Source organism: Dromiciops gliroides, chromosome 1, assembly GCF_019393635.1.
Source record: "Dromiciops gliroides isolate mDroGli1 chromosome 1, mDroGli1.pri, whole genome shotgun sequence".
In the NCBI taxonomy this organism is placed as follows: Eukaryota; Metazoa; Chordata; class Mammalia; order Microbiotheria; family Microbiotheriidae; genus Dromiciops; species Dromiciops gliroides.
This window is the reverse complement of record NC_057861.1, coordinates 753,604,740-753,859,951: the sequence shown is the minus strand read 5'-3', so window position 1 is coordinate 753,859,951 and position 255,212 is coordinate 753,604,740. Positions and strand designations below refer to the sequence as shown.

The 255,212-nt window shown below is 47.6% G+C and overlaps 3 protein-coding genes, 2 non-coding genes and 1 pseudogene across 6 annotated transcripts; 2 read left to right on the top strand and 4 right to left on the bottom strand.

The window, feature by feature from the left end:
* The first annotated feature begins 38,003 nt into the window (after nucleotides 1-38,003).
* On the top strand, nucleotides 38,004-117,669 carry BICD2 (BICD cargo adaptor 2). Of its 2 annotated transcripts, XM_044002430.1 has the most exons (8): nucleotides 38,004-38,680; nucleotides 93,051-93,263; nucleotides 101,731-101,883; nucleotides 103,213-103,671; nucleotides 105,167-106,174; nucleotides 108,495-108,646; nucleotides 112,551-112,761; nucleotides 115,405-117,669. In XM_044002430.1, exons 1-8 carry the CDS (start codon nucleotides 38,441-38,443, stop codon nucleotides 115,408-115,410), a joined length of 2,442 nt encoding a protein of 813 aa, XP_043858365.1. In that variant the 5' UTR covers nucleotides 38,004-38,440; the 3' UTR covers nucleotides 115,411-117,669. The 2 variants fall into 2 exon arrangements, with proteins under 2 accessions (XP_043858365.1, XP_043858357.1); XM_044002422.1 differs by lacking the exon at nucleotides 115,405-117,669 and having other exon boundaries at nucleotides 112,551-114,155.
* On the top strand, nucleotides 111,783-111,889 carry LOC122737430. Its single transcript, XR_006354265.1, has one exon. It is a non-coding gene; the product is annotated as a U6 spliceosomal RNA (small nuclear RNA).
* Nucleotides 117,670-130,462: 12,793 nt separating the features above from the next.
* TKT (transketolase) lies at nucleotides 130,463-165,219 on the bottom strand. Its single transcript, XM_043967124.1, has 14 exons — nucleotides 164,996-165,219; nucleotides 151,927-152,044; nucleotides 150,993-151,106; nucleotides 148,845-148,942; nucleotides 143,125-143,316; nucleotides 142,258-142,376; nucleotides 139,064-139,257; nucleotides 138,201-138,365; nucleotides 136,638-136,794; nucleotides 135,795-135,925; nucleotides 133,690-133,773; nucleotides 133,405-133,498; nucleotides 131,229-131,351; nucleotides 130,463-130,770 (listed from the first exon to the last, which is right to left on the bottom strand). Exons 1-14 carry the CDS (start codon nucleotides 165,100-165,102, stop codon nucleotides 130,595-130,597), a joined length of 1,872 nt encoding a protein of 623 aa, XP_043823059.1. The 5' UTR covers nucleotides 165,103-165,219; the 3' UTR covers nucleotides 130,463-130,594.
* A 36,829-nt stretch (nucleotides 165,220-202,048) lies between these two features.
* On the bottom strand, nucleotides 202,049-202,978 carry LOC122737032 (annotated as a pseudogene).
* Nucleotides 202,979-203,149: 171 nt separating this feature from the next.
* Nucleotides 203,150-203,277, bottom strand: LOC122737819. The gene has a single exon (XR_006354589.1). It is a non-coding gene; the product is annotated as a U6atac minor spliceosomal RNA (small nuclear RNA).
* A 7,084-nt stretch (nucleotides 203,278-210,361) lies between these two features.
* Nucleotides 210,362-254,932, bottom strand: DCP1A (decapping mRNA 1A). Its single transcript, XM_043977111.1, has 9 exons — nucleotides 254,781-254,932; nucleotides 250,522-250,562; nucleotides 249,128-249,255; nucleotides 231,917-231,983; nucleotides 228,340-228,478; nucleotides 223,303-223,425; nucleotides 218,675-219,346; nucleotides 214,429-214,644; nucleotides 210,362-213,194 (listed from the first exon to the last, which is right to left on the bottom strand). The coding sequence occupies exons 1-9, from the start codon at nucleotides 254,913-254,915 to the stop codon at nucleotides 213,114-213,116; spliced, it is 1,602 nt and encodes a 533-aa protein (XP_043833046.1). The 5' UTR covers nucleotides 254,916-254,932; the 3' UTR covers nucleotides 210,362-213,113.
* Nucleotides 254,933-255,212: the final 280 nt, after the last annotated feature.

The following is a 255,212-nucleotide window of genomic DNA, read 5'->3' as shown; positions in this document are numbered from 1 at the left end:
AAAGAACTCTGATGGAAAATGTTCTCCACATCCAGAAAAAAGAACTGTGGAATCTGGATACACATTGAAGCATACTGTTTGTACTTTTTCATTCTTTTCTTTTCTTTTTTGAGGTTTTTCCCTTTTGCTCTGATTCTTCTTTCACAACATGACTAATGCAGAAATGTATTTAATGTGATTGTACATATATAACCTCTATCAGATTTTTTTCTGTCTTGGGGAGGAGGGAGGGAAGGGAAGGAGAGAGAAAAATTGGGGATTAAAAATCCTATGAAAACCTACATTGAAAACTATCTTTGCATATAACTGGAAAATAATAAAATAAAAAGAAGTATAAAAATAAATATTTATTAGTCACTTACTATGTACCAGACACAGTGCTGAGTGAAGAGGATGCAAAAAGAGAAAACAATCCCTGTTCTCAGTGAGCTTAGCACCTAATAAGAGAGACAACATGCAAACAAATATAGACAAAGCCAGCTACATACAGGGTAAATGGGAAATAATTAAAAAGAGGAAAGGCACTAGAATTAAGAGGGAGGGGTTGGGAAAGACTTCCTGGAGAAGGTGGGATTTTAGTCGGTATGGTTCAGGCAGGGAAGCTAGGAGGCACAGATCAGGAGGAAGAGCATCCCAGGCACAAGGGGACCAGCCATGGAAAATGACTGGATCCAAGAGATAGAAGGTCTTGGCCATGGAACAAGACGGAGGCTGGTGTGACTGGCTCAAAGAAAGGAGAGCTTTGAATACCAGACAGAGGTTTTGTACATGACTCTAGAGATAATAGAGAGTAACTGGAATGTATTGGGGAAGGAGGGAGTGACATGGTAGGACATGGGCTTTAGGAAAATCCCTTTGGTGGCTGAATGGAAGATGGATTGGAGTTGGGAGAGACCTCCAGGCTATTGCAATACTCCCAGCATGAGGTGATGTGGGCCTCCACATGGGTGGTAGCTGCATCAGAGGAGAGAAGGGGATATACTCGAGAGATGTTACAAAGGTGAAATGTATAGGCCTTGGCAACAGGATTTGGGGGGGGGGGATAATTAGGAGTCCAGTATGACACCTGGTTTAAACCTGGAGAAATGGGAAGATGGCGTTGCCCTCTACAGTAATAGGAAAGGTAGAGGGGAGGGGGAAGGTTTAGGGGACATGGTGAATTTAAGACATCGACTGGACACCCAGCAAGGCTCAGCTCCAACACCAAGTACCAAGTGAAGCCACATGAGCCTTCCCTCCTGAGGCCACCTTCCTTCTGTTTTGTATTTATCCTGTACGTCTCCCCTGTTAGAATGTGAGCTCGGGAGCATCTAGGTAGTGCAGGAGATAGAGCACCAGCCCTGGAGTCAGGAGGACCTGAATTCAAATCCAGGCTCAGACACTTGACACTTACTACTATGTGACCCTGGGCAAGTCAATGAACCCTCATTGCCCCGCAGCAAAAAAAAAAAAAAAAGAATGTGAGCTTCTTGAGGGTAGGACCTGTTCTTGCTTTTCTCTTGTATCACCATCACTTAACATACACAGGATCTGGCACATGGGAAGCACCCTAATAAATGCATACAAATTGATTTATTTGCCTTGATGTTTTTACCCTTTGTTTCTTAAAGTCTGTTGTTAATACCATCCTCTGAGGAATCTCATTGCTCTTTCAACTAGCATTGATTTGATGTGGAAAAATTGAGACACCTATATATAGTTGGTGGAACTGTGAACTGATCCAACCATTTTGGAGAACAATCTGGAATTATGCCTAAGGAGTTATTAAACTGCCTATACTCTTTGACCCAAAAATACCACTATAAGGTCTGTTTCCCAAGGTGATCAGGGAAAAATGGAAAGAACCTATATATTCGAAAATATTGATAGTAGGGGCAGCTAGGTGGTGCAGTGGATAGAGCACTGGCCCTGGATTCAGGAGTACCTGAGTTCAAATCTGGCCTCAGACACTTGACACTTACTAGCTGTGTGACCCTGGGCAAGTCACTTAACCCCAATTGCCTCAACAACAACAAAAAATAAAGAGAGAGAGAGAGAGAGAAAGAAAGAAAGAAAGAAGGAAGGAAGGAAGGAAGGAAGGAAGGAAGGAAGGAAGGAAGGAAGGAAGGAAGGAAGGAAGGAAGGAAGGAAGGAAGGAAGGAAGGCAGGAAGGAAAGAGAAAGAAAGAAAGAAAGAAAGAAAGAAAGAAAGAAAGAAAGAAAGAAAGAAAGAAAGAAAGAAAGAAAGAAAGAAAAAAATTCTAATAAAATTCTATAATAATAAAATATCGATAGCAGCTCTCTTTGTGGTGGCAAAGGATTGGAAATTGAGGAAATAGTCATCACTTGGAAAATGGCTGAATAAGTTTTGATAAAGGATTGTGATGAAATATCAGTGTGCTGTTGTAAGAAACGATAAACAAGGTGGTTTTAGAAAAACATGAAAAAAATGAAGAGTGAAATAAGCAGAACCAATAAAATGTTGTATACAACAAAGCTTCTTAAACTGGGAGCCATAATCCCATATGGGGGTCCTGAAAAATTTGGTAGTAAATGTTTGATTTCTATACCTATCTTATATATCTATATAACCAAGGTCAAGTAAAAATTTCTCATGTAAAAAGGGGTCATGAGGGGGAAAAGTTTAAGAAACCCTAGTGTACAGTAACAGTAATATTGTTCAAAAATAATCATGAGCAACTAAGCTATTCTTAGTTTTATAAATACTGAAATCAACTACAAAGGACCTATGAAAGAAGATGCTGTCCACCTCCAGAGAAAGAACCGATAAACAGAAATACACATAGTATGATTTTACATATATGTGTGTATGTAGGTATTTATGTTTGTGTGTGTGTGTGTATATATATCTATCTTTTCTGTCCTTATAGATACATAGATATCTGTGTTAAATAGTGACCTGCTCTAGTGGGGGTGGGGGGAAGGGAAGGAGAGAGTTCAGAACTTAAAACGTAACCCAAAAAAATTAATTTAATTTTTAAAACTAGCATTGAATTAAACCTATGGATTCATTGGGGGCAGTAAATGCAGAAGTCATTTCCTACTGGGCAAGCTTTTATTACCCCTTGATCTCACAAGGTTACCAACAGGCTGAGAAATGTCCACTTTTGTTTTTTGTTTTGTTTTTGTTTTTTGTAGGGCAATGAAGGTTAAGTGACTTGCCCAGGGTCACACAGCTAGCAAGTGTCAAGTGTCTGAGGCCGGATTTGAACTCAGGTACTCCTGAATCCAGGGCCAGTGCTTTACCACTGTGCTATCTAGCTGCCCTCTGAAATGTCCACTTTTAAGGATCACTGTTTGGCGACCTGGGCTCAGAGCTAAAAAGGCAGCCAGGCACTTAAGGACCATTCTCCAGCTTCCTTAGGGAAGCACGTCTTCTTCCTGCTATGTGCATGCAGTTGCCATTGAAGTGGGGTTGGGGAAGAGGTCTGGGTTTGTGGAGAAGAATGCCAGAGCTATCTCTTCCCCACTTGGTGAAAATCTAAAGGAGACCTAGTGTTATCTGTGAGTCCCAACAAAGAGGCCACCTATAAAAGATCCAAGAAGCTACTTCTCCTCATTGCTTCGAGCCCACAGAGACTCTTCCCGAGTTAGTTGTCAACTCTTTGGGGCACAATCTTCAGTTAAAGGGACCATGTGATAATCATCCAGAAAAAGGCTGGTTGTATATGTCCCTTATCAAGGGGACAAAGCCTACAGCCCTCCCCATGGAGAAAAAAAGAATGCATCCCTAGTTCCACGGGAGGTTCCCCACCAAAAGATCAAGGGGTTCTACTGATCACTCTTGTCACAAAAAAAAAAAATCTGAAGGAAGTCACCAGCACCCTGGATTATCCTCTGAGGAGAATCCATGGAAGAACATGGGTGAGAATCACATGGGATGAGAAGAGTTGAGCCGGGGATGTTTCCTTCTTGCCCCCCAAGCCCCAGACTGACAGATACTAATCTACCAATAAGCACCTGACAGATCAACAAGAATAGGCTTTGGGGGACCCATTGCTCCCCTACCAGAACACCTATTGCCCAGTTCCCACTACACATGGGATGAATGCCCATTCCTGGCTGGATGATACCTACCAATACCTACCTCTACCTAAAGTAATCCAGAGCTCCACTCCACCCCAGCTCTCAGACTCACTCTTCCTTTCCCATTAGATTGGAACCTTATGCCCTGCTATTGCTCCCCAAGTTCTACCACATACTTTCTCATTGTGACTTCCAGACCCCTAATATCAGTTGGCCATTCTATCTTCAATGAAGATGAAGCCTCCTTTATGTGCTCACATTTAATTCAGACATGAGCTCCTTGAGATCAAGGACTAATTTTATGTTTCCCCAACACTTAGAACAGCCCTTGGCACATAAAAAGTGCTTAATAAATGCTTTTCCATTGCATTTACAAAAGTAGGATTTCTCTTTCATTTCCCTCCAAGCCATTTATCCATTCAGATGTGCCTTCCTTCTTCTGTCCTCTGGAGAATTTCAATATTCTATTTTCTCTTCTTCAGCCTCCACAGCTACTAAATTGCAAGTCTTTATTTATTTGATTTATTATTGATATTCTTTATTCTAAATGGATAAACTCACCAGTCATTATAATTCCTAGTTTCCTTCAGAGCTCAGCCGAAGAACTGCCTTCTTTCTTTTTTTTTTTTTTTGTAAGGCAATTAGGGTTAAGTTACTTGCCCAGGGTCACACAGCTAGTAAGTGTCAAGTGTGTGAGGCCAGATTTAAACTCAGGTCCTCCTGACTCCAGAGCTGGTGCTCTATTCACTGCACCATCTAGCTGCCCTATGACTGCCTCCTTTCATGATGGCTTTGCTAATGTACTTATCTGATGGTACTTTTTTCCAGACACCACAAAAATCAAAACAAACAAACAAAATATAACCCTCATTAATTTTGTATGTTTTGTAAGCATATATACAATCTTCCAAATAGAATGTAAGTTCCTTGGGCAGCAGAGACTTTTATTTTTGTCTCTCTATTTTCATAACCTGGCATAGTGTCTGACACATAGTTGGTTGGTGGGTTGTTGTCCTTCATTATCAAAGAGGACCAAAATGATATTATATTGGATGTAGGCACACCTAGTATGGGGTGCTGTGCTCTATGTGGGGAGCAGAATTGCAGTAACTCAAAAGAAATGTGAGAGGTACAAATTCAGAGACTTCTCCACTCTGAATGTTCATATGGACTGTTTGTGCCTGACCTGTGGTAGAGCATTCTAAGATTATATCGGTCCTGGCATTTCTCCTGTAGTTATCAGGCAGCAAACACCATATCAACTGTTCCTCAGACCTTTCTGAAGCCACACTGGCTCTCAGGTAGATGAGCATCTTCCAGATGAAGGATTAGACTATTAAAGGAGGACTTTGGCAAGAGTCTTGTCCCACAGGATTGAAAGAGACTCCCCAGTGATTGCCACAGGACGATCTATTTCCTTTACATTTATAGAGATGGACAACGGAAGCATCCTTGAACTCCTGAGGGATGCCCTTCTCTTGCCATATAACCCAGAAAATTTAGGTTTTGTATGAGCTGTGGACTCCCTGCCTTGTAAATCTCAGCTGGACTAGAATCAGCACCAGGTGCTTTGCCATACACAGCCTAATGGCATTCAAAACTTCTTTAGTTGGAAGTCTGACTAAAGAGGGATTGACTTCAACCTTAGGTAAATGGTCAATGGCTTCAGCATTGATTGAGGACAGTCTGTTCAGAACACGATGGAAATGTTCAGCCCATCTCTCCAGGATCATGTCCTTGACATTAATCAATGTGGTTCCATCAGCACTGAGTAGTTGAGATACACCATAGGTCTTTGGCCCATAAATAGCCTTCAGGGCATCATAAAAGTGCTTTGGACATGCAAAACTGAATTTCATCTGCCTTCTTACTGAGCCAAGAATCCTGCTTCTCCTGCGCTGTACTTTTGAAGTTAAATACTGGCTTCTTAGAGAGGAATGAACTATCCTGCTGGCAAACTTTGTGGAGTTCTCATTTTTTCATTTAGCCACTTCTGAATTTCCCCATCATTTTTTTGTTAAACCAATCCTGATGTTTGCAAGTGTAGTTCTAGCCCAGATGAGCAAATGTGGTGCTGTTTAACAGAATTCTGAAAGCTACCCACTCCTTTTCTGCTCCACTGTTGCCAACCACGAAATATCAAGAAAACATTATAAGAAATAAGCTACTTTAAAAAAAAACACATCAAAAAGTATTAAATATTTGGGAAGCAACTTACCTATAAATGCATGTGATATAGATTCTTAAAGACTTCAAAATAGTATTGACTCAAATAAAGTCCTAAATAATTAGAAGAAATCTAATTGGTATGGATGGTTTGGGGCAATATGATAAGAAATAAAATTGTATTTATATTAATTGATATATTTAATGAAACTCAAAAATAATAAAGCGTTTCTATATAGAACCAGGTAAAATCACTATGAAATTTATATCCCACTACTTTACTAAAGTTATTCCTCAGCTCAATTATTTTTTTTTATTGACTACCATGGGATTTCTAAGAGTATAGTCTTGTTATATATAAAAACATTTTTATTCCTCCATCACTAATGTTTAGTCTTTTCATTTATTTTTCATGCCTTATTACCATTGATATGATTTTAAAATATTGTGTCAAATAGGACTTATGAGAATGGACATCTGCTTTTACATCTCTTTTTTGTGAGAATGCTTCCACTATTTCCCCCATGTAGAATATTGATTCATGATTTTAAGATATACTTTCCATCCCATTAAGGGAAAATACTTTTATGGCAATATATTTAATGTTTCAAGAAAAATGAATGTTGATCACTCTTTCCTTCTTGATACTCTCTTCTCTCTAGGTTTTTGGGACACCACTCTCTCCTGATTCTCCTCCTTCCTCTCTAAATAATCCTTCTCTGTCTCTTTTGCTGGATACTCTTAGTCTGTTAATTTGGGCATTTTGTACCTCTCTAGGTGTCTACCTGATATCTTTAGTTTCTCAAATGGAATAGTGCAGGACCATCCCTCTGATGATATTCTTGCTTCCTTTGCTCTCCTGTGAGTTCCCTTTTCTTATTTCAAGTTTTAGTGATTTGAATTTGTTCTCTTGCATTAGAGTTGATGTCTGTTGTCAGTTTTGCTAGAATTTTTTTAAAAAATAGTTCTTGAGTTTATTTGTGACTTCAACTATTTTATTGCATTTGTATCAATCTTTGCTCTGATCTGATCTAGCCAGTTATCCAAGCAGTTGTGTGGGTGGGCAGTAAAGTGGATAACACTGGGCATTGAGTCAGAAAGATTTTATTAAGTTCCAGCTTCAGACATTTACTAGCTGTGTGATCTTGGGCAAATCACTTTAATCTCTGTCTGACTCAGTTCCCTCATCTGTAAAATGGAGATAATAATAGCCCCTATCCCAGGGTTGTTGCAAGGATCAAATGAAATAATAAAGTGCTTTTTCAAAGCTTACAATGCTATATAAATGCTCATTAGTAGTATTACTAGTGTTATCTTATTTTGACTTTTAGCCAGTCTACTGTATTATTGCTACCCTAATTGGGGCGGGGGGGGGGGGGGGGTCCGGGGCAATGAGGGTTATGTGACTTGCCCAGGGTCACACAGCTAATAAGTGTCAAGTGTCCAAAGCCGGATTTGAACTCAGGTCCTCCTGAATCCAGGGCCGGTGCTCTATCCACTGCGTCACCTAGCTGCCCCTCTTGTGGTTTTCTTTCTTTCTTTTTTTTTTTTAGTGAGGCAATTGGGGTTAAGTGACTTGCCCAAGGATCACACAGCTAGTAAGTGTCAAGTGTCCAAAGCCGGATTTGAACTCAGGTACTCCTGAATCCAGGGCCGGTGCTCTATCCACTGCGCCACCTAGCTGCCCCCCTTGTGGTTTTCTTGATCATTTTATAGGTTGGGCTAGGCAAGCTGGGGAGTCTGTGTCTGGATCAGGCATCAGTCCTGCTTCATCTCAATGAGATTTAATCTTATTTGATTTGACCCCATGTATCTGTCGAGATTTTTTTGGATCCTGACTCTGCCCTTCATTGTGTGAGCTCTCCCTCCCTCCTACCTTTGAGTCATCAGCAAATTTGATATGAAGGGAATTAATTGCTTTATCTGAGTCACTGATGAAAATGTGAGACAGCACAGGGCCAGTGGAGGGCTCCTGCCAGGTTAACACCAAACCCTTAATGATTAATCTTTGGGTTCTGCCATTCAACCAATCCTCAAACCATCTGACTGTATGACTGCCAGGCCCGAAGCACTCCACCAGAAGGCCACAAACAGCCTGCAAAGTGCTCCCTACCAGATTAAAATGTAATTAGGAAATGTTTAACAAAATAAATAAAATACAAAGCAGCATGTTAAGCGGTGGTGTTCTAAATCCATATGAGGCCTGCAAGGATCCATTTCTATTTGAGTTTGAAACCACCACATAGTCCACACCTCTCCATATTTTCTGCAAATAATGTCATGAGAAATAGCAAAGTCTAGTGGAAATAGCTTTGAATTTGGGGGTCAGAGGATCTGGGTTCAAATCACAGCTCTATTACTTGCTACCAGAACAAGTCATTTGATCTCTGTGGGCCTCAGTATCCTTATCTGAAAAATGAGGTAAGGGACTCAATTATCTTTAAGGTCTTTTTAGCCTGAAATCTATAATCCTATGATCAGCTAGGTGGCACAGTGGATAGAGCATGGAACCTGATGTCAGGAAGATCTGAGTTCAAATACAGCCTCAAATACTTCTTAGTTGTATGACCCTGAACAAGTCACTTAATTTCTATCAAGCTCAGTTTCCTCATCTGAAAATGGGATAATAATAGCACCTATCTCTCAGGATTGTTATGAGGATCAAATGAGATACTATTTGTGAAGTGCTTTAGAAACTTTATGGAACTACACTAAAATATAATATAATTTATATGAAATAATATGGATTAATGACATTGTTACTAGTAGGACAAAAGATTGTCCTAATATGTAGGGGACCTACATCTACAATGTTCCTCTGAGAAGTTAGTAACCTTGTAAAAAACAATGACCCCACGGTTAATGTCACATGATTTGTTCCTGACAGAGCCATGTTGACTCTTTTGGTCCCCACCATATTTCCACTCCTGATATCTTTACTAACACATTCTAGACTGTGTAACTTTAATGACTAAACTTGGTGCTGGAGAAGAAATGGGGAAATGGGCCTCCACCCTCTCATCAATGAGGTAGGAAACAAGAGTCGTGGCAAATTGCTTGCGTTGTCTGACAGTCAGGTGTTGATTGGTTTTTTCTTTTCTTCCTGCCCCGCCCTTTAGTAATGGGCATACAGCATATGCCCAGAGTGTTTTAGATGCTGTCTCCATGTGAATGAAGAATGCCAGGGGGGCAGCTAGGTGGCGCAGTGGATAGAGCACCAGCCCTGGAGTCAGGAGTTCAAATCCGGCCTCAGACACTTAACATTTACTAGCTGTGTGACCCTGGGCAAGTCACTTAACCCCAATTGCCTCACTTAAAGAAAAAAAAAAAAGAATGCCAAGGAGCAGCTTCTTGGGGAATTGTGCTGATGTAAGGAAATATGATGATGCCTTGGAGAGACAGACATGGAGTATGAATAGACATTCTGAAAGTGTTTCAGGTGGCCATTCACCTGCCTAAGAAGAGGCTTTTTTGATTAGCTGTAGAGACATTCAAAAAAACCTGTAACCTTCAGCTACTGGCTTTGCCTCATTTCTTCCTTGGGGATCTCAGTATTGCCTTTGCTCCTGGTATCTGGTGAAGGGATTAGAGTCTCTGATCTTGGGAGTTTTGAAGAGAGCAAGCCACAGGAATCTGGGAGTCTGGATGGAGCTCAGGTTTCTCCACTAGAGCATCATCAATGCCCTGGGGAGCAGGGAACAATCTTCGGGATACTGATCTTCAGCACCTTGGAGTACAATCTTCCTGTAACGTCTTGGTCCTTGGGGAGAGTATGCCCAAACTTAAAGTAGTTTCTACACAGCATTTGCCCCCAAACGCTTCATAGTTAATGGATCCCTATTGCTCCTTCTAGGCTGCTCTTGATTGATGTTGGGTCAAAAATGCTTTGGATTTTGGTCTTTACCATCTGGGCTTTCCATAAAACCCACATGGACTTCATTTCCCAGACCTTTGACCTTTTAAAATTTATAAGGTTGTAACTATCCCCAATACTCTTTCAGTTAAATGCAAGAAAGAATAGACACAATAGCAATAAAAACAAGAGTAGCTTCATGTGCTCACAGGTCCCATTATAGTGTCCCAGATATGGAGATGAAAACCTGAGGCCTTTTCCTTTATTAGAGGCTTACAGCACTTTTTGCCTCCAAATTTGGGGTTAAGTGACTTTCCTAGGGTCACACAGCTAGTAAGTGTTAAGTGTCTGAGACCGGATTTGAACCCAGGTACTCCTGAATCCAGGGCCAGTGCTCTATCCACTGCGCCACCTAGCTGCCCCAGATTATTGCCATTTTACTTATTCTTTAGCTCATTTTTTTATAGGTGAATTCAGTTCATTTATATTAAGTCACCATGGTTATATTTGATCTTTCCTCTGTCATGCTAAGCTATGATGTTTTTTTGCTTTATCAGTAGAATGTAAGATCTATGTTATTACTTTTAGTTAGTCCAACCCGAGCCTTGCATACACACAAACACTCCTGCTGACACCCATAAACAACCATAGGTACAATTTACAAATATACCTCATTCATTACAAATCAGGCATTTGCCCAAGTTTCTGAATCCAGTTTTCTAGGGTAGTTCAATTACCACTTTTTTTTTTTTTTGCAGGGCAATGAGGGTCAAGTGACTTGCCCAAAGTGTCTGAGGCTGGATTTGAACTCAGGTCCTCCTGAATCCAGGGCCAGTGCTTTATCCACTGCACCACACAGCTGCCCCTCTCCTACCCTTTTTCTTTATAAATTGAGACACTTCAACACACCCATAGCACCAACCCAGTTCCTAGTGTAGGGGTGTGGGGCAAAGCTCATTTGAAATTTTGTTTCAGACACTGAATCATCATCTTGAATGTCCTCTTTACATATTACAGAGGGCACAATTGGTTATTAAATGTTTGTAAAGTACATTGAGCCTTGAGTGGCTCACCCATTCAGTGACGTAGTCACAGATTGTAAAACGTGTGCCCCTTTCAGACTTTGATTGGCTAGTGTCAAGTACATGTGAATTGTTTCCATTTCCTTATTTCTCTAGGAAGTATGAAGAAGTTCTTCTACCACCTTGATGGTTATAAGCTCAGCCACACCCTTGGTGGCCTTAAAAAATAAGGATAGGCCTGGAGATGAGTAATCTCTGGGGTTTGAGAAGAGAGCTCTGAAGGAAGACTCTCACACTTGAGAAAGAATCCCTCTTTGTCTTTTCCTTTATATGTATTTCAGAGGATGGGAGATGGGGGGAGCTGTATGAGAGATTTTTCTCCCTCTCCCTGGCAGTGGTGTTTTATAGAAGACCAACAGAAGGCCATAACCCATCAGAGAGCAGTCCTAGCATATTTCAGCTCAAATCTTGTGTCCTTTGATCTTATCAATTCTGGGGGATTTCCTTGAGTAACTTGCTGAAAAGGGGTGTTTAGAGTCATTCTTTCTTCACCATCTTTCCCCCCAGTTAATATTCTACTTCTACAACATTTATAGGAGAAAGTCATATCAAGAGAAATGGGGAAAAAAAAATATTGTTCTGAAAAGACCTATGGGGGCTATACAGGAAACTTACCAACTAGCTTAAATATTTAAACAAACAAACAAATGAATGAATGAATGAATGAATAAGCAAACAAACAAACAAATAAATAAGTGTATATACACGTGAATGTATACCCAGAAGATGGAAGTAAGGGCAGGTAACAGAAGATGAATATAAGAATGTAACATAGTCCTGTACGGATGTCAGGAGTGTTAAGGCTCAGAATGGAGGGTAGTTGGCAAGGGAATCAAATGACAACAAAGATTTTTCTTTCTCTTTTTTTCAAGCTGTACTGGGGGTGAGGAAGACAAGAGGATCCAAGAAGGTATAGGACCACTGTCTCCATTGAATGGGACAGTGATAACTGACAACAAAGGGAAAGAAAGAGACATTTCCAATTGCTATTTTGCTTCTTTTTTTTATTCTTTTGCCAATGAGAATGACTCTTGGCCTGGTAGGGGCAGAACAAAGATGGCTAATTGAGAGTTGATATCAGGGCAGCTAGGTGGTGCAGTGAATAAAAGCACCAGCCCTGGATTCAGAAGGACCTGAGTTCAAATATGACATCAGACACTTGACACTAGCTGTGTGACCCTGGGCAAGTCACTCAAACTTCATTGCCCCACAAAAAAACAAAAACAAAGCACAACAAAAACAAAAACTAAGGAGAGTTGATATCCAAGATAAGAAAGAGCTTCTAGGCTTGGTTCATATAATTTCGTTGGCTCATATAAGTTCAATCCTTGAGTCTTGAAAGAATTGGCAGATATGACTGTTGAGCCACTGTCAGGATAGTTCAAATATCATGGAGAACATGGCTTGTATTGCAGTACTGGAGAAAGATGTATTCCTTTATATCCAAGGAGTAAAAAAGTCTGCAAACTGTAAGCTGGGGAAGAACTTCACTTTGATTCCTGGGAAAATTCTAAAATAGCTCCTTAAAGAGAAGATTGATGAATATCTAATAAAAGAAATAGTGATCTAAAAGATCCAGAATGACTTCATCAAGAGTTGGTCATGGAAGAATAACCTTATCGCCTTTTTTGGGTAAATTCAAAGAATTCTGTCAGTGTAGTTGATCTAGACCTTATTTTCTTCTTTTTTAATTCAACTAGATTTTAGCAAAGCATTTGATCAAGTACCTCATACTATTTTTGTGGATAGAGGGATAGGTGTGGACTAAAACATTGCACAAACAGATGGATTCAGGAAAGCTTGGGTGACTAGATTCAAAATAGGATGAAATGAAATAATATTTATAAAGAGCTTACTTAGCACAGTGCCTGACACACAGTAGGTGATTAATAAATACTTGTTCCTTTCCCCTTAGGGCAGCGAGGTGGCATAGTAGATAGTGCTGGCTTGAACAAATCCCATCTCAGATCCTTACTGACTGTGTAACCCTGGGCAAGTCACTTCACCTCTGTCTGCCTCGGTTTCCTCAATTGTAAAATGAGAAAAATAATAGCACCTACCTCACACTATTGCTATGAAAATCCAACGACTGCTTTGTGAAGCTCTTAGCATAGTGCCTGCTGCAGACTAAACACTTAACAAATGCTTATTCCCATCTCCTTCCCCTACTTGCTAATGGTCAAACAGCACCATGGTAAGACATCTCCAGTCTGAGTGTCCCAGAGATCTGTGCTTGGTCCTATGCCATTTGCTATTCTTATCAATAACTTATCTGAAGGCATAGATGGTGTGCTCATCAAAGATGCAGATGACAGCTCTCGGAAGGAGAGCTAATACAATGGCTAGAAGAATCAGCATCCGACAAAGTGAAATAAACAGAAGCAGAAGAATTTAAACCAGTATAAGGACAACATAAAGAGAAAACAGTTTGGGAACTAATGAATACAAAGGACCAAGTCTCCAGGAGACCTGGAAATACTTTCAACATGTTACCCTTTTTCAGACAGAAGGGGTGGACACCAGATGAAAAAGGAGCATTTTTAGACGTGGCCATAGTGTGGATTCACCTCCCCTCCCCGATTTGTGGAGGGAGAATTTGGGAGGAAGAAAAGAAGGTTAATGGGAGGTGTAGTTACTAATAATGTAACACTAATGTCTTAAGGGCTCATTGTAATAATGCAAATTCACTCAAGGGAAGATCAAATAGCATGACCAGCAGAACTTTAAAAATGAAAGTATAGAATTATATACTTAGAGCAACGGGTATGAGATAGAATTCATCATTTTTTGCATGTTTTGATTTATGTATGGAAATTCTCTGTGCTTTTAAAATGCAGCATTAAATTAAAAAAAAACAAACAAGTTATAATTTAGCACTTTTGGAAGACCTTTAGTGATTGGGAACCTACTGCTTTCCGAAGCTTCGCATTTTGTCATGTTATTATAATGTATGTTATTTTCTTTACAACAGTTGATCTGCTCTCCAAAATTTGGACCCATTGTTTGTAGTTCTGTACTGCTGCTTCCCACCTAATTTTTTTAAACTTTAAATAAAAAATATTTATTAACATTTAAAAAAGAATCAGCATCCAAAAAGATCTTGACAATGAAGAACACTAGGCTGGAACAAATACAAGAATAGGATCTATCCATCAACCAACAGGCATTTATTAGGAAAGGCACTGGAGATACAAAAAAAGATTAAACAACCCTTGCTCTCAAGAAGCTTATATTCTATCGGGGAAGCACCATGTAAAAAAATAGCATGAAATAAACATAAGGGAAGTCAATGTGAAAGAAAACATGAAGTAAATACAAGGGAGCTTTGGAAGGGAGGGCATGAGTCCCTGGAGGGGGTCAGGAGAGGATTCATGTAGGAGGTTTGCTTGAGCTGAGTCTTGGAGGAAGAAGGGCTTCCAAGAGATGGAACTGAGGCAGGAGTGTATTCCAGGCAAGGGGGTGAGCTAGTCGAAAGGCACAGAGATAAGGCATGAGATTAATGTTATGTACAATTTTTTTCAAAAAATTATTCATTCGTGTATTTGTTTATTTTACATTTTATTTCAATAAAGACAGAAGACAAACAGCATAAAGATGTTCAGATACCCTAAAGATAAAAACACTTCAAAGATTCTCATTAAAATGAATCTGAGGTATCTTTTCCTGCAAGCAAAATACCTTTCTTTAAATACAAAAAAATCAGTATTCTGAATCGCAAGTGCTTTTGCTTTTTTTGGCAGAAAATCTGCCATGATTTTTTAATGAATAAAGATTTTCTTTTTCTACATGCTAATTTTTAAAAACAGTTTCAGTGACACAATGTGCTAACTACATACACAACAGATAATATAGTAAGAAAACACTCAACCTGATGAAAAGTTAAAATCTTCATTAATACACTGAAAATGGACATAACTCAAAGACATGAGATTAAATGAGGATAAATACAAAGTCTTACCCTTGGGTTCAAAAAAGATGTCATAAGAACAAGATGGGGAGGCATGGCTAGGTAGCAATTTGTCTGAAAACATTTTGAGGTGTTTAGTACAGTGTAAGCTCAATATATGTGAATAGTAAGAAAAGGCAGATGAGAAAGCTAATGTGACCTTGGACTTCATAAATAGAGGAGTAACTTCCAGGACTGGGGGGGGGGGTAGCCTTACTGTATTCTGCCCTGGACAGATCTCATCTAGATTATTTTATTCCATAGAGTTTAGGAACGACATGGAGATAGCATGTCCAGAAATAGGGTGGCAGGATGGTGAAGGACTTTGAACCCTAGCCATATGAAGATAGACTGAGGGGACCACAAATGTTCAACCCTCAAAAGGGAAGACTCTGGTGAAACATAATTGCTGTCCTCAAGTATCTAAAAAAAATCACCTGGACGAAGTATTAGTCTTTTTTCTGTTTGGTTCCAGGAACTGGGGAGCAAGTTTTAAGCCGGTTAATTTAGGCTTAATGTCAGAAACAACTGCTTTGGAGGTGGAATGGGCTACTCCTGGGGGAGTGGGGGTGGGCTTGGTGGCTTTTTCTCCTTGCTGGTTTCCAAGGAGAGGCTGGGGGAGCTCTTCTTGGGCATGTTGTGGTGCTTCCCATTCCCAGGTACGGTCACTGGGAGCCCTTCCAATTCTGATGCTGACATCGGGGTCTATTTCACTGACACCAGTTTCTCCTTCATTTTCCTTCAAGTGGTTGTTGTCCAATTAGGTCTTTATTGCGCCACCTCTGACATCAGTTTATTATTTTCCCTTTCTTATGACTTCTCTTCAAGATATTTTATTTTATATTTTGTTTATGTTGTTGTTGGGTTTTTTCCTTGCTGTTTGTTTTTTCTGAGATGCTATTCTCTTTGGAGACTTTGTGATTGTTTTCCTTTCCTCCTTCTTTTTCTAAATTATTCTGGGGGGTATATGGAGCAGAGAAATGAGGATTTAGGGCCTTCTCACTGCACCCTAATCCTGGAATTCTCAAACATATTATGCCTCATAATCCCATAACAAAATAAACAAAGGAAAACTTCATATTATTGTGAGGAGAAATAATGATAATGGGAGTTTTTCATACCACATAAGCACAATATGATAAATCCTAAACAAGATAAATCAGAATAAATAAGAAAGAGACTGCAGGTCTGGAAAGGCAATGAAATGGGATATTATATATATATGTGTGTGTGTGTGTGTGTGTGTGTGTGTAAATGTATATATATATGTATATGAATAACTTGATGGAAAAGGGAAATATTGTTTTTTCTCTTTTCTCACTTTCTAACGAACACGAAACCTACAAAAACATTTTTCATGTGCTGGGCATGAAAAATATAGTTATGGAAAACATTTCAACATCTACATTTATTAGTTCTAATGTTGTAAAGGATAGAGTAAATAGGGGAAGAATGTGTATAATATGGAGTTATGTCCATGTGAAAACAAAAAAAAATGTAACACTAAATAATGATTAGGTGAAATAGGAATATAGATGTGCAGTGGATAGAGCACCGACCCTGGATTCAGGAGGACCTGAGTTCAAATTCGGCTTTGGACACTTGACACTTATTAGCTGTGTGACCCTGGGCAAGTCACTTAACCCTCATTGCCCTGAAAAAAAAAAAAACAAAGAAAACCACAAGAAAGTACAGGAAATCTGCCATCCCAAAATAGCATGAAATGGTCAACAAGAACTCCTTAGATGATAGAAGAAGGAGCCTTATCACCAATACAAGTGTCAGAGATGGGACACATGCAGCCTGATGGACTCTGGATCATGGGCAATAAGAGCGCAGGGCTCCCCTGAGAAAGGTCATAGGAAAGCACCACGTAGAGACCTGGAAAGACACAAGGAATGTGAGCAGCAAGGACATTGATTAGCAAAGTACTAACCACTGCAGTGTCAACTGGTACTCAGATCAGAACAGCTCAGGTCCAGAGGTTCTGAGGCCCCAAACACTCCATCCTGAGATAGCAGGGAGGGCCCTAAAGACCCAGCACCTTGAAGTTCACAGATCCAGGAATGATCTAACCCAAGAGATAGCCAATGGTATGAGAACCCAGAGGACCCAAGGCAAGACTAAGCAAGGGTGACTACTCCATCCAAAAGGGCAGAGTGGGTTAGAACTGTCACAAAGCTTAAATGTGGGAACAAAAGCTAGAGATGGATGAATCAAAGAGAATGCCAGCTAATATCAAAAACTATTTTAAATCAAACTTTAACAATTGCATACAGAGATTCAGAGGAGTAATAGGCTTTCCACTAGGTAATATATGAATACCTGTAAGAAATGAAGTGATGAAAAATTAAACATTTTTACAGAAGCTTTTGAGGAAAGAAATGCAAGGAGATTAAGTAACTTAGAAGACAAAGTAGTACACGTTACCCATGTAATGGAATTCCTGAAGACTAAAATAAACCAAACAGAAATTAACAGAATGAGACAGCAAGAAATATTAGAACAAAATCAAAAGATTGAAAAAAAATTAAGAAAATGTAAGATATCTAAAAGCAACCAACATGGAAAACAGGTAAATTTTTTTTAATTCATTGGACACTGTGAACATAACATTTTGGGGGAGGTGGGGTTAAGCCTGGATACCATGTTTCATGAAATCATAAATCAAAAATACTCCAATTTATTAAGACCAAAGGGCAAAGTGGAGATAGAATCCACCAAACTCCTCTTGAAAGAACCAAAAAGAAAGGAAGGAAGGAAGGAAGGAAGGAAGGAAGGAAGGAAGGAAGGAAGGAAGGAAGGAAGGAAGGAAGGAAGGAAGGAAGGAAGGAAGGAAGGAAGAGAAAAGAAAATATGGAAAGTATTCAGAAAGAAAGCATTCAAATACTAAGGCTGTAGGCACTATCATACAAGACCTGACAGCTTCTACTAAACACAAAAGAAAATCTTGGGAAAGAATATTTGAGAAGACAAAAAATATAGGCTTGCAACCAACAATAATTTATCCCCAAATAAAATCCTAGAGAAGGGAATTGAGCCTTCAGTGGAATAAGAGACTTCCGAGTATTTCTGATGAAAATGCCAGAGCTGAGTAGGAACTTTGAAATACGAATAAGACTTTGGAGAAATGGAGAAAGGTGAATTTATTTGAGCAATTAAAAAGAACTGAATGAGAATCTAATGTTAATATTCTAATGGGGGAGAATAAAAAAATGCCCCTTCAGAATTTTAATTTCTTCAGTTGAGGGAATTAAATAAGAAAAAAGAGAAGGGCAGCTAGATGGCACAGTGGATAAAACACTGGCTCTGGATTCAGGAGGACCTAAGTTCAAATCCAGCCTCAGACACTCACTAGCTGTGTGACCCTGGGCAAGTCACTTAACCTTCATTGCCTTGCAAAAAATAAAAAAGAAAGAAAGAAAAGAAAAGAAAACAAAAAGAAAAAGAAAAAAAGAGAGGTCCTGGGGACAGATAGGTTCTCTTCTGAACACAAGGGGGAGGAGATTGTTTGGGACAAATTGCCTCAGTTTACCCAAATAATTTGAGGAGACCACCAAGTCAAGCAGAGGCAGATTTATTTCATTCTCATGAGAACGGGTGACCCCATGCAAGAGATGAGGAGCATGCTGGTGAGCTCATGAGTTGGGTTTTTATGGAAGTTTTGAGGGGGCAGTCCCCTTGTGTATAGGGTGAGCTCACAATCTAACATCCAATCCTGTCTCATCCAGTATGGGTGTTCAGCATGTGATCATGGTATGGACACATGTTCCAAGAGCGAGGGGGAAGGGGAGGGGGAAAAGGTGAAACCATGGGAGGGGGAAAGAAAATAGAGGTTAACACAATGAATGCATTCATGTCAGAAGGTAAAAGAAGTATGTGAAAATATGCAAACATGGGGGGCAGCTAGGTGGCGCAGTGGATAAAGTGCTGGCCCTGGAGCAGGTGTGATACTTGTGATTTTCCTTAAAGCTAATTTAATAATTTAAAACATGGATCCTTAAATTTTTTTCTGTCATGGACACTCTTGACAGTGTGGTGAAGCCTATGATCACTTCTTTGAATCATGCTTTTAAGTTGTAAGGGTCAAATTTTAATTGGGGAGTGTTAGTTATGTGGCTTGCTATAATATTGGGGTAAGGAAGGAGATTAACTGCCTCTTTCAAACAAATATTACAAAAACATTACAAAACAAGTTCATGAACCTCAGGAGAGGAACCTGTTCTTTAAAAGACAGAGGAGGGGGGCAGCTAGGTGGTGCAGTGGATAAAGCACTGGCCCTGGATTCAGGAGGACCTGAGTTAAAATCCAGCCTCAGATACTTGACACTTAGTAGCTGTGTGACCCTGGGCAAGTCACTTAACCTTCATTGCCCCACGAAAGAAAGAAAGAAAGAAAGAAAGAAAGAAAGAAAGAAAGAAAGAAAGAAAGAAAGAAAGAAAGAAAGAAAAGAAAAGAAAAGAAAAGAAAAGAAAAGAAAAGAAAAGAAAAGAAAAGAAAAGAAAAGAAAAGAAAAGAAAAGAAAAGAAAAGAAAAGAAAAGAAAAGAAAAGAAAAGAAAAGAAAAGAAAAGAAAAAGAAAATATACAAACATGGAAGACGGGGTTGGGGTGGGCATTGGAAGAGCCTCACTCCTCTGGACAAAGAAGGGTTAAACACAACAAGTTCAGTGAAGAAATACATCAAGCTCAAAAGGGAAGTAAATGGGAGTAAGGACTAGAATTAAGCGAGAAGATATTATGGAGAGGGAATAGTCACATGCAGAGCTACCTTCTTGACCCTCAAGTGGAGATTAAAAGGAGAGTAGGAAGAAAAGAACTAGAATCTAAGGGGGTGCTTTCCATTGCTTTGGACAACTGTGGAATGGCTGAACAAATTGTGGTAATGGAACATTATTGTCCCATAAGAAATGAAAGAACAAAGAATTCTGAGTCATACGAATTGGTAGAGAATGAAGGGAGCAGAAAGAGGATAATTTATCCCAGAACAACACCATGGTAAAGAAAAACAACTTTGAAAGACTGAAGGAATCTGATCAAAGCAATGACCAACAATGTCTCTTAAGAACCTGTGATGAAATATGTTCTCATCTTCTGAAAAAAAGGCATTGGATATATGAAAGGTGAAGAGTTTACATTGTGAAGATTACTTTTCTTTGATTTATTTGTCTCTAGGGTTTTGTTCCCCTTTCAATTAATTGAGATGGGGAGATGATTAACAATAGTGATAACCCCCCAAAAAAACCCACCACCATTGAAACATTTTTTTTTAATTCAGAGAAGAGAATAAAAAGAAATTCAGAAGGAAGCACAGACAAGCAAGAGTTTTGAAAGTAGCATGTGGTATTTATTATGCACTTTTTTTAAAGCAAGTCTTATGAAATAGAGATTCATTGTTTTGGGTAGAATCTTCTTTTGTCTTCTGCTGTATGCCTTTTTGGTGTTTAATTTTAGAATTTAAAAATAAAATTGAAAAAATATAATTGGGATAAATGTAAATTCTTAAACTGAGTTTTCAAAGATTGACTTCACAAGAATAAGATGGTTAGACAACCCCTTGAAAAAGATATGGAAACTGGAATGAATTGCAAACAAGTTCATTATGAGTCAGTCACATGAGGAGGGAGCCAAGGGAGTAAATGTGATTTTTTTAAAATTTCCATATTAGTCATGTTATGAAAGAAGACACAAACCAAAAGGGGGAAAAGACACAAAAAAATTAAGAAGATGAAAAATAGTGTGCTTCGATCTGTATTCAGACTTCATCAGTACTTTCTCTGTAGGTGGATAATATTTTTCATCATGAGTCCTTTGAAATTGTCCCATATCATTGTATTGCTGAGAATAGCTGCTATTCACAGTCAATCATTGTCCAATATATCTGTTACTGTGTACAATATTCTCCAGGTTATGTTCACTTCACTTTGCATCAGTTCATATAAGTCTTTCCAGGTTTTTCTGAAATCAGCCTGCTTGTCACTTCTTATACCACAATAGTATTCCATCACAATCATATTCCACAACTTGTTCAGTCATTCAATAATTGATGAGCATCCCCTCAATTTCCAATTCTTTGCCACTACAAAAGGGCTGCTATAAATATATATATATATATATATAATATACACACTAGATCCCCCACCCTTTTAAATCTCTTTGGGATATAGAATGTGATTTCTTTTTGAAAAAAAGAAAGCTTCAGTGTCCTGAGGCTGGACTAATAAAGGCCTAGCTTTCAGGAACAAGCAGAGTAGTGGTCTGGCCTAGGCAGTCCCCATTTAGCTCATCACACTTGGTTCTGGGCACCGGATTATGAAGCACACTGTAATCTGGAGGGGGACCAGAAGGGGGCGCCCACGATGAAAAGATTCTTGAACTATTGCCATTTGAAGATGAATGGCAGAAACAAAGGAAGTTTCTTCTGGAGAAGAGATGCCTTAGGGACAATGTCATAATTATATTTAAGTAGGGGGGAGCGGTCATGCTAAAGAGGGATTGCACTTTGCACTTGTTCTGTCTGGCTCCAGACAGCAGGCTCAGGAGCAGTGGTGGAAACTGCAGAAAGGCAAACTTGGGCTCAGTGTTGGGGAAAACAAAGTGTTCAGGATCAGAGTGATCCCCAAGGGGCTTGGCCCATTCCCAAAGGGACCTCACTGCAGGGCTTCCAGCAAAGACTGGGTTGATACTTGTTGGACATATTTGGGATGGGGTGGGGGGAGGGAGGGAGGTTCCTTCTCCAGGTATGGGCTGTTTTTGCGGACTTCTGAGATGAGGCTCCTTCCAATTTTATTCAATGATACTGTGTGAGGGCAGCCACCATGAGGCAGGGACTATTGGTTACAGGCATGGGATCGACACTTGTTGAGGTTGTCATTTTTTTCCATAGAAGGACTAGATGGTCTTTGAGATCCTTCCAACTCTGTGATTTTGCTTATTCCCCATAGTTCAAACACTGTCTCCTTGACTAGAAACATCATGCCTCAAGATGTTGACAAGAGGTCTTACTTTGCCCTTGCTCCAGACCAGCTCATCACTTTATGAGAAGATTAAGGGAGGTAGCTAGGGGGCACTGGACTTTAAGTCATGAAGATCTGGGTTCAAATCCCATTTTAGAAACCTTGGATCACCTGGGGCAAGCCCCTTCACCTCTCCGGGCCTCAGTTCCCTCATTTGTAAAATGGAGATAATTGCACCTACCTCCCGGGATTGCTCTGAGAATGAAATAAGATGATATATGTGAAGTTCTTTGCAAGTCTTACAACGCTGTATAAATATTAGCTATTATTATTGGGAGTATCGACTGGGGGGGAATGTATCAAATATCTCTAATAAGGATTTGGTATCTAAGATATATAGACAACTAATGGAAATAGCTAAGACCAGAACCCATTCCCTAATAGATATATGGCCAAATGATAAGAAAACAAACAGTTCACTAAAGAAGATTTGCTAACTATTATGAAAGAATGCTCCAAACTGCTAATAATATGAGAAAGGCAAATTACAATTCTGAGGTTTCACCTCGAACCCAGCAAAATGTCAAATTTGACAAAAGATGGAAATAGTCATTGTTGAAGGAAGTATGGAAAGATAAGCATACTCATGCATTGTTGGTGGAGCTGTGAATTAGTATAACTATTCTGTAAAGCAATGTGGAATAATGCCAATAAAGGCTAAAATGCTAATACACTATAATGTAGAGATTCCATTGTTAGGCAAATAGACATGGAACACTTGTTAAGCACTTGATCGTGCCCAACGCAATGCTAAGCATATATATGTGCGTGTGCGTATGTATGTATATATACACATGAATGTATACATATATGCATATATAATATATACCAAAGTTATTTACAAAAGCCAGATTCCACACATACCAGAATAGTTATCATAGCACTTTTTGTGGTAGTAAAGAACTGGAAACAATATAAATGCCCATTGATTATGGAAGTCAAAACAAATTATGGCTTGTGGATGTAATGATTTATTTCTCTGTGCTAAGAAATGGCAACCATAACTAATTCAGCTCTAATGGGGGACTGTGCCCAAGCAGCTTTGGACAGCATCTTCATGTGAAGGATGCTAGGGAACTGCTCTGTTCTGGGAGAAGGGCAGAAGAAGAGTGCCTTGGAGAGTCCAGAGCTTCTGTGGAACTTCAATGACTGACCCCAGGATGGCTAACCACATGGTAAAGGGAAGGTTTTCTGATTATCCTTGGAGATCTACAAAAAGACATGTCAACCTTGGCTGCTTCTTATTTGCAAATGAGATATTTGCCCTATTGTTTTCAATTCTACTCTGGTAGTATGACAGTGTCTGGAGAGAGATTCTGCTGTAAGGGAAAGAGTCAAGAGAACTCCCCCCAGAGGTCATCTGACCCTCAAGAAGCAAGTCTGCATAAATGGTTAAAGGATAAGAACAAGCAGTTTTTGGAGGAAGAAATCAAAGCTATCTATAGTCGCATTAAAAAAATTATCTAAATCATTATTCATTAGATAAATGCAAATTAAAACAACTTTGAGATACCATATCACACCTATCAGATTGCCTAAAATGATAGAAAGAGAAAATGACAAATGTTGGAGGAGGTGTGGAAAAAATTGGGACATTAATATTTTATTCAGGGGGCAGCTAGGTGGAGCAGTGGATAAAGCACTGACCCTAGATTCAGTAGGACCTGAGTTCAAATCTGGCCTCAGGCACTTGACACTTACTAGCTGTGTGACCCTGGGCAAGTCATTTAACCCTCATTGCCCTGCCCCCCCCCAAAAAAAAACTTTTATTCATTGTTGGTAGGATTGTGAACTGATCCAACCATTTTGGAGAACAATCTGGAATTATGTCCAAAGGGTTATTAAACTACCCATACCCTTTGACCCAGAAATATCACTATTAGAAATATCACTGTTTCCCAAAGTGATCAGGAAAAAAGAAAAGAACCTATGTGTTTTAAAATCTTGATAGCAGCTCTCTTTGTGGTATTAAAGAACTAGAAATTGAAGGGATGCCCATCAACTGAGGAATAGCTGAACAAATTGTGATATATGATTGTGATGGAATACTAGTGTGGTGTAAGAAGTGATGAACATGGTGATTTTAGGAAAACGTAGAGACTTCTAAGAAATAATGAAAGGGGGCAGCTAGGTGGCACAGTGGATAAAGCACTGGCCCTGGATTCAGGAATACCTGAGCTCAAATCCAGCCTCAGACACTTGACACTTACTAGCTGTGTGACCCTGGGCAAGTCACTTAACCCCCATAGCCCCGCAAAAAAAAAAAAAGAGAGAGAAAAAAAGAAAGAATGAAGAGTGAAATGAGCAGAACCAAGAGAACATTGTGACCAGTAGTGAAGGAAGGATACATGTCTCATCCTCCAAATAGCTACAAGTTGGCTCTGGCTGAAGTCTGACCTAATACTCAAGAATTCCCAGGAGAAGAAAAAGAAAACCGTGTTGTCCTGCCTGGTTTACCCCCCTCTGACTCTAGGCCAGTTGTTTACCATTTTGAATTGAATTTCCAGCTGTGCCTGCTATGGAAATCTGCAAAGTGCACTGGGAAATGATTGGCTCTAGCCTCAAGTTCTCCTAGTCCCACCCATGTTCCTACAATGATCATTAAAGCCAAGTAATTAAGCTATGAGGCAGAAAGGCAGAAGCCATGACCAGCAACTGTGATGAGACTATGGGCCACTCTCAGTTGCTCCGATTGCCTTGTAGCCCAGCTATAAGGGCAGAGTTAGCCCAAGTTTCCAGGCTGGTGCTCCTGGCACCAGGACAGAAGGATGAGTAAGCGAGCCAGATGACCTGACAGGCTTTCTGGGAGTCCACATTGGTGTTCCCTTGTGTTGTGTGGGTCCGTAGTGTGAATGTCATGCTGTGTGCAATACCACAAGCCCATTGCAATCTTAAGGCCCTGCACACATCACTGGCTATGACACTGGCTTACAAGGCCAGTGACTTACATCCCTGTCAACATCTTTTGGGCCTTGCCCCCTTCCCCTAGGTGTGCTTGGGACCCCAGAAGTCAGAGGTCATGGGCCCTGACACATCTGTGCTAGAATCTCCTGCTCCCTCCCAACCCTATTAGGGGAATAGTGGGTCAGCTCTGGGCTCCCTCCTATTTTGAAAGCCTCAAGATTGTTCTTAATGAGGTGTCAGTCAGTGCCAACTGCCAGGGCAGCTGCTCCTGTCTCTAAGGAGCTGCCAGTCCCAGAGATGCTGGCACCTCAGGGATAAGAGCCATCACTTTGAATAATAGAACGAGGTTAATGGTGGGCTAAGGGGACAACAGGCCCCAGCTGAGGCCACATGCTAAAGATGAACACCAAAATCTGTGTGCTTTTGGACCAGAAAAACACACACACACACACACACACACACACACACACACACTTAACAGTAATAGCTAACATTTTTCTAGTGCCTTCTGGTGCCAAGCACTGTGCTAAGCACTTTATAAAAGATCTCATTTGATCCTCATAGATGTAAGTGTTATCATTATCCCATTTTATATACGAGGAAACTGAAGCAAACAGAGGCAAGTGACTTGCCCAAAGCCACACAGAAAGTATCAGAGATAAGATTAGAACTCAGGTCTTTTCAACTCCAGGCCCAGCACTCTATCCACTGTGATACCTAGTTGCCTGGATATTTGGATGTTAGTGTTGTAATTGGCACTACAGTATGAACCTTTGAGAGATTAATGAGATAGCGTGAGAGGGAATTTATTGTTGTTCAGTCATGATGTCATTCATGACCTCATTTGGTGTTTTCTTGGCAGAAATACTGGAATGGTTTGCCATTTCCTTCTCCAGCTCATTTTACAGATGAGGAAACTGAGGCAAAGAGGGTTAAGTGACTTGTCCAGAGTCACATAGCTAATAAATGAGAATAAATTGTTTACAGTGGCCATGTTCCTTTGAATTCTATTTGTATTGCATTTGTATTGTAGTCTGCATTCTAAGTCTCTTAGAGAAGCAGCTAGGAGTTTGTGTGATAGACCTAGGTTTCTCCATCATGGAGGGTCTGTGTGGGGTCCACAGCCACACCATGGACTGTTTGGGAGCCATAGCACATAGTTCACCAAAGAGAGGATCCAAGCAATGATGCTTTATTTTATGGGAACATGCCTCTGATTGTATGCAATTCAGGCCCAGAGCTGGGGAGCAGGGAGGTACCCAGTGGCAGGCTGGCTATGAAGGATAACAAAGGAAACTAGGAAAATACTAGCCCCACCTTGTTTTAAATGAAGACCCTGAAGGATCAGAGATGGGGCTTGCATAATGCACTACAGGTACACCTCATTTTCTTGTGCTTCAGTCTGTTAGTTTTTACAAATTGAAGGTTTGTAGTAACCTTAAGTCAAACAAGCCTATTGGTACCATTTTTTTTTTCTACAATGCATGCTCACATCGTGTCTGTGTGTCACGTTTCTGTAATTCTCAATATTTCAAACTTTTTCATTATTATTATTATTACATCTATTATGGTGAGCTGTGATCCTTTTTATTTGTTTGTTTGTTTGTTTATTTATTTATTTTTAGCAAGGCAATTGGGGTTAAGTGACTTGCCCAGGGTCACACAGCTAGTAAGTGTTAAGTGTCTGAGGCTGGATTTGAACTCAGGTCCTCCTGACTCTGACTGGTGCTCTATCTACTGCGCCACCTAGCTGCCCCTTATTTATTTATTTGTTTGTTTCTTTGTTTATTTTCTGTGATCTTTTTTAAAATAGTATTTTATTTCTTCCAGTTAAATGTAAAGACAATTTTAAACATTCATTTTAAAAATTTTGTGTTCCAAATTTTCTCCCTCCCTCCTTCACCTCCCCCTTCCCTAAGACAGTAAGCCATTTGATATAGGTTATACATGTGCCATCATGTAAAACATATTCCCATAATAGTCGATGTTGTGAAAGAAGAAACAGATCAAAAGAAAAAAAAAAACTGTGAAAATGGTGTGCTCTGATCTGCGTTCAAACTCACCTGTTTTTTCTCTGGAGGCTGACAGCATTCTTCATCAGGAGTCCTTCGGAATTGTCTTGGATCATTGTATTGTTGAGAAGAGCTAAGTCTATCCTAGTTGGTTAGAATACAGCAACAATGTTGCTATTACTGTCTACAAGTTCTCCTGGTTCTGCTCATTTGTGATCAGTGATCTTTGATGTTACTATTGTAATTGTTTTAGGATGTGTGCCTGTGAGAAAATTTAGCCCCCACCCCCACCCCACTGGAAAGCTGATTGAAGTAGTCTGGGGAATGTCTGGGAGGTGAATTTCATCGGGGAGAAGGGTGCTTACTAATGGCTCCTTTCCTCCTCCTCCCCAGCAGTCAGGATCACGAGGGGAGAGACCCAGGGCTGGTGGCCGTGGGGGAGGAGTTTAGAGTGCTGCCCCTTTGACTATATTGTATTCCTATTGGCTAGCATTTGGTGCTCGTGTCTTGGCTTGAAGATTGTAACTGAGGATGATAAAAGGGTTCCAAGTCCCATGATTGCTGCCATTTCCTTTAGGGAGCTGGCGCATTCACACTTGAATGTGTTAGAAACACAGCTAGCCACTCTTCGTGTTGCCCAGCTCTGGTGTTAGGAGTTCTAGTGTTGGCAGCTTGAGTGTCAGCAGCTCAAGTGTTGGCAGCCCTAGTGTTACTAGCAGGTCACTGTTCAAAAATCCCAAGTAGGCAGCAGTTGGTGAGTGAAGGCTTTATTCTTCTTTGCAAAGATGGGCACTCTTCTGAATGTGCCAGAGAGTGCACTGAAGTGAGGTCCCTCACCTCTATTTATACCCCTCAGGAGTCCCCTCTGACCAATCACATTAAGGCATTTTGATATCCCTCATTTACATTTCAGTTATTACAATTGCTATTTATACAGAATAACAGTAACGGCCTAAGAACACATCAGGTGATACCAGTTAATCAATCAGATTTTACAAACTATGATACCAGGCCTTAATCTATTCTGGGCAAGAGTATCTGCTCCCCCTCAGAACAATACTGTGTTAACATGCATAATTCTTCAAGAAAGAAAACCTGTCTTGGGGTTTGACCAATCAGATCGCTCCATTTACCAACCAATCAGATTATGGCCTCAAGCTCCAACCCTCTGCTGGAGTAAGAATGTCCCCATTCCCCACTAAACAGTGCTTATGTAAACATAACTTTTCAAAACAAAGCACAAATCAGGGCTTGAGCTCACTTGGGGATCACCTCAGGCACCTCAAGGTGAACTCCCAGCCCAGCCCAACTCCCACAAAACCCAGGCCCTTCTTCAGGTCCTACTTGGGCTTAAGGCCCAGGAGCCTCAGCTTGAAGCCCCCTGTGCCGAGCGACCCCCTGCTGGGAGGGCGGGGCAGGCACAAAGCTATTGGGCCTGAAACCAGACTCACTCCCTGCCTTTAGGGCTCTGAGAAGAGTCCAAATATAGTCTTTTCTCTCAAATGTATAAATAAAGGCTTTTGGTACTTCTCCAGCACTGAGTCCCAGAAATTTTTAAATGGGGTCTCTCACAATTCGTTCCTTGCAGTGCCCATATAAGATAGAAATGGTGAACTTAATCGATATTGTGTGTGTTCCATCTACTCCACTGGCCAGCTATTCCCCCATGTCTCTCCCTCTCCTTGCCCCATCCCCCAGTTCCCTGAGACACAACACTATTGAAATTAGGCCAGTTAATAAAGCTACAATGGTCTCTAAGTGTTCAGGTGAAAGGAAGAGTCAATCTATGTGGCAAACTTCCTTTTCATCTTATTTTCAGAAATTGCTACAGCTGGCCCAACCTTCAGCAACTCCAACCTCGATCAGTTAGCAGTCATCAACATGGAGGCCAAAAGATTACCATTAGCTCAAGGCTGAAGATGGTTAGCACTATTTAGCAATAAAGTATTTTTAATTAAGGTATGAACATTGCTTATTTAGACATAATACTATTGTGTAAATATAATTTTTATGTGCACTGGGAAGCCAAAAAATTCCCGTGACTCACTTTATTGCAATAATCCCTCCTTCCCTTTCCCCCTCCCCCCCCCCCACGTGGAAAGGGACAGGAAATATCTTCAAGGTGTGTCTATACTCCTTAGAGATTAAAGGCAAGAAAAGGAGCAGAGGACAAAGGACCAGATCCAGAGTCCAAGACATGCTATTGGGAGGCCAGCTCAGCCATTGACATCCTGGGTGATTTGGGTTGTCACTGAACCCCTCTGAGGTTTGCTCCCCTAGTCTACAAATTGAGGATGCTGGCCTCTGTCTTTCCTCTGCCCTCTGGGCCCTGGATAGGAAATGGTCTCTCTTCCTGATCACTATCCATGCTCTGTCCCCATTGGTTCCTGAGATTAGAGATATAATGTTGGAATAACAAAAACAAACAGACCACTTAGGGCCCTCAAAGGTTTGCAAAGTCCTTTACTTATGTTTGTGACCTCATTTGATCTTCATGACAATCCTATGAGCTAGGTGCTATTAGCTCTATTTTATAGGAAAAGAAACTGGCTGGAAAAGAGTCAATGACTACTTGCCCAAGGTCCTACAAATGGCTGAGATGGGGTTTGAACTTGGGACTTCTGACTCTGGTCAAGGCCAACAGCTCAACAGCCAGGCTGAGCTAAAGGGACCCCAGAAGCCAACTGCCCAGCCTCTTATTGCGGAAGCTCAACCAAAAGCAGCCTAAGTGACTTGCCCAGAGTTCCCCTGGATGTTCCTCCTCCAGATGTTTCTGGTTCTTTTCATTTGCCTAAAACCCAGGGTGTGGCCCTAATCAAATCAACTCCTAGATTTAATTGTCATCCTCATTGAGTTGAAAATGAGTCAAGGATACAACCTCAGCACTTCCCACTCCCTTTTAGGCTAATGGGATTAAAATTCCCAAATGATCAGATTGAAATCTGGGAGAGACTCACTTCCTGATTGCAAATCTGGCCTCTGAGACTTCCTACTTGTGTGACCCTGAGCAAGCCACTTAACTCCATTTTGCCTCAGTTTCTTCATCTGTGCCAAGAAAACCCCAAATGGGGATCATGAAGTCTTAGACTGAATAACAGTGAATGTGCCAAGTACTGGGGATACCTGTTAGTATCTTTTAAGACAAAAGATACCCTGCCCTCAAGGAGTTTACAATCATGGAGTTTATAATGTACAGATATGTACAAAGCAAATTAGATACAGAATAAATAGAAGATAATATAATTAACAGAGAGAGGCCCCTGGAATTGAGGGGTTGCAATTTTCTTGTCAAAGATACCAGAGTGGTTTGAGGGCAGCTAGTTTGCACAGTGGATAGATCACTAGCCCTGCAGTTAGGTGGACCTGAATTCAATCTCATCACTTAACCCCCAAATGCCTTAAAACATCTGGGGTCATCTCCAGTTGTCCTGATTTATATCTTGCCACTGCACTCAAATGACTCTGGAGGAGGGTGAGGGATTGGTTACCTTGCATAGCCCTCCCTCACTTAAATCCAAGTCACTGAAAGTCATGACATCATCTCTGTATATCATGGTCCTCTTCAGAGAATGAACAGACTTGGAAGAGTTAAGTAAGAAGAAAGGCGATAGAGACATGTAGTGTAGAGAGACTTCTCATGAAGTTCAGTCACAAAATGTAAGAGAGACTGTGGATGGATGGATGGATGGATGGATGGATGGATGGATGGATGGATGGATGGATGGATGGATGGATGGATGGATGGATGGATGGATGGATGGATGGATGGATGGATGGATGGATGGATGGATGGATGATGTGAAGGATTTTTGAGGATGGGGGAGACATGGATGTGTTTGTAGAGAGCCAGTAGACAAGAAAATCTTGAAGATAAGTGAGTATGGATAAAAGGGGAAGGCAATCTGTTAGAAGAGATGGGAGAGGGGGCAGCTAGGTGGTGCAGTGGATAAAGCACTCCTCCTGGATTCAGGAGGACCTAAATTCAAATCCTACCTCAGACACTTGACACTTACTAGCTGTGTGACCCTGGGCAAGTCATTTAACCCTCATTGCCCTGCAAAAACAAACAAACAAACAACAAAAAAAAAAGAAGAAGAGATGGGAGAAATAGAATTATGTACAGGTTACAGGTGGAGAGGTTTACTTTGGCAGGAAGGGCCTCCTCATTATATAGATAGAAGTGAAGACAGATATTGACAGAAGTCATCTAAGAGATGTGAATTGAGGAGGAGGGGAAAAGAAGGAGCTATCAGTGAATAGTCTCAATTATTTCAGTGAAATATGAGGAAAGGTTCTCAACTGAGAGGGTGGGGGAAGGGAGCTATGAGAGGTTTAAGGAATGTTGAAAAAGGTTTGGAAAAGCAGCTGTAACCAATTAGGGAGATATAGAAAAGGATTGCTTTGCAGTAGTGAGGGCTCAGTAGAGATTACTTAGCATAAACTTGTAATGGACCTGTCACTACAGCTGTAGGATAATTACAAGAGAAAATAGTCTGAGTATATTGTTCCAAGAGCAGGCAGAACTCCACCTGGCACATTCCAATCAATGCTAGGTTTGGGTGTTTGCTTCTTTGTGGCAATCAGCACCTAAAGGAGAATTTAAAAGGATTTTCTAAGGACCAGAAAAGCTACAGCCACTGCTTTTCAAAGACTGGGATGCCAGTGTCAGATGGGGTAGGGGTGATTGTACTAGAATAGTATTTTCCAAACTGGGTACCCCACAATACAAATGGGAGTCCTGTATGAAAATGGCAATAATAACAATATTTCCCTTCCCAAATATTAAATATGAAATTCTTTGTACAAAGGAAATACTTTTTATAAGAGCCACTTGTTGAATGGGAAAATAGATTTAATTTCTTCTATTTGCTTTAAAATACCCTAGACCACTTTTGGGAGCCATCAACATCTTTTATGGTCAGAAGTACTGAGATGCCAAATTAGTTTGGGTGAAACTGGAGTGGATGAACTCCAAGGTCTATTTTGAGTCTGTGATTCCTTGGAACAAAATATTTAGTTTAGAGATCTGAATGGTGTATGCCTTTAAATACAGGCTATTCCGTACTAACCCAACCCTCCAAATCAAATTGATGGGAACAGAATATATGTAATACAACCTACATCAGATTGCTTTCTGTCCTGGGGAGGGAGGAGGGAAAGGAGGGAGGGAGAAAAAATGTGCAACTAAAAATCTTATGAAAACAAATGTTGAAAATGATCTTTACTTGTAACTGGAAAATAATAAAATACTTTTATGATAAAAAAGAATATATGTAATGTGTATACACACACACATATATATATAATGTACATGTTTGGAGCTGAATAATAAAATAATTATTTTTAAAAGACCATGATAAAAGATGATTTACTGTAAAAGTTAAAATGTCACCCCCTGGAGGGTTTTCATGGTCTGTACCTTTTGCCCCCATTACCCAGCTATTATTGTAGTGCCTTCCCCTCTAAGGCTGTGTTTTATCCACTCTGTGTATATCATATATGTGTGTACACACACACACACACACACACACACACACACACACACACACCTGTTTTACATGTTGTTTCCTCTCCAACTGAGTGGAAGCTCCCTGCAGACTAGGACTGGTTTTGAATTGTTCTTGAGCCCTCCAGTGTTTAGCACAGTTCCTGGTGCATAGTAGGCATCTAAAAAGCATTTCTTGCTTGCTTGCTTTATCCCTATATCAGGATTTCAGTGCTGGAAAGGACTTGACATTTTTTTAGATGGACCACCACCTGACCAGGGATCTGTTTTACAACAACTTAACAGAAAGTCTAACCTGGTCTTTGCTTGAAGGTCTCTAATGAGGATGAAGCCCCAGCTTCCCTGGGGCCAGCCCATTCATTCCCCTTTGGGACAGCTCCCACGGACAGGAAGTTTGTAGCTTATGCCAAACCCAAATGTGCCTCTTTGCAGATCACACCCATTGCCCCTAGTTCTCCAGTCCGGGCCCAAGCAGAATAAAGGCCAATCTCTTTTCCACACAAGAGCCATTCACATACTTGAAGATAGTTTCCTGTCCCAGCCCCCAGGACATCTCTGCTCCAGGCTAATCATCTGCAGTCCCTTCCATGTAGTGTCACCAAACATGAACTCAAGAAGCTTCGATGACGGGCAGCTAGGTGGCACAGTGGATAGAGCACCAGCCCTGGATTCAGGAAGACCTGAGTTCAAATCCAACCTCAGACACTTGAAACTTACTAGCTGTGTGACCCTGGGGAAGTCACTTAACCCTCATTGCGAAGAAGAAGAAGAAGAAGAAGAAGAAGAAGAAGAAGAAGAAGAAGAAGAAGAAGAAGAAGAAGAAGAAGAAGAAGAAGAAGAAGAAGAAGAAGAAGAAGAAGAAGAAGAAGAAGAAGAAGAAGAAGAAGAAGAAGAAGAAGAAGAAGAAGAAGAAGAAGAAGAAGAAGAAGAAGAAGAAGAAGAAGAAGAAGAAGAAGAAGAAGAAAAGAAGCTTTGCTGACCTGATTACCTTCCAACAACAGATACTCTCTAAGTCATTGAGTCCTTCCCACACTGGGACGGCCAGGACTGAGCGCACTGCTCCACTTCTCCATCTGGGATCCTATCTTGCCCATTGGAGGCAGCACCTTGCTGCCTCAGCACATGATGGCTTTTCCTCGACATTTTCCTGGATCTTTAGGGACCAAAGAGAGACAGAAGTGGAGGGCTGCTGTCAGACGTCAGATCATGCTGTTCTTGCACTGGCTGGACCTGTCAAAGTGGGGAGGGGATATAGTGCTGTTCGCAGCATTTGGTCTTTCTGGATGGCAGAATATTCTGGCTTCTCTTGGAAAAGCCTGGGAGATAGCTGGGGCCTCAGGGGGTTCCCTGGGGAAAGTTTATGAGTTAGAGTACAAGCAGACATCTGGAAATTGGACACCCACCTCTGGGAGCATAGAGAACAGAAGAGATCATTGGGGTGAATCCTTTTCCCCGTTCCCTTTTGGTTTTGCCCCTAAAAAAGCCTGATAACACTTCTCTACAAATGACCTGCGGAGCCATGTGTCCCATTGTCAGATGAAAGGGGTAGAATTCAGAACAGTGCATGGGGGAAAGTGAAAATTCCACTTGGGCTACAGCAGGAGCAACTCACACAAAGCCCCTTGGAGGCTGATGCGATTACATTTAATTTTCAGTTTCCTGTTAGTAAGTTCCCTTTAGTTTATATGCCAAGGGAGTGAATTCTTTGGAGGATACTAGACCGAGAAAGGAAAAGAATGGGGATCCAAGTGAGTGGGGCAAGAGATTTGGGGCAATCGTTACATACCTGTGCACTTAAAACCCCCAAGTCCCTCAGTGCTAGGGGAAAGCCGGGAGGTCCCCTAGACCAGGCATTTCTCTCTTCATGCTGCATGGCTGGGTGAGCTGGGAGCCCAAGCCTAGGCCTGCCAGTGACCTTCATCTATGCACAGTGAGCAAAATGGCATGGCTCAAGCTTCAGGTATCATCTGGTGACTGAACAGACCTGAACAGCAGCTCTTATGAAGCAACACCCCCCTTACTCTTTGCCCTAAAGTCCTCATGCAACTTGAACTGTGTCTCTTTAAGAGTATTTCACATCAATGGGGTTATGGTGAGCATAGTCACATCTCTCATTGGGGACACTGCCTAAGGTCACAGGGGAGCCAGGGATCACATTGGCCTGGCAGCCATATTCCCTGATGACTTCTGAGCTCTTGGTCCATTAGAAGCCCCAGATCCTTTTCCCTCAGTGCCTCAGCTTACTTCCAAAGGAAAGTGTGTAAAGCAAACTCATCAGTTCCCTCCTGATTCCTCTTCTCCAGACCAATGACCCAGCTGGAGATTATGATTTTCTTTTTTCTCTGGTTCTTCTCTTAACCACCCCACCCACCCCCCGCAACAGTTCTGAGACTAGGTTTCTTGTCTTGGTCGTTTAACACGGGGGAATGGGTAATGAGCCTACAGGCAGGTAGATAAGGCAGGAAGCTTTGGGACAAAGGCTGGGGCGGGGAGGAGAAATCTATGTCTCCCCCCTACTCCTGCCTCCCATTTTCTCTATGTCTGGCAGCTGTAGCAGCAAGAAGTGAGGGCAAGACCAGGGTGGGTAGGGAACAGTCATTTTTTGTCATGAGGAGCTTTGCTTCATCAGCACAGCTGCTAATGATAAAGAGTAGCCCAGGGGAAGGCTTGAGCTTCCAAGACAGTGGGGTCCTGGGGCCAATCTATTTTAGAAGGTAAAGACAAGAAAGCCGGGCTGGGTAGACCATGAGGCCAAGGGGGGGGGAGTGCAGAGACAGACTGTTTTTTGCAAGATGGTTTTGCTACATTGACACAATAGCATATGACAGGAGCCTAGGGGAGGGTTGAGTTTCAAGATATCAAGGGCTCCTGATGCTAATATAGTCCGGGGAAGCTGCATCTCGGCACTGGTTTGGCAGAGGGCTCTATTTATAGGGGCTCTAGCCCGATCCTCAGAGACTTGTCTCTTTCCGAGTCTCACATTAATGGTTCCAGTCCTATGCCAGTGCAGACACAAGTATTGTCCAAGTAACTGGGCTATGCAGCCATTCGACTATAGCACAGGCACCCCCGTTGCCTGAAGTTTCCAAGTCTGAGGGTTCCCAGGACACAGGAGCCGTGGGGAATGCTGAGCTCTTAACACAATGAACTGATGAAATGTCTCTTCAAATCATGCCTTCTGAGAAGAGGCTGCCAGGCCAGGTCTACTGGAGGTTTTCAGGCACTACCCTGTACCAGGTGGTAGAAGGGAGTGTTGGGAGCTTTCCAAATGTCATCATCCAGTATGAATAGGGAGGAAGAAAGGTTCTGTAGAGTGATGGGTCTGGCCCAAGGCAGTCCAGAGGGCCTCTGCCTGAGTCCCTACTCTGTCATCCATTTGACCTTTCTTCTTAGTTCTTTCCACATGGAAAGAACACTGGTTCTGGAGCCAGGGGACCTGGGTTCAAATCCTGATGCTGAGGTTTACGACCTTTGTGACCACAGGCAAACCCTCCTGGATCTCAGTTCTTTGGTTTTTTGTTTGTTTGTTTGTTTGTTTTTTTGCGGGGCAATGGGGGTTAAGTGACTTGCCCAGGGTCACACAGCTAGTAAGTGTTAAGTGTCTGAGGCCGGATTTGAACTCAGGTCCTCCTGACTCCAGGGCAAGCGCTTTAACCACTGCGCCATCTAGCTGCCCCCATCTCAGTTCTTGATCTCTAAAGTTAGGGGTGGTCTCTGAGGTCTCTTCCAGTCCAAGACCTATTTGTCAAGCCCCCCTATGACACATGACTAGAATCACACCACTAGAACTGGATGTGACGTATCAGATCACAAGTCACCAAAGACACACAGGTAGTAAATACCAGAGGCACAATTTGAACCCATCCCTTCATACTCCCTAGCAGGGATTCTGTTGGCTTTATTGGCTGATTTATGTTCTCTTTCTAAAAAGGATAGAGTTCTCATTGGTGAAAAATCTCCTTTGGAATTCAGAATTCTTAGGCTCTAGAACAGGCAGGGACTTTAGTGGTCATTTGTAACTCCACCTCCTTATTTTATAGAAAACTTGGGCCCAGAGAGGTGAAGTGAACACCTCCATCAGGCCTCCCCCTTGTCTTCCATCCAATTTACCACATATATCTTGTGTGTGCAGGTTATCTGTTTGCTTCCCCGTTAGACAGGGAGCTCCTAGAAGAACTCTGTGTGGTGTTGTTGGTTTTTTTTTTTTTTTGCAGGGCAATAGGGGTTAAGTGACTTGCCCAGGGTCACACAGCTAGTGTCAAGTGTCTGAGGCCGAATTTGAACTCAGGTACTCCTGAATCCAGGGCCGGTGCTTTATCCACTGCGCCACCTAGCTGCCCCCATGTTGGGTTTTTTTTTGGGGGGGGGGGGGAGGTCGGGGAGGGCTTTTAGATTTTTTTGCCTTTTCTGGTACCCATAGCACTTAGCCCAGTACCTGGCACATAGACAGCAAGGCTTAATCCATGCTTTTGGGCTTCACTTGTGTGTATGGGTAGGTGCTTAACAAATGATCGTGACTGATTAACTCGAGGTTCCGAAGGCAGCCAGGGGCAGAGCTGGAAGTGGAAACTGAGTAAGACCTGACATGTACAGCACGCGGCAAGTGTTTTATATATTTCAATATACACACGTGTGTGTATGTCTGTGTATCTGGATTCAAATCCTGGCCCTGCTGCTTACCCTGGGCTTGAAATGAACCTCAGTTTCCTCATCTGTAAAACGAGGGGGAATCTAGGATCCCATAGGTACCGCAGAGTTGCACGGCAGAGGACGGATGAGGAAATTTAGGCTCATAGAGGTGAGATGACGGTCACACGCAAGCCAGGCCCAGGATTCCCTGCGAGATGCTCCTGGTGTCCGGGGGCCAGGACGCCGGGGAGAGGCCGGAGAGCCGCAGGCTGGGTGTGCCGAGTCCCCGCCGAGCACGCGCCCCCACCCTCCCGGGGGACCCCGAGCGGCCGGCTGGGGAGACCGGGCCCAAGGAGCCGGTCCGTCTACCCCCGCACCAGCAGCCCGCCCCAGGGGTGTTTCCGGACCGTTACTCCCTGAGCTCGGACCCTACTGGATGCCGGAGGCAGACACAGGAGCTACGTCACTGTCAATCACCAGAAGGCAGGGGCGTGTCTCCCCGCCCCGCCCTCTTTTCCTTTCAAAAAAGGCCAACAGCTGCGGGAACCGGGCTCCAGCCGGCCAGGCTCTCCAGACCGGAAGGGGGAAGCGGGGAGGGATACAATGTATCGTGCTGGAGCCTCCAGCCTTCTGTGACGTCAGGCGTGCCGGCGTTCCGAAGGAGATCGGCGTTCTTCCTCGAGGCTCTCGGGGACCAATCGGGCGCGGCAGGCAGGGGGGCGGTCCAAGGAAAGGGGCGTGCCTAGAGATGGGGGGAGGGGCGCACCTGGGCGGGGCCGCCTGAGCCTCCTGGGCCTTGTAGTTCCCGAGGCCGGCTGGGGACGGGAGGGGACCGGAGGCGAGCCGAGCTCAGCCGAGCTCAGCGCTTCGCACTGCCTCGCCTCGCTGCGCTTGGGGCGGGACCGGCGGCCCGACGCTCCCTCGGGGCAAACGCGGCAGCGGGGGCGGTGGTGGCGGCGGTCCCGGTGAAGGAGGTCCCAGAGGAGCGGCGCTCGGAGCCGGAGCGGAGCCAGGGCAGGGCCGGGGCCCGAGGAGGCCGGCGACAGCATGGTGTGAGAGCTCCTCCAGTCCCCACCCGAGGTGAGGCCAGCTGGGAGCCCCGTCTGCCGTGAGCCGCGGGAAGCCAGCATGGGCGGCCGCCGCCGCTGCTGCCGCTGAGGGCCGCCCGGCGGGCAGGCAGCCCCTCGCTCTCCCCCGGCGCCGCCAGGCGCAACACAGCCAGCCCCCCTCCCCCCCCGTCCGCCCCCGGCGCCCCCTCCCCGCCCCCGCAGCCCCCAACACTCAACCGCCGCGGCCCGGGACCATGGCGGGGACCATGGAGGAGGAGGAGTACACCAAGCTGGTGATGGAGTCGCAGCCCGAGTGGCTGCGGGCCGAGGTCAAGCGGCTCTTCCACGAGCTGGGCGAGACCACCCGCGAGAAGATCCAGGCGGCCGAGTACGGGCTCGTGGTGCTGGAGGAGAAGCAGCAGCTGAAGCTGCAGTACGAGGAGCTGGAGCTGGAGTATGAGACCATCCGCAGCGAGATGGAGCAGCTCAAGGAGGTAAGTGAGCCCTCCCGGCCTGTCAGGCTGCGCGCCGGGGGGTCGGCAGAATGCGGCGCCGCCCGCCCCTCCCCCGAGGGAGCCTGGGGATGGGGGGGTGCTGCGAAGGGTCGCCGGCTATCCCCTCCCCACCCTCCAGCCGCCACTTGCCGGCTGCTCCTTGGCCAGTGGGGATCCTGGGAGATCATTGCTGGGGTCCGTGGCACACTCCGTGCCAACCTGGCTCGTCTGGGCCCTTAACGGGAAGGCTCAGCAAGCTTTTGGGGGGAGAGATTAATGAGCAGCAGGAAAAGAGAAGGGCCTTCAGCTGGCACGGGGGAAGGGGCAGACTCTGTTTGGCAGGACCCTTCCGGGGCTTTCCCCAGCAGCTCTTATGGCCTTTGTGTGTGCCCTGCATGCTGATGGTCCCCCGGAGCTGGTTGGCTTCATTCAGTGCCCCTGCCTGCAAGGGGTATCTGACAGGCATAGATCTGCCACTGGACGGCTTTCTTGGCTCCCAGGAGGGCAGTGGCTGAATCGCCTCCTGGGACATCAGCAGTTTGCTTGGGAGGGTGTGTGTGTGTGTGTGTGTGTGTGTGTGTGTGTGTGTGTGTGTGTTCGTTAAGAAATGGGTCCTGGCTGGCATCGTTGCCCATAGATGCCCTGGCCCAGGTGTCTAGGGAAGTAGCCAAAGGATGGTCTTGAGGAGCATTCCTGTGTGGGAATGATGGCTTGTCATCACTGGAGTATCCTGCAATCTCTCTAGAGCCAGGCATGGTCAGGCACTTGGTTCATTATGTAATGATGTCTCCATTTCTTTGCCTGGGTTGGCCCAACAGCTTTAAGCCCTCTGGAGGAACCTGGGAGAGTGAAGCTGTGTGTGACTAGGAGATCTGGTGCCAAGAGCAGATTCATTTGGGGAGAGAAGGGGAGGGGAGAGGCAGGAAACCCCCCCCCCCAATTGTCCGTCTTCCTGGGAAGCCTCTCCCTGTCGTTTCAAGCAGGAGTCTCTGGTTGGGTGACATTCCCCTATTCAACATGCTAGTGAGGGAAAAATCAGAGGAACCTGACAGCAAAGGGACCCTGGGAGGGGGAATCCATGCCCAGAGCAGATGGCCCTTGGGAAACCCTCCTAGAGGACTGGTGCAGTGGAAGCCCAGAGAGGGCATTAGGATCCCATTGAGAGAGTTAACTTTATGGGATTGAGAAGCCTCCTGGAGACCCGGGTTCCCATACGGTGTTTTACTCTATCAGTGTTCTACTATGTCTGAGTCTGTCTTTTAGCCTGCCTGAGCCTCAGTTTCTTCTATAAAATGGGAATGATAGCACTCAATTCACTTGAAGATCAAAGGGCTATTGAAGCAATCATATGTCCTGTATAATAAATCAGTTTGGCAGCAAGACCTGGATTGAAATCCCACCTCTTGCTATCTTAAGGCTAGGGCAGAGTGGACACTGACCCCCTTCCTTGGTTGGAAGGGGTCCTCCTCTCTAGGAGCTCCCCATACCAAGGAAATGACAGGTCAGATAAGAAGTATTGGTAAGGAATTCCCAGATGGAAAAATCCTCTCTTTATTAATGCAGGTCATCACCATCTGTGTAGCCTTTAGGCTACATCAGAGATGGGCCTAGGTCTTCCTGTCTATCTGCAACTTATACTTAGTGCCCTTATCCTGTAAATATACTTGTGGGGAGAATCTGGTGACCCACAACTATAAACCTCTTGGCCTGGTTTTTTTTTAACTTGTAAACATTAACTTTATTTTAACACTTTCCTTTTTTTTTTTTTTGGCATGGAGTAATGAGGGTTAAGTGACTTTCCCAAGGTCACAGCTAGTAAGTTGTCAAGCGTCTGAGGCTGGATTTGAACTCAGGTCCTCCTGAATCCGGGGTCAGTGCTTTATTCACTGCGTCACCTAGATGCCCCCAACACTTTGCTTTTTAAAAATAGTTTTCAGTTAATGAGCATTTATTTCCTTTCCTTCCCACCTCTTCCCCCCTCAGAATATTTTTCAATTATACAGCATTTATTAAATCCTTACTGCCAAGCCCGGTGCTAAGCTCTGAGGATACAAAGAAAGAAAAAAACCTGGTCTCTGTTCTCAAAGCGTTTTCACTGTGATAGAAGAAGAAATTGCAAGACAATTACTCACAATTACTTTCTATTGTCTGGTTCAGCCTCCCATCTCTCTCTCCTTTTTGTAGCTGATCCAGAAGGTCTCTTTGGGAGGGCAGAGTTTGAGCCCTAATTTAGGCTGGGTTTCTCAGTCCCTCTAAAAGCATTCGTTAAGGAATTTTGATTCTCTGGAATGCCTGGTAGTTCACTCACTGCCACTGAATCCATCCCACCTGGATTTCCAAGATAAGGAGAAGGGGGTGTTCATGAGATAAATACAACTCTTGGAGCCTTTCTGGAATCCGGCTCCAGCATTCTACTGATAATTCTGGGCTTGATTTGGAATGAAAGATACTTGTAGTTAGGTGACAGTGGTCGGAGTTCTGGTTTTTGAGTCACAAAGCTCTGAGTCCAAACCTGGCCCTGGAGGCTTACTAGCTCCGTGAACCCAGGCAGACACAGCCTCTGCCTTAGTTTCTTCATATGTAAATTGGAGATAATGGCACCTCCCTCCCAAGGTTGTTGTGAAGCTAAAAAGAGATTTTTTTTTTGCAGGGCTATGGGGGGTTAAGTGACTTGCCCAGGGTCACACAGCTAGTAAGAGTCAATTGTCTGAGACTGGATTTGAACTCAGGTCCTCCTGAATCCAGGGCCAGTGCTTTATCCACTGCGCCACCTAGCTGCCCCCAAAAGGGATATTTATAAAGTGTTTTCCAAACTTTAACACAGACACATGCTTATCATTAGTATTATTAGGCATTATTTTATTGCTCAAAAACCCTGCCCAGGCTTGTCCCTGTGACAGTCTAAGACCCTGTTTGGCCTCAAGGGATTTCTGCTCTTTAGTTCTCCTGTGCCTCTGGGTGTTGTTGGTCATCCCTTGGCTGATTCCCCAAGTTAGACAGACACTTGCTCTCTCTCATGCCTTTCCTTATCCTACTCTTCAGGGCCCAGATGGGGCCACTCAGCCTTCACCTCCATTTCCAAACTCTCCCAGAATTTATGACCTGGGCTGCCCAACTTAGCCCTTGCTTTTGCAGTGCCTCAGCTTTGCTGTGGCTTGGGTGTGCACTCCTGCCATCCTAGACATGGGAGGAACTCCCTGAGTATAACAGCCACGTCTTTCTTAGACTTCTCCTTTGCCCTCTTATTTCCTCACCTCCCAATGCCTAGATAGTGCTAAGCCCTTGGCAAGCCCCCAGCACAGGAGCTGGCTGCTTCCTGGCTGCAGGTTCTGCCCGGGGTGTTTATAGCCTCGCTATCTTTAGTCTTTGTATACTAGAGTGAATGACAGTACGAGGGGGTCTTTCAGGGCATCTCTTAACCCCGGCAGAGGAGCCTCCATCAGGTGCCATGGCATGGGAAAGATCATGAGCTGGCTGTAGAGGTTAAGGACAAGGGTTTACCCCCACACACCTGGGTCACTCCCTATGGGAACTGGAGCCAACCCGCTGACTCTCCCTGGTCTCCAGCTTCTTCTGGAAAGTGAGGGCCTTGGACCTAGAGGCCTCTTCTGAATCTCAATTTATGACCCTTCCACCCTCTAGCCTCTGCTTGAATACCACCAGTGACAGGGAACTCACTGCCTTGCAAAGGCATGCCAATATAATTTAGAGTCTGTTCTGATTATTTGTGTGCTTCCTCATATTAAGGAGAGGCTCCCTGAGCCTCAGGTTACCCATCTGTAAAATGGGACTAATAGTACCCTCCCTCACTTAGTCTGTGAGGATCATTCCCTTCCCCCCCCCCCATTGGAATGTCAGCTCCTTGAAGGCAGAGACTGGCTCCTTTAAGACTCTGTAGTCAATAGGCCTGGCATACAGCTGACACTTAATAAATGCTTGTCCATTTAATTGCATTGGCCTGAAATCTGCCCTCCTTCCACCTTTTGCTCCAGAGGGAGATCACCCTCTCCAGCCACTTGGGGGCAGCTTGCCTTGTTGATACTCTTTAAAAAGAAAATGACACTGTTTCCTATTGTATTTCCTTCCATCTCTCCCAATAAAAACTTGTTACACTAGGTAACAAGTTTGATCAAACAAAACAAGTCAACACAAGCTCATGTCTGAACATGTTTGCTACGTTCTGCCCCTCTCGCCCATCACCTGGCCGTAGAGATGTAGGTGTGTTCCACCAGCACTCTTCTGAAGTCAGAATTGGTCACTAACCAAGGATTTCTGAAGCCTGCGTTGGTCATAGTTGGGAAATCTCTCCAGTGTTTTCCTTTCTGGCATTGCAGTCACTGTTATGTGTTGCTCCATATCTGCCTATTTCACCCGGCATCAGTTCTTATACGTCTTCCCAGCTTTTTATAATTCTTCATATCCATTTCTTACCACCCAAGAATATTCCTATTACATTCATATGCCCTCATTTCTTCAGTCATTCCCCCAATTCCTGAGGACCCACTTTATCTCCAGTTTTTGCTACTATAAAAAGGGGTGGCTACTATTAACATTTTGGTATTAAGAGACTTTTGTCTCTAGCCTACATGTGTGTGGCCAGTGGGTCCCTGGGTCAGAGATCCAGTTGAGTCACTTTGGGGTTATGAGACCTAAATGTTTTCCAGACTGGGCCAGTTCATCCCTCAGCCAGCAGAGCATTGGCAGCGTAGGCCACTTCTTCCTCAGGTATTCTGTTTCGAGTCAGTGAAGACCTAAAATACCTTAACAGGCTTCACGTTATCCTCAATAATAATAATAATAATAATAATAACGATAGCAGCTTGTTTTTATAGGGTGCCTTAAAGTTTGCAAAGGGCTTTACAAATATCACCTCATTTGACCCCCACAACTCTGGGAGGAAAGTGCTGTTATATTCCCCATTTTACAGACAAAGAAACTGGGGTAGACAGGTTAAATGACTTGTGTAGGGTCATCCAGTTACTAAGTGTCCGGGGAAGGTGAGATTTGAACTCGGGTTTTGACTCTGGCTCAGCATTCTATCCTCTGCCCTCCATAGCTCTGCTAGATTGACTGTAGGAGAGAGATCTCAGCGAGAGCTGGAGCTCATGCTTGCAAAGCACTTTACAAGCCCCTGGTGATGTAGGCAGGGCATAGATCGGCCTCATTTCATGGATGAGAATTACCCAGGTGACCTTGTCCAGGGTCCTGGCAGCCACTGAGCTGCAGGTCTTGTCTCCAACTCCCTTCTCTTCCCAATTTACTACACTCCCTTTCATGCAGTCAAATGAAAACACCAAAAAATAAATAAAGGTGGGGAGAACGATGGAGTGAGGTTTTTTCCATTGTTTTTTACCTGTAATTGGGGGGAAAATAAAATATATATTTTTTAAAAGATGCTGCTCAGGCAGCACCCCTCCCCCCATAGGTGAGCCACTTCCCTTTTAGAGAGACATTTTATTTTTGCAGCTAAAAGGTATGTCTTCACTGAATAGTGGCCAGAAAGGTTTTGCCTCTCCGTCTGCATGATTAGTTTGGCCTCAAGACATCTTGTTGCTGGGGGAAGAGTGAAGGCAGCATTACTGGGGGGGGGTGGGGGGGTTGTGCTGCCTTTGGGGTCTGTATGCAGCCTTCTGTTCAGGCTGTAACAGAGTCATGATGGGGCCATGTTGGTAACAAGGGGTCTGAGGTTGGTCTCATGATCTTGACCAAGTCACAATATCTTTGCCCCTTTTATTCCCTCATCTGTAAAATGAGCATATCGATGCTTGTGCTCTATACCTTTCTGCACTTGTGAAGAAAGCGCCAATGGCAAGAGGAGAGGGTGGTGTTGGAGGTGGTGGGGATGTTATCAGAGCCCAGATCTTCTTTTCATTGTGATTTATTTCTTTATCACATGATCCATTTGCTCCTGACAACAGAGGGAGAGAATCCTGCCCCCCTCTCTGCCCCCAACTCCCTCCATGGTGCCCTGTCTAAAAAGTGAGAGCCAGCTCCTTAATAACTGGGGGTGCTCCGTTGTCAAACCTGGAGGTGGTGCTCCCCCAACCCGTGTCTCTGTGTCCCCTAACACTCATGGTGCGGCTAGGGTGCCCGACTTGGGGTCAAGCACTACCCCACTTCTGAAGCTTATGGCTGTGTCCCTGACTTCTCTGCGCATCAGTTTATCAGTTTCCTAATCTGTAAAATGGGTTTACAGATAGTGGTGGTCCCTCCTCTTTCCCCTTCCCTCCTCAGTTATCAGGTCGGATCTAGGGCTCCCCATGCACACCAGTCTGATTTGATTTGGCCATGGTGATTGCAGGATCTCTTTGTAGCTCTGGTCTGTCCCCTTTGTGCTCAGGGAATCGGTTTGTTGGCGTTGCTAAAGAGACTCTGCCTGGGAAAGATGTGCTCTGTGTGGCAAGCCTGGCCTGGGGTTCAGTGGAAACTTGGATAGGAAGCTGCCCTGTAGAGCTAGAGTGCAGGGGCCAGGAGCTTGGCATCAGCTTGGCCTCGCTCTCAGCCTGCCAGCCTCCTTCCCAGCTGTGATCACTCGGCTTCTAGAGCCTCAACTGACCAGCTTGGGGTGGAGTGGGGAGTGAGTCACAGGATGCGAAGGCTGGAGAGGAAGCAAGGAGGCCGAGCCAAGTCCAAGCTGACACATGCCTTTAATGAGGGCCATCCAGCCTCTGCTCAGACCTTCAGAAGCAGGGAGCCCACCCCAGCCCTGGCCGCCCAGCTTCCCCCGGAGTGGCCGGAATGCTGGGAGGGCATTCTTCCACAGCAGAACACATGGATGACCTTTAGTCATCTGAGGAACATCCCACTCTCAGTTCACACCAGAAGCTTAGTTGTTACCGGGAGGGGTGGGGGTTTTGTTTGGTTTTGTTGTTCAGCCGCAGGATCATAGATCTGGAGCTGGAAATGCCCCCCCCAAGCCAACTAATCTCTCCCTCCCACCCCACTGCCCCATTGTACAGATGAACAAAACTGAAGCCCAGAATGGGGAAATGACTACTAACCTACAGTCACATAGATAGTAAGTAGGTGAACTAGGATTTGAACTCGGGTCCCAAGTCAGTGCTGTTTCCATTATACCACAGTGCCTTGCCATAGAAGATGCCATGTGTGGTAAAAATTAATCCCTCATAGATTAAAGCTCTCTCTCTCTCTCTATATATATATATATATATCTATATATGGGAAAAGTTCAAAGGGGGAGTTTACTGCTCCCTATATCCAATTTTGAATCTCACACCTGGGCACAATCAGAACAGAAGAGGTGGCCTCTGGACTCAAGGGGGGCACTGGTCAACTTTCGAAGTCCTACAACTCAGCCGCCAGGCCACCCTCTCTTAGATGAGGGTGGGGTTAAAGGACCAGGAATTTGGACCCCAGCTAACTGTCTGTGGTAACCCGAGTTCTCAGTGCTGGGAATGACAGCCATCTCCTCCCAAGGCATGCCCAGCATGCCAGGCACGGCACCGAACCTGTCACTCGGTGCTCCCTCCTCACGCTGAGGAATGAGGGGAGCCTGCCAAGGCCCCTTGGAGAGCTGGGGTGGGCTTCAAACTTGGTTTGTTGTTCATGCGGCCTTGGAATTCTGGCCTCTAGTGACAGGTTTCCTGATTTAGACCTCCCCACTGGCCTTGGGAAAATCTGCTCAGCGGCACACATGCTCTTTGTCCCCCTGGTTGTGACAGCCCACTGAAGTGTGGTCTGAGAGAAGGAGGTCACCAATCCGCCCTGAGCCTCCCCCACCCCCAATTGTATAGACTGGGAAAACAAGGCCCCGAAAAGTGAAGTCGTTGGCCCAAGGATATGTAGTAGTGACAGTGAGGAGGGGCCAAATTTGGACTCCTGGCCTCTGACACCAAATGACTCCCAGCTTTCCAGGGCATCCCAGAGTAGTGAGGACAAAAAAATTCTCCCCAATGGAGGGGGAAATGGTTTTAAACTTTCACAATAAATGCTTTTAGTGTGGTCATTTTGTTTCATTTTCAATGGACACACACGTGTCTGTATTCTTTTCACTGATATGTCCTTGTTGGAGAGAGACAACATGGTTGGTGAATGGAGGGCTGGCCTGGGAGTCGCCTTCCCAGCGAGATTCCAAGAACAGCCCTTGTTACAGTGGTGTCAGACTCACTTATAAATGGGGGCCTCCAAACGGGAGCTGCAGATTGACTGAGAAAACCACATGTTAACATTATCTCTGTTCTATTGTAAGTTTATTTATGTTGTCAAATGTTTTCCCAGTGACACTGAATCTGGTTCAGGCTGCACTGGGTAGTTTGCAGCAGTTCCCCAGGCCAGGGGGTGGGCACCATGTAGCGAGAGCCAGCCAGGGGCATGGCCCATTGCCTCACTGGCATCCATGCAGTGTTTATGGATGTAAGGTTCCCCAACCCCTGGGTGACCTCCCTGTGGAAGACTCATGGGAAGAGATGGAGAGGAGGCACTTGGGAGCAGCCGGGGCTTTGGAATGTAGCTGTTTTCAGCTCTGGCAGCCACCCTCTAGGAATGCGGCACCTCAGGGCACCAGCCAACTACCCAATTCTGCCTCATCAAAGTGTCCTGACTGTGGGTAGTTAAATAACTTTTGTGTTAACCTGAGGAATGGGGTTGGAAAAGGCCTACCCCTTCACTTGGAGGAATGAGGTCAGGTGACTTGTCCAAGGTCACACAGCTTTCCAATCCAGACCCTTTGACTGCACCCCCTGTGTTCTTTGGATCACATCAAGGGGTAGGGAGAGGGAGGCAGTCTGGTACTATGGAAGGAACCTGGGGTCTGAAATTGGGGGACCTGGCTTTGAATCCCGGAGCTTCCCAGGATGGCCTCAGTATCCTCTTCTGTAAAATGAGACACTTGGACTTGGCGGCCTCTGGGTTCACTCATGGCTCTCCGGCTATGCCCCTATAGGGGCTGAAATCAGAGGGTGATCTCCTAAGCCCCCCGGCTCCCGGCTCCCGGCTCCCGGCTCCCGGCTCCCGGCTCCCGGCTCCCGGCCCCCGGCCCCCGGCCCCCGGCCCCCGGCCCCCGGCCCCCGGCCCCCGGCCCCCGGCTCCCGGCCCCCGGCCCCCGGCCCCCGGCCCCCGGCCCCCGGCCCCCGGCCCCCGGCCCCCGGCCCCCGGCCCCCGGCCCCCGGCTCCCGGCCCCCGGCCCCCGGCCCCCGGCCCCCGGCCCCCGGCCCCCGGCTCCCGGCCCCCGGCCCCCGGCCCCCGGCCCCCGGCTCCCGGCCCCCGGCTCCCGGCCCCCGGCTCCCGGCTCCCGGCTCCCGGCTCCCGGCTCCATCTCGTAGGAAAGAAGGCCCCGGCCAGAGGCTGTGTGTCCGACAGAAGCCCTGCCTCTTCCCGGCCTCAGTTTAAGTGAAGTTGGATGTGACCTTGGGAAAGCTGTGAGGAGATTGGAATAGGGCAGCAGGCTTCTTAAGCCTTTTCCACTCGCCACCCCTCTGCACCTGGGAAATTTTGACCCAACTGTGGGTATGTGTATCAGTACGTGAAATGAGTACAGAACTGTATACTGTTTCGTGGCCCCCACATTCAGTCCATGACCCCCTATGGGATCACAAGCCACAGTTTAAGAAGCTGGGCCCCAAGAACCTGAGTTCCCTTTGGGCTCAGAGATTCCCTGGTGGTCAGGGAAGCTGGGCAGGCCGGCTAGAGCCATGGCTGTTGTTCAGTTGCTGGGTCATGTCCGGCTCTTCGTGACCCCGTGAACCAACTGTCTGGGGTTTTCTTGGCAGACACTGCAGTGGTCTGCCATTTCCTTCATTCTCCACTTTTATGCAGGGGTTTTGGGCAAGGGTGAAATGACTTGCCCAGGGTCACACAAGTCTGAGATCAGATTTGAACTCTGGTCTTTCTGACTGTAGGTCCAGTGCTCTACCCACTGTACCACCCAGCTTCACTGGCAGCATTGTAGTGGAAATAAATGGCCCGGTGAACTCAGGCGATATGAGTGAGTCACAGCCCCTCTGGGCTGCCTGATGAAGGGGTTACATCCTTTCCAGCCCTAAAGTTCGGGCAGGCCCTTCTTCCTACCTGGTACAGGGTGATTGCAGGAAGCAGGCCTGGGATGGGAGCAGCCTTGGAGCCTGGAGCTTTGTAAGCCCAAAGCAGTGGAAGCACTTTTGCTACAGCTGGGTGTGACCCAGCCTGAAGGCAGGGATGGGTCTGGAGGGTATGCTGTTCTGGAGGGCACACTGGCATAGATTGGGAGCTGAAGCCAAGTCAAGTCTCTTTGAGGAGCAGGGCCTTTGTAAGCAGAGCCCTCTGCCAGGCCAGTGCCAAGATGCAGCTTCCCCTGTCTACACTTCCTGAAGAAGATTGGCATCAGGAGCCCTTGTTGTCTTTGAAACTCAACCCTCCCCTTCTTAGCCCTCCCATAGGCTCCTCTCTGTCATTAGTGGTTGTGTTGATGTAGCAAAAACTTCTGCCAAAAAAAGCAGCCGCCGCCTCCCCTCCCCGACCTTGGGCTCATGCCCTGCTACTTACTGCCACCCAAAAGGAGGGTTTACGTGGAGGGCAGGGCAGATTCCTCCTCCAGAGACATTTTCTCCCACAAAGCCCTTCCTTCCCTACTCTTCCTTGTATCATGAGACACATGCGACCTTCCTGAAGAATTGGGGGGGTGGGGCTAGCAGAATGCCTTTAGGGAAAAGCACTTAGGGACTGGAGGTGATGGGGAGGGGGCAGAGGGAGGAAGAGCCGGAAGGCCGGGAGGAGGGGGCCCGTCTGTCCTCGCCAGGGATCAAGACTGTGGGCACATGGATGAAGTTGCCGAGGGAATGAGAAGGGCATGGGATTGGGCAGAGCCTTCCTTGGAAGCTGGATGGGGAGACCAGGGCTGTAGAGAAGCCCTGACTGCCAGGCAGGGGGCTGTTGGTCTGGAGTGGTAGGCAGCCGCTCCATTTGTGAGCAGCAGAAACCTGATCTGCCCTGTGTTTTCGGGTTGTTCTGGCAGATCGGGGAGGTTGGGAGCTGGATGGGCACAGGGAGGCCTGTGCTAGCAGACTATTCCAGGAGCCCAGGCAGGCTGGGTAATGAGTGGAGAGAAGAGGGCCCTCTGACTCTACCGTGTCCTGCCCAAACCCCCAGAATTGAGCAGGCTGCTCTAGACATGACCTCCCCGGTCTGTGTCCCGAAGCCCCGCCTGCCTCTGCCACATTCCTGGCACCGCTGGCTCAGCCCCGGTCCAGGGCCACCCTCACTTTCTTATCTTGTTACTGCCCCTAAAGGTCTGGTGAATTCTGTGATCGGAGCCATTCGCTTCTTCTGCACACACAAGCCCGTCTTTCTCTAAACCTCTGTCTCCTCCTGGAAATGCTCTCTCCGCGCCCCCAGATTGCGGCCCTCAACAGGAGGCTGCCCAGCTTGGTAGCAAGAGCCCTTCTTGAACCTCCCAGAGCAAGGGCACTGTGCCTGGCTCTTCCTCCAGACTCCTTGGGCCCCCTTCACTCAGCCTTGGGGCTGCTGGCTTGGGAGTAATTGCCCTAAAACTCGGACTGAGTTCATTTCCTTTCCACCTTGAATATGCTGACTTGGGCCTGGGTAAGCCCTTGCTTTATAGGTGAGGTAACCATTAGCGAAGGATGGAGGCAAATGGGTGGGGCTCTGGGGAGAGTGTGGGAGATGGAGTCAGGAAGACCTGAGTTCAAACCCTTCCTCACACACCTGCCATGTAACTGGGCCTCAGCCTCAGTTTCCTCCTTTGCAAAGTGGGCGGAGTAACAGCAGGTACCTCATGGGATTGTTGTGAGGAGCAAATAAGAGAACAGATGTAGGGTGTTTTGAGATGTTAAATGCCCTGGGAATGTGTTTTCAGTCTCCTGGCCTTGGCGAGGCTCCTTGCCCTCGTGCAGCTGTGGGAATGACCTGGGCAGCCTCTCTTCACCCCCTAGCCTCCCAGCCTCCACCTGTGGGGAAGTCAGTGGGCTGGGCCAGGCCTCTAGGGGCCCGGCTGGGGGTCCAAGTAAGAAGGCCCCTCCTCAGGGATTGGTCTGGAGATGGGCTGCAGGCCAGGCGGGTGCTGAGCAAGCCCAGGTGGCCCTCCCACAGCTAATTATGGAGATGACAGAGCAGGCATGTGGCGGGCCTCTGGATGTGCTAGGGCATGCATGTTGGTGTATCTGGGAGCTCTGGGCCCCGCCCTGTGCACCGGAAGTATTAGCCCCATTTTACAGATGAGCACCTGCTCTGGGTCACAGAGCTGGTGACTCTTGGGAAGCTGGCAGATCTGGATTCTGAATCCCGAGTTCTCTTTTAAAGTGACAAGCCCTGGCCCTGCAGGAGCTTTCCCTTTGGGGAGCCTGAGGCAGAATTCCAGGGGCCCATGGGAGGCAGCTCTCATTCTCTGCATGGTTGAGTGCTGGGAAGGGCTTGCCCTCCCTAGCCCATGGCTCACTGAAGTGGACTCTTCCTTCCCACCCCCATCTGTTCCCTTTCATTTTCCCAGGGATCCCTGGGGACAGGCAGGGGCTCCAGGGAGAGGGAAGGCCAGGGCTGGCTGGGTATAGGCACAGGGAGCTGCACTGGCTCTTTGGCATTGCCCCTGGCCTTTACCCCTCCTTCCTGGGCTCCTGCCTCTTCTTTCTTGTCCCCTTCCCTTGATCAGCACCCCTCTGGAGGAAAGCAGCCACCAGATCACAGATTTAGTCCAACCCTCTCCTTTTACACATGAGCAAACTGAGGCCCAAAGAGGAATGACTTGTTCAGGTCAGCCGGTTAGTAAGTGACAGGGCTGAAATTCCATCTTGTGACCTCACATGCACAGGACCATGCCATATAGGACTTCTTTTTGCACCCAAGTCCCCAGGATGCCTTGTTGTTTTCCTTTTTTTTCCAGTCATGTCTGACCTTTTGGATTTTCTTGGCAAAGGTCCTGGAGTGGTTTGTCATTCATTTCCTTCTCCAGTTCATTTTACAGATAAGGAAACTGAGTCAAACAGTTAAGTGATTTGTCCAGGGTCATACAGCTAGGACATGTCTGAGGCTGGATTTGAACTCAGGAAGAGGAATCTCTCTGACTCTAGGCCCAGAACCGTATCCACTGCGGCAACTAACTGCCCAGGATGCCTAGCACCCCTTGTAATGGGGCCTGGATGAAAATGTAGACTGTTCAGGGAAGCCCTTGAAACCGAATAGATACCAGCCATGAGGATTCTGGAATAGATCTCGTTAGCGACCTACACCTTGGCTCCCCCACCTCAGCTTCCCTTCTCAGCACCCCCCACCCCACCCCACCCTGGCCCCGGCTTTGCGTGGGGCCACCTTCCTTCTCCATCCAATCTTTTGCCAGTCATGAAACTATGAGCTCCGCGAGTGAGGGGCTGTTTTTGCCTTTCTTTGTATCCCCAGCAATGGTCGGCATACAGTAGGAGTTTAATGCTTGCTGAAGGCTTGGTCGAAAGGCTCCTTCAAGTCTGTCTGGACCCGGCCTGTCATTTTCATCACAATGGTTGGTGTTTTTGGTGGCCTTGGAGACCTGCCGTTACCTCTGACTGAGGTGACACAGGAGCTGGCCCGGTGACCCACAGCTGGCAGAGTCAGGGCTCCTGATGGCTGCCCAGTGCCCTCTCCCACGGGCAGGGGAGGATGCTGGCTTGGACCCTAGTGCACTTTCCCAGCAGAGTTTATTTTTCAGAGCTTTTCCCAATGTGCTCTGAAGCTCTGCAGAAAAACGTGCGAACAAAGATTTGGGTCTGTCTATGCGGGCGACTCCAGCATTGAAGCAAAGGAGGACATTCCTTGGCTGTCACTAGGAAGAGCAGACCCCAGCGCCATGGCCCTTCCATTGGTCAGAAGCAGCACCTTTGGGCTGCCCCAGGCTCAGGCCGTCGTGCTGGTGCCCATTCCCTTAGCTCTGCTCCTCCTGTGAACCCCCTGCCTTTGCTCCTGCCCCGATTCTGCCCACAGTCCCTGGGCCTCTGACCTTTTGGCCACCTATGCAGAAGCTCCCTCTTCTTCTGCCCTCCTCCTCCCTAGCCATGGCCACTCTGTCCCTCTCTTCCCTACCCTTCTGTGGTGCCCTCTTGTTTGCTTCTCCTGTTATTTAGAAAGGACACCTCGCCATTCTTTCCTGTCTGCTCCCCCCAGTGGACCCTAAGCTTCCTGAGGGTAGGAGCTGGCTCATTCTGTCTTACATGCCCAGGGCCTGGCACATAGAGCAGGCGCACAACAATGCTTTTGAATTGGATTGGCTTAAGGATAAAGGACAGATCCTTGAGGTTGGGCCCATGGTGGAGCGGTCCTTATGCCCCCCCCACCACCCCGGGGCAGCTGCCGTCTAGCCCAGCCTGGTAATGGGGGCGGCCCTATGGGTAAAACTCACTGGAGGTGGTTGAGAACGTGTTGTTACAAGTTAATATTTCAGGGTTCCAGGTTTCATTGGTATGGGTGGCATTTTGCCCATGGGAATTGCAATCCCTCAAAATCGTTGTAAGCAAAAGATCCATTGCTTTCTGCCATCCTGGTGATGAGGCTGTCTTATCTTTTTTTTTTTTTAATTTTTAAAATTATTTTTCTTGGAGGCTGTTTTATCTTAAGTACCCTGGTCCTTAGGTGACCAACAGATGTTCATCCAGGCCAATCCACACTGGAACTTAGCCTGCCCTGAGTTAGATCCCTTCCAAATCAGGATGCAGTGCTGCATGGGGCTCGGGACCTCCAGTGACCCCAAGATGGAGAGCTGCTGAGTGTTTGGGAGATGAGGAATGAATGGCTGGGGGAGCAGCCGAGGCCTGGCCGTGGCCCTCGCCAAGGGCCAGATGCTTTCTGGGTCGCTGCTTCATTCGGCTGTTGCCTCTTTCTTTTTTAGCAAAAACAATCGTAGCCAATCCCCCACAGGCCAGCTCATGGGACTGCATCCCCTGTGGGGACGGCCAAGCTGAAGCACATCCCCCCCAGACCCCCCTGCCTGGCTGAGAGCTGTCAGGGCTGGTTTTTACTGGTTTGACCCTGGCGAATTCTTGGCCTGAGGGAGCAAGTCTAAGAGGGTTCTTGTTCCCTCTTCCCTTTTCTTCTGCTTTGGCCCCTTAGCACAGTCAAAGAGACTTTAGAGCCACCTAATCCAGCCCTCCTAGCTTCTCTCTTCTCGCCCTGTAGAGCCGTGCATTATTAGGTGCCTACTGTGTGCTGGGCACTAGAGGTAATAAGGACATGTTCCAGGGCGGGGGTGAGGGGCTTGCAGTAATTCGGCTTCCTTTTGTATTTGCTTATTTCAAGAGAGGATAAATGACAGGGTGGGGGCAGGGGGAGATTATGAGCTGCTGCTCCGAGGGGGGCCCCCTCCCCCAATCTGGGCTTGGAAGGAAGCTGGACATTCTGTGAGGAGGAAAGAATGCATTTATTTACCTGTGTGGGTGTGGGAGATGGAATGTTTGGGGAGAGCTCTCTGGCCTCTTGGCCTGGAAGAGAGGATGCAGGGAAGGGAGGAATAAAGAACAGGAGGAAAGGTTGGTTCGTTGGTGCAAGGCAGACTGGAGAGCTCCGTGAAGAAGACAGACCTGGCCCTACCCTGTCTGGGTCAGTGTGAGAAACAAGACACTCTGATCCCCCCCCCCCCCAACCCCATGCTCTTCTCTTCACCTTCTCCTCCCCTTGGGGTCCCTGGACATTCCACACTGCCTTTTCTGGGATGGCCTTGCCTCGGAGGTCGCCTTGTATGAACTCTGCCCCTGCCTGTCTGTGCACCTCCCTATTTCTGTGCATGCTCAGCCTCCGTTAGACCGCAAGCTCCTGGGATGGGTAGGGAGCATCTGCATTTTCTCCACCTTCCCAGAGCATAGCACAGCACGGTCCCTGGCATCTAGAAAGTGCTGGGTGCCGATCAGATTTGTCCGAGCGAATATGGAGGCATGAGGAGAGGCTCTTGGGAGAAGTCTGCCATGAGTGTGGTGGCCTGTTGGGCGTAGCATCATGACCTGCCTGCACCATTCTTTGCTGCCAATGGCTCCCATGCATATGTGTGTGGGTTTATACCCAAAGAGTTATTGTGTCTGCCTTCTGGCCCCCAACGCCTTAGCAACCAACCAGTAGTTACAACTTTGCTCCTAACCTCAATCTCCAGCCCAGCTCCATTCATTTCCATTGGCTGGGCGGGCACTGTGGGCGTGAGAGGACAAAGAGCTTCACTCACTGCCCGCAGGAAGCTGACCATTTAACAAATATGAATGTGATTATTGGTTTTCTGTGCCTTCATTTCCCCCTGTATCCCTCCCTTTCCTAGACATCCTTCCCCTAATACATTAAAAAAACAGGCAATACATACCCCCAATATGCATGTCCATGGGGCCCACCGCCTCTGCCAAGGATTGGGATGGGAGCCTGCTGACATTCTGCCGGCATTCCCTCTGTGAATGGCTCCCCAGATTGACTGCCCAGCCCCACCTCAGCCAGATTCGAGGCCAGTCCTGTATATTCAGTTGTCCACAGGACCAAAGTGCCTTTGATTTCTCTACTGGCTCTGTCTAAACTGGTCTTTCCCATGTAAAGTGCTCCCCTTCCCACCCTGAGCATCCCAGCCATTCTCCCAGCACTTTAGAGTGGCCTTGGACTCCTCTCCCCTTCGTTCCCCACAGTCTTTTGGTCACTGATTCTTTTTTTTTTTCAAATCATAAAAGTATTTTATTATTTTCCAGTTACATGTAAAGATAGCTTATAAGATTTTGAGTTCCATATTTTTTTCCTTCCCTCCTCCCTCCCTTGGTCACCGATGCTTATTGATGCTCCTTGGGAACTCTGATTCATCTCTTTAGCTTGTTCTCATTGTTCCCGGCCTCCTCAGCCTGGGCCCTGAATTCAGAGTTACCTTCTTTTTTTTTTTTTTTTCAGAGTTATCTTCTTAAACACAGCTTTCATTCATAGCTCTTCCCTGCTTTTGAATTCATAATGGTGCCCTCTCTTGCTTATCAGATCAAATCTGAATGTCTTAGCCTTATGTTCTGGGTCCTCCCCCTCATCCCATCCCAATTAACCAGCTCCACCTTGTTGTCCTACTTGGTTTCCCACTATTCTCCATCTGCTCTAGTCAGTTTAGCCTGTACTTTCAGACACCCCATTTTCATTCCTGCCTTAGAGATCTGGGGATTCATTAAATGAGCTGGAGCGATCAGAGTTTTTTGGCAGAAAAAGCACTGGACTTTCTGTCAGATGACCTGGGTTTGGTTCCCCCAGTCCCCTGCTTAGAGCCGTGACTCGGAGCAAGGCTCTTCCCCCCTCTGGAGGGTTTTCTCATCTGTAACATGAAGAGGTTAGACAAGATGGATCTCAGAGTTTCTTATTATTCTGTTAGTCAACTAGTATTTATTAAGGACTGCCAAGCACTGAGGATACAAAGAAAAACCAAAAATGAGTCCCTGCCCTCCAGGAGCTTACAATCTGAGAGGGGAGATGACATGCAAAGGTTGTCTTACCTCTGCTTGTGTTGCTCCCTATTTGGAACATTCTCTTCTCTTCTAACTGGTTTTCTCTGAGGGCCCATAACTTCCATCATGTAACCTACTGTGGCTGTCCGGGTCTCCAGTGATCTGGCCCTTCTCAAAGATTTCTTCTATATATGTCTTCTGTGCTAGGGATACAAAAAGGGATAAGGAGGGTCCCTGTCCTTGACACTGACAGTCTGTCTAATGTGGAGAGGTAAGAGAGTTGATTTCTGGGGAGGAAGCTCCCTTTTTTGCTGGCTGCAGATCTGCATCCAGCTCCACTTTGCAGAGTGGCCAGGCAAGCCAGAGAGTGCAGGTTTACTTACCTGGGGTCACAGAACCATTCTGTGTCCAAGGCAGAACTTGAGGCCAGCTCTCTGTGCACTGTCCCTCATGTGGACATACACATTTACACATATGGTAAAATTTTAAAAACTAACAATGTCAAGTAGCATTTCCAGATCAGGGTCTTAGGTCTGCCAAAGGCCTTAGAGGCCACTTAGGCCAGTGGTTCCCAGTGGTTTTTGTTCCTCAAACTCCTTTCTGAAAAAAAAGCATTGTGAACCCTGATTGTAACTCACAGTATTGTTTTAGATTTATTCATTAAGTTTATATTATAATAGCTATAGTGATAACTTTTGCCCACAAAAGCTGTAAATTATCATTATAAAATATAAAAACAGCATCTATAATTAGAAAAGAAACATTCATAGCATCCTGATTGTGTGATTACCCAGCTGAAGAGGTGAGATTACAGGATGATGGGAATGAGGGGACTCCTGGAGCAGTGTACAGAATGCAAATAAGGGGATGCACATGTGTCTGACCAGCTATTGGGAATCAGTTTGTGCTCAAACAGCAGACCCTTCTGGTGGTTTGAAAACAATTTGATGATAGATTAAAAAACAAGAACACATTGTGTTTCATCAGGAATGGTCAGAGTGCTGAACAAACACCAAAATTTGTTGTTTGCACATTGAATCTCTGCAAGAACAAAACTATGTTTCAAACGTGCTCATTATCACAGAAGAAAACTGTATTTGTACCAATTGGGCAATTATTTACCACTTAAGGCACCCCAAAAGTGTTTAGAGTGAGCCTTTTGGACCATCATCGGCAACCCCCTTGAGAATTCCCAAACCACCAAAATGGGAACCACCAATCTGGTCCAACCCTGTCTTCAAATAAGAAAAGTAAGCTCTCCAGAAGGGATGTGATCTAACCCAGGCCGGATGTGCTTAGATAAATAATTGTCCCTGTGAAAAAGAGCTGGCATTTTTTGTGGGTTACAAACTCGATGGGAGTTCACAGTGGAGACTGGCAGTAAAACAAACACAATTTTAAGAAACAAAGCTACTTTGATCTTAGGCTACATTAAGAGGGAGCTGGAGTGTCCAGGCCTGCGGTGCAGCTATGAGCTCTGCCCATTTAAGAACACACTTGGAGTATAGATCTCCTTTGTGGGGAGGGAGCGGCTGTGTTTGGTTTCTTATCCTGAGTGCGTGGAATGAATATGTGAGGTGTTAAATAAACGCCTGTTAGATCAGAGTTTTAGGGGGTTCTAGGAGCCACATTTTAGGAAGAAAATTGAGTCCGTCCCTGCCTTCTCCCCTGTTTTCTCCAGCTCATATTCCTGCTCTTCTCTGACATTGAGGAAGGCTTCATGGGGGAAGTGGAGGGCAATTTATGTCTTGGAGGAATGGGGCGACTTCAGTAAATGGAGATGTGGTCAGAGAGAAGGCACAGGAAGGGAACACGGAACACGGAACAGAGGGAAGGAGGGGAAGGGAGTGAGATGCAGATGGGGACCGCGGTCAAGAAGCTAGCTTCACACTGACCTGTCGAAAGTACAAGAGGAGGCTGGAGTCACACTGTGTGAGGAGCCTGGAGTTTACTGGGTTCAACATTGATATGTTACATCACATAGCAGGAAAACGACTCTCACTCCCCCTCTTCCATCATGCCTTGTATATATCGGGCATCTACATATAGATTTCTTCCTCTTTTGTGTTTTTGTTTTGTATTCCCAGTAACCTGGTGCCTCTTCCTTAGTGTGATGTAGGCACTTAATCAATGTTTCCTGAATGAGTGAGTGAGTGAATGAATGAATGATTTCTGTAGCACTTTGTGGTTTCCAAAGCACTTTCCTCCCAACAACCCTGAAGTATAGGAAATGAAAGTATTGTTTCCATTCTTCACATGAAGGGCTCTGGAATGAAATGAGTTGTACAAGGTCACTCAGCTAAGCATCAGAGCTGGGGCTGACTCTTCCCAGGTCTCCTGACTGTGAAGGTAGCACCCAGGTATTTTCTGCTCCATGGTACCCTGCCCCACACTGACCTGATGATGTGAAAGGAGATCAGAAATGCCTTTGATTTTATTCACTGAAGATTGGCATTCCTGCACTGCCCATTGGAATGAACTGGGCCATACTGGAGTTAGTTGGGTCTTCAAAACCCAAACATGTGCCCAGACTCTGAAGAGCCACACTGGCCATGGAGTCCTAAGCACAGAGATCCCCAAACTAGACGGAACCTTGGAGGCTCCCCAGGCCCTCCTTTGGCAGCAGGGAAATGAAAATTCAATGATCTGCCCAAGGTCACAGGTCAGAGGTGGGATTTGAATACAGGTCTTCTGTTTCCAGAGCTTTGCCATTTATACAAGTGTGTGATTGTGGGCAAGTCTTTTCCTCACTCCAAGCCTCAGTTTCCTCCTTTCTAAAATGGGGATGATCATACTTGAACTAGGTATCTCCCGGGGTTGTCGTGAAGAGATCATTTATAAATCGTAAAGCTTTATATAAATGGGTGCTATTAACAAGAAATTTAAAGGGGTTTGGGCAAAGGGATGTTGGGGCCAGCATCTCTTGGGATTCTCAGTGCTGGGCTGAGTGTTCTGCATCTGAGTTGCTTGTTGTTGGACCTCACAGGCCCGTGAGGCCAGCTGTGAGACTTTCTAAATGCCTGATTGTGTGGCCTGGTGGGGGCAGAGACAGTCACCACGCTGGGTCACAGCAAACCCTGGCTCCTCCCCTGCTCTCCCTCCAGCACCTGCTGGCTGGGTAGAACTGCCCTCGGCCCCCCGCCCCGGCAATGTCAAGGGCACCTCCAGCTGGAGAGCACCCCTAGTTTTCAAACCCTGACTCTGGGGATGACAAAGTCAAGAGACTCTGCTAGGTTTGTAAGTGTCTGAACTGGGATTTGAACAGAGATCTTGGTGGCTCCAAGTTCCATGGAGGCCGCGGCTTGTGAGCCTTCTGGGAGATGATATCTGAAGTGTTTGGGCTTGGCTGGGTTTTGCAAACTTTCAAGTCTCTGTTGATATCAGCTGTGCCCTTCTCTGGCCTGAAGGCTCCCAGTGACCAGGCAACTGAAGGACGCTTTTGTTCCAAAGAAATCTGGTTTTCCCCTTAGACCATTGTGTTCTTGATGCAGAACAAGGGAGGGAGAAGTCCCCCAGGGTCTCCCCTGTGATCGGACCAAGCCCAGTGCTGAATTCACTTTGGGCTGCCAGGTTTGGGGGAGGAGAGGTTGTTGTCCTTGGTTCTCAAAGAGGACCAGTGACCTCACTGTCTTTTGGGGAGCGTGCTTGGAAGGCTCTGCCTTCAGTCCAGAAGAGGCTGCTTGTGTCTGGAGCCCTGGCAGTGGAGATGGCCTTAAATTTGTGCATCTCGTTTCTTTTGAGCTGCTGCAATTCTGCTTTGCTCTGCTTTTGCACCTCCTCTGATGCGTGCCCACCAGGCTGGGCGGTCCTGTGCCAGTGTCTCCCGTGTCTTACAGTCGATTCCAGAATTCTTCAGAGAGGCCTTGAGAGTGTCCTTGTACCACTACTGACCTCCGTGAGAGCGTGAGAGCTCTGGCCTGGTGTGAGCTCTCTGGGAAATAATCTTTTAGGAAAACATGTTTGGTGGCTGAACCACGGCCATCCCATGGAGTGGTGCTTCTCTGCGGCACGGGTTGGTTACGGGGCTGTTGGGCTCCAGTACTTTATCTTGCTAGGTGATCTTCAGAACGGATGGCTTCCATTTGGGGAGGATGCTGCCAGAGTGGGGGCGGGCAGCTGTCTGGGATATTGAGGGACCACAGAATGGTGTCCTGTGAGGAACAGTTGAAAGAGTTGGGGGCTTTTGGACCACAGAAGGTATCACTTGGGAGGCCGTGGGCAAGTCTTGTGGGAGGAGTTGCCATGTGGGTCACACAGAGAGGAACTTGAACTTGAGTCTGGCTGCTTCTAGTGAGCTCTCTTTCCACCACTTCCAGTTGTCCTGACAGACTTCTCCCATTACGTTGACTTGCAGTCGTGGGCTTTCTGAATCCTAGTTTCTCCCTGGTAGGGGTGAATTTTACGATGTGGCTTCTCTGTTGTCTGCTTTTCCCGCTTGAGTTGAGTTTCCCTGGTCCCTGATTTAAGGTTCTCTCAAGTACTTAAACAGAAGTGGGGGGGGCACTGGAAATTTTCAATCTCTCTCCCTCCCCCCCTTCCCTTCTCTCTCTTCCTCCAACCTCTCCCTTCTCTTTCTCCCCTCCCCCTCTCCCTTCTCTTCATCCTCTTCTCTCCTTCCCCACCCCCCATCTTAGGAACAGGCCTTTTGTGGCCATAGGATGGTGAGGAATCTACTTGAGAAGGGTTAGCAATCCTGGTGGAGAGTGGCAAGCCTGCACCCTAGCTCAGGAAGACCTGGCCTTAGCCCTGAGCAGCTGAGTGACCCTGGGGAAGTCATGTCACCTCTTTGTGCCTCAGTTTCCATATATATATATATATATTATTTTTTTATTTTTTTATTTTTTTTTAGTGAGGCAGTGGGGGTTAAGTGACTTGCCCAGGGTCACACAGCTAGTAAGTGTTAAGTGTCTGAGGCCGGATTTGAACCCAGGTACTCCTGACTCCAGGGCTGGTGCTTTATCCACTGTGCCACCAGCTGCCCCTTCCTTATATATTTGAAAATTTTTCTTTTTCTTTTTTTTTTTTTGCTGAGGGGGAATGAGGGTTAAGTGACTTGCCCAGGGTCACACAGCTAGTAAGTGTCAAGTGTCTGTGGTCAGATTTGAACTCAGGTCCTCCTGACTCCAGGGCTGGTGCTTTATCCACTGGGCCACTTAGCTGCCCCAGTTTCCTTATATTTAAATAAAGGGTTGGACTAATGATCTCTCTGACTCCTTTTTGCTCTAGTTTTCAGTCTATGATCCTTGTCAATTTGGGTCCTGGAAGGCCTGGGTTCTGCCTCTGTTCCCATCTGTGTTCATGGGGAAGTCACTCTATCTGTGTCTGCCTCAGTTTCTTGGTTGTAAAATCAGGCTAATATTGCCTGGAGCACTTGCCTCTCATGGCTATTGTGAGCATTGAATGCCGCTCCAGGGAGCACAGTTTGGGTGATCTCCGGCTGCCATTCTTCTCCCAGTGAGGTTCGGCTGGGGTATGCAGGGTGCTTGGAGGGGCTTCCCTGGCAGGAGCCCGCCCCAGACAGGCCTTGGATTTGGAATACCTGAGTGTCAGCTGGTTCCCTTCCCCAGCCCTGGGCCTGAGCACATTCCCTGGGGCTGGTGGGGGCTGGGGATGCCCAGCTGTCAGGAAGGGCCCTTCCCTCTGTGGCTGGGAGGGCGGGGTCCCCTCCCTCTGGCCCAGTCTATGGACTGCTGAATGGGGGGTTTGTGTCCTTGTGAATATGGATGCAGAAGTCTTCACAGCTGTGCTCTGGAAGAAGAGTTGGCTTCTTCCCACTCTCACTGCCAGGCTCCCTGCCTTTGCCCTTCTCTGCCCCGGAAGCCAGGCACACCCTCCTGGGACAGCTCCCTTGCCTGCTGGTTTGGGTGGCCAGTGCCAGGAGGGGCTTTGGCGCAGGGAAGCTGGCTGGGCCCAGGGCAATTAGGGCATAAGCTTTTCTAAGTGGAGCCAAATTCATTGTAAATCCCTCCCTCGGGCCAGGATCCAGGGATGAATTGCAGTTTATAGAGCTGGTACACTGCCCAGGGCAGTGATGGCTCTCTGCAAGAGTGGGCCCCACTGCTCTACCCTGGGGAGGGGGGGGCAAGCCCGGCCTTACCCACCTGCTGCCCCAGGGGAAGCTGAGGCAGCACCTAGGTCTGGGAAGAAGGGGGCTCATCGCAGGGCCTTAGCTGTGGAGATGCTGGGACCTGAGACCCTCTGGGCCCACCCCCAGCCATTGAGTCTGGATTCAAACCCAGATTCTGCCTCCCAACCTCAGCCCTCTGGGGACTGAAGAAAGCTCATTGTGAAAATATCTTCCTTTTATTGCAAAGTCCTTGAGTCCTCTACTGTCCATTAGTCAGCTGACTTCCACCTAGAGACCTGAACTCCACTTCAGGGGATGAATTCAGTCCAGAAGAGGCTGCTTGTGTCTGGAGCCATGGACCCTGCCTCCTCCTGCCCCAAAGCTGGCCCCTGAAGCAGGACTTGGGGGAGCACAGCTGGCGGGGTCCATCCCCCTCTCTCTGGGGGCCTGTTTTCTAAAGGGGTGAGTGAGCCTCCCGTCTGGTCTCTGAATTGGGGGTAGGAGGGGGATGGGGCTGATCTGGCCTTGATCTAGGGGTCTGTTCTCTCCCTGGAGACTCCACCCTGGCCGGCTGTCTGTCCCCTGAAGGAGAGACATCATCTCACCTTCTGTTCCCCTTCTTCCTTCCTTCAAATCCTCCCTCTCTTAGGCTGGAAAAAACCTCTCAGATTTAGCTCCTTCCCTAACAGGTATTAATCATTTATCTGGATTTATGAGAGGAGCTTCATTAACCCAAGGCAATCTCTGGTTAGTGGAATTTCAGGCTGACAGTGGGGCTGGTGTTGGGAGCAGAGAGGCCTGAGGGTTGAGATGAGGGCCAGATTGTCCATAATGTGTGTCCAAATTGGAAGGGTGCTAGACCCTCAAAGGTGATGGAAGCCCAGGCTGCCTGAGCTGGGGGGTCTGGGACCCAAGAGATCCTCCAGTTAGACACCCACCTCTACTCCATATTTACTGATGACTCTGGAAAGGGACATAGCCAAGGTCTCTCAGTTAATCAGTGACAGAGCAAAGAAGTAGACCCAATTCCAAAGCCCTTAGCAGCTTTTAGTCAGGATCCTCATTCAGGGGGTTAGACTAGATGACCCTGAGTGCCCCGCCCCGTGCCCCCCCCCAGCCCTAAGCTTCTGAGATCGCATAGTCAGATGGAGGAGGGGGCTGTTGTAACTCATAGCATCAAGCCCAACTGTCTCATTTTACAGGTGAGGAAACTGAGGCATGGAGAGGTTCGATGACTTGTTCAGGGTCATGCTACAGGGATGTACTGCTAAATATTTAACTACCAGCTCTCTGGAAAATGTTCTCAAACACACTTTTAAGTGTAATCTGCGTTATTAGCTTTTTCTGTCACTTTAAAAAGCACTCCACCCATCCCTGCTTTGTGGTGTTTGCCTGTTTCTGAGGTACAAACTTGCAGAAAATTGAACAATGGCTCCCTGGGAGCTGGCTCTAGTACACCCCACAGAGAGCATAGGGTTCAGCACCCCAAGCCTAGCCCTGTCCACTGTGCCCCCACCCCATGACAACATTGGGTAGGCTCCGAGGGGCCTTAGAGCAGACTGCCGACTCCCCCAGGAGCCCACCTTCTTTTTGGTTCTTTCGTGTTCCTTGGCTTGGCACTTCCATATAGTTGGGGCTCAATCGCTGGTGGGTGGCCCTGCACAGACCCCACCAGGGGCTTGGCCGCTTCAGGAGCCCAGGGTAAAGACCCTGGGCCTTCAGTAGAGTTGGCTGCTCTGTCTCTCCAGCAGCCAGAGGCTCCCTCACCCCCAGCCTGTGGCGAAGCAGCTTGAGTGCAAGCTGGGCCTTAAGGAGTGTGGTGTGCAACTGAGCCTCCCAGGAGCTCAGACAAGTTAGTTTGTAAGTTATGAGAGAGAAGGTGATTCTGGGAGAACTAAGATGGGAGCGCCTTCCTGCTGACCCTGTAGCTTCCAGCCACTTTCTAGCTCCTTTAAGCCTAGCATCATTGTTGAGCCTCACGGCAACTCCATGAGAGGGGCAGGTACCCTCGCTATTATTGCCTCCTTGTTGGAGATGAGGAGAAAGCCTCAGAGAGGATAAGTGACTGGGCCACGGAGCCTTGCTTGGTCAGCCAGCCGCATTTATGGGGCGCCGACTGTTTGGTCAGAGAGGATCTGAACCTCCGTCTTGCCCGCTCCCAGGTTGGGGCTAGACATTCTGCTATGGAGTGGGAAGCAGGTGATTGTGGTCCTGTGTGGGGCTGGGCCCTCTCCAGCTTCTCTCTAGTCAGGGTCTGGTTTTGTTCTGTTTGGGGCTGTTGAAAATTCCCAGCTAGGAGACCCACCCATACTAATCCCCAGGTCGAGAAAGACTCTTTAGGTAACTTTCCTTTGGCCCAGAAATGGCGTTCAAGGGCTGTGACTGCCCCTTCTGCTGCCCTGCAGCCTGAGCCTTGGACAGTAGCAGGAGCTGCCGGCAGCCTCACAGCCACACAGCCATCATCCCGTGGTGCCGTTTTCCCCTCTTTTCTCTCAGGCAGAGCTTTCTGGCTTTTAGGTCATAGGACGGAGACTAAGGGGAACCTCGAAGATCACCTGTCCTCACTTTACAAATGAGAAAACGAGCCTGTAAAGATTTTAGGCACTTGCTTAAGGGTACCCAGGGAGTAAGGGATAGGAATGGACCCAGGTCTTCTGCTGAATCACCATTCCACCGGAGCACACTGCCTGAGATAGTGCCCAACACGTGGCCTGGCTCCTTAAAATCTGCACAAGGTCCAAGGCATGCTTTGGGTCAGCCTCTAATCTAAACCCACAGCTCATGGGCCCCCACCAGTGGTTGTTTAGCCAGACAAACCACCCAGAGATCAGCCTAATTTCTGACAGAGTTGAGGGCATACATGGGCCAGAGGGGGCCGGGCCCCACACAGGAAATTCTCATGGCCAAGGTAAGGCTTGTTCTGAGAGCCAAGTCCTCGTTAGGACTCCTTTTTGCCTTCAGTGCCAGGTCTTGCTGCTCCCCTCCCCTCGTCCTGAGCTGCTAATGGCAGCTGCTGGTACGATTCCAAATCTGGGGTTCTTTGCCTTCTTCCGTGTTGCATCTTGTCAGCGACAGGCCTTAAGCTTCTCACGTTCCTAGAGAGGCCCTCCCTTTCATGGTGCCAGCCCCTCATTCTCTTTGTCACTAGAAATAATCCACAAAAACCTTGGACTCTTTGATCCCTGAAGCCAGACCCCTCAGTCTCCATCCTGTGGTGTGAAAGCCAGAAAGCTCTGCCTAAGAGAGAAGAGATGACTCTGGCTGTGACCTCCACCCCTGAAACACATTGCCTGCTCATGCCTGTCTCTTCAAATCCTTGGTGTCCTCCCTGGCTCCGCTCACCACCCCCCCCTAAGCCTTTGCTGATCCCCAGAGCTGCTCCTGCCCCCCATCCCCACCACTCGGTATCTTTCACACATACCTGTGTCCGCCCCTGCTTGTCATCCCCTGTGCCCTGGCTGTAAGCCCCTCAGGGTCAGAGCTGCTTTTATTTTTAGTCTTTGCGCCCCCACTGTGTGGAAGAGAGCCCCCCAGACAGCTTGGTGGCTGCTTATGGAACTGCTGAACCCCATGAGTGTTACCATTTTAATCTTAGAGGGAACCAGATTTAGGGAAGCTTGTGTGGGCAGATTCGAATCCTGCATGTGCCCACACACACATGCATCTGTTGGGAATCCAATTAGACACAATAGAACCCCCTTGTGATATGGTGCCTTTGTGTGATTACCTCTTCTGGCCTCAGTTTCCTTATCTGTAAAATGAGAGGTTGGACTGGGTGACCTCCCCGGGGGGTGGCTTCCAGCTCTGTGAATGATCCAGTGGCCTGGAAAGGCCATCGGTGGGGGGCCTAAAGGACAATGAATTATCGAGCCATAGCCATGAGCAGTGACCGGGAGGAGGGAGGTGGTTATGGGAGCTCCCAAGGACATGAAACGACATCTCCTTGAAATACCAAAATATTGAACTTCCCTCAAAAGCCCAACAAGCCCCACCCTTGCCAGCTCAGCTAAGACAGAGGGAGAACAAACTCTTGGGAAGAGATGAGGGAAAACCATCAGATCACAAGCCATATCCCTGGGCAGGGTGGTCCGGCAGGTGGTCAGGGCCGGACAAAGAAGCCAGACACCTGAGGACTTTGACGTGGGGACTTGTCAGGTACCCTCTCTCTGGGGTCACCTCTCGCCTTCCTTTATTCCGGCCCAGTCTTAGGAAGCCACGTTCCCTGTGCTGTGTGTGAGGGACACGGGCCAGGTGAGCCAGCCAGGGCCAGGGCCCAGGCAGGGGCATTCTTTGCCCTCCCTCCTCAGTGAGCAGCCTTGGGAAGGGCAGCCAGGGGGTATTGAAGGAGGGGGCTGAGGCTGGTTCCTGAGCCTGCTCTGGGCCCCCTCAGTCTCCAGGGCTGCTACTTCCTGCTTCTGGAGCACCGAGGAGAGAACATTGTCTGCTAGCTCATGACCTCATCTGAATGAGCTGCTGGCCTGGATGCCAGCCGCAGCCACATGACTCAGGCTATGAGCAGGGGGAGCTTTCTGTGGGTGAACCAGGAAGCCACTTCTGTTTCCTTGGTGGCGGCCCCAGCCAGCCCGGGCTTCATCGGCAGCACGGCCGTAAACGTCCCCCCTGCAGAGGGACGCTCTGAGAGGGGCCTCCGTGAGCCCCCTACGAGGGGGAGACAGCCTGTTATTAGAGTTCAGGGGAACATGGCTGTGACTGCCTCTGCATGGGATCCACGCAGCCCAAAGCCACAGCCAGAGAGGACATGCAGCAGTCAGGAGACGGGGTGGAGCCCCAGCTGTGACATGCATTAGCTGGGCCTGTGGCCTCCTTTGTAAAATGGGTGGCTTTAGCACAAGCGGGCCCAGGTGCATTCTACAAAGAGCTGGACGCTCTCCCAGCTCTGGGAATCAGCAAGTATTTATTAAGCACCTACTACTGTATGCCAGGCCCGGCTTTACTAACCACAGCAGGGCTCAGCAGCCATGAGCTGACACCCTGGAGGAGGAGTGGGCAGTGGGAGCACTGGGCATGTCAGTTATCAGGGGCAGCCCCTCTGCTGGGCTGCAGGGGGTCAGCAAGGGCCTCCCTCAGGCGTTGAAGGGTCCCAGGCATCCCACAGGAGGGACTGAGGATGGGAGAAGCGTGTGTGCAAAAGCAAGATGGGCCGTTAGCTGTCCTTGGGGGAAGCACTCACTAGTTCTGCATTTGTCTAGACCTAAAACATAATGTGCAGAGCAGGCCTAGAATTCCCACTTCTGTTGGCTCGGACCCATCTCCAGCCTCTCAGACGACACACTAGGACTCCCTGCTGATGACCTACCTGCCTTGGTAGAGGGTGTCCCCAATGTTAGTACAGTCACAGAACCAGGCCCCCCACCCTCTCCTAGCACTAATAGGGAGGCACCAAAGGTTCTTGAGCTACAGAGTGGCGCAGTCAGACCAGACATGAGGGATGAACCACAGAGTGGGAAGGGGGCTGGTGTGGGTCCCATCTAGGGCTTGGGGAACAGAGGATGTTTGGGGGCAATGTCGGGGTGAACCTGCTTCAGGCTGGGGTTGGTCTGTGTCCCCTCTTGGCTTTGGGGCTTGCAGCTTTCATCCCTGTGGTCAGTGGGCTTGGCCTTTAGGTGTCTGGTCAGGGATGGAGGCCCCCCCATGGTGGGAGGAAGGGATGACAAAGCTGTGGTAATGCCAGCCTCTCTGAATGGGGCTTCCTCCAGAGACACCATCCAGGCTGTGTGTCTGACACAGCAGGATGCCACTTGGGGAATATGGGGGGACTGAGCCCCTCGCGCCTCCTCAGGCCCGGTTCCCATTGACATCAGTGGCAATGGAGCCCAGGGCTTTGTGGACAGTGTGAAATAAGTCTCAGATCCTTGTCCTGGGGCTTGGGAAAGGATGGCTTTGTTTTCTCGGCCCCATCAGTGTCTCCTGATTCCTGGTGCCCGCACTCAGGTCCAAGCATCCTCTCTGACTGGCAAAGCCTGGGCTCAGATGAGATTGTAAACACGTGTAGCCACCTGGGGGGGGGGGAGAAGCCCACCCGAGAGCTGTGGGGCCCTTGTGGCTCAGGCACAGGTAGCACCCGGGAGCTCCAGCCTAGGGGCTGGCCCTGGCTCATCTGGGAGCCCGGCACGTGATTTCTGGCCTCCGTGTGGCCTCGTTCATCTCCTTTCCCCCTGCTTCCGTTCTTTCATTCGGCAAACCCTGAATCCATAACTACAGGGCCAGAAGCAGAGCTCTGAGGCAGACTCTCTGTAACCACAGAAGTGTAGCTTTTGCCTCTGGAGGTGCCTTCTGGAGACACCCTCCCACGGAGCCTTCTGGCCAGGATGATGGCGGGAAAGCTCTAGGGGGTTTGAGGACAAGGATCAGTTGGCTGGAGGCGGGGCTGCCTCCCTGCCTGAGCCTCGCCAGCCATGTCCTGACGTGTCATTTAAGAATGCTCTGGGGGGGAGCCGGGAGCCAGCCCGGAGGGGAAGGAAGGCCGGCTCTCTTCCTGTTGTGGTTGAGGCAAACAAAGAAGGCTCCCCAGACAACCATGCAGGCTGCTCTCAGGCAATGGAAGCCCCCACCTCTGTCCCTGGGGACTGGCTGACAGTTCTGGACCTGTCCTCAAGAACCTCCCAGGGCTCCCTGATACCCTTGCTGTGCTTGGCCTTTGAGGCTGCCTATGCTCTCCATCAGCCTCCCTTTTACTGCTCTGCCTCTCTTCGGTGGTAGAGTGGGGAGGATCCTCCATTCAAACGCTCACCGCATGACCCAGGGCGAGTCACCTTCACGGGCCTCAGTTTGCTCATCTCTGGGCCCTTCCAGCTCTGGATCTGGGGGAGAACCCCTCTCTGGGGGTTTGGCAGCCTTCAAGGCCCCCCAGAGCCTGCCCCCTCCTTTCCAGCTCCATCCCACGCTCCTGGGCCCAGCATCACAGGCCTCCCGGCTCTCTTTCAAACCAGACCCTTCTGCTCTGGGCTTCAGGCCTTCTCTCTGGTCGCCCTCCAGGCCTGGAACAGGCTCTCTTCTCTTCTGCCTCCTCACTTCTGTGGCTGTATACGTCCTAACTAAAATCCCCCCTCCCACAGAAAATCTTCCCCCCTTCTTTTCTGGGGCCTTCTCTCTGTTCTTATCTTCTTTGTGTTCACCCTTCCCCTGAGACTGAGCTCCTCGAAGGTAAAGGTCAGCCTAGTGCCTCTTGGTGTCACCAGCACCCAACACAGAGCCTGGCGCATAGTAGGTGCTTAGTGAATGTGTGTGATTGGTTAGAAATGTGGACATGCTGTTAGATGGGCAAGGTTTCCCTAAGGAGAGGGAGGACTACCCGGAGCAGCCTGGAGCCTGGTGTCTCCCAGCCCTGGTTTGCTAGGGAAAGTTGAGGAGCTGCCCTTGTAAGCCTTGACTTTCCCCTTGGGCAGCTATCCCTGGGTATTGGCCAGCCCAAATTTGCCTGCAAATGAGTATAGGGAATGCTGGCCCTTGGACCTTTGTTCTTGAGGTACCTTGATCTCCCTTGCAGGCTCGTTCCTTGTCAGAGCAGCTGCCCAACTCCCTTCTGACTGACCCAGATAAGGGGTCCCTGGAGGAGCTGATAGTGGAACTTGGTGTATTCTCGGCGAGGGTCAGCACTCACAGGCACCCTGCCATTGGAGGGAGTTCCTTGGGCCTTGGCACCCCTGGAGGGTAGATTCCCAGCATGCTCAGGGCCAGAGCAGGCCTGTGGGTTTTGGCAAGGGCAAAATACAAACCCAGACTCCTAGGCGGCAGTGGGGTTTGAACAAAGGAAGCTAACTAGCTTCAGACATATTAATGAAATTACTTCCTGGAACTCTTTCTCAATTAATTACGGTGCTAGAGCTCATCCCAATGGCTTATGTTGTGTGGGTGCCCTGAAATGACCAAACTGGTCTGAGGGAAACAGCAGAAGGAAAACCCTTTGAGGAGGAGTCCCCTCCTCCCCAGCAAGCCGGCGGGTCCCTGACGCCCTTAAGGTTGAAGGCCATTCTTGAGAAAGAAAAGTGGGCATGGCTGTTGTCTGGGGACTAGGGAGAGCTTGCCACTCTGAGCGTTCTTTCCGGCTCTAAATCCTGTGATGCTCAAAAGAGGGGGCGACTCCTGGCTCATGCACCGGGACCCCTGGGCCTGGAGAGTTTCCTAGGCACCAAAGAGAGTCTGTTGACTGTGGGAAGGGAGAGCCACTGTTACCTCTGAAGGATCTGAGTCTTGGAAGGCACCTCGGAGGCCAGAGCGGAGATCAGGGCCGACCAAGGCCCAAGGGCAGAAAAGCTGTGACCCCAGAGGTGGTGGCCGACAGAGTCGACTCAGGGTTTTAGATCTGGAGTGGGAAGGCCATTGAGTGCAGCCTCCTCTTTTAGGAAGAAGGAAGCCAAGGCCTGGAGGGAAGTTAGGAGATTTTCCCCCGGGGTCCCACGATAAGGGGCAGGGGTGAGACTTGAGTTATAACTTTGTTCTAAACAAAAGCAAGACGCGGGAAACCTGAGCTCCAAACCTTTTCTCATTAACTGTCTGCTCTTGGTCTCTTGCTTCTGGTTCTGCATTCGGCATTGCTTTGTTTTCTGTGTTGTTGTATTCCGTATCCGTGCACACACCTCGAATTTGGCCATTCCCTGGAAGTCACTGGTTCTAATTACTGTTACTGAGAGGAAACACACTCTTGGCTAAAGCCAGACCAGGGAACCATTTTGTATGGCTTTATTTGTGTCTTCTAAACATGCGCACACACGCACACCCCGGCCATGGTGGGAGCTCCCTGCTCCCCTGACCGTAGCATCCATAACTGTTCCTCATCCAGGGGCAGGCGCTCTCCTCCAGTCCCAGGGTAGGTCAGTGGCCAGGCAGGCAGGCTGGCAGACGGTACTCTGGGGGGATGGCAGCTGGACAAGGTTGGCAGCAGCCCTAGGGATGGGGACATTGCACTTCCTCAGAGATCACAAAGAACCTTGCTTCTTCAGAACAAGCCCTGAGAAGTGATCCTCCTCCCCGTGCTGGCATCATCAGGAAGAACAAGATTGAAAATGAGCTGAGGCTTTGCCTACCTGTGGGGTACAGTAGACTAGTGGGTGGCCGGGAGTAGGAGGACCTGGGTTCAAATTCAGACTCTTACGCAGTGACGGGAATGTAGTGAGCATCGGTAAAACATTTCTCAACTAAATGACCAACTTGTGCCTGACTGACTCGGGCTGCCTTGTATGTGATATGGCAGAGTCATTTCCCTTCTCTGGTGCTCTGTTCCCTCATCTGTAAAATGAGGGTGTCTGTGGCCCCTTTGGTTCTTTCCTTCTTAAAGCGCGATCCTGGGAACAACGAGGGACCCGATTTAGGCCCCTGGGGCGGGGATGTTTATTGACAGATGACCATAAAACCAGATATCTGATTATTTTCAGAATGATCACAGAAAATGGCCTGGCAAAGATGCAGGCAGCTGGTTGGGAGAGAACAGTGGGTGAGGTGATGAGAGGAGAGGAGAGCCGAGCCGAGCCACCGGGGTCTAGTGGACTCCACTTCTGCCCCCTTTTGCCAGTGTACAGGTGGAGAAAGAAAGGAGCAGCCAGAGGGATCCTAGGAACTTGTAGATCCTGGGCAAGAAACCAAGAGCTGGGGCAAAGATGGGGCCGTGGATCCTCCTCTTAGTTGGGAGCCAAGGACTCGGAGCTTGAAGGGAGCTTGGAGATGCTTTGGTCCAACCTTTCCCCCACTCCCTGCTGCCATTTTAGAAACGAGGTGAGTACAGGTGGGAAAGCCAGGATTTTAAGCTGCACCTCCCAACTCTGAGTCTATCATGGCGCTTCGTGGTCCCTCATTTCCTTTGGGAAGGAGGGCAGGATTGGGGGAGTGCACAGCCAGCTGCCTGTTCAGTTTCAGGACCGTGGTTGTACCGTGAGAACATTTGGATCCTGCCAAGGGATGGAGCACATCTTGTGAGGATGGGAAAGAATGTGCTTAGCAGGAGATTTGCCAGCGTGATGGAGAAATATGAGGAGAGGGAGGAGGGTGCCGGGATAGAAAGGCAACACGAGACTGTGTAGGGCAGCAGGTGTGACACAGCAAGATCAGGGAGAGGGTGCCCTGGAACAGACTCTGGAAATGGGGGATGGGGACACTACCGAGCCCCGATGCAGAGGATGGAGATACAGATACAGTGGAGAATGTGACCACGGGGATGGGGTCACTGGAGTATTGGGGTCCCATCTTTGAGTGGCATTGACGCGTGGTGGCAAAGGAATAATCGGCTGAATACGCCATGGAAGGGCGGGCCTGTTGTAAAAGGCAATTGAGAAACAGGAGCTGGGATCATAGGCCAAGGTGGGTGATAGACCTAAGTAGGAGCAGAGCAGGCCCCTTCTGGAGGGGGGTGGGGAGAGGGAGAGAGGGAGGGAGAGAGGCGGGGAGAGAGAGAGAGAAGAGAAGGAGAGAAGGAGGGGGGGGGGGTGCTGTGGGAGTGCAGTGTAAGCTGCCTGGTCAGGGGAGCCTGTGGATGGTACTTTCCTAAGGAAAGCCAGTGCTGCATGGTTTAGAAGAGGTTCATCCCAACCTTGTGGGATAAGCAGTACAGATGTTAGCACCATGTGACCGGAGGAAACCCCACAGGGCCCAGGGGCCTTTCTTCTGTTCTCTCTCCATGTTGGTCATGGGCAGCTTGCACACGCTAGGCAGAGACTCCCTTTGGGAGTCTGAGGAAGCCCTTGACTCCTGCTCACAGTCATCTTTTTAAATGCTAGAACACTGTGGGATGACAGAGGTGTCATTGTCCCCTCCAAGTTGAAGGACTGCTGTGGGCCCAGGCTTTAAGAGCCCCGGCTCTAGGTCTGTTGCAAGTCTTGCCCTGCTAAAAGGGAGAAACCTTACAAGTTCTTTGGAGTCAAAACAGATATTGGGACTTTGGTGCTCTTCCGACCCATTTTATAGGCAAGAAAACTGAGGCCCAAATCCATTTGCCTAATGGGTCGCCAATGAGCACGTCGTCCACCTCATACTGAAATCGGAATCCCCTGGGTGACAGCCCCCAGGTGCTTGTCCCAGCTCCACAGAAGTCTCCTGGTCCCAGAGATCACACTGCCTCATGGGGCAGCTCTGTCCCTTTTGGGGCAGCCACGATCCCTTTGCCTTATTTGAGCCGCTTCTTCCCCTTCTCATTCCACCTCCTGAGGCCAAACAGGGTTAGTGCCATATGGCAGCCCCCTAGACCTCACTTGTCCTCTAGATTCGGCAGGAAGACACCAGCTCTTCGCACTGTAAACCTTTCTCCGATTGGAAGGCAGCTTTCCAGCCTCCACTTGGGTCCTTTCTTCTCCCAGATGAACCATCCCGGGCTCGTCAGCCGATTTGTGGGAGGCACGGTGATGACCGCCCTCCCAGACGGTCCCATGCCTCCCCCAGAGGGGGTGCCCAGATGTGCAGGATCACAGGCATCACTTGCCCAGGGATGAGTACAGTGAGGTGTGGGGGCTGTCACCTTTCTTCCGGGTATTTTGGGGTGCCTTCCCCTCCTCCCTCATCCCGCTATTGACCCTGCTTGAGTTTGCAGGCCACTCAGGCCCTCTGTGTCTGTCTAGCCATGCCTCCCACATCCAGAGTTCTGGCCCTTCCTGACCTTCATAACTCAACTGTGTGAGTTTACATTTAGTCTTATGTCCTCTTATTGGTCCATCCTTTTTTTGATAATAATCCATTATTATTGGCCCATCATGTTTGCCTGTTCACATCTCTTGGGATCCCATTTGTCGCCTGGAGTATTAGCTGTCCCTTCAAGTTTTTGGTCATCTACTGACAAATGTGCTACTGATCCCTCCATTTAAGTCACTGATGCATGATTTCAGGAAATGACATGGTGCGGTGCTAGACCTAGGTTCGAATCCCAGCTCTGCCACTTCTTCTCTGTGTGACCTTGGGCAAGTTATTTCTACGTGGGGCCTCAGTTCCCTCATCTGCAATAGGAAGCAAACTGGATTGAGTCTGGTGACCCTTCCTGCCCTAAATCTTGCCATCTGCTCGTTGGTCTCCACTCTTCGGGTTTCGTCGTCCAGCCAGTTCCCAGTCCTCTGCTTTCTGCTAACTGTTCAGACCTCCATTTCGGCAGCCCGTCGAAAGACTGTTAAAGGCCTCGCTGAGTTTATTCCATCTTTGGACTACATCTGCTTGAACAAGTCACCTGTTAATGGTCTCTTAGAGAGTTTGAGGAAGCATTAGGGAGAAGTGGGCCATGGAAAAGGAACTGGTTAAGTGACTAGAAATGACGAGGTGCTTATGTCATCCTCAAGTTCATCACAGCCAGAAAAGGGCATTTTGGGCATAGTCAGACATGTACCTTTGGTTTTTGGAAAGCAGATTTCCAAAAGAAAAGAAAGGTGTGATCCCATCCCCAAAGACTTTGAAAGAACACACCTGGAGGGCTGGGAGGCTCTCAGAAAATAAAGTTCAGACGCCATGATCAGGAATGATGGGAAGAAAGGGGGAGGGACCCAGAGAAACAGGGCCACTGCTTAGGGAGGGACTCAGCCATGAAGAAATACAAGGAGTGGCAAGAGCCTGCCGGGATGTTGTTGGGACAGACGGTACCATGGGTGCAGTGAAGCGTGAGGAAATTGTAAGGATGGGGCCAAGGCCCAGCGCTTGGGGGCAGGTGGTGTCATGCTCACAGGTGACACCAAGACAAACTGAGCAAGGCAGCTCCGACTTTGCTTAGCTTGTCCACCGAGAAGACCCAGCCTGGACAGTGGGGCTGAGGGGAAGGTGTAGAAGGTGCAGATAGGCAAGGACCTCCCACGTATATCAGACCCGGGTCCTAATGAGGGCACTGGAAGAGCTTACAGACAGGTCTGAAGAGTCACTCTTAGTATTCTCTGAGGAAATCGGAGGAGGAGAATGAGTTCGGAAGCGGGTGTTAGTAAGTGTCTCCCAGCAAAATGTCTAGAAGAGGGTCATTATTTGCACCTACTTAGAAGAGAAGATGAGGATCACCAGGGGGTTCAGCAAAACAAGCTGAATTAGCCTCGGCTTTGGTTTTGTTTAGATTGAGCATCCGTATTGATCATTAGACACCACAGGTCTTGATCTCAACAAGGCCCTTTACGAAGTCTCAAGGTTATTGTGGACAGGATAAGGAAGCCAGATTGACTGCTAGAACCCTTAGCTTTCCTCGCTGGTGACTGTTCAGACCCCCTTCCCCTCCCACCTGCCCCCAACAGTGACCTCTGCAGTCCCTTACACCGCTAAACCCGTGTCACTCAGAACCTGGAGGGCAGTCTCAACTGGTTTGCCTCAAAATGTGGTTCTGGGTCCCTCTGGGACCATAGACTCCAAGATGGAATGGAGTTTAGAGCTTGAGTTTCTCCCCTCCGCCCCCCCCTCCTTTATTTTACAGATGAGGAAATTTAAGGCCCAGAGTTGTCTCTTGGCTGAGACCGAACTGGCAGGAAAGAGCAGGTCTGGGATCTGAACCCTCTGATTCCAGAGCCAGTGGGCTCCCTGCTGTGTAGCCTGCTCCTCTCTTCCCACCCCAATCAGGTTGCATTTGCAGACACCAGCGGGGGGAGGCTGGGTGCCTCCCTTTTCACAGGCCACATTGAAGTGGGGGTTTCTTTCAGGCGTTGGCTGCGCCGGATGGCTGGGGCTTTGGGGATTGTTGGAAGCTGTGGAGGGAGGGTGTTTTTTAGGAAGTTTGGGGCTGACTCAAGATAGGAGGGATAGGCAACAATTCTGCCGTGACAGAAGCAGGCTCTATCCCCAGGACCTCAGTAGGCTAGAATGATGGGGGGATCCAAACAAACAAGGGGATGTGTAGGGTGGGCCGGCCGGATGGTTTTAGACACACACAATGCCAAAGCGCTGGCTTACCAGGCGCTGAGGGGAGCAGTCTGCCTTGTGGGCCGTGACTGTGGGCAGGGTAGAGGGCATCCAGCCCCAGCAAGGTGGGTGTCCCATGGGCCTGTGCAGTGTTCAGACCACATGTGGGTGTGGCTGGCCAAGCAGCATGGGCATCCTTGGTCCCGGAATCTTTTACTTGCAGCCAGTGATTAAGGACTGACTGTATGACTAGCACTGAGCTAGGGTAGGGACTGGAGGCTGGGTCGATTGGCCCTCGATTTCTAGGATCCCTTGGACCCTCCCCAGGCTCACGTGTGAAGTGCCAGGCTGGAGGAATCAAAAGCAGGAATTAAGGTTGTCAGGAGGAACATCTGCAGTCTCAGCTAGGCAGATCACAGCACACCTATGGCAGAAAGTGAATGGAGAAGAATTAAGAAGCATCTTGAGGCAGAAAGAGGCGTGTAAAAGGCAGCCTGAAGCTTAACGTGAAAAGCATTAAGTTCGGGGGCATCTAGGTGGTGCAGTGGATAAAGCATTGGCCCTGGATCCAGGAGGTCCTGAGTTCAAATTTGGACTCAGACATTTGACACTTAACTAGCTGTATGACCCTGGGCAAGTCACTTAACCCTCATTGCCCCAGAAAAAAAGAAAAGAAAAGCACTAAGTTTGTGGCAACCGGTCCCATGGCTTCCTGGCAAACGGGGGAGAAGAAATGGAAGCAGCGTCAGAGTTTGTATTCTTGGGCTCAAAGATCACTGCACATAGCGCCTGCAGCCATGAAGTTAAAGACACCCTTCGGAAGGAAAGCTCTGGCAAATCTGAACAGCAGATGAAAAAGCAGAGACGTCACCTTGTCAAAAAGGGCCCGTGCGGTCAAGGCCTTTGTAGTAATCGATGCCTGTGATAGCTGGACCGGACAAAAGCCGAGCACAACAGAATCGATACTTCTGAGGGTCCCCTGGACAGCAAGGAGCTCTGAGCAGTCGGTACTTGAGAAGTTAATTCAGGCCGTTCACTGGAAGGTCAGATGCTGAAGCCACATAATGAGAAAACAGGACTCACTGGAAAATACACTGGCATCAGGAATGATTGAAGGCAAAGGGATGAGATGGACAATGTTACGGAAACTACTGATGTTCCGAGATAGAGCAGATGATGGAAGGGCCCACTGTGCAGTGGTCCAAGGGGTCACGAAGCATCCGGACACTCAGCACGACTGGACAACAAAAGGCTCGTGTATTCAGATATGGGAAGGGCCATGTGGCTCAACCACTCACCTTTTAGCTGAGTAAACTGAGGGTCCGAGAGGTTCAAGTCCCATAAGGAAGATGGGAGAATTGGGTTTACTTGTTCTTTCCAACCCGTTGGTCCCCTCTTTCTGTCAGTGGCTTGCCAGCATTCCCCCACAAGCTGTGGTGTCACCTGGATGCACAAACACCTCCCTACCCCCTCTCCCTGTTTATTGTCTAGTTTCTCCTGAGTGCTCCCTCTTCCATTCTGGCCCCCACAGCCCCAGGCCACACCCTCAGGCTGGTGGTCGGCCTCAGGACTTCACCCTCCCTGGGCTCATCCCTGGACACACCCCTCTTGGATTTTCCTCAGCTCTGAAATCTGATGCCAGCTCCAGCCCTCTGCTCCCAGAGGCTCCAGCCCTCTGCTCCCAGAGGCCCCGGCTGGCTGGGGGAGGGCAGAGTTCTGAGACCTGGGGGCGAGGGAGGGGAAAGATGAGCTGCCCCTCGAGCATTATCACTGCTGTTTAACAGCTCACAGGTTCAGTGACCCTGTCCAAGGTCACATAGCCGGCACACTTGAACCTGGGCCCCTCCTGCCTTGGAGCCCCAGCTTCTGGCCTTTCCCTGTGGCCAGCCCGAAAGCAGCATGCTGTTTGCTCTTAACCTCGCCGTCTGCATAGGGAAGCCGCCTCTGAGGCTGCGGGTTCAGGGGAGTTCCTCCTTGGCCAGCCCTTACATCACCAGCTTCCGGTCAGATCTGTGCAGCCTCCCCGGCGCTTTACTACAGTGATCAGTAGCATGTGCACGCCTCCTACCCTACCCCTGCCCAGTGCCTGTGGTGGAGCTGGGTAAGGTGATGGGCATGAGCCAGCTAGAAGGAGTGCCCAAGCAGATCAGGCCTGCCCTACAGGAAGGTCAGGAGGTCACCTCTGGCCATAAACCCCAGTGTTGGACAGAATAATCAGAGCGTCTATTCCCCCTGCTGCCCAGAGCCTTGTTATTGGGGAGGCCACGTGGGACCCAGAAAGCAGCACCAAAGGGCCCAAACTGGGATCCCAGCTGCCACTTCCCCTGTGTGGCCTCAGACAGGGCCCCCCCTTACAGATTTCCCATATCTCTAAAATGAGGAGGCTGAATTAGACTGCCTCTGGGCTCCCTGGCTCCAAATTCTCCAACCCCATTAGCTTTAAATCATTTTTAATTGATAGCTTTTGTTTTTGCCCGTGTTCCTCCCCTTACTTGGATCCCAGAGAACAGGATTTTATTAAAAACAGAGACAAAACCTGTCAACCCAAGGAAAAAAACCCACATCCAAGAGCCGAGGAGGTGGGTGAGAGCCTCCTGCTGACCCTTCCCTGGGGCTGAGCCCGTGGTCCTCTCAGAAAAGAAGCTGACTGAATGTTTGTTGGGCCAGTGGATGTGTGACCTCCGACCCTCACCTAGCGGCCTCCTCCAGCCTCGAACCCTGACCTGCCCAGAGCTCCCCTTTCTGTAGAGCTCTGAGCTCTTCAGAGTGACTTCCTCCCAGCAGCCAGTGAGGAAGGCAGTGAAAGGAGCAGCATCCTCATTTCACAGACAAGGAAGCTGAGATTCAGCAGGGCCCAGTGATTTATCCTCCCTCTGCCTGGGAGGCAGGATTGGAGCGCCAGGGGCTTTCAGACTCCAGAATCTTGCAGTGGTGAGCATTTATTGAGTGCCAACTGCATGCCCATCAGGGCATGGATGCAGTGTCCCCAGGAAGCTTGCCTTCCACTGGGGGTCGAGGGCAGGCAGGACAGTAGCAGTGTATGCAGAGAAGCCAACGATCTGGATCTTAGGGACCGTGCAGCACCCAGTCTACACCTGTCCAAGCCTAGTCAGACTGAGGGCCTGAGGCCCCCCCCCCCCCAGTTCCTTTGTCATAATTATCCCAGGTTCTTCATGTTTGACCGTGATTTTTTCGCGGGCGTCGTAGTCACTGGTGAGGTTGGTTTCCCTGGATCTGTCTGTCTTTACAGATCATCCTTTGCTTCATGCTCACCACCAGCATTGCAGAAGTCCCCAGTTTGGCACCACAGGAGAAAGACAGGAGCTGCTTTGGGCCTTCTTGTTTCCTTTGCCCCCTTCCTGAGCCCTGACCCCATAGGCGGGGCTGCGAACTCCATCTCCCCCATGCCTGAGGAGATGGAGCCCGCTGCCCGGGTCTCCTAACACCTCCCTCTGTGTCCTCACTGCCGCTGCCTCCCATCCTTCCTCCTCCACTCTGCCCCCTTCCTTCTTCCTTCCTTCCTTCCTTCCTACCCTTGCACACATCTCCAGTCTCTCCCTTGGTGCTGGCTTCCTCCCAGGCTCCTGCACGCACGGCCAGTCTCCCTCATCCTCGATAATTCTCCCCTGGACTCTGCACCATCACTGCTGCGTATTTCTCCCCTCCTTAGCTGCGGGGCTTCTGGCCAAAGTCTCTAGTTGGCCCCTCTGCAGACTGACGTGGGCTCCCCCCAGAGGTCACCCACCTATCGGACAAACCCCAGGGCCTTTTCTTCCTGTTCTTTGTCCTCGATGCCCCTGGAGGGCCCCTCCTCTGGGATGCGCTCTCCATGCCAGGCAGTGGGTAGTTTGGCCATGTCTCTGCCTTCTCAGACCTTGACTTCTCCTTCTGTAAAATGGGAGCCGGGAGGGGGCAATGCACCAGATGGGTCACTTAGCATTCCCAGCATTCATCAAGGTGGTTCCAGAGACCTTTTGCAGCAGTTATTTGTCTCCGTCTATGGGTGAGCTGCCCCCCACCTTTGCCGGGGGTGGAGGAGGAGCTGCCGGCTGGCTGGCCCCTCTCCCTGTGGCAGAGGAAACATTATTTGATGAGCCTGGCTCCTCGGCTGTGACCCGCTGGAGCAGCTGCCCATGGTATGTGATGTGGTGCCACCCCAGGAGCGGGGATGCTGGGTGAGGGGCAGAGCAGGCTCTGCTCCTTCAGGGATGCGGCACCAGGAGATGTGACAGGGAGAGCCAAAAGCCCGCCTGGGCCCCGGAGCCGGGCAACTGGCCGGCTGCCCCTTTAAAACGCTGCCTCTGTCCCACAGCAGGACCAGAGACCCCTGTAGGAAGCCCCTCCCTGGAATGCATTCTGACTGATGGATTCCACTTTGGGGCCAAGGGGACGGGATTGGTGGGGCCTGCATCAGCCCAAGGAGGCGAGGACGGGCCGGATGACCCTCGGGCTTCCTTCAGGCTCCAGGTCTGTGACCCTCTGGCTGTGGATTTAGCAGGCCTTAAAGTGGAGAGCATCGGAGTCCCAGTCCTTTCTCCAGGACTTAGCAGCTGTGTGACCTTGGGCAAGTCCTTTCCCTGACTGAGTCTTAGTTTCCTATGTGTAAAATGGGGGTAATAATCGTACCCACTTTGAGCTAGGGGAATGTCTGGAATGAGAAAACTGGAAGGCGTTCTGGATGCTCTGGGTGCAAGGCTCCAGATATGCCATGGTCACTTTGAAGAGTGAGCAGGCCAGGGCCTTGAGGTGATGCAGGCGGGCGGGGGTGGGGGGCTGGGGCTGCTTCCCAGGCCTGACCTTTTTGTTGCTGCTTCTTCCTCTGTCAATAGTGATCATTGTGCCAGCAGGCTCAGTGGAACAGCTGGCCTGGGTGAGGGGGTGGGGCAGGAGGGAGGCTGAGGTTTACAGAGACGCAGAAAGCATCCAGGTGAGGGCACAGGAGAGCGAGCGGGCCCAGACCCTTTCCTGGTATGGGGGGAGCCAGCCAGAATGCCACTAACACAGGGGGTCCACAGCCACCCAGAATCCCGGTAGCACCAAGCAGTGACTCGGCCCTCCCGAGAACAGCATTGTAGATGCTTTCCCTGATGTGTGGAACATCAGCGTTTTCCCATTGGTGGTGTGCTTTTCTTTTTCACACAGTGGAGGGATTTCTTGTCTTTCTTTAAGCCCTGCCAGGGCTGGGGGGGTCACCCAGCTGGCTCGGTGTCCGAGGCAGGATGGGAAGCCAAGGCCCTCCCATCTCCAGGTCACTATTCTGTCTTCCTGACTGCGCTGGCCAGAAGTTCCAAAAGCAAAACTGCCCTTCCTGCTGGACCTTGACCCAAGGGATGGCAACCTCCATACAGGAAGGCCTTGTGGTCCTAACCGCATGGGAGATGAGGGTCAGGCCCTGCAGAGGTGCTGTGGATGGGGAGCTTTCTGGCACCTCCTGTTGTGAAAAATAAACAGAGACTGTGTGTGTGTGTGTGTGTGTACACGTACACACGCACTTCTGTGCTGCATCACCTCTGATGACTACAATCCTTTTTCCTTTTCAAACAGGGAAGCCAAATGCTCACTTAAGGACCTCTGTTTGGCCTGATTAGAGGGGAGCCACTTGTCTCTCCCTCCCTTCAGCCTTGGAGGGCTCACCCCATTAATGGTAGCTGAATTTGAGCTTCAAGATGGTAATGGAAGGAAAGTTCTCTCAGCATTGTGTCTGTCTTTGAATAGCAGATAAATGATATTTCCAGGCACTGCACTAGAAAATGCTTCTCAGGCCTTTCAAATAAGACCCAAGGCTCCTTTTGCATACCAAGTCTAAGAGCCGGCCTTACTAGGTCCTCTTGGGCCATTTGGCTTCTGTTTGGCGTGTGGTCAGGGTTGGCCTCCTGCACCGCTCATCCTGGCCCACGGGTTGCTCTTGGGTCACAGAAGTTATTCCAGTCTTGGTGTGTGTTTGGGCTGCTGTTTGTGAGTGCTGTGGCCGGTTGTAGGCATGAGTGAGAATCAGGAGCCAATAGGAAGCCCCAGCTATCGGGTGAACTCCCCCAGAGCCCAAATGTACCCGGGATCTAGTTGGCCATCATTGTTGCCAGTGGTGGCCCATCTGCTTTCTGGTCTGTGGTCTGGTGTGTAACCTGTTCGTGGGCATGCTAGTGGTTCAGGGCCCCTACTTCCTACCTGGGTGGCCTTGGACTGGTCCTTCATCTATAAGATGAGGGGGTTGGGCTTTGTTTTCCAGATCAGGAAGCTGAGGGCCAGCCAGGGAATGGCTTGGTTCAGGTCACCCAGGTACGAAGTGGATCTGAGTCCATGGCCTCCAGCTCCCACATCCTCTGCTGACTTTAGTCTTCATGTAATTTGCTCTGGTGCCTGGAGAAGAGGGAAGGGCTCGCATCCTTCCCCCTCTTCCTCTGACTTTGCCGTGTGCCCAGCTGGGCTCTCGGCCCACCCACCCCACCCCTTTGGTGTGCCCCACAGAACAGTCTGCGGGGCTTCCCCTGCTTCATGCTTGGTGGTGCAGAGAGAAGCGTGAAGGCAGCCCTATAACACGGGGCTGGGGGTGGTGCCTTCTGGCCACCTCTGGCACTTTGTACCTGGTGCCCACTCCTGGGGTGAGCCACCCCAGCTTCCTTTCTGGAAGCAGCCCCCCCACACACACACACACAGCCCTGCCAGACTCCCTGTTGGCTGTGCTGCTAGTGCCCCCTTGCCCCGCTCTCCTGCACCTGCATGGGCTCTGGTGGACTAGGGTTCAGGTCCCAGCTAGGCCAATTCCTACCTGGGGGAACCTCAGGTGGGTCCCTGAGTCTCTCTTAGTCTATTTACTTGTTTGTAAAATGGGAAAAGCCCCAAGCACTGGACGGGATTGTCCAGGTCTGTTGTGTTCCGAGGCGCCCCTCCCTGCGCCCCAGCGCCCAAACTTCAGGATCTCCCCTTTCCCTCGACATCCCTTGGCCTCTATTGCTGCGGTTTTGGGGCTTACAGTTTGGTCACTTAGTGCTCAGCTGTTTATAATGGAAGGTGTTTGTGAACAGGAGGTGGGGCGTCTGCCAGTCGTGTTTGCTCATGCTCTCGTGGCTTTGCTTTGGTCCAGGTACAACAGACATCAGTTATCCCAGGGCTATGTTGTCAAGGTCTAGCAAACCTTGGTGCTCAGTTAAGCAGGAAATGGATCCAACTCTTCAGTGAAACAGCTGAGAGTAAATCGTCGCCAATCAATTTTAAAAGGAATGTAAATGTCCGGGCATAATGATGAGCCTTTCTCAGTCACTGCCATGCATTCTCAGTGGCTGCTTGGTCTGATGGTGGCCTCACCCCAAACAGGAGCAGAATCAGTTGCTGAACCCTCCTGACAACAATCAGGAACAGGGGGAGATGTCAGGGTTGGCATGGCAACATGTGAGTTGATCAGGAAAATGTTGTTGTCATGTCTCTTCCCCCATACGCTTGTGTTGTTGAAGTCTCCTTTGGGGTGACCGTGCTGAAACTTGGGGATAGGCAGTAGAGGGGTGCTCTGTGGCAGGGGCTGCAGGTGGCTCCTCTGTTTCTCCTCTACCTGAGGAGCACCCTATCCCCGCAGTCCTGCCCTGCTTCTCCTGCCCGCTCTTTCTGAGTTCCATTCACCTTTGGATTTCGGGGGGGGGGGGGTTGCCTTTCTCCACTGAGAAATCCACCAGTGCTGACAGTAACAGGCCACGCCAAGCCCTTTATCTGAGTGATCTCCTTTGATCCTGGTACCTCTGAGGTAGATGCCGTAGTTCCCATTTTCCTGATGGGAAGACCAAGGGGTTAAGTCAGTCTTAGACACAAACCGACAGCCGTGCGATCCCTATCCAAGTATAGGAACTGCTCTGGTGCTTCCTGGTGATGTGGGTAAATTAGGGGTAGGGGGTTTGGGGACCTTAGGAATTCCTCTTTAAAGAATTACACCCTCTTGGGGGCAGCTAGGTGGCACAGTTGATAAAGCACCGGCCCTGGATTCAGGAGGACCTGAGATCAAATCCAGTCTCAGACACTTGACACTAGCTTTGTGACCCTGGGCAAGTTACATTGCACCCTCTTGCACACATCCAATAGAATTAGATAGTAGTTTATTTAGGGGCAGGGGAAGGGAAACCAAGAGAGAAATCCTTGGACTTCTCATGGGGAGAAGGCATGGCACAGAGGCGTGGCTCTGAGATACCTATCTCCCAGAGCAGGAGACAGGCAGATACTTTTATAGAGGACTGATGGGGGTGACCATCTATCTGACTTTGGAAAATTCCCTTATTGAGGGAGGACCACCCCCCTCTGGTGGGTGAGGGGTGGGTGTGGATCTCTCAAGCCATCTCTCTCCTCCTGACACAGAGGCAGCAGCCACACCTAATCTTATCTCCTGGGGTGAGGGAAACTAGAATGAAGGGTGGGGGTCCTCTGCTGCCATCCACTTATCCCTTTAGGTGTGTCTGTCCTTTGGAGAAGGTTCTTTGATGGGCCCCAGAGAACTTCTGGGGTGCTCTGGGCCCATAACGCTGGTTTCCCCAAGGAGTGGAATCGGAAAAGGCCTTAGTGGGAAGGAAGATGGGGCTCCCCTTCTTCACTCGAGGGTGTGGGGCGTGTCCCTGACATACTGCTCTCTGCAGGGAGCTGGGGTGTAATTAGAGGATTACAGAGAGGCAGGTGGGGTTTGGGAATCCAGACTCATCAGGGAGGGAGGGGCAGCTGAATCCACCCACTGTGTCTGCCTCCGCCTTCCTTGCTGGGGTCACCCTGAGTGGAGCTTTCCATGTTGCTCCTCAAAAGTCTCCCATGGCTCCCCAGTGCCTCAGGCTCCTGACATCCAGGGCTGCAGTAGTCTGATGCCTTCTCTTTGGGCCGGCCTCTGGGTATGGAACTTTGCTGTGTGTGTTGGGTCTGAAGTCATCCAGTCCGACCCGTCCATTTCACAGATGAGGAAGCGGAGGTTTGGAAGCAAAGTGCCCTGCCAGGGTCCCCCAGAGCACAGGGAGTGGCAGGTTAGGGTTCCAAAGCCAGCTTCCTTCCCACGTCAGCAGGGTCACCCACCTTTGTCTCCCATTCCCCTGCCAGCAGGCCCCTCTCCCAGCCCAGTGCTCTGTATGCAGCAGATGGCTCAGTAAGTGCTGAGTCTTTGAATTTGCTTCTCCTCCCAGTCCTTCCGGCCCATAAGCCAACCACCTACCAGAAGGGGCCAGAGATTTAGGGTTAGAAAAGTCCTCAGGGGAAACTGAGGCCCAGGGAGCTCAAGGGATTTGGATTGAGGCCCTAACAGCAAACCTTCCTTCACCTAGTCCTTCCTAGATGCCTACTGTGCGTGTGGTCCTTAGGCACTGATTATTACGGGCTCTGCCCTCAAAGACCTTGCACAATGAGGGACAGTTTGCCCCCCTAAGGCTCCAGTGATCGATCTCCTGCCTCTTGTAGGGGCTTCACCTCCACTCTTTCTGCCCTCATCCAGGCCCCCCCCCCCCATTCTCCCATTGCCCCCCCCCACTTCCGCCAGAATCTTCCTGATTGCTCATCAGTCCTCCCTCTCCTCCCAACTTTCAATGGCTCCCCATGGCCCAGGGTCAAGCTGGCAAGGCCTCCTTTGGGTTCCTGAGGCCGGAGCCAGTGAGGGCGTCCTTTTCAGCTTCCTTTCTGTTCTTGGGAAGGACAGATTCCGAGCCAGCTGGAGCTGCCCCCAGATGCCCCTAGTGCATCTCCAAGGCCTTCTCCTAGAGGCTCCTGGTCTCCTCCAGGGTGTGGCAGCAGGGGTTTTTGGTTAGAGAAGGCAGCCTCTCCCCTCCCTTAGTGCTGCTTCCATGGTACTCTAGGCTCAAAGAACCTGGATTCAAATCCTGCCCTTAGACACTGCGCGTGCCCCCTTGGGGCGAGTCCCTTCCCCTTCCCAGGAGCTCAGCTTCCTCCTCTATAAACCCGGGGCCTCTGAAGTCCTCGGCCTTGCTTCATCTCCCTCTGGGCCATACTCCTTTGGACTTGCCCATCATCCCCCTCCCATTTTCCACCTCTCTTGTGTTTTGGATTGGAAGCTCCCCAAGGGCAGGGCCTGGCTTTCTTTTTGGCATTTGTATCCCCAGTGTTTAGCACAGGCCTGGCATATAGTGGGTACTTAATGACTGGGTTTTGACTGAGTGGCCTGCACCACTGTCTCCTCACTGCCCTTCAGGTAACTGCTGTAAAGTAAAAGGGACGGCCAGCATGTGTGGCAAGGCCTCCCCAGCACAGTCCCCACCCCGCCCCACCTTGCCCCACCTCCTGCTGGTTCATAGGCTGTCTACCACACCTGCAGCCATCCCACTGAATCCTTCTCTTCCACACCCAGCCTGGCCTTCAAGCCCTCTTGGGCCTGGCTGCCTTCCTCCCATCCCCCACCTAGAAATCATCCCTTTATGGCCCCCCCTTGGTGTTTTCTCAGCAGAGATGCTGGAGTGGTTTGGCCATTTCCTTCTCCGGTTCATTGTACAGATGAGGGAACTGAGGCAAATAGGGTGAAGTGACTTGCCCAGGGTCACACGGCTTGTGAGGTCAGATTTGAACTCAGGTCTTCCAGACTCTTATCCACTGGGCCAATTGGAAATCATCTGAGGTTAGGCTCTGGCATTGTTGTTCATCTTCCTTCGTGTCTTGGCTTGCAAGTGAATTGGATTAAAGTGAGTCAGGGCTGTGCAGGGTCATCAGCCTCACTCTCTCCCCCAGAGTCATCCGAAGTCTGTGGCTATACATCGGTCAGGACGACTGGCAATGGCCCCGGATGCTGTGAGAGACCTTGGGTCTTTCCCAGGTCTCGGTTTGTCTGAGGCAACACCCATTCAGTGATGAAAGGCTGGGTTAGAATAGAGGCAAACAACGACCTAGTTTGCCTTCCTAAAAGAATCAGATTGGGGGGGGGGGCGGGGGGATCTTCAGAGTTTGTGGCCAGAACAGAAACAATCGCTATTTACACTCACTCTGAGCCATCAGAACCCAAGCAGTGAGCTGGGTTTGGCTTGGGCTGGCACCTCTTATTGGCCAGTCAGTGCAGGCCGGAGCGATAGCCAGGTAGCTCCCTTTGAATCCTAAAGGGCTTTATTCATCTAAGCCTCATATGCCGGAGCTGTCTTTCAAATCATAAATGAAAACTGCATGAGGCAGAAGAGTTAATAGTCCCGGTTTTTCAAGGGGGAAAACATTAGGATAAGTAAGTAGGGAAGAAGCTCCCAGGATATGGGACAAAGGGTTGGGAAAGGCACTTTGTAGGTGGGGTTTTAGCGAAGATGAGGGGAGGGAGGGAGGCCTGAAGACAAGACGAGATGAGAGGGAATCCTGTCTTGGCGGTAATTAATGGGTAGACTTAGCCCTCCTTTCAGCACTGAGGTGCAGCTCATTCAGACCTCCCGAGTGTCCAAAGGGCAGTAAAGCTTAGAACGGGCTTCAGAGAGGGCAGAAAGACAGGGTCGGCTCCTTTGGGGGCCCAGGGAAGCAGCAGGGCCCATGGCACTTGATGCACTTGAACTAAACGTGCCTCCTTGAGCAGAGCAGGGGAAAGCAGCCTCAGATCCCGTCTCCTGCCAGCCTCAGGTGGCCCAGCACAGTGCCACGCTCCCCCTTTTGGGTCAGTCTGTGAGAGGGAGGAGAGGTCTTCTTTCTCTCCTCCAGGGCCACAGAGTGACCTTACCATGATCAAGCATCTTTTCTGAACCCCAAACTGGGCGTGTGGTGCCAATAGAAAGGTGGTTGTTCAGTCATGTCTGACTCTTCTTGGACCATCATACGCCAGTACTCAATACTGTCCATGGGGTTTTCTTCCAAAGATACTGGGGTGGTTTGTTGGCCATTTCCTTAGACCAGGGCAAACAGAAGTTAAGTGACTTGCCCAGGGTCACACAGTTCATGAGCATCTGAGGCCAGATTTGGACCCTGGTCTTCCTAACTCGGGGTTTAGAGGATGGATGGTAGAAAGAGAACTAATGGGGGCAGCTAGGTGGTGCAGTGGATAGAGCACTGGCCCTGGATTCAGGAGGACCTGAGTTCAAATGCAGCCTCAGACACTTGACACTTACTAGCTGTGTGACCCTGGGCAAGTCACTTAACCCCAATTGCCTCACACACCAAAAAAAAAAAAAGAACTAATGGACTTTGCAGTGGGTGGGCGATGTTTAAGATCCTGGCTCAGGGGCTCTCTAACGATGTACCCCATAACCTTTCTGAGCCTCAATTTATTTACCTGTAAAACAGATGGACCTCCGAGGTCCCTTCTAACTCTGATTCGGGATCGGGTGACTTGGTCCCCATGAACTCTCCTCCCCACTGGTTCAGCTCCTTCCAAGCTCTTGGGGGGACACGTCCTCATCCTGTTAGGTTTCCAACTGTGTCCGTTTCTAAGGGCAGGGGTCTGGCATCTTCACATCTCTCCTGTCCACACAGTAAACCCTCAGTAAACAGGGTTAAGAGGGGACCACAGTGAATGGTCCCCATGCTTTCTCCACACCCAGGACCCAGTGTTTTGATGTCATAACATTACCATAAGAGGTGGGGACAATTCTGGTCTTGCAGCCTGAGTGGCGTGTTCGGGACAGGTTGCTCTCCTGATGCTGTCCCAGGGCTGTTCCCCAAGGAGGGGCTGGTGCCAGCTACGTGTTCCCAAAAGCGCTGACTGGCCTGCAGCTGCTTATTAATTAGGAAGGCAGCCAGCCAGCATCCTCCATTCTCTTGGGGTAGCCTGCCCGTAGCCCCAGCCCAAGCGAAGCTTCTGCACCGTTGGGAGTATTTGTAAACCCAGGGGCCTGCCTTTGGCCGGCAGAGCCCAGACCCACTGCCCAGGAAGGACACTGGACGGCTCGTGTCTGGAAGCCAGAGCACCCAAAAGCCCCTGCTTGATGATGTCGTTCTGCCTTCTCCTTTAGGGAGGGGCTGTGGCAGGGCCGGGTTTGGCTGCTGCATGACCTGTGACAGGCCTTTCTCCATCTATAAAGTGGGGCTTGGCCTCTTCCAGCTCTGAATGCTGGGGTCCTCTGGCCACGTGCCCTGCCACCTCCTTAGCTGTCTTTGGGTACACGCGCCCCCACCGACTTCCTTCGGCAGGAGTCCTGGATGCAGAGCAAGGGGCCTGATGATGACCTCGGAAATGCTCCAAGCCAGAGCCCTTCTAGCGCACGTCAGGGTCGTGCGGAATTCCTCTGGAAGTCCGTGAGCCTCCTCTGGTCTTTGCAGCCATTGTTTTTGGGGGCCGCTAGCTCAGCTAACTTTTCCCTGCCCTCCCTCACATTGGGAACGTGTCTCCTGGAGCCAAGGCTATGTGTGCGCCTTTTTCTTCATACCCTAAACTCCCCCCAGCCCTTGTCAACTCCTCTAGCATCAGGATGGCCCCATGTGGGGACCAGGAAGGGATCGCCCAGCACATCTAGGCCATTCCCCCTCCCCGCCTGTAACAGACGGGGAATTTGAGGCTCAGGCAGGGGACATGCCTGGTCATGCAGTGTCTGAGGCAGAATTGACCTCAGACTCCAGGACCAGGGACATCGTGCCATCACCCTTGTCCTCGGCCCCTGGGAGGCACTCAGACGTTTGAATCTCCAGGGTTGGCCCGGGCTCCGAACAGCAGCTCTGAGCCCAGCTAACCCGGAGACGCCACGCAGTCTGTGGTGTGGAGGAACGTCCTGTGACCCTCGTGGGCAGAAGGCCCCTCTTTTCAGGGCCTCATCCCATTGACTTAGTGGGAAGTACCTGTGAAAATGTCACCTCACTGGCTCCCAAGTCCTCCCTGGGCCCAGGTCTGGTGGACCCAGCACCCCAAGGTGTAATCATGTGACAGCCAAACCATGTCACCTCCTGAGGAGATTTTAAACTGGCGGGTAGGAACTCTATTCACTTGTCTTTATATCCCCAGGTGCCTGGGTTGTAATGAGGCAGGCAGTCAATTAACAAGCAGACACAGACAAAAGCAATCCCTACCCTTGAGGACCTGACATTCATGAGAAATGCTGATTGGGTTGATTGGAAACCAATTGGATTAGAAACCAGGGGCAGGGCCAGGAATGGAATCAGGCACATGGGCCTGGACCGCTTGGCTGAGCATGACCCTTGGGTGTCCTATGTCCCAAGACTCCACTGACCATTACCTGAGCTTATTTTCAGCCGGCGCCTGAGGCAGGCACAGAGGCTCAGCCCTTGGATGGCCCAGGCCCGAAGGGTTCTGGCTCTCCATTTCCTGATTGTTTTTTGCATTGGCCCTCCCTCCAGCCTGTTTATAAGCCTTGGTTTTCCTCCAAGACTTGGCTGTGGCGCCATCTTCCTCAGGAAGCACTTCCTGCTTCCCTCTCTGTTACTTGGGCCTGGTACACATTCTGCTTATCTGTGTTTGTTGTCTCCCCAATAGAATGGAAGCTCATCGGGATGGGGACTCTTATTTTTGTCTGTGCTCTGGCTTAAAGTAGGTCCTTATAACATGCTTGTGTTGGGGTGATGGTGGGGGCTGGGACTTTGTGACCCCAACCAAGCTGGTCCCCTCCTCCCTGGGGGTGTTAGGCAGCCCCAGTGGGGTCAGCTGCTCCTTGAGTGAAAATGGGAGGGGGGTGGGAGCAGCTGCTGAAACCTCTGCCCTTCCTCTCACCCAGATCATCATCTTATCCCTGCCCCGAGACTCTCTGGCTCTGGTTTTACATCCTGCTTGGCAGGAACACCAGAGGCTGGGCTTTATCAGAGGCGTTGGCATCATTTCCTATGACATCCTTGGAGCTAGGATGGAGAAATGGGGTTGGTGCCACAGTCTCTTTGAAGCCATTCAGGTCTCCCGGCGCCCACCTGAAGGGAGGCCGTTCCACTCTTCAGGTTTTCAGATATGAAGTGGCCAGGGGCACATGCCTCTGACAGAGAGACTTCTAAAATTGTCATTAGGGTTATTGGTTTCTTCATGTTTTTAGTGACCTTTTGGGGAAGGGCTGCAAAAAATGCTGAGAAAGGACTGAGTGAGGAGCCAACAATATTGTGATGGGCTGAAATAAACACGACAACGTTTTGTTTTGGTTTTTGGTTTTTTTGGGTTTTTTTGCTGGGCAGTGGGGGTTAAGTGACTTGCCCAGGGTCACACAGCTAGTAAGTGTCAAGTGTCTGAGTCTGGATTTAAACTCAGGTACTCCTGAATCCAGGGCTGGTGCTTATCCATTGCGCCACCTAGCCACCCAGTTTTTTGTTTTTTGTTTTTTTTTAACACAACAACGTTTGATAGGAACAGATGTCGAGTTCTGTGAGGCAGAGATATGCCACCTGGGCAGGAATGGGGGGGGGGGGCCAAGACCTGCGTCTAAACCTCTGTTTGCCTCAGTTTCCCTCCCTATAAAATGGGAATGATAATGATAATGTGGTGAAGATCAAATGAAATAATACTTATAAAGCTCTTGTCACAGTGCCTGGAACATAGAGGTGGTACATGAATGTTGTTAATAGTGGTGGCGAGGGTGATGTATTATATCATATCATACTAGTCATCAGGGCAGCACTGCTGCTCTGGGCATGATGCAGTGGCCTCTGGATGAACAGCAGTTTTTCATCTGCTTGGCCACCTCACCCCTGCTGTAGGAAGAAGTGAGTGTGTGGTCATTTCTCAAGTTCTAGATGCAGGTTCTGGGTATCACAATTCAACTGTATGTATCAAGACCAGGCCCTGGGAAGGAACAGACTGTGCCCGTTAGGTTAGGTTAGGTTAGGTACTTGCATTCTCTTGAGGGCTGACAATATGGTCGTAGAAAACAACATACAGATTAGTTTTAAACGACCAGACCGCAGGGACTGAGCCCACTATGGTAGGCGTTCAGGGCTGCCCAGCTGGCATGAGTCTTGTCCGACCAGGTTTCCCTACAGTTGGCCTTCTGCCCCCTGCAGGTTCCCGAAGGAACCGTTCCCGAAGGCCCCTCTGACCAGCTCAGGTCTAACTCCAGCCCGCGGCTCCATTCCTCAGGACCTTGGTGCCGCCTTTGCCATCCATCACTGGGTCACTCATCCCTCATCTGCCTGCTCTCTCGCCTGCTTCCTGTTTCCAAAGTTCTTCTTTAGAATGATGCAGAAATGAGGTCCCCTAAAAAAATTAGCTTTGTATTCATTAGATCAGCTTTTCCTAGTCTTGCTTTTAAAAAGCAAATACAATGCATAGGATTCCTGTTTCTCCCTTTAGAAACAAGTGGCCTCAGCTTGACCCCTTGTAGGTCAAGACCCTTGTTCAGAATGATTTCCTCATCGGGCCTTAATCCTTTCCAAAGGAAGTCAAGTTGCTGAACTGAAAGGCATTGGAGGGAGTGTATGGGATGTGCCGAAACACTGCCCCCCCCCCCCCATGGGGAGAAGGAAGGTGCTCGCTGAGAGAGCTGGGCTGGGGCCCATTCCTGGGTCTCCCTGACTGGGTACAGATGGATCATGGGGTGGGGAGGGAAGGGAGCTTGGCCTGGAGGGGGAGGAAGGAGCCCACTTCTTTCCCCTGGGGGTGTGGGGGGCACAGGACAGACTGTGCCGGCCGGTCCCTGGGGCCCCTGCTTTTCTGTGTTACCGGGGAGGGCTCTTTGGGGGGCCGTGGTACCCCTGGTCTTTTCTCTGCCTTGAGTCCATTCCCCAACCACCACCACCCAAAGTGCCATCCCTAAAGCTCATCCCTAAGACTGTGCCACTGTCCTGCTCCATAAGCTTCAGGGGCTCCCTCTGACCAAGTGTAGACCCTCTGCTGGGCATTGAAAGCCCCCTCGCAGCCTTCCTCTCCACCCCCCCCCCCACCTGCTGCTCCTTGGCCCTGGAATATCACTTCTCAGAACCCTTGCTTTCCCCAACACTGCTTCCTCCATGAAACTTCTACTTGAAGTCTTTTTTTAGGGTTAAGTGACTTGTCCAGGGTCATACACCTAGTAAGTATCAAGTGTCTGAGGCTGGGTCCTCCTGAATCCAGAGCTGGTGCTCTATCTACTGCACCCCCTAGCCGCCCTCATGAAGCCTCTTCTGATCTCTGCCTGCCCCCACCCCTAAGCTCTAGTCTTGTGTTTATTGTATGTATTCTTATATATTCTCCAGCACTGGGTGGGGGGCAGCTGGAGAGCAGCCATGGGACCAGGGCCAGGGCCTGGGAGGAGGGGTGCGGAGGGAGCTGCTGCCCATGGGGTCGGGGCTCCCCGGGGCCATTGCTTTTGACCTTCCGCTCAGGATCCTTCGCCTGTCTCCCCAGGCCTTCGGACAAGCTCACACCAACCACAAGAAGGTGGCTGCGGACGGCGAGAGCCGCGAGGAGACCCTCATCCAGGAGTCAGCCACCAAGGAGGAGTATTACGTCCGCAAGGTCCTGGAGCTGCAGACGGAGCTGAAGCAACTGCGGAACGTGCTGACCAACACACAGTCAGAGAACGAGAGGCTGAACTCTGTGGCCCAGGAGCTGAAGGAGGTAAAGCCCCCTGGGCATTGGGGGGCTCTTGTGGAAGAGGCAGGGCCTTAGCATCTGAGCAGAAGAGAAGGGAGTCGGCGCCCAGGTCGGAGGACACCCCAATGCCTTAGGTGACTGAGCAAGGTCTGTGTAGGGCGGATGGTGAGGGGAGGAGAGGAGAGACCAAAGCCGGCCTGGCCCAGTCATCTGGGCCTCATCCTGTTGGCAGCTGGGAGCTTTTGAATATTATGGAGGAGAGGAGTGACCTCACAAAGGGATGTTTCAGGACCACTCTGAGGCAGTGAACTTGGGGCTCCTCTTTCCTTTGGTCCTGACCAATCCTAGGCCTGCCCCCTGCGTCTGAAACCCAAGGGGAGCCCTCCTGAGGAGAGCCCGGCTGCCTTGGGCAGGCAAGGGGGGCAGTGGCACCATCTGTCTAGCTAAGGGATCGGAATCCTAAGTCTGGGGTGCAGTGGTCTGTGCCAGTCTAGTGCTGGGCATTCTGCCTTTGTGGGGAAGATGCACGTGCCCAGCTCTGGGAGCCCCGGCAGGGCCCGGGGGGATGTCCCTGGGGGTCATGTAAGAGAAAACCGAGGCCTTGAGAGATGTGGTGGCCAGATCATTCATGGAGCACTCATAGGGCTCGACGGTCCACAGCCCCAGGTTTGGAAAGGCATCAAGGGGGCAGTGAGGAGAGCACTGGCCTTCAAAGCAGGAAGACCTGGGTTTGAATCCTACCTGGTGCTTCCAAGCTGTGTGACCCTAGACAAGTCCCAGCCCCTGTCCTCCTGTCTGTAAATCAATGGGTGTTGGCCCAGGGGATTCCAAGGTTTCTAATCCTTCATTTTCCTCTGGGATTGGTCACCAAGTTATGACATTGGGCCATGATGGAGGGCCATCTCCCATGAGAAAAAGGAATTCTGTGAAATGGGGGCTTTGCTTGGATTGCAGGAAGGGTGCGTTCACCCTCAGGGTGGGGAGGGGAGGGGAGGCAGAGCCCCGAGGCTTGAGCCAAGGGCTTTCCAGCCTCTGGGCAGGGCAGGCAGGCTGACCCTGGCCTCAAGGGGCACCCTCTCAGAGAGGCAGCGAGACGAAGCTGGTCTGGTGTGTGGGCAGCCTCCTCCACCCTTGGCTAGACAGGGACCCTTGGGGAATGTGTCACTTCCCCTCTGAGCCTCAGTTTCCCCACCTGCAGATTGCTGGTGTGAGATGGGTGACTTCAAAGGTCTTTTCGGGGTCCAAGAGAATTCTATGAACTAGCACCAGTGAGCCTAGGGCCGAGACCTAGGAGTGAATGACTAAGGAAATTGCCCTGCCCTGTCAGAGCCCCTTGGGCTGGTGAGCTTCAGCCCAGGGGCCTGTGGGCCAGCCTAGGGCACTGGATGGAATGCCAGGCTCAGGCCCCAATCCTTCCTCCAACACCCACTAGCTAGTGTGACCCTGGACCAGTCATGTAACCTCTGATCCTCAGCCTACTCCTCTCAGGTGGAGTTAATGATCCCTGCTCCTTGCGTACCTGCCCCACAGGTGAGGCCAATCTGAGCTTCATGGCAAAAGCCTTGGATGAATACGACCAAGGTATTCATCATGCACTTGAATCTGGGCAGAACCAGAAGCTTTGGAAGAAGGGGATCCTCCCTGAAATGACCCCAGCTTCTCTCCCTCTCCCCCCCTCCCTCCCTGCCTTTCCCTCTTCCTCCCTTTCTCTCCCCTTCTCCCCCTCCCCTCAGGCTGCTCTGTGGCCGTCAATCACAGCAGAGATGCCCCCCCCTCCCCTCCCCTCAGCTCTCTTCTTCCTTTCTTTTGCTATGAAGAAAAGGCTGCTTCCCAAGCCAGCTGACCCAGGACCCCCCGGAGGGCAGAGGGTGGGGAGGCCCAGAGGAGATGACCAATAACACCAGGAGTAGCCCGGCAGGACATCCTGGCTCGGGCATCTCCAGGCACCGGGCAGGGCCCAGATCTCTCCGTGGGACATGCAGGTGAATCAGGGCAGCCCTTGCTAAGATCAGCATGTGCTTCAGTGACCACAAGCCCTGCAGAAGCCACAGGTGTGATGGGGCAGCCCCGATCAGAAAGCGGGATGTGTGTTCCTGGGCCAGTCATCCTCCTTCCTTCCCTCCCTCCTCTACAAACTAGTCATTGTGGGAATGCATGGCACAGGGGACAGAAAGCCGGCCTCGGTGAGGAAGTTCTGGGTTCCAATCCTATGGGAGATGTCTACTGCATGTGTGACCCCAGGCAAGTCACTGAATTCCTCAGTGTGCTTGGCCACTCTCTAAGAGGAAGAGAGCGGTGCTCTGTGAAGGAATTGTCCACACCCGGAGGTCTGCCCCACATGTGTGGGATGGAGGAGGCCTCTTTCCTCTGGGCTCAGATGTTAACCTGGCCCCCTGGGGAGTCTGGTCTGCCGCTCTGGCATTCTCTCGCAGACTCCCCCTTCCCTCCTCGTGTTGAAGGCCCATGAGGCAGGGGGCTTGAGCTCAGAGCCCCCGGCCTGCTCCCTTGTTGCCCCCTTGTCACCCTGTCTCTCTCATGTCTCGTGCCTCAGGTTTGAGGTCACCACTCCCTTCCGTGTTGTGTCTCTGCTGCTCACCCATCTTGAGCAGCTTCTCTACCCCGCCTTGCTGTCTCTCATTCCACCAGATGCTCCCCCTGCCCCACCCCCCTTCTTCCTGGACCTCCCATAAGGCCACTTCCCCGGAAGGAGGAAGGGCCGGACTGGAATGGCTTGTTTACCAAGAGTCTTGGTGTTCCAGGAGGAAGTGGAAGGTCAGACCCAGCCCAGGGGTCTGGTTTGGGGGGCAGCCGGCTGATCCAGCCTCCTCTCAGCTGGGCCCAGGGAACATGGGGCAGGCCTAGCAGCAGTGCCCTAGGAGGATCCATGACTTTGTGTAGCTTACAATGAGCGTGGGTGCCCTGGGCGGCTGCCAGCCCTGGCCTTCGATTCCCCCCCTGCCCTGGGCGATCCAGAATCTGGGGGGAGGGGCAGCGACACTTTTCTGGGCCCCATCTCCATGCCTGACCTCTGGCTGTCCCGCCTCGTCCTGCTCTCTCCCTCCTTCTCTGTACCTGCTCTCTCCCCCCTCCCCTTCCTCTTTATCCCCCGCCTCTCTCCTCCCCCCTCCCATGTAAGCTACCTTGTGCCTGTTCTCACATTTCTACCAGAGAAGAGCCCTCCCAGAATCCATCCCTCCCCACCCAGTGAGCTGCTGGAGGACTCTCAGCACCCCCCTGTACCCACCCACATGCCCCTGGCTTCACAAGACCCTCCCTCCTTTAGAGCAGGCTCACCCCTCCCTGCTCCCTGGGGCCTTGGCTGCAGCCAGACAGGCAGGAGGCCTGCATGCCAAGGCATCTGATGGGGCGGACCTGGTGAAACCTGCAGTCCCCCTGTGGAAGGGCCTCAGGCAGGTGCGCAGCTGAGTCAGCTTCCCAGAAGCAGCAGCAGGTTTGAAAAGTGCCTCGTGGACAGTCTCACGGGTGCCCCGCTTACCAGACGTTCTCTCCATTTTACTGAGGTAGACGCGGGCTTCAGGAGGCAGAATAGGAGGAAGGAAGACTGATGAAGGGCCCGCTCCGTGCCAGGCTCTGGGCCAAGGAAGTGCTTTAGTTACTGCCTGATTTCATCCTCACACAACCCGGGAAGGCGGGTGCTATTATAACCCCCATTTTATAGAAGAGGACACTGAGGCTGGGAGAGGCTAAAGTGACTAGCCCAGGGTCCCACAGCTAGAAAGTGTTTAAGGCTGGATTTGAATTCAGGTCTTCCTGCATCAGTGGGAGGGGGTTTCCTCACCTGGGCCCTCTCCACACCTGGGACATCCCAAGTCCAGCCCCTGTAGCTAATAGCCAGCACTTATATAGGACGTCTAAGGCTTGCAAAGTGCTTTGCATCTGATTCTCGCCTCCCTGGGAGGTGGGTGCTGGCCACGTGCTCCCTCTATCCAGCAGGAGCTCTGGGCAGAGGGCTCTGCCCTTCTGGGAGATCAGCCTGCCAGCCCAAGGTAATAGCCAGACCCCATCGGATTCCTGAGAAGTCGGGGCCGGGGGCCTTGAAATGAAGCGGCAACACCGGGATGGGGAAGTCCGGAGGAGAGCCCCAACAGGGCAGCTCAGGTGGTGTAGTGGGTGGCGATGGGCCTCCTGAAAGTGCCCACCCAGTACATAGCAGACTCCCCTTCCCCTTCCCCTTCCCCTCGGGCTGCAGTCTGTAAGGAGCCTGGGCTTCCTCTTGGCCACTTGTACCCTCCAGGGCGGGGCAGCCCTGCCTGCCCCCTCCAGGAGGCCTGGCTGGGTTTTTACTTTTGTGTATTGAGCAAAAGGGCTTCCCCCCAAGACTTGAAAGGGGACCTGGAAGGGGAAAAGCAGATTTGAAAACAAAAATGGGAACCCTGACTCTTAGTCATCATTGGCCCACGTCCAGGGGCCGTCCTGTGTGCTGGCAGATGACAGACTCGCTGGGAGCTGGGGTGAGAGGCTCCAGGTGGCACACACAGGCCCGGCAGAAGGAAGCGCCCCAGGCCTGGGCCGGCCGTGTGGGACTGCCAGAGCTTTGTCTCTGAGGGGACCCCGCTTGGATCATCCCTCGTCACAGACCAATGCCACACAAAGGGTGTCCTTAGTCATTCAGCCAGCCAGCCAACAAGCAACAATTAAACACCTACTGTGTGACAGGCCCCGTGCTCAGCCCTGGGGACACACGGGCCCGAATTGTGGGAGCAGGGAAGGAACTTTGAGGTTTCTTCATCTTGCAGATGGGCTGAGACCTAGAGGGACTCCTGTACCTGAGGGCACCCGAAGGAGATGTGTGCCAGGCTCTGGGGAGACACAAGGACAGTAATGGACACAGACACTGATAACGTGGGGCCGAGGGAGGCCTTGGGGGTGGGGGGATCCCGCTGGACTGAGAGGTGGAGGCCCAGGCAGGGATCGCGTGCAGCGAACAGGAATCCTGGAGAGGTGCCTGGGGGTCTCTGTTTGATCCTCGAGGCCAAGGGGAACCCTTTGACCTGGCCAGGCCAGCTCTGGAGGATGATGGGAAACAGGATATAGCTGTACTTTGTCTGCCCTGGGGGCTCTGGGTCAGATGCTGGGGGCCTCATGTGGCTGCCTGTGAGGGAGGGGCAGGAGGCCATTCACCAGGAAGGAGAAGTGGCTTGTGCCCAGCGTCAGGGCGGGGCCTGGCAGCACCTCCCCCTATGCTGCCTATTCCCCAGGTGGGCCCGTCAAAGCCATGCCTCAGCCTGCCCATCTAGCAAGGTCAGGAAAAGGCGGTCACCCACCCCGTCACCCATCCCTGTCACTGCAGCGGTTCTCAGAGGCCTTCCCTGGGGTCAGGCTTCCTCTGGTCTCCCTCTGCTCCCGGGTGCTACCCTCACCCTGGAGCTGCTGCCCGACCTCTGGGCCAGGCTTCTGCCTGCCGAGCAGACACTGGCTGCCTCTGCTCTCTACCGCTCCCTATGTCTGATGGGATTCTCGTGGCTAGTGAGGAAGGTTGCATTGGACGGATTTCTATAGGGACCTTCTGATGCCAGTCAGGTGCCAAATCCTGGCAGGGCCTGGCTCCCATCCCTGGGACCTGGCTCAGGGCCTTGCCTTTCCCGCTGTGCATTATGGGAGTCCCTTCCCAGCTAACTCTACATTGCTGCCCTCTGCCCCCCACCCCCACCCTTCCCACCCTAACACACACACACGTGTTCACATCACCATGCGTCTCTCCCCAGCACAAGAACCTCCCATGCCTCCCTGTTGCTTGGAGAATCGAGTTCTGACAGTGACATTCAGGGCCGGCTGCAATGTGACCCCTATCACCCTTCCTGCTTTAGCCTCTGTTGCTATTCTTGGGGTCACAGACTGCCCAGGAAGGGACTCAAAAGGTTTGCCTGGATTGGCACCCTCTAACCTTTTCAGAAAAGGGAAAGAACCAGAAGGAGTGAGCGCCCTAGGCAAGATTAGTACCCACATCCAAATGGAGTGCATTCTCTGTGTGTCTCTGTCTCTGTCTCTGTCTCTGTCTCTCTCTCTCTGTCTTGTCCCCACAAGGAAGGCTGCCATTGTAGACAGACCCCCCCCCTCCCAGTGTCATCACTCCCTGACCCTCGGGTGCCTTCTTCCCAGCCCCGCTTGTGACCCTGAGCCCAGGACAGGAGGAAGGCTGGGGCAGGGGCAGACCCTGGTGCCCTCAGGACACACTCAGGGAAAGCCTAAGTCAGGGCTTCTCCAACACCTTTATTAGAGTTCAAAACAACAACTGTGAAATCTTAGTCAAATTGTAAAGTGTTAATGAGCCGCTAATTTGGGAACTGCTAACAAAGCTCCCCGCCAACACCCACCAGTGTCTGAAATGGCCTGGGATAAGCCAGTGTTGATTGTGTGTGGGTGTGGAGAGTGGGGGTGAGGCCTTGTGGGCTCCTTGCTCTCCTCATGCCGGTTCTTCGCCTGGCATTTGGGCTGGGCATGAGCCATGGAGGCAAAGGGAGATCCCTTCACCTCTCTGAGCCTCAGTTTCCTTGTCTGTATGAGCTGTGCTGCAGAGAGTGGATTGTTCCTAGCTGCGAGGGAAGGAGCCAGTCTGAGGAGATGTGGAAGGAGGAGGGGGGCAAGCAAAGGCTCTCCACCCTGCATCCAGCCTTTCTGGGGCATTCATTCAATAGAAGTCCTCTAGCCGTCCACCCAGACGTCAGGCCGGGAGCAGCGGCCTGGCCTAGGGAAGAAAAGCTGTCAAACAACGCTGTGCCCACGGTGTCCCAGAGCCTCACTTAGCCCTGGAGATAAAAATAGAAAAAACCAGAGTCCCTGCCCTCAAGGGCACACTCCTGACACTCTACCAGAGGGAGACAGCCCACAAAAGGATGCTGATGGGGTGGGGGAGTAAGCAAGAAGGTCCCTCCCTGGGGGTACAGTGAGAGTTCCAGGGCAATGGGGCTGGTTTGAAATGAGGAAGACTATGCTGAGCCTCCTCCTTAGAGGGGGACCAGGAGTCCATGCCCTGCCTTAGCATTTGCTGAAGATAAGACTTAAGAACAACAATAACATTAATAATGTTGTTACTTCCTTCTTGTCTTTATCTGTTGTTTCCTGATACCCCCTTGCCCTAAGAATTGGACTTTCCTTGTAACCAAAAAGAAACCATAAACAAAAGCAGCCAAGTCGCTGATGTGTGTGGCTGTGTATGCAGCATTCTTCCCCTGTGGGCCCCCACCTCTTCGCTGCGAAGTGATCCTTGCTCCTTCCAGGAGCCTTTTTGGTTCCTGGGGGTGCATTTCTCAGGTTCCTCTGTATCGTTGGAGAAGACCAGATCCCACCTTTGGCCCTTATTACCTGTGAGATCCTGGGCCAGTCACCATACCTGTTACTTCCTCACCTGTAAAATGAAGGGCTTGAGGGAGATGCCTTCGAGGTGCGTTTGTCCTCCAGACCCATGATCTCTGTTATATATACATATTCTCTGGAATATAGACGGGAGGGTCCAACGCTCAGATCCAGAGGCAGGCCGTGACGTCTGGGCTTTGCCAGGCCCATCCTGCCTGCCCAGCCAGAGGAGCCGCTCTCACCGCCAACTGCCAGCCCCAATTGACCTCCCATCTGCTCAGATCCGTGTTCCTTCTTCTCAGGACAGTGGCCACTGCAAAGGCACGGGCTGTGACCTCCTGAGGGAAAGCGTGTTGCGCCCTCCCCTGGGGAAAGAAGAGCCTGTCTGGGGCTTGGCATGGGCTGTGCAGGGTTTCTGCTCTGTCCTTTGTCTCAGCTCTCCCCTCCCTCGGCAGCCCACACACACAGCCCTTGGAGTGACCATGGATCTCTGCTGCAGGAGGCAGGCGCCCAGGCACTTCCCAGACCTCTTCTGCTTTGACTGCATCCGGCCTCCCTCCCACAGGGCAGGCCCGCAGAGCCCTTTCTCTGGTGGTTTTTTCTCTTCGATGACCCAGGGAGCCCCAGAAGTCCTGTGGGCCTTCCAGGGCATGCCTCCGTGCAGTCCCCATGGAAGAGTACCAGTCTTGGAAGCCAAATCCTGCTTTGGATGCTTGCTGCTTGTGTGACCCTAGCCTAGTCATTTCACCACTCTGAACCTCAGTTTCCTCATCTATAAACCAGAATGAATGATAATAGCACCCACCTCCCAGTGTTGTTGTGAGGCTCAGACAAGGTGCAGCGTGAGGCCTGACACACAGTCAGCATCACATAGATAGAAGGGCTCGGGTTTGAGTCCTGTGTTCTCCCTTGGGCTCCCTGTGTGAGCTGGGGCAAGTCACCGGCTCTCTCTGAGCCTCGGATTTCCTCCCCATAAGATGAGGGAGTTAGACTCCGCGGCTTCTCGCCCCTTCCAGCTGCAGATTGACTTCACAGAAGATGGCTGGGGGTGGGAAGGGAGGGCTTGTGTTTTGTGCTTGGCGGGCCTGGGGGAGGTGAGAGAAGCAGCCGAGGGGCCTTTGAGCTGAGTGCTTTGGGGGCCCTCGGTAACCTGTGTGTGCTGCTGTTTCCCCAACAGATTAACCAGAATGTGGAGATCCAGAGGGCGCGTCTGCGCGACGACATCAAGGAGTACAAGTTCAGAGAGGCCCGCCTCCTGCAGGACTACACGGAGCTCGAGGAGGAGAACATCAGCCTCCAGAAACAAGTGTCTGTCCTGAAGCAAAACCAAGTAAGTAGTTGAAGGCCCGCAGTCAGACTGGCCCTCGTGGCCCCCTCCTCCCCCTCCCTCTGTGGCCAGGCCAGGGAACTGCCCGGGTGATAGTCAGGAGGCAGTTTAGAATACAGGGCTTAACCTTAACTAGAAGAAATCTGAGAGACAAAAGTAAAATCAACAACAGATATATGGAAAGGATCTGGGTGTCTTAGTGGACCACAAGCTTCAGAGAGCCACCGTATTTTCAGGTTGGGAAAGGTGATTGTCCTGGTCAGACCACATCCAGTGGGTTGTGTTCAGTTGGACCGTTTCCCACCTCCTCCATTTTAAGGAGCACTTGGACAAGCTGGAGTTCATCGGGCTATACCAAGAGACCTTGCCCAATGGAATTGTTAGAAGGAATTAGGGCTGTTGAGCCTTTACAAGCTAATAGCTATGGGGAGACATGATGATATGTCAAAGAATTTCAGAATTGGAAGAAAGAAACCTTAGCCCTGTTTGAAGGCCTCCAAATGAGGGGCCACGCCCATCCCACCTTAGGGTGGCTTTCCCATCTGGAGGGCTTTTATATGGCAGAGGGGGCACCGTTTTCTGCTTGGGCCAGAACTAGGAGCCATGGGGCAGAAACTGCAGAGAAGGAAATTTGAGCTGGTGTCAGGAGGAAAAATAAATAACTGCCCAATGATGATAAAAATAGCCCTGATTGGAGAGCCAAGGTGGCCCCGTGTCACAGATGTCCCAGAAGTGAGGGTGCCGGGGAGGTGGGTGGGAGGGGTTGGGAAGGCCCCTGCTGCCCACCCCTCTCTGTGGCTCTGCCATTCAGGGCCTGGCCCCGATGGGCATCGGTGTTGAGGCTGGTGCAGATGCGATTACAGAGTCCCACAGCCTGGGGAGAAATGGTCCAGGGCTCCCTCCTTCCTCCTTCCTTCCAAGCTGACCTAAGTCTGCCAAGGCATCCTCTCCCATTCACACGCATACACCGAGCTCTGAACCTTTGGCTGCCTTTTGTTGGAGCTCAGTCGGGTACAAAGACAAAAGCAGAAAAGCACTTGCCCTCAGAAGCTTACCCGCTAAATAAAACTGAGCACAGGCTCTATCCACAGTGATCCCCAGAAGAGCCAGTAGCGAGACGGGTTACGCCCACGGGGGGGGGGTGGCGGTGGGGGGGTGCCGTGCCACTATCTCCTTTACTGGCAGAATAGCCCTTAGCCTGCTTGTTCCATCAACCCTGAGGGGGCCATGCCCAGGTGGACCCCTGCTCCCTTGCCATGCAGAGGTGCTTCTGGGCGGGGAGCTGGGCTGCGTGGGTCTGACTGGGGCTCCTCTCTGTTCTCTCCTCCCCAGGTAGAGTTTGAAGGCCTCAAACATGAGATCAAGAGGCTGGAAGAGGAGACGGAGTATCTCAACAGCCAGCTCGAGGACGCGATCCGCCTGAAGGAGATCTCGGAGCGGCAGCTGGAGGAGGCCCTGGAGACACTGAAGACGGAGCGCGAGCAGAAGAACAACCTGCGCAAGGAGCTGTCCCACTACATGAACATCAATGACTCCATGTACACCAGCCACCTGAACTTCTCCCTGGACGGCCTCAAGTTCAGCGACGAGGCAGCCGAGCCCAACAACGATGACGTCGTGGTGAACGGCTTCGATCAGAACGGGCTGCACAAGATGGTGGCCTGCGACAGCAACAAGACATCCACGCCCAAGAAGGAGGAAGGCTTCCCGCCGGCCCCCAGCCTGGTGTCAGATCTGCTGAGTGAGCTCAACATCTCGGAGATCCAGAAACTGAAGCAACAGCTGATGCAGGTGAGCTGGGCTGCCCCGTAGCTCCAGTGCCCCGGTCGAGTGGCGAGGCCGCCCGGGAGTTGGTCGAGCCGAGCCTCGGCTCTCCTCTGCAGTCTTTTCTGTTTAATGGTTTATTAGTGGGGGCTTTTCCCTTAAAATCACCTCACTTTCTCTTCTTTAAAGTCTATTTATCTTGGCACTCTTTTTAGATTTTGAGTTCCAAATTCTCCCTCCCCACCCACTGAGAGGTAAGCAATATGCTATTGCTTATATGTAAGATCTTTCAAGTGACTCCTTGTCTTCCCTCATCCCCTGCTGCCACCAATGAAGCCCTCCTTGTCACAGAGAAGTACAGGTTAGGAAAGCAAATCCGTATGTTGGTTGTGTTTGATGACGTATACCCGTTCTGCACCCGTTGCCCTCCCCCTCTCACGGGCAGCGCGCGTCCCTCTCAGTATCCTAAGGTCACTGTTGTGCAGCATAGTGCCCGGAGCACCCCCTTTGTGGGGGCCTCTGCCCCCAGAATGCTGAAAGACTTTGAGCTCCCTCTTTCATTCCCGAGGCCTCTTTCCCTGTCTGTAAAACAGAAGTTTCGATCCACCCTGTGACTCCCTGACCAGGGAGGGCATCCTAGCATGTAACCGAGCTCTTAGAGTCCATCTGGGTGACCAGTCCTAAATAATAGGAAGAGGAATCAGCAAGCATTAAGCACCTAGCGTGTGCACAGACTGGCTTAGGCCCTGAGGATACAGTGTGAAAAGACAAGAAAGAAAATAACTCCTGTCTTCTGGGGGCTTCCATTCTTCTTAGAAGAGACCGCATTTACACCCCCCAATAAGGAAGTCAGGGACCCGTGAACTACATATCACTTCTAGAGTGCTGGGGGAGCCCCCACAGCTCTGAGCACCCAGAAGGGTCTTGTGAAGGAGGAGGTAGAGGTGCATGAACTGCCTTTAACGGTCCAAGAATTCCCTTTGGGAGGGGGGGCGGGGGCAGTAGGCACAGAATGAATGGCCTTTTGGCCCAGACCTCCCAGGTAGACATTCTGGAAAGTCAGTTCACCCTACAGGTAGCTACTCCGGCCCCCTTGATTAGGAAGGGGGACCGGGCAGATCCCCCATGACTAGTGGCCTAAGAGAGAGAGTTGCCCGCTAGGGAGAAGGCCTGCTATGACCTGCCGAGGGTCCCAAGCAGGACCGAACCACGGGCCTCCGGGCTGGCAGGGATCCCATCTACACCTCATGGGGCTGCCTCTCCTGCCCTCATGGCTCTGTGGGCGTTTCCGTTCCTGTTTCAGACAGTATTTTGAAGTTTGTGATGCGCTGTTTCTGGTGGCATGGGGGAAGGCTCCAGGGAAGGCTTGTAGGTGTTGTCTTTGCTTTGGGCCTGACTGTTTGCGGGTCCACGGTGTTGCTTTGGAGGGAGACGACCCTCGGGCATCCAGGGCCCATTGACTGACCGTGAGACGAGACCGGTGGTCGACGGGGAATCACGGTGCCCTTATCTTCTTTTTCAGATGGAGCGAGAAAAGGTGACCCTGCTTTCGACGCTGCAGGAGTCCCAGAAGCAGCTGGAGTCCACCCGGGGAGCCCTGTCCGAGCAGCGTGAGAAGGTCACTCGTCTCACTGAGAACCTCACGGCCGTGAAGAAGCTCCAGGTGAGTAAGGAACGCCAGTCGGCGCTGGACCATGAGAAGGAGCGGGACAGCCGCGAGGAGGGCGACTACTACGAGGTGGACATCGATGGGCCCGAGATCCTGGAGTGCAAGTACAAGGTGGCCGTGGCTGAGGTGGGCGACCTGCGGGAGGAGCTGAAGGCGCTGAAGAGCAGGTGTGAGGAGTGCGAGTCCCGGTACGAGGAGGAGAAGGGCCGCTACGAGACCGAGGGCCAGGCTCTGAGCGAGAAGATCGCGCTGCTGGAGAAGGCCAGCCGGCTGGACCGCGAGCGCGCGGCCAGGCTGGAGCAGGAGCTGCAGAAGGCCAGCGACGCGGCCGGGGAGACGCAGGGCACCCTGAGTGCAGCCCAGGATGAGCTGGGGGCCTGCAGCGAGGAGCTGGCCAATCTCTACCACCACGTCTGCATGTGCAACAACGAGACCCCCAACCGGGTGATGCTGGACTACTACAAGGAGGGCAAGGGGGGCGGGCGCACCAGCCCCGAAGGCAGGGGGCGGCGCTCGCCCATCCTCCTGTCCAAGGGGCTCCTGGCCGCCGACCCGGGCAAGGCCGAGAGCGGGGGCGGTGACGGCTCGCCCCTCCCCTCCCCCGTGGCCGATCCCCGCAAGGAGCCCATGAACATGTACAACCTGATTGCCATCATCCGGGACCAGATCAAGCACCTGCAGGCCGCCGTGGACCGCACCACGGAGCTCTCGCGCCAGCGCGTGGCCACACAGGAGCTGGGGCCCGGGGCCGACAAGGACAAGGAGGCCTTGATGGAGGAGATCCTGAAGCTGAAGTCCCTGTTGAGCACCAAGCGGGAGCAGATTGCCACCCTCAGGACTGTGCTCAAAGCCAACAAGCAGGTAAGGCCCGGGGGGTGGCGAGGTTCATGGAGGCTGCCCCGGACCTTCCCCTCCGGGCCAGGCCCTCCGCATGCCTCAGGGGCCTGGCCTCTGGCACCAGCCACCTTTTGGAGGGTGGCCGTGGGCATGCCCGGCTCCCAAGCCTCCTCACCCTCTTTCCAGAGGGCGCCCGGGCTCTCTCCCCTCAAAGTCCACGCACGGCAGGTCTGCGCTGAAGGGAGGGCTGGGTCGTGGCATGGGAAGGAGTCGTGTGTTTGTCTGTAGTTTGGGGAGGGCAGGTGTTGCCCCTTCTTCCTTTGGCCTCCTCCTCACCATGCCCGGGCCCCAGGTGCCGTTGTCACTGGGACACTCGGGCTGTGCCCTCTGTCTTCACCATCCCCCGATCCCTTGAAGCCTCCCCACATGCCTCTACTGAGATGTGCGTGGGGGCGGATGCCGTCTTGGGGCTCCCTTTCAAAGCACCCCCTCAATATAACAGGATGAAAACAGAGCGCAGCCTGGGTGCCCTCTCCTGAATGAGCAGCTGGTATGGAGGCACCGGCCCATGGGCATCTTCCCAGGCCTCTGGGAATTCTTCTTACTCACCCTTCCTTACAGGAGAGCAGGCACAGCCTCTTGTTCAGTCATTTCCAGCCCATATGATGAGTGTCTGCCTCATTTCTAGTCCTTTGTTACCCTTAATTAACCCATTAAAGGGCCTACTATGTGCTGGGCACCATTCTGCTTTTCAATACACACAGTGAAGAAACTGCTGCCAGGTCTCTTTGTGCCTTTGGCATTGGTGTCCACAATCACTGTGAAGGGTGTTTTGTCTTCCCTGTAAGTGCCAAGCATCGTCCTCGGTGCAGGGGAGGGGGGTGGGGGGGAGGAGGAGGATGGTGTCCTGTTCCTGCCCCTCCAGGACGGTGCATTCTCTTAGTGAGGGGACGAGGAAACAACATAGTGACCATGAGGGGTCTGGTTCCCAAGGCCTGGATGGTGGAGACTGGAGGCAGGTATAGACGGGGGGAACCATTTGCTTTATAGTTGTTAACAGAGTGGTTTGGCCTGGCCAGAAACCCCTTGGAACCCCAAACTCATCAGTCAGGAAGAGTGCAGGGATCCTCACCTCCTTGATGGTGTTTCTGGTCTGAGATGGTTGAACCAAAGTAGGGCCCGGTCGTGCCCATGTGGTAGAGAGCGAGCCGTGGCTGGACGGATGGATGCCCCAATGTGGCATTCTGAGGGCCAGAAGGATCATGGCCATGGGCAGGGGGCATTAGTAAGGAGGTGTGGGCGCCACCTGCTGGTGATCACCTTTGTCACTGCTCTTGTCGCCCCCTCCCCGTAATAAATGAAGCACAGTAAAAACCATGCAGCTCGGCTCTGGAGTCTGTGGCTAAGAGCACTCGAGGGAGCCCCACGGTCAGAGGGCCTGCATTCTGGCCTGGGGGGGGGTGGCGCTTCGAGCAAGTCCCTTATCTTCCTGGGCCTCAGTTTCCTCATCTGTAGAAGGAGGTTGGACCGGATGGCCTAAGGGCGCTTCTAGCTCTGTAATGTCAGGAGCTCTTGGAGAGGTGCCAAGATGGCGCCTCCGGGCCCCCCCCATCTCTGATCCTGCGATCCCAAGGTCGGGGCAGGGGCAGATAGCAGGAGACCCTGAGGACAGCAGATCAGACGGGGCAGCTCTATACCCAGGAAAGTCTCAGGCCTGCTCAGTCTCTGAAGCCAGGGTCAAAGAAAGCCTTACTGTTCGTGAGCAAGAGATGGATCCCAGGCTGGCCCATCCTGGACCACATTGGCAGGGGGTCAGCCTTGGAAGCTGAGGTCTTCAGGTGGGCCTCAGCAAGACAACTCACCACACAGACACATGGACACGGACACGGATACACAGACACGGACACGGACACACAGACACACAGGGACACGGACACACAGACACACAGACACACACATACTCTACCTCTCACCCCTCCCACCAGCAGAATTCCTGGAATTAAAGTCCTTTCTCCGACCCTGTCTTAGCATTTCCTGAGAAGCAGGCGTCCTGCCCTCCCTGGAGGCCGTCGACCAGAGTCTTGGGTGATCCCACATCAGGCAGGTTGTAGGGAGGGCTCCTGTGGGGGCATGGGGTGACCCAGGCTGGATCCCTCCAGCTCTGAGATGCTGTGAGTCTGGGACCTCCCTTTGGGCCTCCAGGAACAAAAGCTGTGGAGGATGTCAGGTGCCTGCTGGCTGGAGGGGGTTCCTCGGCCTGAGGCTCACAGCTCTCCTAGAGCCCCGAGCCCTGGCGCTGACGCTGACGCTGACGCTTCTCCCTCCCCTCCTCACTCATCCACAGACAGCTGAAGTAGCCCTGGCCAACCTGAAGAGCAAGTACGAGAACGAGAAGGCGATGGTGACAGAGACCATGATGAAACTCCGCAATGAGCTGAAAGCCCTCAAGGAAGATGCGGCCACCTTCTCTTCACTGCGGGCCATGTTTGCCACCAGGTAACGCCCCTTCCTCTCCCCCGCCCCTCCCCTGGCCAGCCCCTCCGGGCACTGAACTGCATGGTTTGGTAAGACTCCGGCTGTGGCAGAGAGGCCCTCATAGCCAGGCCCGATCCCGGCTCTGGGGGGACTCCTTAAAGGGGTACAGTAGCACTTGCACTGTTCTCTTCCCAGGTAGTTCTCAAGAAATTGTTCTGTGAACGTGGAGGCTTAGACAGTTCTTTCTTTTGCTTATCAGTGAAGAAGAGCAGCAAGCATGTACACCTAGCACTGTGGGGTTTATAGGGCATTGCACAACAACCCTGTCAAGTGTCTTTTATCCCATTTTACAGAAGAGAAAACTGAGGCTGAGAAAGTGGCGTGGCTTGTGCAGAAGGCTTCAAAGCAATAAGCCTTCTCCTTCCCTGGCTTTTGTTAAAGGGGAGCCCTCCACTCCCCTGTCCCTGCGAGTAGCTGGACAGGAAGCCATCTGACCATCAGTCTTTCTGAAGGGAGGTTTTAAATCCTGGCCTGATTTTTGGGGGTGAAGTGAGGTCACCTTGGTGGGGAGACCTGGGGCTGAGCCTGGCAGTGGGGGGAGGTCACCTCCGGCAATGGGTCGCTGTGCCTGCCCCAGAGAGCTTGTCTTTTCTCCTTTGACAAGGAGCTGATTCAGGCCGTGATGCCCCAGAACTTGGGGACCTCTCCCCTTGTCATGGACAAAAGCAACCTGAAGCACTGGGCCTCCTGAGCTGCGGGAAGGCTGGGGCTTCCTGGGATCTGCCCAGCGAGCGTCTCCCTGAGCTGCAGGGGCTTCAGCCGGGGCCTGAGCTCCTGCTGCCATTGGCCTCATTTTCCTCTTTTCCTTGATCTCTTGGGGGCCCTGGGCCTTCCCGAAGCAAATGGGGGCCCCAGGAGACTAGACTTCAGATGGGAGGGTCTCCTCCAGGTCTGGCGGAGAGCTAGGCAGGAGGTGGGGGGGAGAGAGGTCTGGGAAAAACATTCTCACCATTCGGAGCCAAGGTGAGAGGATTTAGGGATTTCTTTTTTAATACCGTTCTCATGTTCCGCTCATTGAGGCAGGTCCGAGGGGAAAGCTTTCCTTCTTGGTCAGGTGATCCCATCATCTGTAACCCAAGCAGTAGGAGGCAGGGGATGAAGAGTGCAGACCCAGCGGAGGCCGCTTTCTCCTTGTGCTCTGCCACAAGGGATTTCCCAAGGCGGCAGGAGCCCTTTAATTAGGCTCAGATGCAGTGGGAATCCGCGGTGGGCACAGCTGCGCTGGTGTGCCATGGGAAAAATCCACCTCAAATTAGATGTGGGGCATGAGATGTAGGTCAGGCTGTGCTGGGATCGATGCCGGTCACGGGCCGGGATGGGAAGTCTCCTGTGCACGCCTCCTAGGGCGCCAAAGGCTTTTCTGAAGAAACTGCAGAAAAGACAAAAACAGCCTTGTATGCAGACTCCCGGGAGCCGCTGCCCTCCTCAGTGCTCAGGCCCCAGTCCTTGACCCTGCATCCTAAGCAGAAGCTGCATGTGAACGAATGCCTGGGAATTTCTTTTAGAAGATGAACGCTCCTGGTATTTAGCTGAGAGGGACCTCAGGGATCAAGGAGTCCCACTCCCTCTTTTTACCAAAGAGAAAAACGAGTCGCAGAGGTCCAGTCAACCGAGTAGTCAGAGAAGAGGCCGGATTTGAAGCCAGGTTGTCTGACTCCAGATAACTTGCTGACTGACTCTCCAGTATTCACACAACTAAGGCAGTATTAGAACTAGGATTCATAGACTTGTGGTCGCATGGAGCACTGGACCAGGAAGAACCTGACAAACCCTCCATTTTCGAAGTGAAACATCATGGTCAATGGCAGCAGCTGCTCTGATCTGATTTCATTGTTTGCTCAATAGGTTCCTAGGACTGGGCCTGATTAATGCAAAGATGTACAAGCCAGACATAGTCCCAGTACTTGGGAAGCTAGCTATCAGTCTAGTTTGGGACAAAAGACATGTACATGAGAGGTGGTATTGCAAATCACAGTTGAACACAGTAGCTTAAGAGGTGTCACAGTGGACAGTGGATAGAGCACCGGCCCTGGAGTCAGGAGGACCTGAGTTCAAATCCAGCCTCAGACACTTGACACTAGCTGTGTGACCCTGGACAAGTCACTTAACCCCAATTGCCTCAACAAAAAAAAGGAAAAAAGAAAAACAAAAAGAGGTGTCACAAAGTGTTCTCTGGGTTGTCCACACAGAGCAATGCACACATATGTATGCACTGAGTATTGGAAGGCATTTTAATGACCATTTTCCCATCCAAGCAGACACATGGATTAGTTAGTTCCCGGATTGGGACCAAAAAAAAAAAAAAAGAAATGAAATGAAATGAAAACAGAAGTGGCATTGTGGACTGTGTTTTCCCAAAGATTGACTTACTAGTATGAATTTGAGCAAGTGATGGAGTGAATAAAGCACTGGGTTCAAATCCTTCCTCATATACCAAGTACCCAGGAGGTCTTGGACAAGTTGCTTGACGCCTCTGAGCCTCAGACCCCTCCCTTCCTTTGGTCCCCAGATCTGTGATCCTCTGATCCTGGGTGACCATCTTCTCAGTCTATAGCACTCTAAACCTTTGAGAACAGGAGATGGGAATTTGGAAAACCTGCTCTATCCGGGCACACTGCTGGGTTCTGTCTCCCCCTGGTGGTCATCCTGGGGATCTTGCCACTTTAAACACCCTGAGTGGGGACTGGGGACCAAGGCTATGTTGTGAGTAGGAACCAGCCTAGTGTTTCTTTTTTTGTTGTTTTTGTTTTTTGCGGGGCAGTGGGGGTTAAGTGACTTGCCCAAGGTCACACAGCTAGTAAGTGTCAAGTGTCTGAGGCCGGATTTGAACTCAGGAACTCCTGAATCCAGGGCCGGTGCTTTATCCACTGCGCCACCTAGCCGCCCCCTTAGCCTAGTGTTTCTAAGGCGCCTTCGCTTGGGGGCCATCCTGCAGTGGCATGGCCGTTCCTAGGGCCTGGCAGGCTCCTCTGGGAGGTGTCCAGTGACGTACTTTATGATAATACTCTCCTCTCAATGACCCTGATAAGTAGCTGCTCTTGTTCCCATTTGCCAGATGAGGAAACTGAGGCAAATTTAAGTTAAAAGTGAAGTGACAGTGCTTGCTTCGGCAGCACATATACTAAAATTGGAATGATACAGAGAAGATTAGCATGGCCCCTGCGCAAGGATGACACGCAAATTTGTGAAGCGTTCCATATTTTTTTATTTTACTTTTATGTACGTTATTCTGAGTGGAATATAACCATTTTACAAAATCTGAAAAAAAAAAAAAAGTGAAGTGACAGAGCAGCTAGGGGGCGCAGTGGATAGAGCACCGGCCCTGGAGTCAGGAGGACCTGAGTTCAAATCTGGCCTCAGACACTTAACACTTAGTAGCTGTGTGACCCTGGGCAAGTCACTTAACCCCAATTGCCTCACTAAAAAAAAAAGTGAAGTGACCAGGGCTGGATTTGAACACAGGTTTTCCTGGCTCCAAGTCCAGTGCTCTATCTGCTGTACCACCCAACTGGCTCCAAGCAGAAATTGGACAACTTGTCTGGAGTTCCTTTCCTACATGAGCAGTATTAGAGGCTACTGCGATCCCTTCCAACTCTCATATTCTGTGATTTCAAGAACTCCAGAATCTTGGAGCCGGGAGGGTGTCTCTGCCCAGTACTAGCGGCCTTTCCCCTGGTAAAGGACTGTGGGAAGGAGGGCTAGATTGGGCATCAGGACAGCCCTCCCATGCTCGCCTCCTTGTTTGCTGTATAGGAGGGGTGTGGGAAGCCTGGGTGACCCCTGGGACTTGCTGAACTGCCAGCAAGTTCTCCCAGTGGGCAACGGTGGCCCATTTTAAGGCTCCTCTTGTCCTTTGTCACTGCAGATGTGATGAGTATGTCACCCAGCTGGACGAGATGCAGCGTCAGCTTGCGGCCGCGGAGGACGAGAAGAAAACCCTGAACTCCCTGCTGCGCATGGCCATCCAGCAGAAGCTGGCCCTGACCCAGCGGCTGGAGCACCTGGAGCTGGACCATGAGCAGGCAAAGAGGGGGCGCACCAAATCAGCCTCCAAGGGCAAGAGCAGCACCCCGAGTGTAAGTCACCTGCGGTCCTGTGCAGACAGGCCCGAGGCAGCCGTGCTTGGTGGCCAGGTGTTCTGCACTGAGAAGTATAAGATTTACTGTGACTAGGGAGGGTGCACAGCTAACCGTCCGCTGTCTTTGTTGTCCGCTTAACGCCCCACTAACGGTTCAGTTTGTCCTCACCAACCACGTCATACACGTTGCATTCTGCTGGTCTTGACGATGAGAATTCATCTGTAAGGGGGATGACGCTCGTTGCACGCTTATTGTAGTGGGGAATGGACCCCTTCCCCCATGAACATGGCTGGGGGTGGGTCCTTTTTTCTTTTCTATTAAAGGGAGCGTGTCCTCATCTGTACTATGTGGGCAGGGGGGCACTAGCTATAGTCCGTAGAGCACAAACGTGACCGACCTTCACCCCTTCCTGGGCTGTGGTAAGCACATATCAAACTCCCTAGCCACCTTTTCAGACAAACAGGCAGACCGGAGGCAATGAGGTGGGCCCAGAGATCGTGGCAGGATGGCTTGGAAAATCAGACGTTTGTCACAGGAGACTGCATCCTGCAGTTCAAAATAAATGAACAACTTGCCCATTAGTGCAAGTTGGGCCACTGGCAGTAAAGGTCATCAGGGGGAAAGATGGTTGACTCAGCTTCCAGGAGGTGGGTGGGAGGTAGATCTACTCTCCCAAACTTGCACATTTCATGTTATATAAAAATAAATATATATATATATTATAAAAGTTATGCAATTGCCCCCCCCCTTGGGAATATGACATAAGTTAGTAGGGTATGTATTGACATGTAGTCTGTCACCTGACAGAGTGGCTCTCGGGCCAGCCTTAGGTAGTCTCTTACAGCATGTGGTATTTAGGGAAAGAAATGCGGTGTCTCCAGGCCACAGGCCATCCACGCATGAACTTACTTAGGTCGCTGTGGGTAGGTAGGAATGTGTACGCTATCTGGCCTGTTCCCTGTCTGTCCTGGCTGGGCTTTACCCAAGCACAGGGAACAGGTTTTCTGAGCTGAGGAGGAGAGGATCCTTTAAAACACGCGTGCACAAGCACACGCATTGATTATGCAAGCAGAGCAAACTGCCGGCCCTGGAAATCCAAGCAGTTCATCTTGCTAATGCTGACTCCTCAACAAGGCTGTTGGCCCATTGGAGGACTGACTCTGGGACTTTCCAGGAGACTTGGGCACTTGAGTCTGATTTCCCAAGAAACAAACCAAAACAAAGGGGGATTTCTAGGGCTAGCGTCTGGAGGGAGATGGAAGAGGGTCGAGTATGGAAGACTGGAAGCCACTGCTTTGGGGGGTTGGTGAGGCAGAAGGAGGCACGTGGTTTGGTTTTTCTTTTTTTAAAAAGTACCTGATGCCCCAACCTCCCTCTGCCATGTTCTTTTTTTTTTTTTTTAACTCCCATCTGGAACACCCTAAAGAATAGAAATCCACCTATGTGGTTTCCAGGACTGATGTTAGCATCAGCAGATTGGAGAAGCATTTATTTTTTTTTTTCCTTTTCCAGTAACTACATTCTTCTTGGAAAATAGATGAGATCTGGGGCTGGGGGGGTGGCGGGGGGGGGTGAGGACACTCTGTCTCCTATAATAAGCGCTCATTTTCATGAATTAGTACTTGAATTTTGCTAATGAGCAGTTTGTGTTATTTTAGAAGCAAATGTGCTCACTCTGCTAATGTCGCAGTCCCTGGTCCCTCACTGCAGCCCCAATCAGCCTTCTCCTGCTCCTCCTCCTTGCATAGTAGATACACACACACACACACACACACACACACACACACAGTCCCAGAGGCCCTCTGTCTCTAAGAGGCATCCTAGTGATACAAGGACAGATTTCAGGAGGTGAGATTGGCTGTCTGGGACGGCTCTCTCGCAGTCCTTGAGATTTTTATAGAAAGGGATCAGTGTTATCAGGGGACCTGAGACGATGTGACTGTTTCCGTGTCCTGTCGTTGGTTTAAAAAAACCTTTCAGGTTGTCTTCAGCCTCCATATTTCTCAAAGTAGTAGCCAAATGTTTGTGATTGGGTCCAAAACCATTGTGAAAAAATAAATCCATGCTGCCAGTGTGGCTGCACGTGTAGACGATGCTCTGTGAGAGACTGTGGGGCTTGTACATGCTTTGCTCTTTCCTCCTGGGTTTGGTCTGTGTCCAGGCTTGGCCTATACTCACTTGGCTCTTTGGGGATTTTTAACATGGGAGATTTCTTCAGCCATCACCTACCTCCACGAGCAGGCTCCTGTCGGTTGGATTTCGGCGTTGGCCCGCATGACCCACACTTCCTGCATGTTTTTCCAGAGATCGTTTAGCTTCACTGATAAACTTTTCTGATGCTTCTCCCCAGCCAGCCCCTTGCTCCTCCAGCTTCTTCATTCAGTACTTGTAAGAAATCTTTTTTCAGCAAATGGCAAGCCCAGCAAAGCTCTCCCTGGCCATCTTGGTTTTCCAGGGCTTGGGCAGCTCCAGCTCAGGGGCTGCCCCTCTAACAGACGAACACTTGGGCCCTCTCTCGCCACCACACTAACCCGCTCTCTAGCTCTTGCAGTGCTATCAGTATTAAGATGTCAAGCCTCTTAGCGGGATAAGTAACCTGTTTTTTCTAATGTGATTTCATTTCTCCCCCCCCATTTTCAGCTGTAGAGTAGTACCCGGAGACGGAATTGGCCTACAGTGCCCTCGGTCAAATTGCAGCTTTCTTAAACTGCTCATGCTGGTGGCTAAACCAGCCCAGGGAGCTCTGGTTGCCCAAAGGAATGGACAAAATCCCAAATTTCCACCCTCCTTTTTTTTCTTTTTCTCATGAATATGCTACCTGCACTCATTTTCAAAATTGTATATCCTGGGTTGTAAAGAGAAAAACCTGCACACCTCATGTGCCGATATTGCTGCAGGAAGAAATTTTTACAAGTGCTGAAGAAACCACCTTCAAACAATGAGTCTACTAGAAATTTTCAGCTGGGGTTGGGGGGAGGGGAGGGGACCACTGGGGGAAGCCATTTTTGTTGTTACTTATATTCCTTTCTTATCTGATTGTTAAACCTGTGCACTTTGGATATTTTGATATTCTATTAGCTTCCTTGATTCCTCGTGTAGAAAAGGTCTATGAGATGCGGTGGTTTGTGCTCATAGTAGGTCTCCACCATGCGTTTATACTTGTTGATTTCTCCAGAGGCATGTTGCAGACATTTATAAGCTTTTTTGGGTTGTTTCTGCTCTAGACTGTGTTTAGCTGAGAGCCCCAGCTCCCGTGGCATGGCTCTGCTAAACTGCTCTGTGCTGTGCTTCAGCAGCCTTTTTTAATTCTGAAATGTTATGGTTTATGTTTTAAATGACTGATTTTTAACTGCCATGTTCATTAAGAAATCCAGGGTATTCAAATTCTGGGGTTTTTTCATATTGTATTATTATTCTTAGGAATAGTTCAATGTAACAAGAAGAAAACTTGACTTTGCTCTGGTTAAAACAGTAATAGGCACTTGAAAAATAAAATCAAAGCAATGAAAGCAGTAGTATTACCTGCAAATTCCAGAGATTCTGGATTGGAGGAGGTTGTGAAGCATGACTGATTAACAGAATTTTCTACAACTGTACCAGTGAAATTCCAAATTGGAATTGTTTCGTTACCTCTTTGTTTGTTGTGCCAAATTATGGTACATTTAGGAAGAAAAATTCTAAAGTTGTCAATTATAGGGTGTTCAATTTCAACGCCTTTTTGTTATTCATTGTTGCCAGTAGTGCCTTTGCTAATTTGAGGGAGAATCCTAGGATATAGTTTAGTCTAGAAAAAAAGGAATCGGGACGAGCTGGTTGGGAATTGGGAACATGTGGAGCAATAAACACAAAGTAAGCAAGCGCCTCAGCTCATTTGGTTTTGGAAATGGGTCTCTTCGTATCCTGTGAGAGATGAGAAATTGTGCAAAATTCTGTTAGTCAGTGATACTTTACCAGGCAGATCCTGGCAAATTCAGGGCTCAAGAAAGAAAAGCAAACACGAAACATTGAATCCACTTTGGGAACCAAATGGACTTTTACTGAACAAAGAAGCAAGCTGTGCGAAGGAAGGAGGACATTTCTGGTCGCAGCACCGATGGGGTGTTAGCTAGGGAGATTCTGTCCACTTTCTACGGCAGCAGCGGTGGGCATGGTTTAACCGTTAGTATTCTTTGCGAATGTGAAGGCGAGACATTAATATCTTCTCTTGCATGTGGTATCTAATCATTGTAATTTCAGGAAACAGAAACGAAATAAAGAACATCAACAAAAGTCGGGGGCCGAGTGGCTCGGCATTTGTTGAAGCTAATGTAAATGATTAAATTGGTACTTCTGGAGGAAGAAGAACACTTTTTTTTCCTCAAAAAAGTACAAATTATAATAATAAATAATAATAATATAAATGGCAAGAACAAATGAGTTCTGTTTGCTGGAATAAACATTCTTATTCCTAGATGTGGGGACTTCTCTATCTATCTTCACCTTCTGTTACAGTATTGATTTATGAGAAATATTGTTGCATTTAAAATAACTTCATCTGTCTCTATGTGGGTATTTATTTGAAATGATGTCTATGTACTGTATTCTGTTCTCTGTGCATTACCCTTAGCGGCGGATTTATTGGTCCTTATTTTAAAGTCATATGCATGTATTCCTGCCAAGGAACCTTTACACAGACCTGAAGAGGCAAAGACGTCCTCATTCTTTGGGGGAGAGGAGGGAAAGAATGAGGACGAGAACTCTCAAGAGTATAAATTCCACGATTGGGTAACTCTCCGTTGTCTAGGGGGTGCAAAAGGATGACTTTTAAATTAATACAAAACCAATATTTATAGGAAACAGCCGGCCTGTGTAAAGAGAGTCACATTGGCAGTTATGGATAATAAAAAGATTTTTTAAAGATTAAAATCTGTCTTGGCCTCTTTTGTTGTGACCGTATTTTCCATGTGGAGTTCTAATCTGTAAGAACCTTTGCAAAGTGTGGTTTGGAGGTTACGAGCCTCTGGATATGAAGATGACCCAAGGGTTTATGTAGTCCTGACCGTGCGTTCCCCCCAGCCCCTTTCTCCTAATGATTCTTTGTGGAAGACCTAGAAGATTTACCTCCAAGAGGTGCACAGGTTGGAAAGAAATGGCCAGAAGGTGATATTTAACAGTAAGTGGAGAACCTCCTAGTTAACTCACAGATCCAAGTGATGGAATAAGGAAGCCTCCAAAAGAAAAACAAAAATCTGATCTGTGAGAGACACATTAGATGCAGAAGTCAACCAGACCACTCTGACCCTCCGACCCGTGCTTTAGTCATGAATTTCATTAGATTTGAATACAGACAGCCCTGTGCCATCCCACCCCACACACCCACACCCAGAATTTAACTCTCCTTGGTAGCAAAGACCCCATCTGACACTATATGCAACTCCCTTGGATCGGAGGGAGGCCGTCCAGTCCAAACCACACACACACACACACGCACACACACCTTTTTTTTTTTTTTTCCCACAGATGACGAAACGGGGCCCAGAGAGAGAGGTACTTGCCCAAAGTTATGTAGGTAGTGAGTAGTAAGAGTCAGGATTTGAACCCACGTCTTCTGATGTTGGTACTTTTTCTACAACATGCTTCTTGCCCCTGTGTTCCTCTCCTCTCAACTGAAATTCCCCGTTTCAGTTATAATTACTCAGAATTTGGCTTCCTTAATTGACAGTACTGTACTTATGAAAACTTGATCCTTCTATTTCAGCTTAGTTCAACTGCATCAGTTCATAGGCCATCTTCCCATGTTTCTCTGAATTCCTCATTCCTCAGAGCACAGTAACACTCATACCACAGCTCATTTTAGCCATTCTTCGATTGCTAGGCACCTGCTGTGTGTTTTGGTCCTTGGCTACCCCCAAAAAGAGAGGCTGCTATAAATACCTATATTGGTCTTACTTTTGACCTCATCTGGAGAATTGCCCCAGAATTTAAAGGGCTCATTGCTATCCTTCTTGGAGTGTTGAAAACATCAAGCATGAACAATTGCAATCAACTACGAATAATTCCAGCTCCCCGGTAAAGCCAGCTGAAATGGGGGGAGGGGAGGGAAAGGGGATGTGGTGGCAGCTGGCGCATGGAATAAGCCTTCCCCTACTCTGTTATGGTCCTGTCACTTGTATAAGTAAGTGAAGTCAGTATGCAAATGGATTGCTGGTTCCCTGGCATGCTGATAGGACAGACCTGACATCTTTGCACAGCGGTGGGGGTGTGGGGGGAGAAGCTCTGTTCAGAAGATAGATTGCTGGGAGCCAGTCTTCCTGGTGCGGATGATAGGCAGGTAGTGTACCATTAACCATCTTCTCCACCCTGTCTTTTCTGACCTGCTGCCCCTAGATGGGAAAGAAGTAAGGGTGTGAGTGGCTGACCTTGTCCTCTCTATGCTCACCCATCTCCATGGGGCTCCACGTAAGACGGAGAACAGGAATCTGTTTAAAAAGACAAGTTCAGATTTACAGCTGCCTGTCTGACACTCCTGGGCAGGAGACAGGAGGAATCAAGAGAGCCCATGGCATCAGGGGATTGACTCAGCCCTGCATTTAAACAAAGAGGTGGTCTCCATGATCCCACGGACCTTCTATCAGATAATCCCTCTGTGATTTAACCTTTAATATTGGGACACTGTAAGCTCTCTTTTTTGATGCCCAGGAACACATACATCACTGTGCCAGCTACATTATCTCTATTTTGGGAATCCGTTTCCAATTGAATTTCAATTCAAATTATTGGGGGTGTTTACACTGTACAAAGTGCTAATGCCCCCAAGAGAAAGAAGAAAGTCTTTGCCTTACATTCCTATAAATAGCAGGTAATTTGAGGGGAGAAGACAGCCCTGCATAGGGGAGGGAAGAGATCCAGGAAAGCATTAGTCTGTATGTGGCACCTGAGCCAGCCTTGGAAGTAACTAGGGATGTTGAAGAGGGAGAAGGACTGGGGTGTAAATATTTGGAAGGGGGGGATGGGCTGGTAATTTAAGCTAATTGTCTGGTCTCGGGGCACAAGGGGAGAAGAATAACTGGAGAGTTGGGGTCATGGGAATTAAGGCCAAGTTGTGTAGGAGCTTAAATGTCCAAAGTGGGTATTTTATCCCCAAAGCAACAAGAAGTAGCTGGAGAGTTTGGAGCAAAGAAGTGCCAGTGTACTCGGGACTATGATTATGGTAGTACTGTAATACATGGCCTGGGGAGAAGACAAGCTGAACATAGGAAGACCAGTGAGGAAGCAATGAAAGCCAGCCAGGCAGGAGGTCACAAGGAAGGCCCCAGGAATGTGGAGAAGGGCGTGAGTGGGAGAGATGCTGTGGAGGGGAAACTTGGAAACTGATTCATATTGAGAAGAGAGAGAACAGCCAGCCATGACACCCAGGTCGCAAACCAGGGGACTGGGGGATGGGTGTCTAGGAGAAAAGGCTGAGTTCTGTTTGAGATGCCTTTGGGACATCCTGGTGGAGGTGTGTGGTGTTCGATAGATATGGAAATATCTGTATAGAATCATTGAATCCACTGCGTGCGATCAAAGAAGGGAGGAGAGGACCCAAGATAGACTCAGAAGACATCTTCACCTGTATTAAGCTTCACCTCACTTGGAGGTGCCAATATAACCACAAAAAGAAGCCCTTGCAACCCGACTTCAAATGTCATCAGCTCCAACGGCTCCTCCCCCTCGAATGGTGATCTATCGTTGCCAAATCTGGTGGCATCTTCTCAGTGTTCAACATTCTTGCCCCCTCTGCTCCATCTGATGCCACTGAGTGGCCTCCGTGGGATTCTTCCTCCATGCCCACATTTTGGGACACTGCTCTCAGTTCTCCAAGCAACCGCTTGGCTGTCTCCTATACCCCTCATCACTACCCTGCCCACCGGAGGTTGTCCCCAGCCTCTGTCCTGGCTTGCTCACGTGGGTACAGTTACCATCTCTATGGAGATGTTTCCCGGATCGAGCTCTCCAGCTGGCTTTTCTCTGAGGACAACTGTCACCAACTGCCTATTGGACGTTTCAGAGTGGTCATCCTGTAGGCATCCCCATCTCAACACTTCCAAGCAGAACTCAGTATGTCTCTCAACAAATAGATCCTTCTTCCACACTTCCTGTTACTGCCAAGGGCACCACCATCCTCAGGGATCCAGGTCTCACAAGCTCCTTCAGGATTTGTCCCTCCTCTCCACATTTCCACTCACTTGTCATCTCTCACATCTCTTAGTTAACTCCTCCCTACTCACAGCCACCCCTTGTTTCAGTCTCATCACTCCTGCAATGCACCTAATTAGTCTCCTTGCTTAAGGCTTTCCCCACTCCAACCCATCCTCTACAGAGAAAGCAGCCCGAACCAGATGGAAATATAATTAGGAAGTATTTAATAAATAAAAATACAATCCAATTGTGTCTGACTCTTCACGATCCCATTTGGGGTTTTCTTGGCAAAGACACTGGAGTGGTTTGCCGTTTCCTTCTCTAGCTCACTTTACAAATGAGCAAACTCAAGCAAACAAGGTTAAGTGACTTGCCCAGGGTCACACAGCTAGTAAGTGTCCAAGGCCAGATTTGAACTCAGGAAGACTCATCTTCCTGACTTCTTTGCACTATGGCACCACCTGGCTGCCCTAGAGTCTAACACAGACAATGTTCACTTGTAGTTTTCTAAGTCAATATTCAGAGGTCAGGGATCTGTGAGTTTGACACCACTGCTCTACCCAGCTGTCAAAATGATTTTCCTAAAGTTCAGATAGGAGCAGGTCTTTCCCCTGCTCAGTAAACTCCAGTGGGTCCTTATCACCTGTAAGGTCCCGTAGAAACAAGTCCACTACGATTTGAAGTCCGGATGTCCCTTCCTCATGCCCACAGTGCATTTCCTCCACACTCGTTATGGCCCTGAATACATACACACAGACGTACATTATCATGTGTATAATGTGTGTATGCATACACGTGTGTGTATGTGAGCTCTCTGCTAGCTCATTTTCTTTTTTGTGTGTGTGTGTGCGTGTGTGTGTAATATTGTATCTATTTTTAAGTTTCTCTATTTTTTCTGTTTTCAAGATTTTTTCCTTTTGTATTTGTTTTAGGGTCACTAGTCTTTTTCCTTCCGTGCTTTGTTCATTGCTTCTCTCTTTTCCTATTTTGTTAATGACAATCCTCCTTGTGTCTTCAGAGTGGGGAACTTCAGGATAAGCTCACAACAAAGTCTAGAGCCATTGGTCCATGGGTTCCCTTTCTGTCCTTTCCCATTGTGACCCACACAATAGAACACCGAAGATCAGAATGCAGTGAAAATCAGCTTATCCTTTTCTTTTTCTTTTTCTTTTTCTTTTTCTTTTTTTAAGCAACAAACATTTATTTTATTTTTTCCAGTTACATGTAAGGGTAGTTTTCAACATTCATTTTCATAAGATTTAGAGTTCCAAATTTTTCTCCCTCCTTTTCCTCCCCCCTCCACACGATTGCAACCAGGTTATATATGTACAATCCACAAGTGTTCTTTTTATCAGTTCATTCAATGGCAAGCTTCCTCATTAGTTCCTTGGGATTGTCTTGGATCATTGCATTGCTGAGAGTAGTTGTCAGTCACATTTGCTCATTGAACAATACTGCTGTCACTATGCACAATGTCCTCCCAGCTCTGCTCACTTCACTATACATCAATGTTCATTAGTCTTTCCAGGTTTTTCTGGGATCATCCTGTTTGTCATTTCCTATAGCACAAGACCATTCCACCACAATCATATAGCACAACTTTTTCCATCATTCCTCAATTGATGGACATTCCCTTGATTCTCACTTCTTAGCCTCCACAAAGAGTTCCTATAAATATTTTTTGGACAATTTTCCCCCTTTTGTCTTCTTCATGATTACTATTATTAACTGTTTCCCTTCCATCCTATTTCCTTCCCCATGACATTTATTCTATTATCCATCTTCTTTCATCCTATCACTCTTCAAAAGGATTTGCTTCTGTCTGTCCCCTCCCCCACTCTGCCCTTCCTTCTTTTGCCCCTCTCTCTTTAGCCCCTTCCCCTCCTATTTTCCTGCAGGGTTAGGAAGATTACTCTACCCAATTGAGTGTGTACATTATTCCCTCCTTGAGCCAGTTCTAATGAGATTGAGGTCTTTGAGCCAATTCTGATGAGTGTTAGGCTCATTTACTGCCCAGATTAAATAGATTACTCCACCCAGTTGCGTGCGAGTGTGTGCGTGCGTGTGTGTGTGTGTGTGTGTGTGTGTGTTAGTCCCTCCTTGAGGCAACTCCGATGAGTTTAAGGTCTTTAAGCCTTTTCTGATGAGTGTAAAAGTCATTTACTGCCCTGCTCCTCCCCCAACTCTTCCCCCATTCCATAAGCCTTTTCCTGTTTCTTTCATGTAGGATTTCACCTCTGCCCTTCCCCTTCCCCCAGTGCATTCCCCTCACCCCTCAATTTAACCCTAAGGATGTCATCATGGGGCAGCTAGGTGACACAGTAGACAAAGCACCTGACCCCTGGACCCAGGGGGATCCCAGCCAAGATCCGGCCTCAGACACAAGACAGTCACCCATTGTACAACCCCAGGTATGTCCCCCAACTCCAATTATTTTATACTTCTCTAGGGTCTTGTATTTGAAAGTCAAATTTGCCATTCAGTTCAGGTCTTTTCATCACAAATATCTGAAAGTCTTCTTTTTCATTAAAGTCCCATTTTTTCCTCTGAAAGATTATGCTGAATCTTGCTGGGTAGGTGATTCTTGGTTGTAATCCCATTTCCTTTGCACTTTGGAATATCATATTCCATGCCCTCTGGTCCTTTAATGTAAAAGCTGCTAGATCCTGTGCTATCCTGACTGGGGCTCCACAATACTTGAATTCTTTCTTTTTGGCAGCTTGCAATATTTTCTCCTTGACCTGAGAGCTCTGGAATTTGGCTATAATATTCCTAGGAGTTTTCTTTTTGGGATCTCTTTCTGGAGGTGATTGGTGAATTCTTTCAATTTCTATTTTAGCTGCTTCTTCTAGAATTTCAGGGCAATTTTTCCTGAGAATATCTTGGAAGATGGTGTCTAAGCTCTTTCCTTGATCATAGTTTTCAGGTAGACCAATAATTTTCAAATTATCTCTCCTGGACCTATTTTCCAGGTCAGCAGTTTTTCCCAGAAGATATTTCACATTGCCCTCTATTTTTTTATTCATTTAGATTTGCTTTATTGTGTCTTGGTTTCTCATAAAGTCACTGGCTTCCATTTGTTCAATCCTAATTCTTAGGCAATTATTTTCATCAGAGAGCTTTTCCATTTGGCTTTTCAAGCTGTTGACTTTTTTCTTATGTCTTTCCTGCATCACCCTCATTTCTCTTTCCATTTTTAACTCTACCTCTCTAGCTTTATCTTCAGAGTCCATTTTGAGCACCTCTATGGCCTGAGACAAATTCATATTTTTCTTGGAAGCTTTAGATATAGGGGCCCTGATGTGGACATCTTCCTCTGAGGGTGCACCTCGGTCTTCCTTGTTACTGAAGAAACTTTCTATGGTCCTAACTTTTCTCTGTCTGTTCATCTTGCCTTTCTTTTACTTGACTTTTAGCTCCTTAAAGTGGGGCACTGTTTCCAGGCTGCAGTATCCCAAGCTTAAGAAGTCCCAGGTGGTATGAATTAAGGAGGATCAAGTTCTTCCCTTGCCTGGCCTGTTCCCTGGTCCTAGATGACCCCAGACCAACTTGCTAATCAACCAGCAGCTTTGTGTGTTGTGGTTGTTAGATCTGATGAGCCTGTGCCCCTCCCCCACCTGGGCCACTGCACTCAAGCCTACATCCTGGTTCCCAGCGGGGGTGAAAAACCCAAATTCTGCCTCAGCACCAGCATAGTCTCCCCCCTGCCCAGGGCTCAGCACTCTCACCAGACTGTGAGCTTAGTTCCAGACAACACTGGTGCTTCAGCTAATTCAGAGGCTCTGGGGGTCTCCTTCTCTGGTGAGGCCTTCCTGGGACTGGATCTGTGTGGGTGACTGTGGGGTTGGGCTCAACGTCTGTATTGACATAGCAGCTCCCTCCTTCTGACCTTCCAAGCCTTTTTTGGTTAGAAGATGATTTCAGCACATTCTTCTGTGAGTTTTGCTGCTCCAGGCATTTTCCTATGGCATTATTTGGATGTTTTTTGGAGCGATTGTCATGAGTTCAAGAGCTCACTGTCTCCTCTGCCATCTTGGCTCCACCCTGGAACAACCTGCTAGCTCATTTTCTACTGTCTACAACATGCCCATGTCTATCGGATCTGGAAAAATTCCCTCCCTTGACCCTGTTTAACCATAATCCTATTTCTCTTCTGCCCTTTTAAACTAAACTTCTACAATCGGTGCCTATACTTTCTCTCTTCTTAACCCCTTACAGTCTGGCTTCAGACCTAATCAATCCACTACGACTGCTCCCTCCAAGTCCCTGATGATCTCAGTTGCCAAATCCAGCAACCTTTTCTCAATCCGAATTCTCCTTGACCTCTCTGCAGCCACTAACACTTGCTGTCTCCTCCTTGATACTCTTTTCTCTCTAGGTTTTCAGGTCACCTCTTCTAGATTTCTACTTACCTCCCTGTCTGTGTCTTTTTTGTGTGTGGGCCAGTGGGGGTTAAGTGACTTGTCCAGGGTCACACAGCTCATAAGTGTCAAGTTTCTGAATCTGGATTTGAACTCAGGTCCTCCTGAATCCAGGGCCAGTGCTCTATCCACTGTGCCACCCAGCTGCTCCCCTTGTCTGTCTCCTTTGCTGAACAGTCATGACAATCATACCTTCTAGTTAGTTGTAGGTACCCCTCAGGGTTCTGTTCTGGGTCTTCTTAGCCGTCTTGACTACTTTACCTGGTGATCTCATCAGCTCCAGTGGATTTAATTACCATCTCTATTCCCTATGATTCTCAGATCTTCCTCTCTTGTCCCAAACTCTGCTGACCTCCAACCTTGATGTCCAGTAGACATTTGGATATGTCCTTTCCCCAAACCCTCCCTGCCTCCTAGCTTCCCTATAACTGTTGAGGGCACCACCATCTTCCCAGGCCCTCAGGATCCCAACCTAGGAGTTCCCCTGGACTCTAACCTATCTCTCACCCCCCCCCCCCCATATCCAATCTGTTGTCAAGGTCTGAAATTTCACCTCCAGCATCTCTTGAATATACTCCCTTCTCTCTTCTGACAACAGGGACTGTCTGCTCTTTTTGTAACCCTCACATTTGGCACTGTGCCTGCCACATAGTAGGCACCTAATATAGTAAATGTTCATTGATTTCGCTCCATAGGACCAAACAGCAGAGAGAGAGAGAACATGGTGATGAGGCTAAGTTGGCAAAGCCCTTTAACAATATTATTTCATTTGGGTCTTTACAACAAACTTATGAGATAGTTCACAAGCCCTTTTTACAGACAAGGAAACAGACCAAGAGAAGTTAAATGAATTGTCTAGAGTCCCACAGCTTGCAACGTCTTGGTTGGGATTTAAACTCGGGTCCTCCTGACTCCAAGTCCAGTACTCTATCCAGTATGAGCTGGGCACACTGACCTTTGACCCCCTTTCCCACTTTGAGATTTTCTGATGCCAAATGAGGTGATGTGACCCACTCCTCAGCTGTATAAATGGCAGACCATCCACTACCCTTCTACCAGACAACCTGCCCATTCTTCCCTTCTCAATTCGTGGCCAGCCTCCTCCTCCTTTCCATGCCTGAATCTCTGTGTCATCCTCGATGGGGTCAAATTCAAGTAGAAATGAGGCCACTAAACCATGTAAGAATCTCTGCAAGCAGCATATTTATTGTCTTGGGAAACCATGTATTAACATTATGTAAATTCTATTGTGTTTTTTATTTATTTCATTAAATATTTCCCAGTTACGTTTTGATCTGATTCACAACACTGGGGAGTATTCCATGGGTGTGACACCTCCACTTGATAGGGTTCCTGCTTCTACTATGTAATGCTTTGTGCAAGCTGCCTTCATCCACTTGGTTTTCCCTGTGTGAATAGCGAAGTCAAAGTCTACCATAATTGCAGCCAAGCAGTGGTTCCCAGGAAGAAATGACCGGAGGAAATGGATTCATAATAGCATTGGTTGAGTCCCTCCTGTGTGCAATGTAGCACATGAGCCCTCATGGGGAGTGACTCTTAGTCCTGTATTCTTTCCAGCTAACCCAGGCTGTTCTTGTTTTCTTCTACCCTTCCTTGCCTCCATATCCTTGTGCGTGTCATTCCCCGTGTGGGGAAATGGTTCATCTGGGCCTGTTAGAATCCTGCCCTTAGAGGCTCCAGCTGAGCTTGGCATCACAGGACCTGAGTTTGAGGCCTGGCTCTACTGTGTTTTACCAGTGTGACCATGCACAAATCTCTTCACCTCCCTGGAGCCCAGCTTTCTCATCTACTAATTGAAAGGATTGGACAAGAGGCCTCTGTGGCCCCAGGGGCTTGAAGTGAATGAAATTATCCTGCTCAGACCTCTTTTTATCTGTATACACTGTCACCAAATTCCCACAAGATGGCGCTGTTCTCCCATCCCAACCAGCTGACCTATCCCATCCACTCCCTGCCCCGCAAACACACACACCTTACGAGATCCTTCTGAAAGGGGAAAAGGGTCTAAGTATACACAGAAAAATCGTTAATAAATTTTATCCCCCAGTGGGAGGGTGGTCCAGTACTGTGATCCCCAGGAGGGCTTGGGGAGCATCTGCTGCTGAATTCCCTCCACTGAGCACGCAGAGTGGGAGAGCAGGGACCCTGGCCTTTCTGATCACAAAGGTAGCCCTGCATCCACTCTGGGACCCAGAATCATATGAGCATATATGTACGTGAGGTTTAAAAGATATGTGTGTGTGTGTGTATGTATATGTGTGTATAGGTGAAACCTGCCCATGGGGTGTGGCATACACACATATACATGTATGCACACATGCATACACACGTTTTTATCTAGAAATATAAATAACACCTATATGTAATATAGTCATGTATATCTATCTATGTATATATGTGTGGATATAACTTATATGTGTGTGTATAAAAACCATGTTATCTATAGAGACATAGGCAGCACAGCCACAGCAGTATGTGTGTCTGTCCCTAACAGCATGGCCATAGGGGTGTGAGTGTGTGAGTGTGTGTGTGTGTGTGTGTGTGTATGCACACCCATATAGCATGACCTGGTAGACAAAAACATGTCCTTGGAGCTACCAAGACTTGGATCCCATCCCAGTCACTGATCCTGCCTTTGTGACCCTGGGCCAGTCCCTTGACTTCTTAGTAGTCTTTTTGTGTGTGTGTGGTTTTTTTTTGCGGGGCAATGAGGGTTTAAGTAACTGGCCCAGGGTCATATAGCTAGTGAGTATCAAGTGTCTGAGCCTGGATTTGAACTCAGGTCCTCCTGAATCCAAGGCCAGTGCTTTATCCACTGCCCCTTAGTAGTCTTTAATGGCAAGAGGAGGCAGTGCCTATATGGAAGGAAGGAGTTTCCCATTATGGGAATGTGGCTCATATCACATTACCTGAAGCAGCCTCTCACCATCCTGGGTTCCCTCCTGCTACCCCATGGGGGGGGCCTCCCTGGAGATGACTTGTTAGATTAGCACTAATTAAGTGCTTGCCATGTGCCAGGGACTGTGCTAAATGCTTAATTAAAAAATCCTTGGGGGGCAGCTAGGTGGCAGTGGATAAAGCACTGGCCCTGGATTCAGGAGTACCTACCTGAGTTCAAATCCGGCCTCAGACACTTGACACCTACTAGCTGTGTGACCCTGGGCAAGTCGTTTAACCCTCATTGCCTCACAAAAAACCCCCCAAAAACAAAAAAGCCCTTGGAGGGGGAGCAGGCAGCAGCAGAAGCAGAGGGGGTGGCTGGGACTGGCCTCCCAGCACTTAGCACTGGAAGCTAAGCTTTGAAAGGAGACAGTATTTGTAAAAGGAGGTGAAGAGGAAGAACATTGCAGCCCTCCTCTAACTTCACAAGCTCCAGTTTGGCCCCAGTGTTGGGGTATCCCCTGCCTCCCCCTCTACTCCCTCAGATGTCTCCAGTTCAGCCCTTGGCCTTTGCTGGTGTCAGCACGGGTGGACGTGTAAATTCTCCCTGAAAGTGAGCCAGGCTTCCCTGGAAAAAACAAAGCTACACACACACTCCCCCCCCCCTCCCCCCGCTCATCTCCTCCTCAAGCAAATGGACTCACTCATGTCAACTTTTTTCTTCTGTCCCTTCCAGGATGGTGTGAATTACTCCAGGGAGGTACAAACCCTCAACACCTTGGATAGCCCCCTCTTCTAACGGCCCCCCACAAAAACCTTCATCTCCTTGTTGCCAAAACAGTGGTGGTGGTGGTGGTGGTGGCAGCTTGGGCTAGCCTAGGGCTGGGGATCTTAGAAACCAGCTAGCCAGGGAGTTTGCATCTTGGGCATCTGTGAATAATCTTTTTTAATCAGTTTAATATTTCTGTTTCCTTTATAATCCCATGTATTTTTATACCATTAAAAACATTCCGGAGAGGGCAGCTAGATGGTGCAGTGGATAGAGCACCGGCCCTGAAGTCAGGAGAACCTGAGTTCAAATCCAGCCTCAGACACTGAACACTTACTAGCTGTGTGACCCTGGGCAAGTCTTAACCCCCATTGCCTCACCAAAAGAAAAAAAACAAAACCCAAAACATTCTAAGAAAGAAGGCCCAAGCTTCACCAGACTGCCACCAGTGGAGCCAGCACACTGAACAGGTCCAGAATGCCTTAGTCCTACATGCCCACTTTGCAGATTATTTTCCTAGAGTGAGGTCGTACAACTAAATGTCTAACCTAGTTTTAAAACAGGTCTTCCTGCCTTCCAATGCAGTCAAGTATACAATATGGTTTGTCACCGAGTCTTGTCACTAAGCCCTTCCAGGGCGGTGTGAAACCTGCCCCAGCCTGCCCCACGGGCACAGCTGGGGGGGGGTCACCATGCTGTGACGGAGGTCTGGGGAGAGGCCTTAGGAATTTACCACTTCACAGAACTTGGCAACATGCTCCAAATAGGGATCAGAGAACTAGTGCTGGGAAAGACCTGCCTCATCCTGAGCAAAGCCTCATTTTACACTTTCAGAAACCGAGGCCCTGGTCAGGGGGCTAATTCGGTTGTAGAACCGGCTTCCCCTTGACGTGAGTTTCTCCCCACTGAGCAAAGACAGGAAGGAGACCAGGTTCATTTCATTCTTTCCTGATTCCAAATGGGATAAAAGGAGAATCCCTGACCAGGAAATCATTGTTGCTTCCCCCCTCCCCCTCCTCCCCCTCCCACCCCTTTCCTGAGGTGCTGGCCAAGCACTCAGCTCCCTAATACACAGTCCCCTCTGACCCAGTGGGAAAGGTAGCCTTGGTGGACGGGGTTTGATTGGCCAAGAGGTGAACAGACTGGTTTCTGGGAACCCTCCGAACAAGGTGCCAACCCTAGGCCAGATGTGCTTAAGCTGGCAGCTGGGAGAAGAGCGAACAAAGCAAAGGAGGTGGCAAAGGCCACGTCTTTACTCAGAATTCTTCTATTCAGGGTCCCCATTCTAGCCATTTTGCTTTTATTCTGTGGACATTCATGTTTTCACCCCCAGAGACTGAGCAAGGAATGGATTTCATTCTTTCCTTATATCCTTCCCTAGTGCCCAGCAACAGGACCAAAATTAATAGTGCTTGTGACTGATACAAAATATCATTGTCTGGCAACATTTTGAATATATTTTTTATTTTCAACTGATCCTCAGTAGAAACAAAAAGGTACTTAATGTATTCAAAGTTACAGGAATGTTTCTCTCTCTTCCCTACCCCCTCGTTTTGGTCTAGAAGCGTCAGCAGGCATCTTAGGCTTTAGACAAGGCCGCCTTGACAGCCTGAACAATGGCGTCCTTGTCGATGCCAAACATCTTCAGCAGCTCTGCTGGCTTCCCGCTTCTGGGGACATTGGCAACTGCCAAGCGGCTGACAGTGATGCCAGGTTCACCCACTACGGCAGAAGCCACAGCCTCTCCTATGCCACCTGGGGAGAAGGGAAGATGAGATGTGAGGGTCTGAGTCGAGGGCAGCAGTGGGGCAAGGGTGGGAGGGAGTGGCGCAGAGCCCGAGCCCCAGAGCAATTCTGTGGACAATCTTGGGCTTCCCTTTTTTTTTTTTTTTTTGTAACACAAAGGGGTGAGGTTATTCCTGCCAACTCTGTGAGCCTATGATTACAAGTAATTCTGGGCACCATCTGCTTTCCACCTGGCCATTCCTAGACCCCAAATGGAACCTATCTTAATGGTATCTCCAAGTCAATCACTTAATCACCGTCTGGGAGTAACTTTTGGGGATCCCTTCAAGCAATGGCTAATTAGGAGTGGGCTGAAAGCAGGAGGTGCAAGCCCCTCCCCAAAAGTACAAGAGGCCAGCAGCCCTGCCCCCAGCCCTGACTTCAGACTTCCCCCTCCACCCCCCCACCCCAAGGATCCCAGATCTTACCTTCATAGTAATGGTCTTCCACAGTCAGGATGCGGCCATGGGTTGCACGGGCACTGTCAAGGATGAGCTTCTTATCCAAGGGCTTGATGGTAAAGGGATCAAGCACTCGGATATTGATCTTTTCTGGAAGCAGAGAACACAAGCGGGTGAATCGGGGTAGAGGGGCAGCAGTAGTTCCCCTTGCACTCAGCATCCCCCTCCCCATCCAATCAGCATTTTCTGAAGCCCAGCAAGTTAATTCAACCAGCATTTCTAGAAAGTGTGTGTACCCTTAGGGATAAAATACTGGACCTGGTAGCAATGAATTCAAATCCTGCCTCAGACACTTAGTAGCTATACCACCTGAGCAAGTTAATTCACTTCTCTTGGCCTCAGTTTCTTCATTTGGAAAAAAAAAAAAGAAGCTTGTGAGGATCTACTGCTTTCTTCTTATCCCAGACATAGGTGATTAGCACTTACTGGCTGACTTTCATCTCCTCCTCATTAGAATTCATGGGGTCACATGAATGGAGGGGGTGCCAGCCCTTGATATATTCTTGTACCCAGAATTAATGTCACATGGCTGTGTTTGCCCATCGCTGCTGTTGGTTGGGAGATGAGCCACTCCACAGCCATGGACCAGGGCTCTGGCTCTGCCCCACACCCCCCCTCATTCATCCTGCTCTCTTCCCCAGACAAAAGCTGAGGCTCCCTGGCTTTGTGCAGACCCAGTCTTAAAGGCCCCATCTCCTGACCCTGGAATGGGGGAGGGAACAGGGCAGATGTGTAGCCAGGAATTCAACTCTTACCCACTGATTTGCTATGTAGTCTTGGATGGGTCAGTTTCCCCACCTATAAAACCTCTAACTTGTGTTCAAGTCAGCTTCTGACACTCACGGATCCCTTTTCAACATTAAGGACACGGACACTCAGGTTAAGGGCCAGTAGAGAGCTGCTAGTGAGTGATAGAGGCAGCCCCATGTCTTCCAAGTTGTGCAGTGCTGCTTCTGCTAAGTTTTGTATAACTCCAAAAGGGATAATGTGTCACTGAGCTCATGTATGCTTACACACTTTCTCCCAGATGCCTTCGAAATTTAGGATCCTCCCTCTGTGACCACTATTCAGGACCTTTCTTAGCTGGCGCTGCATTGCCTTGGGAGGTCACCACTTCTCTCCTACCAAGCTCTAGGAGGCTAGTTTCTTTGGCTTCTTTCTCTCCTCCCCTATGCCCCCACACCATAGGCTGAAGCAAGAGAATGGCTTCAGAGGGACCCAATGTGACAGTCATGCTGTGGAAATTTATTTTGATTTGGGGACCCTACCTTTAGGCTGAGATCAGAAAGTCTTAGGCCCTCAGGGTCAGCTGAGCCAGAAAGCCCTGTGGGCTGTGCAAGACACTGGGTCAGACAGCTGGGGGGAATAAGCCCCCAGCTCCCTCCGACCTGAGCAGAGGTATCTGAGAGATGCTGGGCTCTGGCGTAGCCTGTGCTGAGGTACGTGAAGCTGGAGCACCCCCCCCACCACCACCAGCCGCAGCCCTGGCTGGTGGATTAGCTTGGTCTGTGGGAGCGCAGGAAGTCTCAAGATTTGAGTGGAGAGAAGAAAAGGTATATATAGACCTGGGAGTTAGATTAGAAGGAATCTGTCTGGGGGGATGAGAGGAACAGTAATGCAAGACTAGGAGCAAGGAGGAAAGGCCGGAGGACAAGATTAGAGGGGCAACAAAGGTGGCAGAGAACGGAGCAGACAGAACAGGAGGCAGCAGAGAGCACAGAAGCGGTCAGCACAGGGTACAGGTTGGAGAAAGTGAAGATTAAGAGGAGTTAGAAGAAAGTAGCTGAGCAAGTGAGTGCCCTGAGGCAAGAGAAGGCTAAGGCCCTTATTGTATTCAAAAAGTTAGAAGCCCAGCACGTGGGAAAGAGACACAGTGGAAAGAGACCCGCAGGAAAGCAGTCAGGTTGTACATTTTATTTCCCTGTATTCTTAATTTGAAATAGTATCTCATAAATAAACTTTGCTTTGATTATTTAGTTAAGAGGCTTCTTAATATTTTTCTTATCAATTTGGGAATGGAGCAGTGTGGTGGAATTTCATAATCGGCCCACATTAAATAAGTCAGAAGTCCCCAGATTAGTCTTCCATAGATCAGTCCCCCCCAAATTAGCCCTAGTTAACAAAATATTTTCACAATGCTTACCTTTCTTCAGCTGCTCAGCAGCTGCCAAAGCTTCATGGAGGGTCACCCCAGCTCCAATCACAGTCACCTGGTCATCCTTGCTCTTCAGGACCACCTGGGAAGGACAACACCAGGACCAGAATGAGCACTAGGTCCCAGGAATGTGCTACTAGGTGACTCAATGTCTGGCTGCCTGTCTGAGACCTGATGCCAGATTATTCAGGCTGAATTGTCACAGGGGGGTGAGGCTGCAGTTGGTTACAGCACATCTCCTCCTCCCCAGCAGGGAACTAGCCCAGTACTGACCTTAGCCTGGCCAACCTGGAAGTTTTCATTGTTGTTGTAAATGATGGTGTTTTCTGGGCGGCTGGTCCTTATGAAACAGATGCCCTGTATTGGGGACAGAAAACCTTCGTCACAAGATGGGTCAGACACTTGGCCTCTGGTCTTTACTACCTATGGGACTGAGCAAATCCTGTGGCTTCCTCTTCTGAACTAAATGATACGATCTCTTCCAGCTATGACTGGTCACAGACTATCATTCCCTTTGATCTGCTTAATTCCTACACATCCTTTAATGGTGAACCTGCTGGGTTGGTTTTGCTCTTCCCCATTAGACCTTCACAGAGTGCTGGTATTCAAGGCCCTCTGCAAGACTTGGAAAGGTGAGGAAATATTCAGATCCACTCCTAGGAGCCCAGATTTCTATCTGAAAGGGAAGTTTGGAGGTCTCAAAATTTTACAGATGAGGAAACAGACACAGAAGCCCAATCAACTGGCCCATGGTCACATGGCCAGGAAGTGGTTGAGGTAGGATTCAGAGCCAGGTCTTCCAGACTCCAAGAGCAGTCATCCACTCTAGCACAACTGGAAACATCTGTCCTGCAAACACCCTGCATTTTCATCATCTCTTGCCTTTGCCACCTTGTGTCCCAGTATTTCTTTTCTCCCTGAATATCCCTATCCATCCTGATTTAAATCAGGGGTTCAAAAGCTGGGACTGTGAACTTATTATTATTTTCTTTTTTGGTGAGGCAATTGGGGTTAAGTGACTTGCCCAGGGTCACACAGCTAATAAATGTCAAAGGTCTGAGGCCGGATTTGAACTCAGGTCCTCCTGAATCCAGGGCCAGTGCTCTATCCACTGAGCCACCTAGCTGCCCCTGTGAACTTTTTTTTTAAAACTTTTTTTTTTTAAGTGAGGCAATTGGGATTAAGTGACTTGCCCAGGGTCACACAGCCAGTAAGTGTTAAGTGTCCGAGGCCGGATTTGAATTCAGGTACTCCTAACTCCAGGGCCAGTGCTCTATCCACTGCGCCACCTAGCTGCCCCCCTGTGAACTTATTTTTAAAGGCATTTTGATCATGGTATTTCACCTCCAACTTTGTCATACCATTTAATTCATTTGGGGCATTCCAGGGCATGATTCTAAAAAGAAGCCCCGTAGGGATTACCACAATGCCAAAGGGACCCAAGACACCAGAGTCCGGGCCCTCCTTTCAAGTGCAATTCAGAGCCCACCTCCTCCATGGAGCCTCCCATGACACCTCCATTTCCTCAAGTCTTTCCCCCTCTCTAACTCTGTGTTGAACATTCTTGGGATTTGGATTCTATGCCCCTCTCACTCCCCTACAAGCTCAATGCAGCTAGGGACTCCTGTCTTTTATTTCTTCCAGCACCTAGCATGTGCTTTGTAGACAGTAAGCACTTAATAAACGTTTGCTGAATCAAATCTCCAAAGTAAAACAAACAAAAATGCACTCACTTAAAATAAAACAAGAGAGTTGTTAGCCCCCAAGGAGGGAACATTTTCATTGGAACTGGCTCCCAATGCTTGAAGGCAAGGTGCTAGGCTAGAGATCAGTCAAGCAAATAGCATTTATTAAGTACCTACTATATTATATGTCAGGCATTGTGCTAGGTATTTGGGATACAATGGAATGGACCCTGCTACCCTCAAGGAGCTTATATTCTGCTGGGGAAGATGTACGTATCTTGATCATCACTGGAGACCATTTCTAGTCCTACCCGTGGATGACCCACTCTACAAAACCAGAGCCTGCCCCACCCCCCACCCCACCCCCCTCAGAGATGACTAGGGCAGAGAATGATCAAAGCTTGGGCCCAGGGATCTCCAGCAATAGAAAGGCCACAATTTCTTTGGGCATTAAGATCACTCCAGGGTGTGTGATTCCACACATCTCCTGCAATTCAATTCTCTCCAGGGCCACACTCTCTGCTCTGCTCTCTGAAGGCCAAGTCTTGCTGCTTTCACATTTCAGAAGAATAACTGTACTCCTCGCTTCTGAAACTACTTTATTATCCACAAGTCCCTGAACTTCCACATCCAATTGATGACCTTTCCTTCTGCTCTGGCAAACCAACAGAATACAGCCCACATATAACCAACCTTCGTGTTGGCAGCTAACTCTACTGCTTTCTCAGTAGCCACAGCATCACTTGGGTAAAAGACTGTTCCATTGGGAATGCTCCGGAACATGGCAAGATCTTCCAGGGCCATCTGAGAAGGCCCATCTTCACCTGTGGAGGAAAAGAAGTGTCTAAAAACACCAGGAAAGCCTTGGCTCCCAAAGACTAGACATTCTAGACAATCTAGCTTTCCTCGTGAGTAGGGACTGCTGCGTTTTTTGTACTTGTCCCTCCCTACTAAGCCTAGAAAAGGCCACACTGACTGCCCTATCTGACTCCCTTTTTCCTTACCCCACCAATGTGAATTAGTGCCTAGGGCACTAATGCTACCCACAATCCCTCTCACCACTTTCACCTCTCTATTCACACAGCTGCCCTCACTCTCTAATCCATCATCCATAGTTGCTAAAATGATTTTCCTGTGGCAGACGTCTGTCTGACCGTATTACTTGCCCTGTTGCAGATGCTGGTAGATGAAATCACTGAGTTTTTTTTTAACTCTTTGGGTTGACCTTTTTTTAAAAACCAGCTGTGCCTTCATTAGTAGAGACATTTTGGGTGAGAAAACTCCATCTGCTGAAGCCTCTCAGCAGCACCTGTTCTTCAGCTCTAGCCTAAGAGTTGCCTGGGCCTTGGGGGGGGAGGTGACTTGTCCAGAATCACGCAGCCAGCATGGCCCAGAGGTAGGACTTCAACCCAAGTCTTCCTCACTGTCATGCTTCCTTTTGTTAAGGAGGAGGGGAGGATATGTTATACAGGGGAATGGCTGCAGCACAGACCAAAGGCATCAGGGCAGCACCACCAAGGTGGGCGAGCAGCTTACCAATGGACACTCCACAATGCGAGCCGCACAGGTTGATGTTGCTCTCAGAGATGGCCGCCATCCGGATCTGGTCGAAGGCCCTGGTGAAGAAGGCAGCAAAGGTGCTGCAGAAAGGCACGGTCCGGTCCCGTGTGGCACAGCCCACGGCAATGCTTACCTGCAAGAGACAGACAAGGGACCTGATCACTGGCCCATTCTGGACCCCCTGGAGGGCAGCACAGAACCAATCCCCTCATTGTTCAGTCGTCCTACCCAGGTGAAGCAACAACACGAAGTAAAGGCAAAACCAAGAACTGATCCCCACATGCTCTCTCCATTGTACCCAGCACTCCCCAGCATGGGAGGGGGAGGGTCAATGCCATCAAACACCCTTCCTGATGCAAATGGTTCCTCCAGATTCAGTTCACCCCAGAACAGGAGAAAGTGGCTTCCTGGGTACCATGTACTGTGGCAAATTCAAGTCATCGGATAGTCCCCAGACCTAGGCAGCAAGATGCCTTAATGACCCCAGGCATACTTCAGCCTCCAATTTCACTGCACATGTATAGGCAGAGCTGGTATTTCTGAGGTAGTTTCTCTCTACAAATCCCAACCCACAAAACCTTAGCAATGAACAAAGCCTCCATGGTCCACTTGCTACAGAGCGTCCACTTTTGATCCCTATATTCAAAACTCAGAATCCTAGAAGTCATGCAGTCCAACTCCTTACAGACAAGGAAATGATGCCCAGAGAGAATAAGTGATTTGCCTGAGGTCACACAGCTAGTGTCAGAGACAGGATTCAAACCCAGAGCTTTAGTCTCCAAATTTAATATGAATCATTGGAGTTGTGCAAAGAGCTAACATAGGAAGTTGTATTCTCCTTTCATTGAAAGACAAGCTAAGCTCATGGGGGAGGTTGTAAAGGTATGTGGTCAAGTCAACTAGCACTAGACAAACAATGCATCCTCCTACTATGTGCCAGGCACCAGCAACATAGCCTACTGTGTGCCAGGAAATGTGGTAGATTGGGCTAAATTTAAGTTTTATACTTAAAACCTTGTTAATGTCTCCCCTAAAAGCTGTTAAAAAGTTACTTAATTGAACTATTAAGAAACAGAATCAGTCACATGTGCACCTGTCTGTAGTTATACATACACACATGAATGTACATACACATGTATGTATGTGTTGCCTACTACTTGTGTTCTTGGGGCATCCTCATCTACAAAAAAGTGGGTTAGACTAGAATTATAAGCTTCATCCAAAGGATCAAGAGAGCCTTCCATGATGCTTCTAGCACCCCTTGTTCTTTGGATCCATGTCTACCAGCCCATTGCTGCCCCATCACCAGTGACCCCATTTCCCACCAAGGAGCTCTACCTACTGTCAGCACAAAATGAGTGAATGAAGCCTCTTAAGCTTCTCTCCCTCCAACCTATTCACTTACCCTGTGCTTCCTACACCTCCAGCCATTCCTCAGTTTCCCAGACCTTCAGACTGTGGCCCAAGGCCATTACTGACCCATTCCCTCCCTGAATAATTTTGGGTTGCTTGGTTATCCCTTGCTCTTCCCTGACTTACCATGTTCTGTTCTGCAATGAAACACTCAATGAAGCGATTGGGATGTTCCTTCTTGAAGAGTTCTGAAAAGGTCGAATTCTTGGTGTCCCCATCCAGGGCAATCACACGGTCACTGGCATGCCCCAGTTTGGCCAGGGCCATGCCATAGGCTTTGCGGGTGGCCATCTGGTAGGAGGAAAAAGCATCAAGTGGTTATTGTCATCTACCCTGGGGAGCGTTCCTGTCACTATTGGATCTGTGTACATAGATACCTTCCTTTGGTAACAGGATGAAAAAGAATGCCAGTCCACATTTCTCCATCTTGCCTATGAGGAGAGTGGCTGCTTCTTTTGGGGAGTGGTGAGATACACACTTGGAAAGCACTCTTGAAATAGCAATACCTGGTGTTTGCATAGTCCTATATACATGGTCTCATTTAACCCTTATGGCTCACACGAGAGGTAGATGATGACAGGGACAATTGTCCCCATTGTACATGATGAAAAGGAGGCCCAGAGACATAATGTGATGGCTCAACTTGTCTTGAGTTTTATCCTTTCTCAGGCTTTGGGACTTCCATCTAACACTTGTATCTCCCAAGTGCCTAGCTTGGTGCCAATGGCCCTGTCACTGTTCTCCATTAACCAAGGGGAGAAGAAATGCAGCTACATTATTCTTCCAAGACTGTAGCTTTACAGTGTTTCAAGTGTCTCCAGCCGGTATCGAATCAGAGCTTTATCATTATCTAAGGGGTCGCTGAATTGCCAGTGTCTTTGGACCCTCCCATGCTTGGCAGATGCACCCATCCCACCATCTCTAGAAGGTGAATGTGCACAGAGCTGGACTATGCATTCCTCTCCCACGAATGAGGCTCCCCCTTCTACCTTGTCTCCAAGTTTGTAATTTGGGGGAGAGGGCATCCGGATGTTGGTGATGTTCACCGCTGGGGCATCCTCTTTGGGGAGGGTGGCTAGAATCTTCTTCTTGCTTTGGATTTGGCCATAGATTTCCTCAATGACCTGTTCCGCCATGTTTTTGGGGAGGGGCTTCCCATGCCAAGATTCCTTATCTTCCACACCTGTGCATGAGGAACAATAAAAAGAAAACAGTGACACAGAGGTTCCCCAAAGCACACTGGAGGATGGGTAAGGCCATCTGGCTCTACAAAGCTCACAGTAACCTAAGCTAAGTAGGTGGCTTGGTATACTAGAAGAGCACTAGGTTTGGATGTGCAAGACTTCAGCACACTGGGGCAGCTAGGTGGTGCAATGGATAGAGCACCGGCCCGAGTCAGGAGTACCTGAGTTCAAATCCAGCCTCAGACACTTAACACTTACTAGCTGTGTGACCCTGGGCAAGTCACTTAACCCCAATTGCCTCACTAAAAAAAAAAAAAAAAAGACTTCAGCACACTTCATGGCAGGGAGTGGGACGTGAGGAACCCAGCTCTTAGCTATGTGACCCTGGGTAAGACACTGAGTTTTGGTGTCCTTTTCTGTAAAATGGGAGTATTTATTTGTACCCCTTTTTCCCGGGGTTTCCAGAAATGTGCTTTTTACTATAAAACTTCACAGAAATGAGGACCATTGTCATTGTCATGAACCAAAACCCTTTGAGTGTTTGTTTCACTATATGACCCCAGAGCCTGGACTATAACAAGTGCTTAACAAATTGTTAAATAGATCATATTGATCACACCAGGGGGGAAGGGGGAGGAAGCAGAGATGTATGACTATAATATATATAATATATTATATTACTATAATATAATATAATGTGACTAATGCTATCCCTAACCCTAACTTCAAAGAGCTTCCAGAAGAGCTCACACAAGTAATACATGACAAGAGCTAGAATTTGAACCCAGGCCCTGACTCCAAACTGAGACCTCTTTCTGCTAGATAGCTTCTTAGCTCAGTGGGAAAAATAAAACAATGTAGAACAAGGGCCCAAAGCACAGCTTAGACTAGCATTTGCTAAGTCCTAGACGAAGGGATCCATTACTCAGTACAAACTATTGAGAAAAGTAAATCCAGTCTATATCTGACACCACACACCACAATGGAACAAATAGAGTTTAAAATCATTTTTAGGGGGCTGCTAGGTGGCGCAGTGGACAGAGCACTGGCCCTGGATTCAGGAGAACCTGAGTTCAAATTTGGCCTCAGACATTTGACACTTGCTAGCTGTGTGACCCTGGGCAAGTCACTTAACCCTCATAGCCCCACAAAAAAAAAATCACTTTAAAAACTAGAAAGGACAATAATAAGACAAGCAGGGGGAGAATGTAGCCTCAGGCTTCCTGGCAGCTCCCTACTATTATTAGAGGATTAAGCTAGGAGACCATCATCCACCTGGAGGCAAGGCAGGTGATTTGCCTACGGTCACACAAAAAGTAGGTGCTCCAACTCCCAAGCTAGTGCTCTCTCCCAGATCCCAGACTGGGGAGCTGCTCTATCCACCCCCTGCCCCACCACACACAACTAGGACAGTTTCCCAAAAGGCCATTAGCAAAGCAGGTCAATGAGGACATGGTTTCTTCTCACTTGAAGGGCAATTTCCTTGCTAATAAAAGATGAAAAACAAAATCACTTCTCCCAATGTTCTCATGCCTGGCGAATGATGCCAGCCTCAAACCAGCCTGGAGCTCAGCAGGCAACACAGAGCCCCAGGAACTCTAGTGGCCTGGGAAGCCCAGAAGGTATTGGTTCCCTGGGGAAGGCCCGGGAAGCTTCAGGAATTTATCAAAGAATGGAGCCGAGGAAGGATTTAAGGCTGGCCTCCATTCGGCCCAAGTCCCTGGGAACTAGGCCATCTCTCCAAAAATGTTATAGATGAGAGGAAGAGGCAAGCCTCCAAACTAGCCATTTACATTCTGAGACAGACATGAAACTTGTGCGTTTGCTCTTGCAGACAAAAATCAATCTACTTGTAAAAATAAGAGAGCGGCACTTTCTTGGTTGGTGTCAAGGGCTTTGCTGAGGGATGCTGCCTCCAGAAATGGTATCTGGCTTTCTGCTCAACGGTGTGGAGGCAAGGAGGCTGCATGTGCCCAGAGACAGACTGAGCAGATCAACAGCACTCTAACCTGGACAGAGAGAGGAAAGAAAGCAAGTGCCCAGAGGTGGCTGCTAACCCAGACAGCCCAGAGAACAATGGGCATGGAGCTGGCTGTAGATTCGAAGGAGAAGATCAGAAGTGAGACTCGTGATCTGCACTGTTGGAGGGGAGTTGGGAGAGCTCGACAAGGAAATAACTCACCTCCTCTCAATAATAACTAGCACTAAAGTATTTTCTTCTATTATCCAATTTGATCCACCAAGCGACCCCATGAGGTAGGTGCTGTTATTGTCCCCATTTTGCAGATAAAGAAATTGAAGCTCAGAAAAGGAAGTGCCTGGGACAGGATTTGAACTCATGTCTTCCCAATCCACATCCAGCAGTCTATCTACTACATCGCCTAGCTGTCTTAGTATCACTGAGATTTGTTGGGATGCAAGTCACGGTGAAAATCCAGCAATAGATGAGTACTCCTTGTTCAGGTGGAATGTCTTAGTGACAGGGGAGGTGCCCTGTAAACCTAAAAGATGCCACAGTGAGGAAATCCATGAACCTGAGGGACCCTGGAACTCATCTGACAAAGTGGGGCCAGACAAGATCCCAGTGGGAGGATGCTGCACACTACGGGCCGGGGAAGACATTCAAATTCAGTCAGTTCTCAAGGCCTACTGCAGTTCTCTGACCACTGGGGAAAGAATTCCAACTAAAAGGCCAGGTCTCTTGGTGCCCAGCCTGGTGCTGTGATGACTCCCATGGGGGAGGGGCAGTGGAGTATGCTCATGTGTGTGCACTCATGCACACACGCACACGTGCACGCACACACATGTGCACACACACACATGCACATGTTTATAATATGGGCAATGATGAATGAAGAACAGCTGTGTGTGTCATGTGTGCCCTAAGTTCCCTGAGGTCTTCTCTGCCCACCAAGATGAGAAGCCAGAGGAACCATGGCTTCCAAGAGACCACAAGGGGAAGGAAGCCATTGGCTGAAGGGAAGAAGAGGTTCCCTCACCTGAGATTCCTCTGCCCTTATATGTCTTTGCAATGACAGCCAGTGGCTTGTGCTTGCCCTGGTCGAAGGCCTTGCAGAGTTCCTCCACACTGTGTCCATCCACCACGATTGCATTCCACCTGTAAGAACAGAGAGAGCAAGCCCATGATGCCAAGAGCAAGCAGCAAGTCTGGCCAAGTCATGGACAATGACAAACCAGAAGACATCTCTTCCCCTACCTATCAGTTACAGGCACTGTCTATACAAGGGCCCATGTCAGGTTTGTATCAGGTCTAGACACACCAGAATAGGTGTCAGTGACCAAAGGAACCTCCATTTTGTTCCACTGAGGATCAACAAGCAGCTGACCAAATAGTCACTTAACAACCCCAGGAGGGACTCAAACCTCCCCAACACAAAGTGTAACATCAGACAACGGGCTCTCTCTCAGGGCCTGTCCCGTCCTTCTGGTGTCCTGAGTCTGAGTCTGAGGGGCCAAGCTAAATAACAACAGAGTTTGGAGATGTACGACACTCTCCACAGTTCTGGGAAGAAGCTCTTCAGGTATAAGAATATGAGGATCATCATCGTTTTACAGATGGGAAAGAGTGATGTGATGATCTGCCTCACTTGATTCTCTGGTTCTCACCCTCAGTGGCCAAGCATGAAAAGGGTCTCCCCATCTCCTAGCCCTAGAGCATGGGAAATTTCTCCTCCCAGGAAGAAGCTGGCAAATAGTGAGTTTCTAAAGGGGAGGATCTACTGGCTTCTAGGGCCGTCCCTCTTCAGAGTCATTGTGAATGGCACTTTTGCCCTTTGTAGCATCTGGTGGGAAGGCGAGAGACTTGGCGTTTTAGCCACACGTCCCCAGCACACAGCCTCACATACCCAAAGGCTTCGCATCGCTTCTGGTACACTTCCACTTGGTGCTGCAGCGGGGCAGGGTCGCTCTGGCCCAGCCGGTTAATGTCGAGAATGGCGACCAGGTTGTCCAACTTGTAGAATCCTGCGAAGGCCATGGCCTCCCACACGGAGCCTTCCGATATCTCCCCATCGCCCAGCAAACAATAAACACGGTAGCTGAAAGACAAAAGGAGAGGTCGGTCATGGGCCAGTGTCCACAGAGGAGAAATAAAAGAGAAGCTAGTGAGGATTTCCTTGCCAGGTATGGGTATTGCCCCCTCTTTGTGACCCAGAGCAAGGCTTTCCCTGGTGGGATCGAGCTTTGGCACAATGAGTGTCACTGAGTTGGAAGGAAGCTCAGGGTTCATGCAGCACAACCCCTTCATGATGCTAGAGCGCTGCTGCCCGCCCATCTGGTGAGGCGGTATTGCTGTCACCTTTTTACATAGGAAGGAAAAGGGCTCAGGGAGGGCAATGACTAGCTCGGTGACCGTTGGCCAGACAACCCTGGTCTTCCCCACTCTCTGCATTATACCCCAATTCTTCCCACTTTGTCTTATCTTTCTGGGCACAACCCCCCCCCAGTGAGGACCCCTCTTTTTTTCTCCCATTTCCTTTATTATAAATAACAAACACTGACACTTTCCCAGAGTCTTCAAAACTCTCTTCCTTCTCACTATTAGAACCTCTTTTCAGGAAACAGTCTAAAGTAGTTTTCCCAGTGAGATCCAAATTCCTGAGAATGTGTTACCTTCCCCAGGGAAGGGCCTTTTAATATGGAGCAGAAGTCACTGAGTCATGGAATGTCAGCACTAGAAGGAACCATCCAGATTATCTACTCTAGCCAAAGAAATGAGTCTTGAATTGTCTAATCTGAGGCACCAACCCAGCCTGAGGAGACTCTCTTGCTGGTGGCCACATGTATCATGTCAATAACCAATTACCTATGGAAGATAGAGCTAGACAGTAGCAAGTCACATGTCAGACTCTGAGCTAAAGGAGAGACTGCATTAATTAAAACCTGGTGTTCAAAAGGTAGGAGACAGCAGTCCTCGGGTCTTCTGTGCTGGTCCGGCCACATCTAGAGGCCTGCACTCAGTTCTTTTTGCCAAATTATCATCCGGGCAAGAACAAACCAAGTGTGACCATGATGCTATGGGGCTACGCGCCACTCAGGACACAGCACAATCCCTGCAGCCTGCCCTCAAGGAGCCTGCTTTTTCGAAACTAAGGGAGCCCCCTTGGCCATGTGAAAGAAGCTTGGAAGAAAAGGCAGCGCCTGGATAACTGGAAGGGCAAAGGAAGATATTCTGGCTGTGGGGTAGGTGGCAAGGTTAACAAGTTTGCCTGGAGAACTGTGGTGTACACAGGGGTACCCTAGGATCAAGATATGGAAGAAGCCTTAGTGTCCAACTCCATTTCGGCAAACCAGATGAGGAAACTGAGGCTGCTCAGGGGCAGCAGAATGATTTGCCCGCCCATGGTCACAGGAGTAGTAAGTAGCGGAATGAAGACTAGAACTCAGATCCAGTGCCCTTTTCCCAGTACCACATGGCCTCGTGGGAAAGCAGACCAGAGATCACCGCCTCATAGGAGGCAAGGAGCCCCTGACATGAGGAGTTAGGCTGGAGGAGTCTGGGGAGCTGCCCTTCCAAGCCAGAGGTGGAGGCAATGGGAGCCCAAACCCAGAGTAGCCAGGATGGAGGCAGGAATAACAGACCTTGACCTCCTTCCCCTGCTGCCCTGGGGACAAACTGAGGAATTGATGGTATGTGTGGCCAGGCTAGGGAGGAGTAGGAGGCTCTAACAGAAAGCAGCTCAACTATTTCCTTCATTACATAAAGGCCCAAGGACTCAAATAGGCAAAAGAGGCTGGGCCAGGGATGTCTGAAGTAAAGAACTGGCTCCTTCCTCCCCTTAGCCTGAGCCAGCCTTTCCCAGCTCCAACGCTCCTCTCTCTAATGGCTAAGGCCCTAAGGCCACAGTTTCTAGTGGCCTCCAAAGCAGTAGCCATGGAGTGCTCTATGCTGGGTAAATTAGGAGAGGAAGGAATAGTCTACCTTTCAGATCTTTGGAAAGGAGAACAGTTTATGACCAAACAAGAGATAGAGAATATTATGAAATGCAAAATGGATGATTTTGATTACATTAAATTAAAAAGTTTTGCACAAACAGAAGCAATGCATCCAAAATTAGAAGGGAGGCAGAAAGCTGGGAAACAATTTTTATGGCCAGTACTTCTGATAAAGGCCTCATTTCTAAAATATAGAAGGGACTACCCAAAGAGATCATAAAAAAGGGAAAAGGACCCACATGTATAAAAATATTTATAGCTGCTCTTTTTGTGGTGCAAGGAATTGGAAATTGAGAGGATGTCCATCAATTGGGGAATGGCTGAACAAGTTGTGGTATATGAATGTAATGGAATTCTATTGTACTGTAAGAAATGATGAGCAGGAGGAGTTCAGAGAAACCTGGAAGGACTTGCATGAACTGATGATGAGTGAGATGAGCAGAACCAGAAGAACATTATACACAGTATCATCAACATTATGTGATCAACTGTGATAGATTAGATTCTTCTCACCAATACAATGGTACAAGAAAGTTCCAGGGGACTCATGATGGAAGGGGATCTGCAAATCCAGGAAAAAAAAAAGAACTATGGAATATGGATGCTGATTGAACCATACTATATCTTTTGGTTTTGGTGCTGCTGTTTTTCTTTTTTGAGGTTTTCCCTTTTTTGCTCTGATTCTTCTCTTATAACATGATTAATGCAGAAATATGTTTAATATTATGTTGAAAACTATCTCGGGGCAGCTAGGTGGCACAGTGGATAGAGCACTGGCCCTGGATTCAGGAGGACCTGAGTTCAAATCTGGCCTCAGACACTTTACACACTTACTAGCTGTGTGACCCTGGGCAAGTCACTTAACCCCAATTGCCTTACCAAAAAAAAAAAAAAAAAGAAAGAAAACTATCTCTACATATAACTGGAAAATAGTATCAGAGGGGGAAAAAGTGCTCTATGCTGTTTCTCTTGTAGCTGATAACATCCAGAATCAGAAGGGCTAGGGGGCCCAAGCATCCATGGGTCACATATTTGAGCTGGGAGGAGCCCCTGAGATGATCAAGTCCCATCCTTTCATTTTACAGATGAGGAAACTGAGGGAGAAGCTTGTCTGGAGTCCCACAGTTAGGAGGCCCCCTGATTCCAATCCAGGGCAAAGGAACACTGTTAGGAAGACTGTCAATGCCCCCTTTGGCCCTGGAGTGGGCATGGGCAAAGGGAGAAGGCACAGCCCATGCTGAGACACATGCCTTTTAACAGTCACAGTGATTCAGCAATATTGCTGCCTGTGACCCGGCAAACCGGGTGGTTCACTCATGGGTGTGTCCTTCACTCTAGGAAACTTCAGAAAACCCATTGGGACATTCTCTTCTCAAGAAAGAGCAGGGTTAGGGTCAGGGAAAAAGCCTGGCTGGACAGGCAGAAAGGCCTCAATCCCAGCCCCTGGCACACTTGGCAATGGCTTAGGCTCACTTCTCTGGAAGAGCCTCAATTACCCCCAGTCTATTACCTAAGAATCCTCTTATCTGGAGTCAGTTCAATGCCAACAGCTATCTCTTGCTTAACAGTGGCCCTGATAAGCCATGAGTGCTTTTCCAGGGTGGACAGGGGCTGAAGGAGGCAGCCAGGCATGGCTCTGGCTTCAGTCAGTGGTCACTTTGGCTCTGCTAGGGTCTGCAATGACTCAAGAAACGCTGGCAGACAGCCGGCTGTGCCCCCACTCCCAGGACCTGGGCTCACCCAGAGTTGAGAGAAGAAAAAGTGGCCTTATGTGAACTCAGTCATACTGAGATGCTGTGTGGAACACCTTGCCAGCAGGCCCCAAGGCCCCCCTCCATCAGCATGGGCGGCAGTCCTGCTACATACAACTCCTGGCATGACTGCCCTTCCCACAGGAGCTGCCAGGCCCCAATGCCTTTCCTCAAGTCACCCACTGAGCACAGAGAGGTAACTCCCAGAGACAGAGCCTGCCCAGGGCAGTTGCTAAGGTCAAGATGTCTTGTGAGGAATTCCTGTCTGAACCTGAGTCAGCCTCTGGGCCCAGGTGCAATCCCAGGCCTGGCCGGTTGCCACCATTTTGTGCAATGTCACCCTTCTAAAAGATCAGTAGACACACCTTTCCCAGCAGTCCTTTGTCCCATTAAATTTCAATCATAAAGTCATCTATCCTTCGTGGAAAATTACTTCCTAAGGCTAAAGAGAATGATGAACCGAGTCCTCAGGGTCAACATCAAAATAAACCACTCTTCCAGCAACGAATCATTTGGAGGTGTCACCCAATAGAAAGATGAAGGCTCACTAAAGACTGGCCTATATTCCATAGAATGGAAAAGAATTCAGTCACAAATAAAGGGCCCCTCACACTCAAATCAATCTGCCAGCATCTTTGAACTCACCCACCTCCTTGTCCCCTGGACTGACCAATGTAACTGACATTTCTGTGCTGTCCATTGCGCACCTACTAAGTGATGGTCACAGTATTTCCCATGCCCATCCACAGCCCATTGATTTCCAGGTTCAGACAGTTTGAGGGTTTGTTAGTTCAGGGGTTGGAATGCTTCAGCTTGGGTGTGTGAGAAAAGTGCTGAACTGCTCGCTCCTGCAGCCCCTATGTCACATCTGGGAGGTTTGTACCCTTGAACTTTCAGTGGGGAAATTCATTCATTCATCCCTCCACTGTGGTCTCAGTTGCCTGGGACAGTGAGACATGTAGTCACATAGCTAATGGGCACCAGAGGCAGGTCCCTATTTCCTATTAACACCCTGCTTCTTCTATAGTCTATTGGGCATCATAACTCTGCAAGTATTCCAAGGTACTCCATTTATTAATTCAGTGACTGCCTACTCTATATGCAAGGCCCCATGCTAGCCACTAGAGGAAGACACCAAGGCTCTCTGGGCCTCAGTTCACTTGACACTTACTAGCTGCGTGACCCTGGGCAAGTCACTTAACCCTCATTGCCCTGCAAAAAAAAAAAAGTTGACCTTGATGGCTCTAAAGTTCAGAGGGGAATGGCTTTCCCAAGGTCACATGATTAGTAAGTATAAGAGCCAGCATTTGAACTCGGTTCTGATTCCAGATGCTTTCTAAAAAGAGGCCAAAGAACCACAAAGAGTCTCAGATGGATCCAGTGCACTGGTTTGCAGTTTTCCCACAGCAAAGCTGGAGCTGACTGTTTCCCGGTCCCCATGTTCTCCATGCTCTTGAGGGCAAGAGTATGGGACAATGTGTCGGTGACAAGAGACGGCTAAAGGATGCTGGCACCATCCCAAAGATGGTGACCTTGCCTATTCTGGCAATGTAGCTGTGATCTCCAGTCACTTCTTTGACTGTGACATCACCCAATGGAAGGGCTTCTTGGTTACTGTTGCCAGATTGCCAGGGTTTTTACCTCTGGTCTACAAGCAAAGGAGGAAATAGTGAGGCTCATAGTGAAGAAGAGATCACCAAGTGTGCCTGACATCAGCTCTGCCACTCTGGACAGAAGGTTAATCATGCCGACAATCTAGGGTATGACACCAGGTGAAGAATATTTGGCCTCAGAGAAGACTCAGAAGTTCCGGAGCCTCAGGAGAAGAGGAAAGGGAATAATGTTGACCCATTGACCCAAGAAAGAGACCAGCACCTTACCTGGCTTTGTCGAAGTATTTGCCTGTGTAGGCCATTCCACAAGCTGCTCCGAGCCCCTGGCCCAGGGAGCCAGTAGCCACATCTGTGAAGGCTTGTTTCTACAATTAGAAAAAGCAACAGGCTGTAAGAAGGGGTAGAGGCAGTGTGGTGCATCGACGGGGAAGGGCACTGGACCTACAGTGGGTTTTGGTTGGACTAGGTGCTGGCTGGGTTCCCTTCTTAGATGAATGAGGAGATAAGCCCTGGCTCTGCTCCGACCTGCCACCACAGCCTTGGGTGATGCTGAGCACTTCCTTTCAAGAAGCAGCTGAAGACCCAAGCATGGGGCACCAACCCCTCTCACACTCTAATCAGCCAAGTCATCTATATGCTGGGGTTCACCCAAGCAGTGATACAGGGTCCCAGATGTGGTCTAGGTAGAATAACTCTGACTTCATCATAGAGAGTGAAGTGACTTGCCCAAAGGCACACAGCCAGAGTGTCAGATGTGGGACTGGAGCCTGATTCTTCCAAGGCCAGCTCCCTAGCCTCTATGCCGCTCTAGCGGGAAATTCTTAAACGAGACAGGGACAGTCACTTGGAAAAGGCTACAGACTGCACCTGCTGGCCCTGGATGGAAATCAAGAAGAGAACTTGGCTCCCCCTTCAGGGCGAGACACCAGTTCTGCCTGTGGCACTGCTGTCCCCACACCCTGCCTACTACACCCATGCCCCACAGAATGTGAGCTTCCTGAGAGCACAGCCTGTTTTTCATAGTCTTTGGGTCCTGCATATTTGTTCAGTCATTTCAGTCAGATGTGACTTTTCTTGGCAAAGATACTGGAATGGTTTGCTGTTTCCTTTCCCAGCTCATTTTACAGATGAGGAAACTGAGGCAAACAGGGTTAAGTGACTTGCCCAGGGTCACACAGCTACTTAGTATCTGGGGACAGATTTGAACTCAGATGATATGTCTTCCTTCCTGGTTCTCAGAACAGCGCTCCATCCATTGTGCTGCCCAGCTGCTACCAGCTGCACATGGTGGTTTTTTTATTGGATTGGATGCAATGAAGCATTCATCTCCTAAGCAGAGACCCAGGGAATGGCTTGGCCAAGCAGGAGTCCAAGGTCCCATCTTTTCTCACATGTTCTTTCAGTGCACAGAGTTGCCCTATGGGCACTTGGCATGCATAATAAATGGCAGGCTTTGCTCTCTAATATTCAGACATGACTCTCCAAGTGGGTTTATGAGGATCTCCAGAAGCCAATAAGCCAGGAATCCAGGCATCTGGAGTTCTGTGCAGGAGCCACGGGCAAGCAAGCAAAGGTCCCCTATTCTAAGCCCCACTGAAAATCTACACCCAGGACAGTTGGCCACTCCCCAGTGGCCTCACCTTTGGAACTACACAGTGAAACTTCTCCATTTCCCCAAAAACAAAGGCTCAGGCTGGAAGGAACCTGAGACATCTTCAAGCTCTGCTAGCCTCTTTTCGCAGATGTGTGAAAACTTGGTTATTTGTCCAAGATCCCATAGGTCAGTGAGAGGCGGAGGCAAGATTTGAACTTGGGTCTTATGACTTCAAATCCAGCCTTCTCTATGGTGAAATATGCCATCTCTGTAATGACCAGATGACAATGGAGAATCAAGGATCACAGAATGAGACTGAGACTATGAGGGATGTTAGGAGCCCTAAGCATGGCTCATCTTATTTGATGGGAAACAGAGGCCCAGAGATCTGTTTAAAACAACATGGATAGCTTAGTAGCAAGGGTAAGATTTGAACCCTTGGTCAGACCAGGGATGCAGGGAAAGGAGAAGCAATCAAAATGACCGAGACTGAATTTTTCTCCTTTTCCTAAGAGCTAAGACCCAGACTGAGTAGCCATGAGTAGTCATGGGTGCTGGCCTCCAAGCCAATGTCATGCCTTCTGGGGCCAGTCAGGGTTCCCCTGCCTGGACCAGGGTCTGACCTCCATCCAGACTCATGCCACTTCCAAAATAAAATGCCTGCATCTGTCATGTTCCAAGCCCAAGTTGGCTGGCTTCATGTGTTTCTGTAAGAAGTGCAGAGAAGGCATCCTCAGAGTGCACCTTGGGAAATGGGACATTAACACAAGTCACTGGGCTCCTCATTCCCCCCCTCCACCACCCGCCTGCCCTACACTTACAGGGACCGGGTGGCCGTCTAGAATGGAGCTGATCTTCCGCAAGTTCAACAGCTCAGCCTCTGGCAGGAAGCCAGCCTCAGCCCAGACTGCATAGAGGATGGGAGCTGCATGACCCTGGGAGGAACAAGAAGGGATTAGCATGCAGTGGGAGGAGGGAGGAGATGTGGAGAGAGAGGGAGAGGGAGGGAGGAGGGGAGAAGGGGAAGGGGAGGGGGAAAGGAAGAGGGAGCGAAGGATCATACTGATGGACTACCAGGGAAGTGCCTCTCTCATCCCTCTGGCCAAACAGTTCTAACCCTATTGTTTGGGCAGTTGGGACCAGACTCCCAAGCCTCTGACTCCTCCTGTGGGAAATCAGAGGAATGCAAGGCTACCTTCAACTTAAGAGTATGGGATGAGGGACACTGAAGGCTTTCCCAAGGGATCAGCACTGTCCCAACTGAGTCACTCCTGGAAAGGGGCAAAAGGGAGAATGATCAATCACCCACACACACACGGGGGGAGGGGGGAACGCAACAGTCCTATAGTTTCATTGACATAGAACTCCCAGTGTGGAAATTCCATCTACCAGTGTGAGCCAGTCACTTTTCTAGTCTTAAGAGAAGTACGGGGGTCACACAGCCAGTCTATACAGAGGCACGGCTTTAACCCAGCTCTTCCTGTGGCTATTTTCTATCCACACACCATAGAGCAGCCTCCTGAGGAGTTACACAGAATAGGTGAGTGATGATAGGACAAAGGAGATGGAAGAGCTTCAGAACTACCATGATGCTCTTGAGGGCAGGGAATCCAGGAGAGAAGAGACTGAAGTGTGGGTCCTGGTGGGCCAGCAGCTAACTAGGGTGATTAGCAGTGGGGCTATGGCTAAGCTGGCAAGGATACTGGAACATGGGAGAGCAATGCTGACACACTGCTGTGGGCAGCAACTTCTTACCTTGGAGAGCACAAAGCGGTCATTGCTGGGGTCCCTGGGGTCCTGGGGCTTGTACTTCATGGTGTGGAAGAAGAGGACCGCCATGATCTCCGCCGCACTGCAGCATGATGTGGGGTGGCTGGGGGCCAAGGAAGAGACACCCGAGTCAGTGACCTGCCAATGCTCCCAGCAGCCCAACCTATGAAGCCTCCTATTGATAAAACTTGTGTGTGCCCAAACCTAGCCATCCAGTCCTCCTTTGGAAGCCCCAACCTTGTTACCTTGGCCCCAAAGAGATGTTTGAACCATGACCTGAGGTCAACGGAGGCCACCTGACCGGGCTTATCAGGGAGCCCGAATAACCCTCAAAGGCCACAGGGGGATTTCAACTCTGCAAAGATGGCTGGCTAGAAATATCCTGCTTTTGGGCCATCTGCTGCCCAGAGCTGGGCCTCTACCCTCCACAGAGCCTAGAAGAGACACCTTGAGAGACAAGGGATATCTGTGAAGTTCATAAGAAAAAGCATGTGAAGAGATGAGATTGTACCTTACTCCCTTCTTTGCAGAGGTGGGGGACTATGGGTGAAGAACACAGCATGCCCTATGAGACTCAAGTTGGTTTTGTTGAACTGTTCTCCCTCCTTCCTTCTTTACAGGGGGGGTACCATGGGTGTGGCCCACTGCACTTGTCAGTCTCCATTAATGTGTTGGTTAAAAAAATGTTGGGGTTTTTTGTTACAAGGGATGGTTCTGGGGGATAGAGGGGTGGGGAGGCTGGAGAGGGCAGGTAGGATTTGGGAGGGAATCTAATAAACGAGAGTGATACAAAACCCAAAGGAAATCCATAACAATTTTTAAAGGAAGGTTGTGGTGGGATTCTCCCACTTGGGGACCAATGCCCAGGCTGGTGTGATTCCTAAGGGAATTAGAATCCCCGCAACACTTGCCACGCAGGAGCAGCAAACTGGCTCTGCTGCCCCCCACCGAGCCTGAAGGACACCCTGCTGAATCTGGAAGGACTGCAGGCTCTGCAGGACCTCCAATGAATGGCAGCCTTGGAATTGGGCCCATAAACAAATTGTTGTCAAGAGACAGCTTTTCTCAATGTTCCTAGAGTTTGCTTTGGGGGTGAGGGGGTATGGGGGGGGGTAACAGGGGAGTAGCAGCAAGAGGGAAAAGGCCCAGTGACCATAGAAAGCCTGAGCCTTTGTGACTGTTGAGATTCTCCACTTCAGGACCCAACGGAGAACCAAGTCACAGATACAATGGACAGCAACCTGACCTGGAAAAGGCCTTTGGCTTCCAAGTTTTTCTCATTATTTGTCTTCAGCAAAGATTGCTGCCCAAACTGAGAATAATATCCTATCAAATATTTCCATTTCCCATTAGGGAATCTGGAAATCCTGGGGCCACCGCTCTGCTGCTCCTGTGGGAGCTGCTCTGGACCAAGATCCAAAGGCTTGTTGGCCACGTGTGAAAGCTTGTTCCTGAACACACCCCACAGCACACGCAGGCCCTCACCCTCCATGCATGTTATGTTGGCACTCAGCTGGCTGGCCCACTGGGGGAAATGCTGCTACTCACTTCCTTCTAACATATAGAGGGCATTCACCTTCCTTCACCTCTCGGGGGAGTCCTCACCACACAGGAAAGCCACAGGACAGGTGGGTTACTAGCAACAGTTCTAACAGGCATTAGTGGGGTAGCACTGTCACGAGTTAATCTATAAAACCCAAGCACATGCTGTTTACTGTTGCCATGCCTAGGGTCTCAGTCACTTTATACTTAACCATTATCTATGAATTCCTGGTCTTGGGGGAGAACAGACTTAATCTGAAAGAGCAAACAGGTGTTCCAGTGAAATTATTCTGTGACTTGATAGGTGCTTTCCCCAAATTATAAACCCCACTGCACACGCACACGCGCGCGCGCGCGCACACACACACACACACACACCCTGCAAACACTTCCCCAACACATATATACACACAGAGGAGCTACCACACGCTGAAGGGAGAAAGTCCTCAACTCCAGGCAATTCCCTGATTTTGAAGCAGGATCAGACTTTAAGGAAATTCAGCTCGGCAAAGCGGCCAGACTATGACGCTAGTGTGTGGGCCCCACAGAGGGATAATTTCAGCCTTTTGATGGCAGTACTGGCATGAGACAAGAAACAAGATCCTAGACCTAGAGTTATAAGGGACCTCAGAAGGTCATCTGGTCTGCACTATAATTTTATAGTTGAGGAAACTGGGGCTGAGAAGTAAAATGACTTGTCTGGAGTCATGCAGCAGTAATAAGTTTCTGAGGCTTGATTTGAACCCAGGTCCTCTGACTTTGAGAACTGTACTCTTGCCACTGGTCTCTGCTGTTTCCACCTAGGTCCTAGTAACCCCAGGAGTTTAACCCTAACACGATGCTCTGTCTCTAGTACCTGCCTCCTTGGATTCTAGTTCCTTAGTGTAAGGCAGCCCTAACTTTCTGTGTGAGGATAGGTAAGTCATTCACCTGGATGGGCCACCACTTCTTTACATTGCACACAAGAGGTAGCAACATGCAATGGAAAAGAGATCCAGGCACCAGAGACCTGGGTTCAAATCCCACTTTGGCTCTCACAAGCTGTGAGACTCTAGCTAAGTCTCTTAACCTCTCGGTCTGTTTGCTCATCTTTAAATGAGGAAGGTAATGCCCAGGGTGGTTGGGAGGCACAAATGAGATCACATGTGTAAAGCTCTTTGCACACCTTTAAATGCTAAAAATGGTGAGCTTGTTTTAGGGTACAATCAGCCCATTTCCCTCTGGTCCGAAGACTGCCAAGCCTTACATTTACGATACTTAGTATTGCTGGGCTCAGAGCACTGAAGAGAAAAAGACTCAGAGAGGGGTGGCAGCTGCCTTCAAGCATCTGAAGCCCTCCCAGACTTCTTGTTCCTCTTGGGCCCAGAGGGCAGATCGGAAGCAAAGGATGATGGGAGGACAATTAATGCTAGATGTCAAGGGTAACTAACGATAGAGCTGAAATGGACTGCCTTGGGAAGTAGTGGGCTCCAGCCTCATTGGTGACCTTTAAGCAGAGGCAGAGGGATTTGTAGGGGGCTATATATTAGGTGGGGGGGAGGCGGCGGACTAGAGGGACCCCTGAGGACCTTTCTAGCTTTGAGAGTCTTTGAACTTGGCAGCATTCCATTGAAGAGTTTTAAATATCCTGAGATTTCTCCAAGGGGAAATGAGAGGAGAATTAAGCCCTTCCCATCCACAGCAAGAGAACTTTGCCCAAGGGCACTCATTATGAGTCAGCTTCAAAGTTCCCAGTGGGAAATGCCATGGATTTTGAAGCTGAAAGGGACCTTAGAGGCCATGCAGAACCACCTCCATTTTATAGGTGAGGAAATGGACACTCAAAGGATACTTATGCAAATCCATTAAGTATCTGAGGGAGGATTGGAATCCAGGTCCATCCTGGCTAGAGCTCTTATCCACTGCCCTGCTTGGCCTTCCCCTTCAAGCCCAGTGAAGAGAAAACCTTTACAAATAAATAACCCTCGATGACACTAAGCCCAGGTTTAAGGAGAACAGGACAGATGCTTTCTCTCACATCCCAGACATATGCAACAAGACAATAATCTAGCAGAGGGGGGGCAGCTAGGTGGCACAGTGGATAAAGCACCGGCCCTGGATTCAGGAGTTCCTGAGTTCAAACCCGGTCTCAGACACTTGACACTTACTAGCTGTGTGACCCTGGGCAAGTCACTTAACCCCCATTGCCCTGCAAAAAAACAAAAAAAAAATAATCTAGCAGAGGGCACACAGCAATAGGTTACAGATTTTTAAATTTAGTGATGGAAATAAAGGAACCAAATTCCTTGTCTCTGGTATAGGGACAGGCTCTCATCTCCAAATCCACTTCCTCCCTTTCCAAGACAGTGCATACAGGTTTGACCAACAACAGCCTTTCCTCAGAAATTGTCCAGATGTCAGTAATCCATCCTAAGCAAGTTTCCCCCAAAGAGCATGCAGACCAGGGGAAGTCAGGCCCACTAGGAAGGACCATCTGTGGTCAGCAGACCCAGGAAATTCCAGATGAGAGGGGCTCAGAACACCAAAAAGGGGTGGGAGGTGGACCAGGAACCCACAGCTACCAAGCACAGAAGGGAATCTGTCTTTGTGAGCTGAAAGGCCTTAAAAAATCATGGGGTCGATAGAGCACCGGCCCTGGATTCAGGAGGACCTGAGTTCAAATCTGGCCTCAGACACTTAACACTTACTAGCTGTGTGACCCTGGGCAAGTCACTTAACCCCAATTGCTTCACCAAAAAAAAAAAAAAATCATAGGGTCAAACTCCTTGTTTCAGATTTGGAAAGAAAAGCCAGAGAACAAAGACTCACCCAAGGCCATGCAGCCAGTTGGTGGCAGAAGGAACTATTACTTCAAAAGCCTGGCAGAAATTACCCCAGAGCTTAAAGGAGGAACCTCAGAGCAGTTAGCCCACATAGCACTTGGAGAGGGTGTTGCATTGGTGTTTGTTCTGCAAATCCAGGCCCAGTCTTTTGAGCAAGAAGGAAATAGAGGAAATTCTGGGTACCTGGCCTGATGAGGATCAGGCCGGGAGGAGACCACCACCCAAGAGAGCGTTATCAGGTTGCTCACATACACATGCCTCACCAGTTTTCAAAGGATTAGAATATGAAACTCTCAGAATTAAAGCTCTCCAACACAGAGGGAGTCGGGTCACAGGCCCACACACTATCTCACAGTTAGAGCTAGAAGAGCCCTTAGGAGACAAGTCCATCAACCTAATCTGGCAAAGGAGGAAACTGAGGCACACGGAAGGCCATGTACCCAAAGGCCCAGTATAAGTGGCTTCCCAAGGCTTCTAGTGGCAAAATGGTCCATTATCATGGTCTCTTTCTTTTGGGAATGATTCTCTACTCTTCTTCCCTCTCCTCTGAAGGGGCAGGGTCCCATCTCCACCACCCACCATACTCTGGCCCACAGTGTTTCCTGAGCTCCTGGGAGATAGAAAGAAAGATAGCCATGGTAGTTTCAGCTCCCAGGGGAACAAGGCTAGGGTGGGGGATGGGCCTCCTGATGGTGCACCAGGAGAGACGGTGGCCTTTTGTTTCCTCTTTCCTCCCACAGGCCACCTCTACTTCATCACGGAGCATAGCCAAACGGCAGTGAGTGCAATGCCTTCATTTTACAGAGGAGGAAACTGAGGCCCGGGAAATTTAAGTGACTCAGCCAAGGTTACACAGGTGAACAGAAGTAGGATTTTGACCAAGATCCCGACTCCAGGGACTCTGATGACTGCTTTTTCCCTTCCTGCTCCCTTTGGATCTCTCTGTACCCCAAATCAGGGGGACTCCTTGATAGCACAAAAGTACTTCCTGTAATACAAGACTCCGTACCAGGGGAGGTGGTGAGCAGAAGCAGTATAACCCTCATCTGTACTCTGACCTCATGCACGGCAGTCACGGAGTTCATTTAAAAAGGCCTCCATGCGTTTTAGCTCTGATTTCAATGGGTTCATGCCAGCTGCTCATCCCAGTGGAGGGTGCAAGCAGAATGATCCACAATCCCTTACACAGCTCAGTCAGTTCACCAAGGTCTGGCCAAATGGATGTTTGAATAGATAACCAAGTCACTCGAAGGCTGCATGCTCCATCCACACCAAAAGAGATAGATGACCCCTCACCTCTTCAGAGGAAAATCTTGGCAAGTTCCCCCTTCCCTCACTTCGGCTTGAGCCAGGCAGCTGGGTCTTGTGTAAGCCTCAGAAATAACACAAGTTCAGCAAGACAGAGTCAAGGAGAGAATGTGGAAAGAAAGAGCTTTAGAAATCCCCTAGTTCAGCCCCTTTCTTTTATTTCACAGATCAGTAAACTGAGGCTCACAGCTGATTAAGTGGTAAGAACCAGTCCTTCATCTAATGTTATTCCCACAACTCCATCCTCCTTCCCAGCTTCAAGGAAGGGTTCATTTATATCCATAGAGCAGACTGGGATCTGACCCCAAATTAACTTGTTCTGGCTTCTTAAGAGGCTATCTCTCACGTCCTTTCAATGATCAGACCCCTCCTTGAGTTTCCAAGGTTATTCCTCGAAATCAAAGGAATTTGAGCAAGGACCCAGCCCTAAGAACCAGGGATGAGGAAAAGCTGCCCAGAGGCAGCCCCTGGACTGAGTCTTGAAGGAAGCTGGAGATTGGAAGATCTGGAGGTGAAGAGGTTGAGTGGACAACCCAGAGCAAATGGACTGGACAGTTTTTGTTCCCCTCCATGGGCTCATTAACAGGATTTAGACACAGCCATAACCTGCTTTGATGATGTGGGGGCCTGAGCCATGTGGAAAGTTAGCTGGAAATTTCCTCAATAGTAGTTTCTAGAGTTTGTGCAAGCCTGTGTGAAACATCTGAACAATGACCTTCATTCTCTACTTCATAGAAGTCCAAAATACTGTCTCTGTGTCTCTCTTCCTCTTCTCCCCCCTCTCTTGTCCCTCCCCTCCCCCATCATGGGCACAATGGGAGAAACAAGGATGAGCAAGGCACAATCTGATTTCAAGGAATAACTTTGAAACTCAAGGAGGAAGACTGGCTAGGAGAAGGGACACGTCCAGGCCTATCTTTTGTGATGCTATCTCCTATGTCCAACTCACTATTTTGGGAAACCATCAGATGGAGCTTCCAGATAAACTCAGTTTAAATACTAACCACATTACATGCTGACTTTCAGTAGTCAGGATATAAAGCTACAATAAACTAAGGCATGGCAGAGTCAGCCATTTTCCCTGAAGCTCATGATGCAGTATATACATTAGGATGTTGAGAAAAGACCTTGAAGAGTTAGATTTCTGGGTCCTTACTCTCAAATAGCCCACCTTTGTGGACACGAATATAATTGACGTAGGCATTCATAGACCTACATGGCACAGAGAATCTCTTCTAACTGCCCCACAAAGCCCAGCACTTGACCAAAATCAGCAATAACAATTTATAAGGATATGATTAGAGTACTTTATAAGCATTGGTTTTTCCATTCCTCTTGAAAAAAAAAATAAAAGATCAGTGGTTGCTTGCAGCATTTCCTGATTTGTCTTACAACATTAGTTAGCAACTAGTTAGCAATGCCCCTTCCTTCTGCAAAGTTCCAAGTTCAGTTTTTACTTGTCATTTCATTTCTTTCTTTGTCTCAGTCACCTGTCTGTTCTTTCTGTTTCTTGTCTCTCACTCATACCCCCTCACATACAATTTCCCCGTAGAATAGATTGTTTACTGTTTCCTTCACTGATTTGGAATCCCCAGCCTTTATCACATAGTAGGCACTTAATGGTTGTTGATGGATAGATTAGATTCTTGGAAATCTCTCAAACCTGCCTTAGCTCAGTTCTGAGAGTCCAGCCCCTATGAATTTCTGCCCTACAAAGCCAGGGCAGGCTAGCTGAGAGAATGCTAGTGTCCAGTGCCCACTTCTTCCTGAAATTATCTATCTGGAGTCCCTAATCTGTGCATGTTGTATCCCTTCTACTAGGAAGGCAAGCTGAGGGCTGTTTATTGTCTTTAGATGCCCCAGAATGTTACAGAACAAAGAATGATGGTTCTGCACTCATCGGATCTACCTGTGTGAGCCTGGAGAGCTAAGTCCCTTAGCCTCTCTAGGCCTATTCATGGTCTTTGAGGTCTCTTCCAACTCTCATCTATGCAGAGGTGCCCATCTGCATTGGTAAAGGGGCCACACTGGGAGTTCCCTATAATGGAACACGAATCCAGACTCCGCCCCCCTCCCTGCCTTGCAAAATGCTTTATACACAATCTGAAGTTAGGTGATACAATGGATAGAGCACTGGGTCTGGAGGCAGAAGACCCAAGTGCAACTCAGCCTTTGATACTAGCTGTGTGACATTGGGTGAATCACTTAATCTGGTTGCCTCAGTTTCCTTATCTGTAAAATGGGGCTATTAATAGCACCTACCTCCCAGGGTTGTGAGGATTAAACAAGATTATATCCCTGCTTAAAAAAGAGTTCACAACTCTAACTAGGTTATAGTTGTATATATATTGTGTAACAATAACTAAGTTATTGGAACTCAATCTAATCAGTTTATAATCTAATAACAAGCAAACAAATAGGCAGAAAACAAGCTGAACAGGAAATAAGAGCGGGAAGGAGGTAAAATTAAAAGGGGCTGGGATACTCTTCCTATCAAAGATGGGATTTTAGTTGGGACTTCCCACAGCTAGACATTGAGTTGTCTCCCCCCCTGTCCTTCACCCCAGCATGGCCCAAGTTCTCTCCTCCATTCAGACTTCCTCTTGAAGATGTCATGGGCCCCTGGGTACCTCAGATATTTTCTGGGGCACATCAAAGAATCTTCTCCTTGAGAAACTAAACCAAAGGGCAGACATACCTAAAGAGATAAGTGGCACCAGATTGGGACTGAGTTAGTCCCAGGACCACCACCCCTCATGGAGATAAGATTAGGTGTGGCTACTGCCTTTGTGACATGGGGAGGACAGAGATGCCTTGAGAGATCCAGAGCGGCCTCTTAACCAACTTCCCCAGCCACCACCAGTGGGGGATGGTCCTCTCCCAGTAAGGGAACTTTCCCCAGTCAGATGATCACCTCATGGGACCACCATCGGTCCTCTAAAAGTATCTACCTGTCTCCTGCTCAAGGAGAAAGGTATCTCAGAGAGCCACACCTCTGTGCCATGCCTTCTCCCCATGAGAAGAAGTCCAAGGACTTCTCTCTCGGTTTCCCTTCCCCAGCCCCTAAATAAACTATGATCTTATTCCATTGGATTTGTATGCAAGAGGGTGTCATTCTTTAAAGAGGAATTCCTAAGGACCCTGACCCCAAACCCCCGTGAATTTCCCCCAGAACAAAGAGGTCAGGGCCCCACTACGGCTCTGTTCTCTAGCTCCCTTGGCACTTGTCCACCCTACACAGCACTGGTGTTGCAAGACAAATTAGGAAATGCATCTGGCCTGAGTGTTGGGGTTTAAAAACAAAAGGAGGGGGCAGCTGGGTGGCGCAGTGGATAGAGCACTGGCCCTGGATTCAGGAGTACCTGAGTTCAAATCCGGCCTCAGACACTTGATACTTACTAGCTGTGTGACCCTGGGCAAGTCACTTAACCCCCCTTGCCCCACCAAAAAAAAAAACAAAAAAAAAAAACAAAAGGAAAGCCAATGCTTGCAAATGAAGATGGCTGCTACCAAGCCCTATGTCCATCCCATCAGCACTCTATGTGCTGCCATTCAGGCCACCCACAGAATGGCACAGAGAAGCAGCACTGATTCTCAAGTCGAAAGCCCTGGATTCCAATCGCACACACCTCTGGTTTGGGTGACTTAGGCAAGTCACTCCCCCTTCCCGGAGGCATTCCGTTTTCTCAGTGGTCAAATGAAGAAGAACTCTTCCTTTAGACTGTGCCCTCTGTGAGAGGGGGGCAGTTTGCCTTTCTTGGAAATCCCATCACTTAGCACAATCCTAGGGACATAGTAGGCACTCACAAATGGTTGCTGATTGGTGCAAAAGATCAGAGTAAAGGGCTTCTGATGGGCCCTTAGCTCTCAGAACCTTGGGTGAAAGATGAGATGCCATCTGATCCAAGTTAGTGAAAGGATTTTCCCACATTGGGGAAATTCCAGACCCTCAAGAATACTTCCACAACTGTGAGTTCTAATCATTACAGTATCCAGGGCAGAGGGTCTTTTCAGCCTTTGAGAGGAGCAAGGCCACAAACTCTTTTCAAGAGAGCCACAGCCCAGGGTGGCAAAAGGCCTGTTCATCTTTGATGTTAATCAATTCTCACAAAATGAATGCGAGAGGCCAACTCAAATCCCAGCCTGGGGCCTGAACAAACAATAGCAGGTCCATTCTTCCCAAGCCAGAGCAGATAGCAAAGGTACAAATGCTCACTGGACTTTGAGCCGAATGACAGAGGTCAGAATTAGAAGCCGAAGTTCTTGCCCCGGGCTCAGCCATTGACAAAGAGCCAGCCCAGTTCTTAGTAAAATAGAGCTAAGAATATCTAGCGGAGGCTGCTATTGTCCTGGGCAGCTCCCTCCTAATAAGCTAAAACCCATTCTTGGCAATTTAATAAGTAACCAGGAGATTGATCAAATTTGTGTCAAGATGCAAAATTTGAAGCCAGGTCTTCTGGACGCCTCTCTTCATGAGCCCAAGCTACCTAAATCAATTTCATGAGTATGAGTATAGGAACGCTGCACCACCCAAGCAATAATTTACAGGGGTTTTTTTTAATTGGTAAAAGACAATTTTTAACATTTTTTAAAACTGAGTTCTAAATTTTTTCTCCCTCCTTTTCCTCTCCCCTCCCTAAAATGGTAATGAATTTCATATAGGTTATATACGTGCAATCCCATAAAACACATTTTGATTAGTCATAACTTGCAGTTTTAAGTTACCCAAGGTTCAGTGACTTGTCCAAGAACATACAGCTAAAAAATGTCCAAGACAAGGCTTGAACCCAGATCACCCTAACTCCAAGTCAGGCAAACCTCACCACTGTCACACAAATTAGAGCTGGGTTGAGGAGAGGAGGGGGGGTGCTTCCTTTAAAATGCTTGTCTGGGGGGGGGCAGCTAGGTGGCGCAGTGGATAAAGCACCAGCCCTGGATTCAGGAGTACCTGAGTTCAAATCTGGCCTCAGACACTTAACACTAGCTGTGTGACCCTGGGCAAGTCACTTAACCCCAATTGCCTTACCAAAAAAAAAAAAAAATGCTTGTCTGATCCAGGCAATTAAATCTTAGATCTGACCTTCAGTTCTCTGGGGAGCAAGTGAAGGCACAGCTCATAAATGAATAACTCGCCACAGACTTGAGGGACTGACCCACATTCTGCTGAACATCTCCCCTTGGACTGCTTAGAAATTCTGTTGATAATTCGTTCTGACTGTTGGGCACAAAAAGAAAATAAGAATGTTTTCCCCCAGGGAATACATTCTTTGGCCTGTATTCTTGCTCTTCAGTTTGGTTTTTTTCCGTTTTATCCCAAACTGGTAGAGGTGGAGATGCCCTTAGAAAACATCAGGTAACCATTTCACTTTAGAGATAAGAAAAAAAAAAGGGTGCAAGCCAGACCGAATTTGGAAGGAACGGGCTGGGAGGGGAGAGGCTATTAGACTGGCCTCCTTGCACAATCCTGGGCACTTTTGTAACCTCTCTGGGGACCACAGCTTTTCCTGCAAAGTCCCCACCAACTCAAATCCTGCAGTCATTCATTGGCAAAGGAGGTCCAGACTTGAGAATGAGAAAAGATGTTTGACTGAGAAAGGCTTTTGGGGGCATGGCCAACACAGGGTCCCAGCACCCGTGGCTTTTGGTTTTCTTCCGTTTTTCAGTGGGGGGTGTGGTGGGGGAAGGGAGACAAAGAGAAAACAAAGTTCAGAGAGAAGAAAAGATGGTTTTCTTCCCACAACAGCAAGTTCTTCCCTATTCACTACAGTGAGTGGCACTGGAGTCAGAGGGGCTCAGTTCAAAATCCCACCTCCAACAATGATTGTCTAGGAGCTCTGGAAGAAGTCATTTAACCTCCGGCCTGTTTCCCAAGTCCTGGGTTCAGGTCCCACCTGGGCCTGTGTATGTAACCTTCAGCAAAATCAACATTTGTCCGTCTTGACCCCAACTTGGGCAACTTCCCCACCTGTAAAATCCCAATGTTCTCAGGTCCTTTCCAAGGCTAACTATAACCCATTAATTGAACATGGATGGACAAAAGCCTCTTCAAGGGTCACACCACATGGCCTAAACCTCTACAAGTCTCCAGGCCACTTGCCCCACCCACAGGCCAGTATCTGTGTGACCTTCGGGAAAGCCGATCTGGTCAATCTTAATACCTGGGGGAAATAGCCGTTCCCCTACCTAGGGATTGGTCAGGAATAATCAGAAGAGCTCCAGTGGCCCTAAGATCCTAGAAGGAACCAAAGGGATCCAACCCCCAGGGAGAAAGGGCGCCCCCTCCCCCGGCAGTTCACCTTCACCTTTGTCTCCCTATCGACAGGGCCAGCACATAGTAGGACCTCAATACATGTTTGTTGACTGACTGAGATGGCATTTGAACTCAGAACCTCAGTCTCCAGATCTAATGGTAGCCACTACCCTACCACACCCACCACATCCCCTCCTCCACAAAGTTGATCCAGAGTAAACGCTTACAGATTGACTCTCATAAGTAGGTATTGAAGTCTGGGCCTCAGAGTACACATCCCATTTCCCCCATTCCCGCCGGGCCCTCCCCACATACAGCCTAGCCCGCATCGCCCCACCTCCACCCGCCCGGCAACTTTCCTGCCTGGCTATGGGCTCAGCCCCCAACTTCCCGCCCGCATGGACGGCGCTGAACCCGCGGGAGGCAGCCGGCTGAGTCCAGGGCTGAGATGTGGCCCCCAGCTGGAGCTTACCATCCTCTGCCTCCCTTGCCCCAGGTCTGCGGGATCTGACTAGGGATGGGATCGAGGGGGGTGGGGGAGGTACGGTCCCAGTTCCCATCCTCGTCCCAGTCCTTGGCCCCGAAGCACCCACCCGCAAGCCCGGGTCACCCGGGCCTGGCCACCCCAGGAACTTCGCCCAGGGATGGGCGGAGCCAGCCTCGGATTCCGGGCTCGGGAAGGCCCCAGCACCCGGAAAGGCCTCTACGGCTGCACTAGCATGGCCACAAGGGTGCATTGAGATCAGCCTCTCTTGGCTCGGCGGGGAGATTCATCGCATCCTCTCGGCTCTCCAAGCCAGCCCAGCCCCGAGTTTGGCTGCTGCAGGCTCCGGAGCCCGCGCCCTCTGCCTTTCCCTCCCCGGGTCGGGGGGCCCGACGCCCAACGCTCACCCAGGATCGCGGCCCCTGCTGCTGTAGCCCCACCGCCCCATTGGGTGCCCTCGCTCCCAGTCTTTCCCTCTCCACTCATTTTAAGTGGGAGCCCGGTAGCTGCAGCGTCCCGAGCCCCGTGCCCCCTGCCTTCGATGCTCTCATGCAGGAGAGCTTGGGCTGCCGCTCTCCCGCCCAACCCCCAGAGCCCATGCCCTAGCCTTCCCCTCCCGGGTCATGGGGGCTGGATGCCTCTATTTACCCCGAGCCGGCCGTAGTGGTGGCTTGGATGGAGTTGATGCGCAGCCGGTTGGCGGTGTCCTTCAGCGCCTGCAGTTTCTGTTGGTCCGGCTTATGGTAATCCTCCATGGTAAAGGGGGTTGGCGTGGATCCCGAGCTTGTGGCAGAGGCGGCCGCAACGTGAGCAAAGGGGAGCCCGGAGAGGAAGAAGGAGGAAGAGGAGGACCACCGGCTCCAGCGCGCCCTCTTATGACCAAGCCTACCTGCGGGAGGAGCCGAGGACGTAGGCAGGGGAAGGGGGAGGAAGAGGAGGAGGAGCAAGCATCGGGTCCAGCCCCGGCCCGGCCCACGGAGGGGGGCGGGGGGAGAGGGAGCGGTGCTGGCTCTCACGCACGCACGCTTGGCGCTGGGCTGCAGCCCCCACCCTCACCCCTACCTGCCCCAGGGTGCTACCTACCAGCCGGGTGCTGGAGAGTTCCCAGACCCCGGACACCGGCTGGAGAAGATTTGAGCCGAGACTTGTGGGGGCCCCCCCGCCGAACTGGGGGAAGGGCTACCTATCCCACCCAGGGCCACTCCTGCCCCAGCACTCGCTTTTGCCGGGGCCTGCGTGCCTCCTTTTAAGTGTCGGGAGGTGACTGAGGTTCAGACTTCTGGATGGGATGTTCTGGGTTCAGAGGATCACACCCCTAGACCTGGGGGTGGGGCTGGGGGGGGCGCCTCGGAATCCTTCTAAGCCAAATCTCCCATTTTACAGACGGGAAAAGCGAAGTGATTGCCTCTGATCACCGAGCGAGGAGGCCAATTGGCCCAGAGCCGGCTCCGTGTATGCGGTTCTGCCATTTGTTCGCTGTGCGCGCTCAGGCTCAGCTCTCTGGGCCTCTGATTCCCCAGCGGGACGTTTGCTAACCTGAAAGGTGCCTTTGGATTCCCCAGTCTATGCCCCAGGGTCTGTCCCATACACCTGCCCATTCCTGGCTGTAGGCCTGGGCTCTCTCCCTCTTCTGCTGGAGGCCTTTGAATGAATATGCATTCCCTGGCCTGCTTCCAGGCCCTGCAGCTGACTTGACCCTGGTTTGCTTGGAGCATTTACTGGCAGGGCCCGGACTCTGCCTTCCTCTCATCAGCTCTAGACATCACGTATTCTCTTTTACAGAGGTAGAAACTGAGTTCTTTTTTTTTTTTTTTTTTTGGTGAGGCAATTGGGGTTAAGCGACTTGCCCAGGGTCACACAGCTAGTAAGTGTTAAGTGTCAGATTTGAACTCAGGTACTCCTGACTCCAGGGCCCGTGCTCTATCCACTTCGCCACCTAGCTGCCCCGAAACTGAGTTCTAAAGAAGGGAAGTGACTTGCCCAAGGTCACTCAAGTAGTGAACAGCAGAGCTGGGATTCTAGTTAGTCCCTCTGACCCCCACCCCAGCAGAGCTCCTTTCACTGCGTCACTGTATGATATGGACAAGGGATTCAGGATTGGCATATGCACAACCCCTTAAACAGCAGGTTGGTGAAGCCACAGAGGAACCCTTGCTTAGAATCACGGTTTTTAAATACATAAAACAAAATACATGGGATTGTGAAGTAAACCAATTATATTGAAATACAATGATCAGAATACAATTTCTCAGACCCCAGAGGGAGGTAGTAAGCTCCCTTGTCACTGGGGTTGGGAGTGAGGGCTTCAAGCCAAGGCTAGATTGTAGAGGAAATCCCCATTCAGGTAAGGGTGGCACTAGGACGGCCCTTGGAATTCATGTTGTTGTTCAGTCATTTCAGGTAGGTCTGACTCTCCAAGACTCCATCTGCGGTTTTCTTGGCAAAGATAATGGAGCGGTTTGCCATTTCCTTCTCCAGGTCATTTTACAGATAAGGAAACTGAGGTAAAGAGGGTTAAGTGACTTGCCTAAATTCACATAGCTATTAAGTGTCTCTGGTCACATTTGAACTTAGGTCTTCCTGACTCCAGGCCCAGTGCTTTATCCACTAGGCTACCCAGCTGCCCATTGAACTCTAAAATTCTATGCTTTTCTGATAGATCGATTCCCAGGATCCCTCTGGTCATAACCAATCCAGCAGAAGCCAAGTGCTCCCAAAAAGAAGGCTCCCCTTAAATTTGGGGACAAGGTTAGAGAATGTCTCCCATCTGAAAAGGAAACAGCAAAGAATAAGCATTCAATGGAGGAGATTGATGAAGTGCAAAAGAATCCTAGAGATGTAACTCTGGAAGGGGCTTTAAAGGTTGTCCAAGCAAACCCCTTATTTTACAGATAAGAGAGTTACTCTGAAAGGTCTAGTAACTTGCCCAAGGTCATTGAAGACCCTGGAGAGAAAATCAAGGTTTCCTAAGTCTCAGTGCAGGGCTCCAGATGGTTTGAAGAAATTCAAATGCTCAGAAGTGGGCTCCTGGCTCTGGCACTGACCTATAGCATCTTTCCAAAGCGATGACTTCTTTTGCCTCAGTTTCCACATGAATAAAATGGGTCCAGCTAGGTTTGATGTAAGGGATAGCTAGTTAAAACAGAAAGCATTTTGCAATCCCATTTTTGGGAGCATGCCCAAATGCTCAGGGATGATTCAGTAGGCAAAGATGATTGCCAATGCATGTGGAAAGCAGGATGGATTGACCTGATCCTCTTCCCACATGCACACACACACACACAAGTGTCAGGTTAATTCACTCTCATTGCTGCTTAGTGATTTGATCCACTGTGGCTTGTGGATTTTGGTGTAACCTTAGCATCCTCTTGACATTATTAGGACATTTTCCTTTCTGCCTTAGAAATGTTAAACCCATTGGAAAGATATCAATTGCTCATGGATAGGCAGAGCTAATATAGTAAAAATGACAATACTGCCTAAATTAATTTACTTATTCAGTGCCATACCAATCAGGCTACCTAAAAATTATTTTATACAGCTAGAAAAAATAATAACAAAATTCATCTGGAAAAACAAAAAATCAAGAATATCCAGGGAAATAATGAAAAAAAATTCACAGGAAGGTGGGTTAGCAGTACCAAACCTGGAGCTTTACTATAAAGCGGCAGTCATCAAAACTATCTGGTACTGGCTAAAAAATAGAGTGGTAGATCAATGGAATAGGCTAGGCTCAGGAAATGCAGTAGTAAATGACACTAGTAATGTAGTGTTTGATAAACCCAAAGACTCCAGCTTCTGGGATAGGAACTCAGTATTTGACAAAAACTGCTGGGAAAACTGGAAGATAGTATGGCAGAAATTAGGCTTAGACCAACATCTTACACCTTATACTAAAATAAGGTCAAAATGGATACATGATTTAGACATAAGAGGTGATACCATAGGTAAATTAGGAGAGAAAGGAATAGTGTACCTATCAGATCTTTGGAAAGGAGAACAGTTTTTGACCAAACATGAGATAGAGTATATTATAAAATGCAAAGTGGATGATTTTGATTATATTAAATTAAAAAATTTTTGTACAAACAGAAGCAATGCATCCAAAATTGGAAGGGAGGCAGAAAGCTGGGAAACAATTTTTGAGGCCAGTGCTTCTGATAAAGGCCTCATCTCTAAAATATATAGGGAATTAAATCAAATTTATAAGAATCCAAGTCATTCCCCAATTGAGAAATGGTCAAAGGATATGAACAGGCAGTTTTCTGATGAAGAAACCAAAGCTATCTATTCCCATATGAAAAAATGCTCTAAATCTCTAATGATTAGAGAGATGCAAATTAAAACAACTCTGAGGTACCACCTGACACCTATCAGATTGGCTAAAATGACAAAAAAGGAAGATAATAAATGTTGGAGAGGCTGTGGGAAAATTGGAACACTAATGCATTGTTGGTGGAGCTGTGAGCTGATCCAACCATTCTGGAGAGCAATTTGGAATTATGCCCAAAGGGCGATAAAGCTGTGCATACCCTTTGACCCAGCAATCCCACTTTTAGGTCTTTTGCCCAAAGAAATCATGGAAGGGGGAAAGGGACCCACATGTACAAAAATATTTATAGCTGCTCTTTATGTGGTAGCAAGGAATTGGAAGTTGAGGGGGTGCCCATCAATTGGGGAATGGCTGGACAAGTTGTGGTATATGAATACAATGGAATACTATTGTGCTGTAAGAAATGATGAGCAGGAAGAGTTCAGAGAAACCTGGAGGGTCTTACGTGAGCTGATGATGAGTGAGATGAGCAGAACCAGAAGAACATTGTACACAGTATCATCAACATTGAGTGTTGACCTACTGTGATGGACTATATTCTTCTCACCAATGCAATGGTACAGAAGAGTTCCAGGGAACTCATGATAGAAGAGGATCTCCAAATCCAAGAAAAAAAAAAAGAAAGAAAGAACTGTGGAGTATAGATGCTGATTGAACCATATTATTTCTTTTGTTTTGGGTGCTGTTGTTTTTTTTTTTCTATTTTGAGGTTTTGCATCACTGCTCTGATTCTTTCTCTTGTAACAGGATTAATGCAGAAATAGGATTAATGTTATTATGTGTATATATATGTGTGTGTATATATATATATATGTATATGTATAGAGATATATAGATATAACCTATATCAGATTACCTGCTGTCTAGGGGAGGGGGGGAGGGAGGGGAGGGAGGGAGAAAAATCTGAAATTGTAAAGCATGTATAAACAAAAGTTGAGAACTATCTTTACATGTAACGGAAAAAATAAAATATCTCATAAAAAAAAAAGAAATGTTAAACCCAAGAAAGTCTAGAAGGCAAGACCTGGTTGCTTTTGGTCAGGGTCTCATTGCTGGTTTGGTGTCCCAGAGCCCTTGGGCAGCAGTCTGGTGAATCCTATGGACCCCTTTTCTGAGTTTGAAATGCATAAAATAAGCTACATGGAATTTCAAATGAAACCTAAGGTTGATGAAAATAAAGATGTCATTACTTCCAGACTCAAGTTCATTCCACCCCAGCCCACAGCTAACCTCAGACCCCTTGGGTCAGGAAATGTCAGCTGAGTGTCTACTAGAATATAGAGGAGGGACTTCTTGGAGCCTCCCAGGTTAAGTAGCCCTGCTCAGCAGGCTTCCACAGCTTACCTGGACTCCCTGACTGCTTCTTTTCTTTTTATTATAACAACAATAACTTTTATTTAAAGTTTTGAGTTCCAAATTCTATCCCTCTCTTCCTCCTTTTCCTCCTCCCCCCATCCCTGAAATGTTAAGCAATCAGATATAGGTTATAAATGTGCAATTATGTAAAACATTACCATATTAGTCATTTTGTATAAGAAAAATTGAATAAAAGGGGAAAAAAAAGAAAGTAAAAAATAGCATGCTGGGGGGCAGTCCTGGATTCAGAAGGATGTGAGTTCAAATCTGGCCTCAGACAATTGACACTTGCTAGTCATGTGACCCTGAACAAGTCACTTAACCTTCTTTGCCCCACCAAAAAAAAAAATAGCCTGCTTCAGTCTGTGTTGTCAATATCAGTTCTTTCTTTGGAGGTGGATGGTATGCTTCACCCTTAGTTCTTTGGGATTGTCTTAGATCGTTGTATTGCTAAGAATACTTAAGTCATTCACAATTCATCAAACAACACTACTGTCTCTGTGCACAATGTTCTCCTGGTTCTGCTCACTTCACTATACATCAGTTCATATGTCTTTTTAGGCCTTTCTAAAATCATCCTGTTTGTCATTTCTTACAGCACAATTCCCCAATTGATGGGCATTTGATTTCCAATTCTTAGCCACCACACACACACACAAAAGCTGCTATAAATATTTTTGTACAAATAAGTATTTTTCGCTTTTTGGGGATGTCTTTGGGATATAAACCTAGCAGTGGTATTGCTGGATCAAAGGGTATACACAGTTTGATATTCCTTTGGACATAGTTCCAAATTGTTCTCCAGAATGGTTGCATCAGTTCTCAACTCCATCAACAGTGCATTAGCATCCCAGTTTTCCCATATCCCCTTCAACTTCCAATATTTTCCTTTTTATTATATTTGCCACTCTGATAGATGTGGAGTGATAGATACTTCAGGATTGTTTTAATTTGCATTTCTCTGATCAATAGTGAGAATATTTTTTCAGATGACTATAGATAGCTATAAATATATAGATATACATTTGATTTCTTTGTCTGAAAACTGCCTGTTCATATCCCTTGACCATTTATCAATTGGGGAATGACCTGTATTTTTTATAAATTTGACTCAGTTTTCAAATATTTGAGAAATGAGGCCTTTATCAGAGATACTTGTTTCAAAAATTCCCAGTTTTCTGCTTTCCTTATAATCTTGGTTACATTAGTTTTTCTTGTGCAAATCTTTTTAACTTTATATAATCAAAATTGTCCATTTTATATTTCATATTGCTCTATCTTACTTCATCCTAAATTCCTCCCCTGTGTATAAACCTAAAAGATAAACTATTCCATGCTCTCTCTTTGTTTTGTTTTGTTTTTTGCGGGGCAATGGGGGTTAAGTGACTTGCCCAGGGTCACACAGCTAACAAGTGTCAAGTGTCTAAGGCTGGATTTGAACTCAGGTCCTTCTGAATCCAAGGCCAGTGCTCTATCCACTGTACCACCTAGCTGCCCCCTATTCCATGCTCTCTTAATTTGCTTACAGTATCACCCTTTGTGTGTAAATCATGTACCCATTTTGACTTTATTTTAGTATATGATGTGAGATGTTGGTCTATACCTGGTTTCTGTCACACTGTTTTCCAGTTTCCCCAGTAGTCTTTATCAAGTAATGAGTTTTTGTTCCAGAAGCTTAGATCTTTGGGTTTATCATATACTAGATTACTATAGTCATTTAGTATAGTATAATTTGTACCTATTCTATTCCACCGATCTATTTTTCTATTTCTTAGCCAGTACCAGATTGTTTTGATAATTAGCACTTTATAATACAGTTTGAGATCTGGTACTGCTAGAGCACCTTTCACATTTCTTTTCCTTGACTCTGTTGATATCCTTGAGCTTTTGTTCTTCCACACCTTGTCTGTTTTTTGGGGGGCTTTTTTGGTGGGCCAATGGGGGTTAAGTGACTTGTCCAGGGTTACACAGCTAGTAAGTGTCAAGTGTCTGAGGCTGTATTTGAACTCAGGTCCTCCTGAATCCAGGGGCCTATGTTTTATCCACTGCGCCACCTAGCTGCCTCTGCTTTTGTTCTTCCAGATGAATGTTGTTATTATTTTTTCTAGATCTGTAAAATATTTTTTAGTAGTTTGACTGGTATGGAATTAAATAAATAAATAAACTTATGTAGGCTTTTCATTTTTATTATATTAGCTCAGCCTACCCATGAGAAATTAATAGCTTTCTAATTCTTTAGATCTGACTTTACTTGTGTGAGAAGTGTTTTATAGTTGTGTTCATATAGTTCCTGGGTTTGTCTTGGCAGTTAGACTCCTAAGGATTTTATATTGTCTCCAGTTATTTTAAATGGAATTTCTCTTTCTATCTGTTAAGTCTGCTTCTTTATCTTCTGTCCCTGTAACATACCTTAAAAAGTAGAGACTGTTTTGGGGGTGCTCAGGGAGAAATCAGTCCTTGATGTCCAGATTAATTGTCACCCGTACCATACATCATGTTTGTAAAGCATGTTAGGAAATAACAGCTCTTATTGAGGGTATGCAGCTGGGTGGTGCAGTGGATACAGCACCAGGCCTGGAGTCAGGAAGACCTGATTTCAAATCCAGCCTCAGACACTTACTAGCTGTGTGACCCTGGACAAGTCACTTCACCCTGTTTGCTTCAGTTTCCTCATCTGAAAAATGATAGGGAGAAGGAAATGGCAAACCACTCCTGTATCTCTTCCAAGAAAGTCTCTAAAAAGTCAGACATGACTGAAAATGACTAAACACAAAAGCAATAAAAATGGTTCTCACACTTCTCTACCTGGTCACACAGCTAGGCAGGCCACATCACTTGCCTCTCACTTGATGATTGTCAATACTGGTCTTCATACTAACAAAATAATAATCCCACATCTACAGAATCAAGCTTCAAATCCAGGTCTCCTCATCTTTCCACTTTCCCTGAGGCATAATAACGCACACACCTTCAAAGTTTCCACTCTGCTCACAATAACACCACATAGCAGGCGGTACATGAATTATTTCCCCAATCAACAGGGAAAGAAACAGAGATGTCTAGAGGCAAAGTGTCTCTTATGGAGATGGTGTCAGGAGTGAGATGGAACCTCTTGCTGTGGTAGGATGGAAAGAGTCCCAGACCTGGATTTAAAGGACATGGGATTGGGCAGCTAGGTTGCGCAGTGGATAAAGCACTGGCCTTGGATTCAGGAGGACCTGAGTTCAAATCTAGCTTCAGACACTTGACATTTAACTAGCAGTGTGACCTTGGGCAAGTCACTTAACCCTCATTGCCCCCCCAAAAAAATAATAATAATGATAATAAAGGACATGGGATCAAGTCCAATTCCGAAGTTAAATTCATTGTAGATACTTGGGTCAGTTGTGTCTCTCTGGGCCTCAGTTTCCTTTTCTGTTTAATGAAGGAGCTGGAGCAGATGATCAATCTCTAGGGTCTTTTTAGCTCTAGCTTCTAGTGTTGCAAGTCCAGCGATCATTCTACCCCTCCCCACTTTCCAGGCCCACTGGGTACTAGGTACCAGACACCTTTGGAGAGGGGGATGCTGGCATAAAATACTAAAGTGAGGCAAACCAGCAAACTTCTCCAGCCTCATTTTTCTGGGGCCATGCCCTGGCTAAGACACACAGGGACTAAGACATCTCTAGGCAGGTATCTGATGAGCTGACTTGTTTTTGAAAGCAGCCGCTGCTTTTCTAGGTAGCCCCTGCTCCAATGCCTAATTGTGCCCCACCAGAAGTAGCCAATTGCCTAGGCATGCATCTCCATTGAGATCTGCAGGAAGTCTACCCCCGCAAAGAAACTCTACCCCGCTACAAGTTTTCACAGAGGATATCTCCTTTCATTCTTGTCTCCCTTTCCCTTAGGCCACCTATAATGCTTACTCATTATGGCTTGCAACTTGAGAACCTGGGTTCTGGGGCCCAGAGCTAGGACTCCACCTAAAGCTGGTGAACCCTCTGGCCATACTTAGGCTTTAGTGGAGTTAGGCAAGGAGAGGCCTAAGCAGGCAAAGACAAGCAGCTATCTCACTAGACAACGGATGGGAACTAGAGTCAAATCTCTTCCTGTTGTTCATTCATTTCTGTCTTGTCCAACTCTTTATGACCCCATTCAGGATTCTCTTGCAAAGATACTGGAGTAGTTCCATTTCCTTCCCTAGCTAATTTTACAGATGAGGAACTGAGATAAATAAGGTTAATTGACTCACCCAGGGTCACACAGCTAGGAAGTGTCTGAGGCCAGATTTGAACTAAAAAAAAAAATCGGGGCAGCTAGGTGGTGTAGTGGTTAGAGCACCAACCCTGGAGTCAGGAGCATCTGAGTTCAAATCCAGCCTCAGACACTTAACACTTACCAGCTGTGTGACCCTGGGCAAGTCACTTAACCCCAATTGCCTCACTTAAAAAAAAAAAAAAGAACTCAAAAAAATGAGTCTTCCTGACTCCAGGCCTGGCACTCAATCCATTGCACCACCTAGTTGCCCCAAATACCATCCCATAAAGCTCCAAAATGTCCCCAGGTGATAGAGGAGCCTTGTAATCATGACCTGGGTTCAAATCCAGGCTCTGATATTTATTTTTTCTGACCCTTCTCAGTCTCTCTTTCATCATCTATGAATGAGGGGGGTTGACAAGATTAAAAGTTCTTGACTTGGGACCCATAAGCATTAAAACAATTTTAAAAATAACTTTTAATATGATTAGTTATTTTTATAATTCTATGCATTTTATTTTATGTATTTAAAAATATGCCGAGGGGCATCTAGGTGGTACAGTGGATAAAGCACCAGCCCTGGATTCAGGAGGACCTGAGTTCAAATCTGGCCTCAGACACTTGACACTTAACTAGCTGTGTGACCCTGGGCAAGTCACTTAACCTCCATTGCCCTGAAAAAAACCCCAAAAAACAAAAAACAAAAACAGCAACAACAAAAATATGCTGAGAAGGGGTCCCTGGGCTCTCCTAGGCTATCACTAAAGGGGCCCCTGGCACAAAAAGGGTTAAGAATATCTTGACTATGTAGTAGCAATAACAGAAATTCACAAAAAGCGTTAAAGTTTGCAACATGATTTACATCCTGATTAATTTATGAAATTACTAAATAGGAGCAGACTACTCAGTTCTTTGGATATTCTCCAGGAAAGACCACAACAGCTATGGGAAGTGATGCTCAAGAAGTCACAGAGACAAATGGTGCAAAGGAGAGGGGATATAGGCACAGATGGTTTAGGGACAGGATGGGGTGGTGGAGGAGAGAATAGGGAAGGAGAGAGTCACTTGTTTAACCATGGATTAGAATTGGGAGCTCTCAGCAGCATGGGCCCAGAGGGTGGTAGAAGAAGGCTGGGGGTGGGAGGAGTTGGGCTTTGATTTTTATAGAATTTGGTGAGGAACAGACTAACTCAACCGTGCCATCTTAGGGTTAGTCCATTGACATATCCCCAGCATCTCAAAGCTGTCACCAGCATTTGGTGTTCTGCCGGTCTGTCTTAGTGTGATATTTGGGCAGGTAGCAGGATCAAAAGGATCTGACAGCCAGGTTTTAGATGGTTGCCTCTGATTGAGCACATAATCTCAGGATGGAATTTTTAGTTGATGAGACAGTTGGCAAGTTCTGTTCCTTTGATCTATGGGACAGTCTGTCAGTGACTTCTACCTTTCCCCTTTGCAGTCTTACTTCCTGCTATTGTACCTCTATGCTGGCTACTTACATATTTGCTTACTGTATTTACTGGAAGGGGGAGGAGGTGAACAGAAGGATCAGAACAAAATAGAGATTTAGCACATACAATCTCATTTGATCTAAGCCAAACTCAGGAGGGGGGTGTAAATATCTTGACAGGTGAGGAAATCGAGGCATAGATGAGTGAAGGGACTTGCCTGGCTGTCCCACAGCTAGCAAATATCAGAGGAGAACTTCGTGACTTCAAGTCCAATAATGTGTCTACTAATCTGGGCCCAGGCCATGATGCCTCTCCGTATATATATTGATAAGGGGGAAATGGGTACGGGTTGGTGGGAGTTGGGGTTCTTGGGAATTCCTCTTTAAAGAATTACACCCTCTTGCACACAAAACTTAGTTAGAATAAGGTGATAGTTTATTTGGGAGCAAGGGAAGGGAAGGGTGGGGGGAGGGAAACCATGAAAGAAATCCTTGGACTTTTCATGGGGAGATTTGGCATAAAGCACATGGCTCAGAGGTACCAAATCTCCTCCAACAGGAGACTGGAAGGTACTTTTATAGAGGATTGATGGGGGTGGACCATCTTCCTGTGGAAAGTTCCTTTAGTGAGGGAGGACCATCCCCCACTGGTGGTAGCTGGGGGAATTGGGTGAGCAGTGGAGGACCATCCCCCACTGGTAGTGACTAAAGGAATTGGGTGAGGGGTGACTACAGATCTTCTTCAGGACACAGAGGCCGCAGCCACACCCAAATTTATCTCCCCAGGGTAAGGGAGACCAGAATGAAGGGTAGGATTCCGAAGCTAGCTCAGTCCGATTTGGTTCAGCTTATCTCTCTAGGCGTTATCTGTCCTCTGGTTTAGTTTCTCAAGGAGAAGATTCCTTGGTGTGCCCCAGAGAACTTCTGGGGTGCTCTGCACCCCATGACAATATGATCCAAAATGTTCCATAATGCGGAGAACACTGGACCTGGGTTCTACCCAAGTCATCCTCCAACATTGCCTCGGAGCTTTCCCTATAACTGACCCTGGCAAAGAAATCAACACCTCGGGGTATCTGGAGGTACAGTAGATAGAGCAGTAGGCCTGGAGTCGGGGAGATCTGAATCCAAATATAGACTCAGACATTTACTGTTTGTCCCTGGATAAGTCCCTTCAGCTTTGTTTGCCTCAGTTTCCTCCTCTGTAAAATGAGGATGACAGTGGCACCCATCTCCTAGGGTTGTCATGAGGGAGAGTCAAGTGCTAGTCATGTTGTTTGCTGTTATTTGTCTTTCATTCTTGAAGAAGACCAATTGCATCAGGAGGCGATGTCATGACTTGCAGTAAACTGGATTGAAATAAGTCAGGCCTGTGCAGAGTCACCGGCCCCACTCTCTCCTGCAGAGTTATCTGGGTCCAGTGGCAAGACATAGATCAGGACAACTGGAGATGCCCCCCTCTCCCCCATCCAGTGGGAGACCTTTTGCCTTAGGCAAGACCCATTCACTGATCAAGGCTAGGTAAGAAATGAGGCAAAGAATAGTCTCTTACCTAGTAAAACTCAGTCAGTCAGAGAGGGGAAGACCCTCAAGGTTTCTGACCCAAACAGGAACAATCGCTATTTACATTCACTCTCAGCCATTACAGCCCAAACAAAGACCAAATGAGGCTTGGTCGGGACCTATTGTTGACCAGTCAATGAGAGTAAGAGTGATTTGTGGTAAACCCAAAGATATCTTGAGAGGTTTTGATATAAAAATTTCTATTTCTTTGGGCAGAGCACCAGCAGGTAAGAGTGTGTTTCCCATTGGAACACTAATTCATTGTTGGTGGAGCTGTGAACTGATCCAACCATTCTGGAGAGCAATTTGGAATTATGCCCAAAGGGCGATAAAGCTGTGCATAACCTTTGACCCAGCAATACCACTTTTAGGTCTTTTTCCCAAAGAAATCATGGAAAGGGGAAAGGGACCCACATGTACAAAAATATTTATAGCTGCTCTTTATGTGGTGGCAAGGAATTGGAAGTTGAGGGGATGCCCATCAATTGGGGAATGGCTGGACAAGTTGTGGTATATGAATACAATGGAATACTATTGTGCTGTAAGAAATGATGAGCAGGAGGAGTTCAGAGAAACCTGGAGGGTCTTGAGTGAGATGAGCAGAACCAGAAGAACATTGTACACAGTATCATCAACATTGAGTGTTGATCTACTATGATGGACTATATTCTTCTCACCAATGCAATGGTACAGAAGAGTTCCAGGGAACTCATGATAGAAGAGGATCTCCAAATCCAAGAAAAAAAAAAGAACTGTGGAGTATAGATGCTGAATGAATCATACTATTTCTTTTGTTTTTGGTGCTAATGTTTTTTTTTCTATTTTGAGGTTTTTCATCATTGCTCTGATTTTTTCTCTTATAACAGGACTAATGCAGAAATAGGATTAATGTTATTATGTGTATATATATGTGTGTATAGATATATATATATAGATAGATAGATAGATATAACCTATATCAGATTACCTGCTATCTAGGGGAGGGGGGAGGGAGGGGAGGGAGGGAGAAAAATCTGAAATTGTAAAGCTTGTATAAACAAAAGTTGAGAACTATCTTTACATGTAACGGAAAAAATAAAATACCTTATATGTCAAAAAAAAAAAGAGTGTGTTTCCCTGTGTGGACTGAGGGAGAGGAGGGAGGGGAAAAGAAATAGTGAGGTGAGGAAAGGGGAGGAGGGAACAATAGATACTTAATACATACTTGTGTCCCCCCCCAGTGGAATTCTCTGAAACTGTGGATCACTATCTCCAAATTAATGCTCTCTTCCCTCTGGGTTATTGTGACCCTATTGTCTCTTGGTTCTCTTCCTTCCTAAGTTACTCCTCCTCCCAGTCAAGGTGTCCCTCAAGGCTCTCTCTTCACTTTTTTTTTTTTTTTGGTGGGGCAATGAGGGTTAAGTGACTTGCCCAGGGTCACACAGCTAGTAAGTGTCAAGTGTCTGAGGCCAGATTTGAACTCAGGAAGATGAGTTTTCCAGATTCCAAGCCCAGTGCTCTAACCACCATGTCTCCTAGCTGCCCCATAGTGGATACCAGCTTATTCCTATGTCCTAGGAAGACAATGAAAAAACTGCTTTCATTATCCAAAGGGCCAATGGAAAGCTAACCCACTCAAAGTGATTGAGAGACTGGGCAACTTGGCCTGTTCACAAAATAGCCCTAGAGAATGGAGGGAACCCTATCGGGATATTTGCCACAACAAACTTGCCCATGGAAGAGTTAGTTGGACTGTCTAATGAACAAGTGAAGAGAGTTGATGGACACTGACCTAAGAAAAGGCTGAGAAGATGAGACACTCCGTCAGCTGTACAAAGACTTTCTTTGTACAGTGTCCAGAGACGGGCATGGAAAGCAATAAATCCAGAGAAGAAAACCGTGTATATTATTACAGGGCAGGAGAACTGAGCCCAGACAATTCCTTTCATGCCCAAAACTGCTACAGAGGGTCAGAGGATACAGACTCACCCCACAAAGCTGGGAAGTACTGACTGCCAACCTGGAATGGCTGCTAGCCCAGGTGTAGACACACAGGTCTACTATGACCCTGGTGGTCAACCCCTGGCAGTGACTAGCTCTGGTAGAGCATCTGGGAGATCAGTCAGTGACAGGAGGACTAAGTCAATTATTAGACCACTCACTAGACTAAGGCATGAGGTTACAGGTAAACCTGAATATGTAGTTACACATGTATCTAGCTAATAATGCTAGAGATAGCTTGTGCAAAAAATACCTTCTATGTAATTGCCTGTTTCCTGCTACACGTGTGAATTACTGTATGTTTAAATAGTCTTGTTTTTATTTTGCTGTTACATTTCTTTGTATTTTGTATAATGTTCATGCTACAGTAATATCTGTTGATTGTGTATATGCTGTTCTCTATCGTTAAGTTCTATTTTAAATGTAGACCTATTGATAGTGATATTGGTGCTGCTGGCTAGCGTTACGTTGTTAGTTAGCCACTGTTATTGCTTTTAATTGAGTATTCATGTACTTCTAAAATGTGTTATATGTCCAATATGGAATTAGGCATGTTGTCACTGTGATATCCTCATAGGCAATGCTCTGTATACCTCCATATTTAATGTGTGTGTGTGTGTGTTAATGTTAAGGTGTTTCTTTTAGTTTCAACAGTATTGAAGATTGGTTACCCATAACACCAGGAAAATCATGCTTGTTGTTTTGAAGCACTGATTTTTGTGCTTATACTATATACTTACTGGTTTTGGACCTGTCCCAGCTAGTCTCTGTAAGGGACTGCAAAGAGTTTCAGCTTAGGGGAGGAATGTAAGCCCTGTCCCAAAGCCCATTGGCATGGGACTCTCCTTATTGGTGGAAATAAAGTGTTGCCCTATATGAGGTGGGGCAGGAGTGGGGACAGGCAAGGGCTTCAGTTCTTAGCCAGTCCTGCCTTTGGGGAGAAGTGAGAATCTTCTTTGAGTGTAGTCTTCAGATGAATTTTCTTATCATTTTTGGCTCTATAAAATAATTTTTGGTAGTTTGATTGGTATGACACTGAATAAGTAAATTAATTTGGGGAGAATTGTCATTTTTATTATATTAGCTCGGTCTACCCATGAGCAATTGATATTTTTCCATTTGTCTAGATCTGATTTTATTTGTGTGACTAGTGTTTTGTAATTGTGTTCATAAAGTTCCTGGGTTTGCCTTGGCAGGTAGACTCTCAAATATTTTTTATTGTCTACAGTTATTTTAAATGTAATTTCTCTTCCTATGTCTTGCTGCTTTGCTTTGTTGGTCATATATAGAAATGCTGATGATTTATGTGGGTTTATTTTATATCCTACAACTTTGCTAAAGTTAATTGTTTTAAGTCATTTTTTAGTTGATTCTTTAGGATTTGTTAAGTATACCATTATCTGCAAAGAGTGATAGTTTTGTTTCCTTCTTGCCTGTTCTAATTCCTTCAATTCCTTTTCCCCCCTTTCTATTGCTAAGGCTAACATTTCTAGAACAATATTGAATAATAGTGGTGATAATGGACATCCTTGTTTCATCTCCTGATCTTATTGGGAATGCTTCTAACTTATTCCCATTACATATAATGCTTGCTGATGGTTTTAGATAAATATTGTTTATCATCTTAAGCTCCATTTATTCCTATGCTCTCTAGTGGTTTTTGTTTTGTTTTGTTTTTTAGTGAGGCAATTTGGGTTAAGTGACTTGCCCAGGGTCACACAGCTAGTAAGTGTTAAGTGTCTGAGGTCGGATTTGAACTCAGGTCCTCCTGATTCCAGGACCGGTGCTCTATCCACTGTGCCACCCAGCTGCCCCGCTCTCTAGTGTTTTTTTTAATAGGAATGAGTACTGTATTTTGTCAAAAGCTTTCTCTGCATCTATGGAGATAATCATATGGTTAGTTTTGTCATTGATGTGGTCAATTATGTTGATAGTTTTCCTAATATTGAACCAGCCTTGTATTCCTGATATAAAGCCCACCTGGTCATAGTATATTATCCTGGTGATAAATTGTTGAAATCTCTTTGTTAATATTCTATTTAGAATTTTTGCATCAATATTCAAAAGGGAATTTGGTGTATAATTTTCTTTCTCTCTTTTTGCTCTTCCTGGTTTAGGTATTGGCACCATATTTTTCTCATAAAAGGAATTTGCTATGATTTCCTTCACCTATTTTCCCAAAAAGTTTGTATAGTATTGGAATTAATTGTTCTTTAAATATTTGGTAGATGTTATGGGCCTAACTGGGGTACATCAAAGAACCTTCTCCTTGAGAAATTAAACCAAAGGACAGACACACCTAAAGAGATAAGTGGAACCAGATGGGACTGTGCTAGCTCCAGGACCACCACCCTTCATTCCAGTCTCCCTCACCCCTGGGGAGATAAGATTAGGTGAACTGCTGCCTTTGTGGTGGGAGGAGGAGAGAGATAGTTTGAGAGATCCACACCCACCCCTCACCCAATTCCCCTAGCCACCACCAGTGGGGGATGGTCCTCCCTCAATAAGGGAACTTCCCACAGTCAGATGATCACTTCCATCAGTGCTTTGTAAGTACCTGCCTGTCTCCTGCTAGAGGAGATTGGAATCTCAGAGCCTTGATCTGTGCCATGCCTTCTCCCCATGAGAAGTCCAAGGATTTCTCTCTTGGTTTCCCTTCCCCAGTCCCTAAATAAACTATTATCTTATTCCATTGAATTTGTGTGCAAGAGGGTGTAATTCTTTAAAAAGGAATTCCTAAGGACCCCAAACCCCATACCTCTATCCTAAACCCCCTAACCTATTTTCCCCATAATAGTACAATTCACTTGTAAACCCATCTGGCTCTGGAGATTTTTTTCTTAGGGAGTTCACTGATGACTTGTTCAATTTCTTTTTCTCAAATAGGTTTATTTAAGAATTTTATTTCCCATCCTGTTAAACCAGGCAATTTGTATTTTTGTAAATATTCATCCATTTCATTTAGATTGTCATATTTACTGGCATATTATTGGGCAAAATTCCTAATTATTACTTTAATTTTCTCTTCATTGGTGGTGAGTTCACCCTTTTCATTTTTGATACTGGTAATTTGGTTTTCTTCTTTCTTTTTAAAATCAAATTTACTAATTAACCAAAGGTTTATCTATTTTATTGGTTTTTTTATAGAACCAGCTCTTAATTTTGTTTATTAAGTCTATAGTTTTCTTACTTTAGATTTTATTAATCTCTCCTTTGATGTTAAAAATTTCTAATTTAGTATTTAATTGGGGATTATTAGTTTGATATTTTACTAGCTTTTTTTAGCTGCATGCCCAATTAATTGATTTCCTCTTTCTCTATTTTATTCATGGAGGCATTTAGAGATATAAAGTTTCCCCTAAGAATTGCTTTGGCTGCATTCCATAAGTTTTGGTATGTTGTCTCATTATTGTCATTCTCTTGGATGAAATTATTGATGGTTTCTATGATTTGTTGTTTGACCCACCCATTCTTTAGGATAAGATAATTTAGACCAAATGTGTCCTTGGGTTCATCTTATGACATGTAAACCCCCAAAATACACCTACAAGGAAAAAGATATCTGCCTCAGAGATTATCTTAGGTCCCCAGGAAGTCCAAATTAGGACAGGATCTCCCATGTACCTCCTTAAGGAGGAGATTAAGATAATGAGATAACTAATTTTTCTTACTATAAATATAACCATCTTTCTTCCCCCTGTTTGAGACATTTTGGGGTGCTCTCCCTATGGTCATCACAGTATTTTTTTTTTCATCACAGTATTTTTTTGAGGCAATCAGGGTTAAGTGACTTGCCCAGGGTCACACAGCTAGTAAGTGTTAAGTGTCTGAGGCCAGATTTGAACTCAGGTCCTCCTGACTCCAGGGCTGGTGCTTTATGCACTGTGGCACCTAGCTGCCCTCATCACAGTATTTTAATAACATTTGGGAAACTGAGTCACTGAGTCTTGTAATTCTTTGGGATGCCTCATGATAAATTTGATCAATTAAATCCACCCCCCACATCATTTCAACTTCTCTAAGAATTTCGATGCCATAACACTTGGTACATATATGAGTCAGTTTAGTATTGATATTACTTCATTGTCTATGGCACCTTTTAGTAAGATAAAATTTCCTTCCTTATCTCTTTTAATTAGGTCTATTTTTGCTTTTGCTTTGTCTGAAATAAAGGTTGCTACACCTGCTTTTTTTTTTTTTTACTTCAGCTGGAGCATAATATATTCTCCTCCAGCCTTTTACCTTTACTCTGTGTGTATCCCTCTGCTTCAAATGTGTTTCTTGTAAATAATATACAGTATGATTCTCGTTTTTAATCCACTCTGCTATCTGCTTCTGATGTGAGATGGAATTAGGGTCAAATTGATTGTGAGTTGTCCCAAAAGAATTACAAGACTCAGTGACTCAGTACTATGGGTGATCACAGGGAGAGAACCAAAAGAAATATAGAAAGGTATTTCTCAAATAGGGAGAGAAAAGACAGTTATATTTATAGTATTGTGATGGAATAATGAGATTTAGCAGATACTCAAAGACCCACCTGGAGATTAATCTAGACTGATTGAATCAAGTGAGAGTGATTGACTGCTGATTAGCCTACTTCAAGTTATCTGGATTGTAATCACACCTTGAGAACACCTTCAGAACCAATGGATTTGGATGATGCCAACCAATCAGCTTGAAGCAGTGTGTAAGGACTGCCTCTGTTCCAGACCTATAAAATGCTTCCACAGTTTGCTGGAGAGAGTTCGTAATTGAAGCAGGCTTGTGGAAGAGGACTTGAGGAAGAACCAGACCAGGCTGGAACTCTAGGTTAAATATGCTTTTTTTCTTAACTTTCTGAACTCCATGGGAATATCTGCATGTTTTAATAAATGTTTAATGCCCAAGGACTGGTGCTAAAGCTTCTAATTTAAGGCGACCACAATTTAGATTTTAAACATCACAGTATGGATAACTTGATTATCGCTCTCATTATAATAATCTCCACCTTTGTGAGGTATAGGGGAGGGCTTATCCTAATTTGGAGTTCCTGGGGTCCTAAACCAACTCCTGAGGAGGGTGTTTTGTTTTCTGTGGAGGTGTATTTTGGGGGTTTATGCGTCATAAGGTGAGTCTGGGGACAAATCTGGCCTTTTTTGCGCATGTCTCTTTCTGATTCCCATGCTTAGTTTCTAAACATGTTCATTTTTCATTTTTTTCTGGTTTGCTTTTCTATAGCTTGTCAGTGTATCATTGTTATATGACCTGCCTCCCTATGTTCTCATTATGGGTACTGATTTATGTGGGTAAGAGAACCTAGCATCAGACTCCATTAACTGGAGTCTGAACCCCTCCTTTAGAGCTCATATCTAAATTAGAGCTTGGGTCCTAGGTTTTTCCGTTAACCCCTTTTTTGCCTCCTACATTACTTCCATTTTATGGGAGAGTTCATGCCATTCACATTCACAGTTATGATTACTAACTGTGTATTTTCCTGCATCCTATTTTTCCCCTTGTTTATGCTTTCCTCCCTCCTTTCCCTTGTCCTTTCTCACCAGTGTTTTGCTTCTGACCACCACCTCCCTCAATCTACCCTCCCTTCTATCAGCCCCACCTCCCTTTGCCTTTTCCCTTTTTGCCTCCTAGTTTTGCCCTCCCTTCTATTAGCACCCCACCCTTTCCCCCCCTTTCCCTCTTACATCCCTATAGGGTATATCCAACTGAATATGTATGGTAATCCTCCTTTTCTGTTTCTTATTCTTATTTTAGTGTATTTTGTGCCTTTTAAAGTTGAGCTCTGCTCCTGGTGTACAGCATGCACTGGCCCAAGATTATTTTGCTGGGGGACAGGGGCCTGGTCACTGGCTTTCTGCTCTGAGGTTTCAGTAACTTGCAGTTTGCTCACTGCACTAGAGTGACTCAGTCTAGTTGCTCCTGTTGGGTAGAGGATGCCTCAGCTGGCAGATTGCCTTCTGAGTTAAAGTTGGGGTCCTCACAACTGGCCTACTGTGTCACTAGCTTGCTGAGCTCAGACTGAGGGTCCTCAGCAGCTGATCTGTGCAGACACCCTCTGCACTGAATTTCACTCTCCTTTTACCCAGGTGAGACAGACCTTTACTGAAGATTTTCTAGGTTATCTTAAGCCAGAAGATTGTTTCACTCCATCTTTTTGCAGGTTCTACAGCTCCAGAATCCAGTGAGAGGTTTAATTAAACTTTGTTTCTGAGGGAAATTTGGGAGATCCCAGGCCACTTCCTGGTTTCTCTCTGCCATCTTGGCTCCCAGAACCAGATCATGAATGTAGTCTTGAGTCAGCTTCAGGCTTTGAGAGAAAAGATAGAAGAGGCCAAGCCCACCTTGGGTTGCCAAAGGAAACGACTGGGAAGATGTGAGAGGAGCAGGCAGTCTTTATCATGTCCTGTTCCCAGCTTGCTACCCTGGAGACTTTGGGGAGTCTTCCCTTAGGCAAGATCTAGAACATTCTTGGTTGAACGGAGTTACCTCTGTCTTAATGGATCAATTCCTCCATTCTGTATCATCGGGCATATATTTTCCTATGTATACCTTCTCTTATTTCTGTTTTGCTATGATTTAGATAAATGGGCTTCTTTGCTCATGTGTGTTTATTGGATTTGGTGGAAAAGAGGTCAAGCCTTGGATATAAATATTGGGGTTCACCTGCTCCCCCAAATGACAAAAGTGATGAAAAGTTAGATGAAGTCTAATCATGTACCCCTAAATAAGCAATATATATATATATATAGTGGGACAATGAGGGTTAAGTGACTTGCCCAGGGTCACACAGTTACTAAATGTCAAGTGTCTGAGGCTGGATTTGAACTCAGGTCCTTCTGAATCCAGGATCCAGGGCCGGTGCTCTATCCACTGCGCCACCTAGCTGCCCCCAACAAGCAATATTTAAGGGAACAGATTAGCTTGTATGTTCTATGTCTGAAGAGAGTGAAATGGTGTTGCCTCACTTTAAGACACACACAATGACCAGCCCCTCACCACGCTTGTTCCTTCCTTATATGTGGGCTTTATCTACTGCTGCATGTAGAGCATCACTACATTTGTGGTAGACATGCATTCTTGCATGCTTATTGCTACAAACCAATATGTCCAAAATGGAACTCAATAACTTTCCTCCTGAATCCTCCTTCTTCTATCTTCCCTGTTCCTAGAGGGCAACACCAACCTCCCCATCCCTCAGGTTCACAACCTCAGAATCATCCTGGCTTCCTCAGTATCTCCCACCCTAAATGTCCTATGTTACCAAGACCTGTATATTTTACTTTTGCAGCATCTCTCACTCATCTTTCTCCTGACACTGTCCACACCTCGGTGCGGGCCTTCTTCACCTCCTGCATGGACTATTGCTGTACATGCTGGTTGTTCTGGTTGTTGTCCCCACCTTAAATCTTTCCCCTCTCCAGTCTTTCTTCCATTCAACCACTAAAATAATGTTCCTAAAATGAAAATCCAATCATGTCCCCCCCCCCACACTTCTCAATAAACTCCCGTGCTTCTCTGTTTCCTCTAGGATCAAATATCACAGGGGGCTTAGGATAAATCAGAAGTTGTTCCTGTGAGAAGCAAAACCAGAATGATGAGATAACAGGACAGATATATGAGGAATCAAGGGACAATTAACATTTGGATTGACCAACTAGATATCAGGACAGACATGTCTAAGAAGTAAGGGGAGAGAAAATTCTATAGCAGGAAAGTCACTTAAGTGTGGCTACTCCCTGACCTGAGCTAGGAGACAGAGATAACCCCAAAGGTCAAGACCATCATCTCTCTTTTCTCTTTCTTTCTTTCTTTCTTTCTTTCTTTCTTTCTTTCTTTCTTTCTTTCTTTCTTTCTTTCTTTCTTTCTTTCTTTCTTTCTTTCTTTCTTTCTTTCTTTCTTTCTTTCTTTCTTTCTTTCTTTCTTTCTTTCTTTCTTTCTTTCTTTCTTTCTTTCTTTCTTTCCTGGACCATCATTTTAAAAAAATCCCCTTGGGGGGGGCAGCTAGATGGCGCAGTGGTTAAAGCGCTGGTCCTGGATTCAGGAGTACCTGAGTTCAAATCCAGCCTCAGACACTTAACACTTACTAGCTGTGTGACCCTGGGCAAGTCACTTAACCCCCATTGCCCCGCAAAATAAATAAATAAACAAACAAACAAATAAATAAATGAATGAATGAATGAATGAATGAATGAATGAATCCCCTTCGACTCTCAGGAAGATGAGAAGCATCCAAACTTTCCCCACCCCAAAAGGGAACTTTCCAGTTTTCAAGTGGATACCCCATCTATCCTCTATGAAAGCTTTTGCCTTCTCTCTGGAGGAGGAAGAGGAGGATGTTTCTAAGGCCTCCTCCCTGAGGGGTAAACTCTTTGACTTCTCACGTGGTCACTTTCTCTAGTGCCAAATAAAAGACCACTTTCATTCTAAGTAGACTGTGTGAGTGTAATCCTTTATTGAGGAATACCTAAGAACCACCACTTCCCCCTCCGACAAAATACAAAACCCTTTGCATTCAAAGCCTCTCCTAACCTATTCCCCTCCTGTCTCTCCAGCATTCTTATACCTTACTACTCAACAAGCACTCTTTGATCCAATGACATTGACCTTCTGACCCTTCCATAAACAAGACCCTCCATCTCTGAGCTCTGGACCTTTTCTCTGGCTGTCCCTCATGTCCAGAGCACTCTCCCTCCTCAACTTCCCCTATGGACCTCCCTAACTTCCTTCAAATCCCAAGTAAAATCTCTTCTTCAACAAGAAGCCTTTCCCAGTGCCTCCCAATTAACAATGTCTTTTCTCTGTTAATTACCTCTTATTTAACTTCTATACAACTTGATATTTGTTTCCATGTTATTAGATTGTAAGATCCTTGAGGGCAGGGGTAGTCTTTTGTCTGTTCTTATATTCCTAGCACTTAGCACATAGTATGTGCTTGATAAAGTCAAGAGGGGGACCAGAAACACATCACTGTTGTCATGGACTGTATGCCAAGGGATCACAGACCTAGGGTTGCAAAAGATCTTAGAGTTCCGTAATTCAGCTCTCTCACTTTTTAGAGGAGGAAACTGAGACCCAGAGAAAAAGCCATGACTTGTCCCACATACTTTGATTCAGAGACACCGGGCCCGGGTGTTCCATGAACCAGACCCTCTAACTCTTGGTTCTGGGCATTTTCTCTGGCTCTCTCCCATGCCTAGAATGCTTTCCCTCCTTGCCTCCATATCTTGGCTTTTTAAAGTCCCAATTAAAATCCCATCTTTTACTGGAAGCCTTTCCCCAAATCCTTTCTAAGCTCCTGCTCTGGTCCCAACTTGTCTGTCCTTTGTTCTTGAAGAGGACCAATGACTTCAGGAAGGTGATGAAGTCTTGACTTACAAGTAAATTGGATTTAAGTGAGTCAGGGCTGTGCAAAGTCATAGCCTCACTCTTTCCTCCAGAGCCATCTGAATCCAGTGGTAAGACATAGATCAAGGCAAATGGAGATGGCCCCCTTTGGCCCCAACTGCCTGAAGTTCAAGTGTGTTACATGTAATTCCTTAGGGTTTTCAGGTATTCCTAAAGAGATTTGGGGGAATTGAGTCTCTCTGTCATTGGCTCAGGCCCCAACTAATTATGTTTCCCCCAATTTTAGAACCTCAGTTCCATTTAACCACTTAAAACTCAAATTAGTTTTTACAAAGAGATATTTATTTCAAAGACATAGCATGCACAAACATACAAACACTCCACCCTACCCCAACTTTGTCTCTGGGAAGGAAAGGAAATTAGGTTCACATTTAGCTCAGCTTCTTCTCTTCTCTTCTCTTCTCTTCTCTTCTCTTCTCTTCTCTTCTCTTCTCTTCTCTTCTCTTCTCTTCTCTTCTCTTCTCTTCTCTTCTCTTCTCTTCTCTTCTCTTCTCTTCTCTTCTCTTCTCTTCTCTTCTCTTCTCTCTCTCTCTCTCTCTCTCTCACAGGGCAATGAGGTTTAAGTGACTTTCCCAGGGTTACACAGCTAGTAAGTGTCAAGTGTCTGAGGCTGGATTTGAACTCAGGTCCTCCTGAATCCAGGATCGGTGCTTTATCCACTTCACCACCTAGCTGCCCCCCTCAGTTTCTATATAGCATCAGTCTCACCAAATTCTAAGTTCCAAACCTCCATGGACTTGTGTCTTGGCACCTTGGCTTCTCATGGCTTCCCCACTGGACTGGAAGCAACATCTGTCCTAGAATCCTGGCTCCAAGGATTCTTGAGTTCCCAGATCTAAGGACTACACTGCCTGTGGTTAGAACTGACAAAACAAAGACATGAATTTCAGGGCCATAGGACATAAAAGGGAGAGGATAGTTCTTCTCTCATACCCAGTTAAGTGTGAGGCACCCATGCTTTGGGTAACCAAGACTTTCACCCCTGGACATTGCTAGAAAGGAAGAGAGAGTAATGGAAGTCTCAGTGAAGTCTTTTCTTATGTCCTGTCTCCTGTCCTTCCCTGCCCAAATTTAGTGGCTAAGAAAGAATGTCTCATTGGTTCCCAGGGATATGCAAGTGAGGCAGAGATGTGATTAGGATCAGGGAGCTTGAGCAAATCACCCTTCTTGGCTCTTCACAGACTTATCATTTCAGGGCCCCAAAGTCTCTGATGAACATTAATTAATAACCTTCAAGTTCCCCACAGAAGAGTAAATATACTGTAAGAATATCCAGTTGATCCAGAGAGAGGATGAGTCATGCTTGGAAGAAGCAGCTTTTGAGCTGAGATTCTAGGTTGCAACAACCAGGAGGACTCCTGACCTCTTAATGATATTGTCATGACGAGTTACCAGCTCCCTTCTTGACTCAAGAAGATTCAATGGTTTTGTTTCCCATTGGTATAAAAAGAGTTAAGGGGGTAGAACAACACTAGCATCAAACTACACTGAAAAACAGCAGTTGTCAATTGATCAATTGACAAGTACTTATTAATAGCACTGGCTAGGCCCTTAGAAAATAAATATAGGGGCAGCTAAGTGGCGCAGTGGATAAAGCACTGGCCTTGGATTCAAGAGGACCTGAGTTCAAATCCAGCCTCAGACACTTGACAGTTACTAGCTGTGTGACCCTGGGCAAGTCACTTAACCCTCATTGCCCCACAAAAAAAAAGAAAAGAAATACAATGAATGAAACAATTCCCAAGCATTCTAAGGGGAAAGAGCCCCTGGTTCAAAGTGCATTTGTATAAGATACAGATGAAGGATGGAGTTGGTGAGAGTTTTAGAGAAGAAAGATCCTGGTCCTCTGGCTTCCAGCTTAGAGGGAGAGGAGAGAGAGTTTCAGAGTCTCTTCATGTCCCTAAAGGGAGAGAAAGGTTCTGGGAAGAAACCAACATGTAAAGGACTTGGAGGAGATGGAGTGTCAAGTGTGAGGAACAGATAGGAGGCCAATCTGGCTGAATTTCCGAGTGTTGGAGGCTACAAGGAGAAGCTGGGAGTAGGTTGCAAAGGACTTTAAAAGCTAAACAGAGAAGTTTATTTACTTTTAAATTTTTTTTTGTTTGTTTTAGAAGCTATAGAGAGCCACTGGAGTTGGTTGAGTAGGGGAGTAACACAGTCAGATCTCTGCTTTACGACAATAACTTGTGTAGTATAAAGTATGGACTGAAATAGGCTTACTTGAGGAAGAGAGATTAATTGTAAAGGAGACTTGTAATAATCTAGGTAAGAGTTGTAAATGATAAGTGCCTCATCCAAAGTAGTGGCCAAGTGAATGGATAGGGGTCAAAGGTGAGAGAAAAATCATGGAGAGAGAAACAGAAAGATTTGGCAAGTGGCTGGATATGTGGGCTGAGAAAGAGTGAGGAGTAGAAGATACTGTTAAGGTTATGGTCCTGGGAGACTCAAAGGATGTGATGTGTTGGATAAAAACAGGGAATTTTGAAAAAGAGCAAGTTTGGAGGAAATTGTAATGAATTCTGTTTTAGACGTGCTGAGTTTGAGTGCCTATGGGACATTCAATTTGAAATGTCCAGTAGGCAAATAGTGATGTGATATTGAAACTCGTGGGAATATTAACATATAGATCTCAAGTCATTGGCATGGAGATGATAAACCCATACGAGTTTATGAAATCCTTAAGAAAGACATTGTAGGGAGGAAAGAGTAAGGGTCCTAGAGCAAAGCCTTGGGGAATGACCATAGGTAGGGAGCAGCATCTGGATGGAGACCTAGTAAGGGACTGAAAAGAAGTAGTAGACAGCACTACTAATGCAGTGAGACAAGTAGAAACAGGACCCAATCTATAGTAGCATCATGAAAGACCAGTATCCAGCAGAAGGTGGACAATCATGCAAACACAGCAGACAGGTCAAGAAGAATGAGGACTGAGAGAAGCCCATCAGATTTGACAACTGAGGTCATTGTAAAGTAATTATGTTGGAAGTCAAACCCCCAAGGGTTGAAGAATAAGTGAGAAGAGAGGAAATGGAAGCAGAAAATTTGGTCAGCTTTCTCCCTGCCCCCTCAAGCCCTACCCCCCCCCCCCTACAAAACCAAGGAGAAGCTAAGGAAACTTTCCAAATCATTGTATCTCAAGTCTCATAATGAAGTTTTTTATTCTAAGAAATAGGTTCTCTGTATCAACTGTGAGTCAGGCAGGGCCTGAGCACAAACTAGATGATGAATCTTTTCTCCTTGACAAGCCCAGTTAGGGAAAGGAAGGACAAAGAATGTTGAGTCTTTGCTACAATTTCTCTTAAATACTCTTTTTTTTTTTTAAGTGAAGCAATTGGGGTTAAGTGACTTGCCCAGGGTCACACAGCTAGTAAGTGTTAAGTGTCTGAGGCTGGATTTGAACTCAGATACTCCTGACTCCAGGGCCGGTGCTCTATCCACTGCGCCACCTAGCTGCCCCTTGTATTCTTTTTTTTTTTCTCTTAAATACTCAAAGATTTGGGTCCTTAATCTGATAACACTAATTTATATGTCCTTGACTTTATCAGTACCAGTGTGTTGCTACCAGATAGGAAGATGCTAACTCCCCAAAATAATTTCTAATTATCATCTTAGATGAAAGTCTAAACATAGCAAGAATTGAGTTTAAATTTAAATTTTAAAAATGATTTTTTGGTGGAAAAAATGTAGCTGTATGCACCGAGAAAGCTGGAGAGTTGAGACATGGCAGTACCTGTTAGCAGCTTCTCCTGGAAGTTCTTAAAATTACTCTGATAATCAGATACTAGCCTCAGCCTTGTGAATCTCTGTGGGCTTTATTTTGTTTTGTGTTTAAGTTATGGATATCTTCAAAATAAGACCTTTTGTCTTTTAGTTGTTCTACTGATATCTTGTTTTTGGCTCTCTTGATTCCAACATGTCTTTTAATTAATACTCATGTAGGCTTGTTTCTCCTTTCCTACACTAGCAGAGTTCATTGTATATCTGATAGTCCCATCACTCCTTTAAATGCTAGTGAAAGATATCATAGTATCCCAGGGAAAATTTGGGGAGGAGGAGGGAAATATCCCAAATTTTCAGGAACTTATACAGTGTATTTAATTCTGTCCATTAAATGCATACAATATACAGTCAAATTCTAAAACAGGTGACTTAGAATTCTGGCCTTAAAGCTTCAGTGCAAACATACTACAATTGGTAAGAGTAATCACCATTTCTAATTGACAACAAAATTGGAATCTCATAAGCAGAAGAGTATGCTGTATAAATCACAAGGCCAGGATGATTTAAAATGATGTACAAATAGGAAAAGGAAAATCTAGATCAAAAGGAGGACTGTGGGGGCAGCTAGGTGGCGCAGTGGATAGAGCACCGGCCCTGGAGTCAGGAGTACCTGAGTTCAAATCCGGCCTCAGACACTTGACACTTACTAGCTGTGTGACCCTGGGCAAGTCACTTAACCCCAATTAAAAAAAAACATTAAAAAAAAAGGAGGACTATGCCTTTATGATAAGCCAAGGGAAAATCCAATTGAGAGTCAATGTACATCATTGTTTTCTTTTGTGTTCAAAGACGATTAAAATCTTCAGTAAAAATTGATCACAAAAAATTGATCATAAAAATGAAAAGCAATTGGATGACAGGAATTTATACTGTACTAGTCAGCACAGAAATGTGCCTTAGTCCAGTTCTGTACTGCTGCATGTTAGTAGGAACAAGGGACTGGAAAAAAGAACATATTAGAGTTGAATTGGCTAAGTATAGGATCAAGATTATAGAACATTATAGGAGAAGGGAAATGAAGTCAGAGCAGAGGTAATGACCTAACAAGGCATTGAGGAGTGAAGGAATCAGGAGTTTTGATGAGGGTGAAGAATTGATTTTAGGAGGAGTGAGGAACAAGAAGAGATAGAAAGATAGGAGGTTAAGGTCAGATAAAGGGATATCCATTTTTAGTTAGGAAAATGGAATACTTCTGGATAATGGTGAGATCCAGAGAGTGACCATCCCTATGTAGGGTTGAGGTAGAGGAAAAAAAGTAGGACATGGGATTAAAAGAGATTGAAGAATTGAAAGTTTAGGGAGTTTGAAGGAGTATCAACATAGATGGCAAAGACTCCTGATATAAGGGCAAGATTAGGTAAGGAGAGGAAAAAGGTGAGCCAGGTGCTAAGCCTTTCAAGAAAGGAGGGAGAATGACCTGGAGTGATATAAACCGTAATCTGGATTGGGTAGAACATTTCGATACTGTGAATTTGTTGTGGGATGGTGATAAAGGGAGAGTCTGGATGTAGAAGAGGAGAATGAGGGGTGTTTTGATTTCTCCTATAGTACCAGTGTGTCAAGGGTTAGGTTTGAAGGTACAGCCAGTGATATAAAGAAGGACCAAGGATGCTGTGTCATCAGAAGGGAATCATGTCCAACCATTCTGGAGAACAATTTGGAAGTATGCCCAAAGGGCTATCAAACTGTGCATATCCTTTGATCCAGCAATACTGTTGCTATGTTTATGTCCCAAAGATATCACAAAAAAGAGAAAAAGATCTATTTGTACAAAAATATTTACAGCAGTTCTTTTTGTGGTGGCTAAGAATTGGAAATCAAAGGAATGCCCATCAATTGGGGAATGGCTAAATAAACTGTAGCATATGATTGTGATGGAATATTATTGTGCTATAAGAAATGACAAACAGAACAATTTCAGAAAGGCCTGGAGAGATTTATATGAACTGATGTGTGGTGAAGTGAGTAGAACCCGAAGAATGCTGTGCACAGTGACAGCAATATTGTTCAGTGAAGAACTGTGAATGACTTAGCTATTCTCAGCAATACAATGATCCAAGATAATCCCAAAGGACTAATAAGGAAGCATACTATCCACCTCCAAAGAAAGAACTGATCTTTTTAAAAAAAATAACTGATCTTGATTGAACCCAGACTGAAGCATGCTATTTTTTCTTTTATTCAAGTTTTCTTACATAAAATGACTAGTATGGTAATGTTTTACATAATTGCACATGCATACTCTATATCTGATTGCTTACCACCTCAAGGAGGGCAAGAAGGGAGGGAGGGAAGGAGGGATAGAATTTGGAACTCAAAATTTTAAACAAAAATGTTTATTATTATTTTAAGACCAGAAGAGAATCATGTCTCAGGGCTAGTAAATGGATGGAATGTGAAAGATGAAAGGAAGATTATTTATCATAAAGTAAGAATGCTGGAATTCACAGTGAAAGAGAAGGGAAGGGTTGGAGTGGGATATATAGAGTATGGGTGAGAGGGACATGAATGAGAAGCCAGTAGTAGGAGTTTAGGGATAGGTTTCTCCCATGGGGTCCATGATGGATTAATATCAGAATAGGGAGGGAAATAGGGAGGGAGGATTGTTAACCATAGGGGTAACAAATAGCAGGTTTTGGATTAAAGTTATTTGGTACTTGTTAAATTACCTCTGGCTCCAAGAAGCTGCAGTATGCCAAGGGACCACACCCTGGCAAAACCGTTTCGGCAGACGGACTAAATAATGTTGAGAGTAACTGACAGGCGTCAAACCTGTTGGTGAGTCAGAGGAGTGAAGATTTCCCCAGGTGGAATGGGCAGATGAGAACAATTTGTTCCAATGTTCATGAAAGTGGCTGAAGCAGGTGCTGTGGAGCTCTTAGAGCTTGGTCAGCCACTGAAGACACCATGGTCATTCACTGCACCCAGGGCCATCACCAGTTAGTTGTCTTGACTTTTGTCTTGTCATTGGACTTAAATGACTTTGGAAGAGAGAACAAGGCTGACAATTTTTGGCAATTTTTTTCTCTTAAATCCAATTCATGCACAAGTCAAGACATCACCTATGACATCACTGGTCCTCTTTAAAAATGAAGGATGGACAATAACAACAATTACAACTAATTAAATAATAGATTATGGATCAATTGAACAGATATGGAATAAAAGATCCAGAAAGAGCATAATATCAAAGACCAGTGTTAGAGAAAACCCAAAGACTTGGTAGTTGGATTCCCAGATATTTTATTCATTCTATAATTATTTTAAATTTCCTTTTCCATCTATGCTGGATTTTATCTTTATCATTCTTGTTTTATTTTTAAAATAATTTTTTAGCTCTTCTAGAAATTCTTGCAGGGCTTGCATTCAATTCACTTTCCTCCCCCCACACCCCGCTTTGAGGCTTTAAGACTTGTAGCTGTTTAACATTGTTGTCTTCTGAGTTTATGTCTTGATCTTCCCTGCCACCATAGTAGCTTTTTATGGTCAAATTCTTTGTTGTGGTTGTTTGCTCATTTTTCCAGCCTGTTTCTTGATTTGAACTTTATATTAAAGTTGGGCTCTGTTCCAGGGTGGAGATTGGGGGACTGTCCCAAGCTTCAAACTTTTTTCACATTGTTATTTTCAGAGCTAGTTCTGAGGGTTTAGAAGTCTTGAGTGCTTCCAAAGTGTTGTGATCCATGGACAGGTGTGGTCACTGCTCCCTTGCAACCACAACTGATACTGTTCTCAGGGCCACTGTTTCTTTCTGACCAGAGGCAATCCTGCTCCTAAGAGACCATCCTCCCTCGACTCTGAAAGCATTTCTCTCCTCCCTGGAAATGTGACCAGGAAGTGGGCATAGGCAATGGAGTTTCCAAACAATGCCCAGTCCTATGCCCAGTGCTAGCACAATAATCTTCAGCAGTCTCTTTTTGACCAGTTGCCAATCCCTTTACTGCCTCTGGCTTGAGAAGTCCCAAAGCTACTGTTGCTGCTGCTATCCAAGCTACCTCCAAGGTCCATAAGCTGGTATTGCCACCATATGTGCTCCAGGTCAGCCCTAGTCTTCTCCTTCTGATCTTCCAAGTTGTCTTTGACTGGAGAAAATGTTTCGCCCTGACCTTTTGTTGGCTCTGCCACTCCAGAATTCAATTTGAGGCATTATTTTAAAGTTGTTTGGAGGGGAATGTTAAGAGAGCTCATATATAATGCTTCTTCTATTCCACCATTTTGGTCTCTCATTTTATTTTAAAAAATATTTTAAAACTTTAACAATTCTTGTTTTATCTCTCCAGGAATTCTAGTCGTACTTGTGGCCGGTCTATATTCTTATTTGAGGTTTTGCTTGTATATATTTTAAAGTAATTTTCTTCTTCTGGGTTTGTTTTCTGAGCATCCTAGTTACCATGTTCTGCTCTACTTCCCTTTCTCCTTTACCCCCTCTCCCACCACCTTCCCCTTAAGCTTTGTTTGTAGTTGTTGTGAGGTTGCTTTATTTCTCTGGGTTTATTCCTTGGTCTTCTCTTAACTTACAGTATTTATTGTGCTTGATATTTTCTTTTTAGCCTCAGTCTCCAGATTGGGAGAATGTAAGTGGTCAAGTACCCTCTGTCACTCTTAGATGTGTTGGGTAAGTTTTGTTTGGTTCTGTCCCCTCTTTAGTCTGGATGCCACTGCCCCTCTTGGATAGGGTGGATGATATTAGGTCCTACCCTCTGCCTCAGTCTTTGGATTCTTCATCAGCCTCCTAGAGCTCAGTCTACAGCAAGTTTGGCCTTGGTAAGTCTTTGGGTCACCTTGCACAACCTCCAGTTCAGAGTTGATTCTATTCCCTGTTTCAACCCTGATAGGCCTCAGTGATATGTTAGAGAAGAAGCTGGTCTCAGGCCTCTGGCACAGTCCCTGTGGTGATGGAATCCAGGACCTGAGGATCTGTCTCTGGCTGGGACTGCCAGTGTTCTGAGGACTGCACATACAGATGGGATGGACAGTGACCTCTGGGGGCTGCTCCTGTTTCCCATTTCTGTTCTGACAGGATACAGCTGAGATCCAGCTTCAAGTAACTAGTCCTGGACCTGGCTTCATGTCCTTTTGAGATGGTTCACACTCACATCCCTACTGGGCTCCTCTTCCCATCTCGACTGGCTACTTGTTGATTTGAGCTTACCCTGGCTTCATTAGGGCAGCTCCTCACCCTTCCCTCAGCCAGCTCCTGAATTTACTTGGGTTCAAGTGGGATATGGCGGACTTGAGTCAGTTCGGACTCTGAGAATTATTATCAAATTATTCTGTCTATGTTAAAATGCTAAATCATGTATCTTGCTTCGCTGGCCCATTAGACATTGCCCCCTTCTTGCCCGCATTCCCAAACCCCCTGGGTTGTTATTGTTAGCCACTCTGTCTTGTCCCCCTTGTTTTATGACCCAGCAAAAGAGTGGTCTCTCATTAGTGCAGACACCCTGACGCTGCCTCTCTTCTCTTAAGTCCAAGCATAAATAAATATGTCTCCCCTTCTCCCCCTTCACTTCCTCCTTACATGGATGGAGAAGTTTCACCCTTTCCCCCTCCTCTTCCCCCAGCTCTCGGACAGAGCTGAGCATGCATCCATACCATGATTATGAGCTGAACACGCATTCTGGGTGAGACAGGATTGGATGTTAGATTGTGAGCTCACCCTGTGCATGAGGGGACCCCGCCAAAAAACTTCTATAAAAACCCAACTCATGAGCTCATTAGCACACTCCTCATCCCTTGCATGGGGTTGCCCATTCTCATGAGAATGAAATAAATCTGTCTCTGCTTGACTTGGTGGTCTCCTTGAATTATTTGGGTAAACTGAGGCAAATTGTCACAAACAGGTTGGAATTGGCTTCCCTAATGTGGCTCTTCCCCTCTCCTGGACTGGATGGAAGAGCTCATTCCTGGTGGGGTTTCCCCCCATTTTTTTTATCATTGGTCTTTATTGGGTCATTTCCCTATATTGGTGTTTATATGTGAGCTCAGGGTTTCTCTACAACTTTTCACACCAGAAGTAATTGTTTTTTCTAACCAGAAGTCAGCTCTTCTATCAAAATTGTTTGCTCTGCTTTAATTATTAGTTTCACACTGATCCATGGATGCTAATAACAATAATGATAGCTAGCACTTATAGACTCCATTAAGGTTTGCAAAGTATCTCAAAGTTTGCAATAACCTCCCAATAACCCTGGGAGGTAAATGCTATTATTACCTTCATTTTGCAGAAGAAGAAACTAAGGCAGACAGAAGCTTCCTGACTCCAGGTCTCATGCTCTAGCCACTACATTGTATACATGCTCTAGATATAATAACATCACCCACACAGATATTTTAACCCCTATTTCTTCTTTTAAATCTATGAGTTTTTTTCTTGATAAATTTCACTACTATGTTATTTGGTGTAAGAGATAGCCTGGAGTCAGCCTTGTAATTAGGAAGACTTGGGTTGAAGTCCTTCCTCTGGCACATGCCAACTTTGTGACCATGGGCAAATAAAATCCCCAAACTTTTCAGTGTCCTAAGTAACTTTTGAAGACTATTACATTACAGTTGAGTTGCCAGTCTATGTCAGTAAAAGGACATTCCAATATTTAAGAAATTATAGGTAGATGAGGAAAAAAAAGCAATTACAAAAAATTATTGGTTGTAAGATATTCAAAATCAATATAGTACTGATTCTAATATTGCCTTGACAAATGCATCGTTTGCTTGATTATCCCAATAATTTTTATAAAATTGAATTGTAGAGATAGTATCAATGCTAATTGTGACTTCCTTGAGCCAGTTGTTACATATTTTAATCAATCCAATTTAATCCTAAGGGTGTATGTATTGCATTAGATGCATTTCTCACTAGATGTATAGATCTTACAAAATCCATCCCATAACCCTTTTTCTTTTCTTAGGGACGAATATCATCATATGACACAGCGATAAGACCCCTAGCAAGGGACATGACTATGGTTCATCTGTACTTTTCCATTTTCCCACACTATAGGATCACAGACCTGCTGGGTGGACAGTCCTATGTAGAAAGTCAATTCACTACATGAGAGGTCATCTTTTACTATTTCATGGCCACCCCTGCAACCCTGGGGTGGTGTTACCCTTTTCTCATTACACGACTCATGTGACACCTTCCCTGTGATGCACCAAGTAAAATGTTCTCTCCTTTCTTTGATTTGTCTAGAGCACTTTGGGTCTCCCCTTTGTGCCCATTTTATCTTATCTACTTTCTGCCCATGCAGTAGCTTTTCTAACATAAGGCAAACTCTTTGAGGAGGATTGTAATTTTTTATCTATATTATCTATCCCCCAGCACCTCGTGTCATGTTCCAACTTCTTGTCATTGCTAGTTCTTGTAGAGAACTCTTCTGAAATCTGAATTATCTTTTTTATCATAAAAGTATTTTATTATTTTCCAGGTACATGTAAAGAGAGTTTTCAACATCAGTTTTCTTTTTTTATGGTTTTTATTTTTATTTTTTTTCTTTTTAATTTTTTTAGTGAGGCAATTGGGGTTAAGTGACTTGCCCAGAGTCACACAGCTAGTAAGTGTTAAGTATCTGAGGCCGGATTTGAACCCAGATACTCCTGACTCCAGGGCCAGTGCTCTATCCACTGTGCCACCTAGCTGCCCCCAGTTTTCTTTTTAAAAATTTTTCTTTTATTATTTTCCAGTTGCATATTACATATAATGATAGGTTTTAACATTTGTTTACACTGGATTTTTAGTTCCAAATTTTTCTTTTCTCCCCCACTTCCTTCCCTCCCTCCTCCCCAAGATGGAAAGCAGTCTGATATAGGTTGTATATGTACAGTCATATCAAAGATATTTCTACATTAGTCATCTTGTGAAAGAACAATCAGAGCACAAAGGAAAAACCTCAAACAAAAAATCCACTCCAAAAGTAGAAACAGTACAATTCAATCTGCATTCATAATTCACAGTTCTTTTTTTTCTGAATGTTGAGAATATTTTCTATCACGAGTTCTTTGAAACTGTTTTGGATTGTTGCACTGCTGAGAAGAGCCAAGTCTATCCCCATTGTTCATCACACAATGTTGCTGTGGCTGTGTACAATGTTCTCCTGGTTCTGCTTCTCTCAGTCAGCATCAGTTCATATAAGTCCTTCCAGGTTTCTCTGAACTCCTCCTGCTCATCGTTTCTTATAGCACAATAGTATTCCATTACATTCATACACCACAATTTTTTAGCCATTCCCCTATTGATGGGAATTCCCTTGATTTCCAATTCTTTGTCACCACAAAGAGAGCTGCTATAAATATTTTTGTACATGTGGGTCCTTTTCCCTTTTCTATGGTCTCTTTGGGATACAGACCTAGCAGTGGTACCACTGGGTCAAAGGGTATGAACAGTCCCACAGCCTTTTGGGCATAGTTCCAAATTGCTCTCCAGAATCAACATCTGTTTTCATAAGATTGTTAGTTCCAAATTTTCCTCCCTCCCTTCCTTCCCCCTCCCCAAGACAGAAAGCAATCTGATATAGGTTTTATATATACATATATACATACAATCACATTAAACATATTTCTGCGTTAGTCAATGCTATGAAAGAAGAATTAGAGCAAAAGGGAAAAACCTCAAAAAAGAAAAACAAAAAAATAGAAATAGTATGGTTCAATCTGCATCTAGATGCTGTAGTTCTTTTTTTTTTTTTCTGGATTTGGAGAAGATTTTCCATCATGAGTCCTTTGGAACTATCTTGGACCATTATATTGCTGAGAAGAGTCAAATCTATCACAGTTGATCAACATACAATGTTGTTGATACTGTGCATAATGTTCTCCTGGTTCTGCTCATCTCATTCATCATCAGTTCATGTAAGTTCTTCCAGGTTTCTCTGAAATCTGCCTGCTCATTGTTTCTTACAGCACAATGGTATTCCATTACGTTCATATACCACAATTTGTTCAGCCATTCCCCAATTGATGGGCATCCCCCTTGATTTCTAATTCCTCGCCACTACAAAAAGAGCAGCTATAAATATTTTTGTACATGTGGGTCCTTTTCCCTTTTTTATGATCTCTTTGGGATACATACCTGGTAGTGGTATCACTGGGCCAAAGGGTATGCACAGTCCCATAGCCCTTTGGGCATAGTTCTAAATTGCTCTCCAGAATGGTTGGATCACTTCACAACTCCACCAACAATGCATTAGTATTCCAATTTTTCCACAGCTTCTCCAACATTTATTATTTTCCTTTTTTGTCATATTGGCCAATCTGATAGGTGTGAGGTGGTATCTCAGAGTTGTTTTAATTTGCATTTCTCTAATTTAGATTTAGAGCATTTTTCATATGGCAATAGCTTTGATTTCTTCATCTGAAAATCCCTACAGTTAACTTTATTTTTTTTTTTATTTTGATTTTTTAGGTTCTGGTCTGGTTTTATTAGAAGTAAGGAGAGCTTAAGAACTGGGTGAGGCTGCCATGGGAAAGGATAAAATTGGGCTAACTCTAGGGCAGGGGGGTTCTTCAGGGGAGGAGAGGAAGAAGGGAGAAAAATGGGATGGGAGGCAGGCTGGGGTTCTGGACTCCAAGGGGAGGGGTGTACGGCAGAGAGCTAGCAGGAGAGGGCTCAGAAAGTAGTTTCCCTGGAAGTGCGAGTGGCCATTAGGGCCTGTTTCAGTTGCTCGTAGGTGACAAACATCACTACATTCTAGGAGCCAAGCAGGGGAAGGAAGGCATGCACCCTTTGTAGAAGGCTTGGGGTCCGTCCTTCCGGAGCACGGTTAGGGCGCACTGGCCAGCACTGGCATACTGGCCCATGGCGGAGTTCATGTATCTCGTCTTGGCCACGTCCACAGGAGGCAATGATGGTGGTGCAGAAGCCAGCCCCAAAGGCTGATGTGAAGTGGCATGGAAGGTCATCAGTCATGAGGTGGGCCTTCAGGAGGGCATCTCTGATGAGATCATATGTCACCAGCTCAGCACAGTTGACCATAGCATTGCGGGCAACAGTGGGTGAAGTTCTTTTCCATAGGCCCCAAAGCACCTCCTCTCTGGTGATAGTCTTATAGGTATCCAGTGTGCCCTGATATCTCTGGCTGCCACCTGCATGAGCCTGGGCCTGGAAACGTACCTTCACCACATCTGTGGGTTGGGCTATGGCCACTGCCAGTGCCCCTGTAGTACAGCCTGCCAGGAGGCGGCTCTCAGTGCCTGCATACTCAGATCCCTTGGTGTAGAACTACTTGACAGAGTCATAGAGGCCAATGTGGACAGAGGCAAAACTCATCTGGTGCTGCAAGCCAGCCACCAGCCCATTGTACAGGCTGCCAGGGCCGTCAGTCTTCACCATGGTCAGAATGGTGCCCATGACACCCCAATACTGGGCAGTGGCAGAGGAAGCTTGGATGGCCCCCCAGCTCTCTCCTTGAATCTGCAGCTGAACTTTGGCTGTGTCCAGGGGGAAGGTGATGAGGTTAGCGATGCAGGTGGCAGTGCCAGCTCCAAGGAACTTGATGGTGGCTGTTGGGGGCACATCTGTAGGTTTAAATCCAACCATGATTCGATGCTTGTTTTCTGAGGAGAAATGGTAAAATGGCCTCTGATGATTGAGATGAGATAGAGGAACTCTGCCAGAGTCCTGACTTGGAGGGTCTCATGATGATGGCACCTTGGTCAAGCTTCTCGAAAGGTGTCCCGCTCTTCAAAGTTGCTCACAGCAACCATGGCCACAAAAACCTGGTGAGATGCCACAGAGTAGGTGGCAATGCCTTAACTGTCTATGTGTTGTAAAGGCCACTAGGACCTCTTCCATTCTTACCAAGGGCAGCGCTAACCTTTTCTCCTTTCATACAACACCCTATAGTTTCTTTAAATGGAATTTCTCTTTCTCTCTCTTGCTGCTGAGCTTTGTTGGTCATGAATAGAAATGCTGATGATTTATGTGGATTTATTTTATACCTTGCAACTTTGCTAAAGTTGTTGTTTCAAGTAGTTTTTGAGTTGATTCTCTAGGATTCTCTAAGAATATCATCATATCATCTGCAAAGAGTGATAGTTTTGTTTCCTCCTTGCCTATTCTAATTCCTTTAATTCCTTTTCTTCTCTTATTGCTAAAGCTAATATTTCTAGTACAATATTAAATAATAGAGGTGATAATGGACATCCGTGTTTCATCCTTGATCTTATTGGGAATGCTTCTAATTTATCCCCATTACATACAATGTTTGCTGATGGTTTTAGATAGATACTGGTTATTATTATTATTTTTTTTTTTTGCAGGGCAATGAGGGTTAAACGACTTGCCCAGGGTCACACAGCTAGTTAAGTGTCAAGTGTCTGAGGCTCGATTTGAATGCAGGTCCTCCTGAATCCGAGGCCAGTGCTTTATCCACTGTGCCACCTCGCTGCCCCAACTGGTTATTATTTTAAGGAAAGCTCACTTATTCCTATGCACTGTAGTGTTTTGAATAGGAATAAGTGCTGTACTTTGTCAAATGCTTTCTCTGCATCTATTGAGATAATCATAAGATTTTGGTTAGTTTTGTTATTGATGTGGTTGTGTTGATAGTTTTCCTAATGTTGAACCAGCCCTGCATTCCTGGTATAAATCCCACCTGGTTATGGTGTATTATCCTGGTGATCACTTGTGGTAATCTCCTTGCTAATATTTTATTTAAGATTTTTTTTGCATTGATATTCATTAGGAAAACTGGTCCATAATTTTCTTTCTCTGTTATGGCTCTGCCTGGTTTAGGTATCAATACCATATTTGTGTCATAAAAGGAATTTGGTAGAACTCCTTCTTCACCTATTTTTCCAGATAAGTTGTGTCATACTGGAATTAATTGTTCTTTAAATGTTTGGTAGAATTCACTTGTAAACCCATCTGGCCCTGGAGATTTTTTCTTAGGGAGTTAATTGATGGCTTCTTCAATTTCTTTTTCTAAGATGGGCTTATTTAAGGATTTTATTTCCTATTCTGTTAATCTGGGAAGTTTCTATTTGTGTACATATTCATCCATTTCACTTAGATTGTCAAATTTATTGGCATACATTCAAGTAAAATAGTTCCTAATTATTGTTTTAATTTCCACTTCATTGATGGTGAACTCACCCCTTTCATTTTTGGTAATGGTAATTTGGTTTTCTTCTTTCTTTTTTGAATCAAATTAACCAAAGGTTTATCTACTTTGTTGATTTTTTCCATAAAACCAGCTTAGTTTTATTGATTAATTCTATAGTTTTCTTACTTTCAATTTTTATTAATCTCTCCTTTGGTTTTCAGGATTTCCAGTTTAGTATTTTTTTTTTCAGTGAGGCAATTGGGGTTAAGTGACTTGCCCAGGGTTACACAACTAGTAAGTGTTAAGTGTCTGAGGCCGGATTTGAACTCAGGTACTCCTGACTCCAGGGCTGGTGCTCTATCCACTGTGCCACCTAGCTGCTCCCTTCAGTTTAGTATTTAATTGGGGATTTTTAATTGGTTCTTGTTCTAGCTTTTTTAGTTGCATGTCCAATTCGTTGATCTCTTCTTTCTCTATTTCATTCATGTACGCATTTAGAGATATAAAATTTTCCCTAAGAACTGCTTTGGCTGCATTCTATAAGTTTTGGTATGTTGTCTCATTACTGTCATTCTCCTTGATGAAGTTATTGTTTCTATGATTTGTTGTTTGACCTGCTCATTCTTCAGGATGAGGTCATTTAGTTTCCAATTAATTTTTAGCCTATCTTTCCATGGTTCTTTATTACATGTAATTTTTATTGCATCATGATCTGAGGATGCATTTACTATTTTTTCCTTTCTACATTTGACTGTTAGGTTTTTATGCCCTGATACATGGTGAATTTTTGTCTATGTGCCATGTACAAAAAGGTATATTCCTTTCTATTCCCATTCAATTTTCTCCTGACATCATATCTAACTTTTCTAAATTCTATTCATGGTTTGAACTTCTTTGTTATTTATTTTGTGGTTTGATTTATATAGTTCTGACGGGGGAAGGTTCAGGTCCCCCCACTAGTATAGTTTTCCTGTCTATTTCCTCTTGTAACTCATTTAACTTCTCTAAGAATTTGGATGCAATACCACTCGGTGCACATACGTTTAGTATTGGTATCACTTCATTATGTATGGTACCTTTTAGTAAGATGTAGTTTCCTTCCTTATCTCTTTAATTAGATCTGATCAGAACTTCCCTAGGAGGTCAAATCTCAGGACAAGGGGGCTAAAGGTGGCTCCCTTTTGGAAGCAAATGATCTTTGCAAGGTAGAAGACTGCATGAGGTCACTGGGATGAGGAGCACTTCACTTCCAAGGGAGGGAGAAGAGGATGGAGCCGTTCTACTCCAGAGTGAGGCCAGGCCCAGCCCTGCCCTGTGCATCTTCCAAGCTGGGGGAGGCCACGCGTTCCCCCCCCCCCCCCGTGTTCCATATGTGCTTGATGCTGATGAAAAGGCCCATGCAATTTTCCATAAATGGTCTGTTTTTCCCAATGAAATAAATCCTCCAGCATTCACTGGAGCATCCTCCAGTTTTTAGTTCCCACCTAAGGGGAAGATGAATGCCCAATTCTAATTTTTCTTCAGTAAGCTTTTGCACCTCCTTTTCCATTTGGTCAATCCCCCCCCCCCCCAATTTGGCCAATTGTGTTTTTTAAGGAATTGTTTTCTTCAATTTTTGTGCTTGCCCAGACTCCCTCGGTGGGCTGCGCTATCTGAGTTGTGCTGCCCTCCCCTTTTGCCCAACTGAGACAGACCTTTTCTGAAGTCTTCTAAATCATCTCAAGTTGGAATTGTGTCTCTGTCTTTTTCTAAGTTCTGTAGTTCCAGAATATGTTTAGAGGCTTGATTTAACGCTGTTTTTTAGAGCATTTTTTCATATGGGAATAGATAGCTTATTTAATGTTGTTTTTAAGGGAAACTAAGGAGAGCTCAGGCAACCTCCTGGCTTCTTTCCACCATCTTGGCTCCCAATCTGAATTTTCCAAATAACATTCTTCCTTCTAGCAGCTCAAAGGATACTTCCCTTGTCACTGCAGTTTTGAAAATTGATGATCTATTTGGGTGGGCTGTTTTATTTGGGGCTTCTGCAAATAGCTCCTTAGTTTTCCATTCTGTTCAGTTTCATCATCATAATCCCCTCCCATTTTTAGCTCTATCTAGTTCTTTTATTCCTCTCTCCCAGGCTGATTTAGCTATCCCAGCTTATCCTTTTAATTCTGCCTGTGTGGGTTCCCCCTCCCCGCTTTTTCTGGTGTCAGTTGCTTTAATTCCTTCAGTTTACATAATCTTGTGTATGTGTGTGTCACTCCCACACACACAGAGCCAGAACCAGAAATAGAAACAGAGACAGAAAGAGGGGGGGGGGGGAGAGAGAAAGGAAGAGAGACAAAGAGCCAGAGAGAGAGAGACGATTTTGAGGGCCTTCTATAAAGTTTTGTTAATAAGCATTTATCAAGCGCCTACCATATGCTAGGCATTGTTTAAGCACTGGGGAAGAAAAAGTTGGCAATGAAGGGGATTCATTTTTTAGCCATTGCCATTTTTGAAGACTAGCTACTCAATTGTGGTGGGATTTCCACGTACAATAATGGAAAGGGTGTCAACAGTGACACCAGCCAGACTCCTGTTCCATGTTTCTCCTGCCTTCTTTTGGCTACAGGCCCAGCAGTTTTGTTACCTAGTTTGTTGGCCCATGATAGACTCAGAACAGTAAATGAGGTGTGGGGGAAGGGGAGGTGGTTGGCTGCTCAAGGTAGACCCACTGACAGCAGTAAAACATGCAGGGATTGGGGCAGCTAGGTGGTGCAGTGGATAGAGCATCGGCCCTGGATTCAGGAGGACCTGAGTTCAAGTCCGGCCTCAGACACTTGACACTTACTAGCTGTGTGACCCTGGGCAAGTCACTCAACCCCAATTGCCTCACCAAAAAAACCCACACACAAAACACAAAAACATGCAGGGATTACAACAGCACCACTTGGTCTGGGGCTACTTAATGTCAGTTAGTGGGTGTCGCTGTTGTGAGAGCAGAGGAAGTGCTAAGTTCTTGGCTCGTGGTGCTCAGACCTGGGTTGTAATTCAATTTCCTAGTCCCTGTTTCCTAAGCTACAAAATGGATAAGGATATTTTCCCTCCTAAATGTGTAATTATTCTGTATCAAATGAAATAATTCTGGGAAAGTTCTCCAGAAAATTGTCAAGCGGGGTTGTAATAAATTACAGTATGCTAATATCATTGTATCAGGATTACAGTCGTTGCCAGTGCTGTGCATGAGCCCGTTGTCAGTCAGTATGGCACACTATGTGCCAGGCACTGAGCTAAGTGCTGATACAAAGTGAGGTAAAAGATAGTTCACAAAGGTGGGAAATGCATGTGTGTCCAAGTGCATGTGAGGCATGTATACACATGTATAGCCACACATTCCTTTCAGGATTTCTGTAAAGGATGGTTTTTGGGTTTTTTGGTGGTTGTTTTTTTCCAGGGCAATGAGGGTTAAGTGACTTGCCCAGGGTCACACAGCTAGTAAGTGTCAAGTATCTGAGGCCAAATTTGAACTCAGGTCCTCCTGAATCCAGGGCTGGTGCTTTACCCACTGTGCCACCTAGCTGCCCCTAAAGGATGGGTTTTAAAGTTTTCTGGACAGAAAACAGGGAAGTTTCAGGAACCTGGAACTCTGTGCTCAGAACCCCCAGCCCTGGTATCTGTGTGTTCAGAGTCACTTTGGTGTGCGACGGTGCCAGTCTTGTACAAAAGGGGCGGATCTCCTGTTTGGAAAGGGTGTGACCACAAGGCAAGAAAACTGGCCTCTGCCAGACCCAGTTCTCTTCCAGCACCGAATGTTTCAGCCACTTGATTCACAGAGCAGTTATGAGAAATCTCTGTGAGCCATTTCAACTAGCACCCAACTTGTAACTGCTTGGTAGGGTCTTATGTGGTTTTCTCGGGTCACCATTTAACTTTGAGTATGCATGCCTATGTGTGTGTGGATGCGCCTGCACACCGCGCACCCCCTCACAAGACCTGGGCACAGGGCTGTCTTCAAAAAAGGAAGGCAATGAAAACTGACTGAGTCTGTTCGGTAAACACGACTGACAACATGCTGTCTGCCAAGCACATTGCCCTGAATGAGATTAGCAGGAGTAGCCCTGCTTGTTGGGAGGTGTTAGGACAGACTGCAGGAGCCTGGCGGCCGACAAGTGTTCTGAACCAACTCCACAAGATGGGTCTGCAGATGTATTTCCTTACTTGTGCGTGCATGGTAGAGTGACCTCTCACCTTCTGCCATCAGGCGGAGAAGAGCATGCATTTCTTAATTAGCAACCTAGATGCTCTGAGGTAAACATCAGTAATCAATCAAGGCAGGGTGGGAGCCCACAAGCTGGGTGAGCTGAGGCAGAGAGATGTGGGGGATCCAAGATTTGCCAGAGAACTGGCCGGGGATCTCAGCAACATCAAAGGGATGCAGCTGGATCATTCTTCTAGAATTGAAAGGAAAACACAGTTTAAAATTCTGTAGGTGAGAAAACTTTGTTTTGAAATTTTATTAAAAAAATATACTTGCAAACATACAAAATTTAGGATGAAAAACGCTCAGTTTAAAACATGTAATAACTTAATATTTGCAAACACACATGGATGGTAGAAAATTCATATAATAAAAAAAGTTAGTGATGCAGTATCGATGTTGAACAGAAAAGACCCATTTCCAGAGATTCTTCCATCCACTTCCTAAGAAGGGAAGCACACAGTACATGTTCATAAATGCTCGATGTTTAGACCAGCACATCATAAGAATGGGTGAAGCAGAGATTAAACCGTAACACAAAAAATCAGAAACCATTTCTGATGTTACTTTTGGTAAATCAATCAAATAGAATGACTAAAAGAAAATGATGTTGTCTCACTTAAAAATGAATAATGCATCTTAACAGTTTTGATGATGGCAAATACAAATTGGAGGTGAAATATATTGCACACATCATTCCTAAATTAAGCAGAAAACAAATCGGGCCAGGATCTGGGCCCCAGGGCTGATTATCCTAAATCCAGTTCTTTTAAGTCTGAGGCCGATCACTGTGTCTGCTGGACCTTTCCTTAATATTGAAATAGGTTCATCCAAACAGCATTATTGGTTTCACAAAGGAGCCCTGAATAATAAAATATCCACAAAAAGCAAATGTTTGTTCAGCAGCAAATGTGCAAGAAGACAATTATTCATTCTTTGTTCAATGAAACAATTTGAATCAAGCATAAGCGCTTTACCTCTGCCCTGTTCTACAACCCTTCCCAATGGCCCTGTCTCATGGGCAGCTTTTACTTCCTCAGGCTCCTGTATCTCTCCCACTTCCCTGTGAATTACAGAACAGCAGCCACTGTCAGGACTAGGTAAAATTAAAAAAAAAAAATCAAGACTAGGTTCTTTGGGGAAAAGAAAAGTAAAGCAGCAGGTTTAAAGAGTTTTTTTGGTAGAAGGATCAATGTGGCTTTCTTCTTTTTAAAAAAATTATCACTGGAGAGAAGTGCTTGGGTAGACAGAATTTGTTTGGAAAGAATTCATTCTAACTTAGGCTTCTGCATTCTTAGAATAAGTAAAATCCAAATTAACTTTCTTTTAGTGAAAACAATACATCCCTGTTCAAAATGGTAACAAGTCTCTGGGAACCCCTCTTGTGGCAGAAGTCAGTATTGAAAGCCTCTGAGGCTGTTTGACCTTGTATCTCTCTCTCTCTTTTTTCTTGTTGCAGGGCAATGAGGGTGAAGTGACCTGCCCAGGGTCACAGAGCTAGTGAGTGTCAGTGTCTGAGGTTGGATTTGAACTCAGATCCTCCTGAATCTAGGGCCAGTGCTTAATCTACTGCATCACTTAGCTGCCCCTAAAGGAATTTCTACTATTCATTTCTTTCTTTCTTTTTTTTTGGCAGGGCAATGAGGGTTAAGTGACTTGTCCAGGGTCATACAGCTAGTAAATGTCAAGTGTCTGGGGCCACATTTGAACTCAGGTCCTCCTGAATCCAGGGCCAGTACTTTATCCACTGTGCCACCTAGCTGCTCCCTCTGAGGCTATTTGGAAAGGGAAGCAATCAATTTGGGGAGGTGATTCCATTCAAGAAGGCCAGACTAGCAGGACACACCTTGGATCCTAGCTCAGCAGCTGCTCCACCAGGACCACACTGCTGAGTGAGGCTCCCTTCTTCTGGGCATTCAGTTCAATTGGCCGTTTTAAACCTGTGAGGATCTATCCCAGACACTGCCAAAAATGTAAACAAGCGATCCAAGCTGGCACGAGGTTCTGGATAGTTCGGGTTGGAGGAAGTAATAAGGCGATTGAGCTACAGCTGTCAAGCAGGGCTGACCAACAGTAACTACCCAGAGAGGTTGGCCTGCCCTATCCAGATACTCCTGCCTGAATTACCTCAAGAAGTATGGCAGTGTAGACCTGGCTTATGCATTATAAAGAATTCTCATATGTAATTATAGAGGTTAAAACTATAATCTTTTAAAAATCTCCATGAATTGGGCACTTAAAATTTTTAAGTTCCACACAAAGGAAACCTGGTTTCCTTAGATTAGCTATTTAAAGGATATAAGCCTATGGAACAAATGACAGAAAGTGTCAAAGAAGTTCTCTCCAGAGAAGATTTCTCTCTACCTTTCCAGTGGGCTCCAAATATCATCTCAATTTAGGCTTCTGTTACAACAAGTTGCTAGCAGGGGCTGACTGGTCTGATAGCATAGCATAGGCTGCACTATGATCAGCCCCTCAGCCCCCAAGTTACCAAAGCCCCCCCATTTTGCTGCACCAGACACAGGGATCCTGAGACTTGCTCCTGGCTACTTAGGATTCTCTTGTTCTCTCTTTCCTGGCTGACCCAAATAATTTATTTTTGGTTGTCAAACGTGTACGAGGTCTTAGAAGCCAAAGTACTTTCAGAGTGCCTACTCTCCCTTGCCTCCCTCCCTGGATTCAAACCAGGATCATCAGCAAGACTCAGGAGCCAGGACAGGCAAAGCTGGAAGCTCATTAAATAAAGCAAAGCCAATGAAACCACATCCTTTCATGCAGAGAAATGAAGGCCGAGCTAAAGTTATTTAATAGACTTAATATGTGACACCTACTGAAAACTCTGCTAGAAAAACCTACGTCTTAGCTGCCTTGAAAGCTCAACAGATTGAGCCGAGAAACAGTCCCGAGTCTGTGGGCCTCAGTTCTTGGCAGCGTGTCCTCAGGAGCGGCTAGAGCTGCGGGCGCCTTCTCAGCCTGGACAAATCGGGACAGTGCCCGGAAGAGCGAGTGGCGCAGCCTCCTGGGCGACCTAGGACAGATGGACCTGTCCTCCTGTAAACCAGGACACTGGTTCCAAAGGCTACTGTCAAATGACTATTGCTGAAATGAGTGGGATTCTACAGGAAAATATCAGGTGCCCCATGGGGACAGACACAAACCACAGGAAGGAGGAACAGCAGTGTCCAAGGTGCCTTCACACGTGGGCTGGAGGGGCAGCCACGGGGGCGCCCAGTCCAAGCTGGAACTTCATGCATTCCTTTCACTTGGAGATGAAGTGACGGGCATGTCCCTGTTCTCTTTCCTGAATAGCTTTATTCCTATTGGTCAAACGGGTGGGGGACAGTTAGACCCCAGGGGTCATGCTGCATTGGTCCAATGCTTGGGTTTTCCCTACAGTTAAGAAGAGGGATCTAAATTGTTTTGAACTCATGCTTAGATAGAAAAGGACAATGAGGTTACATTTAGTAGTAGTTTTCATGTATAAAAAGAAACTTGATATCTCCTTTAAAACCACCTGGCAGTTAAAAAAAATCTTCTTTAAGCCTAACAGAATTTTGGCTTTGCCAATTGGCCAATTAAGTAAAAGTGGAACTAAGTGAAATATGCAAAAGAAAAGGTGATTCTCACACCAGCGGCCAGACTCACCATGGCCTGGTCAGTATGAAGAAAACAATGAAAAAATAAGTCCTTACCACGAAATTTCAGGACCTTAAGGCCCAAGGACACCACTCACATCAAATAGCCTTGCAGCTGAACAAGAGGCATTCATCTTCACCTTAGGTGGGACCTAAAAACTGGAAACTATTCTGCATTACAGCATTTCCATCTGATCAGAACTTCCCTAGGAGGTCAAATCTCAGGACAAGGGGGCTAAAGGTGGCTCCCTTTTGGAAGCAAATGATCTTTGCAAGGTAGAAGACTGCATGAGGTCACTGGGATGAGGAGCACTTCACTTCCAAGGGAGGGAGAAGAGGATGGAGCTGTTCTACTCCAGAGCGAGGCCAGGCCCAGCCCTGCCCTGTGCATCTTCCAAGCTGGGGGAGGCCACGCGTCCCCCATCGCCCCCCCCCCCCCCCCCCCCCGTGTTCCATATGTGTTTGATGCTGATGAAAAGGCCCATGCAATTTCCCATAAATGGTCTGTTTTTCCCAATGAAATAAAGGGTTGCTGGTGATGCTTCACAGTGAAATCTCCATCATTTCTGAGACTATTACCTTACATACATTCTTTAAGAACAAGGATCGCTCTTTTCTCTCCTAGGCTCAATTTCAGGACTTTCCAGACTCAGCACTGTTTCTTTAAAAAGGAACCCTCTCACGGCAGCTCATTAATGACTATTTGTTTCTAGGCAGACAGCCACCCATTCACTCCCACAAGGTGCCCGCTGGCTTCATCTCGAGTCACTAGAGCTGCAGGTTGTTTATGTTCTTGGTCAAGACTTGCAAATAGACTTCATGGAGGGTGCTGAGAAAGCTGGCATCATTCTGTGGGGGAGAGAGAAAGACATGGCTCTGGTAACTGGCAACACGGCAGGTGCCAAGTATGACCTCAGAAAAGACAACACACAAACCAAGAAAGAGTAACAAAAGGCACCCAACAGGTGCCTGAACAAAGGTATTAAAAGGGGAGAGGCAGCTCAGCGCGGTGGGAGTGAAGGTCTGAGCTCAAGCCTGGCCTGGGGCACCTGCTGCCTGGATTAGCCCTAAAGGTGCCAAGCCCCAAGACCCCAGGGGGCAGAGAATATGCTGATCCTGCTCCCATTGTAAACAAAACTAATTATGAAAACAAAGAAGGAAGCTTGGCAGAGGTGTACAGAATTGGCTCTCACCCCTTCCTCAGCAAGGGGGCATGCCAGCCACATTTGTGCCTGTGCTGCAGTCTGGGCCTCCATGACAGCCAAGGCCTACTTCCATGGGAAGAACTGAGGTTCTCTGGCACCAAGAGCATAAGCATCTTTTTTTTTTTTTTTTGGTGGGGCAACGAGGGTTAAGTGACTTGCCCAGGGTCACACAGCTAGTAAGTGTCAAGTGTCTGAGGCTGGATTTGAACTCAGGTCCTCCTGAATCCAGGGCCTGGGCTTTATCCACTGTGCCACCTAGCTGCCCCCAAGCATAATCATCTTAACCCATAGCTGTGCTAGAAAACCTCAGGTGGGATGTACTGATCCGGCCTGTTAGGGAGCCTTCACTCCCTTCTGGGGCTGAAGATGGAAGCCAGACAGCATGCCTGAAGCCTGATGCTGTGAATGGTGTGGCCACAGCAACTTTCCCTGACTACCAGCTGTGCTGCAGAGAAGCAGAACCTGTCCATGAGCACTGTTTTAGAAAAGGGAACTGAAGCCCAAGAAGAAGTCGGACACATGAACAATTTCCAATAAACTGGGATCTATTGATTTCCGATTCCCAATTGGATGTTAAAGCAAACAGAGCTGACCTGATAACTTTGTGGGGAAGGAAGCATTGGTCAGCTGACTCTGGCCTCTTTAAGAAGACATGCAAAACTGAATTCCTTCTATCAAAAAGTGAAAAATCTGGGGCAGCTGGGTGGCACAGTGGATAGAGCACTGGCCCTGGAGTCGGGAGGACCTGAGTTCAAATCTGACCTCAGATACTTGACACTTACTAGCTGTGTGACCCTGGGCAAGTCACTTAATCCCAATTGCCTCACCAAACAAACAAACAACAACAAAAAAGTGGAAAATCTGAGACAAGCAATTACCTTTATTAGATGGATTAATGTGTCCTGGAGCTGGGACCTGCTGAGAACCAAAGGAGGTTTTGTGGGATTTTCTGAGGCACCACTTGAGCGAGAAGGGGAGCTGGCCTTCTTCTCCAGCTCTGTGGGTTTTGTCGCTGACTGCTGGAAAACACTGGGTGACAAAAGGATGGATGAAGATGCTGATGTTGTTGACGTGATGAATTTGGGAGAGGAAACCTGCCAGCAGAAGGAGGAGGGTGAGAATGAAGTTAATAAAAGAGAAATTAGGCAGAAAGGAAATCAATTCTAATGAAAGGACGCTATAAGACCGAAGGAATTAGGAAAAACATCAAATTTTAAAACCTCACACTCCAAGAATATACATTTGGTAGAGGTGTCTGGAAAAAAACCTTTCCAGTTGGTTAAATATTTTGTTATCAATAAAGGGTGAAAAAATATTTCCATCACTGGAGTGATCTTGGAGTAGTTACAGGTGAGAATCAATCATTCTGAACTGAAATAAGCTACAAAGTGTAATTAAAAGAACTATGAGACCATCCTGTGAGAAAGTAATAATAACGATAATAACAGCTAGTCTTTCATATAATGATTTATGGTTTGCATTTATTCTCATTTATTCCTTATAACAACTCTGTGAGGTAGGTGCTATTATTATCCCCATTTTTCAGGTGAGGAAACTGGGGCAAACAGAGACTTGCCCTGAGGTAGTGTCTGAGGGCAGACGTGAACTCAGGTCTACCTGACTCTAGGCCCAGTGTTCTATCCACTGTGGCACCTGTTTCAGAAATTCAGATAATGTCAAGTAATAGCATAGACTCAGTCCCACAATCAAAGGCCCTTCAAAATTCAGCCATTGAACTGAATAAACCCTTCTTAATGGCCTACTCTGATGCTGTGCCAGGCCTTGTGGACACAGGACCCTCCCTCAAGAATCCTACAATCCAGCCAAAGGGATGGACAAGAGCTGCACAAATATGCCTGATGCAAAGTCCAACAGGACAAGAGCAGGAGAGGGAGGCCAAGTGCTCTCAGGAGATATGAGGAGGGAGGGATCACTTTCAGGTGAGGGGATCTGGGCCAGGTGTCAAGAAAGCCCGGGTGGTGCCTAAGCCAAGCCTGGAAGAAAAAGAAGGGTTCAAATAAGCAAGCAACAAGCATTCATTAAGTGCCTACTGTATACTAGGCATTGGGGACACAAGGACCAAGAACGAGCTGTTCTTCTCTATTCAGAATGAATACAAAGGAGTTGAGGCTGAAGCTGAGCAACTAGGGGATTGATGTGTGCTTGGAGAAAGGTCTTCAGCGGCTGGGGAGAGCATGGATGATATAGTGCGAGAGGCCCGAGGCATGTGATGGGAGGAAAAGCAGCATTGGGCAGCTGGCCCAATCTGGGGTGAAGAAGAGGGAGGAGGGAATGGAGGGTGAGATCTTCTGGGGTCCATTCAGTTTGACAGGCGTGACTGGCAGCTCAGGTAAGATGGGGGCAGCTGGGAGCCCTGGGCATGAGGAGTAGTGGAGGTCCCCAAGAAAGGAGCTATACGGTTTTAAACAGGAATTAAAGCTGGAGTTCATAGTAACTACTGTCTCCAGACTCCCAGGTGGAAAATCTGTTACAAATCAGAGCTCACTGGGATATCAGGAACTTGTAGAATTCCAAAGAAACACAAAGGAAATTTGTGACAATCTACCCAGAAGGTCACACACAAAGTGAAGCTGCTACATAAAAGGCCCTTTGGAAAAGCTTACTGCACGTCTCTTGCAATGCTCCTGGAACTGTAACAATCATGAGGGCCAAGGAACCCAATGAAAACTTTACCACTGAGTTTGTTTTTTTTTTGCGGGGCAATGGGGGTTAAGTGACTTGCCCAGGGTCACACAGCTAGTAAGTGTCAAGTGTCTGAGGCCGGATTTGAACTCAGGTACTCCTGAATCAAGGGCCAGTGCTTTATCCACTGTGCCACCTAGCCGCCCCCTTTACCACCGAGTTGTACTGACACGGCAAATTGGAAAGGATGCCATTTGCTTCGTAAACTGGGCTAGTGTTTTTTACATGTAGGGAGTGCTAACTGGTCTTCACCACAGACCATCGACACCACACACAATCGCTGTTTTCCAGGGAGCCAGAGACAGGGGCTGGTGGGAGAGTAAAGAGCTATTTACAACCCCAGATTAAGAAACTTTAAGGGCTACAATTAGGCAGAAGTATATATGTACCCAACTCTTCTGTAAGGAAGGAAGCTCCATAGGAGAGAGCAAATAACTTGGATCCACCAGAGATCCAAGGACAAGGCCAATCCACTGACACTAGGCCATCCAGGGCAGGGCAGACAAGTGTCTTTAAGCTGGCCCTTGTCAGACAGACAGCTTCCTTTCCAGGAGCCCATGATGCTGCACAATACTACCCCTGCCTAGGGGCACAGCACATGGCAGGTGCTCTCTCTGCCCTCACAATCTCCTCTATCACCAGTCAGAGTTGGCAAAAATGAAGCAGAAAAGGGTCAGCTGCAAACACCAGAGCATCAGGCGCTTGGATCGGGCAGTCTTCTAGGCTGGGCTCCAGCAGAGTGATTCACTTGTCTCCCTTTCTCTCAATTCCTACTGTCAGGAGGTGTGGGCTCTTGTACCGTTTTTTGTCTTAACCATGTCGCCTGAAAGAACATGAAACTGAAGTCACTTGTGAAAACAAGATCGGGGGGCAGCCAGGTGGCACAGTGCACAGAGTGCTGGCCCTGGATTCAGGAGGATCCAGGTTCGGATCCGGCCTCAGGCTCTTGACACTTGCTGGCTGTGTGGCCCTGGGCAGGTCACGTGGCCCTCATTGCCCCACAAAAAAAAAAAAAGAAAAAAAAGAAAACAAGATCAGGGCTGACCCCAAACTACAAGGTGGGGCTCTCTGCACCCCTACAAATGAAAAGCCCAGGATATCATCAAGTACTTATCAAAGCATTGCTCTGCCATAAGCCTCATCTCAGTCCCCAGCCTGACCTGCCCTTACCATTGACCCCACTCACCTCCAGCATCCTTGGCGCCACTCCTCTCAATTCTTCAGTGACTCTTCTCTAGTCTTGGAGCCTGACCCGGGCCTCATCCCATCTCTCTCCCCCTTCCACACTCTGACTCACGCATCTTGAGGGCCTGCCTCTCTCTCTCTCTCTCTCCAGGCTTCTTCTCATGTCCTACACCTATGCCCACATTTCCCACCCACCCTGGAGCCCCTCAAGCTACCATCCTCTGAGCTTCCCCTACAACCCCTGCTTCTTCTCCGCAGTCACTGTGGTCTCTCTCTAGTGAAACTCTTCCCTCCACAACGACCAGAGCATCAGGCACTGGCTCTGGGGCAATTGCCGCCTTGCCGGCACTGGCCTCCTTTCCCGATCCCCTCTCTCTCCTCTGACTCTTGTGACAATGTCTTCTCCCTTATTCCTCTTCCTCCCAACTCATGAATTCTGTGATCACCTCCCATGGCCAGCTTCCAAATCACTTTTCCCAGACCCAACCTTCCAGGACACACTGTCAGTACTAATGGATTCCCTTATCTTGATGACCTGCCAACACCTCAAAACCCAAAGTCCAAAGCTGACCTCATCCTCTCTGCCCACACTGCATCCCTTCCGAGCAGTCACCAACTGTCCTGTCCTGCTCTCCACACCCAATTGGCTGTCAGCATCTGTGTAACCACCATTTACTCAGACTAGCAATGGTCTCTCCCTTCTCCAATCCCTGCGTCACACCAACTACTGTACATACATACACGACCTCATTTAGGATTCTCAAGCCTAACTGGGAGGCAGGAAAGACCAGGGAATGAAAGTGACAAAGGTCAGGTGAGTTCCTTAAGGTCACACAGCTGGTTAGGAGCAGAGGTGGGATTTGAACTCAAGCCTTTCAACTCCAAACCAGCAATGTTTGCATACCCCTGACCCCTGCTATCGGACTGCAGCCACTGCTTCCAGCTCCATGCTCCCCAGCAGCCCTACCTCCTGCTTGGCATAATTATCAACGGCATTTGCACTGAAGTTATTGGTGCTATAAAGTCACCAATGTGAGAGCCAGGACCTCCCTGGTGAAACACTCTGTAGCTCCTGCCTCTGGCACTGAAGCCCATCCACCTCCCTGGGCCTCTATGAACTGAACTTCAGGACCCAGAAGGGAATGGATGTCCACACTGGAAGCAGGAATAAGCTCCCAATCCCCAGGATTATTTGGGAAGAGGATTCTCTAAGGCCCAAATGGAGCTGACTCCTACCTTCAGGGAAGGCCTCCCAGGAATGCCAAGCGTGGCTGTGGTTCCTCTTCTCCTGGCATGAGGTTCTTTGAAGCTCTCGGGGGTCGCCAGCTGGCTTGCCGATGAGGCAAAGTGAGGTGCGATGGGGTTCTTGGTGAGCGACGATGGTTGTGGTGTCAGCTGGAGCTTGTGGAGAAGACTGGCACTTGAAGTGCTTCCGGGGCTCGTCCCACTCAGTGGGGCCACAAACTGGCTCTGCGTGGTGATCAGATTCCGGGCCTTGTGCCTCAGCTCAGGAGCTGGCTGGGCGAGAAGAGGAGACCGCTGCTGGGCGGCCTTTTTCAGGGCCGGGGACCCAGCGACCTCAGCAGCCGGAGCTGCCTTCACCGAGGGGCTCATGGGCACTGTGCAGCTTACAGAGCTCTTCCTGTCAGGTGGGGCAATGGGGGCAGGGGCCTCCTGCTGCCCCATGTTGGGGCTACTGGACTGGACGATGGGATTCTCTGGCTGATGTGTTCCTCTTGATGACTCAAAAGAAAATGGCGAGAACAAGTCATGCTCTTTGGGGGAGGTGTCAGCTGGCAACTTCTCAACTCCTTCTGAACTGGGATAAATGATTGTTGGCTGTTCCTTTGGCAGTGAGGTTCCAAATAATTCTTCCACTGTGAGGTGCTTGTGTCCCGATGGGGCAGGCTGCAAAACAACAACACCACTGAGAATCAGGACAATGGAGCAGCCCCCTTACTGCTCATCGGTGAAAAGCACTGTGAGGGGCTCAGGAACAGTCTTTGTCAGGTGGAGAATGAGAAAACTCAAAAACATGCGATGCTCTTGGGACACCAGGCAAGGTGCCTTTAACGTGGGTTTTAATAACTGGGTTCAAATTTGGGGGGACTTTCATCCCCTGAAATATAGTTTGGCCCAGTGGGAAGAGTGCAGCCTGGGATTCAAACATGACCTCTGACATCGACTAGCCGTGTGATCTATGGCAAGCCACAAACCTTTTCTGAGCCTCAGTTTTCCCCATCAGTCGACAGGGTTAACACAGGCAATACCTAATGAGATAAGAAATGCCAATAACTTTGCGAAAGTTGGGGGCTTTCCAAATGTCAGTTGTTGTTATATCCCCCACAGAACTTGAAAACCTTTCCGCTAGCCCAGAAGAGACTTATTTTAGTAAACAAAGGTAAGGGAAACATTCTGATCTGGATCCCAAAGGGATGTCTTAAAGTACGTGTACAGAATATGGCTGCCCCATGTGCTCAAAGAGAATCCAAGCACTCAGATCCCAGCTATATCTTTTAGGACAGGCCACCGTATCCAGGACATTCAATTGATTTGGTCAAAAGGCCACAGAGCTTCCTTAAAAAGCCTGAGTTTTAAATTTTTTCCTCTTTGACAATTCCTCAATGTGGGAATGTTTTCCATGAGTACTCATGTATAACTTATTTTGAAATGCTTGAGTTCTAGTGGGTGGGGGGTGGGAATGGAGGAGGAAGAGAAGTTGGAACACAAATTTTTTGAAAATTTGATGTTAAAATTTGTTTATACATATATTTGGGAAAATAAAATTCTATCCAATTAAAAAAAAGCCTGAGTTTGGATAAAATTTTAAGGCTAAGATGAAAAGTCCATATATTATCATTTTGGGAACTTCGCTTCTTTATGACTGGAAGCCAGTCCAAAGAAAAGGCACTCACGGTTCCCTCTGTAACGGACTTTTCTGTAGCTTAAGAATGGCAGTGCCTGATTTTCATAGGGGTCATGTTCAAATGTCTCTAGAGAACAACGTTCACTATATACTTCCTAGGCTTATCACAGCTCTGGAGCCGAAAGGGAGTTCTTTCACAGAAAAGCAAAGAGAATCTTTGAATGAGGTAGGGACTGGCCCAAGGTCACTCTGAGCCAGGGTTCACATGCTGGGCTCTTCCCATTGTACCGGACAATTTCTCACTGCAAACCCCGGGTTGAGAGAGCTAGAACAGGAGGGGGTCTTAGAGACCACCCGAGCCGGCCCCTGGCAGTGGAGGCTCAGTTCCCACAGCTGGCTAGCGGCAGGGGCCGGGCTTCAATGGAACACCCGCTCTGCTATAGCCCGCTGCTGCCCAGAAAGGCCCTTCATGGAGTCACCCTGCCACACAAGCCGCGTCAGATCTGCCTTCTGCTAAGCTCTCCCCACTCTCCTGGGAGAGCCCCCAAGGCCTAACAATGTCACAGCACTGTTTTGGGGCTCAATAACTGAGATGGGATAAACCACTGCACCTGATCTGTAAAATAAGGGGCAGGACCTAAGCGACCCACGGCGCCGTGACCCCTGTTCAACAGTCTGCCCTGGCTCCCTGCCACCCGAGGGTAAAGGACACAACCTCCAGCTTAGTCAAGAAGGCTCCAACTTCCTCCATCACACGAGTGTCCTCTCCCTTCACACCGCCGCCCAGGCAGCCCATGAGATGGATGCTGCTGGCACTCAACATGCCTCTGCATTCCCACAGCCTCGCCTCATCTCCAGCTCAAGGGTCAGAACTCTGGAGGGGAGCTTCCTCGCTGCTGCCTCTTCCCATGACTGTCTCTGCTCAGCAGGCACAGGCTCCCCATTGCCCTAGTACGAAGTGAGCTCCCACAAGGCAAGAGCTAGTTCCCATTGGTGGCCCCTTGACACAGGCCCTTGCCTCAACAAAGCCACTGAACTGGTAACTTTTTTTGGACCTGTAGGGGCCTGAAGAACTGTCAAGTCCGACCCCTCATTTTACAAACAAGAAAAGGGGCCCCAAATCATCCAGACAATGACTGACGCGCAGGGTCTGGATTTGAACCCATATCCTGTCATTCCCAATCCAGCACTCTTCTCCCAGGCATCAAAGAGATGCCAAGGGCTATGGGGACAGAGCAGAATCTCTGGCAGCTCCTGCCAAGACAAAAAACCTCTAGCTTGGAGGCTGTGGGCCACCTGTGGTCTTAGCCCAGTCTACAGAAGGCAGCACAGGCTTGGCCACCAGTCAGTGACTTTCAATTCATGAACCAGACAAAGACACTCTACCTTTCCCCCTAATTACTAAAAGTGATCAGGGTCTTTGGCAGTCCTGAAGTGGTACCTGAAGTCCATTTCAAGGAAGGAGCCACAGGTGCAGAGTCAAAACTGGATGTTTAAACATGTAACAATGTCAATCATTTGGACCAATAGGTAAAGAACATCAAGCTTAACCACCCTGTTCCTTTCTCATCTGAAGTTCACGGCTCTCTGAGGAATTCCATAGCTGCACTGGGGATTTCTTCTAGCAACACTAGACACCGTATCCATGTTCTCTCCACCAAAGGGACCATCTTGACACTAGACAAAGCAAGCCTTAGTCTCCCCACAACCACCCTCTGTCTTCTCTCTCATGAATGTTTCCCTACCTGCCCCCGAGGCCAGGATGACAGTCCCATAGGGAGGGAAGGCTAAAGAGTAAACGATGAAGCTGACTGGTAGCTTTCTTGGTCCATCACTTGTTTTCTCCTACTATATGGCACGGTGACTAAGCAAATGCTTGGGACCTGGTTGTCTGCTTATTATAGCGCAGAGATCATTTCAAGTTCCATCTTCACTAAGGAAATAAGTTTGATAATCACATGAAGGGGCTCTTAGAGATCAGAAAATTGAGTGACATACATAGCTCCAGACAGCAGGCAAACATCAGCACGCCAGAATATTGTTCGTTTTTACTCCTCTTTAGGAGGGGCCATGTTTCGGAAATCCTCCAAGAGAAGCCCTTTGAGCATGTTCATCTATGAAAGGCCCAGTGTCTCAAGCTAAACTCGAATGGTGAGGTCATGCTATGTTGCAGGATCCACTCAAGGAACAGGGCCAGGCCTGCGCACCTGGAATTTCACTGACGTAGGAACTCCCAGGGGAGGAAACTCCTCTACCAAGGCACGCTGACCACTCAGGATCTCAGAGCAGTAAGGGACTCTCCTAGGGTAACTGAGCTAAAATGGGTGGGGATGGGGAAAGGGTCACTAGAACTCAAAGCTTCTAGGCTTTGAGGCCGGCCTCTCTGTCCACAACAGTACGCTGCCTCTCACCAATTAAAAGAATATAAAAATTATGAGGAACATTTGTTTCTGTGAGAGGCAGTGTAGCCACGCAAAGAACTAGCCTATGAGCTAGAAGCCTCGAGTTCAAGTCTTCGCTCTGACACATACAAGAAGAAGCCATTAAGTCTCTTGAGGCCAAGACTGAACATAACCAGGCAGGTGCAAACCTGCACTGGGAGAAGGAGTTTCCTTGACACCAATGAGATCTCAGGTGTGGTCCTCATCTCCAGCCTCTTTGTTTTTGCAGCAGAGAATATTTATTTCTGAGACCTACTGATAGCTGTTGGGGAGGGTCAGGGACTAAGAACTGTGTGCCCACGCATACACCTGAGACCTACAGACGGTAGCCTATCCCTCCTGTCAGAATCTAATCTGGAGGGTGGCAAGGCAGGGTGAGGCAATCGGGGTCAAGTGACTTGCCCAGGGTCACATAGCTAGTAAGTGTCTGAGGCTGGATTTGAGCTCAGGTCCCCGAGTCCAAGACCAATGCTCAGTGCACTGCACCACCCCGCTGCTCCTCGAATCTGATTCTTTTGTCTCCTCAGGGAACAAATTCTAACTTTAGGCCAACACACCTTCTCTTGTGTTTGTAATCCCGGGGACATTTCTTCCGAAGTTTCCTCAGCACTGCCAGGGTTTGTGAGGCGAGTGCTTGGTTGTAACCCAGGGCTTGAGATAGTTGAGTCCGTGATTTGATTCTTTAAAGAAAAGAAAAAGAAAAAGAACATTCCATAAATATGTTGATCTGTTCCTCCAGGGGCATTTCCAAATAGCATTTGGGAATAAGAAAGCTGGTGTGTTTCATTACGAAGAAAACTGAGAAGTCCTCATTTCCTTTGTGTGCTAAAACCAGAATTTCTTGGAACTTTCAGGAGGTTTACTTTAGGAAATAAAGTGCTAGCAATAATTTACTTTTATTCCTAGTAATGGAAAAACCAATTATTACATTTCAGTTAATGTAGCTCAATAAAAAGCTTTTCAGAAATCACCACTTGCTTCAGCCAATTTAAGTGGGACCTTAAAACTATCTGTTAAAGGCAAGATAAAGATAATCTTAAAAAAAATTTCATTTTTTCCCAGTTATGTGGAAAGATATTAGTGGGGCAATGAGGGTTAAGTGACTTGCCTAGGGTCACACAGCTAATGTGTCAAGTGTCTGAGGCCAGATTTGAACTCAGGCCCTCCTGAATCTAGGGCCGGTGCTTTATCTACTGTGCCACCTAACCATGCCCCCCCCATTTTTTTGGTGAAGCAATTGGGGTTAAGTGACTTGCCCAGGGTCACACAGCTAATTAAGTGTTAAGTGTTCGAGGCCGAATTTGAATTCAGGTCCTCCTGAATCCAGGGCCAGTGCTTTCTCCAACTGCGTCACCTAGCTGCCCCTTTTAACATTAATTTAAAAAAATTTTGAGTTACAAATTTTCTCTCTCTCCCTCACCTCCCCAACCCCTGAGACAGTAATCTGCCCATCTCATAGAACTTTATTTTTAAAGTGCAACAAGTGGAAATGGGATGAAAAACTATTTAGAAGGAACTCTTATTTTTAGCTTTCTGGGCCTGTTTTTGAGCCACATGCCCCAAATAGAAACAACTCTGAAAACAAAGGTTAGGCTTCTACTTGGAAAGTGTCCGAAAAAGGGACAATGCTAATTCTTTGGGGATGTCAGCGTTGTCAGTGAGGGCGCCCCCATGACCAATAGAGAGTGCAAGCTCTCTAGGCCTACTCTTGCTTAGGGCCCCAAAGCGCCGTTCCCTGGCTGCTCCAAACTCAGGGAGACTGGGAGTGGGATGAGACCCCACAGATCAATGGACTCATACCCAGTTTTTTCCATCTGGAGGGACCTTCCTGAGCTTATGCTCTGCTGGTACAACTATTTAAAACTTGAGGTAGCCTGTAGAGCACAATGATAATTCTGGGGAGAAAATCCAGTGCCTGAAGTAGAGCCCAGAAAAGAAGCCACCCATCCCTCCTCTTGCTCCTGTACAGATAGAACATCAATCACTCTGAGGTTTGATAGTGGCAGGGGTTCAAACAAAAGTTGGTAAAGGCAAAAATATGCGATTTTTCTGTCCACATAATCTAAACTGTGCATGACTGCTGCTGATGTTTACACTTACCTGAATACGGCCACACAATTTTAGGCTTTAGAGTACCGATCATTTCACCACAGCCACGGTTTTCCATAAGGGCCGTCATCAGCCATCAGCATAGCATTTGGTTTAATGCCTAGAATCAGGTGCCACAGGGGAAGACGCTGCTCAGAGACTCACCACAATCCAGGTGGTGACTTGGGTCACCTATTCCCACATCCAGGAATGAATGACAAGGGGTCATGATGCCAGCTACTTTCCTCTGTTTGCTAAGGCTGTACAGCCAGAGGACTGGAAAAGCTAGCCAACAAAATCAAAGGGATTAAGACAGACCCGCCAGAGCATAAAGGACTCTGGAGACGGCAGATCCAATTCACTTCAAGTCTGGGTGTTTGCTGATTTCCTCATACAGACTTGACTTACTAGAATCCTTGTGAATCCTGGATTCGATCACATCTCCCTGGCTTTTACAAGCCTCCCTCCTTGTAGACTCATGGTCTACAAGCTCCTGTGGGCAAGAGAGAAGCGCCCAGAATGGCATGGATGGAGAAGGCCTTTTCTCTCCAATAAGAAAACTAAAGGAACTTCAGGTGTCACTGCACCCTTCTCCTTCATGTGCTGTAGGTAACAGGCAAGCTCTGACAGGGACAACTCTCCTTCAAGGAGGTGATGCTTATTCTACTATGAAGAAGTGGTTTCGAAAATGAGGAGCCCAACACTGTTAAGTCAATGTTAGATCCAACCCATTTTCCAAGAGTTTTTGTTATATCATAACCCTAGGAAACCTTTCACACAGGCCACATTTTGGGCGTAATTTTCCTTAGAAAAGACATTTCTCAAAGCTACATTCGCCACCCCCCCCCCCCGAATTGTAATTCCCAGAAGGTAAAAACACATGGTTTTGCTCTTGATCCTAGATTTTCTTTACAGATATGTATAACTCAGTTGTTCCTCCTTCACCCTTAAAGAGGACCAATGGCATGGTGTTGGGGTCAAGGCACAGAGGCTGTGGCTGATCAGTCCAATATGAGTTTGGAAGGCTCTACCAGAGGTCGGGCACAAACAGTCCTTTCGGGATGGAGATGCTTCTAGATCTGGACACCCCACATTTCTTTTGTGCTCCTGCAATTCTGCTTTGCTCACAGGATACAACGCCTTCTCTGATGCAGACACGCCGGGCTAGGTGGTCTCCCATGTCTCAAAATGGATTCCAAAGTTTGTCTGAGACACCTTGAGAGTGTTCTCACGCCACTTCTTCTGAGCTCCATGTGAGTGCCTGCCTTGGGCAAGATCTCCATGCATAAAAGCAGGCGTTTGGGTAACTGTGTGTGTGGTGTCTGGGCCATGTGGCCCACCCCTCAGAGCCGTGCTCTCTGCAAATGCTTGGCAATTCAGCTCAAGAGAAGACCTCAGTGTCTGGTCCTATTCTCTGAGGCTTGTGCTAATTCTGGCCTAACAATCAACAAGAAGAAAATACAGGTTCTCCGCCAGCCAGCACCACAGCATCCCTGCACAGAACCATCCATCACAGCAAGTGGAGAAACTGAACGCTGTGGATAAGTCCCCTTACCTCAGTGGTCTTTGTTCCTGGGATGCACACACAGGTGATGAGGGTGATGCACACATCGTCAAAGCTAGCCAAGTGTGGAGGTTGACAGAGCCGCTGTGCTGACCTCACTGGCGGATGCCTGGGAAACTTGCACAGTCTGCTCACTAGCACCATGCCGGGGAATGGAACTGCTTCCATCTGAACTGTCTCAGAAAGATTCGGAGGACAATTCGGCAGGCTAAAGCCAAAGGCCTTTCTTTTGTTGCTGTTTGCTTCCCAAACTACGAAATATGCAAGGCCAGCTCCACGGCCTTCACATTACTTCTTGCCAGAGTGGATCCATGGGGTCCCCCTGGCCGTGCTGAGCCTGAGTTAGAGGGAGTGACAATAGCGAAGCACAAGTGTGGCAGGCCTTACCAAGTCAATAAAGCCTGAAGAACGGGCCTCATGATGGCCCAGACACCCGGTACCTGGGGTGTAGCCTACTGAGGTTTATCATGGACTCATCCATAGATGATGGAGTTTCTCCTGGAGTAACTCATGAAGCAGGAAGAGCTGCAGTCCACACTGCTGAAGGGAGGAGAGCCCCTGAGGAAATCACGCGGCTTTCAAAGTCTTTCTAACTGTTGCCACAGAGGAAGATGGAAAATGAATGGCAGCAGATACCCCATCTCAGAGTTTGAGTGGGAAATGGAAACTTTCAACCCAGGGTTAAAATCCCCCCAGAGTATGAGAGGAGAGAATCTCACGGTACCTGCAGACGAACAAAAGTCTGAGCCATGTCTCTGGGAGAAAGCCAGCCCAGGGCTGGGGTCTCAGGCTTGTTCTGCGGCACACTTGAGGCTTCTGGGAACAAACTGAGACATTGTTTCTGCTCCACCAAAACACAAGGGCTCTGGTGTTCTGGCACATAAGATGGTCTCTCAAATTTGGAAAACCATCACCCTAAAAATTTTCTTTACCCTTTTCAACGTGCAGGAAAGCTCAGTTAACTCACAGCACAATGAATAAAGGGGCCAAAGAAAGGACGCTGCCCCCCACTCCAGAAATGAGCCTCTGTGAGCAGCCCTAATATGGGACCAGGGACTAGGGGCAAAGGGGGAGAGCATGAAGAGGCTCATGGGCCTTTGCAGGGCCTTCTTCAGGAAGCCCAATGCTTAGCGCTACATGCAGCCAGGAAGAGAAGAATTCAAACCCAGCCTCAGACCTTTCCAACTGCCAAGTTCTCTCAGAACTTCACATGGGTCAAATTGGGATGAAAAGAGCACTGACCTCATAGGACTGTTGTGAGATCAAATGATCAAATATGTGAAGTGTTTGTCAAATGTCCAAGGGCTGCAGAGACACTTGCTGTTACATTAACAAGCACAAAGCTCTTCAGAGCCCAGTGAGATAATCTCCTCCCGTGCATTAGCATGGCGAGAATCAGAAAATACAATCCTCATTCAGAACAATTCAAAGAGAAAAGTCAAGTTTTCCTATTGTCACCAGTCACCCACTGACCTGTCACCGCACAGCATCATGGGATTGACAAAGGAGTTACATTTATATCTTTTAAAATAATTGACAGAAGTTAAAAAATCTTCTTTGAATAAACAACTTTAAATCATAAGGATCTTTAAGCTGCCACCACTGGTGGCAAATAATGGTAGAATCTAGTGTTTCTAGGCAAATTTCTGTTTGTGTCTCAAAATCCAAAAGATAAAAATTACAGACATCTGATGTGCACACCACAAAAAGCACAGTTTAAAAATAAAAAAATTTTGTATTTAAAATCAATAAAACACTAGTTAGGTGTGTGTGGGGGGTGTTAAAAGTCATTTGAGGAAAAGACTATTATTTTTAGTGAAGAGAACATTTGTATATGTAGAAAGGCCTATGTTGCTAATAAACCCCAAAGCCGCCCAGTGCCCGCTTTCTCCTCTTTCCAAGCTGACACTGCCCAAGGCTTACCACCTAACCCAAGACTTACTCGCTCATACTCGTCCTTGGCTTTGCTCAGCATCTCCAGGATGTCGATGGGTCTCTTGTCACAGTGCCCGTTGGCTCGGCTGGGGCTCGGCCTGTCACTGGCCGCTCGCTGGCTTCTCTGGGTTTCCTGTTCCACCACTCTACAAGGAAGAATCGAAAGTGTTTGTAAGCTGTATCACCTGTCTGAGAGCACGTCGGAGGCACAAACTTCGGGAGGCGTTTCCGGCCAATACATTTAGACTGGTACAAACCCATTTCACAACTGGCGAGGTATAAACACAGAACTGACATGTGGCTATTGTTATAAGGAGTAAGCAGTAAGTGCACCTGTAAAGCTGTCCAATTCTGGGTATTCTTTCCCCAGAAGGGTCTGATAGCAAGCCACACAATGCCTAATGGCAGCAAGAAAACCGAACTTAGATAGGATCAATGGAGATAAGGGCAAATTTGGAGCACTCTACCAGTAAACTGAAAAACAAACACCCCCCAACATTGTTCAGTAGAATGACCCCTTAGGTGAAAGGCTTGCACAGAAGATGATGGAGAAAAAGGGCGTTAGCATCTGGGCCATACTCCAATCCCTGTGACAAGAGCCACAGACAACATCTCAAGCAAAGGGCTCCCGCTGTCCTTCTAACAATAAGTGGACTCTTGCTCATACGAGGCTGCCTGGCTGGGCTACAGGGCTGTTCTCTAGGCCCACATGCACCTCCTTCGTCTCCCAGGGAAAACCCTCCTTGTACCCCTCTGCTGACTCCCTGTTCCTCGAGCTGAAGAGCCAGATGGAAGAATGGAGAAGGATTTTAAACCCTGGGATAAGTCTGAGCTATGTTCAGTTGGAGATTCACAAGGGTTTTCACCACACCAGCATGCGATCCTGGCCCACTGAACAGCCTGCAGAGTTGGATGAGCAGAGATGAATGACTGAGGTGTACTGGGCTGGTTTAAGGGCCTGCCCATTGACATCCTGGAGATGCTGAGCAAAGCCAAGGATGAATATGAGCGATTAAGTCTTGGGTTAGTCATGTGAGGGCCTTTACTATTAGTAGGTCTGGGCAGACTCCATGACCACTGTGGGCGGTGCTTATTTAATGTTACTTGTAAACAAGGAGTCTGGAGCAGGACATTTTGCTTAGGGTGGGCAGAGAACCCAGGACAGAGCCATCTCACGAAGCTCAGGCTCAGTGGAAGTCAGTTTGTTGAGAATCAAAATCACTCAAGATGTTGCCTCATTATGAGTCTGAGTCTAGCTCAGACCCTGGTTGACTCACTCCTTAGTCTTTCTCAGGCTCAGTCTCCTCCTCTGTAAAATGAAGATAAGAGCAGTATCTACATAGGGTTGTTGTCAGGATCAAATGAGAAAAGAGATGTAAAGTGCTTTATAAACCTTAAAAGCATCATGTAGATGCTAGCGTTTCCTGTTGTTATAAAGCACTATATTAAAGCCTATAAAGAACCCACGTCAGAAAACAAATGAAGGAAAAAGGAAGCACCCCTTTGTGTAGGGAACATCTGACCCTGTGGATGGAGGAACCCAAGGTATTCCCTGCTCTTGACACATTTTACCCAAGGGACTGAAGGTCCCTTGCTCATTGTGTTGGCTACGGAGGATTCATGGGGCAGGGGAAGGGAAGGGCCTCAGATGACATACTGCAGATGGGATACAACCTGCTCCGGTGGAGGGGACGAAGAAGCCCTTAAGAGCAGAGTTGCTGTTCTGTGCCTGGTACAAATCAGCACCGGACTGAAGGAGATCACAGATTCACATACTGAAGGGAAAAGCTACAAAAACCTGGGCCCCTCAGTTCAGGGGCCTCATTATAGAATTTGTAGCTCCCCGTAGAGAAGGGCATCTCCTCTTTCTGGAGACCCTCTGGCAAAGGCCAGAAGACCACTCCCTGGCCAGCTTGTTTCCAAATCAGCTGGGCTTTACGGCCTCTGAGACTCCTATATGACGTCTTGTGCACACGCATAAACACAACCCCCCACCCCCACTTCAGCGCATCCCTCGCTGCCCAACAATCTCTGCTTGCTAGGACTCAACTGTGGTGACCCTGGCCAGCAAGGCCAGTGCAGCCCCGTATTAAACGCAGTCTCTAAGCAATGGGCTCAGTCTCCACGAGGATCGCCATGCTCTTGGGGGACAAGGAGGAGCTACCTCCCATCTTTCTAGTAAAGTGTCCAACCAACCAGACGGGCACCAAGAGCCCGCTAAGCTTAGCCCAGCTAAGCAGCCCCTGGGGAAAGGCAGGGCTGTGAGGCCGGCAGCTAAGCATCCCTTTAGAGCCTAGAGCTTTGTGTTCAACTTTTCATCTGGGTCTGTTGTACAGGAACAGCCCCCCCCCACCCTGCCCCCGCCCCCAGTCACTTTAAAAAATGCAAATAACTTTTTTTTTTTTCAGTGAGGCAATTGGGATTAAGGGACTTGCCCAGGGTCACACAGCTAGTAAGTGTTAAGTGTCTGAGGCTGGATTTGAACTCAGGTACTCCTGACTCCAGGGCTGGTGCTCTATCCACTGCACCTCTATCCATAGCTGCCCCAATGCAAATAACTTCTGAAAGTGATGGTGCTAGTAGTCACTCACTTTTCATTAGTGTTAAGTCATCTGGAAGGGGGTGGGTTTGGGTAGGGGCAGGTCTCTGCAAGAAGCTGCAGCTGGGCAGGAAGCAGGAGACCAGAGAAGGGCATGGGGAGGCCTACTCTCAGGAAATGAGCAAACACCTCCACTCCTTCTGTTGGGGCAGGGGGACTCAGATTCATTCTAGCCACAAGGTTTAAGAGAAAAATGGACATCATGTAAGGTAGGAATTCAGCCTCCCACACTTACTAGGTGATTCCTGAACAAGTCACTTACCCAGATTTTAAAAAGGGTCCTATGCGTGTAGTGTTGACCTCACAGGCTAGTTGTGAGAACAAAAGGAAATCATCTAAGTAAAGTGCTTTGTTAACCTTCAAGCGTTCTGTAAACACCAGCCAGGGACCCGATTACTGTGGGTTAAAACAAGCTCTATGAGTTGGCCTAGGAAGCTGGCCACCATTTTATAAGAGTTTTTAGGATGGGGGTCTTCACCTGAAGTCCGTGGACTTGGTTTTTTTGGGGCAGTGAGGGTTAAGTGACTTGCCCAGGGTCATACAGCTAGTAAGTGTCAAGTGTCTGAGGCTGCATTTGAACTCAGGTCCTCCTGAGCCAGTGCTTTATCCACTACACCAGGGCCAGTGCTTTATCCACTACACCAATTAGCTGTCCCCCACAAAACATTTTGATAACTATATTTCAATACAATGGGTTTCCTCTGTAATCTTATATTTTGTCCACTGAAAAACACTGCTCTAAGAACTCCCACAGTACTCCACCTCCCTCCAGGGCCCACAGCACCAAAATGGTGAAGAGCGACTCCTGCTCCAGAGAAAAGCCATCTCAAGCTCGAGTCACTAAGTTCCAAAGGCTCCTCAGCGATTCTGAAGTTGGGGTTGGTGGGTAAACAGCCCCACGGCCCCAAGCACCTCCCAGGGAGAAAGGGACAGGGGGAGAACCTTCATTTCAGAACAACTATGGAATGAAAAGGTAGATACTTACTTAGCCATGAGTTTGGCTATGCGGTGACAGTCATCCTTGTCATAAAACCAGATGCTGTAAATTGACACTTGAAAAATAAAGAAAAACAAATTAAAACGAGAAGAAGAACTTCATGAATGTTCAGTAATCGAGGGACAGATCAAAGTAATGCACAACCACCATAGAGTAACCCGGAAGAGACTGTCAGCCCCACACATGGGTCAGCACAGAACAAAGCCCCCCAAGCAAAAGTGCCCGTCAGAATCACGATGGTCATTGCTCACAGGAAAAATCATGAAGCGGTGAGCACAACAAATTGACAGGCTTTCAACAAGCAAGTGGGTAGAAAACCACTGGGACTCCGGAAAACCGCCTCCGACTTGGAGCAGAATCATTTCCGACAAGCCAAAGCTCAGCAGAGATGCTTTGTTCCGTGAATCATGGCACCTCTGACAAAGGAGTTCTCATCAACTTTATGGCTAAAGATGAAAACAAGTCATTACAATTTATTGCCATGCAGTAAAAAAAATCATTCATGTTACTTGAAAGATTACAGAAGTGATTCTAGAGATGGAATGATCGGCACAGGGCCCAAAGGACAAGGCCAGGGGAAATGACTCCTGGGTAAAAACTTCACCTAAAGCATTCCACTGTTTCTTGCAGGCTCAAGGCCTGCAAACTCTCAGAGCTGAGAAGTAGTGACAGAGGAACCAAACAGAACATCATTTCCATCCAGGGAAATGTGCATTCCCCTCCCCTGACCTCATCGGTGCTGGCACCTTGGAAAGGTTGACCCTTCTCAGCTGCCCAGATCCCATGGAGCCAGCCCGGGGGACTTGCAAAGAATGGTTTAATCTTTTACAGATAGAGCAGAGACATTTTTGTCTTTCACATTGCAACTTTGTCTACTGAGGCTTGGTTTTGTGAGTTTTAACTGATGTCTTACATTTTGTACTCAAAATTTCAGGCAAAATAATTAAGAAAGAAAATTTGTGAATAAAACTTAGGAACTCTCTAACAAAAATCTGCGAGGTATTGCAAAGACTAAGAATTGGAAAGTGGACTGGGAAGCTAGGTGGTGCAGTAGATAAAGCACTGGCCCTGGAATCAAGAGGACCTGAGTTCAAATCCGACCTCAGACACTTGACACTTACTAGCTGTGTAACCCTGGGCAAGTCACTTAACCCCAAGTGCCTCAAAAAAACAACAAAACAAAAACAAGTAGACCTGTGATTTCTTGGTATAAGAAACTCTGAGGGGAGAGAATTTCCTCAAGGAATGCAGGTTGGTACCTTCTGAGAAGTTAGGTGACTTGCCTAGGGCACCCCAGCAGGTTTGTGCTGGAGGCAGGATTGGAACCCAGGTCATCTTGGCTAAGGAGCCAGACCTCCATCTACTATACTGCACAGAACATGGGGTAAAAACCAGTGAGAGCACAGCAAGTGAAAAAGAGGATTCCTGAAATGCCCTAAATAGAAAGTCCAATCCCAGCCCTGGAGGTCCAGCTCCCTGGGGATGCCCACAGCTAGGAGGAGCTAGGAGGAGCTAGGAGGAGCTAGGAGGTACTGCCTGTGCCTGTCCCTGTCCCTGAAAAGTCTCATCTGAAAATCACAATTGTTTAAAAAAAAAAAAGAGCCTTTTTAACAGAAAACTGTTTTCAAAGAACAAGTTTTGTTTCATAACAAAGTATATCTGACCCTTGGCACAAAGCAATGAACACAAATATTCAGCGCTTACTTAGTGCAGTGCCTGGCACACAGTAGGTGCTTAACAAACATTTACTGATCAATTCCAGGTCTTCTTGCCAGCTCTACAGAGGCAGCAAATGCCCCAGCCAATCATGCCTTCCAACTGTCACACTACCCACACGCCTGAGTGGGTAGGAAGAAATGTGCATGGAGCCGGGGCGTAACTAATGATTTTAGAGCGAGGTGCTACAAGAAACAGGTTTGTCTCCTGTCTATGTATATTTTGTGTATACACAGACACACACACACACAATTTTGAAAGACAACAGCTCTAATCAATGCAATAACCAGCCACAACTCCAGAGGACCAATGATGAAGAAAGTGGTCCCACCTACTGACAGAAGTGATGGACTCCACGTGCAGAAGGAGACGGCCAGTGCAGAATTTGTTTTGCTTGACTATGAATATTTTTTTTTAAGAGTTTTGTTTCTCTTTTTCTTCCCTCCACTTCCCCCAGGTGGAAGGGGGCAGGGGTAGGGAGGAGAATGAAGAAAATTCACACACATATTTATATCTCTGTGTGTGTGTGTGTGTGTGTGTGTGTGTGTGTGTGTACACACCCACTCACATACAAATAAAAATGAAGCAGCTAGCTGTCTCAAGGGATAGAGCGCCAGGCCTGGAGTCAGGAAGACCTGAGTTCAAATCTGACCTCAGATACTCACTAGCCATGTGACTCTGGGCAAGTCACTTAATTTTTGTTTGCCATAATGCACGGGAGAAGGAAATGGTAAACTACTCTAGTATCTTTCCAAGAAAACCCCACATTGCTTAAAAGTTTAGTTATTTGAATATATTTTACACCGTTTTGTGAATTTTGAAGAACAACACTTTCACTTCCGTTTGTGTGCTCAGACAGAGCACCCTGCTGTGAGGCGCTGCACTGATGTTTCTGGATGAGGGTTCCTCTAATGTGGAAGCAGCTCTTTGCTCAGGGCCTCTAAGTATGACCCCAGGTATACGGGTACATGGAATAGGTATGCAGAGCCTTGCACTGTTGCCAAACGTTTCACGAGCACCACATTCAATGAGGCGACCCATAATTTAGGAAGCTTTGCTCTTGCTCAGCCACTTTGGTCACCCAATCTACCTCCCTTGCAGTGTCTGTGGTGCAGTCACACCCAAACCGCACAGAGGCAGCAAAATCCGGGATGATCTCAAGGCCAGGATTACAAACACAATCCTTTTGGTCAAAAAATGTAGGATTTTAGTAGGAAATAGATCAGTATTTTAAAATTTTAAGTAATTATACTCCCAGATTGTTACCCTTTTAAGTCTGTAGCATTTACATTACTGAAGTTATTGAAGCTCCGAACTACACCAAGACTTCAGGGCCACCTTCTACTCTCTATTGATTTAAACACAAAACTCATTCTGCACATGGAGTCTATCACTTCTATCAGAAACTGGTAGAGCTTCCTTCATCATGGGTCCTCTGGAGCTGTATTGGGCATTGTATTGATCAGAGCTCCAGAGACTTTTGTTTGTCTATACAACGTAGCTACTATTGGATAAAATCTTTTCCTGTTTTGATCACTCCATTCTGTACTAATTCAGAAAGTCTTCCAAAAAAAAAAAAAAAAAGAAAAGAAAAAAGAAAGTCTTCCAGGTTTCTCTGAAACTACTTCTTTCATAATTTCTTCTAGCTCCAAAATATAACATTACTTTTTCTTTTTTAACTTTTTTTTGGGTTTGTTTTGTTTTTGCAGGGCAATGAGGGTTAGGTGACTTGCCCAGGGTCACACAGCTAGTAAGTGTCAAGTGTCTGAGGCTGGATTTGAACTCAGGTCCTCCTGAATCCAGGGCTGGTGCTTTATCCACTGTGCCCCCTAGCTGCCCCCCATTACTTTTAACTGCCAAAGTTTGTTATCATTCCCTAGTTGATGGGCACCCCTTTAATTTCCAGTTCTTTGCCATCACAAAAAGAACAGTTACATATCCATTTTTTGTACAGATGGAACCTTTTCCTTTTTCCCTATCTCCTTGAAGCACAGATCCAATAGTCACCATTGACACTTTACAAGGGTAAGGCCAATGATCACATCATTTCTGAGCACTGTGCAAAAGATCTAAACAAATACCTTTGACATTTTAATTGAAGGGGAAAAAAACATCAAAAAGAAAACACTGGGGCAGCTAGGTGGCACAGTGGATAAAGCACCGGTCTTGGATTCAGGAGTACCTGAGTTCAAATCCGGCCTCAGACACTTGACACTTACTAGCTGTGTGACCCTGGGCAAGTCACTTAACCCCAACTGCCTCACCCAAAACAAAAAAATAAAAAACCCAAACCATCACATCCAAAGGAATGTTTGTTTCTGCCCTGCTTGTTGGTGGGTCACTGCCGTCTTCAGAAAAAGGGTTTTGGGGGAAATATTTCAAGTAAACAAAACATCCACTCCTCCTAAACTCCCCACATCAGCACTGAATACTGACTCGCTGATTTCATGATCCCATTGACCATTCAGCCATGGCCACAAAGAACATGTCCCAACGGAAGCTAGCTGGTCCTTCCTCAGATGTTTCCTACGTTTGGATCCATCAATACAACTTCTGATGCGAGAAGTTTTGATGGAAAATCGGTCAGGATGCACAGAAGGACACACATTTTCTGTGATATAGCAATGAAATGTTTTCAAAGGGAACTTTAAAATGAACTTTGAAAAAAGAAATATTGATCATTAAAATAATTCAATCACAGCCGACCACTCGCTAGGACACCTTGTCTTCATTTTGGCCATTTCTTTTCCTTCTGCAGAAACGGAATTGCTGCCACAAAGCCAGTGTGTCCACGTTATCAAGAGACCCTTTCCCACCACCCTGACACCCCTAAAAAGCTTTTTCAGAAAGCTCATTTGCTGAAGAAAGGAAGATAAGCCACTTGAAATGAGAGCTTAATGGGGAAATGATAAGAGTCACACTTAATTCTGCCCCAAAGAGGTCTGCAGAGGGTCAGCTACGCTTGCCAGAATCAGCCCTGTCTGCCAACATATCAAAAGCTTCACTTCCTGTGCCTGGCAGCGAGTCAGAAGCAGTTACCAGAAGTCGATCAATGTCACTCATGAGAAAATGCAGACAAGCCAACAGATAACAAAGACCCACCAAGGACAGCGTCTCCTCGGTACCTTGATGGGCCATGTAGCCCTCCACTGTCACTTCCCAAATCATCTCCAGGCCCCAATCCTGCCCTTCCTCAAAGGGAATAGGCCCAGACAAACAAAACAAAGTCCTCTCTCAAGTCAGGACTGGTCACTGGGCTGAAAAAGCTCGGATTATCTCTCAGCCTGGTTTTCCTTTAGGTCACTGTCACCAAGTAAACTGTTCTCCGATTTGTTTCACTCTGCATCATTTCATACACATCTTCCCTGGGACCCCCTCCTTCACCTTGTCTGCTTTCAATAAGCAGAACAAGTATCATCCCCATCTGGGGGGTAAAAAAAGTGAGGCAAAGATCATAGGATCAGAGACGCCAAACCAGAAAGGGACCCCAGAGGCTAAAATGGGTCTAAACCCCTCATTTTACAAATGAGGAAACTGAGGCCCAGCCAGGTTAAGCCATCTGACGCTACAGCCAATGAATGTAATTTGTGCTTGCCAAAGTCACAGGGCCAGGACTGGACTCAGGCCTCTTGCTTCCCCAATCAGGGCTCTCAGCACCACACCACTAATTAAATGAGGTGACATCTCTAAAGTGCTTAGCATAGCACCTGGCACACAGTAGGCACTATATTAATAATATATAATAATATAAATAATAAGCACTATATGCTTATTCCCTCCCTTCTTCCCTCTTTGCCAACATAGCTGATGCTTGAGAAATGTTAGTTTCCTCCCTCCTGGCCCTGTCCGGCTCTGGGGTGCTCACCACCTGCATGCCGTCCTCTTCAGTAGCACTGTAAGCATCAGTCCATGGCAGTGGAGAGAGGGAGGGACTTGGGCTCACACTGAGCAGCAGGGCAACCAAGGAGAAGCTGAATCAGGAGTGTGCTGATTCACATCCTGTCCGAGAACTTCTGGGACCCTCAGTGTCCTCATACGTGAAATAGGGACAACATCAGGAGCACACACCCCTTGGGGCTGCCATGGGACTCCAAGGAGATCACGGACGATAATCACTCTACAAAAACTAGTTTAAAGTATTAAATGGCCCAGGGATATGAACAGGCAGTTATCAGAGGGAGAAACCAAAGCTATCAACTTTCACATGAAAAAATGCTCCAAATCACTAATAATTAGAGAAATGTAAATTAAAACAACTCTGAGGTATCACCTCACACCCATCAGATTGGTTAACATGGCAGAAAAAAAATGATAAATGCGGGAGGGGATACAGAAAAAATGGGACACAAATGCACCGTTGGTGGAATTGTGAACTGATCCAACCATTCTGGTTTTTTTTGATGAGGCAACTGGGGTTAAGTGACTTGCCCAGGGTCACACAGCTAGTAAGTGTCCAGTGTCTAAAGCTGGATTTGAACTCAGGTCCTCCCAAATCCAGGGCCAGGGCTCTATCCACTGTGCCACCTAGCTGCCCCTGATCTAACCATTCTGGAGGATGAGGAGGAACTCTGCCCAAAGGCATATAAAATTGCATACCCTTTGACCCAGCAATACCACTATTAGGTCTGTATTCTAAAGAGATCAAAGAAAAGAGGAACTGAGGGGATGCCCATCAACTGGTAAATGACTGAACAAGTTGTGGTGTATGACTGTGACGGAATGCTATTGTGCTGTAAGAAATGACAAGGGGGATGGTTTCAAAAACACCTGGGAAGATTTGTATGGACTGAAGTCAGAGTGAAGCAAGCAGAATCAGGAGAATAATCTACACAGTAACAACAATACTGTAATGATGATCCATAGCGAAAACCTTAGCTACTCTGATCAATACAATGACCTGTCTCCATTCTAACACACTCATGCTGAATGAACAAAGCTTCGGGCCGACAGACAATGGATGGGCCCCTGGTGAAGACCGAAGTATACTCCTTTTCTTTTTCTTCTGGCTAATGGGGAAACATGTTCTGCATGACTCCACATGTGTAATGAGTCTGTCTTGACTTCTCGAGGGGTGGGGGGAGAGATTGTGGAGCTGACAAGGTGTTCCCAGTGCCAGACACTAAGCAGACAAGTACTTAATGCTAACAGGACTGAATCAAATCCAAATGCTCTCTGAGCTCCCTGCAGGTGCTCTGAGGAGTAGGGATCACTATGACAGAGTCTTTTCTGTATTATTGTGAGAAGTGATTTCCAATTATGAATAGTTCATAAAGATGCTGTTTGACCTACATAGGGAAAGGAATTAGAGGCACTTTGGCATAGTGGATAAAACATGGGTCCTGGCATCAGGAATATTTGAGTTCAAATCCTGACTTGGGTATTGACTATCTGTGTGACCTTGGGCAAGTCACTCGACTTCTTGGGCCTCAAAGTCCTCATCTGTATAATAAGGAATTTGCTCTTAATGGCCTCAGAGATTTCTTACAGCCCCATGTTTATGATCCCACAAAATGGCCTTAAATCGTAACCAAATATATTTAGACTAAACACAAGAAGAACCTCCTGGACTACAGATATGTTTCCAAACTGGACAAACATCCCTGCGGTAAACTTGTCCCTGCAGGTGCTAAAGATGGGCTGGCCAGAGCCTCTGCACCCACCGTGGTGACTACTTTAGGGAGAGAGTCACTGACTGACACCCATGATCCCACCCAGCCAGAAGGGGGTGTCCGGCCCTGGGAAAACGTGTCTCCTAAATGTCTGCTGAGTGGGATGGACTGAAAGAAGAGAGTGGTTGAGAGCCCCGGCGAGCCCGGAGCCAAGCACAGGATCGATCGGAGAATGGGAACACGCTAGGAGCCAGTAAGATGCTTGGGCAGCTAGAGAGGTACTGGGCCAAGGGGCCCGAGCCCTAACTTCAGAACCCTATTTGATCTGTTTACTGGGCACGATCACAAGCCTCGGGCCACACAATTACTTCAATGTATCCATCAGGACCGTGAAGCAAATGTCGACTTTGTATCAATTTGTCATAAACAGCATGTTTTAATAAACGAAGGTCAGCAATTCAAATGTAGCTCTTCTCTGTAAACGAAAAGGACTTCCAGGCCCTCTGGTAAACATAATGTCTAATGACTGTAGGACAGAAACACACAAAACGATTTCTACGAAGGAAGAGCGAAGCAAAGGCCGACATTAACCTCCAGTACGTTACTTCCTGTGAACTCCAAATGGGACCTCTAACTCAGCGATGGAGAAAACTCCAGACGGGCAGACAGACGCACGCACACACACACATGCAGGATCCCTTGGCAGCAGGGCCCCCCTACACCGCCTCTGATCCAGCAGTCACGAAATCTCATTTCCAAGGCCCGTGGCCTGGTGGCCTCCCCAGAACAGAGGCAAGTCACAGGGCCAGGAAATGGAGGAATCCAGGCAGGTGGTGGGCACTCTGTTCTGGCTTCCTCTGCCCCAAAGCTGTTCCTCTGCTCAGTCATAACAAAATTTGGAGCTGAAAGAGATGACAGCAGTCACTTAGTCCAATGCCCTCATTTTACAAAAAAGGAAACTAAGGCTTGCAGAGGTGGCTACACAGCAGAAGAGCAAGCACTTGAATGCACTGCGTTCTTTCATGGTATTGTGGTAAAATATGAAAGTTTTTAACAGTCGGTTAGGATAACTGAAAGATGCCAGTTTTTCAAGGACCACCCTTTTGGGGAGGAGATGAACAGTCCGCCTGCTGCGCATGTCAGACTGCCTGCCGGGTTTTTGACTTCCGGGGTGGAGAGAACGGGAGTAGGCCTTTTTGCCTGCTTGGCGGGACTCCTGACGGCGCGGCACAGACGGTCTCTCTCTCTCCAAAGGTGGCCTTTTCGGTTTGGTGAGTTTTTATAAGGAATATAGACTAAGCCTAGACTTAAGACGATTTGTATTGTATTTCTATTTTCCTATCCTTCTAATCAACATCACCTTGTGACTACCATACAATAAAGGCTCTATCTAGAAAACCAGAAGCTTCTTCCATTTACTAGTCTGGGAGATAAATTAGGGAAAAGTTAAGTAGGGGAGATTTATGATCTAATATCCAATTTTTAATCTCACAGTATGAAAGGGTGGTATTCCATGGCAGAAGGGCTGGGCCCGAGAACAAACAGACCTAGAAGCTCACGGCTCAGTTCTGCCCCGCACCAGCTATTTCTCCTTGGCTGTGGCTCTGAGAACTCCTCCCTCCCACAAAAATGAAGGAACAGAGCAAGCTTCAATCACCATCCCATACATCTCTGCTGCTGTGCTCCTAAGCGGGCCTGAAAAACAACAGGCAACAAAACCCATTGACCAGTCTGAGCTGTGACTTTACATTTCAGAGCTGAGCTTGGGCCTGTTTTTGTTCCTTAAATGTCTTTTTCCCAACAGCTGCTGCTTTTCATTTTCATTTTCTCAATGGGTTTCATTACACATTCTTAAAAACAAATATACCAAAACCAAATAGAAAGACTAGAACCAAAAGGCTCCAAACAAACAGTAAATTCAAAAGGAAAAAAACCAAAATGAAATCTATTCTTGATTAGCTCAATAAGAAATAAGTACTGATAACATTTAATAATTTGGGATGGAAACACAGGATCACATGAAGTGCCCATTACTGAATGCCACAAATCTCTCTAAAGCAGGAGTCTTAACCTAGCCTTTGTGAACTTGTTTTTAAAAATACTTTGCTGGGGCAGCTAGGTGGCGCAGTGGATAGAGCACCGGCCCTGGAGTCAGGAGTGACTGAGTTCAAATCCGGCCTCAGACACTTAACACTTACTAGCTGTGTGACCCTGGGCAAGTCACTTAACCCCAGTTGCCTCACAAAGAAAAAAAAAAAACTTTGCTAACTATTTTAACAGAAGTGGCTTTCCTTTGTAACCCTATGTATTTTTTTTTCATTCATTTAAAAACATGATTCTAAGAAGAGTCTATAGGTGTCACCAGATTGCCAAAGGGGCCCACAATGCTTAAGAAAGGTAAGAGCCCTGTGTGAAAGGATCAAGGATTGTTGGTGGGGAATAAGAGAAAGAATCTACTTTCAATATCTTGAAATGGTAATGAATTCAGAGATAACAAAACAGGTATTCAAGAAGACATTCTTACAATAAACCAGCAGCAACATCTGACTGAAAAGGCCCCAGCCAGGGCTCAGTGACACTCATGTGATGATGGTGCCTTCCCATCTTCCCACTAAGTGGTGACACAGCCAAGCTCCTGCCTTATCTTGGCCTAGAAGGCAGCTGCCACACACCCCGGCTCCTTCCCCACTCAAAGAGACAGAGAGCCGACATCAGGGCATCCGGCCTTTATTCAGGCTCAGACACACTCTACCAAAACCTAAGAAAGGTGACGAAACTCGACAGCTCAGCTTTCTTTTTTCTCTGATAAACACCTCAACTGAAGCCCAAAGAGCTTCTGACTGGAGACAGAGCTCACGCTTTTTGCACCTAACCTCAGTCTGCCTAGGAAACTCAGCAGCAGTGTGTACGGCTGTTTGTCCAGAGGTTCCTGCGAACACTGCTGGCCGCTTCTCGTCTTTGCAGCTCTCACTATCCTGCCCTTGAACTGGGAAAGGACGAGCCAAACAACAAGAAAACACACAGTCCCGTGTCCCTTCTGGAGACCTTTTCCAATTGGAAAACTGCATTTCAACACCAGAGAAATGAATCTCCCCAACCCATCCGAGGAACTCATTTTGATGACGAACCCTCTCTATAGAAAGCCAGATGTCCGATACAAGGGAAAAGTGGTGAGCGAAATGGAAATAGAAGCACCCTTCCAACAGGCTTTCAGAGGTAAGTTTTTCCAGTTTTATTTGTTATAGCTTCTGACTTTCTTCTGCAAAATTAGCTAAAGACCAATACTCCAAGATAGTAACAAGCTGTCCAAAATCAAATATTTTATTTTTTGGGGGGAAGAAATGTTTATTTGTGTATTTATTAAGTCTCCTTTGAAACTTGCCCCCCTCCCCCCACGTACACAAAGACACCAATGCAATGTTGAAGTCAAATGATTTGATATAGAATAAAGAACCACTTAAAGAGAGAAGAATTCAAAGCCTATAGGACTTGATCCTCTCACGCCCAGAACTTACACACTGACTCCCCGTTATAAAGATTGGTGACTGCCTCAGTCATACCCTATATACTAGGCCCATCTCCAGCTACACTTATCCCATTCCAACTAATGGGCATTATCTGCTAATCTCTTTCCCTTCCTCTCCAATTATGGAACCACATTCAAATGAATTTTGGCATTTCTACCAGAATAGTTGTTAGTCTCCTCCACTAGGACTCTCTCTCCCTTTGTAACTTTCTAAACTTAAATATCCTTCCTAATTCTGCCCAAAGGTCTATAAAACTGTGCATACTCTTTGACTTAGCAATACCACTACTAGCTCTATATCCCAAAGAGATCATAAAAGAGGGAAAAAGACTCACCTGTACAAAAATATTTATAGCAGCTCTTTTTGTGGTGGCAAAGAATTGGAAATTGAGGGGATGCCCATCTATTGGGGGATGGCTGAACAAGTTGTGGTAAATAGAATCAAACATTTTCTCTAGGAATGACAAATTCAACTCCTTCCTACAAAGCCTTCCCATGCATTAATGGAGAGTTCTTAGAATCCCGCTTGTTGTTTAAAACATGCCGGACAGAAAGGGAGGTTTTCTTTTGGAAAGGATGGAAAAATCTCTCTGCACACACATATATGCATGTACATATTTAAATACTGATGATAATACAGGCTTTAAAATGTAGAAAGTGACATTCAGGAGCACAGATGAGGGCAAATGGCAAAAGCTGAATATATCATAATGAGGATAGACCTAAACAGCAAGTGATTTTTAATCAGTCAAGATGTAAGCCTGGATTAACAGATGGATGGAAATCAGTCTGCCTGAGATAAAGCAACAACTCTTCCCAACAAATGACATCTACCTATTAAAACCACTAAGGGAAAACAGACCAATGTACGTAAATCTTGGCTGTTACAAAAGACTAGTTGTTCTACTGGTAACTGAATTGTTCAGGGAGGCAGGAAGGCTATTACAGAGAGAGGCTTGGACCTGCCGTGACCTGAAGACCTGGGACCATCCTGTGCTCTGTCTCTTAAAAACAATGACCCCAGACAAATCACAAACAACCCAAGGCCTAAGTTTCCTTATCTATAAAATAAGGGGATTAGACCAGATGATCACTAAGGTTCCTTCTCAGTCAGTCAGTCAGTCAGTCAAATCCCAGAAAGCGAACATATTTTTGTATGTTGAGGGCAACACCTTAAATCTGGCCTCAGATGCTTGGTAATTGTGTGACTCTGGATAAGTCACTTCACCCTCTTTGCCTCAGTGTCCTTATCTGTCAAATGTGCTGGAGAAGGAAATGACAAACCACTCCAGTATCTCTGCCAAGAGAACCCCAAACGGGGTCACAGGGAGTCAGACACAACTGAAAATGACTAAACAGAAAAAAAAAAAAGAAGTCACAGGGGGTTCTAAGAGTTGACTGAGTAGAAGAGTGCTGGGGGCAGATGGGAGGGAAAGACTTGAGGCAGGAAGAACAACGAAGAGGTTATGGCAATGGTTCAGACAAGATGGGATGAGCACCTGACCACAGCAAGTGAGAGGGAAATAGACAAGAGAAGCCAGAGGTAAAATGACAACATCTGGCTCTTAACTGGACATGTCAAGGGAGTAAGAATGACTCCAAGGTGGTGACTGGAAGGAGGGCAGTTCACTCACTCTCACTTTCTCTTTCTCTCTCTCTCTCTCTCTCTCTCTCTCTCTCTCTCTCTCTCTCTCTCTCTCTCTCTCTCTCTCACACACACACACACACACACACACACATCCCTCTCTTGCTGCTAAGAGCCATCCCACAGTCACATGCTCACTCAGGTTACACAGCCAGATATGTTCTCCTTCCCAGGATACCGACTAGACAGGAACGAACATTCCCTTGAAAACAATAAATCTCTCCCCCACCCAACAGCTTGCCCAGATAACACACTTTTCCCCTTGTACCTGTTTCCAGAGCTCACTGAGTTCTGAAGGGGCAGGGAGTCTTTGAGAGGTGATGTAGCTCCCCTTCGAAGGCCCACTCAGCATCCTGGAGACGTGTGGGGGAACTCTGTCCCCTGTGAATGACGGCTCTCACAAAGGATGAGCCTAGAAAATCATGTCACTTACCATCCCATTATATCTGTGTACCATTACTAATTTCAACAGCCAGCCATTTGCCATAAAATTTGGGTGATGACTAATATTAAGAAATATCAAGAACAACAATTCCTATTCAGTAAGATCACAGATTTGCACATTTTACCTCCTTACAAATCTGGTTCTGAATCACTGTAGATTAATATTTCCCCCTCAACATCCAAGTGAACAGTTATTAATACAGACACCCATCTGCATTTAGAGAGCACTAAGGAGTTAGGTTTTTCCCAAATTTACCCACACTATGAATTATCAAAGGGGCAAAGGACAGGGTAATTATCTCAACAGATAAAGTCACTGAGAAGCTAAGAGACTTGCCCCCTTTTGCCCAGAAATGTACAAGCAGAGCTGGGACTAGAACACAACAAAATGTCCAGCTTTTAGCAAGCTTTCAGCTTCTCACTTTATACAATATTGGAAAAGAAAGAAAGCGCAGCCCTCCTTGTGTGGATCCTCCTTTGGGCCAACATGCCAACTATGTGCAGAACCCCTCGTTCTTTCTTTAGAGGAATGTCTCTTTCTGGTGGTGCCATTTTCTCCAGCAGGAATCTGTATTTGGATACAACTCGCAGACAGTTAAGTAGATGTCTGAGTCAGGAGCAGGCCTTAGTAACTCAGAGCATTAGCAAAGTCTTCTAGGAGGAGATGGTGGCAAATGGGATTTAAGAGGGGAAGAGCTCGTGCATTCAGGCATGGGGTGGAAGGAGACTAGCAAGGAGGGGACACAGAATTTGTGAAGGGCAGGAATGGGTCCTAAGCCTGTGAAAGGGCAGGGGGATTGGTGCCAACCTGAGGAGCTTGCATTTCATCCTAGAGGCAAAAGGCAGCTACTGAAGATTCTTGAGCAGGGAAGCGGCAGCACTAGACTTCTGCAGCAGCCAGATTACATGAGCAGTTATGTTAAGTAGGGGATAAAGAAGAGAGACTGGAATCAGTCATCCAGTTTGGAGCTGACTGTACATCACACAGAACGGAAGGCCTGAATTAGGTGGTGGCTAGGAGTACAAAGAAAGAAAGCTGAAGGGAGGTTGACAGGGTGCCACAGTGCTCAGAGTACTGGATTCAAATCCTACTTCAGGAACTTATAGCTGTGTGATCCTGGGCAAGTTCCTTCATCCTCAATTTCCTCATCTCTAAGGTACCTTCTGACTCTAACTCCATGATCCCACAATTCCCATAAGGGGATGAATTTGAGAAAGATTGTGGAGGCAAAAGTAACAAGAATCAGCTTCCTGGATAAGAGAGAGGAAAGAATCAAGGCTGACTCTCAGGTGGCAAACCCTGATAAATGGAAGAAGGCCAGTGTCCTTAAGAGAAATATCAGTTTCATGCAAAGCTGAGTTTAGAGGGGAGGGTAATGCACCCAGATATGTTGAGTCTGATATGCCTGTGGGATGGATACTCAGCTGGAGATATAGAAAAGGTGGCTGGAGATGTGGGACCGGAACTCAGCAGAGAGAAAAAGACTGGACGCGGAGATCTGAGAGTCATTGGCCTAGAGATAACTGAACCCCTGGCAACAGTCTCCGGGAGGCGACGCAGAGACAGAAAGGGCCTGGGCAGAGCTCTGGGAGACAGCTAGGGCTTAGGAGTGGGACGAGGATGCTGATCCAGCAAAGAAGAAGGTGAAGTCGGACAGGTAAGAGGAGAACCAGGAGAGAGCAGTGTCACGAAAAGCTGCTAGGGACAGAGTACCCAGGAGGAGAGGAGAGGAGAACAAGAACAGCCCAAGAGATTTCAGATTTAGCCTCTAAAAGGCCGTTGGTAACCTTAGAGAAACAGCTTCAATTAAGTAGTGCCGTCTAGTCAGCAGGAGTCAAGACATGTGAGAAGGGAGATGGTCTCAGTGCTAACTTATTTGCTTAAGTGGACTTTTTATGTTATATGGATGGGCATCTTTTTTGAGGGGAGGAAGGGTCATTGAGGCATGAAAGTGATATTTAAAAAAACCATCAATGAAACATTTATTTACAACTTGAAAAAATCTGAGGGGCAGCTAGGTGGCACAGTGGATAAAGCACCAGCCCTGGATTTAGGAGGACTTGAGTTCAAATTTGGCCTCAGACAGTGACCCTGGGCAAGTCACTTAACCCTAATTGCCACACACACACACACACACACACACACACACACACAAAAGAAGAAAGAAAAAAAGAAAGTGACCAAAAAGAAAAAAAAAGAACAAACCTGGGATAAAAAATGGCATGGGTAGAAAGATTGAGGCAGGGAGAGTAGACAACAGGCCGGAGTAGAAAGAAGCCTCCATGCACATCCTGCTGCTGACAATTATATATGTGCCCCTGAACAAGCCTCTGAACCTCAGCTTCTTCAAGTGTCAAGCAGGGCTGAGGATACCTGCAGTAACTGCTCCACAGCCTTGTAAGAATGCAAGGAGGCAACGCTTGGGAAAAACTCTGCAAAAGTTAGACAAGGAAAGGGACTAAGAGAGGACTTTAAAAAAAAAACAGTGACTTGAGGGAAACCCGAGATGACCTATTTACCAAATGTGCAGAGGAAGCAAAGCTGGGAGGTGCAGCTGGCACAACAGAGGATGGACCCCCCCCCAATTCTACAGGCTACAACAATAGGGCAATGAGGAGCAATGCAAGTCCAGTGTTCCTATTGAAAAAATCAAAGGCACAAGGATAAGAGGGGAGGGGGTGAAGTGAGACAAGCTGTCACAGAGAAGACGACCTGCTTTTTAATGTACTAAACACAGCCTGACTCATGAGTCTGACATGGTGGCGGCAGAAAGCCAACTCAATGTGAGTGCTAAGGAGAAAGCAGGTGACCACAGCCGGTGAGGGAAGCTCAGTCTCCTCTTCTACCTTAAGTACCGGGGTCGATTCTGGGGCCGCCATTTACAAAGGACACCGTGGAACTTGTGCAGCCAGAGAGAGGCTGGTGAGAGAGGGGAGAGGAGCCAACGGCAGAGGAAGAGCAGCTGCAGGGAATGGGGAATCTGCTCTGGAGGAGAGAGACCATGGGGGGTGGGGGACGGATGACAGCAGGCCCCAAGCACCCGAAAGAGGGATTGTCTCAGCTTGTTTGAGTCAGTGGGTCAACAAGCCTTTTACCATGTGCCAGGCACCAGGCTAAGTGCTGGGGATACAAGCAAAGGCATAAACAGCTCTTGCTCCCAAGGACCTGCTAGTCTGACAGGGGAGACGCACAAACAACCAGAGAGTGATCTTGAGGGGAAAGGACCTCGCACCTGGGGACAAAAGGAGGCCCATGGGCTGAGTCTTGTTTGACCCTGCAGGGCAAGGCCAGAAGCAGTAGGGAGAAGTCACCAGGGGGCAGATGTCCATCTGAAGAGAAGGGCTTGTCTGGAGAGGCCTTCTTGGGGATGCCTAAGAGCTGTCTCTTCCCACGATGCTTCTGGGATGCTTTGCCCACAGGAGATAGTGAAGAAACACTTGCCTGACAGTGGGACATCACGTCCCGTCCCACAGAACCTCAGGGGCAGAGGAGGGACTGGATGCCCCAGGCCTTCTGAGGGCTGGTGCAGTGCTCTTCCCAGCACACTGAGCTTCGTCTCCTTCCTAGGGCACGCAAAGGGCATCATTTCTAGCACTGAAGACGTTCCCCCCCAAACCTGTCACGCCCACCTTCCAGAACAGTCCCTAAAAGGTGCCCAGCTCAAAACTACCACCACGTCAAGGGAGGGAGACATTGGGCTTCTGCTTGGCTTTCTAACCTGCCCTCAGAGAGTGCCGCGCCACCAAGGAGGACGTGTCTCTAAGAAGGTCCTGGTTGTGGGAGATGCAGACACCAGCCTTGGAGGGGGAAGGCCAATTCAGGCAAAGAACTTCGCCCCTAGGAAGGCAATGGGGGGCTGGCACAGCGGGAACAGGGAGAAAAGAGCTCCTTTACCACAGGCATGCACCCCAAACCCCCCCATGTGAATGGAGACAGTGGCACCTCTTTTTGGCTAGATGAGATCTCATGGTTTAGAAGTTCAGGTTGCAGGAAATCAGAAATGACTACCCAGTGCATGCCCAGCTCTCTGGAACCAGTCACCTTGGTGTGATTCCAGGGGAAGGTGCCTGATTGAGCCCCTGAATTAGAGTACACAGAGCCAGCCCCACACCACCTGCTGCCACAAAGGCTTGCCCTGCTCACCAAGGCAGACGAGCACTGAGCTCTGGCTGGCCTCCGATAAACAAGGGTCACCGGCACAAACATCTCCAGTGCCACGACACCCAATATCATCGGGACTCAAGCCACTGGTACTCACGGCTGGCATTTCTGTAGAGAAGAAACGGCTCATGGAGCTGGAATTCCAAGTCTTTGTTCACTGGTTCCACGAGGTTCGTCATATTCAGCCGATTCACAATCGTGAAACCGTGGAAAGGTGAAGCGGACCTTAGTTGCAATGGGAACAAAAGGGCATCGGATTTTTGCTCAGAAGGCAGAACCACTCACCCACCTCAGCAATTTCTGTTCCAATCACTACATGAGCACGTAATGAAGAATCTGGAGCAGTGACTGTCCATCCAGCCTCAGAGAGACGAGGACAGATTTCACCGTCTAAAAGGATCATCACCAACCCAGTCCTATGGTGCTGTGGCCACGCGCAGCCTGAAGCCTAACAGTGGCAACGTCATCAGGAAGCCACACGGCAACTACAGTCCCTCGGACAGCTCCCAAGGCAGATCCACCCTCTGCTGAACTTGGCATCACCAAAAGCACTGGTGGTGGTAGTCTCGGTCACCCTTGTCACCATCGTTGTCATCATGATTACAACAACAACTTATTACGACTGAGGTTTAGAAAGCACTTCTTCACATGAAGGGGAGATGATTAAAGGGGTGGCTGGACTGTGCCTCAAGGGATGAGCTTTAGAAGGATGGAAAGGCTATAGACGGGAGCCCCAAAGTCACCATTCATTTCTGTAAGATTTCGAGTTCCCAATTTCTCTCCCCACCCTGCCCCTCCACCTTCCCTAAGATGGCCAGCAACGTGATAGAGGTTATAGAATACAATCATTAACGAGGGACTTACATCACCAGGGGAACAGGGAGCCTCACAACCACACGAAAGATTTGGGGGAAAACCAAACATTTCTGATCTGGCCAGAGTAAGCTGGGCTTTCAAACGTATCTTGAGGGAGCCACCAATGAAGATCATTCAAGGTAAACTAAGGCAGGCAGTCCCCAACTTGGGAAACACACAGGTAGGGAAGAAACCTTTTACTCTAAGTAACTTAAACCAAAATAGGACAAACCCCACCAAATGTGGTTTACATGAGGCAGACTGCCTCAAAGTGCCCAAAGAGGGGGTTCTGCATGAATGTGTAGGAAAAAGAAGCAAGCCTGCTTGGAAGAATGTGGGAGTCCTTCACTTTCACCGATCTGGACGCCTTAACACATAGCAGAAGACTGACTTATTTTCCAACTCTAATTGTGCAGTGCCAACAGCGGCCTGGCTATGGCTGGGCTTTGGTGGGCCCACTTATTCTGGGGGTGCTTAGTTTTTTTCCTTTGATGATGCAGCACGGGGCAGTATAAGACATCAAACAGGGGAGGAACCGAAGGGGGGAATTCTTAATGTCTTCCAGGAATTAAGTCACTATAGTCACCATTATGAAATGAAACAAACACTTGAGGTTTGGCACTTGAAAAATCTTACCTTCTATAGACAAATAAGGTCCCTTCTATGTCAGTTTTCTCCTGCAATAAAGATAATTAAAGAGATCATTATATTCACTTCATTTTACTTACATAATCTACCTTCAAGTAACCAGCCTGTCATTCTACCAATGGAATATTAAAATTGGAAAATCCATTTTGAAATGTCCGGGAGGCCTAGCTGGCTCTCCAAGGCATTTGTACTCTTTTTAAAGAGAGAAGACTTGGATTAGAAGAGATTTTATTCACAATGAGAGGAAAGGTTTAGGCCAGATTCCCTGCCTTCTTCTTGTTGCTGTTTCAGCTCCGCTCCTGGGCACACAGTACTTTCTTCCCTTTTCAATACTGACCAAAGTTGGCAGGAACAAGAGAATGTTGGCTTCTATATTGGTGACAATTTCTTTCAATTGGGAAGTTTTGCTCAAAGCGAACAACTACTGTCAAACATTTTATTTCTACTTGTAATTTCTAGTTGTGACAAACACATGTAAGACACATGTTTTGGGTTTTTTTTTTTTGCAGGGCAATGAGGGTTAAGTGACTTGCCCAGGGTCACACAGCTAGTAAGTGTCAAGTGTCTGAGGCCGGATTTGAACTCAGGTCCTCCTGAATCCAGGGCCAGTGCTTTACCACTGCGCCATCTAGCTGCCCCAGACACGTGTTTTTAAGAAACAAAAACATTTATAAATTTTCAGTTAGTAGGATGTGATAAGAACTCTGCAACTGCAAGTCCAGCCTCAGGCTTCATTTATCTGCCAATCTCCCTAAGGGCCTCTATTTCTTACCTGTGATGCTGCCATCAAGCAGCACGGAACTCTAGATTCCCTGATTCTACAGAGAAAGCCGCAGGAGGCTGAGAACTTGTCCTGGCCTCAGAGCCAGGCCCACTCAGGTCATATGTAGCCAGTGGTGTGGTGCAGCAGGCCACTTTTGGGCAGAAAACACTGTAAACTTCACAGTGCTGTATACATATGAGCTATAATTAAAATGGAGATGTCACAACATTTTATTCTTAATAAGATCAGTCCTTGTTGAAAATCCACTATACTTTACCAGCTTGGACATAAGTAGTGTAGTTCGGACAAAGTCATTTTGAGTATATTTTTAGGAACAGAAATCAGTTGGATTTTTAGGGGATATCCTTGATTTCTTCTAGGTATAAAGATGTGAACAGAATTCTAATAATTTGTTTAGGGCTTTGACCTTTGCTCATTTGCCTTCTTTAGGCCAGAACTCCTTAAAAATGTTGAGATAAGAAAAACCATCAGAACAACCCTTTCAGAATAGTGGGAAACATTTTCCCCAATGGAAGCATGCTGTTCTTATCCGAGTGGGCTATCCCTGTCACCTGTGTCCTTCCTGAGACCCTCCTTAGTGCTGCCTTCCCCGGCCCTCAGTACACTCCACACAAGCAGCTCACTTCCTTTGGGGTCTCTAAAGCCATTTGGCCTTCATTGTTCTTCACTGGTACCAGGCTGCCCCCCTACCCTTTTGGGCAACCTGCAACTGTTCTTCAAATCATTTGATGCTTCCTAGCCATGGAGTCAGGAAAATGAGTCTTTCTGAGCTCACATCTGGGCTCAGACACTTATGAGCTGTGTGATCCTGGGCAAGTCACTTAACCCTATTTCCTCATCTGTAAAATGAGGTGAAGGAAATGGCGAAGCACTTCAGTATCTTTGCCAAGAAAGGCCCAAATGGGGTCACAGAGAGTCAGACCTGACTGAAACCACTCAACAAGCAAGCCATAGAGAACCTTCATAAAAGCAGCTGGAATTGGTAAATGCCCCAGCTAGCTCTTCATTGGACTTTCTCCCATTCGAAGTGACTCCACCACTCACATTTTTGAGTCCTAGACATTTGTAGAAATAAAAGGGAGGGTAAAACTAGCCAGCCTCAGAGAGCCCATATAACAGGGCTAATTTGTTTGCATAATGTTTAGGAATCAGGGATACTGTAACTTATGTGGGCTAGGAAAGGAAGAAACATGGCTACATATTCCAATTCCTGCCGCCACAATCAGTCAACCCTAGGTCGACTAGGGTGTTCACCCACCACCCCTATAGCAGATGAGAGGAAACAAGCTTACAAATAGAGGAATACTGTATAGTCTGGGAAAATATACCTTTAAAAAAAAAAAAGGAGACAGAACCAGGTGGAATGATGTTTGAAAAAATCATTTAGTCAAAGATGCACACACCAAAGAATCCTAGTTAAGATACTACAACAGTGTAAATGATCTCACAATATATTAGATAGCCTTCCAGCATTTTGTTATATTGTTACAAGGACTTAAGAAAGTCAAAGTTCTGTTATCAATACAATTAACTGAGCAGAAGTTCACAAGTTTGAAGGGCTGGCTCCAATCTTTAAAACCACTTGTGTTTTGGGGGACAGGAAGAACAGAAAATGGATTTCTAAAAATATTTGTCTTTTAGTTTTTTTAATGAACAAGTTGGTTTTCTCTCTCTCCTCCACTCCCAATAAAAAAAAAGAAAAAAAATCTTGTAAGGTAATACTTTTGGGGGTCAAGCGGGACAGATGGTTCCCTCCTGGGTCCTCTAGGGCCAGGGCTCAGAACAAAGAAGTGGAGTGGCCTCGACCTTAACATCGTGGTCACTATATTGCCAAGGGGAAACACAGGCCTATGGGCCCATTCATCTACAACCCTTATGATGTCCAGACAATATTCTAGGATGTGGCTCCCATCCTCCTTCGTGCCCTGCCCTCTGGGCTGCTTTGGGCCAAAAGGCCCTTGGAAACTGACTCTTCACAGATTAAATGCCCTTTGATGAGTCAGCGTCTCTGTGGTTTGTAAAGTATGGGGCAGGCCCTGAAAAGACCTGGGCTCTGGATTGATCAATTAATCAACATTTGTTAAGGCCTACTATGTGCCAGGTACTGTGCTAAGGAGGACAAAAGGAAGTCTCTGCCCTCAAGGAGCTTACAATCTGACCAACCCATGTTCTATAATTTACTACGACACAAATTCTGAGAGGGAAAACTTTCCTGTCTTGTAAAATGGGGAGAGGGCTGGAGTTGGAGTCAACCGTGGGTTCAAATCCTGCCTCAGACCCTTCCTCTGCAAGCATGGGCAAGTAGATCTCTGAAGTCTCTTCAAACCATAGCCTGAAGTGTCAGATGTGCAGGAAATCACAGATTCTTGGCTGACAGACAAAAATATGGGATCCTGGGGGGCACACATCTAGATCTAGGACCTCCACACTTGCCCAGACACACACCGGCAATAAGTGGGGTGATATCTGGGAGGGGGCCGAGCGCTCTGTAATCCTCAACTGTAGGCACTCTGACCCTTCTCAGACATTGGCACCTGGGTTATCTCTCCATGATCCGAGATTATCAAACATATTGCCAACCAAGAGGGGTTTTTCAACCCCATCGTTAAACATTTTTTTTTTTTGCAGGGCAATTGGGGTTAAGTGACTTGCCCAGAGTCACACAGCGAGTAAGTGTTAAGTGTCTGAGGTCGGATTTGAATTCAGGTCCTCCTGAATCCAGGGCTGCCCCTTAATCGTTAAACACTTTCAACAATTAACTAAAGTCACTCCAGGAGCATTCTCAGGGACTCAAAGGGTTCTTGGCTTTGAACTTCAGACACATTCCCCCTCCCTCGTCCCCTCCCCCCATCCACGGAGGGGAAGGAGGAGGTGCCCTCCCCACACACCCATGCAGGAGGAGGGGCAGGTGCCCTTCCCGGATGGAGGAGACCCCCAAGCTCTCCTTTGCGTCTCCAGCCCAGGGCAGCATTTAAAGTTACTGTATAAGAAATCCTGCGGTGGAAGGGTGGGCGGAGGCCACCAGGTCAGACCCTCATTTTAGGGAAGGGGAGACGGGCCCAGGGAGAGGAAAGCGCCAGACCTACGCTCCTGGGTCACCGAAGTCATTTTTGATTAAGGCAGGATTTGAACCCAGGCCCCCTGATTCCAACCCGCCTTGAAAAAGGCCTTCCTTGGCGGGCTGGCATCCAGTTGTCGGCTTCTCTCTCTAACGCCAGCGCCTGCATTCAGTAGGCGCTTCACACCCGCACTTATGCGGCGCCCGCTGTGTGCGCCAGTGACTGTGCTTAGGGCCGGACGCCCACGGTCCGGTGTGACAGGGGAGGAACCTGAGGCCCGAGCGGGCGACGAGACTCGGGATCGCAGGGCCCGACGGGGGGCCCGGGCCCGGCCCGGGCCTCAGTCTCCCAGTCCGCGGAATGGGCGCAGCGGCCTCGGCGTCGCGCCGGAGAGCGGCACTCACCCACTGGTTGGCCTCGGGGCTGAAGGTGTAGAGCGCGACCTGGCCCGTGAGGTCGGCGATGCTGGTAATGTAGGGGTCGTGGCGCCGCAGCGCCGCCAGGCTCATCTCGGCCCCGGCTCGGCTCGCCGCCTCCATCTTGGCTGCCCCCCCCCAGCCAGCGGCCCGGCACAGGAAGTGGAGGGGCGGGGCCGCCATTCAAACCTCCGGGGCCGCCGCGCTGACGCGGCGCCCCGGCGCAGGCGCACACACAGTCGCCGACGCCTCTGACGCCAACGCAGGGTTTGGGCAGCGCCCGGCCACCCAGACGAGGAGGAGGTCCGGCCTCTTCCTGCCCCGCCCTCTGTCGCCGGATCCTGCGTGGCGAGCGCGAGCGGCGAGCTGCGAGCACGAGCCCGTCGCCCAGGCATGCGTCCGCCAGGGCGCGCTTGGCGC

What these genes read in the sequence shown, in the direction of transcription:
- TKT (XM_043967124.1), bottom strand. Translation starts at nt 165,102, where the DNA reads ATGGAGGATTACCATAAGCCGGACCAACAGAAACTGCAGGCGCTGAAG. An exon ending in TAAGGGCAGAGGAATCTCAG is followed by an intron (nt 139,258 to 142,257) that starts GTGAGGGAACCT and finishes CCTCATGCACAG; the next exon opens with GTGTGGAAGATAAGGAATCT. An exon ending in AGTTAGCTGCCAACACGAAG is followed by an intron (nt 133,774 to 135,794) that starts GTTGGTTATATG and finishes TCCCCAATACAG; the next exon opens with GGCATCTGTTTCATAAGGAC.
- DCP1A (XM_043977111.1), bottom strand. Translation starts at nt 254,915, where the DNA reads ATGGAGGCGGCGAGCCGAGCCGGGGCCGAGATGAGCCTGGCGGCGCTG. An exon ending in CCAAGGACGAGTATGAGCGA is followed by an intron (nt 223,426 to 228,339) that starts GTAAGTCTTGGG and finishes TTTTCTTTAAAG; the next exon opens with AATCAAATCACGGACTCAAC. An exon ending in CTGGGAGGCCTTCCCTGAAG is followed by an intron (nt 214,645 to 218,674) that starts GTAGGAGTCAGC and finishes TTCTGCTGGCAG; the next exon opens with GTTTCCTCTCCCAAATTCAT.
- BICD2 (XM_044002422.1), top strand. Translation starts at nt 38,441, where the DNA reads ATGGCGGGGACCATGGAGGAGGAGGAGTACACCAAGCTGGTGATGGAG. An exon ending in TGAAGCAACAGCTGATGCAG is followed by an intron (nt 103,672 to 105,166) that starts GTGAGCTGGGCT and finishes CTTCTTTTTCAG; the next exon opens with ATGGAGCGAGAAAAGGTGAC. An exon ending in TGCTCAAAGCCAACAAGCAG is followed by an intron (nt 106,175 to 108,494) that starts GTAAGGCCCGGG and finishes ACTCATCCACAG; the next exon opens with ACAGCTGAAGTAGCCCTGGC.